At 42.0% G+C, this 236,973-nt stretch overlaps 1 protein-coding gene across 3 annotated transcripts; it reads left to right on the top strand.

The window, feature by feature from the left end:
- The first annotated feature begins 84,795 nt into the window (after positions 1-84,795).
- FAM171A1 (family with sequence similarity 171 member A1) lies at positions 84,796-224,056 on the top strand. Of its 3 annotated transcripts, XM_073334104.2 has the most exons (8): positions 84,797-85,219; positions 164,235-164,462; positions 171,433-171,525; positions 184,656-184,814; positions 193,076-193,252; positions 216,092-216,208; positions 219,526-219,640; positions 220,292-224,056. In XM_073334104.2, exons 1-8 carry the CDS (start codon positions 85,126-85,128, stop codon positions 221,994-221,996), a joined length of 2,688 nt encoding a protein of 895 aa, XP_073190205.1. In that variant the 5' UTR covers positions 84,797-85,125; the 3' UTR covers positions 221,997-224,056. The 3 variants fall into 3 exon arrangements, with proteins under 3 accessions (XP_073190207.1, XP_073190205.1, XP_073190206.1); XM_073334106.2 differs by lacking the exon at positions 184,656-184,814 and having other exon boundaries at positions 84,796-85,219; XM_073334105.2 differs by lacking the exon at positions 216,092-216,208.
- Positions 224,057-236,973: the final 12,917 nt, after the last annotated feature.

The raw sequence follows: 236,973 nt of genomic DNA, 5'->3' as shown, positions 1-236,973 counted from the left end.
CCTGGTGCTGACAGCCCAGCAGATCACTAGATACGCAGCAGTAAATAAATACAGATTAGAATTCACAGCACAGAGAGAAATATGCTTCCGACCCCTCAAAGACCTACTTTCTTAACAGAATGGAATAACATTGCAGGACAGCTTTCAGTTGTGCTCATGGTCACCAGTTGTAGGGCTCTTGTTACACTGCAAGACAGCTAACATTGTTGCAGTCTCATTCTTACTAATAAATGTCACTCTAGACATTCATATCAATGGTAAATGTGTTGGGGGAATGGGGTTAGACAAGAAATTTAAAAACGGGGAGAAGGCAAAAGAGAAATATACTCCCTGTGCTGGCTTGTCCTTAGTGGAACATCTGCACTATGTCGGTATGTCCTAATGATCTCTTCTGTCTAACTCCAGTGTGCGACAATTAAGGTTGTTAAATCATAAGGTTTTTTTGGTTTTAAAGATCCCAGAGGCTCTGCAAAAAAGAGAATGGATGCTTTATCTCACCTTAGATCTGTTGAGTGCTGACACACAAGCATAACCTTGAAAAGATACCAGTGTATCATAAAACACAAATAGGGCAGGTTTTTCCCTTTTGTCTGGATTCCAGGTCACACTCAAACCATTTTTCATTACTCTCTTTCTTTCTTTTTTCAAATGAGGAGCCCCATCTTTAAGGATTGTGTGTATATATATATTCTTGACTGATGAACTCTTTTATGCACACAAGCTTGTTCATCCAATAAAAGCCTTTTTTTTTTTTTTTTTTTTAAATCAAACCATAAATTACAAGATGATTTCATGGCAAAGCCTTAGGGCAGGTCAAAATTGTTTGTTAATGTTTATTCTTTCCTCTTCTAGAACATAGTTAAATAAAAGAATGTGTGTGTGTGTATATATATCAAAGGCCTGCTTCAGTTATGTTTGTAATCTCACACACAGACACACAATGGACACAAACTACAGGTAAGATGCACTGTGTGTATTGCTTATAAAGCTATAACTGACTGAATTATACATAATGGTCCGTCTGTCTGATACGTGTTGGCCTCTGTCCTGTTCACAAACTGCCTGCTCACTGACCATGATTTTCCTGAATTTGTTCGTTATCAGGACTTGTTCAAATCGTTTGTCAAAACAGATAACAGCCTGCAGATTTTCTGAGAACTGAGCACTGTGGGCTAGATTCTGACCTGTACACTGCTTGGAGGAGCCACACAGGAGGAACTGATTGATTGACTGATTCATGAATATGGCTAAACTGAATCACAAGTCAGATTATACTAATGTGTCACTAATGTTGATCCAACCAGCTCTATTTAAAACACATCGGTTTTTAGGGTTACGTGGGGCTATTTAGAACCAGGCCTGAGTTAGAAGTAGTGCAGAGCCACCCCCCACTAGCAGGAGCAACAGAATTCAGAAAATGCCTCCAGACCCTTCCCATTGTGCAGAGAGAATACACAGACTGCTATGCCCTTTTAAGTTCTGTTGTTGGGGCATGATGGGGGTAGCCCTATAGCACAGAGCACAGGGACTGCAATTCTACCAAGCCCTTAAATCAGTCACTCATTGATTAGAAGGAAGCTCTTTACTACCTCTTTTCCTACCCCATGTAAAGGCTAGACAGACGCCAAGCCTTAGTGAGTTGTTGACCAACAGTAGTCACTACTTATGTTCCCTACCCCCACCACAGCCCATTGAAGAATTATATGATGCCAGATCATCTGAGAATGATCTTGACAGTAGTACGTCTCCATGAGCAGAATGTGCTGCAGATGGTTTTGTTATATACATATTGTATTATTGACAGTTTTACACAGGGAATTGCTACTGCAAAACTTTGTTTTATCATCATAAAATAATGACTGAAGTGGGTTGAGGCAGTTCCCCACCTCTCCAGGTCAACTTTTTGCCCCATTTGCCAGCTTACTTGCAACTCAGTCCTTGGAAAACCACTGCTAGTGGATATAAATGATCACTGACTATTCTTAGATGGTGTAAATCAGTCATAGAATCCTAGAAATGTAGGGTTAGAAGGGACATCCAGAGGTCCTCTAGTCCTTCCCCTTTGCTGAGGCAGGATTAAGTATTGTAGCTTTATTGAAATTCCACTGGAGACCCAATGTAGTTCTATTGAAGCCATCTGTGGAACTATACCACCAGCTGAGGATCTGGCCACTTACATCCTCACTAAGCTCATTTTATTAGCGGAGGACTAATTTAAAAAAGCTCTTTCCTGATCTTTTTTGTGTTTAAAATGTCCTCAAGGGCATTGTTTTAAATATTCTTCCTGTCAAAAATATAAAGGGAAGGGTAAACCCCTTTAAAATCACTCCTGGCCAGAGGAAAAATCCTCTCACCTGTAAAGGGTTAAGAAGCTAAAGGTAACCTCGCTGGCACCTGACCAAAATGACCAATGAGGAGACAAGATACTTTCAAAAGCTGGGAGGAGGGAGAGAAACAAAGGGTCTGTGTCTGTCTGTATGCTGCTTTTGCCGGGGATAGACCAGGAATGGAGTCTTAGAACTTTAGTAAGTAATCTAGCTAGGTATGTGTTAGATTATGATTTCTTTAAATGGCTGAGAAAAGAATTGTGCTGAATAGAATGACTATTCCTGTCTGTGTGTCTTTTTTGTAACTTAAGGTTTTGCCTAGAGGGATTCTCTATGTTTTGAATCTAATTACCCTGTAAGGTATCTACCATCCTGATTTTACAGAGATGATTCCTTTATTTCTATTTACTTCTATTAAAAGTCTTCTTGTAAGAAAACTGAATGCTTTTTCATTGTTCTCAGATCCAAGGGTTTGGGTCTGTGGTCACCTATGCAAATTGGTGAGGATTTTTACTAAACCTTTCGCAGGAAGTGGGGTGCAAGGGTTGGGAGGATTTTGGGGGGAAAGATGTGTCCAAACTACGTTTCCCAGTAAACCCAGTTAAAGTTTGGTGGTGGCAGTGGAAATTCCAAGGACAAAGGATATAATTAATTTGTACCTTGGGGAAGTTTTAACCTAAGCTGGTGAAAGTAAGCTTAGGAGGTTTTCATGCAGGTCCCCACATCTGTACCCTAGAGTTCAGAGTGGGGGAGGAACCTTGACACTTCCCCTCCCCCTTCATATTAGAAAATATATGGCCCAAACTTGCCCTTCTGAGTGAAGACTTTGGCCAAATCTTTGTGGGACTAGGAATGTGACATCAGAAGAGGCTGAAACCTGAGCTGCAGCTCTTCAAGAAGTAGCTGTGGAGTGTTAGGCTGGGGCAGAATGAAGAGAGACGCTGCATTCTGTGTACTGCCAGCATTTTAAAAAAATCTGATCTCATTTAGAGCTTCATTTGAGCTATTGCATTATTAGAAAATAAAGGAGAGGAGTTGGGGTAAAGCAGAGCCCTGACAATCAGTAGCTTTCATATTTTCAAATGCATCTAACATGTCCTTCGCCTGTTGGACAGTCCTAGTGAAGCCTTCCAGAAAGCCAAGTGATGTCATGATATTCCAGTATCTGACATTCAGATCCTGCAGTCACCATGGAGCTGACCTACCCTCTTGCAAATCTGAGATGGAAAAGACCTGTTAGGTCATCTAGTCCATCTGCCTGCCAGTGTTTGCTTTTTCTTTCTGATTTCCCATGTCTTAATTAAACTTGTCCTTGTTTCCTTCCTCCTTATCAGGCATATGTATCTCTTCAAACCCTTCAAAATCATTGCTCTCTTCCGCAGCATTGTATCAGATAATAAAGTACATACTTCATCTCTTTCTCCTCTAGGACCTGAAATAAATCACTCCCCATCAGGATCTGAAATGCAGTAAATCACCATTGTCCACCGTCTGTTCCATTTTCAGTTGTGTATACTGCACTATCATAAATGTTTTTGCTAACTGTATCTAGCAGTTGCCTCTCCTGCTCCTGTTCATATGCTAAATTTCTACTGTACCTATTTTTAGGAATATTTTCCTTTCTTTAACAATCAGTGGCTATTAGGATCCCTATCTGATTTCATTTCTGTGGAAGGCAGCAGCTATGACCTCTTTAGACCTAGATATGTGTATGTTTTCTCTTTTACTCCTAATCCTGCTCTTCCTTTTTTTGCTGCTTCTTTAGACTTCCTTCTTATAATTGGCTTAATGCCTTGCTTCTTCCTCCTTGTTCAATATTCTATCTATTTGTAATACCTTTACTATTCCTTTCATCATTGCTTCTGATTTTCCTTTGTTCTTATAAAAACATTTATGAAAGGCTGCTCAAGAGGTGTGTGCTGAATGAAACTAATGAAGTGGCAGCTCTCAGGAAAAATGGCCAGTGAGGCTGGAACACCATTCCAAACAGACAAGTCAAAAGATGAACCAAAGCATCACCATGTACAAGGGCCCTGGGTCCCAGCATTGTGTGGCACGTTTATTGAGTTTTCAACTTCCTAAGGACATAATAAGCTTAGATCTCATTCAACAGTTCTTAGGCCAGGTATTGTGGCTTAGTCAAAATACTTTTAATATGCAATTTTCTTAGTGGTTTGGATAATGGAGATGGGTCAGGTTTTAATTCATGTATATAATGTATAATATCATGTATATTAGACAAACACCTGTCAGGGATTAATACTTAGTCCTGCCATGAGTGTAGGGGACTGGACTAGATGACCTCTCAAGGTACCTTACAGTCCTATGATTCTATGATAATCAGTGATATATTATTTTAACAGATGTTGTGTCCATTAGTTTTAAGCATCTAAAGTTAACTTTTTCTAATCACACCTTAACCATTAGAGCAAACATGGATTCCAGCATATGTAATCCTTTCAGACACTGAGGGCTTTTGTTCTGTAACACTCCAACCTTTGTTTGCCTAAGAAAGCCCCAATGGCTCTCAAAACATTATTGAGCTGGTCTTCATTGTGCAAATATAGTGTTCCCTCAACCAAATTGCTTGTCCTTTCTATGCTTGTTGAGAATATAAGCATTGTTGGGCCACCTCAAATTCAAACTCGGTTCAGAATAATCTGAAGGTACAACCTTCTGTCAGAAAATGCTGATTCAACAAAGTCTTCATAGGTTGAAACACTGCCAAAACAAAGACACTGAAATGAAGTTATCACAACAAAGCACTTCGACCTTATCAAAACAAAACATTTCAATATTTCCAAAACAAAGCCATTTGGAATTTCTCTTCCATAGGAGAGAACATTTTGTCTTTTTGTTCCAATTCAGAATGACAGAAAATTTTGAAATGTTGGAAATTCCCATGGAATGGACATTCCGACTTTCGACCAGTTATAGACTTTAGCTCAGTGGTGGGCAACCTGCAGCCCATGGGCCACACACAACCCATCAGGATAATCCACTGGCAGGCCAAATGACTGTTTGTTACACTGACCGTCCGCACACTTGGTCGCCCGCAGCTCCCACTGCTGCGGTTTGTCGTTCCCAGCCCATGGGAGCTGTGGGAAGCGGTGCAGGCCACATGTTGCCCACCACTGCTCTAGCCACTGCAGATTCACATCTCCAGCCCTGACTTCCTGTCATCTCCACAGACCTTGTCCATGTTTGAGGCTAAAGCTTACTGCTTTTTCCTCCACTTAATTCTACAGAGAGAAATAGCCACTGGTCCTTAGTGACCCAGGACCATATTTTTCAATAAAACATAATTTTCTTCTGTTCTTTATTTTTATGTCCATGAGGGAATATAGAAAAAGGAAATATTACCCACATGAACATTTTTGGTTTTCAGAGGCCACATGCACAAAGCATACCCTGGGATTGTAACCTCTTGCCCTGTAAGATCTCTGTAATATCTTGTATATCCTCCCTCTTGTTTTATCGTGGATCTTCCAAAACAAACACATCTGCAGAGCCACGAGATAGGCCTCAGAGTATAATAAGGCTAGGATCACAACCCTTGTTGATTTTAGGTAGGAGGCGATGCTGCTGCCCATGGGGCATTTGAGCTAATCTCTCTCAGGTGCTACTCTTTCTTCTCCAGTCCCTCATAAACACTAAAACAATACTCATAACTACAATCTTGGCAGTTTGTTTTTGTGAGCAAAGAACTTTCCTGTGTATTAAAACTCCAGGAGCATGTAAGTTTTTTTGGTTTTTTTTTTATGGAAAACTTTGTCCAAAGAATATGGCTTTGCATCTTGAAAAAGTGGAATGTCCTGCAGAGATTGTGGGAGGCTTGGTGATGTAAACATCAGCAGCAAACCCTGTGTCATTAAGACTCTCTTGCATTTCTCTCACAGAGGGGCTGGAATTCCATTTCAGAAGTAGCTTCTGCTTGAATTAATATGCAGTTCTGAACTTCACAAAACAGAACAACTTAAAAGTTTAAACCATATGTCTGACTGAGCATTCTGCATGAAAGAAACAAGTCATTTAGTGTCAAGGACAGTGACTCTTGATACATTTCATATGTGATGTTACTGTTCCTCTGTTCTGAAGCAAGCTCTTCAAATCAGTTTAATTCTCACTTATCTAGCCCCTAGAGGATGAAAAGTGCAGGTGAAATATGGCATGCTATCACTGAGGCAATTTATTTGGAAAGCTTTGCTCTGATGAATTTGCTTTAAGAGAGATTTATTGTTTAAAAGATGAGTAAAGAGGAACCACTAACACAGGGAAATCAATACCATTTTCACAAATGAGAGCTAGGAAGAGTAGGGAAATCTATATAGTCAGCTAATAATGCATTTTTTTTTTTTTGTCAGCAGGGAAAGTTTAGGGACTTTTTTCACTCAGCTCTGATGGACCCGGTGTCACAGCAGGTACCCTCTAGTCAAATGCAGGAGATGGATACAGCTTCTTCTAGAGATCATCAAAACCTAAATGAGTACATGTCAACCACACAGAACGTGCTTTTTCTTTAGACCCTATTCAGCACCAACCTATAATTCCCCATGTGTCAAACTTTAATCTCCCATGAATTTGTTCTCAGATTACCAATACATAATTATAGAGGTCTTGGCTGTTACTACTCCAATTAAGCTTTGCAGTGCAATCTCCAGTATGTATTGGATGCATTGTGAAATTCTGCATGGTTGGCACTAGCTGAATTCATTTTTAAAAAAGAATAGAATTTAGAGAAAATAGTTTGCTATTTTCTGAATGTGAAGAATCTCAGAATATTGGATAAAAGCCACATGGAGCGGAACATGTCTATGTGGGGACTGGTAAATGTATATGATCTGAGTTTTATGAAACATGACCCTTTTTGTATCTTTACAAAGATCTTACAGTATTTGTATTCTTCTCTTTTTTTATATTGGCAATATTAGGAATGTCAAGTCTCATTCTCTCTGTCTTGCTGGATGTCTCCCTTGGAGGCACCAGAGATGTAAATTGGGAGCTTTCTCAACCCTTAATTATGATGGGGAGAGGACTGTTATTGAATTATGAAAAAAAGACCCCTTCTGTGATGGGGTGTTCACCCCACACCAGCCCTGAAAGAATTAAAGAAGCTGAGAACAGGCCAATTAGTGTGCGAGCCTGCACAGGAGGGGCTTATGCTGGAGAAGCAACCCATGACTGGAAGATGAAGCTCAGCTGAGCAAGTGTGGGCTGAGCAAGTATAAAGCCAAGAAACTGGCAACAGAAGGGCTATAGTGAGGAAGTCTGCAATCACCATCTGTGCATTAAAGAGAGAAGGAGGGAACTCGGAGAAAGAGTAGGAGCATAGGAGCCTGGCCCTCAGGGAAGGGTGTAGCCAGAAAGCCTTTCGGAGGCAGAGTAGGAAGCATCCCAGGGAGAGAACAGCAAGTTTGGGAACTCATTAGACCTTGGCTGTGTGTTGTAAGGTCCCTGGGCTGGAACCCAGAGTAGTAGGTAGGCCCAGGTTCCCCTACCAACCATTGATGGAGTGGCATTGCCTGGAGTCCAGTGAGACACTATATTCCAGAAGGGGAAAACCCATAGTGTCCTGGCCGGAGGGCCGAGTCACAAAGAGGAAGCTGCAGCTTCCGGAGTGAGGGGCTGCAGAGTTAGAGGGAGGACGATGGGAAGAGAGAGCCCCAAGGGGAGGCACCAGTCCTAAAAGAAAGCTATTCCCCAGAACAGCCAGGAGGGGGTGCCATCTGTGGTAAGTGAATAACAGGAGACACTGTCTCCCAACTATATATGTCTGTGTTAAAAAGAGGTCAGCAAAAATAAAGTTTTAAACGTTCTGAATAAAAATCTCTTTTCTCTTGCTGTGTTGTTCACTTTTCATTTGATTGGTATTTGATATCAGTCCTATTAGTTTCCAGTCATCCAATAAAGCAGAGTAGACAAAACTCAATTTAATAATGTAAAAATACAAGTAGAGGAAAAAAATTATGGGTGGAGGGAACTTTCTCGCCTTCTTCAGAGGTTATAGAGAATTCAAAAGGGCAACAGCTATTTATTTTATTGCATTTTTGCAGGGCAACTTTAAGTATTCTTTGCTGTTGGTGGGGATGTGGGTGGAAAAGTTCTTAAATGGGAGATTCCAGTAGTTTTAAGATTCTATATTTCTTGGTTTAATACGTCTCCATTTGTCTCTTCTATTGCATTGAATGGGAAGTGATAAATGTCATTTTAACTAGAGACAGATGAATAACGTAAAGAAAGATATCTTATTTCAAAAGCACAATGGTAATCACAATTGCATTAAGTTTATAGACTTTCACTTTAGGCCACACTGTTTTAAGAGCAGGGCTTGCACAGCTTAATTCTCAGATTAGTTACAGCTATACATGTGTCACAACTCATGCTTCACACATACACTCCACAACACAGCTGAAAAAGTTAGTCAGCTGAGTTGCTGGGGGGAAAAAATATTAAGCCATTTTATAGTAATCTCTATTTTACTACTCTCAGGTTTACTGTAATCTTGCAAAGGTTCTGGAAAAAAGCACAAACTATAAAGTGTTTACATTTTTTAAATAAAAATGATATAGAAATCTAAACAGCAGCACTGGATGAAATTCACCACTGTGCAGAGGGTCAGCTTATGGGCTATCTACCAACAATTCAAGGGTGTGTGTCCCTGGAACTAACCCAAATAAGGCTGAATTTCACACCCAGTAGTAAAACAATTATTTTTACATGCACGTGCGCACACACACACACGTTGTGTTCATAATGAAAATACAAAGAAATTGTAAGCATTTGTGCATTTCTTCTACCATAAATGCAGCAGTGGCAGATATACAATAACTGTTGCAAAAGCGAGATTCATAAGAAGTTCTTGTAGCTCTACACAGGAGCTAACGTGGGATGAAATTCTGCTCTCAGAAGACATTTGGTATTTATAGTGCTTATGATCTAAGGATCCAGAAGCACTTCACAGACACTGGACCAAATTAGTCCTGCTTGCATAAAGTCTGCCCAGGTTCGGATGTGGCAACATGAGGGACCCCAACCTCCCTTGCACCTTGAGTGCTCTAAACTACGCTGGAGACTGGGCCCAAATACAAACAACCCCATGATGAGGGAACTGCAAATAGCCCCTTTGAACCACTCAGATGCCCCAAGTACATAGTGGGGTGAACTGAATGTTTAGAATCGGGCCCATGGTGCATGTGTATATTGCAGTAAAAACCTGTAGCACTGAGTCTCCGAGTCCAGCTCAACTGTCTCGGGTTCATGGGGATCACGCTGCGGGTCTGAAAATTGCAGTGCAGGTGTTCAGGCTTAGGCTGCAATTTTTAGCCTGGTGAGCCCAAGTCAGCTGACCAGACCAGCCACAGCTGAGCCATGTTTCAGAGTAACAGCCGTGTTAGTCTGTATTCGCAAAAAGAAAAGGAGTACCTGTGGCACCTTAGAGATTAACCAATTTATCTGAGCATAAGCTTTCGTGAGCTACAGCTCACTTCATCGGATGCATACTGTGGAAAGTGTAGAAGATCTTTCATGCTTTGTGAGTATATAAGTTTTATACACTTTCCACAGTATGCATCCGATGAAGTGAGCTGTAGCTCACGAAAGCTTATGCTCAAATAAATTGGTTAGTCTCTAAGGTGCCCCAAGTACTCCTTTTCTTTTAGCTGAGCCATGGGGTTTTTTTGTATAAAGGCCCTGCTAAGAGCATGGCAAGGGGCAAGTATTTTTAATAAGTAAATGTCAAAGATTAGTGTTTAAAATATACCTAGAAGAGATATACGGTTAAATACAAAAAAGCAAGAGCTGAAAGTAATTTTTAACAACAAAAAGGGGTAGAAATGAAAATAGTCAGGTTAGATACAAAAATATACAGGTTAAAAAAGGCGCTAAAGTATACAGAAGAAAAGGCAAAAGTTAAAATGACTTTTAAAATGTATTAGGCAAGGGTTAAACATTTTTTATTAATATGAACTAACAAGATGAGTGCCTGACCTCATCCTGACCACTTTGCATGTAAGTTGTTTCTTGTTTTCCTCTTCCTTTGTATTTTGTCTTTAGACTCGGCTCTCTTAGAGGCAGATAGAAGCACATAGGGTGACCTATGTGTTTGTATAGTACCTAGCACACAGTGGGACCCAGTTCTGATTGGGACTTATAGGCACTACTGCAATGTAAATAATGCTAGTAGTCATGGTAGAAAAGAAAGCAGACATAATGGTTTGGATGCATTGTATGGGGACACTGTTCAAACCTGCTTGTCAAGTAAGAGATCTGAGCCACAGAGAGTTCTTATGTCTTGAATTACAAGGGGAAAAGATTGTTATTCAAAGCTGTTGCCCAGGCAGACAGGAAAACAAAGAGGAAGGTACGTGATGGAACCAGTAACTGTAATCAGTTGGTGGGTTTTGGACTGCATCCGCCTCCCAGAAATCTAAACTACAATCCAAAATCTGTGCACTTCCTGACACGAGACGCTTATAGAGAGATTGTGGGGGAAGGACAGGATAAGAGTGAGAGTCATGAGAATGTTACAAAAACAGAACAGAAATTCAATGGAACAAGGCTCTCTTTTAGGGTGGTTAGAAATTGAAATAGAAGCTTTTAAGGGAAAAGTGCTATTTGCCCCCAAGTTAAAAAAATAGTGATATTTTTAGCCACCTAAAGGAGCTGCAAGTAGTGTTCTCTACTACAGCTTTATAGACCTCAACTCATAAACAAACTCTTTCCTGATATTAAAGAGACAAAATGGGTGAGGTAATATCTTTTATTGGACCAGCCTCTGTTGGTGTGAGAGACAAGCTTTCAAGCTTACACAGAGCTCTTTTTCAGGTCCTGATGTGTTAGGTAGAGTTCATAGGGGCAGTTTGATAGCGACAGTCTGGGACTTTTTCTTAGAGGCACCTATTATCCCAGTACTCCCTGTCCTGATTTTTCATACTTGCTGTCTGGTCACCCTTATGTCAGGTCAGGGAAGATAAACTGAGTAACCTTCAGCTCTATATACTGTACTATACCTCCCCCTACTGCTCAGCCCATGGAAAACGACATCCACTTATTTATAGAAAAAGGACAAAATTTCCAATCTTAGGTGCCCAAATGAAGTCAGTCAGTGTGTCTTGAGTAGAGCTGGACAATTTTTTTTAAAACCAAAACTATTTTCAGCAAAAAATGCTGATTCACTGACTACATTTTGTGAATTTATCAATTTTGTCAAATTGTTTTGGCCCGAAAAAAACCTGAAAAAATCAAAATGTTTTGACATTTTCAAAATGAAACATTTTGAATTGAAAAATAATTCTCAAAATGAAAAGTTCCTTTAATTTTATTTATTAAATTAAAGTTAAAAACTTGAATTTAAAATGAATTGCTTTGTTTGAGCCAAACTGGATTTTTTTAACTTCTCAATTCACCAAAAATCTTTTAAAATCTTGTTTTCAGTGTAACCCAAGATAAGTTTTTTATTATTTTGGAATTGCCTGGGAAGCAAAAAATCCATTTGCCCAGCTGTACTCTTGAGTTCTTCACACCTTTCCAAATCAGGGCATTTAAGTGCTGAAATGTGGATTTATGCACCTAACTTTAACCAAATGGAAAACTTGGGCTGTTTATTAAGCAACTAAACTAGTTCATGTTGGTACAGCAACTGTGAGCATAACCTTTAGAGAGCAATAAAGTGTGTTTATCTCTCTGGATTATCCATATCAAGAATGAGGGAATACAGGTTTCCTTCCTCTGCACTCAGAGTCACCATGCTGAGGACAAAGAGAGCTATATACTGTTATGATCATTCACTGAGTAACAGATGTGCTACTTTTGATAGTGCCAGCAAACTTCACTGTCAAATCTCCTTTGATTAATAGCCAATTTGTACTCTACTTTATTTCCCTGGGGAAGAATCAGGTTCAAATTTATGAAAGATAATGGGTAATTTTTATTATTTTTTTCCAACTGTTAAAAGTATACTTTCAACTTAAATTTGACTTATATATGTTAACATATAAAGTTTTTTCTTGTTTTTTGTTGTTTTTTTAAAGATTTTTTTAAGCTGAAAGAGTTACATTAATCAATACATTTTCCAACATAAAATACAGTTCTTTGGAAAAATCATTGTGTAGATGATAGTTAATGAAAATATGCCTATTCACGGAGAAAAGCACAACTTGATATTCATGAAATCCTGGTTTTCTGAAATTGTGAAAAGTTAATATTTCTGCCAGAACCATTCATTACAGTTCAAAAAGAAATACAAGGAGAAAATCACCTCCGTGGGGAGGGAGGGGGGAGGGTAGCATGCGGCCTATTCAAGTTCCCTTATTTGGGGCACTCAAGGGCTGCCTAGGCCTTGCTCTGGCCTTCTGCCCAGAGTTGAAGTTCCCAGAGAAAGGTAGGCTAAAGGTGCTGCATCCTTACTATTTTAGAGACCAAATCTCCTTTGACTGCAAGCTCGTCTGCGCAGAGACCATCTCTCATTATGAGTCTATACAGCACTTAGCACAATGGGGCCTCAATATTGATTTGGGCCTATGAACACCACTCTATCTAAAGTACTGTTAAACTGTTAGATTTCCTAGTATTATTTAAAATTACCTTTGTTATGCTACAGTTAGTGAGAGCTCAGTTTATCTGTGAAAGTAATATTAAATATACTTACATAATATTAAATATTTACTGTTAAAAACAGCAATTGATATCAATAAGCTGGTTTCTGACAGGCTGAAATTTTAAAATGAAGTTTGCCAGTAAATAATTATCACCCTGATTGTCTGACACAGTTTTATTAGGTTTATGGTAGAAAACGCATTAACTTAATATGATAACCAAGTTAACCACTGTTTTACTACGGAAACTACTGTTGCCCGTAGGTTACTTAAAATGAACATGAAAGTTGACAAATCTGAGCCAACCCTTAAAGACCAAGTTGCAAGAAACTCCAGCCAACTTCTTATATAGTAATAAAAGATAAGAACATAAGAGCGGCCATACTGGGTCAGACCAAAGGTCCATCTAGCCCAGTATCCTGTCTTCCAACAGTGGCCGATGCCAGGTGCCCCAGAAGGAATGAACAGAACAGGTCACCATCAAGTGACCCATCTCCTGTCACCCATTCCCAGCTTCTAGCAAATAGAAGCTAGGGACACCATCCCTGCCCGTCCTGGCTAATAGCCATTGATGGACTTATGCTCTATGAACTTATCTAGTTCTTTTTTGAACCCTGTTATAGTCTTGGCCTTTGCAACATCTTCAGGCAAAGAGTTCCACAGGTTGACTGAGTGTTCTGTGAAAAAATACTTCCTTTTGTTTTAAACCTGCTGCCTATTCATTTCATTTGGTGACCCCTAGTTCTCGTGTTATGAGAAGGAGTAAATAACACTTTCTTATTTACTTTCTCCACACCAGTCATGATTTTATAGACCTCAATCATATCCCCCCTGAGTCATCTCTTTTCCAAGCTGAAAAGTCCAAGTCTTCCTAATCTCTCCTCATATGGAAGCTGTTCCATACCCTTAATCATTTTTGTTGCCATTTTCTGAACCTTTTCCAATTCCAATATATCTTTTTTGAGATTGTGCAACCGGAACTGTATGCATAATCAAGGTGTGGGAGTACCCGGGATTTATATAGCAGTGTTATGATAATTTCTGTCTTCTTATCTTTCCCTTTCTTAATGATTCCTAACATTCTGTTAAGCTTTTGTGACTGCCGCTGCACATTGAGTGGATGTTTTCAGAGAACTATCCACAATGACTCCAAGATCTTTTTCTTAAGTGGTAACAGCTACCCATCATTTTATATGTATAGTTGGGATTATGTTTTCCAATATGCATTACTTTGCATTTATCAAAATTGAATTTCATCTACAATTTTGTTGCCCAGTCACCCAGTTTTGAGAGATCCTTTTGTGGCTCTTTGCAGTCTGCTTGAGTAGTTTTGTATCATCTGCACATTTTGCCACCTCACTGTTTACCCCTTTTTCCAGATCATTTATGAATATATTGAATAGGACTGGTCCCAGTACAGACCCCTGGGGGACACCACTATTTACCTCTCTCCATTTTGAAAACTGACCATTTATTCTTACCCTTTGTTTCCTATCTTTCAACCAGTTACCGATCTATGAGCGGACCACCCCTCTTATCCCATGACATCTTACTTTGCTTAAGAACCTTTGGTGAGGGACCTTGTCAAAGGCTTTCTGAAAAATCTAAGTACACTATATCCCCTGGATCCCCTTTGTCCACATGCTTGTTGACCCCCCTCAGGTAATTCTAGTAGATTTGTGAGGCATGATTTCCCTTTACAAAAATCATGTTATCTCTTCCGCAACAAATTATGTTCATCTGTGTGTCGACAATTTTGTTCTTTACTATAGTTTCAACCAGTTTGCCCAGTACTGAAGTCAGGCTTATCGGCCTGTAATTGCCGGGATCATCTCTGGAGCCCTTTTTTAAAATTTGCATCATGTTAGCTATTCTCCAGTCATTTGGTACAGAAGCTTGACAGGTGACAGACTACAGTTAGTAGTTCTGCAATTTCACATTTGAGTTCCTTCAGAACTCTTGGGTGAATATCATCTGGTCCTGGTAAACTTATTACTGTTTAGTTTATCAATTTGTTCCAAAACCTCCTCTAATGACACATCAGCCTAGAACAGTTCCTCAGATTTGTCACCTAAAAAGAATGGCTGGAGACAGAGACCCAGGTTGGAGAATTTCAGGAAGCTATCAAGAAAATTGAAGAATTTCATACTTTTGTTAATAGAGAGCATTCTAGTGCTACAGACATCATTACGCTATGAGTAGGGCCCTGTCAATTTCACAGTCCTAGGATTTAAAAAATCATAAATGTCATGATTTCAGCTGTTTAAATCTGAAATTTCATGGTGTTGTAATTGTAGGGGTTCTGACCCAAAAAGGAGTTGTGGGGGGGGTCACCAGGGTATTGTTGGGGGCATTGCAATACTGCTACCCTTACTTCTGCGCTGCTGCTGGCGGCCTTCAGAGCTGGGCAGCTGGAGAGCATCAGCTGCTGGCCGGGATCCCAGCTCTGAAGGCAGAGCTGCCACCAGCAGCAGTGCAGAAGTAAGGGTGGCATGGTATGGTATTGCCACCTTTACCTCTGTGCTGCTGCTGATGGGGTGTTGCCTTCCAAGCTGGGCGCCCAGCCACCACCGCTGCTCTTAGCCACCCAGCTCTGAAGGCAGCACAGAAGTAAGGGTGGCAAGACTGCGACCGCCCCTAAAATAACCTTGCACGCCCCCAACTCCCTTTTGAGTCAGGACCCCAATTTGAGAAACGCTGGTCTCCCCCATGAAACCTGTATAATATAGGGTAAAAGCACACACAAGACCAGATTTCACAGGGGGAGATCAGAATTCACAGTCTGTGACACGTTTTTCATGGCCATGAATTTGGTAGGGCCCTAGGCATGAGTAATGCCAGCTTCTGGCACTGCCCTGGCAATGTTCCAGAGCTATTAACTGCGGATAGCACATATAGGGATGAGAGAGGAGTCATAAATGGGAGTTTCTCAAATCAGGGGGGGCATTTCAAAGTGCAGTCACCAAAGGGTAAGTTTTTTAACTCCTTTGTTTTTCATAGGGGAATTGTCTGCAGAAAAATCTGTCATCATTAAGAAATCTTATCTACCCACCTCTGTTAAAATGTCTATTGTGGCACTGAGATGCTGTGGGGATAAAGTTACCTTGATTCTAATGCTCAATACCCAGGCCCATTTAATCCATGACCACTCTGCTGAGTTGTGCAAATGAAAAGGTACTAACACCAACTCATTTCACTTAAGCTAGTCAGCAGTTCTCTGTTGTTAATGCCTGTTAATCATTTAAACCAGTGACCTATGTTCCAGATTCTATTACAAATCCTCTACACCATCCAGTTTCTGAAGTTACATATGTTTAGTGTAATGAATGTTATGTGGTCCAAACATATACACACCGGACAAAGGATAATCATAGGGTCACTGAAAAATGATAGTGGAGATTGGGTACTGAGTGATGGGAAATAGCATATTTGTTAAACAGTTCATTTGTATTAGTCTTTACAAAGGAAGTGGAGGGTGATGGTCTGCCCACATCAATGATCACTTTTCCAGAGATGAAAGCGCAGATAACAGTATTAGGTCTACAAATGTTAGATGCACTTAAAGTAGACAAAGCATCAGGTCCAGATAACACATGTCCATTAATTTTTAAAGGATTGAGACATCAGCGATCCCTTCACTGACATTAAGTTCACAAGAGTCAGGGGAGATTCCTGAACATTAGAAAGTAGCAAACTTGACTGCAATATTTTTGAGAGAGTTGGGAGATAGGAAAATGTAAACTAGCAAATGCAATATTGTTTGTAGAGAAACCCGGACACTGTTAAATTATTTGACTGGAGAACACCCGATTAAAGATAGCCAGCAGAGTAAGTTGTTAAAATCCTTTAAAGATAGCACAGCTATTGTGGATCAGATATATACAATGGACTATGCTGGGATCGTGATCCTGCAAGTCCTTGCATGGTACACAGCAGGCAGCGCAAGATCGTTGTACTCCAGCTCAAATGTCAATGAAGGCGCAAGTAAGGCCAAGTGCTAGGCACAGTCCTCCACATTGAGTGGTAGGTAGGAGTGGTTGAAGAAAAGTCGCTTTCCAATGAAAAACACAACGTTGGACATTTTAATTAAAAATCTCTTTTCATCTAAATTTGGGGATTTTCATTTTAAAACAAAGAGAAAAACTTCATTTTTTTCTTTAAATTTTTTCACAGCAAAATAAATATTTCCCAACCAACTCTAAGAGTAATCTTAAGCCTCTTAGGCATCTGAGTGAAATTCACCCCCTGTGTAGAGGCCAGCACAAGACCTATGCATCACTTTCATCCCTATTTGGAGAGTGTAAGTAAGCATTCATTGGTGCATATGCCCTGTGCACCCTCTCTGCACAAGGAATTTCACTCTCAAAAGCGCTAGGTAAAATGTGGCTGGAGGTCGGTGGAGAATGGGTGTTTCTGAGGAGGGTGGTTGAGATCCTTACCTCCAACTTCTCCACTTTGACCTTTCTGCTGCTTCAAGGTAGGATTAACTTGGTTGCTCTGCAGCTGCACCTTATAACGCAGTTTTGCATTTCTTATCCAGCTCATCACTTTCTACTCCACTTATGCAGTGTGCAGGATCTAGCCCTTATCTATTCCAAAAGGAATTAAAGTTCCACACCCGAGATTAAGCCTCCAGTAAAACATCACCAGGGAATAGGAGAAAATAACCATACCCAGGAGTCACTAACATAATGCAAGTGTAGCTGGCTTCATGACTAACATAAAACAATAACCTACAGGCTGTAAATTAGGAGTCTGAAACAAAGGACTGCTATCAAGTGAAACAACTCCTTTGACTTTTATCCACCCTTCCCTGGCTTTCATGAGATCCGTGCAATAAAACTCATCCTCCGTGCTCCAGTCTTCCTGTTGCAGTCCATGATTTCAGCTGTCTAGACTAACTAGCCTTTTACGCTTTTCCTCTGGCCTTAGTCTCCAAAGCTGTTCCCCGCTGCTCCTGTCTCCATTTCCTATTCAAACTCTAGCCTATCCCTACCCATTCTGCTGAATATCCCCCCTCTTTTCTTCTAACAGGATACAAATCCATTTTTTCCTACCTGATGCTTTAGCACCAGCAGACAGTGGCTGGATGCCATCATTGCAGTGCAGCACAATCAAAGGGCCGTCACTCCTGCAGTATGTTAGAGATGCTGACTATGTTGTCTACATCAATAAAAGATGCCATATTTGAGGATCAAAGGGCAAGTGGTATTTCTGGACACTTCCCACCTTTTTTGCAGTCTGACTAAATAGGGCCGGCTGCCAGCAAAGAAGGAAAACAATTTCCTCATGAAAATGTATTACTAATGTGTATTGAAACCTACTGGAATATTACTTACTGCATCTTACTCAAACATCACTTGTTCTATCATTAACTCTGCAATAGATTTTCATTGGGTTTTCATTTTTACAGGTTAGAGCCAAATTCATCCCAGCTGTAACTCCAGTGGTATCAGTGAAGTTATGTGAGGGATAAATTTGCTCCTAGGATTTCAGACCCTCAGTGTGTGTGGTCACTTATATAGTTCATGCCACAATATGCCTGACACCATGATGAGGACAAGCACTTTGTCAACCTAGGGATTCTCAAACATAGATTTTACTTAAAACCAAAAATTCAAGCTCATCAGCCAGGAATTGAACAGCAAAGGGGTATCCATCAAGAATGACATTCTTGGCCCAGTAAATTTACCTTTGCTTGTGTCAGTCTCATTGTCCATAGTAATCTAAAGTCCACAGAGAGAGGTGAATCCAGACATAACTAGACTGTAGACCACTGAAGACTTCAAAGATATGGAAAAGGACTTTGAAACAGATACAGAACTGGAAGGGAGGTCAGTGAAGACCATGGACCATCAAAGTTACATGGAATTAGTCTTACTGCTTGTAGTCAGGCAGAGTGGCCTCCCACAGAGCCAAAGGGAGAGGAGTTGGTGGGCAGAGCCAAGTCGGGCCTGCCCGTTCAGCCAGAAGCTAAGGAGTGGTACAAGCAGTACAAAAGATGGGGCCATTAGCTCAGTTGAGGCTGAGCCAGGGAAGGAGGCAGATGTCGCCACCCCACTGCCAAACCCCAGAATGGAGCCTGCGCTGCACCGCACACTGCCTCTCGAGAAGACTGCCTTGGGCTGCTGCCTGCTGTATACCCAAGGAGATGGCGGACCCCGGATGACAGAACCCCTGACCCGGACTCTGGTAAGAAGTAGCCCAGGGAAACCAGTCATTGGTTCAGGTTTGCTATTAGGATCCCCCCTGACCAAGAGGCCTGCGTTTGTCTGCCATCTACCTGAGCCAAGATGTCAGATGGATGGCTGTCTTCAGGGTCAGAGATACACACACCCGAAGCCCCTAGACTGTTTGTTCTGCTCTGCCTGAGGGCCAGAACCCTAAGACTGTTTGTTTGCTCTGCTCTATCCTGCCAGGGGGCTTCGGTCCCAGTGCTTGAGTCACTAATCCCCTGAAACAGGGCGGTGCCCCAGTGATGTAGAGAGACAGAGTGGCCTCCCTCTGAGCCACGGGGGAGAGATGACCGCTAACCACTTCATGGCTATCTTGTTATATTAGATATCTATTACATCTTCCTGGCATTATATAAACTGAAGAAGGTACAGTTTATGGATCCAGTCTAGGCTGTTTACCTTTAAAACCTTGGTGCTTCTTCTAACCCTCTTGAAATAACCTGAGGTTAGTTAGAGGTTAACTCAGTTATTTGTCAATGAAAAGAATGTTGTTCACTTTTCACTAAGGGCAAAATTTTTGGAGCAGTATCATTAACAGCACTGAAGTGAGTGAAATGTTAACTCCCTGCACTAGTTTTTAATGGGTGCTTGAAGGACATTTGTAGTAATGTTCATCATTGATCCGACTTCTGTCTCCAGCCTTGCGTTCTACTTGCTTATTGCATTTTATTACATTATTGATGCTGATAATTTTAGACCTTTTGTTTAGACATGTTCAAACTGAGAAGTATGGACACAAAGCACTTGTTTCTGTTTCTGCACTCCGGGAGTTAAATTCTTTCCATACAAACTTATTGACTTCAATTTTACCCCTGTATTAATGACACTTATTTACTTCATTAGAATTCTGTGGATCTAACTGAATGTAGAATTTAGCACAGGCTCTGGAATTGTCTTTGGAAATGAGGGATATCTTGCTTCCTTTGTATTTAAGCCAAACGTAAAGAATTTGTTCACTGGCAGTTTTTAGTAGTTAACTAATGCTAATAGATTGGGTTTATCTATAGTGTAAAGGGTAGAATTTCACTCCACTTCAGCATTATTGCTCTGGTTTGTGCCTGTGCATAAATGCGCAAAGTTACGTGTGAATTTAACTATTTTGCTGGATGAGAACCCCAGTGAGCGATCACAAAGCTATTGGAAAGGAACATAATGCTTCTCTCTCTTATAGAAAGGTGATAGAGACTGGCACTGATTCAATCCAATATAGCCAATAGGCTTGGAGGCACTTTTACTACTGCAGCAGTCTATGGCCCGCTGAAAAAAGCAGCATGGAATTTTCTAGAAGGGCAACACATTTTTTTTTGCTGTTTCCCTTTTTAAGTCTTACTTCCCAAGAGAGGAGGAAAGAGTTTGTTTTGGTGAAGGACTCACTCCTGAGTCTCTGGTTGCATAGACTTCAAAGTCATCAGCACTACTATGCACTGTTCTCAGCTGGTCAGATATCTTAATTATTAGGACTTTGAACATCATCCAATTTTGGATCCCTCTCATCTGCTTTCTGGCACGACACATGCAGGCCCTAATCATCCCCCAGCTATGTCTGCACACAGATGGCTCCCTCTGTAGAGGGCTCTCTTCCATCCTGCTTGCAAAGGAGGGTTAGCCATTTCTGCAGAAACATCTCCCTAGCACCTGCCCCCCACCAAATTCTCCACAGGTTCAGGACCTGTGCAGGGAAAGGGAGAGGCCCAGGGCAGGCTGGAGGGGAGGATTGGATGGGCCAGGGGACACATCATCCCCACTCAGGCTGCATTATCTTTTCTGTGGAGTCCATCCCACACACACCCAGGCTCCTGGGGCTGCCTCATCCAGGGAAAATCTCTGGTAGCTCAGTGCCATTGCAGCCGCACTGCCAGGGACCACAAGGCGTGCCCCAGATTCAGCAGGTAGATGGACCTACACTTATTTTGCAAAAGCCCTTTTCCCCCTCTCACCACCCTTCTTCTTCCTCTCACGATTTCCTCTCGTGAGTTTTTACTGTGGAAGGGGCAACATTGGCTGCAGTAGCTAAGTTTGATCTCGGACATCTGGCCACACTGTCTCAGTACAAGCAGAGAGACTTAGAGCTAAGCCGCTGGTTGTCTTAGTACACCCACTGTTGACTCCATATTTGGTATTGCTTCTCTTCTCTCCCGTCCCTTTTATATGTCCTCAGATGTTTCCTTTGTCTGAATTTGAAGAAGATGATGTATTATTACTGTTTACATTTTAATCATGTTTTTGTTATGCTGCAAAGCACCCTACATGTCTCAGCCAAGGGAAGGATTGCATTTACACATAAAGCTATTATAATAATTCCAATTTAAAATTTCACTGTACTTTGTACGTGACTTGAGCAAGACAAGCAGCAAAGGATTCCAGGCCACACTTAAGTATTTCTTTAACTATATTATCAGCAAGGAAGCGTGCTCTTGGTTGCTTACTTTTATATTTAACTAAAGAGTCTTTCAAGACTGCATTGGTTTTTTTCCCTGTGTCTGTTCTCAGATATCCTGGATTTCATTAAGAGTGTGGTAAGTACATTTTTCTCTCCCTTCTAAAATTTATTTTAATTTCAAGTAGATTTTACTGAGCAGATAATTTTTCATTATGCGGTCCAGATTCTTAACCACATTTTTATCTCCCAGCTGCTTCCAAGACTTCATACAAAATATTGTGCTGGTCTTGTATTCGCTGAAGTCAATGGGAGAAAGAGTGATTAGGCCTGTTAAGTATGAAGTGCATATGTTACAATCATACAACATTCCTTTGAGACCTTCTACTCTTGTTTGCGTTTGTTCAGACAAGAAATCACACCCAGGCAAGTGTGCTGATACTGTGGTGAGCATTACAGCAACCTTGGTTTATTTTACTGCTCCCACTCCTCAGGACACACACAAAAATTCTCTGAAGGTGAAATGCAGAAAAGTAGTACAAAAGTAAGAAAGATAGCATTCAGATGAAGGCAGCCTATTCTTATTCATTATGTTAATGTTCTCTACAAAGACAAGTATAATCTCTGTGCACCAGGATTATATTCACAAAAGCCCAGTGCAATATTATATGTGAGAACTACCTTTGCATAGTGTCTAAACATACCACACATTCACAGACAGGCAGAAAACTTCTCTGTACTGGCCTTTTTCTCTTGTACAACTCAGTGGCCTTCCTGGAAACACACGCTCTAGCAGTGATGGACTCCAGAAGACAGAGAGAGGAAAGTCAGCATGTTCTTTTTAGATTCTTTCGGTGTCCTGCAATGTGAGTTCAAATCCCCATAAGGAACCATAACATCACCATGTTTCACCTAGGATGTCAGCCCACCCCAACCATCCATCCCCAGTGCCTTCCCTCTGCCCAATCCATCCCCAGTGCCTTCCCTCTGCCCAATTGTTCTCCCTCTTTCTCATTTCCCTGCTATTTCATCTGTCTGTTACAGGCTAATAGATGTTTCTTTCCTCTGGTACTTTATCAGGTAGGTGTTTCATGGTTCCCAGTACATATTAAGTCATTGCTTTAGTTGTTGGATGAGACCTTACTGCTTCCTGTTCTGTGGGGCTCAGAGTTGTTCCTCAATACAGTTTCCCCCTCAGTCTTTTTCAGAAGGAAAGGCTCATTTGTTCATTGCTTCTATTTAAAAAAAGAAAAGGAGTACTTGTGGCACCTTAGAGACTAACAATATTATTTGAGCATAAGCTTTCGTGAGCTTCAGTGGAAAATACAGTGGGGAGATTTATATGATATGATATAAATCTCCCCACTGTATTTTCCACTGAATGCATCCAATGAAGTGAGCTGTAGCTCACGAAAGCTTATGCTCAAATAATATTGTTAGTCTCTAAGGTGCCACAAGTCCTCCTTTTCTTTTTGCGAATACAGACTAACATGGCTGCTACTCTGAAACCTGCTTGTATTTAGGTTTTCTCCTACAGACATGACTTTCTTAGCTATATTAGCTGGCTATATTACAAGTATTCTCAAAACAAATTTGCATAGCTCATAAGAAATGGTTTCAAGCAAGTCTGCAACAATGTCCAAGATATAGGGCCCCTCACTGAAAGTTTTAATATTTAGTCCCATCTATAGAAGAGAAGGAACTATTTGCTAACTTGCATATAAATGGCTAGAGTACTGCATTTTTTTGGTGGGAGACAGCTGCTTTTCATTTCAAATTTTGTAAGCAAGCTATTTTTGTTTGGTCGAGCCTGGTCTATGTATTTGAGGACTTTCCATTGCCAAGGTTTTTTACCCTAACTTGTAGAGGTCTAGATAAGGGGAAGGAGGGAAGCAAGGCAAACTCTGCCATTAAATGGACTGGCATTTTTTCTGGAGTTGTTCTATGAGGAGCTACAGCAGACTAGTGTTTCCCAGGATGCAGCTGCTGAGCTTGATTACAGCTAATACAATAGAAGGTGAACTTGGTTTGTCTCAGTACAAGAGACCTGACACCAGCTGAGGGTCTCAGAAGAAGAGTAGGGCCAGAATGGAGTTGCCTAGAGAAGTAGAACCAGAGCTGAGTTTGTCCTGAGATGAGCCTGGATAACCTCAAGGTGCTCATAACTTTCTCCAGAAACTTATCAGGAACCTTATGTCACCATAGTACCAACTCAGTGATGCAGTTTCTGGGGGAGTGTTTATATTCAGAGTCTGACATTTTGATATTTTTATTTGATCATGTTTGATAAATTATATTTTTTTATTAACCACACAGAGTTGTTTCAGAAAAACTTCGCTCTATGTATGGAATGGGTAAGAAGGAGAGATAATATTACTCCTTACAGTGTGTACAGTATATCAGAATTTGGTCTAGAGCAGGAAAATCTGTAATTAAGAGTTCAACATAGACCATGGGGGGGGGGGGTGAACGTTTCCCCCCTACATCCAAAATCCACTTGGTGCACGGCAGTAAGGACTGGAGGAGGAGGGGGGAATGACGACGACTGTCAGGGAGCTAGGTATGGTTCATTAATTTTGTAGGCTGCACTGCACCATGCTAGACCCCAGTGAGAGCATCCTAGGGGCCAATCTAACTTTTGACAGCAATCTATAGTACTTAAGGGACCTGTGACAGGGTGCTAGGCAAAGGGTTGCTGATTCAGCCCTCTCTCATGCCAGCTCCCATTTAGCAGGATAGATCTGAACTGGCTGGAGATTGCCTCCCAATTAGGGCCTGTTTGTTACAGCTGCCGCCTAATTAGCATGTGGCTGTATAAAAGCCTCAGGGGAAGGAAACCAAGGTGGGAGCAGAAAGAAAGGGAAAAGGTGGGGAGTGGAAGCAGGGAGGTAGTGCTTCCCTCCTGCCTGTAGATGGTGAAGGGCGAACTGTACATGGCGAAATGGTGGTGGGAACAAGACTGTAAATAAACTGCACCTGTGGTTACTAACCCCAGGGTCTCAGAATGACTTTGTGAACTTAGAAAAGGCAGAAGCCAAGGGGGCCCTGCTGCGCTCTGCTACAGGACACGCACCATTTGAGGATTGACAGAGCAGAACTCCAATTCCCCACTGCTTCCTACACCTCTTTCCCTCCACCAGTATATTCCCTTGTCCTAGGAGATGACTGGTTCAGATGCCAGTACTGCCAGTTTTATACTAGCTGAGAGCTCCTTCCTGCCAAGGGAATTCTTAGCTGACCAACTACAGTCAAAATCCTAGTAGATTGCCTGAGCACTAAGGAGTTTGATCAAACATAAGAATCTGGCCTTTGATGTTTCTACCCTTCCCATCCAAGCATTATAGGCTTCTTCCTGCTCACTGGAAAATGGGTTTTTCCCAGATCAGCCAGATGATATCCAAAACATAATTATCTCATACCCACTCACCGCTATACATCTCCCTCAGCTGCAATATATGTTCCCAAGTGAGAACATACAGGTTTGGGGATGAATAGATCAATGGTGAAGCTCTTTGTGAAGATGAAAGAAGGCGTTTGCTTTGACAGCCTAGACAGTCATTCATGAGGTGACTGAATTGTTACATTAAAACCTGGGACTGGCCCCTCTACGCTGTAGTAATACAACATATTCCCATGTTCAGGATCCATGTTGGAGACTAAAGATGGTAGGCATGTTTCCAGCTGAACACTTTTTCCTGTGAGAAACACTGGTTCGACCTAAATGAGTATTCCAGGGGAACATACAGATTTCATCAAAATTTTCAGTGGAACCTTAACATTCAGCCAACGTTTGTATTAAAAATGTGTTTCACGCCAGTATTCATGCTTTTATATAAAAAAATGTTCCACATTTGAGCCATTAGTCAAAAGACTTTGACGCACTGCATAAATAGGATGGAGGAGCAATGCTGGGTTTTATTTATAAATAATGTCAATCTTACATCAACATTCTTTATAAGGGAAAGTATCTTTAAAAATCTGCATATTTGGGGCTTTATCTCCTAAAACATGAATGTGTCTGGTTATTATAAGCTTGCAGTCATAAATACAGAACAGAGAGCTCAGGAACTGGTGTGAGCAATAAAGAATTCAGTTACTGAAACAATCCATTCCTTTGGAAATGTATGTAATAATTAGATGACTGAACTGTTTTATATAAGCAGTAAGGCTGCAGGAAGAATTTTAACTATGTAGGAAATTACAGTTTTTCTTTTACAGTCACTCTGTGTTGGGGATCCTTGCTTTGTTCCACAAAGCAATAAAAGAAAAGATTTAAAACACAGGATTTTAATCAATATTTTTATTTAAACATGAAACATAAACCTAAAGAGCTTGAGTTTTACAGGGATGTATTGTAGCTGGAAGATGTGGAGTCTAACACACACACAAACCACCTTCCTTTAAAAATTAAATTTCATCTTACAATTTCCACCTGCTTGTTGGAAAAAAAAGCAAACTGTGTTAAGATCCCGGCTCCGAGGCTCGGTGGCCAAAGACCTTTCACCAGGAAGTGGTACATTTAACACCTCTCAGAGAAGATTTCCAGCTCCCTCATTGTAAACTATTAGGGGATTGACACTGAAATGACTCTGAATCTCTGAAAGTGAAATTCACTTCACCTGCATGAAGTCACGATCACTGAGCTTTAAACATGTAAAAAATGCAGCAGTGGGAGGGCCGGGGAGGTCAAATCTACTCTACAACTGTGGTGTCAGGCCCGGAGTTTCTGCACAGTCCCCTCCCCTTCCTGCAGCTGCTACTTCTCCAGATTATTGACTGGAATAGCAACTGCAGTCCCTCAACACAACTTGCATGAAAAGCTAGGGCCTCTGTATGCTTTTCCCCCCATCAGCCTACTCCTAATTCAACCCTGCTTGCTGGCCTGCGCAGGGCTGACACAAGGCATCCCACTGAGCAGCTGCTTCTGGAGGCCTAGTCACTAAGCCTCAGTGCTTGCTCCCCGCACCCCCCACCCCCAAAAAAATTAACATTTAGGCCCTAATCCCGCATCACAGAAATCAGTGAGAGCTTTGTCATTGAGTTCAAAAAGTGTTAGATCAGAGCTTTAATTTCTAGGTCAGAATTCATGTGAACGACAGCCCCTCAAGGTGGCAAGAAGAAGAGAGATGCTTACATAGAGCCATAATCATGCTAACCCCCCTTTCCTGGGGTTTGGCAGTGGGGATTGCTCAAATGAAGACCTGAGATTTTAACACAGTTAAACTTTAGAATGTACATTTTATTGGTGCACATTTTCCCACTGTCAAAGGAATGTTATCAAATGACAATGTTTTCAAAACACCAGGGGTTAAATTTTAGGCTTGTCTACCTTGATGGGTTTTATAAATGTTGGATCAAGATTTTATGCTCAAAAAGTACATCTTTTTTTAAGTGTCAGATTCCATTTGCAATTTTTAAACATTTAAGTCCTATTGAAATCAGTGTCAAAAATCCCTCTGCCAGGGTGTTGCCCTTATTCAGGATGAGCAACTATAGGCAATAGAGGCCTACACTGGGCTGTTACATAATTTGAAATAATTTGGGGAAGCTTCAAAATTTTTGTAAGCGGAGGGTATATTTTAACACACAATAATTGTAACAATTAAATGGCACGTTCTTAATGTGACATTAAAGCTGCATAAAATAAAAAAGTCAGGAAATACTTAAACCTAAGCTTCCAGCAGATTCATTAACTCATTCAGCCACATTGCACAGAACTCGTTATCTAGTCCAAGGGTGGCCAACCTGTGGCTCTGGAGCCACATGCAGCTCTTCAGAAGTTAATATGCGGCTCCTTGTATAGACACCGACTCCGGGGCTGGAGCTGCAGGCGCCAACTTTCCAGTGTGCCGGGGGGTTCTCACTGCTCAACCTCTGGCTCTGCCACAGGCCCTGCCCCCGCTCCACCACTTCCCACTCCCTCCCCTGAGCCTGTCATGCCCTCGCTGCTCCCTCTCCACATCCCCAGAGCCTCCTGCACACCACGAAACATCTGATCGGGAGGTGTGGAGAGGAAGGGGGAGGTGCTGCTCAGTGGGGCTGCCAGTGGGCGGGAGGCACTGGGAGAGGAGGGCGGGGAGCTGATCGGGGGCTGCTGGCTACTGTGGCTCTTTGGCAATGTACATTGGTAAATTCTAGCTCCTTCTCAGGCTCAAGTTGGCCACCCCTGGTCTAGTCCTTTTTTTCCCTTGTTAAAGTCTGCTGGCTGTGCCATATTTAATGGTATATAGAAGCTCTTTAAGATCCCAGATCATTCATAATAATAAATTGTAGGCTTAAAATTAGACAGGTAAATAGTTGTAAAGATGTTCTCCTTTACTTACCAGATAAGATCTAAATTCAAGTTCTTCTGTTTTCTTTATCCAGATACACCTGATGTGAGAAACATCAAAAGTAATTGAAAGAGTATTGCCTCCTGCTCCAAACGTTAGTGACATCAGGTACTGTCAGAGAAATGATTAATCCTCAACTCTGGACTTGGCACTTAAAATATTTCTCAGTCCTACTTTAACAGCTCCATGATATTCTGGGTTTCCATGGAACTCTTCATCACTATGCTGTTCACGTGCAGTTTAATAGAAGCCAAAAGTCAGCTCCCAAAGTCAATATTATGAGGAATGTATGCGACTTTTGCACTAAGAAGAGCACTTCCTGCTCTGCTTCCCAAACGCAATCTACGGTTCAAAGACAATTTTAGTAAATACATTTGTGTGCACTTTCTAGCTGGATTCTTGACATTTAAACTTTGACACGATAGCCTCCAGACAAAGTTCAAGCAGTTGATGTGCAGCCGATTCATGAGTCCCTGGAATCTTTACAGAGAAAGCCAGGATTTTTTTCTTACGTATTAGATTTCAGTCTCAGGGCCATGATTTCCTCTCAAACAGCCTTGTTTTCTACTTAGTTTTACTGCACAAGTTTCTATTAGCTTGGAGCTTTCATACAACCTTGCCCCCAAAATGTGGAAATCTGATGACTTAATTCTTCAAACATCAATACAAGAGTATATGTGCACGCACACACGTGCTAGCTAGCAACATGCCAGTGGTGTTTTTTCCCATTACAAATGCTATATTTTAAGGTTTTGAAGTGGTGTGGGAACCTAAAAATTCAGTGAGGTCCTGATCCAAACCTTTGGATCAGGCCTTTAGAACAGAACGCTGGCATGCAAATACTGTGTACAACAGCAAACTTATATAACTATAACTATAACTATAACTATATATATATATTAAATACTAAAATCTTTGTGGTTTTCTTTTGAAGAGGGGGCACAAATCATCTCAGGTGACCTGTTTTAAAAAGTTTTTAAATGTACACGTCTACTACATATTGCTGATATTTGTCAAATGAGATTTTTTTTAAAAGGTGATAATTAACCACTAATAACTGATGATTGTTGTCTACAAGCACAAAAGGGACATGGTCAAGGCTATGAATGATGGCAATATGTCGAAGCTAATTAGCCCCAAATTTGAGCTGTGTATATCCCTTGCCTGCCTTGTTTCTGAGAGGAAGGATAGTTCAGTGGCTAAACCAATAGCCTAGGATTTAGACAGCCTGGATTCATGTTCCTGTGTGACTTTAACCAAGTCATTTCCAATCTATCCCTCAGTTCCCCATCTGTAAAAAAGGGAAGATAATGCTTTCTATATTAGGGTTTTATACTGCTACTCATAACCACATAAAATCAGTGGCAACTTTCCTACCTCACAGGGGTGTTGTGATGATAAACATACTAAAGATTGTGAGGCACTAGGATACTATGGTACTGGGGACCATATGAGTACCTAAGATAGATATATCTTCACATAGAACCCTCCCAGCTGTTGATGGGAGAACAATGTTTAGATCCAGGGCCCTATACTTACTGTAATTAATAACACTGATGTGTTCCAGTGCTCTTCACACAATGAATAATAATTGTGTGCCCATTTTATAAACATTTCTATGGCACTTATTATATGAATATCAGTGCTGTAATGTGTTACTAATTTAGCTACAGCTAATCAGGGGAAAGATCTTGGAGTCATCGTGGATAGTTCTCTGAAGACGTCCACGCAGTATGCAGCGGCAGTCAAAAAAACAAATGGGATGTTAAGAATCATTTAAAAAGGGATAGAGAATAAGATGGAGAATATCTTATTGCCCTTATATAAATCCATGGTACGCCCACATCTGGAATACTGCGTACAGATGTGGTCCCCTCATCTCAAAAAAGATATACTGGCATTAGAAAAGGTTCAGAAAAGGGCAACTAAAATGATTAGGGATTTGGAATGGGTCCCATATGAGGAGAGATTAAAGAGGCTAGGACTTTTCAACTTGGAAAAGAGGAGACTTAGGGGGGATATGATCAAGCAGTGTTTCCCTAACTTGGGACGCCGCCTGTTCAGGGAAAGCCCCTGGTGGGCCGGGCCGGTTTGTTTACCTGCCGCGTCCGCAGGTTTGGCCGATCGCGGCTCCCACTGGCTGCGGTTCGCCGCTGCAGGGACGTACCAGCCACCGCTTCCTGCAACCGCCATTGACCTGTAATGGCAAACAGCGGCCAGTGGGAGCTGCGATCAGCCGAACTGGTGGACGCGGCAGATAAATAAACTGGCCGGGCTCGCCAGGGGCTTTCCCTGAACAAGTGGTGTCCCAAGTTTGGGAAACACTGTGATAGAGGTATATAAAATCATGAGTGGTGTGGAGAAAGTGAATAAGGAAAAGTTATTTACTTGTTCCCATAATATAAGAACTAGGGGCCACCAAATGAAATTAATGGGTAGCAGGTTTAAAACAAATAAAAGGAAGTTCTTCTTCACTCAGCACACAGTCAACCTGTGGAACTCCTTGCCTGAAGCTAAGACTATAACAGGATTTAAAAGAGAACTGGATAAATTCATGGAGGTTAAGTCCATTAATGGCTATTAGCCAGGATGGATAAGGAATGGTGTCCCTAGCCTCTGTTTGTCAGAGGGTGGAGATGGATGGCAGGAGAGAGATCACTAGATCATTACCTGTTAAGTTCACTCCCTCTGGGGCACCTGGCATTGGCCACTGTTGGTAGACAGGATACTGGGCTGGATGGACCTTTGGTCTGACCCAGTATGGCCGTTCTTATGTTCTAGGCACTGTGGGATTATTTAAGAATTGAAATTCAGCTTTACATTGAAACTTCTTGCTAGACCACTAACGTGGGTCTTTTGTAGCTTAATTTCTTTGGGTTTTATTATTGCAATTAAATATAAGTTAACACAGCAAAAGAATGGGAGGGCAAATTTTCAGCATGTTGTGAATATGTACCATACTGCAGAAGTTTCAAATGAATTCATGATAAGATATACCCCCAGGGCTAAAATGCTTACAAACAATAGAGTGAGTCACAGGATCACTGTGAAGTAGTTTAGGCCCAATACTTAGATTGTGTAAAGAGAAAATTACAAACCCAGTGTTTAGAAATGTTTTCTTTTCTTTCTGAATTTCCATACCATGTAATATTGTAGTTGACCATCCATGCTGTTCTTTCTAGGCATTTATAACTTGCTCACTATAGTTGTATCTGAACATGTTAATTTTGACAATGTAATTTTGTAGTAACATTTTTTCTTAAACTACCATTTAAAAATAGATAATACTTTGGGGTGGAATTTTAAAGAGCACTTAAGTAATTTAGGAGCACATGTCCCATTGGAAGCAAGTGAAACTTCAACTCCTAAGCCACCTAGGCACTTCTGAAAAATCACACTCATAATCCATCGATCACTAGTCACTTAAGGCCTGATCCTGCACAAGTGGACTGAATTAATTGGCACTACACCCATGTGCTAGAATTCACCCAAAGGGATTCATTTCAGCAGGTCCTAAATCATCAGTCTGTTAAGATAATGATTGTTCATATAAAACTAAATGCAGGAAGACCTGCAGGGGGCCAAAATAATATGGCAGCCTGAGCTCTGAGGTGATAGCAAAGTACTTTGACTCCACTGACCCCACTAAACCTACTAAACTCACCCCACCCTCACCACCAGCCAGAAAAAAGCACAGAATTGCAGAGGATATATTCTCCAAAAATCCACAAATTTAACGAGATTCATAGTTCCAAAGTCAGAAGATGCCAAGGAGCTGCCGGGGCTGCCGCCTAAGGGATGGTCTGAACTCTCAGCCTCTGAGAAGCTCCCCCACAGAAGGCCCTAGAAGGGGAGAACCTGACAGGGGGGCCACCAAGTTGGGCAGAGCACACCCTGACAGCGCGCCTGCCTTGCCAGAGGATCCGGTCACTGAGGAAGACAGTGCCATGCCTCAGGCAGATGGGGGGAGCGCTAGCTGGGACGCAGCGATGAACTTTTGCCGAGACCAGAGAGATGACCCCACGTGGAGACATATGTATGAGCAACTGGCCTGCATGGACAGGGTCCTGGTAGATGTTCAGCAGGCCGACCAGTGGCCGTGATTTGAGCTCACACAGGATCTACTCTACCAGGTCAAACCCGCAAACCATGGTCCCAGCTAGTGGTCCCATGGTGTCAGAGATGGGCCATGTTGAACTTGGCCCACAGCATCCCAGCGGCCAGCCACCTGGGTCTGGAGAAAACCCTAGCTTGAATTTTATCCCGTTTCTGCTGGCCCAGCATGCACTGAGACCCTGAAGATTACTGTGCCTCCTGCCCTGAGTGCCAGCTGGTGGCACTGCCTGGAGTACCAAGAGCTGCCACGGTCCCTCTCCCAGTAATAGGTATGCCCTTTGAACGGGTAGCTATGGACTTTGTGGGCCCCCTCACAAAGAGAGCCGCCAGATTCTGGTATATCCTCATGATGTTGGACTATGCAACCATCACCTGAGGTCATCACCCTGAGGAGTGCTACAGCCTGGACTGTAGCCTCCAAAATCCTAATGATCTTCACTTGGGTGGGCCTGTCCTGGGACATCCTCAGGGAGCAGGGCACAAACTTTACCTTCCGGCTATTCCAGGAGGTTTGCAACCTTGTCGAGATCAAGAGGCTGAGAACATCCATGTACCATCCCCAGACAGATAGATTGGTTGAGAGGTTCAACCGGACCCTAATGAGCATGCTCTGGAAGTTTCCCCCGAAGGAACTCCGCCACTGGGACCAACTTCTCCCTCCCCTATTGCTGGCTATTCGGGAAGTGCTGCAGGCATCCACAAAATTTTTTCCATTCCAGCTCCTTTATGGCCGTCAACCTTCAGGGGTGCTGGACCTGGTGGTAGAGACATGGGAGCAGACCCCACTCCGGGCTGAGGGAATACTCCAGTATGTTTTACAGCTGTGAGAATGCCTAACAAAGACCGGGACCCTTGTGAAGGAGAATCTTCAAACTGCCCAGTGGGCCCAAGAACAAGGGTACTACCCGGTCACCCATGAGTGGATCTTTGAACCAGGGGATTAAGTGCTTCTCCTGCTCCCCTCTGCCAAATCCAAGCTGTTAGCCCGCTGGCAGGGTCCATATGAGATACTCTCCTGGACGGGCCACATCAATTATGAGATTTGACAGCCACACAGCTGGAAAAAGTGACAGATTTATCTTGTTAATCTGCTGAAGCCCTGGCATGAGCAGGAAGGTTTATTGATCACCCCATAACCCCCTCCCCAAGCCAGAGCTGGAACCACAGGTGCCTTTAGAAGCAGAACCCAAAACCCCACAGGTTGGGGATAACCTCTCAGAGGAGCAACTAAAACAGGCCTTCCCCAAGACTTCCATGGCCTTCCCCAAGACTCCCAGACAGACTACCCAGATGTACCACACCATCATCACCAATCCTGGAGAGTAGTATGGAGTGAGTGGCAGAGCCCTATTGTTCTTGTCCCACGCCAGACAGTACCTGCAGATTTTGTATCGACTTCTGGAGGGTCAATGCAATATCCCGGTTTGATGCAGACCTGATGCCCAGAGTAGACAGGCTACTCGACCAGCTGGGGGAAGGCTACTCGACCAGTATATCATGACTTTTGATTTGACCAAAGGGTACTGGAAGATCCTGCCAGAGGCCCAGTCAAAGGAAAAGGAAACCCAATCAGATTCTTCTTCAAGAAACGCATTTTTAGGAGGCGCAAGTTGTGGGCATGAAAAGTAGTTCGTTTCAGCAGACCTTTTTTTGTTTCAACCAAAGAAAAGAAGAGGAGTGGAAATAACATTTGCTAAATATGTACCTTTTCAGATTAAAGACCAAATAAGTATCAGGAGGGATGTTTTATTTTATTTTATTCAATTGCTGGATTATTAATAACAGTGCACGCTGTGTATGCGCCCAAGAAAAAGCAAAGAAAAAAATTTTTATAGGACTTCTTTAAAATAATGCATGACTTTGAGGAAGGGGAAATTATACTTGGAGGATATTTCAATTGCACATTCACTTCTTATGGGAACAGATCTGACAAAAAAGACAAGGCACAGGGAAGCAGGTACAGCATTGACTTCTCTGCGCCAACAAATCAGTCTCTCAGACTGGCAGAAAGAATTGCACCCAGGGATTACACATTTTAGTCACATCCTCATCATTTATGAGACCAGATTTAATGTTACTGTCTAGATCTTTAATGAAGAAGACAAGATCTGCAAAAATTGACACTATTGCAAGGTCAGATCATGCACCAGTGGAAGTAACATTTGATAGCTGTGTTCTGAGTCCCAAAGATCACTTTATTGGAAAACGAACGGCTTGCTTCTGCCAGACAAAGATCACACTGCAACAATTAAGGACATTTGTTCAATGCTTTCAAATAAATGAGGAAAACAATATACAAAGAGGCCCTCTCTAGGAGGCTGGTAAAGCAGTAATTAAGGACTAGTTGATAAGCAGAGCTTCTTGGCTGAAAAAAAAAAGAACTCCGGGGGAAAAAAATATAACTGAAACAGGAGCTACAAAGCAGACATTTTATGACAAAGGAAATAAATGTGGTAAGCTGCTGACTTGAAAGCTTAAAGGAAGTCAAGAGCAATGTATTATTCCACTAGTTAAAAACAATCAGAAAAGGATAGTTCCACACCCTAATGGGATAATATTATTATATATTATATTAATATAATATTTATAATGTTTATTATAAAACCTCTATACCTCAGATTCTCAAAGCTCTGAAGTCATTCAAAAATATCTGGAAATATCAGGCTTGCCAAAGATAAACAAAATTGATAAAGAAACTTCAGGTAAATAAGTTACAAAAGAAAAAGGGCAAAGGCTATTATGAAAAGTGGTAAAACTCCAGAACCTGATAGCTTTCCAGCTGAATTTTACAAAGTATTTACAGAGGTAAATCCTTGAAGTGGTGCCTTCAATGCCATTCTAATGAGGAGGAAATGCCACAATTTATGAAAAAAGCTATTTGTTTTTTTCCCTAAAGCTGAAAATGACTTTTTTCTTTATTCAGCTCGTATAGATTCATATCACCGCTGAATTATGACAAAGATTTGAGCAAAAATACTAGCTTGCCAATTGCAGTCCATGATATCAGTTTATATAAACCCAGAACAAAGTGGATTCATTAAAGATATACAATTGTCAGACAATATTCGAAGAGTAAGTGGAAGCATCCATAATGCCAGATAAAAAAAATATAGATTTCTTTTATCACTTGGTGCAGAGAAAGCTTGATAGGACAGTGCCACTTTGTTTCAAGTCCTGTCCCCTGTGGAGATTGGCCTCTGTCATAAATACAAAGGGAAGGGTAAACTCCTTTAAAATCCCTCCTGGCCAGAGGAAAAACCCTTTCACCTGTAAAGGGTTAAGAAGCTAGGCTAGCCTCGCTGGCACCTGACCAAAACAACTAATGAGGAGACAAGATACTTTCAAAGCTGGAGGGGGGAGAAACAAAGGCTCTCTCTGTCTGTGTGATGGTTTTGCCAGGAACAGAAAGGAATGGAGTCTTAGAACTTAGTAAGTAATCTAGCTAGATATGCATTAGATTCTGTTTGTTTAAATGGCTGAGAAAATAAGCTGTGCTGAATGGAATGGATATTCCTGTTTTTGTGTCTTTTTGTAACTTAAGGTTTTGCCTAGAGGGATTCTCTATGTTTTGAATCTAATTACCCTGTAAGGTATTTACCATCCTGATTTTACAGAGGTGATTCTTTTACTTTTTCTTCTATTAAAATTCTTCTTTTAAGAACCTGATTGCTTTTTCATTGTTCTTAAGATCCAAGGGTTTGGGTCTGTGTTCACCTTTGCAAATTGGTGAGGATTTTTATCAAGCCTTCCCCAGGAAGGGGGGTGTAGGGTTTGGGGAGGATTTGGGGGGGAAAGACATTTCTAAGCGGGCTCTTTCCTGGTTATATATTTGTTAGACGCTTGGTGGTGGCAGCAGTAAAGTCCAAGGGCAAAAGGTAAAATAGTTTGTACCTTGGGGAAGTTTTAACCTAAGCTGGTAAAAATAAGCTGAGGGGGTTTTCATGCATGTCCCCACATCTGAACCCTAGAGTTCAGAGTGGGGAAGGAACCTTGACAGCCTCCAATTCCTTAAATGAATAACTGCTCTTTCCACCAGTCCCAAAGACGGTATGGGGTTAAATCTCTCCTGTTTGAATTAGAGAGGGACTAGGCAGGGATCTCCATTGACTCCTTTACTTTTTGTCATGGCCATGGCACCTTTTGCACAGAGGATAAGAACAATGAATCTATCACAGGAATAAAAGTTGCAGGACCACATCAAAAATATATGTTTATGCAGAGAATGCCATACTATTTGTATCTAAAACAATTATTTCTCTAATGTTAGTATCTAAAGAAATCCATGAGTGTAGGAAAGCATCTGGATTTAAAGGAAACTATGCCAAATCTTAAATGCTAGCTATAAATTTACTAGACTCTGAGAAGTCATTCCTCCAGAAAACATTTTGGGTACAAATGGGCAACAAATTCCATGAGTTATCGGGGAATTCAAATCTCAAACAACCTAGAAGAGTGCTATGATTTAAATATCAAGTTCCTACTTCAGCAAATGAAAAAAAGATCGGGATCGTGGGGAGAAGTATGCAATTTCTTGGTTGGGAAGCATAGTGATGATCAAAATGAACATTTTTGCCAAGGATATCTTTCTTGTTTCAAAATCTTCCTGTAATCATCCAAGATAAAACCCTAGCAGGACTACAGAAGATGTTAGACTTTATATGGAATAAGAAGAGACCAAGAGTGAGTGCAGATACTTTGAACAAAAAAATTATGTTAAGTGTGAACATTACTAGGCTACCATGGATTAATACATAACAATAAAAATCATACCCTGCAGAAATTTATACACATCTCTTAGCAAAGGTTTGGGATAGAACTAGAGATAAAATAAGTTCTTGTCCCTTGACAATGACACCCATTGCAAACGATCCTGATAATTACCTGAATCACAAAGCTTTAGAGACTGGGAAAATCATGGAATACAAATGGCTGGCCAGTTATTCAGCAGAGAAAGTTTTCTAACTTATTTAGAAATCAAAACTAACTTTAACTGGCCCATTCACTCATGATACCAATACTTTCAAGTTAGGCTTTATGTTTATCATCTTTCTAGAAAAGCTATTTTATACAGAAAGCTAACGTTAGACAGCTGCAGTGGTACAGTGGGAGTTCTGTTGGAGGAGAAGGTATTTACTAACAGGACTTAGGTGAGAAGGCGATGACAGATACAGAGGCAGCAGTGGTCTTGACCCAAGCAGTGGAAGAGACAATGAAGATGATTGGATGTGGAATCCGTGGCATGTACATTATCCTAAAGGTGGTGCCTGAAAAGAGTTTCATCTGCATGAAGTGCCACCTGATAGAGCTGATCGAAGAAAAGATCTGAGGATTGGAGATACAGGTGGAAACTCTGGTTGAGTTTAGAAGGGGGTTCAAGCGGATGATGGAGCAAAGACATGAGGAGGCTGAAGGGAAAAGCTCAGACTTGCAGACGGAAGCAGGACCAAAGAATTCTGAGGGTGAGGAAAGTGGACAGTGGAATCATGTGATTAAGAGAACCAGGCAGAGGAAAAGACACACTAGTGAAGGAGAAATAGAGCTCAGAAACAGGTTTGCGGAGTTGGAAAATGAAGAGGGGGCACACCTGATGGTCACTGAAGGTGAGAGGGCAAGGAAGAAGAGAAGAGCAGCTAGTCCTATAGGAAGAAGGGAAGAGTCAATGGAGATAACAACACCAAATATGAGCCCCAGGAAGATACGGAATGGGTTGCAGAGGATTGCAAGGGACAATAGAAATCGAGAGGACTTGCAGCCAGAGGGAACAGGGGATAGACCGGAAAATTGCACCATCACCAGGAAAAGGCAGGTCTATGTGACTGTGGACTCCTTACTGAGAAGAATAGACAGGCCTGTAACCAGAGCTGATCCAGAGAACAGAAGGGTGTGCTGTCTGCTAGGTGCTAAGATACGGGATGTGGACCTGAGGCTGAAGAGGATCCTAACGGGAGCGGGAAAGAATCCACTGATTGTCCTTCATGTGGGAACAAATGATACGGCTAGATTCTTGCTGGAACGTATCAAGGGAGACTATGCCAGACTGGGGAAGATGCTTAAGGAAGTGGAGGATCAGGTGATCTTCAGTGGGATTCTGCCTGTTCCTAGAAAAGGGCAACAAAGGTGTGACAAGATTATGATGATCAACAGATGGCTCAGGCAGTAGTGCTATAAGGAGGGCTTTGGGATGTATGGCCACTGGGAAGCATTCATGGACAGAGGACTGTTCTCTCAGGATGGACTTCACCTGAGTAGGGAGGGAAATAGACTTCTAGGATGGAGGCTGGCACAACTGATTAAGAGAGCTTTAAATTAGAAATCTGGGGGAGATGGTTGGGAGATGTCCAGGTAATCTCCACGCTGGATTTTAACATTCAGAGGGAAGAAAACGAAGCAAGAAAGGATACAGCCGTGGGCAGAAGAATGGACATAGGGAGGAAAGATAGTGTAGATACTGGTCTAATAGGTGATACTGGCCGTAGAATGTCTGTGCCTAATCAGGCAAAGAATGTGAGCGAAGCCAAACAGCAGAAATTAAGATGTTTGTACACCAATGCAAGGAGCCCAGGTAAAAAAAATGGAGGAACTAGAGCTACTGGTGCAGGAAGTGAAACCAGATATTCTAGGGGTAACGGAAACATGGTGGACTAGTCGTCATGACTGGAGTATGGGTATTGAAGGGTCTGTGCTGTTTAGGAAAGACAGAAATAAAGGCAAAGGTGGTGGAGCAGCATTGTATATCAATGATGAGGTAGACTGTAAAAAAATAAGAAGTGGTAGAATGGGTAAGACAGAGTCTGTCTGGGCAAAAATCACATTGGGAAAGAAAGCTACTACAGCCTCCTCTGGGGTAGTGCTTGGGGTGTGCTATAGACCGCCGGGATCCAATCTGGATATGGAGAAAGACCTCTTTTAATGAAGTAAATACTAATGGGAATTGTGTGATCATGGGAGACTTTAACTTCCCAGATATAGACTGGAGGACAAGTGCTAGTAATAATAATAGGGCTCAGATTTTCCTGGATGCAATAGCTGATGGATTCCTTCACCAAGTAGTTGCTGAACTAACAAGAGGGGATGCCATTTTACATTTGGTTTTGGTGAGTAGTGAGGACCTCATAAAAGAAATGGTTGTAGGGGACAACCTTGGTTCGAGCAATCGTGAGCTAATTCAGTTCAAACTAAATGGAAGGATAAACAGAAATAGACCTGTGACTAGGATTTTTGATTTCAAAAGGGCTAACTTTCAAAAATTAAGGAAATTAGTTAGGGCAGTGGATTGGACTGAAGAACTTGTGGATCTAACGGCAGAGAAGACCTGGAATTACTTCAAGTCAAGGTTACAGAAACTATCAGAAGCCTGCATCCCAAGAAAGGGGAAAAAATTCATAGGCAGGAGCTGTAGACCACCCTGGATGAGCAAGCATCTCAGAGAGGTGATTAAGAAAAAGCAGAAAGCCTAAAAGGAGTGGAAGATGGGAGGGATCAGCAAGGAAAGCTACCTTATTGTGGTCAGAACATGTAGGAATAAAGTGAGAAAGGCCAAAAGCCATGTAGAGTTGGACCTTGCAAAGGGAATTAAAACCAATAGTAAAAGGTTCTATAGCCATATAAATAAGAAGAAAACAAAGAAAGAAGAAGTGGGACCGCTAAACACTGAGGATGGAGTGGAGGTTAAGGATAATTTAGGCATGGCCAAATATCTAAACAAATACTTTGCCTCAGTCTTTAATGAGGCTAATACGGAGCTTAGGAATAATGGTAGGATGACAAATGGGAATTAGGATATGGAGGTAAATATTACCACATCCGAGACAGAAGCCAAACTCGAACAGCTTAATGCAACTAAATTGGGGGGCCCGGATAATCTTCATCCAAGAATATTAAAGGAACTGGCACATGAAATTGTAAGCCCATTAGCAAAAAATTTTAATGAATCTGTAAACTCAGGGGTTGTACCATGTGCCTGGAGAAGTGCTAACATAGGTCCTATTTTTAAGAAAGGGGAAAAAAAGTGATCCGGGTAACTACAGGCCTGTTAGTTTGACATCTGTAGTATGCAAGGTCTTGGAAAAAATTTTGAAGGAGAAAGTAGTTAAGGACATTGAGGTCAATGGCAATTGGGACAAAATACAACGTGGTTTTACAAAAGGTAGTTCATGCCAAACCAACCCAATCTCCTTCTTTGAGAAGGTAACAGATTTTTTAGACAAAGGAAACGCAGTGGATAGTGAGTTTGTGTGTGTGGTTTTTGGGAGGGGGGTGAGGGGGTGAGAGAACCTGGATTTGTGCAGGAAATGGCCCAACTTGATTATCATGCACATTGTGTAGAGAGTTGTCACTTTGGATGGGCTATTACCAGAAGGAGAGTGAATTTGTGTGGGGGGGTGGAGGGTGAGAAAACCTGGATTTGTGCTGGAAGTGGCCCAACTTGATGATCACTTTAGATAAGCTATTACCAGCAGGACAGTGGGGTGGGAGGAGGTATTGTTTCATATTCTCTGTGTGTATATAAAGTCTGCTGCAGTTTCCACGCTATGCATCCGATGAAGTGAGCTGTAGCTCACGAAAGCTCATGCTCAAATAAATTGGTTAGTCTCTAAGGTGCCACAAGTACTCCTTTTCTTTTTGCGAATACAGACTAACACGGCTGTTACTCTGAAAGCAGTGGATCTAATTTACCTCAATTTCAGTAAGGCATTTGATACGGTTCCACATGGGGAATTACTAGCTAAATTGGAAAAGATGGGGATCAATATGAAAACTGAAAGGTGGATAAGGAACTGGTTAAAGGGGAGACTACAATGGGTCATACTGAAAGGTGAGCTGTCAGGCTGGAAGGAAGTTACTAGTGGAGTTCCTCAGGGATCGGTTTTGGGACCAATCTTATTTAATCTTTTTATTACTGACCTTGGCATAAAATGTGGGAATGTGCTAATAAAGTTTGTGGATGAAATGAAGTTGGGAGGTATTGCCAATACAGAGAGGGACCGGGATATCATACAGGAAGCTCTGGATGACCTTGTAAACTGGAGTAATAGTAATAGGATGAAATTTAATAGTGAAAAGTGCAAGGTCATGCATTTAGGGATTAATAACAAGAATTTTTGTTATAAACTGGGGACGCATCACTTGGAAGTAAGAGAGGAGGAGAAGGACCTCGGAGTATTGGTTGATCACAGGATGACTATGAGCCGCCAATGTGATATGGCTGTGAAAAAAGCTAAGGCGGTCTTGGGATGCATCAGGCAAGATATTTCCAGTAGAGATAAGTGTTAGTACCGTTATACAAGGCACTGGAGAGACCTCATCTGGAATACTGTGTGCAGTTCTGATCTACCATGTTTAAGAAGGATGAATTCAAACAGGTACAGAGATGGACTACTAGGATGATCCAAGAAATGGAAAACCTGTCTTATGAAAGGAGACTCAAAGAGCTTGGCTTGTTTAGCCTAACCAAAAGAAGGCTGAGAGGAGATATGATTGCTCTCTATAAATATATCAGAGGGATAAATACCAGGGAGAGAGAGGAATTATTTAAGCTCAGTACCAATGTGGACACAAGAACAAAAGGATATAAACTGGCCATCAGGAAGTTTAGATTTGAAATTAGACAAAGGTTTCTAACCATCAGAGGAGTGAAGTTCTGGAATAGCCTTCCAAAGGGAGCAGTGGAGGCAAAAGACATATCTGGCTTCAAGATTAAGCTTGATAAGTTTATGGAGGGGATGTTATGATGGGATAGCCTAATTTTGGCAATTAATTAATCTTTGACTATTACCAGTAAATATGCCCAATGGCCTGGGATGGGACACTAGATAGGGTGGGATCTGAGTTACTACAGAGAATTCTTTCCTGGATGTCTGGCTGGTGAGTCTTGCCCACATGCTCAGGGTTTAGCTGATCGCCATATTTGGGGTCGGGAAGGAATTTTCCTCCAGGGCAGATTGGCAGAGGCCCTGTGGGTTTTTTGCCTTCCTCTGCAGCGTGGGGTACAGGTCACTTGCTGGAGGATTCTCTGCACCCTGAATTCTTTAAACCATGAGTTGAGGACTTCAATAGCTCAGACATAGGTCAGAGGTTTGTTACAGGAGAGGGTGGATGAGATTCTGTGGCCTGCGTTTTGCAGGAGGTCAGACTAGATGATCATAATGGTCCTTCTGACCTTAAAGTCTATGAGTCCATGAGTCTACATTCAAGTTAGGCATTATGTTTGTCATCTTTCTAGAAAAGCTATTTTATACAGAAAGCTAACATTAGTAGAAGTGATTGTGTCCAGTCAATTAGTAAATGAAACAATAACTAATTTTTATCAGTCTTTACAGACAACTTTCTTAACAAAAAAAGTCTATATATGAGCTACTAGGAAAAGATTATCCCAGAAGATTGGGGTTTGATCTGGAAAAGCAGATCAGCAATTTCAGTCTGTAGTGCAATTAAAGAAATGTTTTTAAGATACTGTTTCAATGGTACCTCACACAAATCATGTTAAAAATACAGAGAGAAGTTGAGCCAAAGCTCTAGTGTGATGCTGTGATGTAGATGTGTTAGACTCAGTTAACCCTGGAACAAGTAAGAATAAAAATGACCTGACCAATACAGTCATGTCAGTTGGTGTGCTGGGGTGATCTTTTTTTTAAATGCTGATGTTTTTATACTAGCAAAAGCCCTACTGTAGACTCAGTTATAAAGATGCTTCTGCTGGTATAGCTTACTTTGTTTGGTTCAATAGGTACAAGCTATACTGGCAAGAGCCCTCTTTTGCCAGAATAAGCTGTATGTACACTAGGAGGGTTTTGCTGGCATAGCTGAAACCTTTCCTAGCATAGACAAGGTCTAACAATTTCTTCAGCAACAGAATGACCATGAATTTCTCTGATCTCAAAAGCACCTTATGCAAGTTTTAAAGTCCCACTGATACTTCTTGGGAACAGATCCACTATGAAGGCAGCCCAAAAGGCAAATGTTCCCAGCTCTTTGAAGCACATTATTCTAATCCCAAAAGCAGAACTTCAGAAAACTGGCCTATGCAGAATGTGCTTGAACTTAAACTGCAAATTCCGGTACCTCTTTTCTGATTTGTCTACCCCATTCACAGCTCTCTTTGTAAATAGGTGTTCTATTTGGAGCCAGCATAGAAGGACATGCAGACACAGAGGAGCTCATTTAAGCACAGCTAGCTGCAGCAGAAATCTTTATTATTCTGGCAGCAAAACTGAAAACAACATGAAAGTGATGCTTTGCACTGGGGATGGGGGAGTGCTCAAACATTTAAAGGGATAGGTCAGCACAATAAGATTAGTGGTAAAACAAAGATTTAAAGGGGCAGGAGAGGCAGGGAATCAGATAAATGTGGCTGTGTCCAGGTCCATAAATATCACACTGAAGTTTATTCCAGAAATAAAAGATGTAAAAATTGAAATTAGTTTTGGAGTGAAACTGAAGCCAAACTAATATCTAAGAAAAGAATAATATTTATATTTTCTTCAAAATATCCCCAGTAGGAAGGTATCTCATATAAAAGAAACCACTAATTTCAGCAGAATGTCAAAGCACATCTAAAGACCAAAATAGGTGCTCCCTCTCTTGGCAAGAAATAGGTATTGATAAAATCCTGGCTAAAATACAATAAAACAGATTCCCTTCTGCAAAGCTCAGCCAGTGGTAATGTAAGACATACACAAAAGGGAGTGCTATGATCTCACATTGATAACTAAAGTTTTCACAATGGTTGAAGTATTTGGAACCTCACCCATTCCCCTTCCCCCAGTTTTTGCCTGAGGTTATACTTTCTCGATGCTCCCTACCCTGGCTGGGTGGGGTTGTTGTAGTATAGGGGCAGACAATTTAGTTTGAGCGCCATTTCATACAAACCACTGAGTCTCTGTCTGCACTGCATTACAGGTGTCTGCCATAAATTTATGCTTTGATTATTGCCTAAATATAAAATGGTTCAAAGTTCTAGGAATATGTGGTTACAGAAAATAAGTTGCAGTTTGTTGTTTTACTCTGTTAAGCCAGGCCTTTAATACTAGATGAAGGAGCAGAAAAGCTTAAACCATGTGACTTACTGTTAGGCTATTGAATCAAGTTGTCCAGCCATGTTAAACTGTGTTTGAGACATTTTAGCTTAAGTTCTGTTTCATACAAACCCCTAACTCACTCTCTGCTCTGCATTACAGGTGTTCGTACTGTCTGAAGTCATAAAGACTCCTATGCCTTCTGTCATAAATATAAAGAGAAGGGTAAACACCTTTAAAATCCCTCCTGGCCAGAGGAAAAACCCTTTCACCTGTAAAGGGTTAAGAAGCTAAGACAACTTCGCTGGCACCTGACCAAAAGGACCAATGAGGAGACAAGCTATTTTCAAAGCTGGAGGGGGGAGAAACAAAGGCTCTCTCTGTCTGTGTGATGCTTTTGCTGGGAACAGAAAAGGAATGGAGTCTTAGAACTTAGTAAGTAATCTAGCTAGATATGCGTTAGATTCTGTTTTGTTTAAATGGCTGATAAAATAGCGGTGCTGAATGGAATGGATATTCCTGTTTTTGTGTCTTTTTGTAACTTAAGGTTTTGCCTAGAGGGATTCTCTATGCTTTGAATCTGATTACCCTGTAAGGTATTTACCATCCTGATTTTACAGAGGTGATTCTTTTATTTTTTTTCTTTAATTATTCTTCTTTTAAGAACCTGATTGCTTTTTCATTGTTCTTAAGATCCAAGGGTTTGGGTCTGTGTTCACCTATGCAAATTGGTGAAGATTTTTATCAAGCCTTCCCCAGGAAAGGGGGTGTAGGGTTTGGGCAGGATTTTCGGGGGAGAGACATTTCCAAGTGTGCTCTTTTCCGGTTATATATCTGTTAGATGCTTGGTGGTGGCAGCAATAAAGTCCAAGAGCAAAAGGTAAAATAGTTTGTACCTTGGGGAAGTTTTAACCTAAGCTGGTAAAAATAAGCTGAGGGGGTTTTCATGCAGGTCCTCACATCTGTACCCTAGAGTTCAGAGCGGGGAAGGAACCTTGACACCTTCAATGAACAGAATTTGTGTTGCAAGTGTCACAGTAACTGTACGTCTGGCATCATGCACTAAGGGTTTGGCTACACTTGCGAGTTTCCGCGCAATAAAGGATCCCCGGGTGCACTAGCTCACCACCCACCCACACTGGCAAGGCACGTAGAACGCTCTGACTCCACGGCTACAGCACTGCTGGTACTCCACCTTGGCGAGTGGAATAACGTTTGCTGTGCCCTCGCTGGACCGCCGCTGTGCCAGTGTGAACAAGGTGTTGGTTTACTGCGCTCTGATCAGCCTCCAGAAAAGTCCCATAATCCCCTTAAGTCAAGTAGCCACTCTTGTCATTGTTTGGAATTGGCTGTAGGAATGCGGAAATGCCCTTTGAAAGCTCCGTTTCTGACAGCCGGCTGCTTATCTGCTCCGAGTCAAAGCAACCATTAGTGTGGAATGCTGTGTGTGAGAGAGAGAGGCGGGGGGTAGCAAACTTGAATTAAACATGAAGGAGGTATCCTTAGTCCTGCTATGTGAAGTGGCATCGTCTAGTCACAAACAAAGGTTTGTCAGGAGCAATTTTATTTTATGAAGCATCAGAGAGCCAGTTTGTGGATTATCTCCAATTCCTTTCCCTCAAAACCAAACCAAACATACATGCACAAAGACCAGGCAGAGTAATAGGTAACATGCAAGCCAGCTGGAAGGGGAACATAAAAGGAAGTCCAGAAAATGTTTCTATGCTAAATTAAGGTATGTTTTTTAAATAACATTTTCCTCCTTCATTTAGAAATCCTCTTAAACCAAATTTTGCTGACTTTGAAAGAAAAGAGCAAGGCTTTCTATTTGTGTAAATACTTAAGCAGAAAAAATGCTTCACAGGGGAAAAAAGATTGTCATAGAAATCATAAATCTTTAAGAAACTTCTATATTGTACCGTGGTTAGAATGTTAAGTACCACCTGAGAATCTATAGGTCTCATTCTTCATCCCTACAGCTTTGCAGGCAAATTTCCCACCAATGTCAAAGTGTAAGGATTTTTTCCTTCTTCATAATGTTGGCTTCACTGAGCCACACTGTAGCAGTTGTATCTGGCCCCAAAGCTACAAAACTTTATTTTAAGCAGTGCTTGACAACTAAGGGATTGCACATCCTACTGACCAAGTGTATTAATCCCATACATAATTAATCATACATAATTAATCTGCACGGGAATCCCTCAGTGCTAAGCCCAGTCTATTCCCCACAACAGCTTCATGCAGTTGGTTGCAGTACAGTTTTCTCTAGAACCTTTATTCCTTCAACATTTTGCAGAGCGTGCCATAAATGACACAAAGCATTCAGCTCCGGGGAAACTCAGTGCCATCATTGGATCTGTGAGAGCCTCTTTCCAGCTGGAGCTGCACTCAGTTCTGTGAAACAATGATTCCATACCATTGAGCTGCTGCTCCTTCTAGAGAGCTTGACACTGGGAATGACTCAAGTCATCCCTTCACAGAAGACAGCCAGGGCAGATTTTCACAGGTGGTCTGGTTCTTAGGTACTTTCTGAACAGATAGCGGGGAATTGATCCTGCCTGTTCTGCTCCTGGCAGGCACCAAATAATATCAAAGCAGACAGTCAGAGTCAGGTCACCATGACTGGCCATTTTCAAGTACTGCTTTAAAAGATTTTATAGCCATGTAGCTAGGCACAGAGCTCCTACCGTGTGGCTCTGTGATGACCATAAGTTCAGCAAACAAGTATTACCATAACTTCCTCAGTTGGACAGCATCCCATACAAAAGAAACTACTAGTTTCAGGTGAACTGCAAAATGCAACTACTGAATCTGATAAGCATTTGCCCACCTGGACAAGAGACAAAGATAAACTTTATTAGAGACTTGATAAAATCCCAGTCTTGCCATCAGTGGGTGTATGGACTGCAGGCTCAGGCCTTATTATATAGTAGGTCTATAGCAGGGGTTTTCAATGTTTTTTAACTGGGAGAACAAAACCAGCCACTTTTTTCCCTTCTCTGCCCTGGTCTACACTAGGAGGGGGATTGATCTAAGTTACTCAACTTCAGCTACGTGAAGAACATAGCTGAAGTCAATGTACTTAGATCAACTTACTGTGGTGTCTTTACTGTGGTGAGTCGACTGCTGCCACTCCCCCATCGACTCTGCCTGCACCTCTCGCGGAGGTGGAGTACAGGTGTCGACAGGAGAGCACTCGGGGACATTTTATCGCGTCTAGATTAGACGCGATAAATCGATCCCTGCTCGATCGATTGCTGCCCGCCGATCCGGCGGGTGGTGAAGACATATCCTTTGTGCTGCTACAGCCAAGGGGGCCTCAAATGCCATCATACATAATGTTATGTATGTTAATTTAGTTAAAGTTTAATGTGACATATGTTGCCAAAGTAAACTTTTGCATTAAATGCATGTGTGTGATAATTTCATATTTTAACATACATCAGACTTTAAATTATAGATTCTTATTGAAACTTCCATGACTTGTGCTTTTCCCAATGCTATGCACTCTAATGTATCAAGTCACCACACAGGTATTTACATTTAGAAGGTTTTCTTCACTTTCAGCTGGGCTAGACTTTTTTTTTCATAGAAATTGTTGTGATCCCATGAAAAGGCCCAGCTTACCTAGGGCTCATGACACCAAGATGTAGAACCACTGGGCTATACGAATAATATACTATTATTAAGGAAGCACTGTCACAAACAATGGTTAAATTGTCTTTTTAATTACATTGGGTGATGAAACAACTATATTAAATAACTTAACTACTCACCCAGCTTTACTGGACAAAGTGCTATTAAGGAGATTAATTTCTGCCTTGAATTTTATTCAGCCAGAGAAATGCTTTCTCATTGACACATTAATAGAGCAAAATCAATTCCTTCTGGCCAGTCAGAGGTGAACTGTTGAATTCCTTTGTGTTTTAACATTATCCAGTTTTTAATATTTGAAAATATTTAACTAAATTGATTTGGTTTTCTCTGTTCTTTTTACCTATTCATTTGTTTCTTTATAAAGCTGCACAGATTTTTGTAAGACATAATACACAGGAACTCTGCTCAGCAAAAGACTGTTTTTATGGCTCTGTTTTCTCTGTTCAGTCCCATGAAGAAAGTGATATCAATGCGCCAGTTTTTTATGACACAAGTGGGAGAATATCAGGATGCATTCACATAGGCATTGCCCTCAAAAATGTCAAATTCTCAAGTTAAGCTTACTGACCAATAAATTATTGCCTTTCAAATCCAAAATGATGAGCATGGGAATTCCTCCTTATATTACCTCTTTAAACAAATATTTCCTGCATTTTCTGCGGGGCATAAAAAATTAGAGTGGAGAAAAAAAATGTGTGTTTTAGGTCACAGTAAGTGAAACATATATAAGATCCTTTTATGAGGCCACTAGCCTTGGGATACTTTTCTTCTCAGTTCCAGGATGCAGTTCTAGCTGACACCATTGAGGGGCAGAAACCATCTGGAAACAGAATTGAGACACACGAAGATGAGCCATAATTTTTCCGGAATGTATGGGGCACCTCTACACCCGTGACTGTACACATGTCCATGCTCGAGTTTGTGCCATAACCCTCCTATTCTCCACACCTAAATTCCAAAAGCATGTGTTGGAAGGCAAGCAGACGATGAGTAAGCTGGCATGCCTGAGGGGTGTGAGTAAGTACATGCCTCAGGCTGTGGCATGGCTTGGTACCCGTGCCAGTTTGCAGTGTGGATGGAGTAAAAGGTAGCAGTGAGTGGGGCTGACTACATTAGAACACTTTCTGTTGCATTGTTATAATCAATACAGGTGAGTACAACTCCTACTCTGAGAGCAGCCACCTGGCCCACCCAGTCACATCTGGGTGAAGATCAATGTGTTGTTGGAGTAAACTGTTATCCATGATGTCTCCTGGAGCGGCAGGCAGGTACACCTGTACTGTGATATGTCACAGAGGCTGGAGCAGGCAGACAGCAGACTCCGGCGCAGTGCCAGGAACGCATAAAGCACCCAAGGCTCTTGGACCAGAGGGCAAAAGATACCAAGAGTCACTCCAGGAGGACTCGTACATGCCCCTTCTACAGGAGTGCGACTGGGTGCTGTCAGGGACTCCCAGTACAGAGGCTGAAGTGGTTCATAATCCCCTCCTCAACCCTATCTTGTCTGATGGGATGCTGATGAGGGCTAGGGTGAGAAGGCAGCAGGGACCATAGAGGATGCCCCAGAAGACAAGGAGCATGTGATTCTGCACCTCAATGTGAAGGAGCTGGCTGAGGAAGCCCCCTGACAAACATGAGGAGGACCCTGAGCCATGGCAGGAACCAAAACCAGAGGCTGGTAGGTTACAATAGACCCCCCCACACACACACCCTCCCCTCCAATATCTCCTCTTGCTCTGAAGCTGCAGTCCTGATTTTACATCCCAAGGCATATGAAGTATTGTGTACTAACTCTTCCTCTGTGGGTAATATGCCATGCATTGCTATGGCTATATTTGAACTGCAATGCTGAAGCTACGGCACTGTCATGCCACATCCTCCTAAATTCCTCCAACTTCCCCCTCCCCCATCCAACTCTCACTTTGCTCCATCCTGAAATGCTCCCCAAACAAGACATGGCTATAAATCAATGGTTTTATTGATTTCTGATGAACCATTATTATGCATTTAGCTAAAGCTAGGTCTTAAAAACAGATTATTAATGAAAAATTATTGTGTCCCCATGTCTGTGCATTTCTCAGCCAGCAGTCAGGCAGAGATGGTCCCCATACAAACAGGATCCACGCAGAATGGAAGGAGGATTGGGGTGAAGGGAAGATTAGGTCCGGGAGGGGAACGCCTTGGCTGTCTGAGGAAGAGTTAGTCACAGCAATCATTCTCCTTTGGAAGATTACAAAAATGTTTACTGTCTCTGTCCCTGATGTCTGGCCTCTCTTTGCCTCAAGCTATGCAGTACAAGTTGGGGAAAACCGGTGTGAGAAGGTGGTCTGGTGGTTGGATAAACAGTGTGATGCCCCTTGGCAGTGGCAAGGTGAGGACCTTGTGGTGCTGATCTAAAACTTTAGGGAACCAAATAAAGTTGTGGTCTGTCTCTGTCTTTTCCTGTCTGTTTTACTGTTGTTAGGTGGGCAAAAGCACGATGTTCTGGTGATGCCAGAGAGAGGCAGGGGTGTGGGGTGGGGAGATTGTGGTTTGCAGCTCCCTTTGCACAGGAACGCTCTACGTTATCTGAGCATATAGTCAGTTTCCGGTGCAATTGTCTCCCAGTCTTGTAAGCATATTTCAGCAAATTTCTGGTGTAGCAGAAAACTCCAGCTGGAGCTTAAGATTCAACAGCAGTGCAAAACTACATGGTCCATCAGCCCGGCCCAGGGAAGTTAATGATCCAACCAGAGGACCAAATTTAGTGATGAGTCATGGTCACATGCCACCTGAGGCACATTGCACATATGCTAAGAAGAAGCTAACCAAACACCTCCATTCAGCAATTTGTAGAGAGGTGACCATTAGCAGAGACATTTCTCTGGCATCAATTGACAGATCTCCTCCACAGGACTGGAATGGCACTTCTTTTTTTCCATTCTGGTACCTTGAAAACCACTGTTTTCACCAAATGGTGGCTAGCCTTTAAAGAAGACATTTCAAACTGGTAACATAGCTCCGGGAAGAAACTGCAGCCTCCTCCTACCTCACCTTGAGACACTATGGACAGTTTACATTTTTTAAAACATGAGGGTTGGGGGGTTTGCTTTTGTAACCATTAGAAGCCTCTGCTCCTTCCTCATGGCTGCAAAAGCTGCCTGAGAACCACAGATAGTCTAATCGATGCATTCCTAGAATGCTGAAAAGTATCAAAATTGTGGCCTTCTACAACAAGGTTATGTTATGTGAGGAGATTCTCAGCTTCTTCAAAAGGAAAAAATATAGATATAATGCTCCTCTTCTCTTGGAATTGGCAGGACCCTCAGCTCCTAAGAGGGAAACCGTTTCACCAAGAGGGCAGTAGCAGCATCCTAGAGACAGGAGAGGCAGATGGAGAAGGACCCTGGAGAGCTGCTCATAGGGATGGACAGGAAAACCCAGGAGCAGTTTAAATTCCTCAAGGCATGGGAGGAGCGGGTTCTTCAGCAGGAAAAGACATTGGTGAACCAGTTCCTGGAGTAGGAGGCACGCCTTAGGGAATGGGAGTGTTTCCTAATGGAGAGGCACATTGAATTGGTGGCTGAACAAGTTTGAGGTCAGCCTGGGCTGAGGCCACCGAACCTGTCCATGAAACACCATGACCCTCGTCCTTCTGCTGCCATCTAGGGTGCTGCTAAGCCGGAAGATCCTCTTTCAAGGAATGCCCAAGTGACTGGGAGGAGAACAGGGAGCCTCTAGAGACTCCCAGGACCTCACCCTCCACTAGCATCTGGAAACCTCTCATAGAGGGACCCACCCAAGTATCCAGGAGGAGAACGATGAACCTGCCAGAGTCCCAGAGCCCCAGCAAGAGCCTGCCACAGGAGAAGTCCCCAGTTTTCCCCAAGAATGATTTTCCCCCTTCATTTCCCACCTTATCAGGAGGAGGACAAGGACACGGGTGCAGAGACAGTAACATTTGGCCAGTGTTCACAGTTGCATTCCCTTAATATTTTGAAGATTTTTGGTTGACCTTTCTTTTTAAAGATATTTCAATTACATGTTCCATCTAGTACTTTTCATAAATGTTATCATTTCCTTGACCTGTGTGTGGCTCCTTCATCCTGAATGTGATGAACTGAAGATGTTTTCACATTCTGGATTGAGCCCCACAATACGCAGCACATGAAAGTGAATGGTGTATAACTGTGTGGTGCTATGATCTTCCAAACACCTTTCTGTCTGTCCCTCCCCCACCACCTACCAAGTTCAGAAATATATGAAGTCCCAAGGATACATGGTAGGGATGGGGAAAGTGCCATTAATGTTACATGCTAACAGAAAGCAAACTACTAGTTTTCAATGCAATGGAACTCTACAACACCGAAAAGAGGTAGATGATCTTCTTTAAGGCTTAGTTCACGTGCATAAAATTGAAACAGTACAGGCAATGACAGCATCTGCCACTATTCTGTGCACAAATGGCCCTTCCTTCCTCCTCCCCGCCCTCTGAAGCCTTAATCACGTTCAACCATAGTAGGGATTAGTGCCTTTAGGACTGCTGACAATGAATGGTTAAAAGGAAAAAGAGCTGCATACCCCCCACACAAACAAATCTTCATAAGGTCGTTAACAGAGACTGAGTACACCCGATAACAGGTTTGTAAACAAGTGTGAATAGTGAACTCAAAAAAGTGTTACAACTCAGCCACCACTTTCCACGGCACAAACCCCACCCTAAGGAGATAACCTAGTGGAGGTCCCCTGTCATAATTGTCTTTAATGTGTGCAATGTCACAGGAACAAGTGGCTAATGACCTTTGGCAACCTGGGAGCAAAACCCTCCCAAAGCTATGTTGCCTCACAAATATGTGCCAATGTTCCCTTGTGTTCATTTCCGCAGCTGCACAAGGTGTGGTGTCCCTCACATAGGCAGATGTTGTCCTATTCCTCACTGTGATTCCAAGATGTGTTCAAATAGGACAGCCCTGGATGGGTTCCAGCTGCCTGTACAGAGTTTGTGAGCCAGACTTGTCCTGAGTCCACTTAGAACGGAAGTACTCCCCTTAACCCTCACATAAATTATGCAGTGCACAGCAGGCTACAATTATGCAAATGGTATTTACCACATTGGTATCAAGACAGGTGCATAAGCAGTTCCAATGAGTCTACCAAGCACACGCTCCACAACCATTCTGCAGCTACTGGCCTTGTGACTGAATTCCCTTTTTCCAGGGTCATTGCTATCAGAGTACAGTTTCATGAGCTAAGTCAGGAGTGGGTATGCGGGGTCCCCCAAAATTACTGTTGGTACAGACACACTGTACAAAACAATGTAGTTTCTGTGGGGGGGGAAGTCCCTTCTTCCCCTTTTAGGTACAATTCTGATCTCCTTAGCACTGTTAAAACCTGCAGGACTGGAACATGAAACTATAGGTGTCTGCGTCACTACAGGAGGCTTAGTTTGGGCTCCCACAGGAGGATCCTGTGAGGCTGGGCTTGGCAGGAAGTACCACCCAGCAAGACCTGAGTGGTGGCCCCTCACTGCCCACTGATTGGCCAGTACCAGTACTTAAACCCAGAAGCCATAAAGGGGAGCTGTCTGAGCAACCACACAGACTGCCTGCCTGTCTCTACTCCAGACTGAGTTTGCATAAGACCCTAGACTCTGGCTTCCAGCCATGGTTTGTCCTTGACTGCAGTATTTGATTGCTGTCTGTAACCTGGTGCCTGATCCTGATCTCCTGCTAACCTGACCCTGCCTGCCTCCCAGTTCATGCTCTGACCTTCCAGTAACCTGACCCTGCCAGCCTCCTGTTGCCTGATTCTTGGTCTGCCCACTGGCCCATCTCAGACGCTGACCTCCTGCTACCTGACTCCCATTCTGACCACTAGGTGTGACCACCCACATCTCGGTCATGACAAGCACCGTGGTGTGATGAACCTTTCAATGTTTCATGTTTGTATTCATAAATCTGCCTCTGTGGTCCATTAAGCCTTGCAGATGGCCTTCATGAACAGTAACCTTTCTGGTTCACATACTCGATTGCCCCTTGTGATGTGCAAAGTATTGGGCCATGGGTGCTGTTGATGGTCCCTGCAGTTTGGAAACCCCATCCTTTCAAACCCACTATTATTTCTGGAAAATATGGTATAGCAACCATCCATGGGTAGATCAGTGTTGATTGCCTCACAAACCTGCACAACCACAACCACAACAGTGGACTTTCTAACCCCAACGTGGGTTGCAATAAACCAATAGCTGTCTGCTGTTGCCGTCTTCTACAGAGCAATAGCAACTCACTCTGACCCAGCATGGCTTCCCTGAATCAAGTGAGCTGGTGCTAAAGGTGTGGTGCAAGGTCCTCACACAGCTCCATGAAGATCTACTTCCACATTCTCAAGCCATTACTAGTCATAGCCACCGCCCCCTCACCCCCACCAGGGGCTGCAGAGACGTGCCAGCAGCCAGCCACTTCCAGGAGCGGCATGGGGCCACAGCATGCAGGCAGCCTGCCTGAGCCCTGCTGCGCCGGTGCCCCCCCTTAGCCCAGGGCCCTGGGCTGCAGCCCCTAAAGACCATAGCTGTACATATGTAAAGAGAGGGTATTATAATAACCACAATGTGGGAGGGAGAGGAATTGTAACAAAAATATCTGAATATGAATGAAGATAACAATAATACAGAACAACCAATATATTAGCGCACAGAGAAAGATACTGTCTTATGAGTACACTGGAGCTCCCAGTGCAGTTCTGTTTCTCTGACGCTAATTTCTTAGCATCACAAGCTGAAACTAGGGTGCAGTAGAAGATTCTTGCTTTCAGGTTCCTGTATCCATTTAAATGATGGGTCCAACAAGTTGATTTATGCTTTTTCTGGCCTCATTGATAGCCAGGTTTCATGTCTGGGCCCAATTGGAATGACTATCTTGGCTTTGTTTGTGTACATGCATACAATCCCTACTGAGTGTGATTAAACTCTCTATGTACCCACTGTACTCCTACACATCCAGCCAACTGGGTAGCATAGTTGAAACTTTTGCTTATCTCTCAGAAGTTGTATAATTTATCCCATAATCAGAGATGAAAACCTATTCAATTGAAAAGCTATATGGAGGAAGGAGTGACGGAGATAAGTTGGTATCCTGGAACACACCCACACTGGAAAATTGTTATTTCTAAATCAAAACACCTGGTATCCAGAATTTGCAAGCTGAACAGAACGCTACTGGAGGTCTGAAAATAGTACAAGAACACGATTACATCGTAGAAAGAATTTTCCAGCTAAAATGGAATTCCATTCTTTGTAACATGCACAATTGGACTCTGAAAAAAGCTCTTCTGGATGCACTTGAGGGCAACCAAACGTCATAAAAGCAAAGGCACGTCAATGCATCTTCTCTGAGACTGCCCTAAAATCCAACCCTTATGACAGAGGTATCTACTAGAACTGCTTTAGTTTTACACAAGTATCCAGGTTCTTTCCATGGGAAAGTCCATCAATGGGAGCAGAAGCCCACGTCACCAAGGTCTATGCACCCCCCACACACACACACACTTCACCAGGGGCTATGCACTGGCAGGTACAGCCTGTGGCAAGATTCGCTGGGGAAGGAGCTGGAGTAGGAAGGGTGGGCAATTGACCAGATCAGCTCTCTTCACCAGCAGGGCTCCTCTAGTGTTAAGATTTAAACATGTTTGTTTATTACATTAAAATATTCTAAACATCTGAAAGCTTGGACATATTTATTTTGTAACACCATCCTTAACTCTGCCCTCCATGCCCCAATCATTCTTCACAGGTTAGAACTTTTAAGGTCAAGCCACAGACCCCTATTATCCCAGAGAAAACTCTACATAGTGGCCTCTGCACAGCTAACATACCTGCTAACTGGAGATCAGATCTGTCCTGTATAGATCTGTCAGATCTGTATAGACCAGAGATCACAATATTTCATATATTACCCTCACCACATGAGCTACAGAAGACCCTTCTATAGTCCTTCAACTCCTCTATTAACTGGAAAGCCAACTCTGCTCTATTCTGTTGCCCAGTGTTGGTCAGAGACCATCACACTCCAAATATAGTCCCCAAAGAGCAACATTGTCCATATTTGCTATGAATATATCAGGCACAGACCCCTAATGTCATAAAGTTCTCTCTGCACTTGATATAGGGTGACAGGGTGTAAATTTCACCTATGCTCATGCATGAATCAGAGCTTGCAGTATGGATGGGTGAGCAGCCTTTCCAGGACTGCTGTTCCCTCTCCCACACAGATGGAGGAGGTGTGGGTGAAACCTTAGCTCCACTCCCACCTTCACCCAAAGGTACCAAACAGTACAGCTGAATCAACAAAGAGGTGGAAATAAGCTGGAAAGTAAGAAGGTTACAATCATTTCTGCGATTTGTCATCTGTATTTGTTTCTAAACTCCCTGCTTGACACTGCCATTTCACTTTGTACACTGAAAACAGCAAGAGTAAAAGGGTTTATTATATTTTATTTTTCACAATGTAGAAAAATGGGGGAGAAAAAAGGGAAGAACAAATAAAGTTTCCTGGTGCTCTAGAAAAGCCAAAGGAAATAATAGACATTTTTACAGTTATCCAAAGGAAGTAAATATGAAGCATTTCTGACTTAACTTGTGCAATAGGTTTTTAATGCACCAGAAATCTCAAAGATGGTTATTCACCATCAGTATAAATAAAGACAGAAACCAAATTCAGATATATACCTTGCCTCATTCAATTGAATGCTCTGAAAGTACACCATCACCATCTACTGTTCAGTGGGCTGAACTACTAGCAGAGGCCCCAGTTCAAGAAGGTGCTTTGGTAGTGCTTGACTTCAATGAAACTACTTACAGCCTTAAAGTTATGCAAATGTTTAAGTACCATCCCATATTGGGCCAGATTTACCCACATGTTGAATGTGTTTAAAAAGAGTGGTTCAGGGTAGCTATAGAGGACAGCAAAACACCTAGACTCACTAATAATTATCTTTCCTACTATCACATTTTTATTATTATGAAACTAGAAAACTTCATTATTTAAGTTCATCAGATGAAGTTGAGCTATCCCAGGAAATTAATAGATACAGGTTATTCAAATAACATTTTGCATACACATTACAAGTTATTCAAAACTTGTGATAATAGATTCTTTAAGAAAGAAACCCTGGTTAACATTACAGCTAGAAGATTTAAAAATGGGTTCTCAATTGTTAAGTAATAAAAACCCGGTCCAAAAATTTTTGTGTATAAAAGTATTGAAAGAATTTAGCTGTTAGAGGTAGAGTGTACCAACCACTGACCGGGTCAGTAGGGGTTAATGAGAGCCTGGGGCCTCAATCAGCCTTACCCTGCTACAGCTGCCCTAGGTGTCAAGCCTGTAGGGAGGAGTTAAAAGAGCTGAATCTGGCTCAGCTGGGGAGTGGCCAGGAAGGACAGTAGTTTGTTAATTCTTTGTGAGAGAAACCTGGCTGGAGCCAGGGAGTTGAGTTGGGCTACTGACAGACAGAGTTTCTCAGAAGGAAGATAGGCCTGCTTCAGGGAGCCCAAGGCAGTTGGGAAGGAAAGCTGGAGGAAGTAAATCTGCCCTGTATTCTCTATGGAGGTGTCTGCAGGGAGCAGGAAGGCTCCTGCTGAGTCAGGGACTGTCCTGCAGCAGAACCAGCTAGGTGACCAAATGTGCTGAGGAGCTTGGTGGTGACAGTGAACCTGGGGAGGAGGCTTGGCAGTAGCAGGGCTGACATGCTGTGAGCCTGGAAAGTGGCTGTGGCAAAGGCTCAAGACACAGCAAGGTAGGAAGTGGCCTAAGGATGCAGAAAGGGGTCTGTGTAGTTGGGTGTTGGCTGCTTATTAAGGGTCCCTGCACTAGAACCTTGTAGAGAGGGAAGGCTTAGGCTTCCCCCTTCTGCCCACTGAGGAAGGGGGTATAGAAATCCCCTGACAAGGGGTAAGGCCTTTCTAAATCCCTGAGAGCAAGGGTAAAGATGAGTGAGTTTGGAATTGAACTCAAGGCCCAATGGAAGGTCAACAGACTGTTAATTTGTTGGACTATTGGCTTACCCCAGAAAGGGGGAGAGATTAAGTAGGCTTGGAAGGATTCGATTTTAATCAATGACCTGTTGGTAAATGTCAGTTTCACCTAACACACTAAAATTGGTCTCAAAAAAATCTGTTGGTAACAATGTGACTGCAGGGATCAGGCATCACCAGCCCTGGGGCAGCACAGGGAGCCCTCTATAGCCCTGTTGCAGTGGGAGGGAAGGAGAGCTCAGGTCAGTGACAGCAGCGCTGCAGAGGACTCCCTGTGCTGTCTCAGGGCCAGTGGACACCTGATCCCTCACAGGAACAATCTGCAGAGGGAGGCAATGGCCATTGTGGCAGGGCAGACCCCCAGCCAGCACGGTGAGGAAGGTGAGCCCCCGGCCACAGGGGAGGTCATTCCCTGCTGAATGGCTCTATCTCTAGGCAGGAATGGATCAGCAGTAGCATGATCTCCCCTGTGGCCAAGGGCTTGTTGTCTTCCTTACAGTCCTGGCTGAGGAGGGGTCTCTGCTCCACCAGGATAACTGTGGACTCCCCCGCACATTGTGCCCTGTGTCTTAGGCAACACAGGGAGCCCCCCTGCTGTCAGTACTACCGTAACATTAACCTCAATCCTACCCCCCACAGCTATAAAAACATAAAAATAGTCCATTTTTATTGTTAAGATATTTTTCCTCCAATTTTTGACTTCTGCCTAGCCTAACTCCATGTGACAGCCCTCCAGCTGGATCCCAGGAAGAAGCAGGACCAGAGTAGCTGTCAGCAGGTGCTGCCAAAGAAAGAGGGCCTGTAATGTCATCCCCAGCCACAAGGAGGCGTGCGAGCTGGTGAGTCGCTTATTTAACTTAATCATTTAAGTGTGTATAAAACAAAAGTATATGTAATTTAGTTCAATGTTCCTGTATGTCGGTAGGTGTTAGGAGGATGGCTGATTTGGCAGTTAGAGCTAATTACATTTTGTTGAATTTGACCATATGAATAGTAAATCCTTTAATAGGCCATTTTCGTAGATATAAGGGGCTAAGTATATACATGATGCAACTTTATTTATTTAAATGGATTAATTGGGCCTGTAATCTTTATACGGTAGAATTGCTCAGGGGTTTTTGTTTACTTTTGAAATACATGTGAAATATTTAGATTGGCTCTTTTGGCTTTGGTTGAGAATTAACTCATCTACGCTTCCGTTCATGGGAAATTATTAATAAGAATGATACTGATGCTAAAAGCTTCGCACTGCTCTGCTAACTCTTCCTATTTCATGGAACACTTTGGGCCTTACTCTGATCTCAGTTGCACTGGAGCAAATCAGGGTAACTCCAGTGAAGTTATACTGGTTTAAAACTGGTACCGGAGGGATTAAAATCAAGCCTGCTGGGTATGATTGTGTGTTGCTCTGTAACTTCTACTGTCACTTACACCCAAGTAAACTGGGTGTAAAAAGCTATTGGATTGGAATGGTAGCATTTTACATGTACTTTGTATTAGTGTAAATGACAGCCCAAGGTGCAATACAACAGGGAATCAGGCCTGCAGTCATCCTGTCCTACTCAGGTCTCCCTAGCCTCGTTTTCAGGCTGCCTTTTATGCCTGTAATAGCCTCCCTGATCCATGTATCTTTTCTCTGTGTGCATGTATGTGTTTTAGAATATGCTAAGAAAACTATGTCAAACCTCAACAAGACACAGGACCAAATTCTCTTCTAGTGTAAACTGACACAGTTCCCTTGACGCTAATGAAGCTATGCCATTTTACACCAGCAGATAATTCTGGCCCACGCTCTATTCATATGTCTTTGTTCATCCATTCCTCTCCCCCTACTGTGCTTGTGCATTGTCTAAGTTAGATTGTGAGGGCCAGGAATGTAGTAGTATTTTATTTGCCTTTGAGTACTGTGAACACCTCTGGGCCTGTAGATACAATAAATAATTACTTACTACCTTTTGAACAAACAAGCAGATACAAAGCAACCCACTTGTTCTGTCTTTGAATACAACCAGGAAACTTTACAAGTGTTTGCCACAGGAGGGCTCTCCTAAAGTGTCCTAAATTCAATAAGGAAATCAAACTGAATAAAGACCACATACAGCAGTTTAAAACAAACTTGACCCCTACCTGGTTTGTACCAAAAGCATATGCAACACTTATTGGAAAAAACTACAGAAGAATGACCATACTAGATCAGACAATTGGTCCATCTAACCCACTGTCTTCTGACAGTGGAGAGGCCAGATGCTTGAATAGCATGAATAAATCATGGCAATTTTGAGTGATCCTTCCCCTATTGTCCAGTTCCAGCTTCTGACAGTTGGAGGTTTAGGGACACCGGGAGCATGGGATTGTGTCCATGACCATCTTGGCTAATAGACATTGAAGCCATGAGCCCACTGGAGCCATTCCACCATAAACCCAGTTATGCTTTTGGCCTTGGCAACATCCCCAGGCAAGGAGTTCCACAGGTGTGTAAGGTACTTTCTTTTGTTTGTTTTAAACCTGCTGCCTATTAATTTCACTGGATGAACCCTGGTTCTTATGTTTAGGTGAAGGAGTAAATAACACTTCCCTATTCACTTTCTCCACACCATTAATAATATTAGAGACCTCTAACATATCCCTTCTTAGTTCTTTTTTTCTAAGTTGACTAGGTCCATTCTCTTACTCAAATCTGTTTCATACTGCTAATTTTAGTTGCCATTATCTTTTCCATTTTAACATATCCTTTTTGAGATGGGTCAAGCAAAACTGCATGCAGTATTCAAGGTGTGGATATACCAAGGATTTACATAGTGGTATTATGATATTTTCTGTTTTATTGTCAATCCCTTTCCTAATGGTTTCTAGCATTCTGTTAGCTTTTTTTAGACTGTTGCTGCACATTAAGCAGATGTTTTCAGAGAACTATCCACAATGACTCCAAGATCTTTCTTGAGTGGTAACTGCTAATTTAGACCCCACCATTTTGTATGTATAATTGGGATTATGTTTTCCAATGGACATTACTTTTCACTTATCAACATTGAATTTCATCTACCATTTTGTTGCCCAATCACTCAGACAAGATCCCTTTGTAACTCTTCACGCTTTCTTGAGCAATTTTGTATCTTCTGCAAATTTTGCTAACTCACTGTTCACCCGCTTTTCTAGATCATTTATGAATATGTTGAACAGCACAGGTTCCAAACAGATCCTTGGGGGACACCACTATTTACTTCTCTTTATTGTTTAAAACAGACCATTTATTCCTACCCTTTGTTTCCTATATTTTAACCAGTTAAACTACCAATGCATGAAAGGACCGTCCCTCTTCTCCCGTGATCACTTAGTTGCTTAAGAGAATTTTGCAAGGGACCTTGTCAAAGGCTTTCTGAACATCCAAGTACATTATATGGACTGGATCACCCTTTGTCAATGAACATGTGAACATCTCAAAGAATTCTAATAGATTAGTGAGGCATGATTTCTCTTTACAAAAGTCATGTTGATCTTCCCCCAACATAGTGTTCATCTATGTGTCTGATAATTCTGTTCTTTACTATAGTTTTAATCTATTTGCCTGGTCCTAAAACTAGGCAATCCTGGCAATTGCAGGCCAATAAGCCACAGGAGCCTTGTTTAAAAATCAGCGCTACATGGCTAATTTAATTTAAGTGATAGGTACTTACCACAGCTAATAGTTCTGCAATTTCATATTTGAGTTCCTTCCAAACTTGGGGCGGGAGGGGGAGAATACCATCTGATTCTGGTCACTTATTACTGATTAATATATCACTTTGTTCCAAAACCTCGTCTACTGACACCTCAGTCTGAGACAGTTCCTCAGATTTGTCACCTAAAAGGGATGGCTCAGATGTGGAGATTGCCCCCATATCCTCTACAGTGAAGACAATGCAGAGAATTCAGTTAGCTTCTCTACGACAGTTTTGTCTTCTATGAGTGCTCCCTTAGTGCCTCGATTGTCCAGTGACCCCACTGACTGTTTGGCAGACTGCCTGCTTGTGATGTACTTACAAAAACTAACCATTTTTTTTCTTTAGTTGGTTGCTCATCAAACTTTCTTGGCCCGCCTTATACTTGACTTGGCAGAGTTTCTGCTCCTTTCTATTTTCCACACTAGACTATGACTTCCAATTTTTAATCAATGCCTTTTTGTCTTCAACGGTCTCTCTTTACTTTGGTGTTTTAGCAATGGTCACATTTTTTGGTCCTCTTTCTGTTTTGTTCACTCTATTCTGTTTTATTTCTTGAAAAGTTTCTTCTGGACTTAAAAATATAAACTATAAAAATCATCTGACCTCCTATATAACACAGGGCATATACTTTTACCCAGTTACTCCTGTTTTGTTTAAATGATTTCTCTAAATGCGGAGTGGCAATAGCTGGCTCATCCTTACACAAAGCAAGTTTCTGAAGCATGCCACTAATGAATAATTAGATTCAGTTAATTCTCTCTCATATTTCTTAAAATTTAAATATTTCCCAGTTTCCTAGAGTCAAATTTTTCTCTTTACTCATTTTGTATGCAACACTTTGCCTGACTCTTTTTTCAGAGGTGCTGAAGTCCTGCAACTTGACGCTGCAGCTCCTCAACAACCTGAAAGTCGGATAATGTCTCAGTCTGGCCAGAGGAAAAAACGGGTGCACACACAATTAGTGCACACTCTGAAAATGTGGCTGTAGCTCCTTTGGGAGCTGTCTGAGCCAGTATCATACTAACATAAGCTCCCTGGTAACCTCACCAAATATTGAGCTTTTACTGGCACCTCAGAGGAGTCTGACCAGGTTGTTGTGACTCATATACAAATACCCTTGTCTGATCATGCCTCTCACAGTAGACCGTGTCAGCATTATAGTGTACACAAAATAAGTTCATATCCTGCCCCGGCTTCTAAAAAGCAATTTAAAATTAATCATGCTCAATTTGCTGTGACAGTCCTTATTGCCTTTTATAAAACACATTGCAGTAGATTCATTTTAGTTGTCAGGTATGGTGAAACACAGTGTGTTCGTGGAAAACATGAACCTATCTGTTTCAGTGGTTGTATCATAGTTGCACTGTAATCAGTTTGGCAATGGCAACATTTTTGGTGAGGAATAAGTACAGTACTGGGATTGAGTCAGATAGCAGCCTGCATTATGGTGCCTTCATACAGCTCCAGCTGTGTACAGGGACTATAAAGGAACAGAGCAGCCCCTGAAGCAATTTCTGCAGTGCAGGGGCAGCACAGAGCTCATATATGTTGTGGTTGTAGTTGAGAATGCTTAGTGACCACTCCTAGGTATAGTCCAAGGAGAGGAGGGTATGTATAACACTGTGACTTAAAAAATAAAACCAAACCTGTGGCATTATGTCTCAGAGCCCAGGTCAGCTGAGTTGGGCTCATGGGGCTAAAAATTGCAGTGTAGACATCCAGTAATGGGCTAGAGCCCAAGCTTTGAGACCCTCCCCCGTAGGAGTCTCAGAACCTGGGCCCCAGCCCAAGGCTGAATGTTTACACTGCAATTTTATAGCCCTGCAGACTGAGCCAGCTGACCTTGGCCAGACACAGCCATGCTGCTGGTCTTTTAGGCTATGTGTATACTGCATTAAGAATCTGGGGAAATAGGAAATAAAATGAGTCTTGCGTTCACTCCATCCATGGTGTGCTGGGTCTGTGGAATTTCTACAGTATACACCCTTCCATGTCTGTTGGATTCCGCTTGGCCTAGTCTTCATTAGGGAAAAAAACCTTTCCCTAGGTTTTCCCCATAGTGTTTACTTTGATCTGTTAGTGTGTTTAAAAACTCCAAACTTCCTTGTCTTCACTAGGATTTTGCCATGTGTTAGTTACCATGAGGTGAAAGCATAGGACTTTTCCCCCTAGTGTAAGAGCATGCTGGGAACAGCCACAAAGTGGGAATGGCTGGAGTGCTGGGTTGTGGAGCAAGCCACTGAAAGTAGGAGGGGAGGTTGCTGGAGGTTAGAGCAGATCCCCTATGCTGGCTTTCAGAGTGGTCCAGAGCCCAGTAACATAACAGTGATTTAAAATTACTTTTGCCCCACGTCTCCTGGGTTGTGCCTTCTGAGAGTCCCGAAAACTTCAGAAAAATAAACCAACTTCACGTCATATTTAGGCTCAGTTCTGATGAACAGCCTTAGCCACTGCTAAACTAGCAACTACCCTATTCTGTTTATGTCATTATATCCTATTTCAGTATGTTTCTCTCATTTGTTACTTCAGCTCCATCCCTCTCAGCTGACTGTTAATTCAGGCACAACCCTAACATCTGTGCTTGCCACTCTTTCAGATAAACCAAATAAAAATGGGAAAAGCTGATTCTCAAGTAAGATCTGAAACAACCATTTCCACATCTTTTTATTTTCACATAAAGCAAAATGTCAGCTCCTTTGGCATGTCTGAAACAAGCCGTGCAGATGTCGGGTCTAGTTAGCAGTCAGTTACAGGTTCTGTATTCATGCTTCAGCCAGTATAATAAACTTTACATGAGGCACAGTGCAAACTTACAATGAGAATTATTGCAAAACAGGAGAAACATTGGCCATATCTGAATGCTTTATGCAAACACAAGAATGTAACTGAGAAAACCAGAACAGGTGTAGAGGGCTGTGTCTGCATTTCTAATGAATAAAAGGGAATGTAACAAGAGCTATGCAAACCCTGACCTATGTTCCCAATGGCAAATATATTTATGTATTTGCTAGGATGGTAATCAGCTTATTGGCTGAATCTAGCATCAAAGCAAAACTTTAGTCTCATTACATTCAGGAAAAATTAGCAACTGACAGTAAACCATAATTTCTATTGTCTAAAGAAAAGTAGTGTTGCCACCCATTCAGAAATTGAGATTCAGAGGGCAAAAATTTTGAAAGTGCATTTTGAGGTGTTTGCCTTCTGACTTCCTTGAATGCGGACATCTCCCTGGTTGCTAGGTGGGGGAACTCAATTTCTTCTCTCCTAAACCCCAGAGGAGAGAGTGTCATTCTCTCCCTTTTCCATCATCCTCCTTCCCCATATTCTCAGCCCCTCCTTGCCCAGTCTACTGCCCCTTCATATTTTAACTTGAGCTCTCCTTCACTTTTCCATCTGTCTTAGGTATCCCTCTCTGCTTCCCCCACCTTTTCTTTTCCACTGCCCAGCCCACTTCACCCACACACATCTCCTTGTTTTCTTAACATTTTCACTATGCTATATATGGAGAACAGAGGGCTATCATCTTCACTGAGGGTAGCCTTGCTTCTGTCCCACTGAAAACAATAGAAGACAACTTCCATCTTTACTACCAGCACCTTTACTTCCATCTGAAAAGGTTGTAAGGCGCTACAATCATCTTAAGGGACTTTTGGTCACCTTAAAAGTAATGAGACAGGGCAGTGATTGTGAACAAGGGCAAGAGTGTATGAGATAAAAGCAGGAGATCACGAGCCACTTTATTAAAAAAAAAAAAATTCTCAGTAACAGTAATGAGAACTGACAATTCAGTAAAAGTATTTATAAGGAGGTGTGAGAACGTAGCAGTTTCTTCTGAGCTGTTTCCATGTATTGATGCTGCAAATAAGGGGATTTTTTTTGTATTGTCTGTCAAAGCACAATTTTGTAGCAAGCTCTGGATGAACTTGGAACTACATATCGCAAGAGCATTTGAGTTTAGTGACAGTAAAAAAAAATCCCTTGAAAAATGCATCAACTTAATTGTGGTGGGAGTGGTGCTGTTTAACACTAGCTGATTTGAAAAGCTGGGCTCTAGGGAACTGAGAAACTTGTTGCACTGGCTGGCACAGCTGTAGCTATCTAAGATATTACTCAGCCATGATGGGATGTGTGAGGTAATCAGAGATTCAGCAGAGCAGTCATGTGAGTAGAATATCAATAATTGCCTAGAGACTTATTTCAGATAGTGATAAGACAGTCCAGAAAATTAATTCCAGAAGGAACAGATACTGCAACTAATGGCTGTATAACATGGTAAAACTAACTGAAGAAATGTTTAACAATTCCAGTTATGGTGCACCTTGTCAGAGACCCAGACTGGAAGGTTTTATCTTCTGACAGTGTTCTCTTCACAATGTGATTACATGGCCTTGTAAATTGTAAATTACCACATAAATGTGGACTGTTTTTCAGGTGCTATGTAATTGTTTCAGAATCTAAAGGTTTTTTTTAAAAGATAGTCTCTAGCTCTTATGAAGAAAACCTTAGAAAGGTGAACCAAATGTAAACCAATGCAGTAAATCAGTAGATCGCTTGAAACAACACGCAAGAGAGGGCCACAGGATTGCCTCCCTCTTCTACTGATGGAACCATCTGCCTTTTGGCTAGGCTAAGAGGAAAAAGGATGAGACAGGAAGGCAGAGGAGAGGAGGCTGCAGTGCTCAAGATCAAGTGACCAACTTGAGAGACGTGAACTTGGATTTTAGCACATCAAGGAATGGAAGGATTTTAGGGATATTATGAAGGATGAAGTGACAGGACTTAGAAGGAGCCTATATATGGGGAGAAGAAAAGAGAAGGGGGGCAAAGAAGACACTGACTTTCTGAGCCTAGGTGACCCAATAATGGGGAGCTATCAGCAATGACAGAGGAGGGAGACATGGGAAAGGGTTCTGAAGGAAAAGTGAGAAGGTGAGATTTCAACATTGTTGCATTTGAGATGGAGGTGGGCCATCAGGAAGAGCTGTCAGAGGAAGACTCAAAGCTGGGAGGCTGAACAGAGAAAGGGGGAGAGCAGGGGCAGAGGGTAGACATTGGTTAATGATTGGCATAGAAGGGGTAGCTGAAATCGTGGGAGCTGATGAGGTCTCCCAGAACAGAGAGATAAGGAGAACACAGAGGGATGCAGAAAGGTGAACCAATGAAAGATGACCTGGTTGAAAATTATACAAAATTTTCACACGTTTTGAAATTTCAGTGACAAGCTTCGCTGAGAAATTTTTAGAAACTTCCCATGAACAATTTTTGCTAGCTTTTGACCAGCTTACAGTGCTCCTTTTTTCCCAGAAAAGGCTTTTTCATTACACACTTGGGGGGGGGAGGTCTGCCTTTTGTTTGTTTGTTGATTCTGATCAGCTCTAATGATGAGGGACCGATCAGTGAGTTAGTAGGAGAAATGGAGTTCCAGATCTTCAGGAAGAAGTGGTTGGTGGAATCAATAGGGCTGGTAGCAGATGAAGGAGACTAGAGTAGAGACCCTTAGACATAGCCAAAAGGAGGTCGCTAGTGAAAAAGATTTCAGTAGAGCAAAGAGGCGAGAACCCAGAGAGGACTAAAAAGAGTTGGAGGACAGGAAGCAACGTAGCCGCCATTAGATGTTAGGGACCAACAAGAAGGGGGGTGGGGAGAGATGATATATGGTAGATCGCTGGGATGGTTCAAAGGAGTGTTTCTTAAGGTAGGGATTCAAGAGCTAGCTTGTATTCTAAGGGGGCAAGTCCTTTGTTTTTGCAATCCGTTTCAGCTTCACATTAAAATTTACTTTTGAAAAGTGACCAAGCTATTAGTGCCCATTTGCTATCACTTCTCCTGGTACAAGGTGAATTTTGTATCTTGTGGTCTGCCTTTGGTAGCACTTTTAATCATGTGAGAAACTCAAACTCTGCTGAATATCACTCATGGTGGGCCCATGTGATTGGCTGAGCTGCCACAAGGCTTTTGAATCTACTATTGTCTCCATCGAGTGTCAGACCATTGCTCCTAGTCATCCTTCCCCACAGTACTCCGGAGGTCCTTGCCCTATGGTTTTGAATATTGGATGTGATATAAACAAGTATTGGGAGAGGAAAATGAAATGCTGTTGGGCAACAGAGTGCAGTTTTTATGGTGGCTTTCCTTGATGTTTTTCTAGTTTGCAATGGTCCCTACTGTTGATATGCACTATAAAGCTAGTGGTGTCAACTTGTATCTTTTATCTTGAGTCTTGCAATATTTTGTTTTTCTTAAATCCCCAGCTCCTGAAGTCACATGACTACATAAGAATCTCAGCTGTCCTTTAAAAAAGTTTCAGCCTTCATGATTACAGAGAAAAACTTTAAAACATGAACCCTAAAACTCAAAACCAAGAATTGCAAACAACTTTCCCTAACCCAAAATGTATTTTTTTAAAACCTCTCGTTTGGGGGGCCTGACTTATGATTTTTTGGGTGTTTAGGTAGTCAATGTGAAATAGTAAATGAATTAGAAACCTCAGTGGGGTTAGGATCCTTTATTTTCTTTGATTTATTGATTCTATGGCGTTACATTTTCAAGTATGCAAGGGCAGCCTTTAAAAGCAGGACATGCTAAGTGTGTTTACAGTATAAAAGTGCTCTAGTCTGAGGACTGCAATAAGAACTAGAGTGGGAGTCACCTGATTCTAAAATGAATCAGAACTGCAATGCTGATACTTTATTACTGACTCAAAGCACCAGCAGTCAAGTCCTGTCTGTATTCCTGTCAGTGCACTATAAGTTTTGGTTATGTTAGGTTTTGTTTTGTTCTGTTCAGTTAAATCAAAAGCACCCGAGCCTAGCATAATTTAGTTATAGTTCTTTTCTTGCTAGAAAACCATATGTACATCCACACTGAACTCCCTATTTTCCCTCGGTACCTTGTATAAACTCTTAGTTTATAAATTAATAGATCAATAATCCTGATTTAAGTAGAAGCCTCTCTTTTAGGGAGAGACTTCCACCTGCTCCACATTTTAGTACTTTTTGTCTTAATTCAGTAGACACAAACTGGAAGTATTAATATTTATCCCTGGAAACGATAGCTTAGAATTTGAATACCTAGGGTAGACTCTCTACAACTAGACTCAAATCTCAACAGGGTCAATCCAACCCCTTCTTCTTTCAAAGTAGATAAACTCTCATTCAGTTACCTGTATGAGGGTCCTTAAGAAGAAGCCTTAAAAGCAAAGAGCTAAACTCTATCTGGAAATTGAAGGTTTCATGGCAACTTTCATAACACTTAGTTTTTGCTACAGTGTTTTTGAGCAAAAATTCCTTTCCTACCTCTATGAAGAGTGTTGTGCACTGGCTGGCTTTCACTGTCTACCTCAGAGTGGTTGTGTTTAAGTATGTGTCTTATTTTTAAGCACTTTGAGATCTCTAGGATAATAGGTGGTTATATAAGTGTTAAAGTAGTCCCAAACATGGCTGCAGCAAGTTTTGCATCCAGGCTCAACATGATTATAAAGAAATCTATAGTCATGTTCAGAAACTATCACTGTTCTGTTAGCAAAACTTCTGCTCTCACCTACAAGAGACAGCACTAAATAGCTTTCACCATCTTCTCACAAAAAGGTAAATGCATCATAATCAGAATATTGCTGATACAGTTTGCTGGGGACATGGCTGTCATAAATATAAAGGGAAGGGTAAACCCCTTTGAAATCCCTCCTGGCCAGGGGAAAGCTCCTCTCACCTGTAAAGGGTTAAGAAGCTAAAGGTAACCTCGCTGCCCCACTGACAGACCTAACCAAAAAGAAACAGCCAAATGCTGTTCAGTGGACCGGAAAGTGTCAGAAGGCCTTTAACAAGCTTAAAGCGACACTCATGTCTGACCCTGTACTAAGGGCCCCAGACTTTGACAAACCGTTCCTAGTAACCACAGATGCATCCGAGCGTGGTGTGGGAGCAGTTTTAATGCAGAAAGGACCTGATCAAGAATTCCACCCTGTAGTGTTTCTCAGCAAAAAACTGTCTGAGAGGGAAAGCAACTGGTCAGTCACTGAAAAAGAATGTTATGCCATTGTCTACGCTCTGGAAAAGCTACGCCCATATGTTTGGGGACGGCGTTTCCACCTGCAAACCGACCATGCTGCACTAAAGTGGCTTCACACCGTCAAAGAAACTAACAAAAAACTTCTTCGGTGGAGTTTAGCTCTCCAAGATTTTGATTTCGACATCCAACACATCTCAGGAGCTTCTAACAAAGTGGCTGATGCACTCTCCCGTGAAAGTTTCCCAGAATCAACTGGTTAAAATCGTCCTTGAGATGTGGAAAATATTGTTAGTCTTTATGTACTTGGTAGTATATTTAGAGATGCATGTGTCTTATTAACTCTGTTTTCCTAGAGCTCCAGGAAGAAATCCCAGCCAGTGTTTCACCCTAGCTGAGATTTGGGGGGCGTGTCATAAATATAAAGGGAAGGGTAAACCCCTTTGAAATCCCTCCTGGCCAGGGGAAAGCTCCTCTCACCTGTAAAGGCTTAAGAAGCTAAAGGTAACCTTGCTGGCACCTGACCAAAATGACCAATGAGGAGACAAGATACTTTCAAAAGCTGGGAGGAGGGAGAGAAACAAAGGGTCTGTGTCTGTCTGTAGTCGTCTTGGCCGGGGATAGACCAGGAATGGAGTCTTAGAACTTTTAGTAAGTAATCTAGCTAGGTATGTGTTAGATTATGATTTCTTTAAATGGCTGAGAAAAGAATGGTGCTGAATAGAATAACTATTTCTGTCTGTGTATCTTTTTTGTAACTTAAGGTTTTGCCTAGAGGGGTTCTCTATGTTTTTGAATCTAATTACCCTGTAAGATATCTACCATCCTGATTTTACAGGGGGGATTTCTTTATTTCTATTTACTTCTATTTTTTATTAAGTCTTCTTGTAAAACACTGAATGCTTTTTCATTGTTCTCAGATCCAAGGGTTTGGGTCTGTGGTCACCTATGCAAATTGGTGAGGCTTTTTACCAAACCTTGTCCAGAAAGTGGGGTGCAAGGTTTTGGGAAGTATTTTGGGGGGAAGGACGCGTCCAAACAGCTCTTCCCCAGTAACCAGTATTAGTTTGGTGGTGGTAGCGGCCAGTCCAAGGATAACGGGGGTAATATTTTGTACCTTGGGGAAGTTTTGACCTAAGCTGGTAAAGATAAGCTTAGGAGGTTTTTCATGCAGGTCCCCACATCTGTACCCTAGAGTTCAGAGTGGGGGAGGAACCGTGACAATGGCAAAGTAATGATCAGGACTGTATAGAAAGACATTGTGGTCTTTTCAATGGATTTTGTGCACAATCTTTCACAGGTGCAGGAATGTGCTCAGTGTGGAAGCCAATAACTATGCAAGAAATGATGCAAGTGCTTCAAGGCCAATCTCAAATGCACTGTGCTGTACTACTAATCAGCAAGGTAGGACAGCAACTTGCTTGTAGGTATGTTTATATTACAATTATTTGCATTTTTGGTTCCCTGTGTTCACTAGTTGTAACAGAGTTTAAGGCAGTATGGGTTTGGCGCTGATTACACAGAGCTTTGATGTGGCCTGATAATATTATGCCCGTATAGGTGGAGGTTGGGGGAAATGGATAGGAATGAATTGGGCTGAATAAAAGTTCTGTGTTTGGGGGTTTTTTTGAGTGATGTCCCTATGGGTGCTCCGTTCTAGGTGCAGCAGCACCCCCTGTGCCTGGGATTTGAGCTCTTCATCAGCAGTGCCTATTAGACCACACGTGCACACCTCCCACTTCTTGCGCTGTAAGCGGGATGTGTATATATAGTGCTGTGCAGTCTGACCGCCCACAAGTTCCTTCTCTACCACCTTTGGTCTGAGAGGGAATCTGCAGGAGAGCCTGCTTCTCCCTTTACCTTACTAGATAGTGACTTACCTATTTTTCATGTAGTATTGCTGCTTTTTCTTTCCTCTATCTAAAGAAAAACTCACTTTTTTGTGTGTTTTCACTCTACCTTTACTGTTTATTCCACAGCATAGGTTAATTTTCTACCTGTACAGAACTAAATCTCTTAGAAAATAACCATGTCTATTTCTTCACTGACTGAAAGATCCAAAGGTGCAGCCATCTCTAAGCAGTGCCTTTCCAAGTGGATCTCACAGTGTAGACACCTGTCCTACCAACTCCACAATCAACAACTTCCTATTGTAATTAGAGCACATTCCACATGCTCACTTTCCACCTCCATTGCTTTTCTCAGTGTTCCCATCACTGACATTTGCAAAGCGGCCACATGGGTATCGGCAGATACCTGCCCATTGCTACTGCCCTAGCATCTGCAGTAAATGCCGCTCTGAAGCACTAGCCTTCCAGTCAGGGGCACCACTTTAAGTCCCCTACAGTGGACCACCCATAGGGACATCCCTCAAAGAAGAGAAGGTTACTCGCCCTGTTCAGTAACTGAGGCTCTTTGAGATGTGTGCCCCTCTATGGGTGTTCCACTACCTGACCTCCTCCCCCCTGCTTTGGAGCTGACAGTAAGCTCTGCCGCAGAGAAGAAACAGAGGGATGGTTGAACCACGCAGCATCATATATACATCCCACTCACAGCTCAAGATGGGGAGGTGCGCGTGTGTGGTTCAATGGGCACGGCTGATGATCCCTGATCCCAGGCTCGGAGGGCATTGTCACTCCTACAGTGGAGCACCCATAGGGGGACACCTCTTGAAGGGTGAGTAACCATCTCTTTTGAATGCCACAACCTGAAAACTATGTTGAAACCATTCATGCTCAAAATGTTTGATAGACCCCAGAACGTTCGTAATAGACTCAAACTAAAAATGTTCATTATAGACATCCAAGCATGTTTTGAAGATGCATATACAAAACTCTTCAACAGAAGTAAATTTTATACTTTTCCAAATTTAGCACTAGGCTGTTCTGGCTTTTTCTTAATGTGTTTATTTCACTTTTTGTTTAATCTAGGAGGAAATCTTCTCTCCAGGGCTCAGGCTGAATAACTAGGATGGGCTCTGGGGAATTCCATGTGGGGAGTATAAAGTACTGCCAGGTTGGAATGGGAGAGGAGCTATTCCACAGCCACCTTTCCAGACTCCGCTTCTGTGGCCCTGCTTCCCCTTCTGAAGGGTGGAAGGGACAGAGGTTCCTCATGGTGGCAGCTCATTTTGCTTTGCCTCTTGAACCCCCTGCATGAGAGCATAGGTGATTGGTAACTGCTGTTGGGGGGTCACAATGGTAGGACCCCCCTCACTACCACAGTCAACTTCCTGGTGACTGCAAAGGCACCTGCCAGAAACACCCACTTTACCACAGTGCCCCCCTGACCATGGCACACTGGGCAGGAACCCATGTCGCTCACCCTTAAGGCCAGCTCTGCCAGGGTCAGTCCTACGGAAAATGGTGCCCCGGGCAAACTTGCATTTTGGCCTTGATCCCCACTGTCCCTCCAATCCTCTCTGGCTTCCCACTGCCTTCCCTGGCCTCTCTACCCATTGTTGCTGGTTCCCGCTGCCGCTCCTGGCTCCCCGCTGCCTCCCTGGACTCTAGGGTTGCCAGGCATCTGGTTTTCAACCAGAACGCTCAGTCAAAAAGGGACCCTGGCAGTTCTGGTCAGCACTGCCAAGTGAGCTGTTAAAATTTTGGTCAGTGGTGCAGTGCGGACCTGGTGCTGAGGCAGGCTCCCTGCCTACCCTAGCTCTGCACGGCTCTCAGAAGTGGGAGCCAGCTGAGGACACTCAATCAGCGTGAACTACAAACAGAACAGGGCGGACAAACACCAAAAGCTGGTGGATATTTCAATACTTAGATTTACCAAGCCAGCAGAAGACAGCTTCTATAGTACCTCACTGGTTACTCAGAAGTCCAAATAATGCAGTTCCCTTAAAGTACCCAGCCTCAGGCATCCATCCAGACACACATGTCAAACCTATGATGATAAATTCTGAAAATCTTCTTTTATCATATAAAAGAAAAGGTTCTCCTGATCCCAAAGGACCAAGCCCCAGACCCAGGTCAAATGATAACTTAGATCTTACCCAAAATACATGCTTATAGTCAATTCTTATCAATGAAACTAAAATTTATTCAAAAAGAAAAGTGTTGGTTAAAAGATCAAGATACATAATTCTTGAATTCAATTCTTGAAGTTCAGATAAATAGCGGAGATGAGCTTGTAGTTGCTCAGTCTTCTACAAATAGTCCATAGGTTATAGTCCAATGTCCATATTCAGGGTGACTCCAATCAGTGACTGGGGATCTCAATCCTTATGGCTCAAGGTTTCCCCTTCTTGAAACCCAAAACAGATCTGAGATGAAGAAGGATCATGTCCCAGGGTTTTTATACATTTCCAGCAGCCTTTTGGCCTGAGAAAACAATAGGCTTAACTTTCCTTCTCCTAAACATCATGGCAATTAGCACAGGATAATTTATCCATTAAACGGTTCAGATACAGGTTACCACAACCTTCAAAGAGACAGAGACAATAATACTATTTCACTCAAGTGTCTTCATAAATGTTAATATTCCTTTTTTGATCTGTGAATCAAAGCTATAGTAATAGACAAGACTTGTTTGCTTACATCACAAGACCTGAGCAAACATCTACCCTTCTAGCTCTAACAATGCAGGCTGCATTTCAAAGCTCTATTCATTTACAACTCTTCCTAACCAGTTTCTAAAGTTTGGCCATGGGTCAGGTCAGTCTGAGTTAATTAACTCTTTCTGGCCCGGTCACCTTTCAATAAGATATTACACTCATCACATCACATGCCCCTTCTTCAGAAGTGGAAACACCCCCCTGTTCTACTGTATGTGGAACTCCACAATTATGAAGTTTCAATTTTCTCTTGAATAACTACAACAGTGGCCTAGGGGTTGGCAGACTACATCTAAAATTTCCAGAGGGGTCTACATCTCCATTAGAACTTCTTTAGGTGTCCACAAATGGAAAAAAGGTTGGAAAAACTACTGAATTACAGAATGCAAGGGGTGTGTGTGTGTGTGTGTGTGTACATGTACACACACATACCTCCCAGGATATGAATTGAGCCCTTACCCAGTGGTATGGTGCACTGTTACCCCTCCGAAGATGCTGCCTTGTCAGTGACTCAGCATTTTTTTTAAACTGTTTCTAACTGTTAGAGTGGCAAAGAAAAGCTTGTAAAAATGACCTGACTGTAACTGTTGCAGCAATGACAGGTTTCAGAGGAACAGCCGTGTTAGTCTGTATTCGCAAAAAGAAAAGGAGTACTTGTGGCACCTTAGAGACTAACCAATTTATTTGAGCATGAGCTTTCGTGAGATGAAGTGAGCTGTAGCTCACGAAAGCTCATGCTCAAATAAATTGGTTAGTCTCTAAGGTGCCACAAGTACTCCTTTTCTTGTTGCAGCAATGATCACCTGAATTTGAATTTTAAAACAGATCTGAGGAGTGTGACTTGCCCCATTCATCTCAAAGGGTATTAACTTGGAGGCCAATCATACCTAAATGTCAGTGCACAACACTATTTTCCCCTGCTATTTCCTTTCTTCCATGCTTGGATGAGGAGGGGAGAGGAAGAATCATATGATGAAGAGCTACAGAGTCTATGGAATGACAGAGCAATTTGGTGCCAAGGATGGGTGGATGTGAGATTACCACTGCATTTTTTTTATTTAGTCAAGAGGCCAAACTCAAATTGCCTAGCACAGTCTGTATGTGTACAAAAATGAGGAAACTAGTTAAGCCAAAATTAAAATGTACAGTCACAAGTGAAATGCCTGCAAACTGCATGGAAACATTTTTAAAACACAATGCAGCTCAAATTAAATGTATACCCTAAATTAAAAAACATAGTAAGAGGACCAAAAATGTGCCACCATGGCTAAACAACAACATAAAAGAAGCAGTTAGCGGCAAAAAGACATCCTCTAAAAATTGGAAGTTAAAAGAGAAAGGACCACAAACTCTGGCAAGTCAAGTTTAAAATTATAATTAAGCAAGCCAAAAAGAGAATTTGAAGAGCAACTAGCAAAAGATGGAAATACTAGTAGCAAAAAATCCTGAAGTACAGCAGAGGCAGGAAGACTTCCAAACAATCCGTGGGGCCACTGGACGATCGAGATGCTAAAGGAGCACTCAAAGACAATAAGGTTATTGCAGAGAAACTGAATTCTTTGCATTGGTCTTTGCAGCTGAGGATGTGAGATTTTCAAACCTGAGCCAGTCTTTTTGGGTGACAAAGGTGAGGAACTGTCCCAGACTGAGGTGTCATTAGAGGAGGTTTTGGAACACACAGATCGATTTAACAGTAATAAATCACCAGGACCAGATGGTATTTCCCCCAAGAGTTCTTAACTCTAATAGGAAACTGCAGAACTACTATCTGTGGTATGTAACCTTTCACTTAAATCGGCTTCTATGCCAGATGCCTGGAGGATAGCTAATGTGGCACCAATTTTTTAAAACAGGCTCTCATGGTGATCCTGCCACTTACAGGCCAGTAAGCCTAATTGAATACCAGACAAATTGACTGAAACTTGTGTCAGATAATTCTGTTCTTTACTATAATGAACTTGATTTGTGGGGGAAGAGTCAACATGGCTGGTGAGGCATGATTTTCCTTTACAAAAATCTCCAAGAATTCTTGGGGTGTCAACAAATATGTGGACAAGAGTGATCCAGTGTATATGGTATTTTTTTGGACTTTCAGAAAGCCTTTGACAAGGTCCCTCACCAAAGGCTCATAAGCAAAATAAGCAGTCAGGGGATAAGAGGGACGGTCTTCTCATGGAACAGTAACTGCATATAAGACAGGAAACAAAGGATGGGAATAAATGGTCCGTTTTCACAATGGAGAGACACAGATACTGATGCCCCCCAGTGACCTGAACTGGGACCAGTGCTGTTCAACATATTTATAAATGATCTGGAAAAAGAGGTAAACAGCAAGGTGGCAAAATTTGCAGCTGATACAAAATTACTCAAGATAACTCAAAGCTGATTGCAAAGAGTTACAAAGGGAACTCACCAAACTGGGTGACTGGGCAACAAAATGGGAGATGAAATTCAATGGTGATAAATGCAAAGTAATGCACATTAGAAAACATGATCCCAATTATACATCCAAAATAATGGGACTTAATTAGCTGTTACCACTCAAAGATCTTGGAGTCATTGATCAGATATTTTCACAGAATTATCCACAATGTGCACTGGTAGTCCAAAAAGCTAACAATGTTAGGAACCATTAGGAAAGGGATAGATAATAAGACAGAAAATATCATAATGCTACTATATAAAATCATGATATGCCCACAGCTTGAATACTGCATGCAGTTCTGGTCACCCCATCTCAAAAAAGATATATTAGAACTGGAAAAGATGCAGAGAAGGGCAACAAAGATGATTAGGGCAGTGGTTCTCAACCTTTCCAGACTACTGTACCCCTTTCAGGAGGCTGATTTGTCTTGTGTACCCCCAAGTTTCACCTCACTTAAAAACTACTTGCTTCCAAATTCGACATAAATACAAAAGTGTCACAGCATACTATTACTGAAAAATTGCTTACTTTCTCATTTTTACCATATAATTATAAAATAAATCAATTGGAATATAAATATTGTATTTACATTTCAGTGTACCGTATATAGAGCAGTATAAACAAATCATTGTCTGTGTATGAAATTTTAGTTTGTCCTGACTTTGCTAGTGCTTTTTATATAGCCTGTTGTAAAACTAGGCAAATATCTGGATGAGTTTATGTACCTACTGGAAGACCTCTGCATACCCCACATACCCCTGCCTGGATTAGGGATATGGAACAGCTTCCATATGAGGACAGATTAAAAAGACTGGGACTTTTCATCTTGGAAAAGAGACAACTAAGAGAGGATAGACTAGAGGTCTATAAAACCATCTACGGTGTGGAGAAAGTGAATAAGGAAGTGTTATTTACTCTTTTGCATAACATAAGAAATAATATATTAGGTGACCCCTAACACGCAGCAGGTTTAAAAGAAAAGGAAGTACTTCACACAAATGCATGGTCAACCTGTAGAACTCATTGCCAGGGGCTATTGAAAGGCCAAAATTATAACGGCATTCAAAAAAGTAGATGATAAATTCATGGAGACTTGATCAATCATGACTATAAGCTAAGGTGGCCAGGGATGCAACCCCATGCTCTGGGTGACTCTAGCATCTGCCTGCCAGAAGCTGGGAATGGATGACAGGGGATAGATCACTCGTATTGCCTGTTCTGCTCATGCCTTCTGAGGCACCTGGCATTGGTCACTGCTAAAAGACAGGATACTGGATTAGATCGGCCACTGACCTGACTCAGTATGGCCCTTCTTATGCTCTAATCCTAGTCCTGGTCTACGCTGGGGGGTGGAATCGATCTAAATGACACAACTTCAGGTACATGAATAACGTAGCTGAAGTCGACGTACTTATATCTACTCACCGCAGTGTCTTCACTGCGGTGAGCCAACAGCTTACACTCCCCCATCGACTCTGCCTGCGCCTCTTGCTCCGGTGGAGTACCAGAGTCGACAGGAGAGCGGTCAGTGGTCAATTTATCACATCTTCACTAGACACGATTTATCGACCCCCACTGGATAGATCGCTGCACGTCGATCCTGCGGGTAACGTAGACAAGCCCTTAGTGAGGGGTACCTAAGCCCAGGGAGGCCAGTGGAGCCCAGAGAGCATCTGCTTTGAAAATCTACTCAGAACGGCATCTCATTTTAGTGGGGTGGAGCTTAGAAAAATATCAACACACACTTTTCCAGTTTGGCCGCTTGATGATATAAACTAATACAACAAACCATAGTTTAAAAACAATAGCTAGAAAACAGACATTTACAGACAAGCTGTTATTCCCATTGTGTTTAATTATTTCATGAAGTGGTGGTAAATGATGACAGCATTCAGGTGTATCATTTCTGGGAAGATGCACTGCATATTTTCAGGACTTTTCCTGGCAAATGAAAGGGATTGCATTTCTCTGGCTGAAAGCAAACAAAAAGCCATGATTTTTGCATCCCTTCATCGATACATGAGTCTCCTTACTGCCTTATCTCCAATGCAACAATAAATAAATTTCTTAACTCCAGTTAGCTAACTTGAAGAAATATCCTAGTAAAAACAAGGGGGGAGCCTAGTTCTTAACCTGACTTACTAACTCATATGAAAACTACAAAGCACCTTGTCTTCACACAGATTTTATCTCAAGTTGGTTAACTCAAGTTAGCGGATTCAAGTTAAAAACACTTCTCTTGTCAGAGTGAAGACAAAACTTTGTAGTTAAGTAAGAGCACTGCAGGTTGCTATTTATACAGGGCAAAACTTGATGGAAAAATCTAATTCTGTACAGACCTATTCACCTTATAATTACTGTTGTATGTAATATTAAGTGTCCAATTCAAAGAAAAACAGTAGAATTCTCACTTTTTTTGTTGAAAAAGCAAAGTACAGCAAGTCAGACTTTTGTAAAGTTTTATGTGCCTTTAGAAATGTATGAATAAGGAAGTATCTTTTGTTTAAGCTATATAACTTCTGCATAAAAGGTTAGCAAATGAAATACAGCCAGAAGTTGGGTCCTGAAAAATCTGGTTTATTTACAATTAATGAAGCAGAACAGTCTTCAACAGAACAGTTTTGTTTTCACACAAACACAGACAAAATAAGAGCCCACATGATGGATCTTCCTATGCTATTTATAGCATAAGTGCTGGACGAGAACCAATTCACCATCATATTGCTTTTTCAGGCTTATCTGTTATGTGGCTCCAAACATCTGATGCCAATAGTGCTAGTTGAAGATAATTAGCTGTCAATTCTCACAATCTCTGTCTTGTTACAGTTCTATCTATATATTTTTATTTCTATGAGGCACAAAAAAGGAAGCATGACTTTTGGCCAGTGTTTCAAGTTGCTTTGGTGGGATTTTGCCTTATTTATTATTAAAGGTGGCTACAAACGTTTTCTTGATGTAATGCAGAAATAGGAAATTTGATTCCTTAAGTTTCAGAGTAACAGCCGTATTAGTCTGTATTCGCAAAAAGAAAAGGAGTACTTGTGGCACCTTAGAGACTAGCCAATTTATTTGAGCATAAGCTTTCGTGAGCTACAGCTCACTTCATCGGATGCATACTGTGGAAAGTGTAGAAGATCTTTTTATATACACACAAAGCATGAAAAAATACCTCCTCCCACCCCACTCTCCTGCTGGTAATAGCTTATCTAAAGTGATCACTCTCCTTACAATGTGTATGATAATCAAGGTGGGCCATTTCCAGCACAAATCCAGGGTTTAACAAGAACGTCGGGGGGGGGGGGGTAGGAAAAAACAAGGGGAAATAGGTTATTTTGCATAATGACTTAGCCACTTTCAGTCTCTATTCAAGCCTAAGTTAATTGTATCCAATTTGCAAATGAATTCCAATTCAACAGTTTCTCGCTGGAGTCTGGATTTGAAGTTTTTTTGTTGTAATATAGCAACTTTCATGTCTGTAATCGTGTGACAAGAGAGATTGAAGTGTTCTCCGCCTGGTTTATGAATGTTATAATTCTTGACATCTGATTTGTATCCATTTATTCCTTTACGTAGAGACTGTCCAGTTTGACCAATGTACATGGCAGAGGGGCATTGCTGGCACATGATGGCATATATCACATTGGTGGATGTGCAGCTGAACGAGCCTCTGATAGTGTGGCTGATGTTATTAGGCCCTGTGATGGTGTCCCCTGAATAGATATGTGGGCACAGTTGGCAACGGGCTTTGTTGCAAGGATAGGTTCCTGGGTTAGTGGTTCTGTTGTGTGGTATGTGGTTGCTGGTGAGTATTTGCTTCAGGTTGGGGGGCTGTCTGTAGGCAAGGACTGGCCTGTCTCCCAAGATTTGTGAGAGTGTTGGGTCATCCTTCAGGATAGGTTGTAGATCCTTAATAATGCATTGGAGGGGTTTTAGTTGGGGGCTGAAGGTGACGGCTAGTGGCGTTCTGTTATTTTCTTTGTTAGGCCTGTCCTGTAATAGGTGACTTCTGGGAACTCTTCCGGCTCTATCAGTCTCTTTCTTCACTTCCACAGGTGGGTATTGTAGTTGTAAGAATGCTTGATAGAGATCTTGTAGGTGTTTGTCTCTGTCTGAGGGGTTGGAGCAAATGCGGTTGTATTGCAGAGCTTGGCTGGAGACGATGGATCATGTGGTGTGGTCAGGGTGAAAGCTGGAGGCATGTAGGTAGGAATAGCGGTCAGTAGGTTTCCGGTATAGGGTGGTGTTTATGTGACCATTGTTTATTAGCACTGTAGTGTCCAGGAAGTGGATCTCTTGTGTGGACTGGACCAGGCTGAGGTTGATGGTGGGATGGAAATTGTTGAAATCATGGTGGAATTCCTCAAGGGCTTCTTTTCCATGGGTCCAGATGATGAAGATGTCATCAATATAGCGCAAGTAGAGTAGGGGCATTTAGGGGACGAGAGCTGAGGAAGCGTTGTTCTAAGTCAGCCATAAAAATGTTGGCATACTGTGGGGCCATGCGGGTACCCATAGCAGTGCCGCTGATCTGAAGTGCCCCCCCCCAGACGTTCTTGTTAAACCCTGGATTTGTGCTGGAAATGGCCCACCTTTATTATCATGCACATTGTAAGGAGAGTGATCACTTTAGATAAGCTATTACCAGCAGGAGAGTGGGGTGGGAGGAGGTATTTTTTCATGCTTTGTGTATATAAAAAGATCTTCTACACTTTCCACAGTATGCATCCAATGAGGTGAGCTGTAGCTCATGAAAGCTTATGCTCAAATAAATTGGTTAGTCTCTAAGGTGCCACAAGGATTCCTTAGTTGTTACAGATAGCCAAACATGCTGGACCAGAACTGAAGTAGCATATCTATAACATGATTATTTTTATTTGTTGCTTAGATTGATAGCTGTAAATTACTGAACATGCATGCATGGATTAGCACCCTTTTTGATTATATTAAAAATACACAGGCATGGAAAGGATAACTTTTACACAGCATATAGAGCTCCGAAAGCATTATTTTAAAATGTCAGTAATGCTTTGAATATTTTAGCTATTGATGTCTAAAATATATAAAATTAAAGATCTACAGTTGGACTGTAGTCAGGAAAAATGTCCTGTATTTTGCTTTAGTTTTCCTCACTGACTAAAATATCCATTGTACTAGTTTAACTCCATTGACATCAGTTGAATTACTCCTGATTCACATAGAGGTAAAGGATGACAGAACCAAGCCCTCAAAATAGACTATAAAGTAGCACTGTGTCACTGCCTCTTGACCATTGTCTCTTGTAAGGTGCAAAACTCTTGACTACAGAAAAGCAGACCCTAAAACAGGGTATGAAGTTCTTCTCTGGCATGATTCCCTTGACTCTTGTGGATTCCAACTCTAGCTATGTGTTCTATCTTAACTAGAAGTTCATGCAGGGATTACTGAGTGAAATTTGTTGTGTTACACCTGAGGTTAGAATTGATTATCCTGACAATTCTTTCTTGCCTCAAAATCTGAGCTGGATTGTCTCCATGTATCTGCTACTATGGGTTCTTGGGGGGTTGGGGGGGTTGGTTTGTTTTGTTTTTTGTTTTTGTTTAAACAAAAAAGTCTTCCAGGGAGAGAGAGAGGAGGAGGGAGAAGACAGGAGTCCAATACCATACTTAAATACTTGATATGCAGCCTGTTTGTTTTTGTTAATCAAGTTTTCTTTACTATTAGGCTACACATGGACTGCACTGCAGAGAGCTGAATAATTTCAAGCAATTAACATTTACCACATGGCACCAAACTCAGAAAATTGATTTAAAATCAATTGAAGAAAAGACTCTTGAAGGGAAATGAGAAGTATGTTGCATTGCAAAACCACCGTTAAAAGTTTCTGGAAGACACGATCTTCAGAAAAATTTTGAAGAGGAACACTCCACAGTCTCTTACTACTAAGGAAAAGTAGTTCTGAACTGAAACTGAATACAGCTTCCTAAAAGTAATAATATAATACACTGCATTTATAGCACTTTTTGTCTAAGCATAGTTTGAACAATAAATTGAGCTTCACCACACCACTGTGGGGTATTAACCTAGGGTTGCCAACTTTCTAATCAGACAAAACCAAACACCTCTGCTCTGAGGCAGAGGCCCTGCCCCTGCTCGCTCCATCCCGCCTCTCTCTCTCGCGTGCTCTCTCCCACCCTCACTCTTTCAGCAGAATGGGGCAGGGAGTTGGGGGGTGTGAGGGGGTGGGCTCTGGGGTGGGGCTGGGAGTGAGGGGTTTGGGGTGTCATGGGACTCTGGGCTGGGGTAGAGGCTTGGGGTGCAGAAAGGACTGTGGGGTTCCTGTTTGGTACTTTCCCCTCTCCCTGCACTTCCTGGGTTTCCCAGGAAGTGTCCACTAGGTCTCTGCAGCCCCATGGCACATGGGCAGCCAAGGAGGCGCCACATACTGCACTGCTCCTGCAGCTCCCCTTGGTCACAGTTCCCAGCCAATGGGAGCTGTGGAACTGGCACTGGGGGCGGGGGCAGCACCCGGAGCCTCCCTGGCCGTCCATGCACCTAGGGGGCCGCAAGGACCTGATGGCTGCTTCTGGGAGCCGTGTGGAGCTAGGGTAGGCAGGGAGCCTACCTTAGCCCCAGGGCCCTGCTGTGCCACCCACTGGACTTCTAATGGCCTGGTTGGCAGGTGTTCTGGTTGAAAACTGGATGCCTGGCAACCGTATATTGACCTTTCACAGGTATATAACCTTACATATAGGTAAACTGAATCAACTACTACTTAAGGCAGGGGTGGGCAAACTATGGCCCACCAGCTGTTTTAATCCGGCCCTCTAGCTTCCACTGGGGAGTGGGGTCTGGGTCTTGCCTCCATCTGCCCTTCCAGCTGGGGAGCAGGGTCAGAGGCCGTGCCATGCAGCTCCCGGAAGCAGCGGCATATCCCCCCTCTGGCTCCTGCCCTGTAGAGACAGCCAGGGGCCTCCACTCTGCAAACTGCCCCCGCCACAAGTGCTGCTCCTGTAGCTCCCGTTGGCCAGGAACGACAGCCAGTGGGAGCTGCAGGGGCGGTGCCTGCGGACAGGACAGTGTGCACAGCTGCTGGGCTGCACCTCGGCGTAGGAGCCATAGGGGGGACGTGCTGCTGCTTCTGGGAGGCGCTTGAGGTAAGTGTCACCTGGAGCCTGCACCCCTGAGCCCTGCTCTGCGCCCCAACCTCCTGCCCCAGCCCTGATCCCCTTCCTGCTCTCCAAACCCCTCGTTCCCAGCCCAGAGCACCCTCCTGCATCCCAAAACTCTCATCCCCAGCCCCACCAGAGAACCTGCACCCCCCGCTGGAGCCCTCACCCCTTGTTGTTCAGTGTGGGGTTTGTACACAGAGGCCTATGAGTGTATATGCTAGAAGCTCTCCTTCCCTAGCAGACCTGTACAAGGATGTCTCATATTAAGTCTGTCAATGGTAGGGAAGCAGATGCCAAAAAGGGGGTGGGCAAAAGGAGATGTTAGAGTCATGGCTTGGTACCCCCTTCACAGTGGCCCAGGGAGAAGGGCTGACATGTCAAGGGAAGCCCTTAAGGATGGATCCTGGAAGAAGTCTCAGGAGATACTCTGCCTGCCTTAGGCATAATCTCCTCAATGCTCCTCTTGTAGCCTCCTACATAGAACAGTGATGAAATGTTACTAGCTAGTCCTAAGTGACTTATCTAGGTCATACATTGAGTTTATGGCAGAAGTGGGTACAGAATCAAGGCCTCCTCTCTCCAAGGCCTGTGCTTTAACTGCTAGATGCTCCTGTTCATTAACAGTTTTATGGTGACATTTTTAGACAATTTCACACAAAGTTCAAACAGAACAGCTCAGGGGTCTGCCCCACAAACATAACAGAAGTAAATATTACATAAAAGGAGCAGGAGCAAAACTGACTCTCACTGAGCATTAAGGAGACCCAGTTGCTTGGGACTTGGGTTACAAGAAGCCATTTAAGGGTATTTTGTGTGACTTATCATATTTGATGTCTGTTCTTCGATCATCACATTCTTGTTTTCCTGCTGGATTGCAGATGGGAATGAGGAAAGATCTAATAATACTAGTCTTGAGCCAGTGGACAAGAAACAAGCATCACACAGGATGCACTTTTATATCTATAAAGGGGAAAAAAAGGGGGGGGGGGTCCAAATACAGTGAGTGAGTGGAGAGTGGCTGGCAGGTAAATGCTCTAGCTCTTGGAGGTTGAGGGTGGGTGATAGGAGCTTTGCACGAACTCGCAAGCAGTAATATGTCTCGAAGGAGGATGAGCTCCTCCGGCGAAAGGGCTGGCAAAGCCGGGCTCCAGGCCTGTCGGACGCGTCTCCCCTGCCACAGGTTGCCCTGTTACTCTTTCTGGCAGCGCCCCGCTCTGTGCTAGGCATCTCCTGCTTTTCTGCTGGGGCGATGCGGGGCTGGCTGCCGCGGGCTGGCCTGCAGGTGGAGCCCCCTCCCGGCTCTGCGCGGCTGCTGAAGCGGGGCAGAAAGGGTTAATAGCCCGGCTGCCTCAGCCTTTGGGGACCCCTCACACAAATAAATAAATAAGCAGCGCCCTGCCGCCCCCTCCCGCTTTGCGAGGCGCCGGCCGCGGGGACGCAGCGGCGGGGCCAGGATGCGGCAGGGGATAGCAGGGGGGGCCGCAGCCGCTCTCGCCGCAGCGAAAGGCAACATGGAGGGAGGCGCGGAGCGGGCCAGCCCCTGATGCGGCGCTTTCTCCGCCTCCTCCGGGCAGCGGCGAGTCCCTTCCTCCCTCCCGGCGGTTGCGGCGGCGGCGGCGGCGGGTGGAAATGAGCAGGTCGGCGGCGCTTCTCCTCTGCCTGCTGGGCTGCAACGTGTGGAAGGCGGTGACCAAAACCCTGGGGGCGCCCGGCGCCGCTCGAGGTGGGTGCGGGCCGGGCGCGCTTTGTGCTGCCGGGGGAGGGTCTCCAGGGGGGCCGCATTGTGTTGGGGGCGCTGCCCGGGCAGGCGCGGCCGGAGCCCCGCTCCCCCTCTCAGCGCTGCGGCCGCCGGCACCGCTCCGGGGGCTGTTGTTAAGAGCAGGGGCTGCTGGCCAGGCCCGCCTGCTCCCCTTGGCTCGCCCCCCCCCCCCGAGCCCCGGCAGGTCCTGTCTGGCGCTGGCTGCTGAGCGCCCCCCTCCCCCGCCCCCCCGACGCAGCGGTGATGGGCGGCTTCGTAAAACCTCGCTCGCCTGGGGCTGGCCGCCTTGCGCCTACCCCCTCCCTTGGCGAGCCCCGCTTGAGGCTGTTGTGTCGCGCCCCCCTCCCCCGCTCTTGCAGGTACCGCTTGGCGCTGGTTACCGTGCAGCCTCCCTCCGCTCGGCAGGTCCCGCTCGGTGCTTTCCCCTCTCCCTGCACGTCTGGCCGGGGGCTCATTGCACCCCTGTAAGCCCCACGTGCGGTCGCCTGCGTTGACCGTGGCTTCAGGTCCTGTTCCGTGACCCAGGCGGGAGGCCCTGGAGCAGCCCCCAAAAGTTTCCTGTCTCTTCCTGGCTGTATTCCGCGGGGGGAGCGCACTGCTGGCTTGGTGTTGCTGACCATCCTGTCTCTTCGCCTGCGCCTTTTGTTTGGAGAGGTGGCCAGTCCGACTCCCCATCCTTACTGCATGTCATACAAGCAGCGTGCCCCTTGCTAGCAATGCATGTGGCACTTCTGTTTGGGCGGGGGGGGGGGAAGTGTTCTATTTTAACTTAAGAAAAATCTGCTTTAAATGACTGTCACACCTTTCCCCCAGCTGATTTCACAGCAATATAATCATGGACTTTAGAACCAATACCAGCCTCTTCAAAGGAAAGAATGGACAGCAGTGGGCAACTATTTTGGCATCTAAATTAACTTCGTGGTCCTTTTCACTTAATTTGAGCCCTTTCTACCTGAGTAGGATGGCTCTGCAGTAATCTTATAGTTACTTCCCTCATGTGATGTGGTTTCATCAGCAAAATGTGTCTGTACTGTAAAAATGTGACACTGCGAAGGAGATACTGTAGGTGGGAGATACTCAATCACAGATTAGTCATGCTTCCACACTGCATTTCTACCCTTTATTATTGCAGTAGTGTTCAGTTTCTCTCCAGGCTTCATTCTGCATAGCTCAGAAAGGGATCGTACATCTTGGCTTCTGGGAGCTCATAGGTATGTTAAACAGCAGAAAATGTAGCTTGCTGGTGGTAAATAGTTTGCTACAAGAGAATATATTTGCAGACTGGTTAGTATTTGCCTATTAGTTAACCTTGTGAAATAGCTAAGTATCAATGTCATTTCGTGTGGGAGAGGTTCTCTCCCCCGCCCCCCTTTAGCCTTCAGGAGAGCAGGTTAATTATATCCTTCCATAACAACTAAGGTGGATATGCAATACATCAGGGATACAATTGTACCCTATTTCCTCCCACATTCTCTGCCCCCCCTTTTCTATGTCTTTAAGGGTCAGTAGTCTCTAAGTGCCCCCCCCTTTTTTATACAAACAAAAATGACATTTAGGTTCTTAGAGGTCATTCTGTTTTTAATAAATTCTTTTGTTCTTTGATTCCCAATCATCATTTCTACAACATCCAGTAAAATACAAACTATAGTCCTGTGGTCTGATACTGAGTGATCAAAATTTTGGTATCTTGTTGCAAAATCTACTGTGTTAACAAGATCTTTTTTAACAAGATTGGAAAAGGGGCAGAGGATTTGACTTTGAAACTTGAGATTTCTTATTTCAAATCAACTATCAACTATTCTGCTAAACTTTGTGTTTGGGGCACTTGCAAAACACAGAATTTATACTGAATTAGTTCACAGATATGTCAACAAAAATATACACATCCTTTGAAGGTGACATTTGACAACAGAATTTGATTTTTATTTTGGTATATAATCAGTATAGTGATAAGGAGAATATTTACTGATTTCTGTCAAAATTCTTGATATGTTGGTGAAATTACAGTGCAGTTTGACTTTTTTTTTTTTTCTTCATTCACTGTCAGCTCTTTTTAGAGGCAGCTCTTTCTAACTCATAGCAACTGGAAAAGTAATGGCTGTAGCAACAATATAACTTGATTTATTAAATTTATTTTTATGTAAATCATGAGGAAAGACAGGGAGTTGGCCATTATACAGTATCTATACTCAGGACTGTTTTTAAACTTGATAGTTTGACCTTTTTATTGCTTGCGGATATGTCATTCTTGAGTGAGCAGAGAATATTGATGTATGATGAATAAAATGATCAAATTCTGTCTTCAGTATTTGAACATCTGAGGTTTACTGATGTAGAGTAGACCGCTTTCTGGGCTTTCACTACTATTTTTCAGTTTTCCCCTCTATTCTAAGCTATCTATATGCATGCTTTGGAAGATAGACATGTGGAGGTTCATTTTAGTATTAAAAAGTATCCAGTTTAGCTCAGGTAAGTAGTGACCACAAGTTTTTCTGGAAGCTTATGAATTTGTGGTCATAGTAAAGTCTAGAGAATAGGTAGCTAAATCCCCCAAATAACCATTGCAGTTGATACTAATTGGGATTCCTTATTGGTAGACTCAAAATTGAAGGCAAGTGTTTGAATGGTTATGAAGACTGAAGTTACGCCCGCCCCTCTCTCCCCCACCCCCACTTCAGCACTTGTGTTGGTACTTCTAGGTCAAGGTTGAGGCATACTGGGATCAGGGGTTAGAAATCTTTGCAATTGTCCATGTTGTGTCTCTTGTGTGGATGAGGTATAAGATTGGTTTGGGAAGGATTAGAGAGGACCACAAACTGGATTGGATCAGGTTGGTGAAGAGAATGTAAAGTCCGGAACAGGAAGCAAGGAAAACGTTGACAGTGAGATACAACTAGACAGTTGAATAATTTTTGAAAGAGAAATGATGGATATCCCATCAATTGCAGTATTTAAATTGTTATTGGACAAAACACTAGAAAACTCTGTAGAGAATAGTTCTTGTTGATAGGGTTGGAGTAGATGAGATTTGATTAGATTCTTCTATATTCCTATAATCAGACTGGCTATGTGGAATTTGAACTTTGTGCCATATGAATGTGGGGTTATAGCTGGCACCTTTGTTAAGGAAGAGGTGAAGAGAGAATACAGCTCCAAAAAAAATCTCATGATTTGATATTTTTCCTCCTCCTCTGGCACCAGCTCTAGCCCCAAATATGAATGGCACCAAGTTCAAATTCTGCTCAGCCAGGCTGATTCCACAATTCAATGAATATGAAAGGTACTGATAATTAAGCTTCATCGTTTACACCCCATTAAAAAAATTGGGTAACATTGGCACTTGAGTTGTTTCAGTATGTCTGGCTCAGCATGTAAATGGATGGATGCAATGTTGCCTCTGAAGATGTGCCTCTGAACCACAAGGATTAGAAAATATTTTAAGAAATCCCCTAACTTCTGGAGTATACAGCGAAATCCGCACAGACGCTAGTTTTGTTTATTTTATGAATGTTGAGGCTTGGTGTCCCTGCGGATGAGGTAATTGTGAGCTCATTTAGATAAATTTAAGAATTAGTAGGATTATAAGTTTTCACCCTCTCCAAACTCTACTGCTTAAAATTGAATCAATATTTCAAATGAGGACTTAATTTCAGGTTTTAAATAAAACTATAAATGTCAGCTATTCTTCTATTTGAACATTTGTTGAAAGAATACTAACACTAACGTAAGCCAGTGTCATAAAGATAAACCAAACTACTTTGGCCTTATGTGCACTGGAAATTGTGTTGAAGAATCTAAATAAAACATAGGGCAATTTCCGATCATGTGAACCGATGTCTTCCAAATTTAGGAGGTTTGCCAGGCTTCTCGGTAGTAATTCATTTAAGCATTGCAGGAAGGACAGTACAAATCTGTGGAGACTTAGCAAGATCTGTTTAATTTCTGCAGGAATTTTTTTTATTTTTCTAGTTGGTGCATCCTATTTTAACAATGTGGGGCCATTCTAAATACTAGGTTTTTTTAAGATGAGATGCCATGGCTGCTCGAGGATCATGTTTTAGAGATATTCCAGACAATCTCTAATGGCACTGCAGGAGTCCAGCATGTTTTATGTGACATGATAGATGCTATTTATAATTTTTAAGGTAGTAGCAAACGTCTCATTTGTTCAGAATATTTCACTACAGTACTTAACCTGTTCAAAATCTGCAACCTTATTGGAATTGCTTCCAGTTGATGGAGGGAGTCACAGGATGTGTGCTAAGTATCTCCCCCTCACCCCCCATGATTATTAGTTGGATGTTTCTAGCATGACAGTAAGGAAAGGTAGACAGACAAGGTGGTGAGGTTGAGGTAATATCTTGTACTGGACCTATTTCTGTTGGTGCGAGACAAATTTTCGAGCTAAACAGAGCATACAGCAAGGAAAGGGTTAATAGTTGGGATTTAAATGGCCTTAATTAGCCTTCACAGTATCAGCTCACTTGGATAAATGGTGGTGGGGAAATCTGACACTTTTTGGTGCTGTTGTTTGTTTTTTACTGACTGGCTGCAGACTTGGACAACATTACATTAATTCACACTGTGCAAGCTAATGTCACAACTGTAAGGGCTTGGTAGTTCATGAACATGATTACTCTGAAGAATATGGTTAAAGCAACTGAGAAACCCTGAATTCTTGTTTTTATTGGGTTTTTCTGTTTGTTGTTTTTTTGGTGAGCCATTTCCCCAAACGGTCTGTTTTAACCTGGACAATAGGTAATGTTAGGGGGTGAGAAGTGCAACTAAGGACACTAACACTTTTTGCAATGCAGATTTTGGCCTCCACATTTGGACCATATCTACTTAATGAGCTACTAATTACTAAAAAAAACAGCCTCCGCCCCTCCTGCTAGTAATAGCTCGTTTTAAGTGATCACTCTCCTCACAGTGTGCATGATAAACACCCATTTTTTCGTGTTCTGTGTGTATATAAATCTCCTCACTGTATTTTCCACTGAATGCATCCGATGAAGTGAGCTGTAGCTCACGAAAGCTCATGCTCAAATAAATTGGTTAGTCTCTAAGGTGCCACAAGTACTCCTTTTCTTTTTGCGAATACAGACTAACACAGCTGCTACTCTGAAAGGAGTACTTGTGGCACTTTAGAGATTAACAAATTTATTTGAGCATAAGCTTCTGTGGGCTACAGCCCACTTCATTGGATGCATAGAATGGAACGGCACAGGAGCTAGCAAACAGAGCTGTAAACAGGGGAGTTTGAGTGGGAGTTCTGTTGGAGGAGAAGGTATTTGTATTTGGCTTTGTATTTGTAGTATTTGTACGTGTAGAGGCTTGTAGGGGCTTCGTGCTGGGAGAGAAGCTGAGCCCTGATTAGGAGGCGGGGCTTCTCTGACTAGGGGTCCTAAAAGGTAGCCAGCCAGTCAGGCAGCGGCACAGGAGCTAGCCAACAGAGCTGTAAACAGGGGCGTTTGAATGGGAATTTGTCTTGTGGTGCTTGTTTGGGGTTTGTTTGTGCTGTGGGTGGTGGTGTTTTGGTGTTGTTTGTGTTTCCCAGATTAACAGGGTTTAGGTGGGAAGGCTATGACAGATACAGAGGCAGCAGTGGGAGTGACCCATGTAGTGGAAGACGCAATGAAGATGACTGGATGTGGAAGCTGTGGTATGTACATGATCCTGGAGGGAGTACCTGGTAAAAGTTTTGTCTGTATGAAATGCCGTCTGATAGAGCTGATGGAGGAAAAGATGCAGGTGGAAAGTCTGGTTGAGTTTAGGAAGGGGTTTGAGCAGATTATGAGCAAAGATATGAGGTATCTGGAGGGAAAAGCTCAGACTTGCAGATGAAAGCAGGACTGGGGAATTCTGAGGGGAGACTGGGTGAGGAAAGTGGTCAGTGGAAACATGTGACTAAAAGAACCAGGCAGAGGAAAAGACGGGCTAGTGAAGGAGAAATAGAGCTCAAGAATAAGTTTGCAGAGTTGGAAAATGAAGAAGGATCTCAGGTAATCACTGAAGATGGAAGGGCAAGGAAGAAGAGAAGAGCGGCTAGTCCTATAGGAAAAGGGGAAAAGTTAATGGAGACTACACCAAATATGAGCCCCAGGAGGATACAGGATGGGTTGAAGAGGATTACAAGGGAGAATAGGAATGGAAAGAACTTATAGCCAGAGGGAACAGGGGATAGACTGGAGAATAGCACCGTCACCAGGAAAAGGCAGGTCTATATGATCGGGGACTCTTTACTAAGAGGAATAGACAGGCCTGTAACCAGAGCTGATCCAGAGAATAGGAGGGTGTGCTGTCTTCCAGGTGCTAAGATACGGGATGTAGATGGGATGTAGAAAAGGATCCTAAAGGGAGCAGGAAAGAATCCCTTAATTATCCTTCATGTGGGAACAAATGATTCGGCTAGATTCTTGCTGGAAAGTATTAAGGAAGACTATGCTAGGCTGGAGAAGACGCTAAAGGAAATTGAGGATCAGGTGATCTTTAGTGGGATTTTGCCTGTTCCTAGAGAAGGGCAACAAAGGTGAAAAGATTATGACTGTCAACAGATGGCTTAGCCAGTGGTGCTATAAGGAGGGCTTTGGGATGTATGGCCACTGGGAAGCATTCATGGACAGAGAACAGATCTCTCGGGATGCACTTCATCTGAGTAGGGAAGGAAATAGACTTCTAGGATGGAGGCTGGCGCAACTGATTAAGAGAGCTTTAAACTAGGAATCTGGGGGAGGTGGTTGGGAGATGTCCAGATGATCTCCATGCTGGATTTTAGCATTGAGAGGAAAGAAAACGAAGTAAGAGAGGATACAGCTGTGGGTAGGAGAATGTATATAAGGAGGAAGGGCAGTGTAGATACCAGTCTAAAAGGTTATACTGGCTGTAGAATGACTGTGCCTAATCGGGTACAGAATGTGAGTGAGGCCAAACAGCAAAAACTAAGAGGTTTGTACCCCAATGCGAGGAGCCTAGGTAACAAAATGGAGGAACTAGAGCTACTGGTGCAGGAAGTGAAACCAGATATTATAGGGGTAACAGAAACATGGTGGGATAGTCGTCATGACTGGGCTACAGCTATTGAAGGGTACGTGCTGCTTAGGAAAGACCAAAATAAAGGTAAAGTTGGTGGAGTAGCATTGTATATCAATGATGAGGTAGAATGTAAATAAATAAGAAGCGATGGAATGGATAAGACAGAGTCTGTCTGGGCAAAAATTACATTGGGGAAGAAAGCTATTAGAGCGTCTCCTGGGATAGTGCTTGGGGTGTGCTATAGACCACCGGGATCTAATTTGGATATGGATAGAGCCCTTTTTCATGTTTTTAATAAAGTAAATAGTAATGGAAACTGTGTGATCATGGGAGACTTGAACTTCCCAGATACAGACTGGAGGACGAGTGCTAGTAATAATAATAGGGCTCAGATTTTCCTAGATGCGATAGCTGATGGATTCCTTCAGCAAGTAGTTGCTGAACCGACTAGAGGGGATGCCATTTTAGATTTGGTTTTCGTGAGTAGTGAGGACCTCACAGAAGAAATGGTTGTAGGGGATAATCTTGACTCAAGTGATCATGAGCTAATTCAGTTCAAATTGAACGGAAGGATTAACAAAAATAAATCTGCAGCTAGGGTTTTTGATTTCAAAAGGGCTGACTTTCAAACATTAAGGAAATTAGTTAGGGCAGTGGATTGGACTGAAGAATTTATGGATCTAAAGGTAGAGGAGGCCTGGGATTATTTTAAATCAAAGCTGCAGAAGCTATCGGAAGCCTGCATCCCAAGAAAGGGGAAAAAATTCATAGGCAGGAGCTGTAGACCATGCTGGATGAGCAAGCATCTCAGGGAGGTGATTAAGAAAAAAGCAGAAAGCATACAGGGAGTGGAAGAAAGGAGGGATCAGCAAGGAAAGCTATCTTACTGAGGTCAGAACATGTAGAGATAAAGTGAGACAGGCTAAAAGTCAAGTAGAGTTGGACCTTGCAAAGGGAATTAAAACCAATAGTAAAAGGTTCTATAGTCACATAAATAAGAAGAAAACAAAGAAAGAAGAAGTGGGACCGCTAAACACTGAGGATGGAGTGGAGGTCAAGGATAATCTAGACATGGCCCAATATTTAAACAAATACTTTGCCTCAGTCCTTAATAAGACTAAAGAGGATCTTAGGGATAATGGTAGCATGACAAATGGGAATGAGGATATGGAGGTAGATATTACCATATCAGAGGTAGAAGTGAAACTCAAACAGCTTAATGGGACTAAATCGGGGGGGCCCAGATAATCTTCATCCAAGAATATTAAAGGAATTGGCACATGAAATTGCAAGCCCATTAGCAAGACTTTTTAATGAATCTGTAAACTCAGGGGTTGTACCGTCTGACTGGAGAATTGCTAACATAGTTCCTATTTTTAAGAAAGGGAAAAAACGTGATCCGGGTAACTACAGGCCTGTTAGTTTGACATCTGTAGTATGCAAGGTCTTGGAAAAAATTTTGAAGGAGAAGATAGTTAAGGACATTGAAGTCAATAGTAAATGGGACAAAATACAACATGGTTTTACAAAAGGCAAATTGTGCCAATCCAACCTGATCTCCTTCTTTGAGAAAGTAACAGATTTTTTAGACAAAGGAAACGCAATGGATCTAATTTACCTAGATTTCAGTGAGGCGTTTGATACCGTGCCACATAGGGAATTATTAGTTAAATTGGATAAGATGGGGATCAATAGGAAAATTGAAAGGTGGATAAGGAATTGGTTAAAGGGAAGACTACAACAGGTCCTACTGAAAGGTGAACTGTCGGGCTGGAGGGAGGTTACCAGTGGAGTTCCTCAAGGATCGGTTTTGGGACCTTAAATCTTATTTAATCTTTTTATTACTGACTTTGTCACAAAAAGTGGGAGTGTGCTAATAAAGTTTGCGGATGATACAAAGCTGGGAGGTATTGCCAATTTAGAGAAGGACAGGGATATCCTACAGGAGGATCTGGATGACCTTGTAAACTGGACTAATAGTAATAGGATGAAATTTAATAGTGAGAAGTGTAAGGTCATGCATTTAGGGATTAATATAACAAGAATATTAGTTATAAACTGGGGATGTGTCAATTAGAAGTAACGGAGGAGGAGAAGGACCTTGGAGTATTGGTTGATCATAGGATGACTATGAACCGCCAATGTGATATGACCGTGAAAAAAGCTAATGCGGTCTTGGGATGCATCAGGAGAGGTATTTCCAGTAGGGATAAGGAGGTTTTAGTACTGTTCTACAAGGCATTGGTGAGGCCTCATCTGGAATACTGTGTGCAGTTCTGGTCTCCCATGTTTAAGAAAGATGAATTCAAACTGGAACAGGTACAGAGAGGGGCTACTAGGATGATCTGAGGAATGGAAAACTTGTCTTATGAAAGGAGACTCAAGGAGCTTGGCTTGTTTAGCCTAACTAAAAGAAGGTTGAGGGGAGATATGATTGCTCTCTATAAATATATCAGAGGGATAAATATCGGAGAGGGAGAGGAATTATTTAAGCTCAATACCAATGTGGACACAAGAACAAATGGATATAAACTGGCCACCAGGAAATTTAGACTTGAAATTAGACGAAGGTTTTTAACCATCAGAGGAGTGAAGTTTTGGAATAGCCTTCCAAGGGAAGCAGTGGGGGCAAAAGATCTATCTGGCTTTAAGATTAAACTCGATAAGTTTATGGAGGAGATGGTATGATGGGTTAACATGGTTTTGGTAATTAAATATTCATGGTAAATAGGCCCAATGGCCTGTGATGGGATATTAGATGGGGTGGGATCTGAGTTACCCAGGAAAGAATTTTCTGTAGTATCTGGCTGATGAATCTTGCCCATATGCTCAGGGTTTAGCTGATCGCCATATTTGGGGTTGGGAAGGAATTTTCTTCCAGGGCAGATGGGAAGAGGCCCTGGAGGTTTTTCACCTTCCTCTGTAGTATGGGGCACGGGTCACGTGCTGGAGGATTCTCTGCTCCTTGAAGTCTTTAAACCACGATTTGAGGACTTCAATAGCTCAGACATAGGTGAGAGGTTTTTTGCAGGAGTGGGTGGGTGAAGTTCTGTGGCCTGTGTTGTGCAGGAGGTCAGACTAGATGATCATAGTGGTCCTTCTGACCTAAATATCTATGAATTTATGAACAAGTAGTAAGAAGATATATATACACAAACACAGAGAACATGAAAAAGTGGAGTAAGAGGCTAATTAATTAAGATGAGCTGTTATCAGCAGGAGAAAAAACAACTTATGCTCTAATAAATTGGTTAGTCTCTAAGGTGCCACAAGTCCTCCTTTTCTTTTTGCGAATACAGACTAACACGGCTGTTACTCTGAAACTTTTGTAGTGATAATCAAGATGGCCCATTTAGACAGTTGACAAGAAGGTTTGAGCATACTTAACATGGGGAAATAGATTCAATATGTGTAATGATCCAGCCACTCCCAGTCTCTATTAAAATCCAAGTTAATAGTATCTAGTTTGCATATTAATTCAAGCTCAGCAGTTTCTCGTTGGAGTCTATTTTTGAAGCTTTTTTGTTGCAAAATTGCCACCTTTAAGTCTATTACTGAGTGGCTACAGAGGTTGAAGTGTTCTCCTTCGGGTTTTTGAATGTTATGATTCCTGATGTCAGATTTGAGTCCATTTATTCTTTTGCATAGAGACTGTCCGGTTTGGCCAATGTACATGGCAGAGGGGCATTGCCTGCACATGATGGCATATATCACATTGTTAGATGTGCAGGTGAACGAGCCCCTGATGGCGTGGCTAATGTGATTAGGTCCTATGATGGTGTCACTTGAATAAATACGTGGACAGAGTTGGCATTGGGCTTTATTGCAAGGATAGGTTCCTGGGTTAGTGATTCTGTTGTGTGGTGTGTGGTTGCTGGTGAGTATTTGCTTCAGGTTGGGGGGCTGTCTGTAAGCGAGGACTGGTCTGTCTCCCAAGATCTGTAAGAGTGAGGGATCATTTTTCAGGATAGGTTGTAAATCTTTGATTATGCGCTGGAGAGGTTTTAGTTAGGGACTGAAGGTGACAGCTAGTGGCGTTCTGTTATTTTCTTTGTTGGGCCTGTCCTGTCCCATGGTAGGTGACTTCTGGGTCCAGACAATGAAGATGTCATCAATGTAGCACAAGTAGAGTAGGGGCATTAGGGGACGAGAGCTGAGGAAGCGTTGTTCTAAGTCAGCCATAAAAATGTTGGCATACTGGACTGGTCTAGGCTGAGGTTGATGGTGGGATGAAAATTGTTGAAATCATGGTGGAATCCCTCAAGGGTGGCTTTTTCATGGGTCCAGTGCTGTCAGTACAGTGCTGTTGTCATCATGAATAAGTTGGAATATGAACAAGAGGCTGCTAGGCAGCTCTCTAACTCCACATTCTGCAGGCCATTATCCTGGGCCAGATCCCACTGAGGATTACCAAAAGAAACAACACCATCTGCTCAAGAAACTCCCTGAAAAAGCACAGGAATAGATGTGCCACATGCCTAGAACCTTGACCAGGGTATTTTATCTGCTTCCCAAGATCCATAAACCTGGGAATCCTGGACGCCCCATCATCTCAGGCAGTGGCACCCTAACAGCAGGATTGTCTGACTATGTGGACTCTCCCCTTAGGCCCTACGCTACCAGCACTCCCAGCTATCTTCAAGACACCACTGACTTCCTGAGGAAACTACAATCCATCAGTGATCTTCCAGAAAACACCCTCCTGGCCACTATGGATGTAGAAGCCCTCTACACCAACATTACACAAGCTATCAGGAACAGTATCTCCGACAATGTCATGGCAAACCTGGCAAAATGTGACTGACCTTTGACTTTGTCCTCACCCACAACTATTTCACGTTTGGGGACAGTACATACCTTCAAGTCAGCGCCACTGCTATGGGTACCCGCATGGCCCCACACTATGCCAACATTTTTATGGCTGACTTAGAACAACGCTTCCTTAGGTCTTGTCCCCTAATGCCCCTACTCTACTTGCGCTACATTGATGACATCTTCATCATCTGGACCCATGGAAAAGAAGCCCTTGAGGAATTCCACCGTGACTTCAACAATTTCCATCCCACCATCAACCTCAGCCTAGACTAATCCACACAAGCGGCCCATTTCCTGGACCCTACTGTGCTAATAAGCGATGGTCACATAAACACCACCCTATACTGGAAACCTACTGACCGCTATACTTACCTACATGCCTCCAGCTTCCATCCAGGACACACCACATGATCCATTGTCTACTGCCAAGCTCTACGATACAACTGCATTTGCTCCAATCCCTCAGACAGAGACAAACACCTACAAGATCTCTATCAAGCATTCTTAAAACTACAATACCCACCTGCTGAAGTGAAAAAAACAGATTGACAGTGCCAGAAGAGTACCCAGAAGTCACTTATTACAGGACAGGCCCAACAAAGAAGAAAACAGAACGCCACTAGTTGTCACCTTCAGTCCCCAACTAAAACCTCTCCAGCGCATCATCAAAGATTTACAACCTATCCTGAAAAATGATCCCTCACTCTCACAGATCTTGGGAGACAGACCAGTCCTTGCTTACAGACAGCCCCCCAACTGAAGCAAATACTCACCAGCAACCTCACACCACACAACAAAAACACTAACCCAGGAATCTATCCTTGCAACAAAGCCCGATGCCAACTGTGTCCGCATATTTATTCAAGTGATACCATCATAGGACCTAATCCTATTAGCCACGCCATCAGGGGCTCGTTCACCTGCACATCTACCAATGTGATATATGCCATCATTTGCCAGCAATGCCCCTCTTCCATGTACATTGGCCAAACCGGACAGTCTCTATGCAAAAGAATAAATGGACTCAAATCTGACATCAGGAATCATAACATTCAAAAACCCGAAGGAGAACACTTCAACCTCTGTAGCCACTCAGTAATAGACTTAAAGGTGGCAATTTTGCAACAAAAAAGCTTCAAAAATAGACTCCAATGAGAAACTGCTGAGCTTGAATTAATATGCAAACTAGATACCATTAACTTGGATTTTAATAGAGACTGGGAGCGGCTGGGTCATTACACATATTGAATCTATTTCCCCATGTTAAGTATGCTCAAACCTTCTTGTCAACTGTCTAAATGGGCCATCTTGATTATCACTAAAAAGTTTTTTTTTCTCCTGCTGATAACAGCTCATCTTAATTAGCATCTTACTCTACTTTTTCATGTTTTCTGTGTGTGTGTGTGTGTGTGTGTATGTATATATATATATATATATATATACACACATCTTCCTATATGTTCCATTCTATGCATCCGATGAAGTGGGCTGTAGCCCACGAAAGCTTATGCTCAAATAAATTTGTTAGTCTCTAAGGTGCCACAAGTACTTCTGTTCTTTTTGATACAGACTAACATGGCTGCTACTCTGAAACCTACTAATTACTAGCATCCTTCAAACACAAATGTTTACCTTAGTGAGACTGTCAGGCTACTCACATGTAATTCAGGACTTTATCTAGGTAACTCTAAGGCCAAAATGTGTAGCTTTATTTTTATTTAAAAAAACATAGTGTTAGCTAACATATGGTAAAATCCTAGTGCGGATAAGGCAGTTGCAGTTTTCACACAGGCCAAAGTAAATCCTAGGCTTGCCCCCAGTATGTACTTCAACCTGCTAACACATGTGAAAACTACAAACTGTCTTGTTCATACTAAGAGTTAATCAGTGTTAACTGCCATTAACCAACAGATGGCGTAAATGCCCCCCTCCCGCCCCCCCCCCCCACACACACACTCACTTTTTTCCTGTTGGGATGCATCCTAAGGCAGGGGTCTGGAGCCACATGCGGCTCTTCAGAAGTTAATATGCGGCTCCTTGTATAGGCACCGACTCCGGGGCTGGAGCTGCAGGTGCCAACTTTCCAATGTGCCGGGGGCTACTCACTGCTCAACCCCTGGCTCTGCCACAGGCCCTGCCCCTACTCCACCCCTTCCCACCCCCTCTCCTGAGCCTGCAGTGCCTTCACTCCTCCGCTCTCCCCCCGCAGAGCCTCTTGCACGCCACGAAACAGCTGATCCAAAGGTGCAGGGAAGGAAGGAGAGGCGCTGATCGGCTAAGCTGCCGGTGGGTGGGAGGTGCTGGGAGCGGGGTCGGGGAGCTGATGGGCTGCTGATGTATTACTGTGGCTCTTTGGCAATGTACATTGGTAAATTCTGGCTCCTTCTCAGGCTCAGGTTGTTCACCCCTGCCCTAAGGGGTGAGACTAGAACATGGTTCTTGGAATTTGTGGGACAAAGGACTGCCTTCTTTGCCAATTGCTGGCTAAATGGACAGCTTTGAACATAATCTAACTTACCAGAGAACACTATGTTTATTTGATAGGTTCCCAGTAAAAGCAGCTCTAGCATGTGCATGTCACCTTCCCTCAACCTCCCAGGGTAGAGGGGTGGGTGGGGGTGTGTGTGTGTATTGGAGAGAGGAGGTTTGTGCTGATCATGTTTGTTGCAAAACTGAAATATGCAGGACTTTTTGTGAAATTTCAAGGAGCCTTGTGCGTCAATGAATAATGCCTACTCCATGTTTCTTAGGCCTCAATGAGAGTAGGCACCTGTGCATCAAGGAGAGAGAGGTTTTACTATTGCAAGGTCTGTGCTAGGAAATTAGGTCAGTGTGTAACTTCGTCACTCAGGGATGTGAAAAATCCATGCTCCTGAGCAATGCAGTTAAACTGACCTAACCCCGGAGTAGACAGCATTAAGTTGACAGGAGAATTCTTCCATTGGCATAGCTACCACCTCCTGGGGAGGTGGAGTACCTATGCCAGTGAGAGAAGCCCTCCCATCAGCATAGGTAGATTCTTCACTGAAGCACTACAGCGGGCACAGGTGCAGTGTTTTAAGGGCCTTAGAGTTACCTGTATATAATAATGAGTCTGACATTAGTAATGTAGTGACATGAATAATAGTTAGCTGTGCTTATCGTTATACTGTCTATTGTTGCTTAAACCGTACAAAGGAGTCCATCCTCTCTATAACCAGGGGGAGGTGAGCATTCCCATAGCCAAGCCCTGCTCACAATTATCATGGAGTCTCCAGGAATTAAAGATTAATCTTGAACTAAAGATTATGTCGTGTGATGAAACCACCGGGAATACGTTCAACCAAAATTGGCAACCCTAGTTTCAGCTCACGTTACAACAGAGCCTGGGTTTCTTTCTCTCTCTCACATACACAAAATCAGTTGGCTGGGCCAGGCTTAAAACCCCTCTAAACCTGGGTCAGAAACTTGTAAGAGCCCAGCTAACTGCACAGAATAGACATACACCCAGATGTTAAAGTAAGGGGCTGTGGTGTGGAGCAGAAATTGTCCTCTGCTAGAAGCAAAGCTGAACTGTCCCTGAGTTAGGTAAACAGTGATGGCTCCCTCTTGTTTCAATTTACTTTAATCGTTGTCTGCTTGCAATAGAATAAGGTCCTCTTTTGTTTCACATTTAAATGTATATATTAAAATTGCAACAAGTATTTCTCAAATGATGATTTGAATACTTTCTTGGCAATAGAAAAACTACAATGAATAAAGGTAACTTTTATGTACAAAACTTCCTTGGATCAACAGTTTTGCCCAGCCCGTCCAATTTACACCCATATCCGAGATACCAGAACTAAGGATAGTTGTGTGACAAACTGATGAATGTTAGGCAAAATAACTCGTTAATGAGGATGCCAGACACTTAACAATTTGTATATTTGTTTTGCATCAAGTAGTTTTTGTTACACAACTATAGTCCTGTTTTACCTAGTCAGGTTTTGCTAACATGGTATTGCAGTCTGGCCCTGTCTTTGTGAAGCTGGATATCCCGAATAACATCCATAAAATAAACTATGAAGGGTCAAAGATGTGAAGGCTTTCTACTGGTCAGGCTTGCAATTCATTAGGCTAAGCTACCTTGCCAAAGAGCCTGAACCAGGAGGATAACTTTTTTTTCTTATGGCACTGTTTGCATGTCTAATGGTTCCTTGTTCATTTATACATAAATGTAAGGAAAGGCTTGGTGAAACAAGGCAGGGATTTGTGGAGCTATTTGGGCTTCTCCTCATGATTAATGAGGGTAGTTTTACTGGTATTTATTCCTTTATGCTGGTACAACTACATCCACCCTAGGAGATTGCATCCCTTTAACTAAATCACTTATTCTGCCAGTTTAATTAAATTGTTGTGTAGACCACTTCTTAGTTGTCTTCCCCGTGTCCCCAAAATCTCCAGAAATGTTTTAAAGGAAATGGTCTATTTTGAAGAAGAAAATGGAGAAGGAATCAGAAGGGCAATACTGAGCAGCATAGTATTAACTACTGCATCAGAATATATTCCTCAAGAAGGTTCTGAGTGCTACTCCTGTTGACTGACATGAGCAACACTTTCTAGGGTGCACTAGTGTTGCTTGAGGCAGGCAAGTACTGTCTGGAAAATAAATGGGTTCAGGAGCTCTGGGGAGACCAGTGGTGCTGCAGGCTTTGAGACAGACAATGGAAAGTAAACACAGCTAAACAGTAGAAAAAACTCTCTTTATTCTTCACACTGTGTTCAGGGAAAAGGGGTGGCACAAACTCAAGATTGCTGTGGCAGTTGCTCTTTGCTCTACTGTAAATTATTCCCCTGGCAAGTTATGAAACTGAGTGGCACACTGTTCTGGACAAATCCTACACCAGCTTTAAAAGCTATTTGTGGTAATACTGATGAAAGCCACTGTGAAGTAATGTGGCATACTTGCCGCTGCCACTTCACTGTTAATACCCAGCTGTTTCCATACCAGAGCTTTTGTTTTGTTTTGGGCACGCATCTGGGTTTAGTGTCTTCTATTTTCTGTGATTTGCCGATCCTCATAGGTGAGAAACAGAGCTGCTGGAACAGAAATTGAATAAGCAATATGAACAATTGCAAAATTTAGCTCTTCACATTGAGGGAGATTTTTTTCAAAAGTGTGAATGGCAGTTAGGTACCAAATTCCCACAAAGTCAGTGGGTGCCTAACTGCCATTTGTACCTTTTGAAATCTGCCCCATCATGCTACGTTAATTTCCATCAAAAGTTAGCTCTCTCACAGTGGTGTGCAAGAAAATGTGTTCCTTTCTTTAGGATACCACTATGAACAAACATTGACTAGTGGCAGTTACTGTAGCTGACTTATTCCAAGTAAATACTATTGTTTGGGATCAAGATAAAAAGGATAAAATATTCTTGCGTTAAACTGACTGTAGTTTTAAGCACTAATCCCAACCTCTACTTTTTGCTCCCGGCTATTAGTTTAGCCACAATTGGAATATTTAACTCTTTTTTGAAAAAGTAAAAAATCAGACAGTGAGTAAAGAGGATTTGAAGTATTAAAGATCACTTTGAAAGCAATTAACTTTTCTAGAATACTGACTAGATAAGGACCTCCTTCTGCAAGTCACATATGAAAAGCCACCTGCTCCCTGAAATTTACTCAATAACATCCATGTGCCACTCTTTCTTAAATTGTTGTTAGATTGTGATCTCCCTGGAGTAAGGATATTGGTTTTGTCTAGAAATGTCACTTGTTAGATGTAATGTGTAGTTAGTGCTGTAATAAAACAGTTTTGCATTATAACACTACTAAATTTTATGAATATTCTATAACTTGCTTTGAGAAAGAGGGCATGGGCCATATAATTTTTTCTCATATTTCTCATGCAAGGGATGTTAGGAGCAGAAATCTTGCTTTTTTGAGGCCAAAGTCTGTTAGTGGAGGGGGGGTGAAGGCAATGTGACATCGCCCACTTGCCCTTCTGCACAGTAAGGTTTCTGAGTTTTTAACATCACCCACTTGCCCTTCTGCACAGTAAGGTTTCTGAGTTTTTATAGGGCCATACAGCATCCCTTGAGAAGCTAGTGAGTATTTTCATGAGTAAGTTAATGCACACACTTGAGTGAACTACTATATTCCTTCATAAATTCATCTGTATGGGGAAGAGTGTGGGGAGTGAGCCAAGCAAAGGTGGGATAGGTCATGGCAGCAAAGGCCCTTGAGGAGTTATGGAGAGGAATGGGGAGCCTTTGCTATACCATGGGTGGTATGGGCCTGAGATAAATGAGGAAATCCTATGTCTTTCAAGGGTTAGGAGTGTCCCATCCATTGCCCACTCTGAATGGGCAAACACTATACCCAGTCTCGGTGTGGTGGAGACTTCCAAGCCTCAAGTCCTTAGATTGTTCTGCCCCATGAGATGCTTTTCTGCAGCACATGCAATGCATGCCTAAAAGGTGTGTGTGAGAGGAGGGCAGTTTCAGAGACACAATATGCTTTATAAGGTTGTGATGAAGCAGAGAAACTGCCAGCCAGCACATGAAGTGTTAAAGAGAGCCTTTGGGCACAGGTAATCCCCTCCCTCCTCTCATCTTATACCTGCAGTTAATGCCAGGTGTGGAGGGGGAAGAAAAGGAGAGAGCCAGGCTCAAATTGGGGCTATCTGGCAAAGGGGCAGGAGCTAGTCGCCTCTATAACTGAGGGGAAGGATCACTAACTTGCCTGCCAAGGCAGCCACATGGAAGGAACCACTGTCTCCCCAGCCACGGGAGACTGTGGAGGAGACCTAGGAACCTCTGGCACTGTGGGCGACTGAATGGGCAAAGCCCAGGGACATTGTGGGGCTTGACCTCACCAAAACTTTCAGCTGCCCCGCCCAAAGGAGCCTGGGACTGTGACAAGGCCCTGCTCAAGACCAACAAGAGGACCCTAGTGGAAGCAAGCTGCCCAACTAAATGGACTATCTGGGCCACGCCCAAACTGAACAGACACTGGTAGGAAGGGGCCCATGGCAATGGATTTAGACCAGGACTGGATTAACCCATAGGCTAATAAGGCTATAGCCTTAGGCCCGTCCACGTTTAGGCCCTACGTTAGGCCCTAATTTTTAGGCCCTATGTAGGCCCTTCTTCCATATTGAAGTAACAGCTGAGGAATGGTAGTGGGGCCACTGGAAATTTTCTGTCTCATTAGATATTGCTTTGAACGAATTAATCCATCAAGATTGTGAATTCAATTTACGATGGTTGTGATTTTGTCTTTGTGAGCTAAGTAAGTGTGTGTGGGCCCAAACAATATTAAACTTTGTACACCGTATGCCCACATTGGAAAATAGAAACCATGTCAAAGAAAGGAGGCTGGCAGAAATTGAAGGAGGCCAAAGAAAGACGGCAAAGACCAAATGTAGTGCTGAAAGGTACTCTTCTCTCCTAATGTTTTTTTCCTTCTACTAAGTCTGGTGGTGAGGAAGTCCAGACGAATACCAGCCCAAGTGAACCTGCTGTGCCTGCGCCTGATGAAAAGGAGCAGCCTCCTGCGGCTTCTCTAGCTGCAGTCTCGACCCACTCCTCTGAAGACTTTCCCAGTGATAGTAATACAAAAATATCCTCCTCCAACGATCCAGGCGAGTGGGACATGACTTCTCAAGATCTTATTGCATATTGAACTGGGAAAGGCCCACAGAAATGCCAGAATCTAGATGCTGATTTTTCATTGACTAAGCAAAAGTACACCAATCAGAATAGTTATCTGACCAAAGCAGTGTTTGAATATGTGAAGCCTAACAAACAGATTGGCAAGCAAGTTGTACTGTTTTTATTGCTGCCTGTTTTCTGATACCAAAAAGTGGGCAATGTTCTGCAAAGCCTTTGGTGATTGGAAGAATACTGCATACATTACCAATCATAAATGGGTGAGCAGCATACATTGTCAGTTAGCAGCTACCATGCCCCAAAGAAAGTTAGTGGCAGAATTGATACCCAAATGGAAAACTAGTTTTTTGGAAGCTCATGCTTATTGGAAGAACGTTCTCAGACGCGTAGTTGAAACCAGTTTTTCTTGCTGAGTGTGGTCTGCCATTCTGTTGCTCAGTCGAGACTGCTGAATCGAAACAGAGTGGCAATTACTATGGCGTTCTAGAGCTATTTGCTAAGTTCGACCCTTTCTTAGCTCAGCACATCAATAAACACACAAATCGTGGAAAAGGGCATACATCATATGATATCTATTAAAGACTATTTGTGATGAATTCATTGCACTGCTGGCAAAGAAGACCCTATCAGCCATTGTAGGTGAGATCAAAGATGTGGGATATTTTTCAGTGTCCGTTGATTCAACACCAGATGTGTCACGTGTAGATTAGCTGACTGTCATCTTGCATTATGTGCTACCCAGCGGACCAGTTGAGCATTTCACAACCTTCATAAACATCACCAACCATACAGGGGAGAAACTTGCCTCGTACCTGCTCAATTTCCTCACCAAAAACGGGATTGACTTCAGCCTTTGTTGTGGCCAAACCTATGACAATACAAGTAATATGAGTGGCAAATATTCAGGGATGCAGCAAAAATAAGAGTGCAATGCTTTGGTTGATTACATACCATGTGCTGCACCCTCACTTAACCTTGTTGGCCAGTCTGCCTTGGATTGTTGTGTTGAAGCAGTTTCTTTTTTTGGATTTGTCCAAGAATTGTACAGTTGTTTTTTTTTCTCTGCATCAACCAGTTGTTGGATGATTCTTAGAGATTCACTACCAAAGGAATGCTCAGTGCCCAAATCACTCTTAGGGACATGGAGTGCTAATGCTGAAGCTGTGAATGCAGTTGTTCTGGGATACCCAACGTCCTTGAAGCACTAGAGAGCATCAAGGATGATGAATCTCAAAAATCAGCACAAGAAAAGATGCGAAGATCCTATGATCCTGTGATGCAATGCACACTTTGGAAGCTGGTATTTTGTGTGAGGTCTGGAATGATATACTTGAGCCATTCAGACAAATCCAGCTTAGGTGCAGTCTAAGATTGCAAAGTGCTCAAATTGACCTTTCCACTGCTGTAAACCTACTGAGGAGTCTTGGAACTGTTCTTCAAGAAGTGCATGATAGTTTTGATGAGTATGCAATTCAGGGGCTCCAAGGACTGCTGACCATGAATATAAGTCAGCCAAATAAAAGACAGAAAACATGCGACAATGCAACTGCCCCCTCATTCAGTGACAAGGAGGCCTTCAGGAGTTAATATCTTCATCTCAATCATCGACAAACTGAAAAGTTCAATAGAACATCAGATCAAGACTTACAAAAATATCGTCAAAACCTTTAGCGTACTTACAGATTTTTTGCCTAACATTTCAAGTTCCAAAATCAGTGGAGGTATCAAACGTGTGTCAGAAGTACCCAGATGATCTCCCAGTAGATTTTACTAAAGAGTTTCTTCAATTTGTTGAATTCACATCACTCTCAGATATAGAGAGAAAAGATGATGAAAGCAGATCTATTTGGATGTACCAAGTTACCAATGAATCCAATGTGATAGAATGTTTTCCCAAATGTTGAAAATGCATTATGGCTGTATTTGTCACTAAGATCACTAACTGTGGTAGAGAACATTCCTTCTCTCTTCTAATAAGGGTAAAAAATGTCCTCCGATCCGCCATGACTCAAGAGCATCTCAGTGCTTTGTCCCTCTGAGCATTGAGAATGAAATCATCAGGTCTTTGAATTACGATGACATCATTCATGACTCTTTTTTTCCCCTAGCTTTAGCTGTGGCAACGTATTTGAAGAATTGAGTGTAATGAGAGTAGAATACATTTGTTAATTTTACATAAATTATTATGTAAATATGTATGTAGATGTTTGACTTCATAATTTTTTTTGCAATATGTAATTCATACTTGAGCCCTTCCTGCCTATTAGCCTTAGGCCCCTCATAACCTTAATCCGGCCCTGATTTAGACTCCCGGCCAGGAGGGTGATCCCTGTTCATGGTCTGACAAACACAGCACCCTGGGCTGGGACCCAGTACAGAAGGAGGGCCTGGGTCCATCTACCTGCCCCGCGCCTTAAAGATTGAGACCTTGCAACCAAGCATGGGAGTGAAAGCCACATGCTCTAACTATTAGGCTGTCCAGCCTTCCAGGCTGCCTGTTACAAAGAAATATGGTGCTAAAATACCTAGTTACAGCTCTGCCCCCATACTATTTATTTATTGGGTCACAACAGGCCATAAACTTTTACAAATGAGTCCTGAGCCCAAAAAGGTTGAGAACCGCTTGACTAGATGACCTCTTGTGGTTCCTTACAGCCCTATATTTCTGATTTCCTGTTGTTTCAGAGTTGGTTACCATTTATTAATTTTATTCTAGTAATAGCTAGAAGCCCTAGGCAAGAACATGGCCCTGTTGTGTTTGCACATCGGTGATCACATAGTAAGAAACAGAAAAGGAGTTCTTGTGGCACCTTAGAGACTAACCAATTTATTTGAGCATAAGCTTTCGTGAGCTACAGCTCACTTCACAAAAGCTTATGCTCAAATAAATTGGTTAGTCTCTAAGGTGCCACAAGTACTCCTTTTCTTTTTGCAAATACAGACTAACACGGCTGTTACTCTGAAACCTGATAGTAAGAAACAGTCACTCCCCTGAAGAGCTTGCTCTTTCATTAGACAAGATGGTCAAAGCATGTGGGGAAAGTACTATGACTCCCATTTTACACATGAGAAACTAAGGAACATGACATGCCCATGGTAACACACACAATATGGGGCAGACCTGGGAGTTGAACCAGATCACCTGATTCAGTCCTGTGCATTAACTTCAAGACCATCCTTCCCCTCTGCCATTTTTCATTTAATAACCAGGAGCCTGTTTAGTGGCATTGCTTAGCTGCAGCTGTCACAATTACTTCCAAGGATGCTCTTGAAGTACTACTATACAGCTATTTTAATGGCTAATGGACACTCTTTTTTCCTCTTACCATTTGCCTTAGTTTTATATACTGCATGCGTGGATGAGCAGATGGACAAAGGATGGAAGACAGGGCTGCAGCCAGAATGTTCAGCTGGTAGGGGATAGAAGGCTGTACTTCAGCAGTCTGGTCTAGCTTTCCAGACAGGTTGAAAACCGGCAACTGTCACCTTAAAGATTAGCCTAGGCTATATCAAGCCTGGAGTCTGAAATTGTCAGACTGTCTCTGAACATTAGTGTTTCTGTTTACAAAAAAGTATTTACTATTGTTTTGACACTAAGATAGATAAAACTTTGGTTTGTGAATTTGCATATGTAGCTTTTTTTTTTTTTAATAGCTGGCAGAAAGATGGTATCCTGGCATAAAAGCCTTCCCATTTTCTGATGTAGGAAATTACATTTTGGGTAGGTTCCAGGCTAATTCACCTCATACAAGTACTGTAGTGCAATCTCTTTACCATGAAAGTTGAACTTACAGATATAGAATTATGTACAAAAAACTGTTTTATTTTTGAATGTAATCTAAAACTTTAGAGCCTACAAATCCACTACCCGGTACTACTACTTGGTCAGTCAATCACTCAGACAAACAAGGCTGGTTACAATTTGCAGGAGATATGTCCCTTCATGTTTCAACCACCATTCCGGAGGACACACTTCCATGCTGATGACGGGTTCCACTTGAAAGCGATCCAAAACAGTGTGGACTGACACGTGTTCATTTTCATCATCTGAGTCAGAGGCCACCAGCAGAAGGTTGATTTTTCTTTTTTGGTGGTTTGGGTTCTGTAGTTTCCGCCTTGGAGTGTTGCTCTTTTAAGACCTCTAAAAGTATGCTGCACACCTCGTCCCTCTCAGATTTTGGATGGCCCTTCAGATTCTTAAACCTTGGGTCCAGTGCAGTAGCTATTTTTAGAAATTGCACATTGGTACCTTCTTTGTGTTTTGTGAAATCTGCTGTGAAAGTGTTCTTAAAACGAATATGTGTTGGGTCATCATCCGAGACTGCTATAACATGAAATATACACAGAATATGGGTGACACAGAGCAGGAGACATACAATTCTCCCCACAAGGAGTAGTTACAAATTTAATTGATGCGTTGTTGTTAGTTTTTGTTTTGTTTTTTTTAACGAGCAACATCAGCATGCAAGCATGTCCTCTGGAATGGTGGCCAAAGCATGAAGGGGCATAGGAATGTTTAGCATATCTGGAATGTAAATACCTTGCAACGCCGGCTACAAAAGTGCCATGCAAACACCTGTTCTTTCAGGTGACACTGTAAATAAAAAGCAGGCAGCAGTATCTCCTGCCAATGTAAACAAACTTGTTTGTCTTAGCAATTGGCAGAATAAGTAGGACTGAGTGGACTTCTAGCTTCTAAAGTTTTACACTGTTTTGTTTCTGAGTGTAGTTATATAACCCCAAAAAATCTGCATTTGTAAGTTACACTTTCACAATAAAGGGATTGCACTTCAGTACTTGTAGAGGTGAACTGAAAAATACTATTTCTTTTATCATTTTTACAGTGCATATATTTGTAATCAAAAATAATATAAAATGAGTACTGTGCACTTTGTATTCTGTATTGTAATTGAAATCAATATTGAAAATGTAGAAAAAAAATCCAAAAATTAATAAATTTCAATTGCTATTCTATTGTTATAAGTGCGATTAATCGTGATTAATTTTTTTGAGTTAATCACATGAGTTAACTGCAATTAATTGACAGCCCTAAGAAAAAACAAAACCCAGGGCAGCTTCTTGCAGTAGACTCATTTTAATAATTGACTTCAGTTTGAGTTAATAAGCTTCTGAGACAAAGCTGTGGACCCACTACGATTAACTTTCCTAAAGAAATATGAGAATGTGCTTTCACCCAAACAAGCCCTTCAACTCTTCACCTCCAGTATGAAAGTGATAGATAAAACCCTAGATCTGACACAAACAATAACTACGCAAACATACAAATCATAAACTTGCGTGCCTTGTAGGGGTATTTTGGATGTGTCCAGCTGCTATCACAGTTTTGCTCCTGTGATATACTGTCTATCATTTTTACCTTAATTTTTGAGGGTGCTTCCATAGTATGCTTTTCAGTACTGTGTACAGTTTATACTAGTGTATTTTGATGATGATCATGACCATTATTCCATTAAATTTCTTGTCCTTGATGCTTTAAATAGATATCTTGGGTCAAAATCTGTCCTCACGCTCATCCAGCTGTTGTAGTTACACCATGATTTGGCCTCTTTATGTTTTGCCAATCAGTTGGTTTGTGAAAGAAGCTTTGGCTTGGAAATGTTTTGTTTGTTTGTTTTTTCTCTCCAAGCTTTGGCAATAGATTGTATATAGAACCAAGGATTTATTTCCAAGGCATGTGAATTAACTGCAAAAGTATGTACTTTTTTTATTTTTTCCCCTTAAGTAATCTGTTGTGGTCTGTTGTTAAGATTAACTTTCACCAGCTTCTTGTCTTGTATTTCTGCAGTTTGCATGATATTTGAAGACTATTATTGGGACTCTATATATACAATTAGGAAATTTTAAATTTCCAACTTTCTCAGATTTCAGTTTAAATGTTGTAACCAAACCTGCAGCATTGTGGATCTGGATTTTTTTTGTGTGTGTCAGATTGTTCTATTGCTTTATACGTATGTCGTATCTAATGGCAGTTGACACCTGCACCTGTAATTAATGAACAGGTTACAGCATTTTATTTGTATTAATGTCTTTGGCAATTTACAAAAATCCATAATTTTCTTTATTTTAAAACGTCGACATTTATATTTATTTTAAATTTACCGATGAAGAGAAACTGGCCTTCAGTGTGTTGTTACATCTTTGCTAAAATCAGTATGATTCAGGAGCTAATAAAGTTACCCTGAAAATGAACATGATTTTAAAGAAAATACACGATCATAGAAATAAATGTGATTCATTAGCACTGCTTCCAATTTGGAAGTCAGTTTTGCTTTCTACTAAATATCATCTGATCCAGTACATATGCATTGCAAGGAAAAAAGGAAATTCACATTTCCAAGGTTATATTACATATACACTGTTATTGCTACATAGATGTAAGATGAGTCAATTAACCGCTACAGTGCCTTGTAAGAAGAGAATGCTGCTTTAAGAACATATTCAGTCACCTTTATCCACATAGAGTAATACCTTACTCTGCAAATAATGCTATTGGAAATCAATAGGCCTATTTGCACTGTAAGCTGCCATTCAGAGTCAGTAAGGGTGGCAGAATTGGGTCCTTGGTGTTTAAGTATGTCTGCATTTTCACTACACCAGTCTGGGCTAATGGGCTGCTCTTCATCTTGTCTTTGTCAGCATAAACCTCCAATTTGTAATACAGTATGTTCTGTTTGGTGCTCTCTGGTAGCATCCCACTCTGCCCCCCCCCCCCACCCCCCTCCCAGGTCTTGTTTGGTTTGTCTTGCAGAAAGGTATAGAAACCCCAAGTCAGAAATCTTTTAAATATTCCTATCCTGGCTGAATCTTCTGCCTCTCTGACATTTTGGCAGAAAATACTTCTCTCTTAAGCTATTGCAGTAGGCTTTGTGTATAAATGGGGTTAACATTGCTGCTCAACTCTGGCCTTGGCAGAACAGCTAGGATTTTAAGCAACAGCCTCACCCGGTCATGCAAATGTAAGGCTGATTTTTGGCCCCCTGAGTATACTCCTTCCCAGTATGTCCTTGTAGCCCACTGAAAACATGGAGCGTGGCCAAACCAGCCAACGCCCGCTTACAGGAGGTAAGAGAGATTGGTGGGTGAGGTAATATCTTTTATTGGACCAACTTACAGAAGGTTAGTGGTGCTGGGACAGTTTGTATAGTGGGGGTATACTGTAAACCCTGTGTAGGATGGAAACCACTTTGAGCTAAGGGGGAGCTGCCACACCCCCAGCACCTCTAGTTCCAGCACTTCTGCAGGAGGTAATCATTTTTGGTGACCTGGGATTCAGCTAAAGCTGTGTTTTATTTAGTTAGTCAGTTAGTCAACCCTGCTCCTTATTTTAGTGGTGACACTTCTGGAGGCATTTATGCAGCATTGAACTCTCTTCAACCTACCTCCAGCTAGCAGTGCAAGCTCTGGGCTATTTGCTACCCCAAATAAGATGAGGAAATACAAGCTTCCTCCCAGCCTGCAGTAGCTCTTGCAGTAAACGTTTTGTTGCTTTGGGCATTTGCTTCATTTAACTATGAGGTAGTTGGCCCTGACAACTGCTAGTTATGTCTCTCATGCAGCCCTTATGGTTCTTATAGCGCCTGCTGTGTCACCAGCTCTGGTCACTTTGTCCCATCTATGCCTTGTCTTAACCATTCCTTTTCTTCCTTGCTCTCAACCCTCAGCTGAAGTGAAAAGGGTTGAGAAGGACTTGTGTGATTGCTACTCTCCTGAGGGAGACCACGACCATTTAGAACTAATAAGTGGGATAAGACCTCTAGACTGCCTTCTTTAGTGCACACAGAAGTGTGTCAGAGTACAAGACAGTAGCTATTTTATTTACACAGCTAGAAGGAATAGACACTTTTTTTTTAATGGAAGCTTGGTTGCTGTAGAAAACTTTTCTTGGCAGCGTACCGGTCGCTTGGTGACCTCCCGTCGTTAAGAACCACTGTGGTATTGGCTTTGGGATCCTGAGCTCATGGGAAGTCACAGTTTGACATGAGTTCTGGTTGCTGTTCATCATAAAGAAGATGAACAACCCATCAATCCTGGATTGGTCTGGTGAGATTCAGAAAACCAAGTAGCAGGTAACTACATTTCTGTTTCTTCTTTGAGGTTGTGACAAATGTGAAGAGTAATTTTTTTTTAAAGTGACCTATAGGCCCAGGTTTATTTCTGGTATCATTCAGATCCACATAAAGAAATAAGAACGAGGCTTTCTATTGTCTTTGTACAGAATTTTAAAATAAACAAAACTTAATTGTTCCATCCTGGCTAAGTGCTGTAAGAACAAATGCACAATTTTGTGCTCTTAGTACTTGAGGTAGGCAGGTGTTGGACTATACAGTGTATCAGCACTTTTATTGTTCTACTTTATTATTAATTATTATATTGCAGTAGTGCCTAGAGGCCCCAATGACAGACCATGGCTCCATTGTGCTAGACATTGGCAGGTGATTCTGCTCTGTGTTAATAGCAGAGAGAAATGAACAAAATTCCTTAACTTTGTAGTGCTTCAGAGATCAAGAATCTTGTAAATTTCACTTCGCTTCATGCATGGGGTGCTAAGCAGCAGGAGTGTGGTGTTAAGGAGAGAGAACAAAAGTGGAAGGCTCTGGGGTAGGAAAATCATATAGGATGGTTGATTAGTGGAATAACAAAGAAACAGAAAGGAGGGGGATGAGATAACAAGTAGCAAGTAAAGCTAAACTGCGGGCTTGTCTTCACTTTCCAGTGGATCGATTTAGCAGGTCTAGCCAATTTCTCTCCCATGACTCCATTACTCCACTGGAATGAGAAGGGTAAGGGAAGGCAATGGGAGAGCGTCTCCCGTCGAAATCACATAATGTGGACCCCGCGGTAAGTAGATCCAGGCTATGTCAATTTGAGTTGCACTACTAATGTAACTCAAATTGGATAGTTTAGATCGACTTTCCCCTGTAGTGTAGACCTCCCGTGTAGACCTGAATGGGAGTGAAGGACATAGTGAGACATGTATGTCTTCCTACTACTGGATGTTTATTCCAATCAGGAAAGAAAAAAGCAGGGAATAAATCTACCACTCACAATCTGTTCATTCACACTTGCTAATATCTATGTCTATATTTAATAATAAGGTAACTTGCTCAAGGTTGTGGAGTCAGTGTTACGTACTGCCAAGCAGGAGACCCAGGGTAGATTGCTATCCATGCACTCTTGCAGCAGGATTGGGAGTGGGAGTGATGGACTTTTAGAAGCAGAGTATTAAGGTTATAGACATGGTAGGAGAGGGCAGTATTGTAACTTGTTTAAGATACACCTCTCTATTGAGGTAAGCAGGGGCACTCTTGGATTCTAAAAGGTGTCCTATCTGCTTTACTGGGAGGATGGATGTAGTGATATCGATGGCAGGAATCTTCAGCATCTGGATGGCACGAGGAAGACCCTCAGAGCAGTTTTCTATGGGATTGTAACAGTTCAGGATATCACATTAATTGTCACTAGATTTATCTTGCTTGTTAACCACAGTATGGTTGTTTTTTTAATCTTGTTTTTTTTCAGCAAGGTTTTAGAGAAAACCATCTCATCACCTCTCCCAACACAATCTCTTATTTTTAAAATATATTTATAGTGACTTTCACAGCACAAAGTCTTCCCTTCAGTTATTCTAATGCTGACCTCCTTGCCTCTGATTCTCTCTCTTATACTCCGATTTCAGTGTGGCTGGCTTTCTGTGTATCAATCGCTCATTGCTCCTTCAGCTTCTTGTTAGAGGAGCTTGTGTCTGAAGCACTTGAGTCGCACCTCTCTAACTACTCCTTTTTTTTCATCATTGTATGCAGTTTGAGTAGCAGCCGTGTTAGTCTGTATTCGCAAAAAGAAAAGGAGGACTTGTGGCACCTTAGACTAACAAATTTATTTGAGCATAAGCTTTTGTGAGCTACAGCTCATTTCATCGAATGCATCCGATGAAGTGAGCTGTAGCTCACGAAAGCTTATGCTCAAATAAATTTGTTAGTCTCTAAGGTGCCAAAAGTACTCCTTTTCTCATTGTATGCAGTGCTACCCTAGCCAGTTTATGTTCCTTTTGTCCCTTTCACCGGGTCTCTAGGCTCTGTCCTTGGCTCTTCTTTCCACATATTTTCTCCCTCTAGGAAATCTTATTTCTGTGTTCAACCTTATGTATCACTTTCTTATAGGTCATGCCCAACTCTACACATTCTTTTAACTCTGATTTCTCTGTCTGCCTTTTGGGTTTCTGTCAGCTCCAGGCTACATCATAATTTTCTGCTGTTGAATGGTTCAAATAATGAAGTTCTCCTTTTCCCCATGTCCTGCCTTATACTTATGCAGAGTGATCATGCTGTGGCATTCTTCTGCTTGGGAGTGCAAGGGTGTAGGACGCCTGCACACACCATGAAATGACAAAAGCAAAGGAGTTCAAAGTAACAGCTGCTATTCTGGCCTTAACTTGCAGCCTTATGCCTTATTTCATGTCATGGGTGAAGAAGAACAATGTTGGCGTTAATTTTGTTTAAATATTTTAGACTATACCAGAAAATGTTAAAAAGGCCAAATGAAGTTGGGCTTTTTAAAATTAATTTGTTGCTTGATTGACTGAAGTGTTAAGAATGATTGAAATGGTGAAAATCTAGCTGGTATTGTGTGTCTTTGTCGTGTGTCAAGCTTGAACAGACGCTGATGTTTTTAATAAAAAGCCAGACATTTAATTTCAAGAAATATACAGGTCATATGCAAAAACATTTGCAGTTTGTGACTTTTGGTTGATTTGTAGAATTATTTCCTTGGGCGTCTGTTGTTGCCCTTGAGACTTGTACTGAAAGTTATAAAAGTGTTCCAAGTTTTTGTGAATTACATAAACTTTAGTTTTCCTTGCTAGCAATGTGCATTTTTGACATATTGAAAGTTATCGTAGGCACTAGCAGTAGCCTACACTTGATTTCTTGGATTAGTTTTTTCCAGTTCTCTGGTTTAATGGTGCAGGCTGCTGCTTATTCTTTCCCTTTGGACCAGAGCAAGATAACTGTTAAATGTAGAACTTGGAAAGCAAATTTAAGCTAGATTTAAAGGGACTTAAATCTTAAAAAGTCCCTTTTTTATTTTTCATTTTTAGTGTGTATAATTGTGGTCACACTTAATTTTCTGAGTAAATTGCCGGGTACATATGGCTGCAACTGGAACTTGTGGATGGGGGTGAAAAATGTGAACGAGGTGAAATTCTTTGGCCTATGCTATACAAGAGGTCAGACTAGATGATCATAATGGTCCCTTCTGGCCTCAAACTATTAATGTGTAACTGCAGAAATGATGGGAGAGACCTATAAAACCTGCTTTTTAGAAACTTACTATCGGTTTATAGAGCCAAGTATGATAAACTTAGATATGTAGCCAAGATATGTAGGCATGATGTTTATCATTTTGTTCAGTCTGCACACACATTAAGGTGGCCATTGCTGCAGCCCACACTCACATGAGTTTGAATTTGGGTCCTGAGAATAGCGCAATAAAATTAAGCACAGTGTCTGTCTTTTGACCCTGGCTGATCAAGCCCTTCCCATGCTGCTATAACATATACTTGCCTACACTAGGAAATGGAAAAGCCACAGTCTCGTAGCCATTCATGGAGCTCTGCCTCCTAGCTTCTCCTACTTGCCCCAGCTTTGCAAGGAGAGTCAATAGGACAAAGCTAGAGGAGAAGCTGAGATGCAGAATACCCTGAGGAGCTGATATGCCTTTTGCCTGCCCAGCAGCAGGTGGGAAGTGCATTTACCAGAAGTGAAGACTTTAAATGGGAATAATTTCAGGTAGTTGGTGTGATGATAAACCCCATATTCTTCATAGAAATATGGTTGATATGAATACGGCATAACTAAGATATACTTTATGCAAGATGGCTCATGTAAGATATCATTGGAAAGGTTATGACTTACTGAATGTGATTATCCAATTTGTATGCATGTATCATTTCTGTATATAAAGTTAAGAATACTGACTATGTAACAATTTAAACTGTGTGTGTACTTGGGGGGGGGGGGAACGCCCACCAGACAATAGGCAATCCTCCTGAATGACCCATTTAAGGAGGACAATAGAACTCTGAAGACACTAATCTCTTCTTCCTGAGAGGCATCCTGGGACATAGCTGTGACACTACAAGGTCAGGTGATAATGTCACCTGATGCAAAATACCCCCTTGGACACTGCTGGTACTTTTCCACTATAGGGGGTTGGGTATCAAAGGATTCCTGCCTTAAGTAAATCCTTCTAAGTCTGGGGAGGGGGTTGATCTGGACTCTTCTCCACTGCCTTCCCCCAAAAAGAAAGACTGCTAAAAACACCTGAAGAGATAAAGGCAAGGGCTGAGTCCAGACTGAGACACAGGAGTTTAGTCTGTAAAGAGAAATAACTGGAACTCGAATCTATAGAAACTCGCATCCTCCCTAAGTCAACATTTACGGTGAGAAATTCTATTTTGTAACCAGTTTCTTTAAGATCTTAAGCTTAGTATGCATGTTTTTTGTTTTATTTGCTTGGTAATCTGCTTTGTTCTATTACTATCCTTGTAGTCACTTAAAATCTACCTTTTCTAGTTAATAAACTTGTTTTTGTTTGTTATTAAACCCAGTTTGTGCAATCCATATCTTGGGGGTGGGGCAAGAAGCTGTGCATATCTCTCTTCACATTGAGGGAGTGGGCAAATTTTTATGAACTTGCGCTGTGCAGATCTTTCTATACAGTGCAAGACAGTATTATTTTGGGTTTATTCCCTAAAGGGGGTGTGCACCTGAGTGCTGGGGTAAGTCCCTTAAGCAGAGTCTTCCCAGAGCTGATCTCAGTGTCTGTGTCTTTCTGCAGCTGGGTGCTAGAGGAGGCTTAAGAGCCTGGCTGAGCAAGACATGGTAAAGGGGGGTTCAGGCTGGTGGAACAGGTGGGCTCAGTGGTATCCCAGTACATCAGGTGGCACTTTAAAGTGGGGCAACCCATCACAGTTGGCCAGAAAACTGGGAGGGGGAGAAGCTTAGAAGAAGAGCCAAAGCCAGGCATTCTTGTGCTATACCTATGCGCAATCCTCTACAATAGTGGTTCTTAATTTATGTCCGGCTGGACAGAGAGACCCTTCCACAGACGTCATTAGTCTTCTCTAAAAGTTCTACAATGCCTGATGTGCCTCAGGGGAAGGGCTACAGCTTCCCTTGAGGTGCTCTAGTTTGGTTGTGGGGCTCCCTGACCAGCTGAGATGTACCTGGAAACTAGGGAGAGCACTGTCTATAGCAAGAGAGTCTGCAGAGCTCTTTCACCGGAGCGTCTCCCAGAAATAAAAACACCAAATATAAGTAATGAAAAATATAAGACGAAAAAGAGCGCACCGTACCAGCATGCAACACTGACACATTCCAGCCAGCTTCAAACATGGGCTGTAGTCCATTAGGAAAAGCTTGCTTTGACCAGGCATCAGACTGTGATCCATGTTCAGCATGGGACAGTCCATTACCGTTTGCTGCCCAGAGCTCTAAGTAAGAGAGGAGGTGCTCCCACAAAGAGGTAAGCTTGGTTATAAGAGATAGACAGGCTATTTCTAACAGAAGACTTTGCCTTCCTTAGAGAAGGCATGCCCAAAATCCTAGATCTGTTCTCCCATTAGCACACAAGTCTCTAGGAAGAAGTTCTTCAAGTCTTCGGAGAAAAAATTTTCTGTTTCCCATTCTACGTAGATAAGCCTGCTACTCTCCCTGCTGTCTCCAAGGCAATTCTGTCTGCTTCCTACATACTATGAGACTTTAGGATCCCTGCCATGCACCATTGTGGCAATTACCTTGTTGCTGAAAAAGCTCACCTTTTACAGTGGGGTATTTGCCCTCAAGTATGTTTGTTAGAAAATTTTAAGACTAATTTCTGGAGGACACATGAGCTGGACCCCAACTTAATTTCAGCTGGCTCTGTAATGGCTCTTTATATTGGGGGACTGGTGGCTTCAGCCAGGTATCCCCTCCTGTGGATTTTCTTTATGCTGCTTTTGTGGCTGTGGACAGTTCTTTGCTTCCTCTTCTCCTCGTTAGTCACCTTGGTGGTGGGAGAGCCCTATGATTTTTGGTCCTCGAATGAGACGTTTCAAGCCATACAGAAATTCATGACTACCCCCTTTAACAATGAGAAACTGATCAGTGAAGCTTTTGTTTGGGATCTGCATGAGGAGAACTGCCCTGATGGAGCCAAGGAAATTCTGCTCCCTTCTCCTCCTCTGGCCCCTGCCAGTTTCCTTCAGACCCCAGAAACATCTCTGGAAAGGAGGCTTGTATCAGGTCAGGGCCCTCAGAAATAGTCAAGTTGGGTGAAGTCTTCCTGGCTGGCTAAGGAATGCTTTTCACACCAAGGAAGGATTTTTCTTCCAGTACCAATGTGGGGAGGTCTGAGGATTGCTGGATAGTCTGTGAGCTCACTGGGATACCTCAAGACCCTCCCATAGAAATGCAGCCCTCTCCTCCTTCCAGTAAAGATGGAGCCTGTGTAAGGCTTGAATCACAATCTCTTGAATATCCATGCGCAATGAGCGAGGATAATAAATGAATATCTTAATTTTAGTTATTGTTTCTTTTAATTTTATTAGACTCCAGCTTCTAGTGATGGAATGCCTTTGTGCCTTTTTAATGTTGTTGTATCCCAACACTAACTGAAAAGCTCTTAATTTTATCTTCCAAAAGAGATTTCCTAAGTATCATTAATAAACATTTTTTCTTCAGTTGAAAAAGTCTCTCCAGTTTTGTTTTGGTGTTTTCATCAGATTCCTATTCAAACAGGAGCTCCAGAGTACTGCTTAGTTCTTTTATTCCTTGATATACTGTCATGCCTCCCCATCCACTGATGTCAAGCTAGTCCTCCTCCTCTTCAAAACCTTCTCATCCTGTGACTTCTTCAAAATCTTCTGCTTGCCTTGCTGACCTTGCCAGAACACTCATCCTATTTTATTTATTTTAAAAACAACAACAAACAACTAGCATGGTGGCAGATAGAAAATGATCTGATCGAAGTTCATTGTCATGGCTGTCTGTGCTCCCAGCAATGGAATCTTCACTGTGACAGATGTAAAATGAATCTAACAAGCTTAAAATTAACAGGATAAATGCATCCAGTCACATCTGTCCCATTCACTTAATGTGCACATTAATGGTCTTGAAATAAATGATTTCATGATGTAGTAGACTACTAATGTGGAAGAGCCACCATATTGGTCAGGATTGCTGAACAGTTTTATTTCATGTGTTTAAAAATCTTTTTGAGCTTGTGTGTGTGTGTGCTGTTTTCATACATCCTACTCACTCTCCCATTTGCCTAGTAAATGCCTTTATACGTATTTTGGTTTTCAGAACTGAGCTGGAATTTTGGTAAGGGAGACTGTTAAATGTTTTTAACTCTCTCTCCTCACCTTCTGGAGTAGAGGGAAGATACAGAAGGTAGTTATGATGGGGAACACTTAGACTACTTTTCTAGTTGTTGCAGATTTTAGTTTTGCAATAATGGCTCTGACAAAAGTGATTTTGGGCCTTTCTAGATGGCATATTAATATGGACCCTTCTCCCAAGAATTTCCTTAACTGATGCTTGCTGTTTACAGGTTGACAAGAAATTCAAGGCATTACATACTGTTACACCCCACCCCCAAAAAGCTTATAAGATGTTTTATAAGATGACAAATGTGCAGGCTTTCACTAAGTAAAGCTTAAAATGACCAAGATGCTGACTTACTGTGTTGGTACTAGCATTTTTGACAACTCTTCCATAACCATCTTGATACACATTTGGCATCGCAAAGACATTCCTGTATAAGCCATGACAGTGTAGCCTGTAAATGCACGTTAAATATATTACTATTGGATTTTTTTTACTAAATCCTTTATTCGCAAAACTCATAAAGATTTATCCAGGTCCTCTGATAATTTTTCAAATAATATATGTTTCCTGTAAGCAATATTTTTAATTGCCTTGTATATCAGAAATAAACTAAAAGAAAATTGTATATTAATTTAGGTTTTTGTGGTTTAATTTCCATCTAAAATGTTCTGTAGTTTAATTTCCTGTCCATTTTTTAGTAGTAGTTTTTTTTTTAATTACCTTAAACATGCTATGTGGACCAAAAATTACATAAAATAACCCAATATTTAAAACAAAACGAGCAAACAAATATCCTACAGTAGGAAGGGAATGGGGGGAAGGGGGTCACAATATTGTTTTATTTGTAAAAATGAGTTTCCTTGCTCTTTTGGGTTCACATTTATATGCATTAAGGATTAGCCTGTTGTTCCTGGATATTTTTTTTACAGTTTAATTTTTATTTTTATTGTATTCTACTTTAATGTAAAGTGGTTTAACAAAATAATAATTCTTCCCTTGCCTTTTTGCACTGAAATTGAATTAGTCACTGTGTTTAAAACCTCGGTACACACAGAAAGCACATTATTATTGAGAGGAAATAGATGCATGCACGTATATTAAGAAGAGAATATTTTATATCCAGATTTCAAGTCTATCCATTAACACTGCCTTGAGCACGTGAGGAATTTGTTTGGGTTTACTATTAATACAAGAAAACAAACTTTACTCCATTTGATAGTGGAGGGATTATAAAGGGAATACCAACCATGTAAATGAGCATTAAGCTGTCCTAAAAGTATTAACTACACAAGAATTTTTTTTATATATTACTAATACAAGCATAGTGTATCTTTAGTAGATGATTTAAAAAAAAAAAAAACCCTGGGCACCTGGCAATCCTAAATGGCGCCTGGACACAGAAACCAAAAACTGGAATATCTGGGTAAAATACAGAGAGGTGGCAACCCTAAACTTGAAATAGGTTACCCAGATGTTCCAAACTTTTGTTCTTACTGGACTAGTGCAGTAAGTACAGAGGTGGTTGTATAGTATTTCGCTATATATTGATAGCTCCACCAGTAGCTGGTGTAAATTTTAGAAACAGTAGGTATCTTGTGTATTTGGTCAATTATTACTTATTTATTGAGTAATACACATTAAAATCTTTCTGGTGACAAAAGTGATCTGACCTGTCAGCAAAGCTCTTCTCCACGATCTACTCCTTGGTACTCGCAGTTCAAAAGAAGAAAGGTCAAGAACAGCTAGTATTGGATTTGAAGTGTTTCATTTCCTGTTTTAAGCTACAGGTATTGTAAATGGTGCTTACTCAGTATTGGTTGCATTCACAGTAGAGTTGTGGGATTATCTAGCGTCCATGGATTTAAGGTTCTAACCTATCACACTCTCTCAAAGATTACTCTGATTTTTTTTCTGGGGCTTCATGCCTTGCTCTTTGACCTCATCACTGCATTAAAGCCTTTATCTTAGGGTATGTCTGCACTGCAGGTAGGAGTGTGCGTCCCAGCTTGGGTAGACAGCTGTGCGCTAGCTCTGCTTGAACTAGTGCACTAAAAATAGCAGTGTAGCTCGGAGTGGCATGGGCAGCAGTTCAGGCTTAGCTGCCTGAGTACAAATCTGCCTGGACCCCCCGGCTATGTATTTAGGTGGCTAGCCTGAGTTGCCACCTGTGCTGCGCCTGGTTATGCTGCTATTTTTAGCATGCTAGCATGAGCAGAGCTAGTGTGTGTCTGTGTTCTAAAGATGAGAAGCACGCTCCCAGCTTCTAGTGTAGATGTAGCCTTTGTGTCAAGCTGTTCTAATATGATTTAGTGGGACTGGCCTTTGGAGAGTTGCAGCATGAGCCTGTGTGCTCTGGCATCTGGCCTACCATTTTTAAGTTCATCTCCTATATTGTAAATCAAACTACCTTCACAAAATACTCTCCCCAGGCAATTTATAAATGATGTCCTAATATCCAAATGCTGGAGAACCCATCTGGTTTTTTGTTTGTTGTTGTTGTTTTGACCCAGTTCCTTTGGAATTGCTCTACCCGTTTCACTTGGATGGAACAATCACTTTTGTCAAACCAAATCTAAGAGAAACCAGTAGAACAATTCCAGTAGAACGGAGTCCCAAAACCAGATGAGTTATCTAGTTTCTAGATATCAGGATATCCTTCTAAACAGGTTGGACTAGATGACCTCCTGAGGTCCCTTCCAACCCTGATATTCTATGATTCTATGATTGTATGAAAGTCTTGCCTCCTGCTATGGGTGTTGCATTCAATTTTAGGCTAGTATGAATTGTCTATAGGCAGGTCTATCACTGGGCATCTCAGTTAGACAGTTTCCTCTTATTGTAGAAGAGTGCAGAGAACTTTGAAAAGGGGGATGCCCTGTGGGAGTCTTGCTGGAAGGTGATCCCCTCTGATGTCCTCAAACACGAATTGGTGGAATGGAATGAGCTGCTCAACCGCTCAGCTCTGTTTTTCTGCCTTGTTCAGACACCCATATTCTCTTTCACTAAGTAATGAAATGTTTTGCTTCAAGAACGTAATGCAGCGATAGTTAGTCCTTATTGGAATATACAACACTTTCCATGGCACTTGTCTGCCTTGCTTGTAGATATACACCAGGAGCAAGCCCTGTACAGGGGGAGCCTTAATCCTGAGGAAATGGGCAGAGAGTCATCTGTTGGTTAACAAGATGATGCACCTGACAGTTTTCAATTAGCACTTCAGTTGCCTGATTTGACAGTCTGTCAACCTGTGGAATAGACAGGTAAAGCCAAAATGATAGGAATGGTCTGTTTTATACCATTCTTTCAGTGTATTCCATCTATCTAGCCAAGTATTCCAGATACTTCAGCTTTTTTTTTAAAAAAAAAGTTCAGGCTCTGTAACCCAGTTCTTTCTTGGTGAGTGATACAACATCTGAAATCATTCATGCCATCAGGCCCTCGTCTGAATTCCATCACAGTGTGATACATAAAATGCACAAGAACAAAGAATATGCAGAAATTTATTTTGTGAGGCATACAAGGATCATCTTTAGGAGCAATTTCCAAGAGCACAGTTTGTGTATCCAGTGGGGAATTTTCCCAACAATCCTATTTTTAAAATCCCTTTATCAAATGTGCATTTTTGACAGAATGGAGCTCAATATGTCACACCACCACCACACCACATAAATGAGACAATAGATTTTTATCTGTTGCATTTGTAAATATACTTTTTTCTTTGGCTGGCATGCACACTTATAACCCTTAGTCTTTAAAGATGAACTGTAGAATCAGGCTTCAGGGTATAATCTAATTTGTGTTAAGGGGTTAGGTAAAAATTACTTTTTCCTTGTCCTTCTTCCCTTTCAAACTTCCTACCTGTGTGGTGTGCAAATGGTCCGGTTTAATTAGTCTCTTTTTTTAAATCCCTTTTCCTTGAAACCTCAGGTTTGACACTGCCAAAGGCAGAATATCATACTAGATGAATTAGTGGTCTGATCTGGTTTGGCAAATCCTATTTACCATTCTTGTCTTGTCGTGATGTTTTTAAAAATGCAAGCCAAGTCACTATGAAATGTTGCCGATACTCCTCTTCTATGAATTGTGTATATTTTGGATTCAACCATAAATTAAATTAGGTCTAAAGCATAAAAGAATACAGTCCTAGGGAATGTCAATGCAATGTTTTAAGTAGTCAGGTGAATAGCTTTAAGTTCAGTAGACAAATCAGTAAAATGCACTATGATGAGAGCCCCACAAAAGATAATGTAATCACAATGTATAGGATCATTGCTTCAAGTTCAACCCATATACATCGTTCAATAGTCCCGAACTGTAAAGTAATATTTGCTGCTACCATAAAAGAAACTGCCAGAAGGCACATTCTAATGGTTCGACATCATTTCCTGACTTCGATGTTTCCAGTCAAGGCAGTGACTGAATTCTGTCACAGGGGATCTATCAGGTGGACTGTGCCTACCCTCTGGCTCTGTATAACCCTAAATTTGTAAAGTTAAATCCATCTCAAACACTTGAGCAGAAATCAATGTATTACTCAATTCTCTGTTATGTTTGCTGTCTGTTAAAGGGCACTGTACTCTGCTTTGTAGTAAACCTGTAGTTAGCAAACATACGTTGTCTTGAAATTACACATTTCCCAATTTAAAAAAAACACCTTCATTCAACACCCCATGTGACCTGTTTCTAACTATCCTTCCCTTCTACTACTTTACATTCATTTTTTTTTGTCTTAAAAGATGCACACTTTAGGACAATGTTCTTCACTGCAAGGCTTGCGAGCCAGTGGTGGCTCCCATGGACTCTAAGTGTGGCTCCCTATTGATCGTGCTCTCTGGCAGTGCAGTGGGGCTGCAGCGAAGGCAGGCTTCCTGCCTGCCCCGGCCATTGGCCGGGAACAGGAAACTGGGGCCAATGGGAGTTGCGGGGCTGGTGCCTGCAGAGAGGGGCAGTGCGCAGAGCCATGTGTCTTCCCACCCTTCCCCCTGGGGCCACAGGGGCACGTTGGCCCCTTCCAGGAACAGCATGGGGCTGGGGCTGCCCAAAGTAATTGCCACCCCCTTCAATGGGCAGGTTCTGAATAGCTCTTCCACCACCCAACCTGCAGCCTCCCAGAGCCAGCCCCTGCCCCAGCCCTGAGACCCTTATGAGAGCCTGTACCCCCTCCTGGAGCCATCACCCCATACTTCCTCCTGCACCCAAACACTCTGCCCCAACCTGCAGTCCCCTCTTGCACCCAAACTCCCTCCCAGAGCTTGCACCCCTCACCCCCTCCCAGAGCCAGCCCCCTCATACCCTCTCCTGCACCCCAAGCAGTATTACCAATAATGGTAATATTACCATATCAACCAACAAAGAACTTGGAGTGTTCAACTGTGTATGTCGGGTATGTGTTCAACTGTCCGATGTGGCGCTTACATTGAAAGTTTTTTGCCAAAGTGGCCCCCACTTCAAAAATAGTGAAGAGCACTGCTTTAGGATAATCAGGGTATTATGGGAATAATTTACAGTCAGTTTAGAGGATCTTCTTTCTCTTAAGACATAACTTCGGTCATAAATTATCTCATGGGTTAGTGATATAAACTGAACATGGCTTCACACAGTAGCTTGAGAACTGCACAAAGGAAGTTATGTTTTATCCATAATTATCAGAGCTATAGTGTGGTATGGCTTAATGGTCAAAGAATCAGGTTTGGAATAGCAGTACTTTGGAACCACAGGCAGAGTGAAGATTCAGGCGGACCACATCTTCCCAGAAGCAAGATTATTGCTGAAGAAGGGCTCATTTCACTACCTCTGACTTTAGTGTGTTTGAACTGCCTTGCCTGTTGTGAGGGCACTTTCGCTTGCAGGGGTTTTGCATCACTCTTAACGGTTATCAGTGATTAAGCCATTAAGTACATGTCTTTTTTTCATCATGTTGCTCTTATTAATCCACCGCTGAAAAGAATTTAAGATGTTCTGGGGGATTTTGAGAAGCGGAATTCCAGGCAGTTCATATGGTAAAGAATCACCTATTGGAGTGGGAGGAAGAGAGAGACTTGGTTGAAGAGCACTAAGTATATGCAGGACACATTAAAGACTTGCAGATTCCTCATGCAGCAGACCATCTTCCATACTGATACAGCTAGGGTCATGGAGATCAGTTTCGTCACTTTTATGGAAACAGAATGGCTAGGCATGTATCTACCTGAGCAAATGAGCAATGTTTTAAGGAATCACTTTTCCTGTTGGTAACTACGCAGAATCTCTAACCCACAAATTACTGCAGTCTTGGTTTAGCTTTATGAACTTTCACACAAATACTCTTGTGTTTTGGGCACTGGAGAGATGTATATTGTAGATGTTACAATAGTTTAAGCCTTCTCTTGAGTGTTGGGTTGCATAAATTTGTACTTGAGGTATAAAATTCTCTGGACCTTCTGTGTGTGTGGTTTTAGGGTCTAAAAAGTAGTTTGAATAAAAGCCAGGAAGAGTGTGTGGGATTTAGGGTTGCCAACTCCAACTTTGGTTGGACCTATTCCTGGAGGTTTCATCAGATGACCTAATCTTTAATTTAAGATAAATCTTTAATTCCTGGAGACTCCAGGACAATCCTGGAGGGTTGGCAATCCTAGTGGGATTCCCTCCTCCCCAACCAAATAGGGTTGGGGTTTTTTGTAGTTATACAGTAAGCAATACACTTGGGTCTTGTTTGGACGTAAAAAGAGATACGAAATTACAAATCTTGGACAGAGAAGAAAGAGACCTTTTTTTTTTTTTTTTAACCTGAGACCAGAATAATGTTTAGACTTGTGTTAGTATCTCAACTGGAACCTCTAGAGGGTTCAGCACTGTACATTTACATACATTAGGGGGAGGTTTAGGTTGGATATTAGGAAAAACTTTTTCACTAGGAGGGTGGTGAAACACTGGAATGCGCTACCTAGGGAAGTGGTAGAATCTCCTTCCTTAGAAGTTTTTAAGGTCAGGCTTGACAAAGCCCTGGATGGGATGGTTTAGTTGGGGATTGGTCCTGCTTTGAGCAGGGGGTTGGACTCCTGAGGTCCCTTCCAACCCTGATATTCTATGATTAGGAGCTACTATTTTTCTAACTTTTTTCAACAGACCAGAGCCTGGAAAAAGCAGTGATCAGCATTCCAGAATCTGAGTTCTAATGCTCTCCTGCAATGTTCCCTCTAATTTTTGACAGGCTGTGTGCGCAAAAATTTTTTCTGTGCAAATTTTTGAAGCAGAGTTCAAATTTGTGTGCCATGAGGCAAATGTGCCCAAGCGAGTAAAATGCTTATACATTTAAAAAGTTTTAATTTGAAATTTGTGATAATAGTTTTACACCGTTATTTTATAAATGTCATTTTTAAATACTTAGAAAAGGGAAATTTAACCATTCGTCATGAAGCAGAAGCTAGTTTTAAGCATTACGCTTTATGATCTTTTTTTATAGACAATCATGAGCATATATCAATCATGATCATTCAGTCCATAGGCTTCTGCCCATTGGTTTTCATTCTGTACACATATCCGAAAAGATTTTGATAAACATATAATAAAGACAATTTAATAAGTATGCCATTATGTCAATTTATATGGGTTTTCAGATAGACATCGTAAGTAAAAAAACCAACAAAAAAAACAAACAAAGAGTTTGTTTTTAAATTTAAAATTTTCCTAAAAAATATCAATAAATGGTTATCAGCCAAGAATAAGATATGTAATTGCAAATGCATTTTAATTTCCTTGGTGGTCGAAATGTCAAAGACTGCTAAACTAACCCTACTGTTTTTCCCTGTGATCTTTTTCATTTGCCCTTTCAATATAAACTCTGTCCAGATCTACCAGTCCTCCATCCAGCTGGTAACTCTTAATACATATCAGCATGGCCAAATGATCTACTTTACTTGTAAACGATTCCATAGTTTGTTTTTTAGAGTGTTCATTAAGCTAAAGCCATGCTCACCGTCTGCACTTGATGCTAGGAATGTTCCTCCAGTATCCATCAACTTTGCAAGATCCTGAAACTGTTCGTTCTAGTGAGTAAATGTCACCATATCCGGGAAACTTAAAACCAATTGGCTTTTGATACTTTCGGCTACTGCAAACTTGAAGTCCATTGTACTGGCTGACTATAACAATCTCTTCAGCAAGGAACTCTTTGTATTTTGAACATAGGGATTTGACAGATGACGCTTTAAGAAATCCAACTTCCATACATCGTTCCACATTCTTCCTGTTGAAAATTCTCCCGAAGCTCTGGCATCTCGACAGTATACACAAACCACTCCATTGTCCTCATATGTGAATATTTCACAAAGTTTAACATGCATTACACTCGGTGACATCGATGTAACCGTCTCTATAGCCTCATCCAGCCATCCAAATTTAAATGAAGTCGCTGTTCTTTTACACTTTAGACCTCTAGACAGTGACATTTTGGGATTGATTTTTTACCAGATTGGTTTATTTTAAATTAATACTTTCCTTATATGGCTACTACTTCAATGCACTTATCAGCGTGACTCGACAAAAGGGCAAATGGGAGATCATTCCAGGATATCGGAAGTTTGTGCATAGCTCCGATCACGTCCATGCATCTGCGGAAAAAAAACATGGGAAAAAAGAGATGTGTGGGTCCCTAGTGTCCTTACGTGATCAACTTTCCACGTTCTAAATGCTGGCGGGGAGAGGTACGATTCATTGCCCTACTTTCCCTTCCCCCCATTGCCAGCTAATAGAATCTGGCTGTGTTGATAGATGGTGGGCGAACAATGTCAGAAGTCACCCGTAAACGATATTTTGGCCTGGCTCCTATGTAGTATTTCATTTTTTGTGTGCACGGTGTTTAGGATCTGTGTGCACATGCACACGTGCGCACAGCTTAGAGGGAACAGTGCTCTCCTGGTAACATTACTTCCTCTAAGATTGGGGAATAGCTTAATAGAATCAAGAGTTACATCTGATAGAAAAGTCAGTGCCTAAGGAGTTTTAATACTCCTGTGTGGTTTAACTGAGAAGTGATCTTTGATACCTATCCCGACATTAGTAGCTCTGGCTACATAGGCAACCCAGAGATATGGAGCTGCTAGAGCAGTGGTTTTCAACCTGCAGCCCAATTTAGCACACAGCTGTGGTCCAGCTGTGTGCTAAAGGCTGCCAGCCCCATGCAGCGGGGGTCCGGGACCAGCTGGCCCCGCACAGAGAGAGTCCAGGGTCTTGCTCTGCCACCCACTCCCATGCGGCAGGATCCAGCAGGTCGGGGCTGCCACTCAGCCCCCTACCCAGGGCTTTGCTCCTGGCCTCACTCTGTGGAGGAGTCTCTGGGCAGGAGGCACTGAGCACAGCGATCTGTGGGGGGCGGGACACTGTGCCCTGTGGCCCAGGTAACACATTGTGTGCCACATATGCAGCCCACAATGATAAGTAGGTTGAGAACCACTGTGGTAGAGGAATGATAGATTGATTATTTGAGCATTCGCTTCCTATCTTTTTGCCCAGAGATTCATCAGGGAACAACCTCCAAGACAATATTTTCTTTGACAGTAATCTTTTTAATTTGTACAGCACGTAGCACAAAGTGACCCTTAACGAAATGGCCTCCAGATGCTGCCACAAGATCAGTGTTGAATAATAATTATGGTTTCAGAGTAACAGCCGTGTTAGTCTGTATTCGCAAAAAGAAAAGGAGTACTTGTGGCACCTTAGATACTAATCATCCGATGAAGTGAGCTGTAGCTCACGAAAGCTCATGCTCAAATAAATCAGTTAGTCTCTAAGGTGCCACAAGTACTCCTTTTCTTTTTGCGAATAATTATGGTGGGATTGAATGCAGGGTCCTGTCCATTACTAGGTATTGTGCTTAAAATGTTAATTGGGTTTTTATTAAGTTGTTGCAAACCCTGAAGGAGGAAGAAATGACAAATTACATATTGATAAAACAAATTGAGAAATATACCCCCAAAACACAGAATAAGCCTGTATTCATTTACATGATTAATTTCATCTGTGTACTTTTTCATTTGTACATGCCAAAAGGAGGCTTCTGTTCACCGGAAAAGGAAGCACTGTATGTTTCCCTTCCCTTCTCCCCCGCTCCCTGGGGTGAGGGAGAGAGGATCATGGGAGTTATATCCAAGTGTGTGGAGAATCTTTCTGAAAAAGAAACTACTTTGCCAAATGCAGACACTCCAAGCAAAGCCTGAAGGCAATTAGTGAAGAATATATTTGCCAACTTTCTTTCCAAAAAATAAATAGCCTAACAGTCATGTGAAATTTATAACTTAAAGACAGAGCAGTGTAGTTGGTAAGTGGTACTGAGTTTACAGCAGGAAAGTCTAATGCCAGGCCTCAATCCAAAACTTTCCATAAATATTTACAATAATTATGAAAATTCTAGTCATTAATAGCATGACTCTTAATCAGCTAAGTCTTTTTTTTTAAAGCAACAGTGAGCTAAGCCAATTTAAGTTGGCTAAATTTGAAAGATTGTGTGCAGTATTTGGAAAACAGTTACTGTTAAACAGTTAACAGTTAATTAACAGTTAAGTAATGAGGGTTTGATTTATGTTGTTCCTGGCAATTAACTGGTGTTTGTCATTTGACCATATTGCTTTTTCACATAGCTATTGTATTGCACTGACTTGAGAGCAAACATTTAGCTTTTCTTGAAAGTGAATGTTGCACTGCTAGTTAAACTCTATTTGTACAATACACATTTGTAACAAGCGCACACATTTAACTGTAACAGATTGAAAACAGGAGGACTCTTAAGAGTAGAAGAATTTGTGTTTTGAAAGCTTGCCCACTACTATCCTTTGTTTCTGAAGTTATAGTAAACTAATGTAATCTTACAGCTCTAGCTTCTGCTGTTTTGGAGACAATAGGTGTGATTTAAGGGAATATATTCCTTCTACTTGGTCCAAAGGTGTAAAAGCTCAAGATGAGCATTTACCCTGAATAAACAAAATATATGTTAATTACAACTGAGTTTAACATTTAAGGTGTGATGGCAACAATTTTGCTGAAAAACCATTTCATTTGAGAGGCATTGGTAGTGACAGCGCCTTAAAGGAGATTGAAGCCAGTTCCCAATTTACAAAGTGGCTTAATCATAAATTTATAATTTATTAATTATATTAATAAGTCTACTGAGCATATAAAAAAAAACAGATTGTTTAAAACCATTTTTTTCAGCCTGCTTTAATGTTTCTTCAAGTCTTTTCCAGGAGGCACTCTCTAATGCTTTCTCTAATGAGCCCTTTTCAGCAGGATTGGCATGTTCTAAACTAGAATCAGAAAAAAGTCTTGAATTTCTTTACAATTTGAGGGTCAAGAATATTTTACCATGTGAAGTTTTAGATGGTAAGCAAAACTGGTGGCACATCTCCTAGGAACAAAGGCTGACTACATCTTTAAAGATTGGCAGAGACATGTGGATGCAAGATAAGTTCTTGCAGACTAAAATTTTAACACTGTGTGCCTTTCAGGGTATAACTGAAAGGAGACAGGAACATATAATGCACAAGATTCCATGTTTCATAGACAAACATGCTTTGATCAGCCCATTTGTAGGTTGCCCTAATGAAGATTCTAAGCAAAGGTCAGTTCGAGGCAAGGTAGAATTGCAGAGTCTCAAATTGACATGTTGTAGGGTACACTGCTTTACTTATCCTTTATTGATTACAGAAAGAGATTTACATATGAAGTTGTACCATAGGGTGTTTTTACTGATAAGTATAAAAAGGATATCATTCCACCAACCTGTGTTTCTTTGTGCCCTACCTGTGGAACCAGGATTGATTAAAAGGCTTATTTATTGCATGGTTTAAGAACTCTACAATGATCAGATGTGGTGAGAAAAATACCACTGAGGGTTAAGAACTGTTCTGTGAAATTGTTCTAAATTGGCAAATAATGCTTTGCTTTCTTTGACATCTGTTAAATAACTGAATATAGCTGAATTCAAATCAACCACGAGGGAGTTCTATTCTGTTCATCAGTTCTGTTTCCCTTTGCTTAGCAAGTACTTTTGGGAAGACTGTTTTATAGAAGAACTCTATAAAAGGATTACCATGTTACTTATTTTGCAGCAGTTGCCTTTATGTAGATACATTGTGCCTTCAGTGGTCTAAAATCTAGGATTTTTGTAATCTTAGACGTGTATCTGAGTATTTTGTAAGACTAGTTGAGTTTTGTTTTTAAGAAGAAATCAACTTAAGGGTGGTGGGCTAGCTGCCAGGGTCTCACTACACTGCAGATGATTCTGCTGCTACTCTCTGAAGGCCAATCTCTGGAGTCTTATTAGAAGACCCTGAGGGGCTGTTCCAATTTGTGCAAAGCAGTACCAGCCCCAACAGACCTAAAATGTAGCCAAGGATCAGTGTGGCATAATCATCCTGCCCATGTCCCCTTTCCTCCAGTTGTGCCTCATCATTCCTGCTATACCAGCAGCAAATGCGGTGGGGAAGTGGTGTAAAAGTATTGTTGCTGTCATTGGAAGGTTATTTTATACTGGGTGTGATCCTCCCTGGACCTGTTTTAGGGTTAGCTTGCACTGACAATGTGGTACAAAACAGTCGCACTGCACTGAAAGTTACTACCTAGAGTGTTCTTGTATGCCATTTTCATCTGCAAAGAAATCAAGTGTTACCTTGTACTAAACAAATATGCTGAACTCAAGATATAACTTTGAGAATCTTCTGAAATCCAAAATTATTTGGTAAGCAAAGTTTTATTCAAGTGATCAGATCAAATGAGATTAGAGTTTTGGACCAAAATTGCTTAAAATCATTATCTGTACCTTCCTACTGATGTTTATTAGCCCTGCACTAGTTCCATATGGTGAAGGGCTGGGACAAAAACTAAATGAACTGGAAATCATGATTTCTTGGCACAACTGCAAAATAGCACAGTCCTCCCACATGCCTGCCCTTGTTGTATCTGAGTCAAATACTTCCGTCTAAGATCCTCTTGCTAGCCCACGTGATAACTACTCAGTGCCCCCTTTCACCCTCTTCTCTTTTATAAAAGAACACTCCTAGATCTTTCCTTCTTCTGAACTGTTTTTTTTCCCAGGCAATATTGATAAATGCACAAGGTTTTTAAAACAACAACAAAAAGCCCTCATGCTCTAATTTACCTCTCAAATCATAATAAACCACGACCGGATGTAGGAGACTATTGGTGAACTCCTATGGTTGTTGAATGTACTCTGCCTTTAGCCTAGTACCTCACAAAGCACTTGGTGTGCAACAATGGACTATTAGTGCACCTCCTGCTCTGGCTTACTGCTTAATTCTCCTCAGTGTAGCTCAAGAGATACAGCCGTAACCACTCAAAAGTGAAGCTGCCATTTCTGAGAGGCCATCCACTGATTGAATTTGATATGTGACAGAATTCTACCAGCTATTATCTATTTCACTGACTGCCAAGTTATCGACCGTAAAAGTTTTTAATGCAAAAGTGAAAACTATCCATAGTCTTATAGACATGTCAGAAGCCACAAATCTGCTACTGATAAAGCAAACCGCAACTTGGTGTATCGGTAATCCAGACAATACCTTTTTTCATTTTCAGAGTAAAATGTCTTGCTAATCCTGTTTAAGCAAGTCCCTGCATGCATCCAGGGCCACACATTAAAGTCAACACAATGGATCTGAGCTCTGAGGCAGTAGAGTATTGGAATGCACAAAGGCTGTTGGTTCAGCTTTGTTATACATATTGGAACTAACTTGTTCTGTGATGTAGCAAGGGGTGTCCCTCTTCACCTGTCAGACACAGTCCAGGTAAAGAACTTTCATGCCTAGACATATCCTCCCCCCTGTTGTGGAAGTCATGAGAGGAAGAGCAGGTTCCAAAAATGAAGCCCCCATCCCAGAGAGTGCCCTGGTGCCAAGTCCTTTTTGTTTTCATCACTATCAAAGGGTTCCATATCGAGCACCCCATCCCCCAAATGCTTTTGCACTGCTATGGCAGCAAGGCAGGGGAGAGAGATTCTTTCAGATAGGCCGGTCCAAAGCCACTTTGAGATTTATAGGTGAACACCTATAGGCGGCTAGGACAGAAAGCAGTAACTTCCCAATTTCCAGTCTCTTCCCCACAAGGAATTTCGTTCCTCCTCATCAAACCACTCACCAAAAGGTAAAAGCCTCTCAGGCTTGCTCTGCTTAAGAGTCTTCCCCTAGGAGGATAATCATGAACACCTCTCTGCTACTGTGGCTGAGCTTGGTGGATAAGGCTCCCCTCAAGAAAAAGAACAAATCTCTTATCATGGATTCCACATAGTTCATACAAATATCAAGTCCTTATCAATCTCCCTCCCCCACATACTGTAAAACAGAGGTTCCCAAACTTCTTCGTAGTGTGGATCACCTCTTAATAGAGAAAAAGAATGAGGAGTCTGGTGGCACCTTAAAGACAAACGGCTTTATTTGGGCATAAGCTTTCGTGGGTAAAAAACTCACTTCTTCAGATGCCTGGAGTGAAAATTAGATACAGGCATAAATATACTGGCACATGAAGAGAAGGGAGTTATCTTCCAAGTGGAGAACCAGTGTTGACCAGGCCTGTTCAGTCAGGGTATATCACATTGGTAGATATGCAGGTGAACGAGCCCCTGATGGTGTGGCTGATGTGGTTGGGTCCTCTGATGGTGTTGCTAGAGTAGACATGGGGACAGAGTAGACAACAGTGATTGCTTCTTAGGTTAGTGTTTCTGTGGTGTGGTATGCAGTTGCTGGTGAGTATTTGCTTCAAGTTCGGGGGCTGTCTGTAAGCAAGGACTGGCCTGCCTCCCAAGGTCTGAGTGAGGGATTGTTTTCCAGGACAGGTTGTAGATCGTTGATGTGCTGGAGAGGTTTTAGCTGGGGGCTGTACGTGACAGCTGGTGGTGTTCTGTTATTTTCCTTGTTGGGCCTGTCCTGTAGTAGGAGATTTCTGGGTACCTGTCTCACTCTGTCAAAAACAGATTTCAAAGAGAAACTGCAGAGCTACACTTCATTTGCAAACTTAACACCATTAATTTGGGCTTGAATAGGGACTGTGCGTGGCTGGCTCACTACAAGAACAATTTTCCATCTCTTGGTATTGACACCTCCTCATCAATTATTGGGAGTGGACCACATCCACCCTGACTGAATTGGCCTTTTCAACACTGGTTCTCCACTTGTAAGGTTACTCCCTTCTCTTCCTGTGCCAGTATACTTATGCCTATATCTGTAATTTTCACTCCAGGCATCTGAAGAAGTGGGTTATTTACCCACAAGTTTTTCCCAAATAAAGCTGTTAGTTTTTAAGGTGTCACCAGACTCCTCATTGTTTTTGTGGATACGGACTAACATGGCTATCCCTCTGATTCTTAATAGAAAGTCTCACGGACTCCTCCTTTCCTGTTCTCAGTCACTTGGATTTAGCGAGAGCTTTTATTTGTATTTGGCATTGAATACCCTGAAAACAAAACAAACACCTGTAAACTAAGTAAATATAAAGAATAATATATCTATATCCCAAATATCCTTAGTTTCCTTTGTAATGTCTTCCAGTTTCTAAGTAAACTGACTTGGCAGCTGCCTTGCATGCATTACAATTTCCTTCAGAGCTCTGTCTGCTTCTAGAATTAAGATTCATAAACTTTAGTTAGAATTTTTCTGTGAAGGACAACACTTCAGCTATTTTTGTTTAAGCATTTGTAAAGCATTTGCAGCATCCAGGGCTGAAACTGTATGTCTTTTAAAATTTTAAAGATTTTTAAAATATGTCTTGGTGGCATAAAATCTGTCACGTCACAACAAAATTGCATCCGTGTTAACAGCGAAAAGCTACTTAAATTTTTAAAAAGCTGTTGTGAATGTTTTTACACACACAGGTCAACATTTTCAAAAATAGCTGAAGCTTAAACTTCTAATGGTGGGATTTTTTAAAGTACCTCATTGCTTTAAGAGCAAAAGTCCCATTGACTTCACGTTGAAAACCGTAACGGAAGAGTATAGCGTAGTCAGTACATTTAAATTTTCTTAACTTGTTGTAATTCATTGTGTCAGAAGAGGAAGTTGGTTGCAAATATAACCTGGCTCTACTTATCAATTTTGTGTTTGTTTGGGCAGGTCTCACAGTATGGCTGTTGAGTCCCTCGACTTGCATCTTTGAACACAGATGACCACCTTAAGTGGTAAACCTCTTAGAAAATATGTATGTAAAAGCTGAACTTTTCCTAAGAATTAGGAAGCTAATTAAAGGAAACCAGTGCAAAATATGGTGTTTAGCAATTTACTCCCCCCCTCCCTTTTTACAATCAAAGAACTAGTAACATCTAATTAAAAAATCAGATTTAAATAAATATTGTTTTAAATATTTGTAATCCGGTTTTTTTGCACCCTGGTTCTATGAAAATGGAGTGAATAGGCCTCAGTAGAGGATGGCAATGAAAATAGCTGAGATCTGGATGACTTCTGTACACCTAATGTTATGCACAGCATTTTTTTAGACTAGCTGCACAATTTAAATGTTGCATTACAAAACAGACCGGCATTGTCTATTACTGATGTATTCCACAGAAACACACAGGCTTGTAGCTGCCAGCTATAATCCTTTGCCATATTACATAATGTTTAATTTGTTTTTCCATAAAGCAGTTTATGGATCATCTTTTAGTTTGCACTCAGCTACTTAACCCACAGTTTGCTAAAAGAGGTGCACAACATCAAAATTGTAGTACTTGAATCAATTGGTGTTTTGTTTTTTGTTTTGTTTTTGGTGTTATAGCCTACAAATTGCAGCAAGTGTTCAAGAAACTGAAGTCTGTCACGTAGACCACAATTAGAATTGTTACATAAATCTGTCTGCCTCAAGCCATGCTACCTGACACACTTCTCCCCCCACTCCCCAGCTTAAAATGTTTTGCCTTGAGGTTTGTAGTTAGCCCTTCTGTTTGTTATGGGCCAGGCTGTGTGACCAGTGCTATGCACCCATGGGGCGGGGGTAATAAGGTACTCCGCTTGAGTAGCTACCAATCTAATCACAGTGCATGAGAGAGAGCAGCCTTTACAGGGCTTCTACTTCTGTTCTGTGCAGGTGTCAGGGCGTCAGCAGAGCCTTGATTTCTCTCCCTTTCCTCTGCTCACTAGCTATTGACGCTGAGCTGACATGGCGCGGGGAGAGTAATCTGTACGAGGTATGGGGCTGACTGAAACTATTTCCCCTTTCCTCTGGCCCTGCTGGAGCAAGGGGGAAGCTAGGGACAATGTAAAGATGAGGAAACCCAGAATCATATTATGACATGTTTAAAAAGGGGGGAAAGGAGGAGCTGGGGAACTATAGGCCAGTCAGCCTGACCTCAATAGCTGGGAAGCTACTAGAGCAATATATAAAACATTCAATTTGCAAATACCTAGAGGATGAAGGGGTGATCGTTAGCAGACAGCATGGATTTACCAAGAACAAATCATGCCAAACCAGCTTGATTCCCTTCTTTGACTGGGTAACTGGTTTGGTGGTTAGGGGGAATGTGGTGGACATAATATATCTGAACTTTAGCAAGACTTTCAGCAGTCCCACATGACATTCTCATAAGTAAGCTGGAGAAATTCAGGGTTAGTAGAGCTACCATTAACTGGATACATAATTGGCTAAACAACTTCAAACAAAGAGTAATTATTAATGAAATGATGTCAGAAGTAAGGGGCTCTCAAGTGGGGTTCCACAGGAATCTGTTCTGGGTCTGGTGTTATTTAACATCTTTATTAATGACCTGAGTGTAGGAATAGAGAGCCTACTGATCAAATTTGTACAGGACACAAAGCTGGGGAAGGGGTTGCAAACACTCTTGAGGATAGAATTAAAATCCAAAGGGATCTTGATAAATTGGAGAACGGGCTATAGACAACAAAATGAAATTTAGCAAGTCAAATGTAAGATGCTACACTTAGGAAAGAAAAACCAAATGCACAAATACAGAATGGGGGATAACTGGCTTGGCAGCAGCACTGCTGAGAAGGATCTGAGAGTTATGGTGGATTACAGCATCTACGTGAGTTGTCTGTGCAATGCTGTTGCAAAAAAAAAAAAGACAAATGCAATTTTTGGTTGCATTAACAGAGGTATAGCATGCAAGTCATGGGAGATGATAGAACCACTGTGGATGGCGCTGGTTAGGCCTCAGCTGGAGTAGTATGTCCAATTGTGGTCACTGCTGTATAAAAAGGATGTAGAGAAACTGGAAAGAATCCAGAAGTGAGTGACGAAAATGATCAAAGGGAGGGAATGTAAGCCATATGAGCAAAGGCTGAAGGAACTGGGTATGTTTAGTTTGGAAAGGAGGAGATTAAGGGGGGACATGATGGCTGTCTTCAGATACTTGAAAGGCTGCCATGAGAAAAGTTGTTCTCTTTTGCCACAGAGGCAGGACAAGAGGCAATAAATTCAAAGTACAGCATGGCAGATCTAGATTAAATCTCAGGAAAACATTGTAACTTGTAAGATCAACAGGACAATGGAACAAACTGTCTAGGGAAGTCGTGAAATCTCCTTCACTGGTGGTTTTCAAAAAGAGGCTGGATAGCCATCTGTCTTGGATGGTTTAGACACAGCAAATCCTACATCTTGGCAGGGGTTTAGACTAGATGACCCTGGCAGTCCCTTCTAACTCTGATTCTATGACACCAGATGGTTACTGGTCTGTGCCTAGAGCAGCACAAGTGCATACTGCCCATTACTGTGGGGTTTGTGGGGTTTAGCTCTATATAATCAAGGCTAACAGCCTGAAATACATTACTTTTTTGTAATGCTCCCATCTCTAGGGAGGGAGGATACTGTGTGAAAATTAAACACAGAAAGAGCGAACGCCAAACCAGCCATTTTAACAAATAAAACTAGACACAGGGGAGATAATCCCAAAGAACACAAAGCACAATAATCAGATGTTCTGACCCATGAAAGGTCTTCAGAGAGTGACTGCTGGGTGTACTCAAGGAGGGAGTTATGTCGATAAAGTCCATGAAATGAGTAGGCCTAATGCCTACTAGCCTGATCAAGGCAAAACCTTGCAACAGAGAAACATCAGCTGGGCGTCCCCAGCCCCTCCTCTCCCCCCTCCCCCAGCAGTGATTTATCTTTCCTGTGGCTGCTCCAGGTGCCCGAAATGATACACCTGCACTGCTGGGAAGGCGTTTGTGACTGCTCTTGTGGCTTCCCTTTGCTTCCCGGTCAGAAAGTCATTTTTCTGCAGGGAAACAAAGAAATCTGTGGGGGACATGAATTCTGCATAGGCACAGTGGTGCAAAATTCCCCCAGGAGTAAATTTTTCCTCAAACACCTCTGCCTCATTTTGTTGCATTCTGCCCAGTCCAAGAGGAAGGACAACCCATGTGGCAGTTAGCCAGATTGATTCCCATTTGTTTTTTGCAAAAAGAAAAGGAGTACTTGTGGCACCTTAAAGACTAACAAATTTATTTGAGCATAAGCTTTCGTGAGCTACACGAAAGCTTATGCTCAAATAAATTTGTTAGTCTCTAAGGTGCCACAAGTACTCCTTTTCTTTTTGCGGATACAGACTAACATGGCTGCTACTCTGAAACCTGTCATTTGTTTTTGGTGTCTCTGCCCTTTCTGTGGTGGCACCCCTCTTTGGTGAGTCAGCTCTTATCTTCACTGTATTTTCCACTGAATGCATCCGATGAAGTGAGCTGTAGCTCACGAAAGCTTATGCTCAAATAAATTGGTTAGTCTCTAAGGTGCCACAAGTACTCCTTTGCTTTTTGCGAATACAGACTAACACGGTTGCTACTGTGAAACCAGTGAAGACAAGGTGATTTGTAGTTTTCATATAAGTTAGCAAGCTGAGTTAAAGACTGGGCTCCTTTATAGTCTTTTTAATTTGACTTGCTAACTCATGTGAAACATACAAACTGCCTTCTCTTCACTAGGATTTTACCATGTGTTAGGTAACTCAAGTTAACATACCGCTTTTGCTGAGAGAGGATGCACCCTAAGGGCTATGCATACCACTGGAAAACAGTGGTAGAGAAGGGTACGTGAGCATTTATCCCTTCCTGACACACCCAAACTAAAAAACAAAACCTGTGAGCAGTCCCACTTGTGTCATCTCATCAGGCTGCTTTTCTCATAGAATCAACAAACAGGTGGTTACCATAGTCAGATTAATGAACAGAATCGGGGTGAATCCAATAACCAGCGCCAAGCGTTGCAAATGGGTGACACCCAGAATTAACTTGGGCTGTGCACACAAAGTGAGAAAAAGATACTACTGTTATTCAGGAGGCTGCTGGAACCTGTAACTTCCTTTACCTAGAAGTAGTAGTAGCAGCCTCCCTAATCAGGTAGGGCTAGGATTCAGCTTTTAGTTTACAGGTTCCAGATGTATTCAGTGGCCCTCCCTATGTTCTGAATTTCATGCCCGTGTTCCAAAAGTGCAATATTAACATGAAGTTCAGAAGATGGAGTTCTGTATATTTGGGTGGATGCTAGATGCAGAGAAAGTAAGAATATAGACCAGCTTTAGTGAACCATTAACATTGTTCATGGAACGTGAAGATGTTCAAGCACTTGTTTAATTACTCTAATCTTAGAATGCTGTGTACACACACACACACACTTTATTTTTTTTAAATGTTATGTCTTTACAGTTTTAACTCTTGTCATAATTTTTTTCTCATACTTCAAGATTAACTTTTTTCAAGAAAAAAAAGTATAAAGATTTGTGAAAGCTTGATATAGATGGATCATCTACAATTTTAAATACAGTCCCTACACTATTAATTTTATAAAGCTGCTTGGAGACGACCACTAAATATTTTTTCACTGTCTTGAATATGGGCTTCTTACATTTTTTGCAGTAGGACTTGTGGATTTCATAAATTCTGGATTTCATTATTTCAGAACATATGTAGCTGATAACTTCAAAATTAAGCTACCATGTTTTTCAGGAACAATAAAAAGCCTCAGTCTTATTGAAGCTAACAGTATAAAATTAATATGAATTTTGAAAGAGCAGGCCTTTTTGGAGGTGAGGTGACAAGGAAGGGTAGGAAATTTGTTTTTAAAAAGCTGTTTATTTTTTCAATCTCCTTTCCTAATACCTTTTGTGATGACCTTCTAAACTTTCCAAAACCTGTTCTGTTGTCAGATGAAATTGGTTTAGCCTTTTGCAAAGAAAGGTAAGTAGGAATTGTGACTTTAAGCTAAGTAAGGAGAGACTGTTGTACCTCCATAATTATTGTTTAAGCAAATACAATGAACAAAAAGTGCTGCTCCTCTTTTGTAACTTGATACAATTGCAGTTACTGCATGGTTACAAAGCGAGGTTTGTAAACATACTTCTGTTTCCAGGCGTTGATATTCAAGGGTTTCCCCCCTAAACATGAAGTCTGGCATACAGTTTTGGAGTTTATAGATGTGGCACTTTATAGTATACACAGGGTTATCTGAATTACTCCAGTAGTCGCTCACCAGATCAGAGAAGCAATTATTTTAAACTAAAACAACTTCAAGAAAAAAACCCTCCCAAACTTATTGGGTGAGACACTCACCCTGCTCTGTCCTTCCTACACTGTGTAAAAGACCTGGAACAGCATAAAGGGGCCCTAACAACCCCCTTTCAGGCAGAGGGAGGATTCCCCTGATGTCTGTGTGGTAGGAGACCACCTTACACTTTCACCGCTGATTTGATATGGGGTTAACAGCCAGAAGATGAACTTCACTGTGCAAAGATTAAATACTTTAATACATTCAATATTAAACAACAAAGTTTTTATATTACATTTGAATGGAATACCCATTATCTTCCTCAATCAGGCATATTTTCCATTCACCCAAATGAGAGAATCCAACATAATTATCATCTCTTTTGTTGAATCTGAGTGGTGCCAGGTTCATAGCACCTTTTCAGTACCCATTGTTCTGACATTGCCTCGGATTTTATGATATTAGAATAAAAACTCTTGCTGCCAGGAAAGTTCTGCTATGCAAAAGCATTAGCATAATTGGACAGCAATTTTTAAGGCTGCTGGAAAGCTCTACTCTCTCTCCATTGAAGGCAATAAAAGGAGAAAGTACAATGAGAAAAATAGGGGGAAGAGTGACTGATGGAAACCAAGGAACTGTAAAGAACTGATAGGGTAGGGAGAAAATTGAACAAGACACAGACAGAATTAGCAAAAAGGAGAGGGGATTTATTCTGTTGGCTGAAATAAAACTCCTCCCCATATTGTGTTTCTTGCACGTGCACCTTCCCCCCCGCCCCCATCCCATGTGATTTTCTTCATATTTTGGGCCAACTCTACATGAAAAAGTTGCACCAGCATTTTTTCAGGCAGTAACTACGATGTGTTGATACTCAAATTGTCTTGCATTGCCACTTGCATCAAAGTAACTAACCATTTTCATGTCAACATAATTCCATTTTGGCAGGAGTTATTAGTGCAGAGCTATGTGGCTGAATCATTCATATTGGTACAACTACACTGATTCAATCAGGCCATGTCTACACTAGGAGTGCATTGCCAGTATACTATACCAGCAGACTCCTAGTGTGGATGCAGCTTATACTGACAAAGCTGTGCTTTTACTGACGCAGCTTATTGTGTCACCTCGAAGAGAAACCACATATACCTTTAAAACAGTTTTGCCAATATTACTGTTTCTGCATTAGCTGCTTTTGCCAGTATATCTGTATTGTTCAGGGATCACACTCTTCATACCCCTGGCTGATGTAACTTTGCCAGCAGAATTCTGTAGACATAGCTTAAATCCTTCTATTGGTGTCCCTCTCTGCCATCGGTTTACACTTGCACTGACCTGTCTGGTTACCTGTCTGCACTTCACTGCTTCAGGGCTATCTGCACCAGATGTCACTTTCTCTTTAAATGGCACTTACTTGCAGATGCTCCAGGGTCTCTGTTTATAAAGCCCAGACCAAGTTCCTGGGACTGACTTTGTACAGTAACAGTAGGCAAGCAGGCACAGCCTATCAATAATATTCCCTTAAGTAAATAATTTTGAAGACTAAAGAGATTGACTGACCAGTTAGGTTATTAGATCAGTTGCTGTTGAAACTAATAGAGCAGCTTTCCTGTGAAATAACTTGCCAGACATTACTAATGTATGTGTATGTAAATTTCAGACGGTGCATTTTGTTTTCACTTTGTTAAGGATTTAGGTGGAAAAAGATGGGAAACTGTATTTATCTTGTGACTTAAGACATGAATGTGTAAAAGAAGAAGAGTATGGGGGGTAGCCGTGTTAGTCTGTATCCACAAAAACAACAAGGAGTCCGGAGAGGAGACTAAAAACAACAAGGAGACTAACTATCTGTTAGTTTTTAAGGTGCCACTGGACTCCTTGTTGCTTTTAAAAGAAGAAGAGTTGTCTTATTTTGATCTTGATGAATCTTAAGCCCTCGGATCGCTACCCCTTCCTGCTTCTCCACGTGGGCACCAATGATACTGCCAAGAATGACCTTGAGCGGATCACTGCGGACTATGTGGCTCTAGGAAGAAGAATAAAGGAGTTGGAGGCGCAAGTGGTGTTCTCGTCCATCCTCCCCGTGGAAGGAAAAGGCCTAGGTAGGGAGCGTCGAATCGTGGAAGTCAACGAATGGCTACGCAGGTGGTGTCGGAGAGAAGGCTTTGGTTTCTTTGACCATGGGATGGTGTTCCATGAAGGAGGAGTGCTGGGTAGAGACGGGCTCCATCTTACGAAGAGAGGGAAGAGCATCTTTGCCAGCAGGCTGGCTAACCTAGTGAGGAGGGCTTTAAACTAGGTTCACCGGGGGAAGGAGACCAAAGCCCTGAGGTAAGTGGGAAAGCGGGATACCGGGAGGAAGCACAGGCAGGAATGTCTGTGAGGGGAGGGCTCCTGCCTCATACTGGCAATGAGGGGCGATCAACAGGTTATCTCAAGTGCTTATATACAAATGCACAAAGCCTTGGAAACAAGCAGGGAGAACTGGAGGTCCTGGTGATGTCAAGGAACTATGACGTGATCGGAATAACAGAGACTTGGTGGGATAACTCATATGACTGGAGTACTGTCATGGATGGTTATAAACTGTTCAGGAAGGACAGGCAGGGCAGAAAAGGTGGGGGAGTAGCACTGTATGTAAGGGAGCAGTATGACTGCTCAGAGCTCCGGTACGAAACTGCAGAAAAACCTGAGTGTCTCTGGATTAAGTTTAGAAGTGTGTGCAACAAGAGTGATGTAGTGGTGGGAGTCTGCTATAGACCACCGGACCAGGGGGATGAGGTGGATGAGGCTTTCTTCCGGCAGCTCACGGAAGCTACTAGATCGCATGCCCTGATTCTCATGGGTGACTTTAATTTTCCTGATATCTGCTGGGAGAGCAATACAGCGGTGCATAGACAATCCAGGAAGTTTTTGGAAAGCGTAGGGGACAATTTCCTGGCGCAAGTGCTAGAGGAGCCAACTAGGGGGGGTGCTTTTCTTGACCTGCTGCTCACAAACCGGGTAGAATTAGTGGGGGAAGCAAAAGTGGATGGGAATCTGGGAGGCAGTGACCATGAGTTGGTTGAGTTCAGGATCCTGACGCAGGGAACAAAGGTAAGCAGCAGGATACGGACCCTGGACTTCAGGAAAGCAGACTTCGACTCCCTCAGGGAACGGATGGCCAGGATCCCCTGGGGGACTAACTTGAAGGGGAAAGGAGTCCAGGAGAGCTGGCTGTATTTCAAGGAATCCCTGTTGAGGTTACAGGGACAAACCATCCCGATGAGTCGAAAGAATAGTAAATATGGCAGGCGACCAACTTGGCTTAATGGTGAAATCCTAGCGGATCTTAAACATAAAAAAGAAGCTTACAAGAAGTGGAAGGTTGGACATATGACCAGGGAAGAGTATAAAAATATTGCTCGGGCATGTAGGAATGTTATCAGGAGGGCCAAATCGCACCTGGAGCTGCAGCTAGCCAGAGATGTCAAGAGTAACAAGAAGGGTTTCTTCAGGTATGTTGGCAACAAGAAGAAAGCCAAGGAATGTGTGGGCCCCTTACTGAATGAGGGAGGCAACCTAGTGACAGAGGATGTGGAAAAAGCTAATGTACTCAATGCTTTTTTTGCCTCTGTTTTCACTAACAAGGTCAGCTCCCAGACTGCTGCGCTGGGCATCACAAAATGCGGAAGAGATGGCCAGCCCTCTGTGGAGATAGAGGCGGTTAGGGACTATTTAGAAAAGCTGGACGTGCACAAGTCCATGGGGCCGGACGAGTTGCATCCGAGAGTGCTGAAGGAATTGGCGGCTGTGATTGCAGAGCCACTGGCCATTATCTTTGAAAACTCGTGGCGAACCGGGGAAGTCCCGGATGACTGGAAAAAGGCTAATGTAGTGCCAATCTTTAAAAAAGGGAAGAAGGAAGATCCTGGGAACTACAGGCCAGTCAGCCTCACCTCAGTCCCTGGAAAAATCATGGAGCAGGTCCTCAAAGAATCAATCCTGAAGCACTTGCATGAGAGGAAAGTGATCAGGAACAGCCAGCATGGATTCACCAAGGGAAGGTCATGCCTGACTAATCTAATTGCCTTTTATGATGAGATTACTGGTTCTGTGGATGAAGGGAAAGCAGTGGATGTATTGTTTCTTGACTTTAGCAAAGCTTTTGACACGGTCTCCCATAGTATTCTTGTCAGCAAGTTAAGGAAGTATGGGCTGGATGAATGCACTATAAGGTGGGTAGAAAGCTGGCTAAATTGTCGGGCTCAACGGGTAGTGATCAATGGCTCCATGTCTAGTTGGCAGCCGGTATCAAGTGGAGTGCCCCAAGGGTCGGTCCTGGGGCCGGTTTTATTCAATAACTTCATAAATGATCTGGAGGATGGTGTGGATTGCACTCTCAGCAAATTTGCGGATGATACTAAACTGGGAGGAGTGGTAGATACGCTGGAGGGGAGGGATAGGATACAGAAGGACCTAGACCAATTGGAAGATTGGGCCAAAAGGAATCTGATGAGGTTCAATAAGGATAAGTGCAGGGTCCTGCACTTAGGACGGAAGAACCCAATGCACAGCTACAGACTAGGGACCGAATGGCTAGGCAGCAGTTCTGCAGAAAAGGACCTAGGGGTGACAGTGGACGAGAAGCTGGATATGAGTCAGCAGTGTGCCCTTGTTGCCAAGAAGGCCAATGGCATTTTGGGATGTATAAGTAGGGGCATAGCGAGCAGATCGAGGGACGTGATCGTTCCCCTCTATTCGACATTGGTGAGGCCTCATCTGGAGTACTGTGTCCAGTTTTGGGCCCCACACTTCAAGAAGGATGTGGATAAATTGGAGAGAGTCCAGCGAAGGGCAACAAAAATGATTAGGGGACTGGAACACATGAGTTATGAGAAGAGGCTGAGGGAGCTGGGATTGTTTAGCCTGCAGAAGAGAAGAATGAGGGGGGATTTGATAGCTGCTTTCAACTACCTGAAAGGGGGTTCCAAAGAGGATGGCTCTAGACTGTTCTCAATGGTAGCAGATGACAGAACGAGGAGTAATGGTCTCAAGTTGCAGTGGGGGAGGTTTAGATTGGATATTAGGAAAAACTTTTTCACTAAGAGGGTGGTGAAACACTGGAATGCGTTACCTAGGGAGGTGGTAGAATCTCCTTCCTTAGAGGTTTTTAAGGTCAGGCTTGACAAAGCCCTGGCTGGGATGATTTAACTGGGAATTGGTCCTGCTTTGAGCAGGGGGTTGGACTAGATGACCTTCTGGGGTCCCTTCCAACCCTGATATTCTATGATTCTATGAAATCAGGAGCCTATAAACTATTTATTTTTTTAAAAATTAAATCTATAATAGTAATGCTGGCAAACTGAACATCAAATAAAAAATAACTTTTTAGATGTCAGTGTGCAAGAATAGGTAAAACCTGGAGTAGAAAAATAACATAAAAGGATAATGGCCTTCTAGGTATTTAAAAAAACAAACAAACAAAAAAACTAGACAGCTTTGTAAGGAAAGATCAGGTTTTCATCTCATTTTGTTTTACATACTTACAAATCAAGGGCCTGATTAGTACTTGTCCAGGAGTCAGTGGAGCTACTTGCATGAGGAAAGGTGGTAGCCTTCCATGTTTACTGGCTTAATTTACTGTGCCAATTTAAAAAAAAAATTGCTGAGACTATTGGTCTATCATAACTGCCCATTTCTTTTTATAAGTATGAAAGAGAATTGCATGGCAAGCAACAAAGATATAGATTATTCCAGGTCTGAAATATACTATCCTCTTCCCCTCTTCCTCCCCCCCCCCCCCCGGTCTTCTATTTATATCTGGGAAACTGGTACTCAAGAACTTTATTTTTTGCCCCAGAAAATGCAGAAAAGAGTAGTAACATGAAAAAAAAAGGTGAGTAAACTTCTAATAATTGTGTTTTTAAAGTTGTGGCAGGGCGTGTATACCCTTTCACACCTGTAAGGAAGAGTTAAGCAGCTGCTTTGGGCCCAGGCAGCCCCACCCTGCCACATCTGCAAAGCATACATAGTTTGGCAGAGGGGCTCAGCACGAGAGTAGGGCAGCACACAGTGGAGGTGAAGTGACCTACACCTAGGAAGGAGCTCTGGACTAACTATAGCAACATGGCCAAACCCTAAGGAAGAGACCTGGCATTCTCAGAAGGTCTAAGACTTTATCTTGATTTCTAGTTATGTAATGACTTTTTTTTTTAAACCCATTGGGAAAGAGAGAACTGGTAGGAAGTGATGCAGAGGCAGCAGTATAGCATTTTGACAGTGCAGGACTTAGCTGCTTACACTGGGCCCTGGATTAGAACATGGTGGAGAAGGTGGGACGGGGTTCTTCTACTAAGTACTAAAGGGTGCTGAAGGTAGAAGTTGACCCCTGATCTGGATAGTTTAGGGGAGAGAAGGCCCTTAGGATTGAAGGGTCAAGACCCCGAGACCTCAACCCAGGGGGAGATCTGGAGACCCTTGTCTAACCTAGAGGGCTACTCCATTGATGGACTCTATACCTGGAAAGGGGCAGACATAAAACATGTGACTGGCCCAAGGGTTGAGTCGTGGAAGGGACAGAGCACTGCTGGATTAGAATGGCTGTCAACAGGGGGACTGGGAAAGATGACCTGCCATGTCCTGCCTAACCACTGAGTGGTGCTTGCAGTGAGTAATCCCCTTCAGCATGGGCTGACAAAATCAGGCAAACTTCAAAATATGTCTTGTCCTTTATTCCTCTTGTGCCTAGGTATACCCTATATCCTTTTTGCGTAGTAAGCTGCCCTCATAGAATCATAGAATATCAGGGTTGGAAGGGACCCCAGAAGGTCATCTAGTCCAACCCCCTGCTCAAAGCAGGACCAATTCCCAGTTAAATCATCCCAGCCAGGGCTTTGTCAAGCCTGACCTTAAAAACCTCTAAGGAAGGAGATTCTACCACCTCCCTAGGTAACGCATTCCAGTGTTTCACCACCCTCTTAGTGAAAAAGTTTTTCCTAATATCCAATCTAAACCTCCCCCACTGCAACTTGAGACCATTACTCCTCGTTCTGTCATCTGCTACCATTGAGAACAGTCTAGAGCCATCCTCTTTGGAACCCCCTTTCAGGTAGGTGGAACCCCCTCTCCTTTACTCAAGTATACATGAAGCACTGATTTGTGATACCTGGAAACACCACGTAAATGTGTGTTTCACTTTTTCAGATGCTGATTTTTGACATCACTGTCTGCATGCCATTTCAGCTGTTTTGAATTCCTTCAAACCTATCCTGTGAATACAGCTGCCATTTATGAGTTCAGTGTCTGCATGATTTAATTATTCAGATACTCTCCCATTCTCTCCTTCTCCTTTTAAAAAAAAAAAAAAAGTACATGCACAGTAAAGGATTTTCCAAACAAAACAGCTGTTTGTTTAACCTAATTCAATGCTTAAAGGTGCTAACCTACAATATAGACATAATGTTCTTGCCAACACCAGAAAAACAATAAAAATATATTGTTATATTATAGATGTGTATGTTTCTGTTTATTAATGACTGAATGGATTTGTCTGTCAAGTTACAAATGCCTATAATCCTCGATGACCTATCCTTGATTTAAATGGATGTGTGTTTGCAGTGCTGGTATCCTAAACAGAGGGCTGAGATGGGACGCTATTTAGAATTCGCAAAAAGAAAAGGAGGACTTGTGGCACCTTAGAGACTAACCAATTTATTTGAGCATAAGCTTTCGTGAGCTACAGCTCACTTCAACTGATTGCATCCGATGAAGTGAGCTGTAGCTCACGAAAGCTTATGCTCAAATAAATTGGTTAGTCTCTAAGGTGCCACAAGTACTCCTTTTCTTTTTGCGAATACAGACTAACACGGCTGCTACTCTGAATTCTGAATAGGTTTCAGTACTCATTCAGAATCAAGCTGAGAACCTTCTTAAGGGGAATGGTTCATAGGTCATGACATAAATTTTCTGCCGATCTTCACAGCAGAAGTAATGATCCCTCTTTTCATCGCCACATGATCTATATAACAAGTCGGTAAATACAATAGTTCAGTTTTATGTTGAGATCAGTGTATAAAGAGAGCAAACAAGGACCCCGGCATTCACTCTGACACCTTGGTGCTGTGGTGATGGGGATATGACAAGTGCCATAGGTGGACAGAATTGTAATACTACCACCAGCTAATTAGGTATGCCCCATTTTCAAGCTGTGCCAAAAGTAGCAATGTAAACTGGACTGGTGGCTTGGCAGCACCCTGTTAAATATATTTTGAAACTGACAAGTAGCTATCAAGGAAGGTGCAAAGCAAGATGTAGATGCAACCACATGATTCCCATTAAGGGTTATGGAGTGTGTGGAACACATGAGCCAATAAGTTCAGAGACATTGAATCCTGCTTAAAGTGTATCGCTAAGTGACTGCTATATAAGATCACTTTATATTAGGATGGATTAGAAATAAATTTTGAAAAAAGATCAGATTTTAATAGTCACTTGATATTCTTAAATTTGAATTTAGATATATGTAGCTTTAAAATTAAGATCACTATAAACTATTATAGTAATTTAAATAGCGCAAGTTTTGTTTGCTGATCAGTTGTCATGCACTGAATATTTAGGCAGTCATCACAGCTGAAATTTACATGGTACAACAGCCTTCATGAAAACATTAATTGAAAAATTAATTCAAATTGACTTGGATGAGAATGGTACTACATGCATTGGAAACTGGATGAAGGCGCATACAAATGGTAATGACAAGTGGCTGTCTGTCAGACTGGTGAAGTTTTATAGTAGGATGCTATAGGAATCTGCATTGCGTTCCATCTTGTTTAACATCTTCATTAATTATCTGGAAGATGGGATAAACTGTAGGTTAATTAAATCTGCAAATGATTTTAAACAGGACAACAAACATTGATGAGGGAAGAAATAACACAGAGGCCTGGAGATATTGGAAGTACTGGCAGGAAATAAGATCGGATTCAGTATGGACAAATTCATGTTAATGCATGAAGAGGAAAAATAATCAAAATACAGATATTGAATAGTAAGGAGACCTTAAAAAGAAGTAAAGGAAAGTAACTCTAGAAATAATAGAAATTTTTAAAACAAATTAGATATGATTTTTCAGTGTGATATGGCAACAAGAAAAGCTTAACATGACTTACGATGCTTTTATGTATTCAGCCCAGTTTGCAAGTACTGTATATGCCTAGATAGCTCCAAGTCAAGCTTTGTCCCAACCACTGTCATGAACACTGTAGCATCTATTGTCTGTATAATAACAAGTAAATTGGACCACAGAGAAACACAATCACTGCCATGATAGGTGGGAGACTTAGGGCATGGCTAAACTTGCAGATGTAGAGCGCTTTGGGTTAAACCAGCCTTCGGAGAGCGCAGTAGGGAAAGTGCTGCAGTCTGTCAACACTGACAGCTTCAAGCGCACCAGCGTGGCCACGTTTTCGGCACTTGCAGCGGCATTGGGAGCAGTGCATTATGGGCAGCTATCCCAGCATGCAAGTGACTTTTCAAATGGGGATGGGGTGGAGTGTGACAGGGAGTGTGTTGTGTGTATGTGGGGGGAGAGAGAGTGGGTTTTTAGGGGGCTGAGAGTATGTCAGCATGCTGTCTTGTAAGTTCAGACAGCAGCAGATCCCCCCCCGGCCCCTCTCTCTCACACAAGCATTCCACACTAATGGTTGCTTTGTCTCAGAGCAGATAAGCAGCCGGCTGTCAGAAACGGAGCTTTCAAAGGGCATATCCGCATTCCTGCAGCAATTCAAAAACAATGACAAGAGTGGCCACTTGACTTAAGGAGATTATGGGATGTTTCCGGAGGCTGATCAGAGCGCAGTAAAGCAACACCTTGTTCACACTGGTGCGGGGGCGCAGCAAACATTATTCCACTTGCCGAGGTGGAGTACCAACAGCGCTGTAGCCGCGGAATCAGAGCACTCTACGTGCCTTGCCAGTGTGGACGGGTAGTGAACTAGTGTGCCCGTGGCTCCTTTATTGTGCTGTAACTCTCAAGTGTAGCCAAGCCCTTAATAAGTACATACGAGTCATGCAAGAATAGCAAGCCTCTACCCAACTGGAACCAACTAAAAATATCCCATTACTATTGTTTATTTCAACTATAGACATCAAAACATGGCTTGTCAAAGAAGGGGAGAAAAATTGGTGTTGACTGTAAGCCAGAATAATCACAGAGATGTGGTTATGTTTTGAAGAGTCTTAACCATAAGACCAGGAACTGGAGTAGGACTTGGGAGATGTGAGTTCTGTTACCAACTCTGTCCCAAACTTCCTGTGTGACTTTGACTATTCCAGTTGATCTTTTTGTGCTTCAGTTCCCCAACGGGAGTGTAATACCTCAGAGGGATGGTGTGAGGGTAAATTCACTGCTCAGTTGCTTCAATTATGGGAGCATGTAAGTGCTTAGATAGAGTTCAAATACACACAATCTGAGTCAGCACTGCAGCCTTGACTCTGTGGGAGTCAATGGGACTACTCATGCAGCTTGAGTAAGGGTTATAGAATCATGCTTGCTTCAGCAATCACATCCCACTTTTGCTTTCAAAACTGAGCTTTACTGATTTCAGAAATATGAAGTAATGATTCAAAAATACTCTGGAATAAGTAAAATTAATGCATGCCTGCTTTCCCTGCCCTAGCATGTGTATCCAGTTTCAATTAAATTGAATAGTTAATAATGTGTGTCTGATGTATTCTTACGGTCGTGTGTATTGATTTATTTAACATAATTGCCGCTTTGAGACTCCATTCCAAGAAAAATTAATACGTATAGCAAAGGATTCTTGAAGATTAAGGTTTCTAAGTAGGCTATTGGTGCATTACATGCAATTTTGGCCTAATATCCTTGTGAGCTGTGCAGCATTTTCAGCTCATCTGTGTGTTGTCGTTCTAGAAACATCTCATAGGTGGTGATGCAAAATCAGCAGTGATTTTAACCTGAAGCAGTAGAGAATTAATGCTCAGCAGCTGAAAAATATTAATGCATAACTTTACTCTTGTATTGATTTCTCACCTGTGTTTCGAAAGAATACATTGGTAAAGAGTAGATTTTTTTTTTAAAGCAGGATTACTTTTTCACGTCTAGTAAAGAGTGCATATGTAGACTGACTATAGATTATGAATAAAAATTCCCAGTTATCACTTTGAGCATTGACAGGTTCTTATCCCAAGATCAGGCCCAGTATTATTAAAATTATTATATACAGTAGTTGGGAACCCCAACGTGCACAGGTGCAACACTCACATGATAGGAACTCTTTTATATTTACAAATAATTTATAATACATTTAGCAAAGTCCCACACACTCTAACTCAGTAAAGTAGATAGCAATAATACAGAAAGTACATCTGAACATCCATACTCTCACCATCCCTTGCAGAACAACCTGAAATGTTAGCCATTATCTTCAGCACCGTCACCTTCCTTATCTTCACCAGTGGCCATCTCTGGCCCCTCCCAAGAGCTACATCTCTCTTCCCTACTGCCCTGGGATTCTACTTTTATAATATGTTACGCTGGCATTACCATGCCTAATGCATATTCAATAGGGGTTTCTCCCCCTTCCTTATCTGCATTTCCTCCCCTTATCAATGTTAAGGTATCCATTTTCTATAGGTTAGTGTATTTATGATTTCACCTATTATCATATATGTCAGTTCGTTGTCATGGCACTCTTGAGGTCAGATGTTCCATCCAAAATCTTCCAGAAGCTGGTGTCAGTTCATGTTCTGTGGTTGGCTGAAGTCATTATGGACAGAATTACCCCCTACATTCTACTTCCAGTTCCCCAAAACTTATGAGTTACCTAAGTTTATCTTTGTCAAAGTTCATGGGCCTCAAGCCTCATGCTAACTGCTGAAGCCAACGTCTTACAGGATACAAGCCTGTAGGTTCTTTGCATTACTGCTGAATATAATAAAGTAGAATTTAATGCAAAGCAGTTAATATAATAGAGGTAAGCTGGCCCACTGGGCTACAATTACATGTGTGGCAAGCTAAAGCCTTCAAACAGCAAAAAAAATACAAGTTTTGTAAATGAAATTACTGAGTGTCACACACAGTTCCTATAAAGATCAAAGCTGGGGCTGTTAATATAACTATTGCTATTCATGAGTTTCATAGTCATGCAAGTTTCAGGTTAATTATAAACGCTTGTTTAATCACTTTACAATAGGGCATCAGAGTCTCATCTAGGAATTATGCATATAGCTCTCTTGCTTTTAAATTAAAGCAAATTCCTACCATTTTTACAAGAAATTAATTTGTAGTAGCTCGGGATTTGCAAATCCCCTTTTATACATGGAACAGTCAAGGGATGAAGATTTTCAAATGATCCCTCACCCACCCAAGTACATGCTTCTGCAGTAGCCTGGCTGTCACTGGAAATGGCATAGGAGTACTCTAGTTTACCTTCTGCTCAATTAGTTTTTTGTGCCTCTGGTTTAGAATACACATTTGCGTATTGTTAATATACAGATATATAAGTTGGGCTAAATTAATGTACTTTTACTTTGATTTATAAGGTGCCAGATTACTGCAGGAAGCACATACACAACTTAATACAGCAGAGTATTTTTTGTGGGGGGGAATTCCACCATAAGACAAAATTGCATTTCCCTTTAGACAAAAGCCTTAGAGATAGGCCTTGCACTGTGCCCTAAACACAAACTCTGTCAGACTAGCAAAGGGACTCAATGTAGGGCTTAGATTTCAAGCAGTAGTGAGGCTAGGCACTACACCTTATTTTGCCTTTGAGTTCCTAGGAATGCAGACTCCTAACAGGTGACTCTTCATCCTCATTATGGGGCTTGCAGGCAACTCTAGTGTGCTGCTGATCCATGCCCATGAAATCAAACTGCAGAAGTATAGGGTCCCCAGATATATTTACCTGCTAGCCTGTGAGCTTTGATAGAAAATTTTCCCTGTCTTTCTTTTCTAAGGCTGGCCAGCTATTCCATTTTATTACCTCTTTGTCTGCAAGGGACTCTTTTCACACTATTGCTCAGGGGAGTACAATTTATTAGGTGTGGGGTGAGAATGCCCCCGACATAGTTGTGTGGACCAGGATTCAAACGGTGTGTGAATCCTTGCTGGCTTTGTTTGTTGTTTTTTCTTTGACATAAACTTCTTCAGATTCTCTTCTCTAAAAGACCTGGGTCGTCTTAATTACACATCTAGCTGCATCCAGTCCAGAGATATGGAAAAACCCCAAGTTACTCCAAACAAAACTGTCTGCATTTAGCACTGTAAAAGGAGGGAGTTTTAAGTACAAGGTCTCAAGAGAACTTTCCATTGGCTATAAAAGCCTGCCTGGCAAGCTGAACGAGTGAGTGGTCAGCAAACAGGTGCTTATAGTTGCCTGCTTAATACATTAAACTGTACTTGTATGATATCAGTTACCTAGTTTTAACCAGGATTTGTTTAGCTGCTGCTTTTGTTTTGGTTTGTTTCTCAAATTTTGTTAATAAATTGCCTGTTTTGGCACCTGACACTTTTATTGGTAGAAGTTCTGTTCAGTCATTGCCACGCAGGAGCATTGTGACAAGTCACTGTGAGGTTTGCTTTTGCTGTTTCATGTGCTTGCATATTGCTCTTTACTAGATAAAGTTAACAATTGAGAATTATAAAGAAGTTGATGACAGCATCAGAGATCGTACAGATTCAGAGATCAGATGCAGACCTTTCGAGCTAGATCCTCTGCTATTGTAAATTGGCACAGCTCCACCTAAGTTGATGCCAATTTAGAACTAGCTGAGGTCTGGCCCAGGTGTTAGCAATCATGTCTTGTGACCCACAAAGTATACCTCCATTTTCCTTTCCTCTTTTGATTCATAGATTCCATGGCTAGAAGGGACCCCTTGGATAATTCAATCTGACCTCCTGTATAACACAGGCCGTAGAACTTCCCCAACATAATTCTTACAAAACCAAAATAATTCCATGTGTCAGATACCCCTATAGCAGGATCGGTCCCTGTTTTGTACATGTTTTGTCTGGTTTTGATGTGGATTCTTCACAGGCTTGCTTGATTCACTATTTGATGTGGTTCATGTAAATGCAGCCTACCAAAACCACTTTCATTAGCCAATTCAAAGTCCATATGTTACTGGCTGTTGGATACATTTTTTTATACACACTCTTCCTTTCACCACACACAGCCACTTGCATACTCTTACTCTATTATTTTAAAACCTCAATTGTCGGTAAAAAAAGACTTCTTGCTACTACATGTTTAAATGAGATGGCAGTATTAAATACTTGAGCTGGCATTTGTGACAAGAGGGTGTGGAGCATTTCTTTATCTATAAAATATTTCCCCCCAGATAGATGGAAATCCTATTGTTCAGAAAGGATGACCTTACAAATGGACCAAAGGTTTAAAACAAAAAGGAAAAACTTACCCATTTGTCATGTAGGTATCAAAACCAAGTGTGGTGTTAGTAAACTTAAGATGTGTGGAGGAAGTAGCTTTAAATAGGGTTCATAACTGCGTTGTTGGTTTTGTTCTTTGTTTTTTTTTTTTAAATGAGCAGACTGTTTTCCTTTCCTTTCTTTTTCTTTAATAACAATGTAGGAATTTAAACAGTTTTTAATTTTGTAATGTCCTGAGTTTGTCCCTGCTTAGGAAAGTCCCAGAGGAAAAATTCTGCTGTAACTAAGATGCGTAATAATTACTGCCTTGATTCTGTAAAGCTTATCAGAAGCAGACCTCTGCCCAGTTGACATTGGTTGGACTTTGCACAGATATAGAAGTGTGTTCTCACAGATCAGTTTGTAGGATTGGGGCCTAAATCCAATAGGAAGCTACAGTTCTTCAGTGACTTAAAGTTACAACTTCATTCCATTGTTGTTTTTTCTTTTATTTTCAGTAGAAGTTCCGACACTTAGCATTTCTCAGGATCAGGCCTTTCAGTTGTATTTGCCATTATTTACTTATGTCAATAAAACCCAATAATTTTCAAGAGGCTGGTTTGGGAGACTACACTGACTGGACTCAGTTCTTGAGGAAACTGGTATCTGATAAAGGAAAAAGATGGTTCATGAAACATGGCATTGAGTGGGTTCTTCACATGAACTTTAGATTTAGTAAAAACTCTTAAAAAGATTGAAAAACCAGGTAGGATTTTAGGTTTGAATGTCAGTGTTTTGATTTGGCTATCCCAAATGATAACCTTGGGGATACTGGTTTTCTTTATATAGCTGAGAATAAATTTAGTTCAGGAAATGGAGAGTTATAGTTAAGGGACTGCTTTCACTCAGACTAGTAGTTTTTGGTTTGTCCTTGTTCTTGTAAAAACAGATAGGATGTGATTACTCAGGAGCACAAAGGAGTAGAACTGTAAAGGAGACACTGGCTAGTGGCGCTTGCTTGAGTGCACAACTGCAGTGGCTCTGATCCCGTCTCATGGATTAACTCCATATCTACCGCATTACTAATTTTCTGGTTGTTATCTGTAGTCCCCGTTTCCCTTTTAAATTTTTGAGTCCTAAGTCATAAGATTTTTCCACAGGTCTCTCTTAACATTCTATTGTTTGTAAGCAAAACATTTACAACTGCCAGATTTGCCACCCATCAGTTTTCAGATCTATTTAAACAGGAGTCTGCAAAGCCGAAAACAGAAGCTCTCTTACTCTGCTGTTTTATAACATATAGAGAAGACCTGAAAGGAGAGTGGCTGTTTTTTCAAAGAGGGTGGGTTGGGGATTTGGGTCTCATCTCTTTTATTTTTTCCTGGAAGAGCTTATGGATGACTGGAGAGCTGGTAGGACTATGTCACCCACACGTATTAAAGAAGCTACACCTGAGTGCATGAGAGAGTAAGGGACTTTTAAAGCTTAAAACTTTTTAAATTAACCACTATTTTACTGACAAACTGAGTGAAAATATCTTTTCCAAAGCTCCTCCAATTAATGGCTATGAAAGCTCCCACTCCAGTTCTTTAATCCTCCAGATAGACCTCTAGCAATATCCAGGGAGTCAAGCCTTGATGATATTCCTGAAATGTGAAAGTTTTGTTTTGTTTTTTTTTTAAAAAAAGCCTGAAAAAAAGATAGCTCTGCTTCCTTTGTATGAGCGAAGGTAAAAACTCAATCCCAGCACCCCAGCACGCCCCTTTGACTCATGTGGTGCTGGATCTATTCTTTTAGAGTATTTTTTTTTTGTCCTTGCTGTGATCTGGCAAACCAGGTACCAGCTTATGCCAAGGCCCCACTGAACACTGACAGATGCTGGAAACCATCCTGGTTCACCTGTGTTAGTATTGGAAGGATAGATATTAGAGTTGTAAGAAACTTCTTGGTGTCTAGACCTTATGAATAGCTTGTAGGATGCTGCATGTATTAGTTTCACTTATCTGTACGCTATGTTTTAAACCAATAGAAAATGTTTACATTGTAACCCTCGGTAACTCATCAAATCGGAAAGAATACTTCTGTAATTCAAATGCTGGCTTCCTACACAAGGTGTTAGGTTCTGCCCAACCAGAAAGCTTTTGAAACCAAATGCACCATTACAAGATACCAAAAGAATAAAGACTTTGTTAATTGCACTCCTCACCCCCTCCATGAAGAGGAGACCTGCACATGATGAACTCATCCCATCGGCTTGGACTCTGGGAAGAAGGGGATAAAAATCCCTGACCCGGATAAGCTAGGTACTTTTTTGCTGTTTGGACTCTAAAGGGCCAAGAATCATTAAGGATAAGGAAAAGACACCCCCTCCCCAGATGTTTTACCAGATTTAGCCCTAGAGGACATATGACGTTTGCTTATTATAGAATTGTTTATTATCTTTTGGAATCTACAACTGTAACTCATTTGTATGTGTTATATTATCTGCTTTAATCATGTACATAACTCTCACTTCTTTTTCCTAGTTAGTAAATCTAGTTTATTACAGGATAGACTACAAGTGTAGTCTTTGGTGAGAGATCTATGGTACAACTGACCTGGGGAAAGTGACTGACTGGTCCTTTGGGGAATAGTGTTATGATTTCTGATGTAAGGGACCATCAGTCACAAACACCAGCTTGCCTGGGTGGCAGAATAGACCAGAATGTCCAAGTGGACGGGCTGACTGTGACTCCATGTTAAGGCTGTTATAGTGCTAGAGGAGTTCACCCTTGATACTGGGTTGATAATATCTAATTCTAGAACATACAACCAGTTTGGGGAGTTTTTCTCTGCTTCTTAACAGTCTGCCCTGAGGTTGGCACTTACACTTGTGACTTGTTCATGACAATTGCATTCCATCATTCACCTCTATTTTTATTATATAAATATATGTATTACTTCCTTTTTCTCAGTATTCAATGATATTTTGGGTTGCTGTGTAAGGTGTTGTCTTTGTACACCTGCAAAATTTCCTCAGAGACCAATAGAAACTATTGCTTATGGAGGTGCCATTTCAGCACAGGGAAATTAGCAGTAGGAGTTGCAGATAGTTCAGCATTTTGGTACTACTACCATAATTTATCATCGATGGCTCTGTCTTGATGGGCAAAAATGGTGTATTTTTCAATCATGTTAACTCCCAACTAGAGTACACCTGGGCCTGCTAACTGCTCCCTACTAGGCTGCCATGTGGCCAGCTAATATGGTTTGAAACCTATTGGCTAGCATCTTAATGAGCATTAGGACTACAGTCCTGTTAAGCTAACTGAAGTGAACTAATGTGGATGAAAAACAGGCATTGTTACACACAAGTTGCATTGCTTTATCTTAAATTGGTTTAGAATCACACCTTAAGCTAAACCAGTACAACTTTCTCATGTAGACAAGCCTACCTGTCCTTTTTGCCCATCCAGACAGTGCCCCTGGGAGCATCTGAAAGAAAGGAGTTAGTATATAGCTGGGTCTCAGACTTGCTTTGGGCGTATAGCATTGCTAAGGCACTGTAATTGCAGATGCTGTGAACCTTAATTTTTCCCGCCCTTCCTCCAAGACCTTACCTATAGAATCAATAGACACTTCGTTTTCTGCTAGTTTTAATGAATGAACATAACTTTTGTAAATAAAAAAGCACAACACTAATATAGTTTTTCAGAAGACTGCTACTGACTCTTCTTCCTTAGAGCATATTCTCTGAGTACGTCTTTCCCCTCTACCCCACCCCCACCCCGTGGACTCTCTGCTTTCTGCTCTTCATCCGATTTTCCAACCATGTTGGAGTCTTCCTTTGAGTCCCATGTGTGTTTAATTCTAACGTGGCTCTCTGCTATGGTATTCTGGTAAAATAGAGAATAATTCATTTGCTACATCTCCTCTGTCTGTCTGCTTGATATTTCCAACTGACAGCTTTGCCAAATGTTTTAAATACTGTCTCTTCCCGAGTTCATACTGATTCTTCTAAAGCAGCTTTTACTAATTAAACACTCCTTTTTGGTGTATCTAATAATTCACTCTAAAACCTCACTATTAACTGGAGGTCAGACTATCTGATCTAGAATTGCTTACTGTCTTTATCCTTCTCTCTCCCCACCCTCCTTAAATCTCTCACTTCCGATCTCGTCCTTAAATAGAATTTACTCTAGTATTTCAGTTCTGGCTGTGATCTCTGTGCACCAGTTAGATTTCCTCTGACTTTTGCATTTTTGTAGAGATGATCTTGCTACGGGACCTCATTCTTAACACCATTTTGTTTTGAGAAAGCGTTTTCTGCAGCAGTCTCTCTCCTGGCTGAAGTTTGTAATCAGTCTGTTGCTGTGGAAATTATTGTGATGCTGCAGGTTCAGCATTCCTGACTTCACTGTTGGATTAGATAAGAAGCAAAAAGGAGCTGTGGGGGAGAGAGAGCCCTTGTTTAAGTAGGTCTTTGACCGTTCACAATGTGTCAGTTAAGATAAACAAGGGAAGAGGAACTGGATGTGTTTCAGTCTACAAGAGTTTTTCTTCCTCCAGTACAAAATAAATCAAATTAAAAAAAATCTATTGAAAAAAGAGGAAGGAATAGATAAAATCTGGGTGGGTGATCCAATGACATTGACTTGGAACAGCATTTCCGGTATATTTTCCTAACTTCCCAGAAGTGCTGTCCAATGGCCTTTATCGTACCAGACTGATAGCAGTATTCCCGGACGTGGACAGTCAGATCTAGCCCACCTTACTGGAGAGAAAGTTGCCTTGACACAGGGCTTTGTGTGGAAAAGAAACGGGGAGAGGAAAATCTGAATGGGGTGTCCTGGAGGAAAGGACCCATAGTCCCCCCACTCTTTTAGGAAAGAGAAAAAGATTTACATGTAGATATTTTTATTACTATCTTCATCACTTGTTCAATTCTAGTAGCAATCTCTATTCCAAAATTATAAATTTTGAGAAAAAAATCAATATGTATGACATTTTGTAAGTTTTCACTTCTGGTCTCCTCCCCTATTCCATTCTAGATCTCTCTTAGCACGTTATTAGTTCTAGTTGTTTAGAACTTTGCTTCTTACATTACCGATGTTTCTTGTTACCATAATATTCAGTTAGCCTTGTTTCCTTGCTCTCCTTCTTTATGCATGCCTCATTATCCTTTGCTGCACTTGTTCTTCTAGCTTTTGTTAGCATTTCTTTTCCTTTTGACTTGCCTAACAACTTGCCTGTCTCACTTCAGATCTAAGAGCACTTGTTTTCTGCAGATTTCAAAAATAAAAGCACATTTCCCTCCTTGCCTTTCTGCTTCTTAAATACATGTAGAAAAATAGTCTGTCTGTGACTAGTGTGTAAGGTGGGACTCCTTATGAGGCTGTTTGTACCATACATTAGTGTCCAGGTCTACTGCAGTACATATGTATGTACATTTTTTTCAATATATGTTGGGATTTTTAACTATTAAATGTAAAACTGGGAACTAAATCCAGAATATACTTCATGCTGATTTACTTTAAACTGACACCCTTGGTTGCCAAGTTACAAAAGGAGGTGGTGTGGTGATGATGAATTAGAATGGGATTTTTGTTTAGGGCTGTCTGGCACTTATCATTCTTGTGCTTGTAAGTGTAGTCTTTGACTATGTATACATGACCCCACAGTTCAGACTACAGGGGTGTGAATTGCAGTACGCACTAGGGTGCTGCGCCCTCACTGCTCCTGTGGACGCTGCTGGCACAAACTAAAAGGTATCTAGTATGCATTAATATGCTACATTAACACAAACTAATTGTGACAGATACGGTAATTTCCTGCAGTATCCTTGGGAGACCTTATTGAATTAAGTTTACATGACTTTGGGGTCCATTGTATTAAATGAATAGTTTATGTATTATTGCATGTAACAATCGTATGTAACTTCTCAAGGGGGGAGATGTGAGACCTAGGGATGCAAAGGACTATATTGAACAATATGCCAGACAAGAATGTGCCAAAGGGCTCAGTGGTTTTCCTGGGGAATATCTAGGGAGGAGTTAATGCAAATTCCCCACCTCTGGTTGTCCCAAAACCCAGCCTTTCGAAGCTATGCCCTGATGAGTGGACCATTGTCTGCTGATCACCTGTTGCATGAGGCTTCTATCAAAGGCCCAAACTTTACAAAAGAAAGACTCAACTATTCATGGTTGTTCTGGTTCAGAATCGGAGACAGTTTTTTGAATTTGTAATCATGGGGAAAATCCTGTTGTGGGTTTTAAAGGACTGACACCTACCACAGCCTGAGGCTGGAGTTGGGATGGCCTCAGGTAAACATTTTTTTTTTCATGAACGTAGGTTCTTTTATTGTTTTTAGTTGTTTGCTCTGTAATGCCTTCACCTTGAGAATAAATGTGCTTGCTCAGAAAGAGCTGTGTGGTAACTTGTGACTACAGCAATTATGCCATTCATAGACTCTGGAGAGAAAGCAAAGAGCATCTGCTGGCCTTTTAGGCGGTCTGGCTTGCTGGGGATAACATTGTGTAGGCAGAGAACTGTGAAGCCTTGGAAAAACTCCAGTCGGGAGGGAGGGAGGGAGATGCGGGCCTCTACCCATGAAAGGTGAAGGCTGAGGAACCGGGAGCCTACAGTGGGTGCCATCGAGGGACCACAGAGGAGGAATGCAGGTGCAATTACCTTGGATTGTGACTTCTTAGGTACCTTCTGATTTGCACCTTCAGGATCCACACAGGGGAGTTACAGTGCAGCACAGCACTCTAGTACATGCTGCAGTTCACACCCCTGTAATCCGAATTGCGTGGCCATGTAGACAAGCCTCTTGGGTCTAAATTTCTGAAGGGACCTAATATTTTCTTGCTGATGCAGGGCCCATAAGGAGAGGTGCTGTTACTTGAAGGATTTCATTACACAATGAAATCCTTCTATAAGTGTTCACCTTCACTAGCATACTCAGTATTATTTAACCACTGAAATTTTACAGCAATTTTACTTGTTCCCCTCTTGGCTTTGTTACTTGATATTATTTCTTGCTGCTTTAGTGTCTGTATGTACAGTTTGAAATAAAATGTATAATACTACAAAATATTTATACGTGCAACAGAACTCAATCCCACTTACTGTTTTATATAAAAGAATTGGTGTTTATTTATAAATATAGTTGAAGTGAAAATGAGGTCATGCTCTGTTCCTTCTGCAGCACACGAAGAAATTAGTTGCATTTGGAGCACAAGCAATGTGCTTGTCAGTGAGGAGTCTGGCTGAATTCCCATGAACAGGAAGGCGAGGGTTGCATCCGATTATCTCAGTGCTTTGGGGAATCGGGTATGTGGAGATAGCGGCAGCGAGTGGGAGAGCAGCAGATTTGCGTAAAATGGGAGAGTGGGAGGGATGGGTCAGGCCCGTACTTTGGGGAATGGAAGGGAGAGGATAACAGACTGTGAAGGGGAAGCCTGAATAGTGCTTTAGTGAATGGGTAGAACCATTGCTAGCACTTTGAGCACTGTTCTGAACCTAGGGCGTGACCGTTGAAGATAGCTGCTGCTGCTGTGGTAGTGGCTATTGGGGTGGGGTCAGTTGGGGACTATTGTAGGGAGAGGAAACTATCCTGGAAATAGAGGAACTTGGTAGCACCAGCCACACAGTGTGTGTCTGGCTTCTTATTCATCAAATGCAATATGACATAGCACATATTTTAAAGGCATAAGAGTGCCTCTAATTTGGACAAATAAATTGTACATCTGAAGGCACTTGCAGGAGTAGTTAGTTTCTGGAATAAGGACAAATTAAGCCACTCCCCCACCCCCCAGTAAAATGCACCATCGTGGCTGTTTCTGAAGTTCTAGTGTGGATAAAGTTGTTCTGCCTTGGACCATTGCTTTTTGCTGCTTATACTGACTGGTTGTCTTGTGCCCAGATACCAAGGTGATGTGTGCAGTATAAGCACCTCGATAGTCTGTGCTAACAGCAGAGTAAAGATCAGGGGAGCATGGCCAGCATCCTGCAGTGTATGACGGCACCCATACCTATAAATGATATATGTGAAACATTGTGCCTGGGCATGCAGTACTGCCAGGTGGCAGCTCTGTAGAGTTAACAAACCTCTCTAGAGGGCCATGACCTAAAATAGAGAATCATAGGTAGGGAAGATCAATAGCAACATACATCTGTGTGTCAGTGATTAGCATTGAGCCCTGTATCTCTTACTGTTAGCATCCTAGTTTGTTCTAACTACTACATATAACAGAAGTTTTCCAAAGGCTAATCATTGTGGTTGTCTGTCATTACAGAAGTGACGCTGAAGGTCCACGTAAGCGATGCCAGCACGCATCAGCCAGTAACTGAAGCCTTCATTGAGATTTTTACCAACCAGATTCCCATTGCCTCTGGAACCTCAGGAGCAGGTGGCACTGCCTTCATCAAGTTTCAGTATAAGCTGGGCAGTCAGCTGATTGTTACTGCTACTAAACATGCTTATGTGCCAAATTCTGCACCATGGAAACCCACAAGATTGCCTGGTAAGAGACGTTTATTTTTGTTCTGAGGTAAGACTTTGCATCTAAAGGAAGTTACAGAATTACGTGTGACTGACTTAACGCTTAGGATTGTAACCCTGGGTGGTTGTGGGGAGAAAAATATTAGAGGGGCACACCAACACCTCGCATCTGGACATCTTTGTAAAAGTTGATCTTTCTAAGTCCTCTAAAATCAGCACGCTTAGTCAGATTTCTTTTGAAATTTGGTGTGCTTCAGGAGGGTGAAGGGTAGAATTAGTGACTCAAATTTGGAGTCATTTGAGCCAATGGTTCCAGAGAGAGAAGCTCTGAAACAGGCACTTTAAAAAAAATGTTTGTAGGTTGGGGGAGAGGGGGTATAGCTAAAGAGCAAACTATTTGAGATGCCGGTCACTGTGGTCTCAATCTGTTGAGTTTTACCCAAGGCAGAGTGTGGCACCCACTAAATCTTTGGAGGACCCAAACTGAGAAAAATATTTTTAAAAATGTACTTTTTTATTTTTTTACACTGTGCATTTGCTAATGCAGAAAAATGGCTAACAGGTTTTCATTCCCATCATTTTATGTGGTTTAAAGTGTGACTTTTGTAAGTGCTCTAAAATCCAAATGGTTAATCAGATTGCTTTGAAACTTGGTATGCCTCATGGAGAGGCAGGGTATTGTTAAAAGAAAAGGAGGACTTGTGGCACCTTAGAGACTAACCAATTTATTAGAGCATAAGCTTTCGTGAGCTACAGCTCACTTCCTCAGATGCATATCGTGGAAACTGCAGCAGGCTTTATATATACACAGAGAATATGAAACAATACCTATTCCCACCCCACTGTCCTGCTGGTAATAGCTTATCTAAAGTGATCATCAGGTGGGCCATTTCCAGCACAAATCCAGGTTTTCTCACCCTCCACCCCCCCACACAAATTCACTCTCCTGCTGGTGATAGCCCATCCAAAGTGACAACCCTTTACACAATGTGCATGACAATCAAGCTGGGCTATTTCCTGCACAAATCCAGGTTTTCTCACATTCCCCCCACCCCCATACACACACAAACTCACTCACCTGCTGGTAATAGCTCATCCAAAAGGTCAATTGGCTGAAGGGTTCCCAAGTTACATGCCCCCAGAAAACCCAGTTTCCATCCGCTTCTTTGTGCTGTTAAACTGAGGGGTACTAATCACTGGGTGAATCGCAGACCTTGTTGAGTTTGACAATAAACTCACCTTGGATGGCTTTGAACTGACCCTTCTATTAACATAACTACAGATCAATTGATCACAAGCCCCCACCTAAGACAAAAGGAGATTTGCACTAAGTGGCTGGCGGTTGCTACAATTTGTGAGTCAAGGGTGGCGGTTTGATTTTGGGAGGAATGTGTGGTGGAAATTATACATGTGAATGCTTCCTGGGAGGGGAAGAGTATTAGGGGGCAGAGAAGTCGGGGGCGGGGAATTGAGGGGAGAGAGGTTTGGGGCTGCAGCGAGGGGAGGGGGGGTTATAGAGGGGCATAAATGGGGACAAATGAGAGAGGTTGGTATGGTTGGATCAGGGGTTTTCAAACTTAATTGCATTGCAACCCCCTTCTGACAACAAAAATTACTACATGACCCCAGGAGGGGGGACAGAAGCCTGAGTCTGCGCAAGCTACACTGCTCCAGGTGTGGGGGAGGGCAAAGCTGAAGCCTAAGGGCTTCAGCCCCAAGCAGCAGGCCTGTAACCTCAGCCCCACTGTGGAAGGCTGAAGCCTTTGGGCTTCGGCTTTGGCCCCAGGTGATGGAGCTTGGGCTTCAGCCCTGGACCCTAGCAAATCTAAGACAGCCCTGGTGGCCCAATTAAAATGGGGTCACGAACCACTTTGGGGTCCCGACCCACAGGTTGAGAACCACTGGATTAGATGTTTGTGTGTGTAGTTTTGTGTGCTGTCCCAGCTCTGCGCAGACAGCTGGCACAGCAGACCTTGAGCAAACCACCCAATGACCACAAGATCCGTTAAGGTACAAAGGCGCCCAGCCAAGTTTATTGTTGATGAAGCATGGTACAAGTATCCTGCAGACTCTACCGGACCACTAATACATGTATTCCTGTAACAATGGAACAGCTCAGTGAATGGCGGGACTTTCCGTTCTTCCCCAGGCTAGACAAATACATTTCTGGGATACATTTTTATACCCAATACAAACAAGTTATGTACTGCCCCACTGATGTAGTTAGTTACTGCCCCCTGACGTGGCTAGTTATCACCCATAACCTTGTACATATTGCTTCGATTAAAACATCTCTATTATGTACTATCATCCTGACCTTATCTTTTTGGGGGAGTGAGTGTGTTCCTGTTATTCTTGGGGAATGCTTTTGTACCATCCTTGATATCGGGGTGTGTTTTCATGAGTACTCTGTGCACATCTTAGGAATGTGTATATCTGTAATAACATCCTTCTTGACAGATTCTGTGAGCAGGTTCTGCCTCTTGCTCACAGCTTGTCTTAGCTAAAGTAGTAGTCAAAGCTTTACTAATATAAAGCACAGGCCTCATACCAGGCCTCTGATACAAGGGCTTACGTCTCGAGTTCTCTTCCTACTACAGTTGAGGGCTCAGATGAGGGAGGCATGGCACTTCCCAGCTCTGTCAGTGCACCCCAACCTTCCTAAATCTTTACTCCACAGCTCTGCCAGGGGACCCAACCCCTCTCCTCCTATCCCCCACTCCTCTGCCCCCCAATACCTCCTCCCTTTCCAAGAAGTATTCACATGTCTGATTTTCCCCCCAAAGACTTTGGGTGGTACATGGGTGTTGGGGTGCACTGGCAGAGCTGTGGGGTGCAGGATTGTTGGGGTGAATTGGCCGAGCTGTAGAGTGTGAAAGCTTGGAACTGACATCACTGCCTTCTTGACCTCTGAGGGAAAAGAAATGTGCGTGCTGCCAGGCTTGCCAGCATGTTGACTCTGGGAGATTCTTAGTACACGAGGCTGCAGAAGTTTGTGGGGAAGCAAGGAGTACACCATGGCATAGGGATTGTTGACTATGGGCTGATTTGGTTCAGTATTCAAATTGCAGGACATGATGTACACAGCTGCCTAAATAACATCTTAAGTCCTATCAACAACATACCTTTTTTTTTTCTTGTTCAAAAGAGTAGGAAATTCAGTGGCAAAATACTACACTAATGCAGAGTCAAAGTTGCTTGGGGGTATGTCGTCCACTTGCTGAACGCTGAGCTCAGCAAAACTCAAACTTCTGAAAACCCAGATATGCAGAGTTAAGGTTTCCCACGCAACCTTAACTCTGTCCTCTTTCAGCAGAGATCCAGTATGCCCATTAATACACACAGATTTACTCTGCCAGCACTACCTGAGAGCCCGAGTTCCAACCTGAGTCTCAATGTCAAAGCAGTGTCTACACAGCTATTTTTAGCGAGCTACCCAAAAGTCCCCCTAGCACAATTCTGTTTACCTTGGCTGGGCTTGCTCTGAGATGCAGTGTAGACATACCTGGAGAGGTTAAGTGACTTTCCCAAGGTCACACAGCCGGTCTGTGCCTCTTCCAAAACTGAAAACTGCTTTGGTGATTATCCTTTTTGTGTAAACTCCTTTAGTTCTACCAGTCACTGAAGTCTCAGCTTCTTTAACATTCTTCTTCTATTTCCTCAAGACACAACTGACCTATCATTAGTCCATGCATTGCCAATAGGCTCTTAAATGTTTTTCATTTTTCTCTTCCCTCTCCTGTTTCTTTTGAATAAAGCGTGCCTTTACATGGCATGTTTTCTTCTGATGTTAACCTTGGGAGAGGGCAATCAAATGTGATGCTATTGTTTTGATAAACCATTGGAATCTGATAAGGAATAGCTTTGTATACACTTTTATCAAGATTTTTTTTCTAGACAGCTGAACATTTTGGAAAAACAAAGATTTCTTTGGTTCTGGTCCTTCTCCCATTGAAGTCAATAGGCAATTTGCCATTGACTTCAGTGGGAGCAAGGATGCACCCTTTGTCTTCTTTACCTTGAACTTAATCCCTTTCCTGATTAAATGGCCACACAAAACATTGCAACTAGATATATGTAATGCAGATTCAGTATGGCCAAGTTGAAAACTTTCTGTACTTTGTCCCTTTTAGAGAACACCATTATTCAGTAGTGCAGGTCCAAAATATGTAGGTTTTATGGAGGATTTTTTTAATTACAAAACTGAATATTAAATATTTGATTTTTTCTTAAATATAAAGAACATTTTTTAATTTAAACATTCATGTTGGTGTTCACTACCCAGAGGTTGCAGCACTCTCCTAGTTCATGAGAACCAGAAAGTGAAGTGGACTAAAAATAGAAATGAAATTGATCAGTCCAAGCTGCCTGACATACCAAAAGTGAACAAACCGCATATTTAGGCTCTGATCTTGCATCACATGCTACACCTGCAGAGCCCAGCACCCAAATGGAGCTTAATGTTGGGCCACAGTTTAAGTGACTTCTCAATTAAGTTCCTAAAACTTACGTAGTAGTAATACCTAGTATATTGGGCAGGATCTGCTGTGTGCTTTGCCCCACAGACCAGGTATACCATTCCAGGAATCAATCAAGCGTGTTCATCTTATATTGGGGAGAGGGGTGGGAAAATTCACTAATAAAACATAACACTGAAAAGCTATGCAGCCACTGATCTAGTGATGCTCCTATAATAACTTAAGGTGCATGTGTCAGGGGTTGGTGGTATTTTCATAATTTGGGCACAAAGTAACTTGGTCTAAATATCAACAAAAATATTTACCATGATTTTGCCACTTAGTTGGAACTTCTGCTTAAATTGCTTAGCTGGAAGATGCAGGAGAGAAAGGATTGGGGAGGGAGTTGGGGAGAACTCTTTAAAAAAATTATTTTATGAACACAGCAAAATTCCCTCTCTAATTAAAGATAAATTTAAACACTGTTTGAACTATTTATAAGTGCATAATAGAAGAGACACTACTTATACTGCTTGTGTATCATTCATGTTTGGTTTTTTTAATGACTTTGGGAATTACCTTGAGTGTGAAAGGTGCTGTGTAATCAAATGCAGTGTATATGTATAATAGATCCCTCTGTCTGATGAGCCAACTCTTTACACTTCAAAAATTTTATGTTGTTCTAATAGAACTCTCCCAAGAACACAGTAGGAGGGACTCAGATTACCCAAAATAAAGGGAAGGTGTTGCCATTGATGTCTTCATTTTGGTTCCCCAAATGTTTCCAGACTACTTGATTTTATCCTGGGCTTCTAATGTAAAGGACATACTAGAATTTACATCTTGGGAGAAAGAGCTCAGGGCACCTCATTTGTCATGCTGAGAAAAAGCCCAAGGGAAGTTCAAAGGTTATCTATGCTCAGCATGTGATGAGAAAGACATTGGCACGTATTCTTGTATTCAGCTCTCCAGGGTGCTTGAATTACATTGGCTTTCACTCCTACAAATTAAATTACTGGAGTAAGAGCAAACAGTTTTTCTAATTGTGTGGCTTTTATACTACCTTCTCTATAGCTCTTCTTTTCATGTGCCTGATTTGTAAATCCACTTTGACATGTGGAATATTAGAAAGTTCTTATTATGAAATAGCTGCAATTTGAGTTATATTCAGTTTTATTCTGTGATGTCACCAATGCTCACGTGAGCTAATGAGGAGTTAAGTTTTATTAAGCAGACACGGTCAATGTATTTCTCCTAATTTAAAAATAACATTTAATCTTTTAAAAAATATTTTGACACATTGGATTTCTGTTTCAAGCTATGAACTTTTGGTTACAACAGGGTCTTTATTGGTGCTGTGGTAAAAGAAAATATTAATTCAGAGGAAGATTTTCTAAAGCTCCTAAAAGTAAATGGGCCCAGTGCTCCTAAATTACTTAGGGTCTTTTAAAAAATCTCCTCCTCAGTTTGTGGTAGCATACAAAATATTCTAGGCACTTTCCAAATGCAGATTAAGAGAAAACACCTGCATCAAAGAACATACCATCCATAAGGAATTCCTCCTCTTTCCCTCCTCCCATCCCTAAGGCACTGGAGCGGATGCAGAGCTGCTCCTTGCTGTTGCTACAGTCGCAGGGTGAAGTATGCTCAAGGACTGCTGTGTATGGAGCAAGGGATATGTACCACAGAGATCTGACATTCAGGTGTCTAGTGCCCACCCACACAATTCCCCTAAGAAACTCATGTGTGCTAAGGCAGATGAAACCTTTGTTTCACACTGGGCGAATCCATTACTGCAGACTTTCTGCATCCTAGCCATTTTCTATACCACATAGTAGAATCTGACTGGTTCTGCTGAATATAGGACCTTCTGTACTGGGCTGGTGGTGGGTGGGCAGGATCAGTTCTGTAAAAACTCCGGAGTATTTTGCAAATAATAAAAGGTCAGCACAAAAGCTTAACTCATGTTGATACAGAATCACCACAATACTTTTCACTTTTATAGTGCATTTCATCTAAGTACCTCAAAATACTTCATAATTAAGCCTTATTACACCTTTCTGAGGTAAGTAAAATCATTTTAAAGACTCATAGACTTAGGCACAGGTGGATTCCAGGTTTCGCCTAAGATTACGTATTAAGTCATTAGTGGAGCTGGAAATAGAAGCCAAGAGTCCTGACTCTGAATTTTCTGTTTTGTACTCTACTTCCTCTCAAGTGCGTTCCACTTCACTAGAGGCAGAAGGTGAAATATGTTGTTTGGATCAATAACAAATTACTCTGTCAACCTAGTTACTTGGTTTATAAAACACACTGGAGCAATTTTGTGTATACAAAATATTTGCTTTTCAGTCTTTTTATAGTAGGTTGAACTGACTGTCCTTCTAAGGGTAACAGAGGGAAAAAAAATGTTTGTATTCAAGAGAATTGTTAACAAAATTGAGAGAATCTTGGATTTAGGCATCTTTTTTTAATGAACTTTTTTTAAAAAAAAGAATTCAAATATATCCCACTCAAACCACTTTCCTTCTACAGTGTTTTCTTCTCTGAGCCTTGGACTTCTTCCTGAACGATCAGCAACTCTGATGGTCTATGATGACGTAGTCCAGATAGTCTCGGGATTTCAAGGTACGTTTGTAGATTTGTAAAAGTTGGAAGTGGAATTTAAAAAACAGTGGATGAAATCCTGGCCCTTCTTACCTTTTGGTATATTAAATAGAGCTAGAGATGAAAGTTCTAAAATCTTTATTGGCTTCTTATTCTGTCATCTAACGTCATGGAACCATCTTTAGTTATAAAACTTCTGTCTGCTATTCAGTCTAATTTGTTTCCTGCTTACTGCTGTGATTATTGTGGTTGGATTTAAAGAATAAAAGTATGAGGCATAGAGACCTCCTCACATGACCCAAAAATGCAAACTAATATAGGGGCAATAACAGTCAGGTGGACATACTGTTGCGACTTCTGAATGTACAGCTGAATAGCAGAATTGAAGGTAATTCACCCAGCTCTTTATCTGTCACTCAAGTACTGTAAATTAGACCCAGGTCTAATTTCATTAGAATGATTTGATTGACTGAGGTTAGTTGGTTAATGAAGCTCTTACAGATGCTTTGATAACCTTTAAATTAAAGCCAGGACCTCTTTCTGCCTCTTATCTTACCTGTGCATGCTGGTAGGAAACCGTGCAGTAGTTTTTCGTCTAATTTTTAAATATTCTCTTATCAGAAAATTAATGAAAAACTATGGCTGTTACTTTTCTTTACTGCTTTGTAATCCTGTAAAATGGCTATGCTCTGTGGAATATTAATAGAATAAGGATTTCCTAACATTTTTTATGGGCAGAAATCAGCCAGACAAAATAGGCTTTTCATAAGTGAAAACTCCACTGTGGAAGAATCACTAAACAGTTTATATAACTGATGGGACACTGTTAAAGAGGGCTGTATAACAACCCAGCTATAGTACATGCATTCTGCAGTTTGGGAGCTGAGGTAATGAATTTAATTAATAAAAGGTGGAGATTGGAGAAGACCTTGAACCCCAAGAGCCTTCATCAGATAAACAATGAAACAAGGGTTACAGCATTATTCTATTAGCGTACCGGTGTTAGAGATTCTCATTCTTCTGCAGGTTTGCTAACAAATCTCACAATTCACTGTACAACAAAAATCTTTTCATGGAAAATTGAGGCTAACAGCTTCCTTACAGCTTTCCTTGCTTTGCCACTTTGAATAAAATACCTGTCACACCCACCTGGTTGCCACCCCCACTTTTTCTCTTCTTCAGACATTCTGATTCAAGAAAAGAGGCAGGAACACAAGTATCCAAAATGCTATTAACTATGGAAACTGGCTGATACCTAGACTCCCATCTTCTCAAAGTAAAAACCGCTCACAGGACCTATGCTCTCTTCTTAACTTAAGAATTCTTATTTTTCTGTAAAAACCAACAGTGGACATCTGTATTTCTGTTGTGTTGAAACATGAATGGGGAACAACATAGGCATTTCATCAAGAGCTGGGAGGGCTCTCCCTAATCCCTACCCAAAACTTTTATGGTTTGATTCTTCACTCACTTACACTGAAGTAAAACTGGTATAGATTCAGTTACTTCAGAGGAATTAATCAGCATTTTCCCCAATGTAAACATAAGAGCTGAACTGGGCTTACTCAAGCCCCCGAGATGCTATACAGATTGGGAACTCTACGGCGCACTGATCAAAGGTACAGAAGAGCCTGCCCAGCACAGAAGTTACTAGTTGTCATTGAATAATTAATAAGATGAACACCTAAATATGCCTTTGAGACGTTTGTTTTCAAGTTTGCTTCCAACCTCATTCTCATGCTGAAGGTACAATCCACTGCTGCACTCTGGAAGTAGTTGCGCAGATGGAGTTTGTCAAGCATAGGCTCTTTAAGGTTATGCAGAGGAGTGATGCCATCTAAAAATGTGCTAAAATACCAGTTTATCAACAAGCAGGGTTGAGTACTCAGTTTGTGGGAGCTATAGATATCTTCTCTCTCCACTAATACATAAAAGTAATGTCAGGCATTCTTTACAATATCTTCCCTACACTTGCACTAGGCCAACCATGCTTCGAACGGTTATTTTGCACACATTGAAACACAAACAGCAGAGTGACTCCACACTGCATACCCTGAGCTGGATTATGGTTTGACCTGGCATTCACACTAAGGGCTGCCTTAAACCATTTCCGAGGAGGGGATAATAGCATGTGAGGAGGTGCAGAGAGGTGACTCTCGGCTGACGAAATAAGGAATGTTGCCAGCTTAAGGAGTTGTAAGCTCTGACAGCTGACTAAAGCGATGGCTATGAAAGTTGACAACCCGCTGTTTGTGCCAGTGTGTTACATCAACACTGGCACTTGATCTACAGAGCCTCTTCAAAGATTGGGAGAAACTTGCGCCCATTGCTGGTCCTCTGAGCCATTGGTTGTGGTGCTTTTTGTACTTAGAACCAAAAGTGCAGTTCAGTTAATTAGAGAGACAAGTTTTTCACCTTGATACATTTCTCCAGTGTAGAGAAGGCCTTAGCAATATGCGTATCTTGCACTAATAATATGTATTGACTCTTTCCACTAAAGAATTTCAAAGCATCTTACTTACAGAATTAAGCTGCATTTGAATGGTACAGATTGGTAAATATTACCATATTCATTTTATGGATTGCGGGGGGGACGAGGACGAGGCACAAAGGTCTTAGGTGATTTACCAAAGGTCACATAACCAGTCTGTCATCAAGAACTGAGTTTTGTCAGTCCTGTGGTTTAGCTAGAAGACACAGTTTGTACCAACTGTATAATCTATAGTATTTGAGGAAACTGAGATTGACTTTAAATTTTTTGCCCCTTTTGTAAAAATATTTTCAGTAACAAGTTGGCAGCACTCAGCTCTCACAGGCTGTGCTATATCGGGTTTCCATAAAAGATAATTTATTATTCTCAGTAAATTATTGTTAACAGGCTCAAAGAATTACTTTGTTTTTTAATTCTTAATTATGTGAACCTTCAGAAATATAATACTGGTACTTGGCAACTTGACTGATTAATCTTAATTATATCCATACACTGCAGCCTAAAATCCTGCAATTTTTGCATTGAACTGTTATAGAGATAATCCTAATTCTGCTTTCTTTTTTGTTGTTGTTGTTGTTTGTGGATGCTTGTCCATATGGAACATATACATATACAAAGCAGTGCAGGCAGAGATTGTTGAATGTTTGAACAGATCTGTCCCTGAGGTGCAGCAACTATTATCATATTGCACAGCACTGGGGAGATAAGTTTTTTGTTTTTGTTTTGTTTTTTTTTTTCCCTTGAATTCATTGAAGTGAATGTCTTTCGTCTGTAATGTTGCAGTTTTCCATTTAGGCCTGGAAACTGGCTAAGAGAGATTTCTTCCTGTTTCAGAAATGTGTTTAATTGCTGTATTAACCATTTAAAAGTAGTATTAGTTTTAAGAAACTGGTACAATTATTTCAAAAACATTCCAGTGATTAAAGCCCCCCCCCTTTTTTTTACTCAGCGTTTCCTTGCAAAATTATCAACTTTCAAAATGTTGCTTTTTAAAAAAAAAAAAAAAAAAGGTTCAATACAGTTGTGTTGGACAAATAAAGCTTTGTGCATGTGATCGGTGTTTGCTTCGTAGGCGGATGAAATTAAAGCTAAACTGTTTAGATCCATCTGTGTACAGATGCTGCAGTCTTTGCTCGGTGGCAACGCTTGAATTGTGTGAAATTCTGTGTTTTGTTGTAACAATAACTCATGTCTGGAAACTAATTAAAGAAAACTGAGAGGAGGGACTAATCTCCTGGTTAGTGGCTTAAGCAATTGTGAAAATAAGGCGCCTGACTTACCACTCGTACATCAGTTATCCTGTGAAGTAACTTGGTTGACTTCAGTGAAGTGACATGTATAAAACTGGTGTAACAGAGCGGCAGAACAAGCCCATCCATGTTATGGTTTGGGCATCTTAGAACGGTCATAATTTACAGTCAGAGCGGAGCATTGTTTGGCTCTTGATCCTGTGTCACTTAGGGAGCATCCTTTGAATATGGAAAAGAGCTCTTGGGAATAGAGTAGCTTTGCCTTCAACAGCTGTTTTAAATCTCCATTTGCTTGTTGTCTTAGAGCTTGCAGATGGGGCCTTGCTGTGTGCTGCAAAACAGTGTGAATGGTGAGAAGCCATTGAAAAAGGCTATTGGTTTCCTAAAGTGGATGTTTAAAGAAGACTATAATGTAAAATACTACATGGAGTTGTCTTAAATCCTGGTGCATTGGAAAACCTGCAGTTCATGTGTATTGATTTTGAATAAATGCAGATGAGTGTCTAATAATGCACACAATGGGATAACAATAAGGATGAAATCTTGAACGCAGAGTCTAAGGAATCTAGTTTTATATGGGTGGCATCTTAAGGATCTGGGGAAACCAATCTTCTCCTAACCCTGGGCAAGTGAATTGGGCTGGTATAGTAACTGTAGCTCTTCCTTGTCCGTGGGCTGGAGTGTAAGAGCCAAAAGATCTATGTACATTTTTCACTTCATCTGTCATAGAATCATAGAATATCAGGGTTGGAAGGGACCTCAGGAGGTCATCTAGTCCACCCCCCTGCTCAAAGCAGGACCAATCCCCAGTTTTTGCCCCAGATCCCTAAATGGCCCCCTCAAGGATTGAACTCACAGCCCTGGGTTTAGCAGGCCAATGCTCAAACCACTGAGCTATCCCTCCCCCTCCCTGTCCCCTCACTGCAGCCGTGTGCGGTGGCTGTGTAGGTCTGATGCGTACACCCTTACTCCCCTCCAGCAGCAGTGCCCAAAAGGAGTCCTTATGCAAGATTTAAGTGGTGTGGAGGTGTTTGCACTAGAACCATAGAAACGTAGAGTGGGAAGGAACTTCGTGAGGTCATCAAGTCCAGCCCCTGCACTGAGGCAGGACAAAGCAAACCTAGACTATCCCTGAGATGTTTGTCCACTCGGTTCTTAAAAACCTCCAATGATAGGGATTCCACAACCTCTCTTAGAAGCCTGCCCTTATAGTTAGAAAGTTTTTCCTAATATCTAATCTAAATCTCCCTTGCTGCATATTAAGCCCATTACTTCTTGTCCTACCTTCAGTAAACATGGCGAACAACTGACCACCATCTTCTTTATAACTGCCCTTAACATATTTGATGACTGTTACCAGGTTTCCCCCCACCGTTCTTTTCATAAAACTAAACATACCCCAGTTTTTTAACCTTTTCCTCATAGATCAGGTTTTCTAACCCTTTTATTCTTCGAGTGTTTGCTCATGTCCGTTCCACATGTTGCCAATTTAGCTACTTTCTCACTAGATTTAGCGACTTCTTGGTTTCTCTAGCAAAATAAGTGTCAAATCTGGTGACTTTCATTGCCAATTACAGTGACATTCAGAGAAAGAAGTCACCAATATCTATAGTCACAAAATCATTCACAAGCAGCTCAATAGTGTTCATAAAATCCATTCCATGCTCCTCTTACTACATTCTTTTGCACGCCAAGTATATATGTCATTACGTGTCAATTGAGCATGTCCTCGGAAGGAATCCCATTCCAGGGCTTCTTGGACTGAGATCACCATAATCTGCAGGCGAGGAAAAGAAGTTTGTGGAGGCTAATTAGATACTTTGTTAAAGCGAGGTGCACTTTGGAGAGAGCAGCACATTAGCCAGGGTTTGTTTTTAACCCAGATATGTTCTTTCTTGCTGTTCTGTAGTAGGTGGCGAACCCTGTGATGCAGCAGAAGATGGCTAATGAAGCAGGCAGCGTGGGGGAAGCAGGTTAGCCAGCAAGGAGAGCCACATGGATGGAAGGTGGGGTGGGATGAGACAAGGCCATGTGCCCCAATGGGACTAGGGGCACTGTGCCTCCAGGGATGAAGCCCTTACTACAGGATCAAAGGTGGAGCTAGCTTGATTTCAGCTCCCCTTTACTCCTTCCCCAGTCTTGGCCTGGGGTTAGCTGCCCAGCTGTTTTCAGAAATCAAACCCTGGAAGCACAGGGTTGGGAAAGGGTCTGGCTAGCGGATTTTTATTTTTAAATCTACTTTCTTGGCTCCCTGCAGTTCTGAGTTCAAGCCACGTGAATGTCCTCTTCCTCCTGACTCTGGCTTTCACTTTCACTAACCTTGTGGCTCAAATCCTGAGCTTGCCTGGGTGCATACACATATATATAATTCTCTGGAAATTTTGTTTAGTGACATTTTTTACTCATTTAGAGTGCTTAAACAGCTACATCTAGCGACTTTTCAGGGTTTGTCTGGTGACTTCCTGTCATGTGGAGTTGGCAACACTTAGTGTGTGCGCCCCATGCACAGTTGCTGGAAATTTTCCCCTCGTTGGTAGTACCTGTGTGGTCCGCTCTCGTGCCTTCTGGTGCCACGTGCCTATGGCGCAGTATAGAGGGTCCAGCTGACCCAGCACCCTCTCTGTTCCTTTTGCTTTGGCAGGCTGTTCTCAGTAGCTCTCATTTGTCACTCCGTCCCTTCTTTTTCTTCTTCCCAGTAGTTATTTCTCAGTTTGGACTTTAGTTAGTAGTTGTAAATAGTTAGTTGGACTTTCACTGCATTAGCGGAGCTTCCTCTGCTCCCGGAGCCGGGCATGCCTGGGTCTCCAGGCGTCAAGCCTTGCGCTTCCTGTGGCAAGGCCATGCCTTTGAGCAACCCGCACTCCAGTTGTCTTTAGTACTTGGGTGAAACTCAAATCAAGGATTGCTGTCAGATCTGCCACCTGTTCAGATAACGTATGAAGAAAGACTGGGAGACAAGGTTAAAGTGACTCCTGATGGTGGTGGTGCTCAGACCCTACTCGGAGCTGAACCGGTCAGACTCAGCACCCACTACCTCTGCATCAGTATGGAGTGCTCTGCTCGTTGTAAGGGACTCTTGGCACCATTCCCAGTCACTGGCCGATGGGGGCGTTCCCCCCCCCTCTAAAAAAGGCCAAGCATGGGGAAAGCAGTGGAGTGCAACCTGAGTCTGGCCACTCCTCTGCCACCACTCAACAGGCTGCATGGTTGACACCATCCTGTTTGCAGATTCCATTGAGTTTGGTCCTGGATTAGCCATCGTAGGGATAGCGTAGCACTAACGAGATAGCAGTGCTGTCTACTCCAGAGGCATTTGTTGTGGCCAGAGACTTGCTGGCACTGTCGGTACCAGCATTGCCAGCAGTCCAAAAGTCAGCATCCTCGGTCAGTGAGCAGAAGGGAGCATGTTGCCCTGAGCTCCTGTTCAGTACTGGGGCCATTGGTACCATCTAGAGGTACCAACCTCTAGCTAGCATCTAGAGGTACCATCCCTACTAGTGTCAATGCGGGATTCCCCACCTTGGCATCAATCCCTAGATCCTCAGCACCGACCCCTGGAATTGATGGGTACCACACCTCCGTGATCCCTAGAGGAAGGCTCAGAGTCAAAGTTGTGCACCCAGTTGAGGAATCCCTACCAATAACCTCCTCTTCTCCCCCCCCCAAGTCCTACATGATGCAGGATCTCGGTGTGGGGGTATCTACACATGGGCACTGGCCTATGCAACTGCAATGGTTGTTCTGGAACGTGGGGGGCTTCCCCCCACTACAAGCCCCTCCTCCCCCCGCAGATGCTCTTACTTGGTGGTGTCTGAGAGAAGGGCTCCTCCATCAGACTGAACGGCACCTGATCCAGACTCCGGTAATTACCTTGATACCAACATTCAGGACCTAGACCCGCAGGATCAGCATGGTGCAGAGGAAGAAGAGGAGGAACCCCTGCTTGTGCAGGCCGCCTCCTCCTCCACGCCAGACGAGGTAGTGTCAGGGCCAGGCGCATCACCCCCTATCCCCTTGAATGACTTTAAAGCTCATCAGGAGCTGTTGAAGAGGGTGTCCTCAAACCTAGGACTGGAAATGGAGGTAGTAAGGGTCCTCCCACAGCCTAGTATAGCCTAGCAGACCTCTTGGCTGCGGTGGCCCCATCAAAGATGGCTCTCCCTCCTTAGTTAAAACCCTTTGGCAAACCCCATCCTCTCTGCCCCCTACTTTGAAGAGGGCAGAAAAGTAGTACTTTGTCCCCACCAAAGGTTATGAGTACTTATACTTCCTAGCCCCCCTCCCCGGGGTCTCTGCTGGTGTCAGCAGCCAATGAAAGGGACAGGCAGGTGCTGCAAGGGTTGATCCCCCCCCCAAGGCAAAAGACTCAAAGAAAGTAGACCTCTTTGATAGAAAAGTTTATTCTATTGTCAGTTTATAGTTTCACATCTCTGACCAACAAGGCGTTACGACTTCAACATCTGGGAGTCGATGTCAAAATTTAAGGACTCTCTCCCTCAGGAATCCAGGCAGGATTTTTCTGGAAGAAGAGGAAGTGATAGTCAGGGCTTCCTTGTAAGTTGCCCTGGATGTAGCAGATAGATCTATGGTGTCTGTAGTGGCCATGCTCTTGGTCCCAGTCCTCTGGCCTACTGGCAGAGGTCCAGCAGTCCCTTCAGGACCTCCTGTTTGAAGGGTCGTTACTCTTTTCAGAACAAACAGATGTGAGCTCCATGACCTGAAGGACTCCAGAGCCATGATCAAGTCCCTGGGTCTATATACCCTGGTACCTTCAAGGAAACATTTCAAACCCAACAGTCCACCTGTTCCTCAGCTCTGCCACCCTGTCAGGACCCACACAAGAAGTGAAGTAGTGTCTTTAGTCACAGGCAACTTCCCCCATCCTCATCAGCATTGCTGCCTGGCCCTCCCAGACATGCGGGGGGCGGGGGCCCAAAGAGATCTTTTGATTGGGGGCCCAAGGGCATTGTACCAGTTCCCATACCAGATCCTGCCCCCTATTTTCAAACCATTTATCCCACTTCAGCTCGGCATGGTCGAGATAGTATCACTACAGATAGTCAGGTATCACTACAGATAGTCAGGTCCTGAGCATGGTGGAAGAGGGGTTTACCCTCCAGTTTGTTTCCACCTCACCCTCCCTCCCAATCTCACTTCAGGGACCCTTCTCACAAGCAACTTTTAGTCCAGGAGGTGCAAGCCCTCCTCCAGCTAGGAGCAGTGGAGGAGGTTCCTCAGGACTTAAGAGGGAAGGGGTTTTACTCCCGTTATTACCTATTATAAAGGCCAAAAGTGGTTTCCGAACCATTTTAGTCCTCTGCGACCTCAAAAGCTATCTGAAAAAGCTGAAGTTCTGCATGTTCTCCCTGGCCTCCAACATTTACTCCCTGGATCCCAGGGACTGGTACACTGCCCTCAGTTTGAGAGACGCCTATTTCCATATCTCCATTTTCTGAGTCCACAGAAGGTTTCTCAAGTTCTTTGTGAACCAGACCCTCTGCCAGTTTGCTGTCCTCCTATTCGACCTGTCAGCAGCCCCATGGGTCTTTATGAAATGCATGGCGGTAGTGGTGGCCTTCCTGAAAAGGCGAAGGGTGCAGGTTAACCCGTATCTTGACAACTGGCTGATTAAAGGCCAGCCTGAGACCCAGATGAAGTCCAGTATCCACCTCATTCAGGCAACCTTTCGAGCACTGGGCCTGCTGGTAAACAATCGGAAGTCAACCTTCATCCCTGTACACAGGATAGAGTTTACTGGCGTGGTGCTCAGTTTTACACAAGCCAGGGCTATCCTCCCAGAAGCATGCTTCCAGACAACGGTGTCACTGATGGCACACGTCAAGGCCCACCCTGTCATGACAGCCCATTTTTGCCTCAGATGTTTAGATCACAAGGCCATATGCACATATTTAATGCAGCATGTGAGACTGTGCCTCAGACTCCTTTAGACTTGGCGGTTTGGTGAGTACATCAAGGCCAGCATCATTTGGATTCTGTGCTCACAGTACCCACTCTGGTCCTCACCTCCTTCGACTGGTGGAGGGACCCTTGGTTGGTGGGTTCAGGTGTTCCCTTTGTCAGGCCCCAGTCCTTGATATTCCTAGTTTCGGATGCTTCAGAGCTATGTTGCGGGGCTCACCTAGGACACCCCAGAACTCAAGGTCTGGAGCCCTAGAGAGCTCTCTCTTTACATATAGATGTCACAGAGCTCAGAGCAGTCCATCTAGCATGTTAGGTGTTCTTACCCCACATTGCAAACAAGGACATAAGGGTACTTACAGACAACACGGCTGCCAAGTTCTGTCTTAGGCAGGGAGGGGCTCGCTCTTCCCCCCTGTGTCAGGTGGCTATTCGCTTGTGGGAGTTTCGCGTAAAGCACTCAAAGCTTCTCACCTTCCGGGAGCCCAGAATGAGCTGGCAGATCACCTCAGCAGGTCTTTCTTCACTCCTTGTAGAGCTGTTCGGAACCAGGCAGAACAGAAAATGTCACTGGTTTTGTTCTCTGCACAGCCACAGCCTGGGTTCGCTCATGGACGCCTTCCGCCTTCTTGCTCCCTTGGACAAAGCTTCTGTTGTACGCCTTTCCCCCCATTCCACTCATGCACAAAGTCCTGCTGAAGGTCAGGCTGGACAGAGTGAGGGTTATTCTTATAGCCCCATCCTGGCCACATCAGCACTGGTTCAGCACACTGGTAGACCTATCAGTAGTGACTCTGATGCCGCTCCCTCCTCTCCTCTCCCAGACCTTATCTCTCAGGAGCACAGCCAAATGCTCCACCTAACATAATGGAAGCTCCTTGGTTAAATCCTGCGGAGCTGGCCTGTTTGGAGCATGTCTGCCAGGTCTTGCTAGGCAGTGGAAAACCAACCACTAGAGCTACATACCTTGCTAAGTGGAAGCATTTTTCTGTTTGGTCATCGCAACATGGCCTCTCAGTCATCTCTTCAGACAGTGCTGGAGTATCTGCTTCATCTGAAACAGCAAGGTCAAGCAATTTCATTGGTTAAAGAGGATCTCACAGTGATTTCAGCATTCTACCCCCTGGTGGATGGCCTATTATTTTTCTTGCACAAAATGACCATTCATTTTGTCAAGTGTTTAGAAAGGCTATACCCGCAGATATGGGAGCCCGTCCCCTGTGAGACCTAAAATTGGACTTATCAAAGCTCATGGGCCCTCCCTTTGAGCCCCTGGCATCATGCCCCCTGTCATATCTTTCCTGGAAGGTAGCTTTTCTAGTAGCAATTACCTTGGCCAAGAGGGTCTCAGAGGTCAGGGTCCTTACTTCAGAAAGCCTGAACATGATCTTCTTTAAGGACAAGGGACAACTCTGCCCTCACACTGCATTCCTCCTGAAAGTAGCTTTGCAATTTCACAATAATCAGGCTATTTTTCTGCTGGTTTTCTTCCCAAAACCTCACATGAATAGAGAGCAGCGTCACCACGAATGGGACATTGGACGCACCCTAGAGTCCTACATAGATCCACGTTCTGTAGATCCACGCAGCTCTTTGTGGTGATATCAGAATGAAAGGCCTACCCATTTTGGCTCAGAGGATTTCATCCTAGATCACATCTATCACAGCTATGAGCAGGCAGATGTCCCTTCACCAACCATTTGGGCCTCCCATTCCATGAGGGCACAAGCTGCTTCTTCAGTGGTGTTCGTGGCCCAGGTACCGATCCACGACATTTGTAGAGTGGCAACCTGGTCATCGGTGCATACATTTTCTTGCCACTATGCCATCATCCAGCAAGCTAGTTTTGGTCGCTGGGTTGCAATCTGCATGTCCATGATCTCCAATCCCTCCTCCAACAGTTATGCTTGGGAGTCACCTAATGGGAATGGACATGTGCAAGCACTCAAAGAAAAAATGGTTACTAACCTTTCCGTAACTGTTGTTCTTCAAGATGTGTTGCACATGTCCATTCCATGACCCACCTTCCTACCCCTCTGTCAAAGTTGGCCTGCAAGAAGGAACTGAGAGGGTGTAGGGTTGGCCAGACTCCTTATACTGCATCATAGGCACGCGGTACCAGAGGGCCACAGAGCTGACCCAACAGATACCACTGAGGGAGAAATCTCTGGCAACTGTGCATGGGGTGCACACACCCCTAACTTGAAATGGACATATGCAGCATTATCTCAAAGAACAACAGTTACAGAAAGGTTAGTAACTGTTTTGGGGGGGGATTTTTGCTCTCCTGTGGCTCACACCACTGGTGAACTTGAGCGTGAGTGAACATATGATGTTTTAATTAATAAATCATTGGTTAAGTAACTTGACCTTTTTGAGAGGTAGGGGGACAACTTTTTATAAAATCACCCAGTTTCCAGATTCTCTTCTCTAGAAAGAATAGTGACCCACTGCCTGCAGGGCTGCCCAAGGTTTCAAGTGTCCCACATCCATCATATCCTCCCTTAGTTAGCTACAGCTATACACTTGTGAAACTCTCCTTCCATGGAAGATTGCTTGGGCTTTTTTGGGTAGGAAGGATGAATGGTAGCTTGGGACACATGTTTATCGGAAATTAAGGAGGATTCCTGATACTGAAGAATTGAGCAGAGTCTAGGGCTTGATGAAGATTCTTCATTTGAATTTTGTTTATTTGTTCAGTCATTCTCTACACTTTCTGACCTGCGGCTTACAGAGTAGCACCTCAGATGATAGGTGTGTAATCTGTTGGTGTGTATTTTGTTAGCCTTGGCCTTTGATTTTACCCAGGTTGTTTTTAGTGAAGCTATCCCATATGACATTTACTTTTGTTACATATAGTATAATCCTGGTTTTTCCTTAAATTATATTTAGCAGTGTTTTGCACTATGATTTAAATAGTCGTTTTACTGTACGTGCAGTGAGGTGATGATTGGACCAAGCCATTATAATCCAAGCAAAGTAAGGAATTATGGAACAAATTAATTGGAACTACAGATAGAGTATTAGTTTATTAAACTATTACCTAGAAGACTTTAGGTGAAGTTAACTTTTCTATTTCAAGTGAAATCATAAGAAATAAAGCATAGATAGTAAATTACAAACTTTCCTTAGACTTTACATGCATTACCTCTATATTTAATTTTAGTTTTACCAGTATTCATTACTGGAGGTGTGCAAGGAAACTTAAAGTAAGACGAGGAAGTATTTTCAAAAACCCCTAATGTATTTAGGTATCATTGTACATTTTACCTAGTAACACTTTGTGACAAAATATCACCCATTGCAAAGTTAATTAAAAAATTTGGTATTATCTTCACCTTCATAGTAGTTCATTGTTGCATCTATCCATCACAGAAAGATTTTAATTTGTAATGGAAATTTTAAATGCACTTTTAAAGGGCAGTTCAAAATAAATATAAGCTCCTAAACAATCTACCCTCCTTGGATAATGTCACCTTTAATTTTCACAGGTGCACGGATTCAACCTCGAGTTCATTTTCAAAGAAGAGCCCTAAAGTTGCCTGAGAACACCAGCTACAGTGATCTGACAGCATTTCTAACTGCAGCCAGTTCACCTTGGGAAGTGGACAGTTTTCCTTATTTACAAGGATTAGATGGAAATGGAACTGGTAATTTTGAGTCTCTAACTTTGTTTTTGTTCTGAGCTGATATTTGTTGGAAAGTAGTTTTGGGTTTTTTGGTTTCTTTTTTACGCTCTCTCTCGCGCTCTGTCATTTTCTCCTTCTCCCCACAACATATCTTTTTAATTTCGAAAATATAGATTCAGCTCTCTGATCAAAATACTGTTCCAAAAAAAGCAATAGGGCCACATGACAACATTCCTGTGCAACTGGCACGAATAGTTCTTCATGTTGGCAATCGTTAGATAAGAGCCCTGGGTTGAATCAGCACGGAGACTGAATGTCCTTCTTGTCCCTTATTTATGGTCCCTGCAGGACAAAGTTGGAGGCTCATTGACATTGGTGGGTGAATAGCTTTCTTATGTTGCACCTGTCATTTGAAGACTAGCTTTCTAGCACATCAGTTTGGGTATCTTTTACAAATGCTACGTTTATCTTCAATTAAAAAATTGAGAGATGTGGGGAGGGGAAAAGATTTAACCTTTTGAGATTCTGCAGCATTCGTCTTCTCTAATTATTCCTGTGCCTGGCAATCTGTACAATGTCCACATTCTAAGAATGTAATGTTTTGCAGCATTGTGCTGTGCCAACAAAGAATTGTTTCAGCAGTCTTGTTAAATGCACAGTAATTTTGGATCCTGCTTTGGCCAAAAATGTTCAGATTCTTTTGAAACAAAGAAGAAAGCTGTGAAGAACTTTTAATAGAAACAGCCTCCAGTGGACTTTGAACTTTGAGTTTTGAGTTATTTTGTCTACATTCTTACATCTTGGGATGGCAGCAGGTGAGGCAATTTAACTCTTCTAATTTAGTCTTCTCTGGATGCACTTATTTCTCCTAGTTAATTTAAGTTATTTCAAATATATGCTCAAGTGTATAAGGTGTGTGTTAGTGGATTTTGTGAATTTCTTCCAAGAGAAAATGGTGTGACTTCCCCCTCCTCTCTGTTTTCCTTTCTTTCTCATCTAACAACTCTCTCCTCATTCACAGATGCAGATGCCTGCTCTCCTCCTCTAACCCCTTCATTTGCCGCAGTGATCCTGTCCTGTACCATCCCTGGATCTCTCTCTCACCCACGCTCATCTCCTCCTCTTACTCATTTGCAAAACCTCTCAGTCTCCTCTCCTTTCACAATATCAAGCATGGGGTAGTCTCTCCCTTCTTAACCCCACCTTTGACCTCACTCTCCTCTTCAACTACTGCCCTATCGCCTTTTTCCCTTTTAAGCTCATTGAACAGGGACTACAGTTGCTGTCTGGAGTTCCTCTTGTCCAGTTCCAGCCTAGACCCTCTTCAAATCAGCCTCTGCTCCCTGCATTACACTGAAAATATTCTCACCAAAATCTCTAATGATCTCTTTCTAGTCAGAGCCCAGAACCAGTACTTCATCCTCATCCTCCTTGGCCTGTCAATTGCCTTTAACACAGTTGACCATCTTCCTCGTCTCAAAATCTTGTCCTCCCTTGGCTTACACGTCTCTGTCCTCTCCTGGTTCTTCTACCTCTCATCACTCCTTCAGTGTGTCCTTCGGATGATCTTCGTCATCCCACCTCCAACTTTCCCTGAGGGCTCCATGGGGCTCTGTCATTGGTCCCTTTCTCTTCCTCCTCTGCACCTTATCTCTGAGTAATCTCATCCACAAACACAAATTCTGCTCTATTCTCTATGCTGATGACTTTCAGGTCTCCCTCTCTACTCTGACTTGTCTCTTGTCCAACATAAAATCTCAGTCTGTCTCTATTACATGGCTTTATGGGTGTCTACCTGTCAGCTCAAGCTCAACATGGCTCTTAATCTCTCCTCCTCCAAGTCTCTCCTCCCCGCAACCTCCTTTCTCAATCATTGCGCACAACACAACCAGCCTGCCTGTCACTCAGGCCCCTAAACTGAGCATCGTGTAGACTCAGACCTCTCTATAGGTCCTTTCATCCAGGCTATGACTAAATCTTGCAGATTCTTGCATAACGTATCTAAGGTACTTCCTTTCCCATCCATCCAGAGAGCTACAACTCTCATTCAGGCTCTCATCAACTCATCTGTTGATTTAGTGCAACATCCTTCTCTCTGAATTGACAAATGTAATCTTGCCCTACTCATATCCATTCAGAATGGTGCTGCAAAGATGGTTTCCTAGCCAGTCACTTGTCATCCCTCTCTTTACATTTGTCCTTTGGCTCCCCTTTCTCCATCACATCAAACCTAAGCTGTTTGTCTTCATTTTCAAGACACTTGATGGCCTATCCCCACCCTACCAATCAGCTCTCATTCACTCAGCCCATTATGGTAGCCTACGTTGCCCACTTGTTAAATTTCAAACCAGCATCGCTGTGCTCTCTCCCATGCTGCCCCTCACACTTGGGAGGAATTACCCATAAATATCTACAAAGCTACCTCATTACCCTCCTCCACATCCCTTCTCAAAACTCTTCCTTGCCACAAGGCCTACAAAAAACTTAACAATGGTTAGGCTTCTGATGCACTGGGAACACTGCCTGTCACGCTTACCAGTATTGTCTTACTGTTTCCTTGTACCCTCCGAATGATCTCTCTGCATCCATCAGTTGTCTCTTGTCTTTTACTTAGTCTTTGCTTTACAGAACTTCCAATCTATCTTTTTGTTCTGTCTGTACAGAGTCTAGCATAATAGGATCTTGGTCCAATACTAGGGCTTTTAGGCATGATGATGATACAAATGATTATTATAAATAATAAAAAGGAGGTGGTTGTATGAATACTATTTGCTGGGAATGTAAAGTGCCTGAAATAGTCTCCACAGGCTTTTAAGTAGCCCCACTGTATGAGAAGACCCAAGTAGAGTACATTCTTTGGACTCCCTCCTGGGTGTCAAACTGGGCATGGCTTTGTGAATACACACTTGCTCTACCCACCTACCCTATGCCACACACACTTATACTCTCATATGTAGACCTTCCATTCAGGGGAACAGCTGTGGTTGAGGAGGTGGGAGATGTATTTGGCCTTTATTAACCATCATGCAAAAGTATCCATATCACTTTAAAAGAAAAAAAATGAAAAGAGGTTGGAGTTCTGAGAAAGAGACTTTGATACAGAATTACAGTGCAGGCAAGTTGCCTTCTACTCATACTACTGCTTCTCTTGAAGAAATGTTCGACTATCAAACCTTAGGCTTGGATAGGCTACTTTGTTATTTAAAGTTCACCAGATATAATCTCTGTCAGTAGACCCTTCTCCCAATAGCTGTTGAATAGAAGATCACCACCAGCTGGTGGCGATTGTTGATTTTTTTTTTCATGTTTCCGTTTGAGAAAGGGAACAAAAATGGTACCTGCAAATTATAATTTTCACTTACCTGAGCATAAACCGATAATTTGCATGGGAGGAAGGGATTCTTGTTGAATAGAGCTTGCTCTCTTTGTCTGTGTCTCTGCTAAATTTCTGTCATGCGTACAGTGAACTCAGGAGCATAGCAATCTGGTCCTCCCATTGTTTAAATGTGTTACACCTGATAGTGAGTGTTTATCCATTGTAACTTTGTAGTAGTTTAGCTAGAAACTTTCCCTTTGCATTCAATAGTACTTTCCAAGGAGTTCTAACAATGTACAGTTAGGAGCAGTACAATTAAAACCCAATACGTTAATCAGCCTATTCTAAACATAAAAATATAAAGCACTTTGTATGCAAATAATAAGTATGTAATAAGCCTGTTGTGTCTTGGCTTATTGCTTGTATTAGTAGCATATTGTGGAACACGAGGCTGGTTTCTTAAACACAAAAACATCTGTATTCTACAGTAATGGATCAAAACCCTATATCAGGCAATAATGTTATCTCAGCATTTGGGGCTATTGCTGAGTAATATTGGCTTATTTATAAAGGGTGAATTCAAAGTCACTAAAAGCATGTATTTTCCTCATAGATTTGTGGTCACCAGGTGTCAAAACATAAGCTTGTGGCACCTTAGAGACTAACCAATTTATTTGAGCATAAGCTTTCATGAGCTACAGCTCACTTCCACAGTATGCGTCCGATGAAGTGAGCTGTAGCTCACGAAAGCTCATGCTCAAATAAATTGGTTAGTCTCTAAGGTGCCACAAGTCCTCCTTTTCTTTTTGCGAATACAGACTAACACGGCTGTTGCTCTAAAACATAAGCTGACATTTATTGCAGTCATTTAATATATGCATATACTTACCAACCCCCCAGCATCTGTTTCACGAGCATTCAGTTAACTTCTGTGTGTTGTGTTGTGAAGGTAAGCCAGAAACTTAATTTTTAAATGAAAGTTTAGATTCTATGGAAATAGATATCCTAGGCCTTTCTTATGAGCCAGTGGACTTTAGAAATCTGCCTGCTTTCTTAGAAAGTAAGCTCTTCAGCCTGGGACTGTTTGACCATAGTGTCAGAAGGAGTCACGTTGCTTTAAATAGAATAGAGGCAAACAAAGCTCCACTAGAACTCTCTTTTTTTTTGTTCCCCCCCCCGAGCTAATTATTGATTTTTCCAGTCATACGCACAAATATAAGCAAAATTCAAAACAAGGAGAAATAGTCAAGTAAAATGTATTACATAATTTATTTTCAGATATTAATATTGCATTTTATAAACCTTTAGCTGATAACATGCTTCATTAGGGATTTGAATTTGAAAAAACTGACCAGGTCATGACCTCCTTTAGCAATTAGAAGTTATTTCTCTATCAAATGTTGACAACTCATGTCTTCCTGAGGAAGCAATGCATTCTGTGCTAACGCAGATAACATATGTGGTTATTGTAAATTAAAATGCTCAGATATGGTTTCTCGTAATGTGACTGTTGCTCAGTAAAACCCAGTCTCTATCTTACAGTAAGCTCTCTGCCAAGGGAAAATTCGCATAGTTGTCTCTCGTATTTCAACAAACAGCTCATGTAAATACATTCTTCTTGACAAATTAATCTGTAGTACTGTGATATTTCACAATTACTTAGGCTTGGTCTACATTACAGCATTCGGCCGATGTAAGGCAGTTTATGTCGACGTAATTATGTTAGTGTATATGCTGCACCCTTGTTCCTGCCAATATAAGTGCCCTACTACACCAACATCATAGCTCCACCTCCATGAGAGGCGTAGGGCTTATGTCAATGTAGTTAGAGCAACGCAGGGTCAGTGTGGGTACTGCAGGCTACTTATGGCGCTGCTGACTCATTTTTATCAATTTTACAGCTCCAGCCTAGGGCATGAAATTGACAAGAAAGCCTGATGCGTGGAGGGCTCCAGCTACAAGCCTGCTGCCCACAGACTGTCTGCCAGGCTCCTGCCTGGGCTCCCCACTCCCCAGTGGGAGCCCAGGTGCTACCCCGAGGCTCCTGGGTCCTTGCTTCCGCAAGGCACCTGGGGCTCTCTGCTCCCCACCAGGAGCATGGGAGCTGAGAGCTGGGTGGGGAAGGCAGCTGTGCTTCTGGCGGGAAGCCGAGAGCCCCTGCAGCTGCTGTGCTCCCTGCGAGGGGAAGGGAGCAAAGAGCAGAGGGAGGCAGTCCCCCGAGCGGGGAGCCAGAATCCTCAAGGCAACTCCAAGGCAGGCAATGGGGAATCAGGAGCCTCATGGCAGCACCCAGGCTCCCCAGTGGGGAACCAAGAGCCCAGGGACAGAGTTGTGTGCAGAGCTGAGAGCCCAGGCTATCAGTCCCCCACGACGCCCCGCTTAAGTCAGCGGAAGTGCTCCTGGTGAGGACACGTACCACTAACAGAAGAAGGGCAGTGTGGATATGAACCACTGCAGTAATTACGGTGGTGGCTGTAAGTTGACCTAATATAGATTGACTTAAGTTTTTAGTGTAGACATGCCCTTACTGTTGTGTTTAAGGTGCAGAATGGATGATTTAGGAAAATGACATGTGTGGCCTTATGTTTTTAGGTCACTGGTTTTTATATGGTCTAGGTCAGTAGTGATTGAAAGTCATTTCCCTTGTGTGTCTGTGTGATGGCCTGTGTGAAACAAGGTGATGGTCTGAGTCCGGTTACTAATGGACACAGGCCTACATGACAGAAACTACCACTGAGGTAGGCACCTTTACAAGCTTATTGGAGAGGCCAGAGTCTGAGCCAGTATGTAGAAAGGAACAACCTACTCTCCCTCTTAAGGTTTTCCTTCAAGGGCAAGTTGAAACTTTGCATCAAGGCAATGTGAGGGTTGTCTTTCACTACCGAAGCCTATGCTGTCAGTGTGTCTGGAGAAATGGTGGTGTCGTGCAGTGTCCGGTACAGCCAGGCATATATCTAGGCCAGGGGTGGCCAACCTGAGCCTGAGAAGGAACCAGAATTTACCAATGTACATTGCCAGAGAGCCACAGTAATACGTCAGCAGCCCCGCATCAGCTCTCCCCCGCCCTGCTCCCAGCGCCTCCCACACACCAGCAACCCCACCGATCAGCGTCTCCCCCTCCCTCCTCACACCTCCAGATCAGCTGTTACGTGGTGTGCAGGAGGCTCTGGGTGGGAGGGAGAGGAGCAAGGGCATGGCAGGCTCAGGAGAGGGGTCAGGAAGGGGTGGAGTGGGGGCAGGGCCTGTGGCAGAGCCAGGGGTTGAGCAGTGAGCAGCCCCCGGCACATTGGAAAGTTGGCGCCTGCAGCTCCAGCCCCGGAGTCGGTGCCTATACAAGGAGCCGCATATTAACTTCTGAAGAGCCGCATGGGGCTCCAGAGCCACAGGTTGGCCACCCCGATCTAGGCCATTCCAAGAGTCCTAGACCATTCTGATACCAGATCACCAATCACCACCCTTATTCTACAGCTAACTTGCAGGCAACAGTTTTGTTGTTTGTATGAGACTGCACTGACAGATAGTGGATTACTTGGCCTAGCTGCCACAGCTGTGCACCCAATTGCCACCCACACAAAGCAACACATATCTCCTAGACACAAATCAACACCACAAATAGCACACACAGCCCCTCACCACAGCATAGCCCCATTCACCAGCTGCACAAATCCACACAGCCCAACTCGCACACAAATCAACACAGCCACACACACAATACAACAAGCACATACCATAACCCCAGACATCACTCTGAGGCCTAAAAGGACTGTAAAGTCAGTGTGAAGCAATGGAAACAGCTACAGCATGGTTGAAAGCTCTTCGTGTTTAGAATATCACCAGGTTCAGTTATCATGGGAATTCATGGTCTGTGACCAGTTTTTAAGTTTTCAGCCTTTTTTTTTGGCTTTTTAATAAACAACTTTTTGAGCTCTATCTGTGCAAAAGCACAGGCTTTCAGGTACTAGTAAATAACCAAAAAGGAACATCTCAGATCATGGGAGTTCTCAGTCTGGCATCTTTTGTAAATGCTATATTTTTATTTATTTTTGGTAAGGCCTTGACTTTGGTCAGCTGACTCTGTCAGTGAGATAAACAGTGTTCAGTAAAGGCCATCCATGAAGTCTTATTGACTTAGGAGTCATAGTAAAAATCGTGTATGCCTATTTGTAAGCCCTGGCTATACTGAAACCTCATCCTAACAGATACCTGCATTGTGATACCACCCATTGTCTTGAGATCCCATTTCATGTCTTAGATTAGTAGGTGATCATGTCTGTGCTCTGGCAGTCTCTAAGTTTAGTGTTTTTGAGATGCTCACTTAATCTCATACCTCCCTGTAAAACTTTTATTTCCCAAAGGCGCTGCCCTCTCTTGTTCTTTCCTTTTCATTAGTAGCTCTTTTCCACTTTCTTCTCTATGGTCATAGAAGCATGGGTTTATAGTGTTTTTTAAAAAAATCAAATTTTCATTAGTAATTTGGTGGGTGATCATTTTTAAACATAAACTATCTCTCATTGTGTCTAATAAATTCTCTTAATATACATGGATCTAAGAAAAATATTATTACAGATCATAAAAATATATATGGTTTGGCTTTTAATTTCAGTGAAGAAGCAAAGCAAAATCATTCTTGAATTTTAAAACAATAGTTAACGTTGTCCTCTCTTATACTATTGCAAATGTTGGCCATTAGTGCATATACAGTATAGTCTATATGCATTTGCACTGTGCTTGTGCAAATATTCTTAAAGAAGAATGGAAAGAAGAAAATGTATTTTAAAAAAATATAAAATACTTCTTGCAAATCAAAGCTTTTCTAGATTATCAGGTGGAAAATTAAGAAATTTAAATGAGTTTTCTGGCAATATTAACAGGTTAGCTTTAATTTCACCTTCCCTTGATAACAGATAATATAATGTATAATAATGAATACAAATATGTAACATACCATTATCCTTTCACTTGATAGGAAATAGCACCAGGTATGACCTTACCCCTGTCACTGCAGTCAGTGTTCATTTGCTCAACAGTGATGGGACTGCAATCCCAGTGAATGGCCCCATCTACGTAACAGTGCCTCTGCCAACAAACAGCAACCTGAAGCACAATGGCCATGTTCCAGCATGGAGGTTTGACCAAAAATTTGGTAAGCAACACTTTTTGTAGTGATCCTGCAATCATTTTCATTCCTCTGAAGCTTGCTTCTCACTGTTTTTTCATTTAATGTCTCTTCTAGAGAGTATAAATCTGTTTTCTCGCTGTGTCTAAAAGTAGAATTTGTATTAATAAAGCTACATGATTAGATATTAAAAGCTAAACAGTTATGTATGATGTATATTGTTTCCATATACAACTTTTTTGTGTAATATTCAGTGTTTCGAATAAAAAATTAATCTGCTTTTAAGTTATCTAACGTAGATTTCAACATCTGGAAGGGTTTTGTACATCTAGATTAACAAAAATCAGTTGTGAGCAAATGAGAGCCACTGAACACTTTGAAAGGATGAGGAATGCCATGTACCTACACTGTCAAACAAAATGCACTGAATTGTCTGTTGCTCCATGAAATTCATCCCTTGACAGAAAGCCAGCAGAAGGCATATACATTATGCAAACCATACTTAAGATTTGTACCGCTTCAAACTATGAGAGTTTATGTGCTTTGTGCTGGACCTTTGTACAGGGGTGAATTTCACCTTGAATTATTTAATTGGCTCCTGAATGGTTTATCTGATTGAGAAGCAATTTCAGGATGAGGAGAAAGAGGAATGGAAGAGGAGAAAAGTAGAGATTAGAAAGAAAGAAAAGTGGGAAGTCAGAAGTATGGATTTCTGGAGAGAGATAAATATGTGCTGGGACCCAGACATCTTAAAGCTGCCTATTTCTGTGTGACCAAATAGATCCAGTATAACCAAAATAGATTGGCCCAGTCAACTTCTGTACAGGTAGAGTGCATTGTGGGATGGGTGCCCAATGTCCTGTCTGAGTTGGAGGGACTGTAAAAGTGTTTAGGTGCTCCTGGCAGGTGAGAGATTTGTCTTAAATTATGATATCTTGTAGATTTCAGAAATAGAAGAACAAGCATGAAACCATTTTTAACTCAAATGAGCATTTGGCTTATCTCCTGCCTCTATTAACTGAAGGTGGATCTTGGGTTTTCAAGTGTCGTTCCTAATAGAAAAAAATCAGTTAGAGAAGATCTGTTAGGAAAAAAATTAAGAGGATTTATTTAGAAAAGACTCTGAACAACCTGTAGAACTTACTACAGAAGGCATATCATTCTTTATTATGTTCAGATCAAATGCAAAGAATGTAATGGAGAAGACTTTGAGATTTTTACACAAGGTGTGGAATAGCTAGTTTTCTGTTTACCCCCAGCTAATTTGAAAATCCTTTTCTTAACTCCTACTTGACCTGCTTTTTATGGCACAGTTAGCAGTAGTAAAACACATTCAGGTTCTTCCTGAAATTGGTTTTGATTTGTGATTCTAGAAACTGTTCTGTTTTTCACTTGTTCAAAAGAAGAATGGGAAGACTGACTCATTCACTTTCCGCACAAGAAGCTGTCCATCCCTAATCCTTCCTGTCTGCTGCATTATAACTATAGCATGGCTCACTGCTAGTTACTGTAAAAGATTATGATTTTGATTTTAAAGGTGACTGCTGATTTATGACTAAACTTCCATGTCTCAATAGTGGTTCAGTAAAAACTCTTTGTTTTTCACTATTGCATATAAAGGACTAAATACCCACAAAACTGGTGACTGGCCAACAAAGTGGCAGATGAAACTTATTGTTGATAAATGCAAAGTAGTGTGCCTTGGAAAACATAATCTCAACTATACATACAAAATGATGGGGTCTAAATTAGCTGATACCACTCAAGAAAGAGATCATGGAGTCATTGGGGATAGTTCTCTGAAAACATTCACTCAGTGTGCAGTGGCAGTCAAAAAAAAAGCTAATAGACAGTTAGGAACCACTAGTAAAGGGATAGATAATAAGATAGAAAATGTCATAATGCCACTATATAAATCCATGGTACGCACACACATTCAACCCTGCATGCAATTCTAGTCACCCCATCTCAAAAAAAGATATATTAGAATTGGAAAAAGTACAGAGAAGGGCAACAAAAATGAATGGGGATATGGAAAAGCTTCCATATGAGGAGGAATTAAAAAGACTGAGATTGTTCAGCTTGGAAAAGAGACAACTATGAGCGAATATGCTAGATGTCTGTCAAATAATGAATGGTGTGGAGAAAGTGAATACACAAAGAACCAGGGGTTGCCCAATGAAATTAATAGGCAGCAGGTTTAAAACAACAGGAAGTATTTCTCTACACAACACACACAGTCAGTCTCTGGAACTCATTGTCAGGGATGTTGTCAAGGCCAAAAGTATAACTGGGTTCCACCAAGAATTAGATAAATTCATGGAGGATAGGTCTATCAGTGGTTTTTAGGCAAGATGGTCAGAGATGGAATCCAATGCTCTTGGTGTCCCTGTACCTCTGACTGCCAGAAGCTGGGACTGGACAACAGAGGATGAATCACTTGATAACTGCCTTGTTCTGTTTATTCCCTCGGAAGCACCTGGTACCAGATGCTATCGGAAGACAGGGTACTGGGCTAGCGGGATCATTGGTCTGACCTAGTATGGCCATTCTTATGTTCAGCTGAGTCCAGTGTGCACTGGATGTAATTGAATGGGGGTAACTTGTGCCACAAAAAGGGGCTGTTCGAGCCCTCTCAATCCTTTGGCTGATTCTGTATTGGCTGCCTATACAGATGTGCCATGAGGCTAGTAGGGTATTGCTGGAGACTTTGAAGCTGGTGGGGGGATGACTTACAAACCATAAGAAAAGTGTTCCTGCACTGATTTTCGTTCAGAACAATCAGGGAATTTAAAGTTATACTCCTTCATCTCTCTAGCTGGCAGAGACTGGAAGTGGTACAGAAGGAGGATCAAGAGCTCATTTGGGTAGTGGGGACAAGGACCATAGTACACAACCCCACCACTTCTGGCTGAATAGGAACATCATTTAATAGACTCCAGGAAGGAGTCCTGGGTCAGAAGTGTCATGGCCAAGAACACTGGGAACCCAATTCTTCCTTCAGTTATGTGGGTGTACATCCTGTTGAAATCAAGGATCTGTATGGGGTTGCCCATCAGGAGTGTAATCAATCTAAAATCTCAGGTTTTTTTATGTATAAAGAGAGAAAAATGTAGCAATCTGCAAGATTGTGACAGGACCAAGGAAAACCTTAAAAGAGAAATGGCAAGACAACTTTGATAAATTTCTTCCAAATATCCCTTACTTTCAAAGTTATAATATAAATCTGTAATATTAAGTAAAAGTAACTCCCAGTGTTGTCTGAGATTCAAAAGAAACCTACAATCCCCATAAATACCAAACACACATTCGCTAACACAGAAAGATAATGGACCTCCATTTTGGCATATCTTTAGAAGACATGACTCCATACTGTTAATGCACCTGTGCCTGCTATTCCCAGTATTAACAGTTGCTGAAGAGTACAGAGTACCATCATGAAAATAAAGTTGGGCATAATTAGTTGCTGTTTATTTTATTAAGTATTCAAAGGTACTGCTGCATTAATTTGCATAATGTGCCATGCATTCAAATCAGTACATTTGTTTAGTAATGAAACATCCTATTTGGACAGTATGAAATAGATAAAGCAGATTGACAGGTTTCAGAGTAACAGCCGTGTTAGTCTGTATTCGCAAAAAGAAAGGGAGTACTTGTGGCACCTTAGAGACTAACCAATTTATTTGAGCATAAGCTTTCGTGAGCTACAGCTCACTTCATCGGATGCATACTGTGGAAACAGTTTCCACAGTATGCATCCGATGAAGTGAGCTGTAGCTCACGAAAGTTTATGCTCAAATAAATTGGTTAGTCTCTAAGGTGCCACAAGTACTCCCTTTTATAAAGCAGATTGTTATCAGAATGGTTTTTCTGACTTCCCATTCCACCAGTGTCACTGGAACAGCTTTCACTTAACTATGCTCTGTTTTCCCCCGAATCCCTCCACAGGGTAGAGCTTATGTTAACAAAAATGCAGACTGCCCATGGCAAACAACCTAAAAAACTGTCAATTTTGGCCATTGCGATATGTAGAGAGTCATCTCTCCAATCTCCACTCTGAAGAAGCCATGAAAATTCCTGTGTTTCGAGTCTAGAAGCCACTGGATTTGTATTAGGACAACGTTTTCCCAGCAAAATTTATTGAATCCAGAGGATGAAACATGTCTAATATTTCTCTCCCCCTGCCAGAGAAGTGAGAAGTATTTAAGCTTTTTAGAGTCAACTATATTGCATACAGTAATAATGCAAAACACATGAATGTGGAACAAAAACTAAGCCTTGCCCTAGCAAATTTTTGCTGTTTTCTTCTATTGAGAATGTCAGGAAAGGACCATTTAAATTATTGTATTGTAATATATTTAATCATTTTCATTTCTGGCATATACCCCAATTTCCAAATCACAGTGTGAAAATAATTAGCTACTGAAAATTTTCCAAAGAGAGTCTATAACACAAACTACTGCTGGGTGCCTGAAACTAAAGACAAGAACAAAAATCCATCTCCTGAATTTAGAGGGTCAGATCCTGGCCTTTGCTACAGGCCCTTTGTTCATTATGGCTCTGGTGATGCAAAGGGGCTGTCAAGCCAGCTCACTTGGCCAGCTGAGGGATTCCACCAGCATGAGGGAAAACCTAGATGGCAGAGAGCCAGTTGAGCCTGTCTTTGCAGCCTGTAGCAGGAGTGGAGGAAAGGGGTATGACAGAGTGCTGCTGTGCTTCTATGATCTATGGCCCTTGGGGGCCAATGCAGCCAGCACAAGTTAGGGCAGGCTTGAGCCTACTTGTGGGGAAGGGGCCAAAGAGGACCCCAGCCCGTACTAGGACTGAAAAGTTGCAAAGAGGGCTTAGAGCCACCTTTTATTCCCTCAGCCCAGGTGCGCAGAGCAGATCTTTGCCTCAGCTGAGGAGTGAGCCTAAAGTATTTGTGCGAGATCTGTAACCCTGCCTCCTCTTGCTTTATGCTGGTACTCTTCTACCTGAGGAATCCCTAGGTTGTGTAGTGATCTGAACATCATCCCCCTTCCAGCTTCACAGTGCTCCAGCAATACCCTGCTAACCTAATGGCACAGCTGTGGCAATAGGCAGCCAACACAGAACCAGCTAAAGGACTGGGCGGCTCAAACACCACTTTTGTGTCACCAGTTACTCCCAGTCGGTTATATCCAGTGCATACTGGACACGGTTGGGACCCTACTTCCAAATGGTGGCATGGTATCCTCTTGCACTGAGGATACCCCAGTTATTGGGAAGAGACCGGTAATAGCAATGGGTGATTCAGTTATTAGAAATATAGATAGTTGGGTTTGTGATGACTGTGAGAACAGCATGGTAAATTGCCTAGCGGGTGTAAAGGTTGCAGATTTCATGAGATATTTAGACAGGTTATATGCAGTGCTGGAGAGGAGCTGGTGGTCATGGTACATGTAGGTACAAATGACAGGAAAAAGGTAGGAGAAAGGCCAAATTTAGGCTGCTACTTAAGAGATTAAAGTCCAAGGCCTCCATGTTAGCATTCTCTGAAAAGCTTCCAGTTCCACACACAGGGAGAGAGAGACAGGCAGAACTGTAGGGGGCCACTGGAGATCGGAACACTAACAGGAGAACTCAAGGAAGACGGGCCATTGCAAAGAAGCTAAGTGAATTCTTTGCATCAGTCTTCACCGCAGCTGATGCTAGAGAGGTCACCACATGTGAGAAATTCTTTTTAGTGACAAATGTGAGGAACTGTCCAGATTGAGGTGTCCATAGAGGAGGTTTTGGAACAAATTGATAAATTCACAGTAATAAGTCAGCACGGCCAGATGATATCCACCCAAGAGTTTTGAAAGAACTCAAACATGAAATTGCAGAACTACAAACTGTGGTATGTAACTTATTGCTTGAATCAGCCTCTGCCCCGGATGACTGGAGGGTAGGTAATGTAATACTGACTTTTTTTTTTTAAATGTTCCCATGGTGATCTTGGCAATTAAAAGCCAGTAAGCCTAACTTCAGAACCAGGCAAATTGGTTGAAACTATAATAAAGAACAGAATTGTCACACACCTGAATACCAATATGTTGACGAGTCAACACAGCTTTTGTAAAGGGAAATCATGCCTCACCAATTTATTAGAATTCTTTGAGGGTGTCAACAAGCATGTGGACAAAGATGATGCAGTTGATCTAGTGTATTTGGACTTTCAGAAAGCCTTTTAACAAGGTCCCTCACCAAAGGCTCTTAAGCAAACTAAGCAGTCATGGGATAAGAGGAAAGGTCTTCTGATGGATTAGTAACTGGTTAAAAGGCAGGAAACAAAGGATAGGAATAAATTATTGGTTTCATAATGAAGTGAGGTAAATAGCGAGATCCCCAAGAATCTGTACTGGGACCTGTGCTGTTATCATAAATGATCTGGAAAAGAGGGTGAACAGTGGCAAAACTTGAAGATGACACAAAATTACTCAAGATAATTAAGTCCAAAGCTGACTGAGAAGAATTACAAAGGGATCTCATTAAATAGGATGGCTGGGCAGCCAAACGGCGGATGAAATTCAGTGAAAGTAATGCACTATACGTACAAAATGATGGGGTCTAAATTAGCTGCTACCACTCAGAGATCTTGGAGTCATTGTGGATAGTTCTCTGAAAATATCTGCTCAATGTGCAATGGAACTATTAGGAAAGTGATGGATAATAAAACAAAATATCGTAGTGTCACTATATAAATCCATGGTACTGCATGAAGTTCTGATTGCCCCATTAAAAAAGAATAGGAAAAGATACTGAGAAGGGCAACTACAATGATTAGGGGTATGGAACAACTTCCAGAGGAGAGATTAAAAAGACTGGGACTGTTGGGCTTAGAAAAGAGACGACTAAGGGGGGATATGATAGAGGTCTATAAAATCATGATGGTGTGGAGAAGGTGAATAAGGAAGTGTTATTTACCCTTTCACCTAACACAAGATCTGGGGATCACCTAATGACATTAATAGGCAGCAGGTTTCAAACAAAAAGAAGTACTTCTTCACAGAATGCACAGTTAACCTATGGAACTCATTGCCAGATGATGTTGAGAAGGCCAAAAGTATAATTGGGTTCATGGAGAATAGCTCTATCAATGGCTATTAGCCAGGATGGTCAGGGACGCAACCCCTTTCTCTGGGTATCCCTAAAGCTAGACATGGATGACGGGATGGATCACTTGAAATTGCCCTGGTCCATTCATTCCCTGTGAAGCCTCTAGCATTGTCCATTCTCAGACAACAGGATACTGGGTTAGGTGGACAAGTGGTCTGACCCAGTATGGCCACTTTTATGTTCTTACCATTTGACTGGCTTCTGCTTCACTTTTTGGTTTTTATTTGTTTCAGTGAGGAATCCTTGGGGTCAATCAGTTTACTTTTCAAGTACTAAGTCAGGGTGGGCAAACTTTTTGGCGTGAGGGCCACATTGGGGAATAGAAATTGTATGGCAGGCCATGAATGCTCACAGAATCGGGGTTGGGGTGCGGGAGAGGGTGAGTGCTCTTGGGGGTGCGAGCTCTGGGGTGGGGCTGGGGATGAGAAGTTTGGGATGTAGGAGGGTGCTCTGGGCTGGGACTGAGGGGTTCGGAGGGTGGGAGAGGGATCAGGGCTGGGGCAGAGGTGTGGGTTCCGACTGGGGGTGCAGGCTCCGGGGTGGGGCTGGGGATAAGAGGTTTGGGGTGTAGGAGGGTGCTCTGTGCTGGGATCGAGGGGTTTGGAGAGCAGGAGGGGGATCAGGGCAGGGGGTTGGGGCGTGGGGAGAGGCTCAGCAGTGCAGGTTCAGAGCGGTGTTTACTTCAAGTGGCTCCTGGAAGCAGTGACATTTCCCTTCTTTGGCTCCCATGCATCAAGTGGCCCCTGACCCTGCTAGAGCGCCGGAGCGGGGGCATGCTGCTTCTGAGAGCCGCGTAGTGCAGCCCCCGACCCTGCGCCCTGGAGCGGGGCCATGCCGCAGCTTCCAGAAGCCGTGTGGTGTGGCCCCTGCCCTGGCGCCCCGGCTGGAGCACCGGAACAGGGCCAAGCTGTGTGGTGTAGCCCCCGACCCGGCGCCCTGGCTGGAGCACCAGAGCGGGGCAAGACCTAGACCCCACTCCCCAGCGGGAGCTCGCGGGCCAGCTTAAAACAGCTCACAGGCTGTAGTTTGCCCCACCCTGTACTAAGTCCTATTCTCTGTGTAATGTGAAAGTGCTTGTAAATGTGTGTTTGGTGTCTAATTTTTCCAAGTATGTGGCAATGCATAAGTAGATATCCCAGAGTTCATAATGTAGAGATCAGGATTGGTCCCTCAGTGAAGTTTTTGGTACATCCAATTAACACCTTAACCCCAAATTGTCACATGTGGCTGTCCTGGATGTAATGGCAAAGGATTCAGGGGTGAGGAGGTTAAAACTTTTTTTCCTTTTTTCCCCTTAGTAAAATATTTGTGTTCTCTCATGCACTAATGTTTAAATGAAACTGAATGTATCTCAGTGTCATGTTTCAGTGTATTTCCTTTTCCCTGAACACTTAACATACATCTTGGACATAACCTTGTTGTCTTTTAACTTACCAGCTTCTACGCAGAGAACAGAACGCATTCCCTGATGAATGAAAACTCAACCATGCATTAATGTAAAGGATAGCAATGTGAAAGGAAGAAAAGTATCTTGGGGATGTTTTATACACTGGTATGGTGCTTAGTGCTTTGACTGCATATGATCCTGCTAGGTGCTTATCTGCATCTTCATATGCCTAAATACCTTTGAAAATCTCACCCCAGTTAAGTCATTGGCAAAATGTCTATTGATTTCAGTGGGGTCAGGGTTTCATCGTGTCTTGATTCCTCATCTGTAAAATGAGGATAATACTTCCTACCCTCAAATGGGTGTTATGCTGATAAATACATGAATGCACAGACACTGGTGTTATGAGTGCCACAGAAAAGCTCATTAAATATAAATATGAAGTAGGCCTTTATTTGTTTTTACTAAGTAAAGTAATTCTTACTTTTTATTTACTGTGAACACTGTCACATGCTGAGGAAGATTCTAGAGCACTGAAGAATTAAAATAGCTTATTGTAGATTCCAGCTGTCTGTTATACTGCAAATTATTCTAAAGCAATCAACTGGTGAATCCCCTGATTAAACATCTTATGGGGAGTCTAGGAGATTCAGCTGGACTGAGAGGAGACTTGCTGCATTCACATGTTCTGTGACAGGTATAGGCAAATCACACTGTCCACATAAGGTCTTATGTATTTGGCAGGTTTATTTACTGTGATACTGACCAATCAAAAATTATCTTAGTGAGAGCTGTGGTGGATGCAGTGAGCTTTTGGTGTGATAAGTGACTGGGAGAGGAACAACTGGGAACATCTGGTGAGGCATAGGTCCTGGGGGAATATTTTAGAAAATATCTCAGACATTAAGATAGGAATCTAGAATTTTTTTCTCTTAAAGTGAATTGTTTGCAATCTTTGGTGGGATTGATAATTTACAGTTCTCTGGAAAGTCTGTTGATTTTATATGAATAGTCTTGAAAGGTATGTCTATATAGCAGTGGTCCCCAAAACCATGGTGCCCGCCGGGGCCTTTATATGTGCCCGCCTACTGAGAAGGGAGCGCTTCCACTGGACGACCTGCTGTCGAGGAGTGCTGCCACCGGACAACCAGCCGCCGAAATGCCGCCGTTTCTCAGCGGCATTTCGGCGGCGGCACTTCTTGATGCCGCCGCATCTCGGCGGTATTTTGGCGGCTGGTAGTTGGGCGCCCGCCATGGTCTTCTGGGAACATGAATATGCTATAGCAACAGAAAGGTTGGGGACCACTGCTGTATAGCAAAGAAAAACGTGCGGCTGGCCTATAACAGCTGACTTGGGCCAGACTTGTGAGAGACTGGCTGCAGGGTTGTTTCATTGCTGCGTAAACCTCCAGGTTCTGCACGAGATCTGGGATACTCCCACCTCACAGATTCTAGAGCCTGGGCTCCAGCCCAAGTCCGGAAGTCTGCACAGCAATGAAACATCCCTGCGAGCCTGAGTCGGATGGTTCGGGGCCAGCCACGGGTGTGTAGTTGCTATGTAGACGTACTGTAAATCAAGGATAATTGGACTGCAAGAGGTAATTACTGCACATACAGTGGTTTACTTCCTATGGGATTTCACACACTTTGGTCTTTCAGCATCCCAACAAAACCCACTGAATACCAAAACCTCTCTGTATGTGATTATAATATAGTCCACTTATTATGGTAACTATTTGTATTATAGTAGTGCCCAAAGGCCCGAGCCAGGATTAGAGCACCATGGTGCTGGGTACTGCACGCACACACAAGAAGACCTGTTCCCTACCCCAAATATCTTATAAGCTAAACCAGTCTGTATAACCAGATTCAAAATTCTGGCTACTGTATCGCCAGGAACTGTCAGGTTAGCTGAGCATATGGAAATTCTCTTGCAAATTGTGAAGAGGAAATCAGCCTCTATAAAGTTCCTAGCTTACACTGTGTATTACTTCTGTAGTTTACAAGCTCTTTGACAACTTGATTTTGACTTTCTTTTTAATCTCAAAACTGTCAAGGTTAAATTCCTCTTTTAAAGATTAAATACACTAAGGAATACAGTTTAACTGCTTTCAAAGAATTCTGTTCTTTCTGAGTGTTGCCATAGAAATGGCAGTTACCAAAAACAGCTTTTTAATCGTGTAAGAAGCCTACATAATATAATAGATGCAAATATAATTGCAGAGTAGTAGACAGATCTCTGCTTCAGTGGGGGAAGAGGGGAGAAGTTCTTTGCTGATGCCTCACATGTTTAGCTCTCTGAGGGAGGTTTTGGCTAGCATGATCCCTTTGGAGGAGTGTAATTAAGACCATGGGTCATAGGCATTTGTGGTTGTGTTTTATTAACATGCAATGTGTGTTTTATTGTACTTTCTAAAGTACAGAGTAGAGCTTTCAAAACTAGAAGTGATATGAAAGGTCCCCCCCCCCCCGATATACCATATATATTGCTGGAACAATAGTGACCGCGATTTTGTGGCATAGCAAATGAGTCAGAAGCATGAATGTTATGGTGATGTATAGCGAAGGAGGGATGAGAAAGAAGACAGACAAGGAACAAAGTTGATGCTAAAATATATTAATATGCCCAAACAATGTGGTGGTAAAGTTGGTGAACACAACCTATCTAATGCAAAACTGCAAAAGCAAGGAAATAAACTTTAAGACCAGGAATGTCATATACACTATTCCTCCATACAGCAATACTGATTTCACTAATGCACAACCGCTATACACTGCAGCCAGTACACAGCAATAATAGGTCTGCCCCTTTCAGGATGCCAGACTTCCAGTTTCCCTATTCCCTAGTTGCCTCCCAACACAAATGTGTGTGGTATAGAGGGGAGATAGACATTGGATTTGAGACTGGGAGAGGGGGGTGGTGCCGGGGGCAGAGGTGTTATGTTGTGGGGAGGTATTGGAAGCTGTAAGGGTGGGAAGGGAGTGGAGCTGAGTAGCGGAGCTGCCTGAGGATAGAAGCTGGGGAAGTGTCGAGGGTAAAGCTGGAAGGGTCTCAGAGTATGAGGACATTCTTCCTGTGTCACATAGGCTATCAGTTAATAATTCTAAGTGAAATAGTACTCTAGTCAATGGTACTACAAACTCTAGGCCTGATCCTGAAACCACTGATCACCTGCAACTCAAACTGACATCAAAAGGAGTTTCAGGTGCTAATCATCTCTTAATGTGTTTCTGCCTCAGTTTCCAAATCTGTAAAATAAAGATAATGCATAACTACCTCACAGGTGTGGTGTGAAGCTGAATGGATTAAAGGATGTAAAGTGCTTTGAGGTCTTTGGACTGGAGGAGTTAGAGTTTCAGGGGTTTATGGATTTACTTAATATTATTTATATAATAATGTATTTATTGAAATTAGTCAATAACATGTGATAAAGCAAATGTTAAAGGGACTGTTTCATATAAACCCAGAATCAGACATTGAGATGGGGAAGGCAGAGCCAAGCTTTCCCATTTGAAATATAACTGATTTATGTGTAATAGAGATTTTCTTTAATAAGCCTTTTCTGTTCTGGGTTTCAGGGGTGAAAAGAAACGATGGAAATAACTTTTGTATACAATGTGCCCCTCCCCACCTCAGATGCTGTTAAAATTACTAAGTAAAGAAAAATGGTATGTGCTTTTGTTAAATATTAGGCAGGTAATTTTATTCAGTTTCTCCCTTATATAATTAAGACAAAAGTAACAAAGGAAAACCACAGCACTCTGTTCAAACTTCAGTCATGCATTGAACAATAACATTTGGGATGCTGGGGTTTGTTTGGTTGGGGGTTTTTTTTTGGCAGAAATATTATAGATTCCATGTAATAAAATGTGTATTTTTCTGATAGTCAGTGGTCTGAAACAAACCAAATTGTTTTCTCTTTGCCAAATACTGATGACGTTACTAAAATAGTGGCAAGATTTAACTACGCTACTTCTGAATGCCATACAACAAATGCTGTAAGAGTGGAAGAGTAATGAAGGTATGATCTCAGAGCATGGACATTCAATTATTGGTGTTGCCTAGCAACTTCAAAACCAGTATTGTAATATTCACTTATTCCTAAGAATTGTTAAACTCCTGTGTATTTGTGGCAAGAAAAAATAGCATTTCTGTATTATAGAGTGGCACTTCTGATGTTATATTGATTGTCAAATAGGAATTTTCTAAGTTGTATTTTCATGGCTTATGGCTTTTCCTTTTAAAAAAAAACAAAACGAAACACCACCTTCTTGTTAGACTTAAATTTCTTATGCTGGTTGCAGCCTAGTAATTTTTGCTGCCAGTTTCAAGAAAATCCTATAGTTTTTCACTTATCAGAATAAAAAGTGGCCATTTACACACTTGAAGAAAATTGGGGCTTCTTTACTCAGAAGAAGAATGTAAAGGTTAATTTCATAAGTGTGCTGTGGACTTAATTCTCAGTGAGAGCAAGTGCCTTTTAAAGTGTCTAAAGAAATTAGTTTTAGAAATAACCATGTTAGCTATATTTGAATATCACATACAGCACATTTATAGTTTAATAGCTTAATGTCCTATCCCATTCTCTCTAACACATGCTTTTGCTTTTGGACCCTACATCTTCATTTATAGACAGTGCCATCCTGTGTGAAATCACAGCCACTGCAGAAGAAATCATTAGCTGAATGAAAACTAATTTTTATTAGGAATGGTATTTATTACAACTAGGCTATTTGAGTGGTAATTTTAAAAATCATCCCCATTTTATTTCCAAGAGTCTGTCCAGTGCGGATAATCTTATGCATAAAAAGTAAATCAGGATAGTGGGCTTAATTTGATTTCTGTTTCATTAAATCGTCCATTTTATTTGTTCATAACAAGGGAAACAAATCATCTGCATTTTAAGTAGCACAACTTTGATCCTCTTACTTAGATTGCCTTCAGCAGATCTGGTTGGATAATTTCATCACTGGTCATTTAAAAAATAATTTCTAATTAATTATTAGGGAGTGCTTCCTGTAGAAAGGTCATGTAGAAAAGTAATTGAGGAGGAAAAAATGGGTTTCTCTGAGGAGGAAAAAAAACACCTAAACTTCAGATTGAGGGTGAAAAAGAGGAAGATCCAAGACAAAAATGTATCTAGCTACATTCAAACTAAATGTTTGTGTAGTTTGGACATTCCTTTTTTATATTAAAGAGTGCTACTTCGCTGCATACCAGCTATAGTAAAAGCCTTGTGAAATTTTTTATTTTTTATTATTTTTCATTTGATTTGGGGGGAATTTTGTGGTGTTTTGTTTTAGTCATTAAAAATTTTGTTTCATTTTTTTAAGTACATTTAGATTAATAAAATACCTCAATGACCATATATAAATAAGAATAGTGTATAAATTCCAGTCTGTCTATACACATCATTCTATTAAGAATTATTCCATGGTATTGAAAGGTTTTAGGAATTAAAAGCAAGCACAGAACAATAGCTCTTGAATATACCCCTCTCCAACTGAACCCAACCACCCAATAGTCCCCCTGGGGGTAGCCCTGGGGAGGGTCAGGATGTCCCCCTGGCGGGAGGAGGGTTACATGATGATGGAGGGGTGACCAGGCCAAATCTGAGCAGCGCTTGGATCCCAGGCACTAGTTTGCAATGCCTGTCGCTGGGAGCCAGGCCCATACCATGGGGTCAGAAGCTGCTGCTGGGGGGTGAGGCTTTTGTTTTGTGATTTTATTTTTATTTTTATCTTTTTACATTTTTTTTTTTGGTTTATGATATTTTTCCTTTGCAAAATATGTAGGGCTCTAGTGATAGTGTACTCCAGTGGTCTCCAAACTTTTTGGCTCACGCACCCCAGGGTGAAGACTGGAAGACCAGCCACAGGCGCACCGCCGATGGAAGAAGAACGGAAGACCTGCTGCAGATGCGCTACCGATGGAAGAAGAACGGAAGACTTACTGCAGGCAGGCTGCCGGAGGGGAACACCAGCCGTGGACGTGCAGAGCTGCTGCAGAAATAAAAAAACGGCAGAGTGCTGTCCGGCGGCACTCCTGGTGCCGCACACCCCCTGGGATCATCTCGTGCAGCCCCTAGGGGGTGTGCACCCCAGTTTGGAGACCACTGGTATACTCCTCTTACAGTCACATACCTGGTTGTTTTGATCAGTGATAAGAAGAAAACTTAATCAACAAAAGTCAGGGTGTATCCTAGGACACAATGAAATGGTCAGATGAGAATGCTTAATACAATATAACCAGAATTAAAAATTCTCCATTATGGCTGAGCTCAACTCTCAAATGTTGCTGTGCAACTCCCCTTGAAGTCAGAGTGCATGCAGCTAAGAATGGAATTTATCTCCTCTATTCTTGACTCAGAGTACTAAGACTACATGCATTACTCCTGGGGGAATTCTGCTCCGCTGCCCAATGCAGAATTTGTGCAGAATTAATGTTCTGCACAGAATTTCTTTTTTCCCTGCAGCATTGATGCTGCTGGCTGCCATTAGGGTCTGCTGGACCCAGCAGAGCCCCATTGTCCAGCTCGCAAATACAGGACACTGCCAGGGGAAAGGGGGAATTGAAGGGTTCCGGGCAGCTGCAGTTCCCAACATGTCCTGAATGAAAGAGGTGGGATGCAGGAAACTCCGTAAAGCTCAGGAGCCTGCATCAGGCTGTTTCTCTCGATCCCTCTGTTGTGAGGGGTAGGGGACGTGAGTGTCTGAGCCAGTTGGGCGCTCCATGGCTCGGCTCTTGCGGGGAGAGGGTGTGGGTGTCTGAGACCAGAGGGGCAAAGTTTTGCCCCAAGATGTGCCCAGCTGGCACGTGACACACCCAGATTCAGGTGCCCAACAAAAGCATAATGGAAAAACAGGAATTAGGTTGTCGTAGGGGTTTCTTTAGCTCTCTACTCTTGGAGGGAATCTTTTTTGTTGTCAGACATACTTTCTGACAGGTATTTTGAAATAAGTTACCAGAATAATTGAAACTGGTGTGATTATACTGTGTTGTCTTGACAAATAAAATACGCAGAATTTTTAAATATTGTATGCGGCATTTTTAATTTTTGGCGCAGGAGTAATGAGTACACCTGTGAGCAGAAGTCCTTTTGCCTGTATGGACACAATCTGCATTATTGAAGCCATTGACTTCAATGGGAGCGTGATCTAGCCTCGTGTAATTGTGAGCCTGTGTATATGCGTGCATGCATGCACACAGACTCTGCCGGGGCTTAGATTGGCTTGTGTTTCACTCTGAATGCATCTAAAATAGGGTTTGGGGCTTTTTGAAAAACCATAAATAATGTATGCACATCTTCCCTGTAAAAGCAGAACCCGCCCTAAGGGCCAGGACCTGTCAACACCTTTATGTTAATAGTGCCTTCAAAGTCATACTTGAAGACTAGCCATGCAAGTAGGTGGTTGCAGTATGAAGCCCACAGTTTGTCTGGAATAAGTGAGCACATTCCCCAAAATCCAAGTAATGCAATGTAGTGTCATGTTTTCTGCCTAGCAGAACTTTTTCTGCTGCTTTCTTGAAGTCTTTGTCTGGCCTCTGACATTGTGTCCAAGGTTTTGTTTGGCAGTCACTTGATCCTCAATTTGTGCTTCCCCCTCTCCGCCATATGTAGTTTATATTTAAATATTTTATCAAACTATTTAGGTTTACCTTTAAAAGAAAGTCTTTTTTGTGTTTACTGCCTAATACAATTTTCTTTTTATTCAGAGCGTGAGTGAGTACCATTGACAACTGTGAAATCTTGGTGAGGGAAGAGTTATAAGAAAACTATAACTTTCCCTCTAACTGCTCATTTGAGCCAACATGGTTTAATCCTGGATCAGCATATTGGCTCCATGGAACAGTAATGGGGGGAAACGACAAAGAGAGACTCCATACAATAGTAGTGGGGGGAAAAGACAAAGAATTCTCTCCATATAGAAGTTTTCCATGAAACACCAGCTGGTCTTTATAGATTTAATGGCAATGGTGAATTGGCCCAAACCATACGCTACTCACATACTATATAAAACTTACTGTTTCTGCTTAAAAGATACACACCGGCACTGTGAAATATTCTTTTGAGCAGTAGGACCAGAGCCTTAAAAATTGTCAACTTTTTATCCAACAAATTCTCATCTATCTATGCATACTAGTGGCTAACAACTGTAGCACTTCATCTAAAGCTTACTTAGTGGTGTGGGTGATTTGTGATTGTCTTTGTTCTATGGTTTTGTGAAGGGAGGGAGAAAGTTGGGTGCAATGAACTAGTTTTTCATAACCCTCACTCAGCCAGAGCCCTGGCTCCATTGCACTCCAACTCCCTGTTCGCAGGCCAGAGTATCTAGCTGGGCATGCTTAAAGACAGTGGCCTGCTCTATGAAAAGGAATGAAGTAAGTTGTTCCACATCCCATCCTCATGCAAGGAAGAGGGAGCATGGGGCTGGGATGGGGACTAATTATCTGTGCAGTTCCTGGTCCAGCACAATTATAACCAATGCTTATCCAGTGCAGAATGAAAAGTTGAAATCTAGAATAGAGAGATTTTTTTCCTTTGGGTAATTATTACAGCTGTCAATTAATTGCAGTTAACTCAAGTGATTAACGCAAAACAAATTAACTAGAGTTAAAAGGTCACAATTGCGGTTTTAATTGCACTGTTAAACAATAATAGAATACCAATTTAAATTTATTATAAATATTTTGGATGTTTTCTACATTTTCCAATATTGATTTCAATTACAATACAGAATACAAAGTGTACAGTGCTCACTTTGTTATTTTTATTACAAATGTTTGAACTGTAAAGATAAAAGAAATAGTATTTTTCAATTCACCTCATGCAAGCACTGTAGTGCAATCTCTTTATTGTGACAGTGCAACTTACAAATGTAGAAATTTTTTCCCCATAACTGCACTCAAAACCAAAACAATATAAAACTTTAGAGCCTATAAGTCCACTCGGTCCTACCTTTTGTTCAGCCAATCACTAAGACAAGTTTTTTTTTATATTTACGCAATATAATGCTGCCCACTTCTTATTTACAATGTAATCTGAAAGTGAAAACAGGTGTTCCCATGCCATTGATGTAGCCAGTGTTGCAAGGTATTTACATGCCAGATATGCTAAACATTGGTATGCCCCTTCATGCTTTGACTTGTAGATTGTACGATCTCTTTTTAATCTTTTTACAGTATATTATTTTTATTACAAATATTTGCAAAGTGAGCACTGTACTAGTAGTGAAAATATTATAATGCAGTGTGACAAAGTTCCTCCTCTACCTTGGTGGGTCTTGCGCTTATTGGCGGATTTTCTCGCCTTGGAGCTTCACGGCAGCCCTCAGTTTGGCCGTTTTCGTGAACCCACAGTCCAGTTCAACTCCTCCTGTGTCTGACTAGGAGTTGGGAGGTTTGGGGGGAACCCAGGCCCGCCCTCTACTCCGGGTTCCAGCCCAGGGCCCTGTGGAATGCAGCTGTCTAGAGTGCCTCCTGGAACAGCTGTGTGACAGCTACAACTCCCTGGGCTACTTCCTCATGGCCTCCTCCCAACACCTTCTTTATCTTCACCATAGGACCTTCCTCCTGGTGTCTGATAATGCTTGTACTCCTCAGTCCTCCAATAGTATGCATTCTCACTCTCCACTCCTAGTGCCTCTTGCTCCCAGCTCCTTACACGCACACCACAAACTGAAGTGAGCTCCTTTTTAAACCCAGGTGCCCTGATTAGCCTGCCTTAACTGTTTCTAGCAACTTCTTGATTGGCTGCAGGTGTTCTAATCAGCCTGTCTGTCTTAATTGTCTCCAGAAGGTTCCTGATTGTTCTGGAACCTTCCCTGTTACCATACCCAGGGAAAAGGGACCTACTTAACCTGGGGCTAATATATCTGCCTCCTATTACTCTCCTGTAGCCATCCGGCCCGACCCTGTCACAGCAGTTATATACATTGATGGTGCTCCCTTGCTGGGAATACTGTATACATTTGTGGCTAGCTTATCACAAGAAAAAAAATAGATGACTTTGACCAGTAGAAGAACTGACACAATCTATTGCTGCTGCTATGGAAGGTGGGAGTACTTCACTCTTTGGCCACTGCTTGGGGGAGAGACTCAAATGTGTCGAATACCTATTAGTGAGAAATGACAGATAGATATAAAAGATGAGAGGGACCTTTAGCACAGTCTTGGAGCAGGGAGGGGTACGCACGGGGCTTCCCATCAGGGCCCTGGAGGGACCCATCCTTGTTATTGGCTTGAGGCAATGTATTTCATTCTCTGAGGATAGTGATCTCCATTAAAAACTCAGCATTTTCCGGTTGTCACCACATAGTTTTGGTACATCAGATACCACTTTCTCTGTATTTAAAATAAGAAATAAGTGTATAACTGTCCAGTGGTGATCCATGTGTTAGGTACCTGGAACATTTCTAGAGCTCTGGCCCTCTCTTAAGAGAGAGAGCGCTAGCTTTTCCTGCTGGTGTTTTGTGTTATGCTGACCAGTTAGTGTTCTGAAGGATAGCCAGCAGATAGCAAAAACTGGTGGGTGAGCTAACTGAGTGGAGGACAGGCAAGAAGGCTGGCTAGCCTTATGCTTTGTATGCCCTTTTGTTTGCTTTCTCTACAAGTACAGAGCTTCCTTTTGTTGGAAAAATGTGAGCAATCTTGTTCTGCTGGAATGAAAAGTGAGCTTTGAGTGCAGTCTCTGTTAGCTTCTTGATCACTGTGCTGTGCAGGCACATAATTAGCAGAAGAGCTTTTTAAAGAGGCACTACAAGGATTCCATTTGTTCCAGAGCAGTGTGAGTAAGGCAAGCTGGACACATGTTCCCCCTAGTGAATAACTGCAATGATGTCTCCTGCCATAAACGTGGATTTGGCTGCAGATATAAAATTCCTCATTCTCTATAGTTATCCAGTAATGATGTGATGAGGGGTTCATGTATAAACTTGAAGATCCTGATTCTCAGAAGTGCTGAGCACTCAGACCCACTGAAGTCTATGAGAACTACAGGACCTCAGCTGCTAGATTTTTTGTAACTCTTTGACTCCTCTTAAACTTGCCTTGTTGCAAAGATTGAAATAAATGGCATTTTAAGGAATTTCTTGAGCAGTCAGACCTAGTAATTTTTGAATCACAAAACTTGTGTCACACTTTTGCCTGTGTGAAATATATTTTAAAATAAACTCACACCAGAAAGGATGATGATACTTTCTGCCCTAGTTTGTGTCTCAAGCCCTAAGAGAACAGGCGTCTGCTCCTCTCTTCTTCTATTGTCTTAGATATTAGTCCTGAAAGCCTCCCTGCCGTTTCCTTTAACTTGATCCAAAGTAATGGTAAATTAATCCATTTATGTTAATGTCCAAATGTCTCCCACTGCTATTGTGTAACCTATAAAATACCAAAGATGTCAGCCTTGCTACAAGGTAGGAATGTGCTTGTGTCTTCGGGGGTATTGCGATTGTAAAAGAAGCTTGGCTTGAAGAATAAGTCTACTCATCACCCCTACCACACAGACTCTCTCTCTCTCTCCTGTTCGGTTTCTGTTTTTCTATCTGCCCTTTTAGACCTGCAGCACACTCTCCAAATTCTCTTTTATGTTGTACTTTTTAATAATATTTATTCATTTTGCATTGAGCATCGTGTCTTTGAAACAGGGCTTTTTCCAAGCCGAGGTGGTTTTATTATCAAGGCTGATCCTGCTGAGGATAGTAGAAAACTGGGGTTTCAGCTGTGGACATTGTTCATGCTGATTGTCATGTCAGTCACAGACAGCAGTCACGTACTAAAAGTTGATGGAATAAGGACATTCCCTGTGAGATTGTTGGCTATGTTCTCAGCTTCTCATTCAAGGCTATTGGAGGGACAAATTTTTGCTACTAGAAAATTACCTGGTGGAAGATCTAGAGGAAAAATGGCTGTTTGGGAGTTCTTGATTCATTTTATTCCTTGGGCCTACTAGAAACTTATTTTGTGACCTCAGCCAAGTCATTTCAGCATCTCTGCCTCTGATAATACTTCCCTACTTTGTAGGCTTGTTCTGTAGATAAATTCATTACAGTAGATGAGGTGCTCAAATTACAATGTTGATACTGATGTTGTGTGAAATGACACATTATACCTATTGGATATCTCCCCTTACAACATAAAAAATACTTTCCTCTCCACCCCCTACACTCCACATCAATACTGAATGTGATTACTGGCTACACGTTCAACCAGGTTTCAAATGCCAAGTCAGTATATGTCGATGGTTTTCACCTCTATGTAGCCGTCTGTCAAATATTATGTGTCATGCAAAAAACTTTTACTATATCAACACAAGCTCTATGCTGAGACAAAAAATTATAGTTTACAAGGATTTGATTATGTAGGAGAAAAAAATAAATGAATATTAAAATATGTTCTTTAAAAGAAGCCATGCATCTTACACTTCCATGATTTGCTCATGTGGATAATTTAAGAACTACAGTGGAAATCATCAGAATCTTGAGGTTAATTTTGTGATATTACATATAACTAATAAAAATCTCTTTAATGTGTTTTACAGTCATTTTCAGATTTTCACCTTTCCTCCACCACCACTTCCTCCTCTAATTAATTAGTGACATCGTAAAAAGGGCTTAGTTTCAGCCCAAAGTCACTGCTGACCGTTTGGAAGGAGGGCTTGTCAGAATACAATACTGTACTGTATATAGCTTTCTTGAAAACATGTTAGGTAATTTCAGCTTCTCCTTTGTAGCAGAAATTTATATCTAACCTTTGAGAATGGCAGGTGTTTATCCGTTGAAGTACATGGGATACTATGTATACTAATTTGATATATTTTTGATAGTAGCGAAGTGTATGAAGAACTCCAATTTTATTTAGGTTTTTTTATTTGTTGTCTAGTTTGGCACCCACTGGTGGAAGTAAAACAGAAGTGCTAGAGCATCCGATGAAGTGAGCTGTAGCTCACGAAAGCTTATGCTCAAATAAATTGGTTAGTCTCTAAGGTGCCACAAGTCCTCCTTTTCTTTTTGCGAATACAGACTAACACGGCTGCTACTCTGAAACCTGTCATAAATTTAAACATGTCTTTTGGGAGCCTTACTGTTCCGAGAGGCATTCTAAAATTACTGCAAAACTCTTAAATTTTCTGTATGAACTGCAACAGTTTATTTCTAAGGAATATTAGCTGCACCACAGCATACAGCAATTTCCTCTACTTGCAATAGCCCTTCAGAAGCCTGAGAACATCCTGTTACAATGTTTTAATTTTCAGTAGTCTGAAGCACAGTAACCCAGTACGTCATTCAAGGAGAATGGAGTAGTCTACGAGCATTAGTAAGATGCTTTGGCTCAGAAGTTAAACTAATTTTTTATTTGGCCCCAGAGTTGGAACCTTAATGTGTAACAAAATGCAATTAATTATCTAATTTTAAAGCTTTCTCATAAACCTGTGGTTTACAATGCACTGTATCTTTTGAAAATAGAAGCACCATTTTTTTTTAAAGTTCGTACTCTGCATACTTCAGGATGAAAGCCTGACCAATTTAATTTCCTTTGGATTATCAAAACCTGTTTAAAATATATATCCACCCATTTCCCCTGAAAAGCATGTTTTAAAAATATTCTGCACTGTTACCTAGTAAACACTAGTCACAAAACTATGTACATTTCGACTGACCCTCTGATGGTGCTGCTGAAACAAATTGCTAAACACCAAATAGTTTCCTCTCTGTTGGAAACACAGGAGTTAACGAATCAAAGTTTTCTAGATGAAAAAACAAGACTCTCTGTAGGGAAATAAAAATGTTTACGCTTCTAAAAGGCGATTGCAAGTAAGGGAGATGGGAATGTGTTATGCTGAATACATGTGTGCATACAGTATATGTATATCCATGTTCCTTCGAAGGAAATCTTTGCAGCCAAAATAGAAGCTTGGAGAGAGTTGCTATAATTCCATAATGCCTCTTCAAACAGCGAGAATTCTAAAAGGGGCTTTATAAATTTTAAAACAATATATTTGAAGTCACTATGTAGTAGCTTCAGGAATAACCTCCTCCAACAAAGGGAATCCAGGATGGCAACCACGATTTCCCACATCCATTTTAGAAGCTTTAATCGCTTTACTTTATTTTAAACAGCTTCTTATTAGTACAAAGCTTCTCAAATGACTTCTCATGGAAGGACTCAGTGATGACAGTCAAAGAGAGATGTGTTAAAGACCTGCAAGTTCCCCATGTCTTTAGAGTGATGTGTGACTTATCATGCTCAATGATAAGTTTTGAGGCAAAAGTTTTGTTACAGTTTATTTTTTTCCCACTAGTTATATACTGATTTCATATTAAAAAATAAGATGCCCTATTTTGGATCTTGTATTTTACAGGGACATGGTTGAAGAGTAGTTTAGGGTTTGTACAACAAGAAGGAAATCAGCTGACCTGGACATACATTGCTCCGCAGTTAGGTTATTGGGTTGCAGCCATGTCTCCTACTAACCTAGGTAAGACTGAATTGAAATGTATTAGTATTTCCAACGATAAATATTAATGTATTCATATATAACACTTTTATATTTTTCAGGATGACCTCATCTGAGATGCCCCATCTTGATCAATAATGGATTATTAGAAAAGAGAAATCTGAAAGTAAAGGGTTAAAATCTTTTGGGGAGTGGGGAGGAATCCCTGTACTCAAAACCACTTATACATGAAACATTATCAGGAAGTATTCCTTGCACTGATGTCACTTGTCACCACTATCTGGTGAATTAATCCTAGAAAGTGAGGGGAGTAATGATGTCAATGTACTTGTCAGTTCCAACAATTACTAAAACATCTGTTATGAAGTTTCTGAAATGGATTCACCTGAAACTAATACAATCACAATTTAGAGTAGTCTTAATTATTCTTTTGATAGCTTTTGAAAGCTTGCATTTTGAAGTTTTGTCCGGATACCTGCTATAATCTCATTGATTTCACTGAGCTTGCACCAGGTGTAATTTAGGGTGGAATTTGGCCCTAATAAACAACATTCCAGATTCTGTACTGGTTGACTGCCCTTTTTAGATTGTCATTGGGTGGTATTCAGGAAGCTATTTAAATAATACAGAAATCAATGTAAACTAGCTGTGATGTGTACCTGTACTCCTGTTGAGACTATTCATGATGTGGCTTGATAGGTTTTTCTTTTCCTTTGGCCAGCTCTTTTGTTCTGGTTCCCCAGCTTCAAATAAACACAGGCTTCTTTGTTTAAACCAAACAAAAACCACCTCCTCAGAGAGTCTTCAGTCATTAGGTTTTGATACGTTCATAAGAGAGATAGTGTGATGAAAATGCCTTGCCCTGACTACACAAACAAACCAAACAATTTCTAACACATAAACAAAGCAGCCGACTGTGTAAGGATTAGTTCTCAAGTCTGCCCAAATAGATTTCACTGAGCTTCCTCAGTATATGGAGAAAGATTCCTTCTGGCAGCTTTCTTAAACTATTTATTTAAGTTCATGCTACAAAAAAATACAATTGCTGAAAGATCCAGCTTGACCCAGGGCTGAAACAAGGGTTAGTTATGGGTGTAGATAAGGACAAACTGTGGTTTGAATTCAAAATAATCTTGTAAAATTAATTGTACTTTAAAAAAGGGGGGCAGATGTTTTGCTTGTGTGACTTTCTTGTCTCTGACTTTAATGGTGTTACACCAGTCTTGAATTTGGCCCCATATGTCTAAAATATTTCACCTTATCAGGAGTTTTGATTGTTCTTGTAGTTCTTCCTTTAGGGTAGAGACTCTGCTTGTGCTCTGACTTTCCTTTTTTAAGTCAAGGCCAGCGTTTCTCAGACTGTGTCACAGTGGAACCACTCTTTAATTGAGATTTTCATGGGCCATCTCCTCTTCCATTCACATAACATCTTGTAGCAACTAAAGCAGTAGTTTACATGGAAAAGTAACATTAGGAAAGAAAGAACGAATGTGTTTTTAGCTCTCTTTAATACAATATGTTTTTTCCTTTATTTATTTTTAGAACAGGTTAATCCCACTTTCTATTTTTGTTCTTCATTTCATCTCCCCATCCCCTCTCTGTTTCACATCTGGAAACAGGGAGACTCAGCACCGTGTTCCCAGCCAGGTCTCCAAGGACCACCAACAGTGGCTCTTGAAGCACAAGTGGTTCATAGACCACTGTTTAGAAACCTCTAGGTTAGATCCTTAACATTGTTCAAACAAACAGGCAAAATTCTGTTTAGTCACAGTACATACCCATGTAACCCTGTCACTGGGAGTTGCACCTTTCTATCTGAAAACAAAATTTGGCTCTGTATTTCAAACTGTGAGAAGGATCTGATAAACCAATGGGATTACACATACATAACGGAGTGGAAATTGTATACATGTCTCTTTCTCTGTGAGTAAAGTGTTTATCAGCAGTTCTTAAAATCTTTAGTTTTTGCTCTACTGCATTTAGCACCTGGCTTTCAGAGGTGCTTCAAACCCACAGTTGCTATTGACTCAAACTGGAAATCTGTGCAACCAGTACCTCTAAAGATGAAGCCCTTAGTGTGCCACATCTGCTATTTCTTGCAAAGTGATCAAATTATGGTTAAAAAGAAATCTCAAAACAGGCAGCAGAGTTCTGCGGCATTCATGCCACTGGCTGAAGACATTGCAGTGGCTTCTGCACTTCAGCTGTGTGAGGTTCATAGAATCAGAGAATATCAGGGTTGGAAGGGACCTCAGGAGGTCATCTAGTTCAACCCCCGATCAAAGCAGGACCAATCCCCAACTAAATCATCCCAGCCAGGGCTTTGTCAAGCCTGACCTTAAAAACCTCAAAAGAAGGAGATTCCACCACCTCCCTAGGTAACACATTCCAGTGCTTCACCACCCTTCTAGTGAAAAAGTTTTTCCTAATATCCAACCTAAACCTCCCCCACTGCAACTTGAGACCATTAATCCTTGTTCTGTCATCTGCTACCACTGAGAACAGTCTAGATCCATCCTCTTTGGAACCCCCTTTCACGTAGTTGAAAGCAGCTATCAAATCCCCCCTCATTCTCCTCTTCTGCAGACTAAACAATCCCAGTTCCCTCAGCCTCTCCTCATAAGTTATGTGTTCCAGTCCCCTAATCATTTTTGTTGCCCTCCGCCCGACGCTTTGCAATTTTTCCACATCCTTCTTGTAGTGTGGGGCCCAAAACTGGACGCAGTACTCCAGATGAGGCCTCACCAATGTCGAACAGAGGGGAATGATCATGTCCCTCGATCTGCTGGCAATGTTCCTACGTATACATCCCAAAATGCCATTGGCCTTCTTGGCAACAAGAGCACACTGTTGACTCATATCCAGCTTCTCATCCACTGTAACCCCTAGGTCCTTCTCTGCAGAACTGCTATCGAGCCATTCGGTCCCTAGTCTGTAGCGGTGCATGGGATTCTTCCGTCCTAAGTGCAGGATTCTACACTTGTCTTTGTTGAACCTCATCAGATTTCTTTTGGCCCAATCCTCTAATTTGTCTAGGTTGGGGCACTGTGGTATTGGATGGAGCCAGGAAGCAATGCTTAGCATGGCATGCTGTTCTTGCAGTCAGATGGATTTCCACGGAACAAACTGGAGTTGTTACCAGCAGAACCATCAGTCACTCTCGCCACATCTTTCTCAGATATGGCATAAGCAGGCACTGCAGGTGGGGAGCACCTAATGGCAGTTTTGCTCATTTAGCATCCTGACAACATGGAAGAAGGTGTCATGACTGTCAGCTAATTTGCCTCTCTTTGTTTAAAGGTTGTCACAAGTCTAAACTCTGTTTTCTTGCCTTCTAGGTCCCATAGTAACACAGGACATTACCACCTATCACACAATGTTCCTTTTGGCAATTCTAGGAGGGATGGCTCTCATACTTATGGTTTTGCTGTGTCTTCTTTTGTATTATTGCAGGTAAAGTTTACCATTTTGCTCATTCAGTTTGCATTTAGAATGTAAACATCCCTGCTTGCATGATACTGAAATTATGTACAATTTTCTATTAAAAAAATTTTACATTTAAAAAACCAAGAATTAAGTACCTCACTGGACTTCAAAAGGAAAGAGACAATGAGATAAAGTCCTTCCTCATGTTGCTGGTTGCATATAGTGCAAGCTGTATTCCCCTTGTTTGTTAGGAAAGGGATTGTGTGAAGCATGGCACCTTCATAACTTACAAATTTTCTGTAGAAGATGTTTTAGTACTGTAGATGAAAGAGAAGATGTGTATACCTTGAGCCATAACTCTACTTGTTTCAGTGCTGTATGTGATCAGTTTTCAACAATTCCTATTCTAAAACGAATTGTAGGCCTTTGTCAGTGAATACATGCTATTGGCTCTCATTAGGTTTTCCTGTTCCAAACGCTAGCCCAGTTTAAAATTAAGTGCTTGGGGTGTTTCCCTAATGCTTACTTAATTCACACAGATTCCTTTTGAATTGAACTTTGCTACTGAGAGTTGAGCTTTCAGTCATTGCTTGAAAATCCCATTATTTCACGCCTGATCTTATTTATGTACAAACAGTCATAAACATATGTAACTCTTTTTGTTATGGCATACTATAGGAGGAAGTGTTTGAAACCACGTCAGCACCATAAGAAACTGCAGCTTTCTACAGCATTGGATGGTTCTAAGAAGGATCAATCAACCTCCATGTCCCACATCAATTTAATATTTTCCCGACGGGAGTCAGAATTTCCTGGTGGGATGTCTGTTGCCAGCAATGGGCACACTGAAAACTCAGGCGTTAATGAGTTAATCAGTGCTGTCCACATGGAGATGATATCTTCTAGTGGAGAAGCAGATTTGCACACTCCTATGCTCAAACATTCGTACAGTACCTCACAGGAGTTTAGCTCCCGGGAGGAACTGCTTTCTCATAAGGAGAAAGACAAGAGCCGAATCTCCTTGGAGAAACTTACTCCTAGTGGGACTTTAAGAAAAGACTACCATAAGTCAGTGGATAGTTTTCCTTCAAGATTAAGAAATTCCATGGAAACATCAGAAGGATATGAGTCCCCTATAAAAGAAGATTACAGGAGCAGTTACAATGCTATGCTGTCTCAGCCTTTATTTGAAAAGCAAGAGAGAGAGATTCAAGCATCCATAAACCGTATTTCTTCAGGAAGTAAATACAATATTCAGGAACAAATGTACCCCTCCCCATCAGCCCCTGAAAAAGAGCTGCTAGATTGCAGACCTTCTGAATGTATGATGTCTCGTTCTGTCGATCATCTTGAACGACCTACATCTTTTCCTCAACCAGGTCAGTTGATTTGCTGCAATTCTGTTGACCAAGTTAATGACAGTGTTTATAGAAAAGTATTGCCTACATTGGTCATCCCAGGTCATTACATGAAGTTACCAGGAGAACATCCTTTTGTTAGCCAACCGCTGGTTGTCCCAGCTGACCAGCAGATTGATATTGAAAGACTTCAGGCTGAGCTTTCTAACCCTCATGTGCAGCTTTTTCCACATCCTCAGCAGCAGATACAACCCCAACAGTTACCATCACAAGCAATATCTCAGCAACATTTGCAAGATGCAGGTGCAAGTGAATGGAGTCCACAAAATGCTTCTATGTCGGAGTCCATATCCATTCCTGCCTCACTTAATGATGCATCTCTGGCTCAAATGAATAGTGAAGTGCAGCTCCTTACAGAAAAAGCTCTGATGGAGCTAGGAGGTGGAAAGCCATTGCCTCATCCTCGGGCATGGTTTGTTTCTCTAGACGGACGTTCAAATGCTCATGTTAGACATTCATATATTGATCTCCAAAGAGCTGGAAGGAATGGAAGTAATGATGCCAGTTTGGATTCTGGTGTTGATATGAATGAACCAAAATCTGCCCGAAGGGGAAGAGGAGATCATTTGTCCCTGCAACAGACTCACCAGCCACAGCAGGCGAACAATCAAAGAGAGCAGAAAGTTTCAGATAGCACAGCTTACACACAGCTTGTGTATTTGGATGATATGGACCAAAGTGGCAGTGAATGTGGAACAGCAGTTTGCAGCCCTGAGGACAGTACCCTAAGAAGCCTATTGGATGGAGCTAGCAGGAGAAGTGGTGTCCAGTTGCCCAGCCTGCAGGAGGAAACATTAAAAAGAACTGTAGAAACCACACCTGACCCACTAACTAGTCCCGGACGTGGAACATCCATCCATGATGAAGATGACGACGATGACGATGAAGATGACCAAGAAGAAGATAAAAAGAGCCCTTGGCAAAAACGAGAGGAAAGACCACTGATGGCTTTCAATATAAAGTGAGCTATTGCAAATCCACCTTTCTGTGGAGTATGAAATTGCCAAATATTCTTTCTGTGGAAGTGCTTAATTGTTTATGGAAGAGAAAAGGAAAATCTGTGGTGGGCAACATTGAAAGAACTTTAAATGCATTACTGTGTAAATGTGAGAGAAGAATTTAAATCATTACTCTGAAAAGTGATTTAATGGATGCCTCCGATGAGACAGCTGTAAGAAGAGTGTGATTGGTATTCCATTTACTTGATGTTCATCATCAAGGATGTTGAAAATATTGACATTGTTTTGGCAGGTTTAAATCTCCTTTACACAGGAGCAGGTGAAACTTGGTTGCATTTTCTTAAGCCAATTTTATCATGATAATGCTACTGAAAGGGTGTCTTAAACACAAGAATCTGACACTTGGTGTCTAAAGTTATGCATTATCTCAAAGGAAGGCTATGCATTGCTGCTTTTTAATATTTTGCTTATACTATGCTTTTCTTTATTTTTACAAGTTGGTTGTAAACATTTATGTCTATTATAATCTGTTCAGCAATTTGTTTTAATGTAAAACTGCAGGAAACTTGAGTAGCATTCCTTGGTATTGGAATCTTTTTATGAAACAAAATTGAACTTTGTGTCAGCTGCAAGCCCTCCAGTTCTGGTCTCATTAACTCCAAGTGCCTTTTTTACAGTAACAATGAACAGTCCCTTCTTTTTCTAATTGCTTTTAATTGATCTATTTGGATTTTATAAATTTCTGAAATTATTCCTTTTATTTTAAACTGCATGCCACCAAGTGTCCCATTTGTGCTGAGCATTTCTCATTTCAATACAGTGTATTCTCTAGTTATCATGTGTACTGTGGATTCTGTTTAGCTAAGGTAGACTAGAGGACGTTTTAAAGGCCCAGCCCTGATGAAGCCAAGAAGATAGTTTCATTGACTGTATATGTGGTTACTTTCCTCTGGAATCCTATGAGTGAATCTAGCTCATATAACATGGACTATGGACCGAGCAAGTGGACTGAATGTGCTTTAAATTTTTTGGGGAAAATGATGTACTATCCAAAAGTGCCAGAATTACTCTTCTGTGCTTTCTCTTTACAGAGCTGCTTGGTTATCCAAAAATTATAATTGAAAATAAACTTCAAAAAATTAACTTTGTGGGGGTTTTTCTCTATCGGGAGTCTTCATGTTGTTGAGCAGGCAAAACTATTTTGGTTCACTTTTTGTAGTACAAAACTTCCTATGGGATTAAATTTTTTTTAAAAAATCTCTAACTATTAATTTACCACACATATAGGCCCCCATTCAGGAAAGCATCCCTATCCAGAAAAACACTTAAGCATGTGTTTAAGTCTCATTGAGGGCAAGTGGGGTGAAATCCTGGCCCCACAGTTGGGCCAGGATTTCACCCCAGGACTTCAGTATGTTCTTAAAGTTAAGTGTGTGCTTAATTGCTTTTCTGAACTAGCTCCTAAGGGTAAGGGTAAAGGTAAAGAAAAGACAATACAGTAAACAGAATGTAGTGGAATAAATCCACAAAAGTGGAGGATGTGTATGTATTTAGTTCAATCATTTCCCATAGCATTAGCAGCAAATCTTAGCAGTTATGCATTATGTAATCTCTTGAGGCCTTTAGAGAAACTTTATATTAAATATTTCACATTGAATGCTCTTGTTATGCTTCAAGCCTGGAGATGAACTATAATATACTGTACCAGAAATCTAAACTACAGTTTGTACCATGCATTGAATATGTAAAGCACTATGTAAGTGCTAAGATATTATTAATCACATTCTAGGCCCATCCTGTTCATTTTGATGTTTGTGGAAGTTCTGCCACTGACTTCAAGGGAAGCAAGATTGGGGCCTATGAGATATATTGTGTGGCCAGGTCACCACAGTTTTAGGAATAATTCTGTTTAAATCAGTGGGCATTTATAGGATTTCTAAAGCCACTGGTAACATCTGATGATTAATTTGATTACTATGTAAAATAGATTTTGATTAAACCTACATTGAGCTTATTAGAATTACTATGGTAATTATTTTTCAGATAGCGGTTTTCTTAAAACTTTATCAATTCTTTTTTCGGAGTACATGCTTATTTAGATTTAATCTTTTCAAAAATTCTATTACATTATCTTGTAAAGACAAAGGCAAGCATTACTAAACTAAATTGCAGAAACTTATTTCTAAAACTGACTTTAAATTTGTGCTGCTTTTACATTTAAAGGAAAAGCATATTGATGGTTAACAATTTTTTTATAGTATTGTATTGTATAAAAATTCTACTTGAAGTGAACTAAGCCAAGATGGATATTTGCACTTGCAGACCTCTTTAAAAATAGTGTTTAATGTTTTTAATATGGCGATCACTTGTGGTAATATAATATTTTGATTGTCAAAATATGTATAAAATATGAGCCTTAGTAAATCAGATGTCTGAACTACATAAGTGAAATTAGAAAAGAATAATACAAATCAGACGACAGGTAGGGTTCTTGGTTACCGGCTGGCTTGTCATGACATTTCCATTATAAAAAGTTATCCCTTCGCATAATCTCACAGGCAAGTGACACTAACCCTGTGCTGACTTTCTTTAATACTCAAACCCACACTAACCCAGATCTGGTAAAATGTGAAGTCACTTGCTTATATTTTGCACAGTGATACAGAGACAGATTAAAAGTCCTAAAATCTGTAGAACCACACTGAAATTAAAGAATATGACTTGACATCTGCAGATTGAAGCAATTCTAGTCCAAGTAGCAGATGACTGAGAAGATTAGTGTAAGATTGTGATTTTTTCATTAAAAGACTGTAGTAATGACAAAGTGAAAAAGTAATGAAAAAATACAATAATTGAAAAATATGGCCATCGTTTTGCACCCAATATAACCATTTTTACTATTGTACAGACATCAAGGTATCTAGAATATAGGGAGCTGATAGGTGGATAAAGATGGCAACTCCTCAGTTTTATATGTGCATGACATATAACCTAGTTTAGGATCAAGGAAACCTCATGATCATGCTTGGAATTAATGTTCTCACTGAGTGTGCACTGATCTCATGGTTTGCCCATAAATTCCCACTCCCTTAACATTCTGCTGTTCAGCTCTCAAACTTATTTAAATTGTTCATAAATGAAGTTAAGATTGTGTCATGGTTACTTTTAATAAGTCACAGACAGGTCACAGGCAATAACAAAAATTCACAAAGCTCATGACCTGTCCCTGGTTTTTACTAAAAATAACTGTGACAATGTGGGGCTGATTGTGGGGGTAATGAGAGCCCAAGTCCTGCTGTGGGAGGAAGGGTGGGGTCCAGCACCTACCATCCACAGTGGCTGGGAGCTGTGGGGTCCCCCTGTTGCCTTGGGGCTGAAGCGGAAAAATGTCACTGAGTCTGTGACTGCAGTTGGTTAATAATAAAGTAAAAGCATCTTGATTGGTTAATAACTGATTAATAATTAAATCATACACTTTTAATATCATGTGCTGCAAAGCGTCACAGGAGACATATTAGAGACACTTGCGACTCGTGAGCCTCAGTCTGTATGTCACTGTTCAAGGTGCAGTAGAAACATGAAACCAAAAGACAGTCCCTGCCCCAAGGAGCTTGCAGTCTGACACACATTCTAGAAGTAAAAGATATTCTGGTAACAAGTGCAGTTGGTTTGCAAAAAAAAAAATTTTTTTTAAATAGTTGAGATAAAGCTGTGACCCTCTTTATCAGGGCAGTAACAGAGTTGACCAGTATTGGAAAGTGAGTCAAGCAAATGACATAGTTAAAATAGCCTTGGGCATGTTTTCTGTCTTAAGGAGTCCTCAAATTTTCTCCTACCCTTAGCTTCTTCTTTTAATTTATCCTCGAAGGCTACATGTCACAGGCATCCATCTTACTGAACTAGCAGGTACAGATTTCACCATGCAAGATAATGGAGATGGATGTGGAACCCTTTCCTCGTGTAAATGGATCAGATGATGATAGTCACTGTTTCTGCTGCAGTCCCTGGTGGAACTGGAGGGTGAGATTTGTAACCAGCTAACATTCACTTGAACAACGTAGGCAGCTCCCTTCCCTCCATGGCAGCTCAGTATTGTCTGTATAGATTAGACTAAACCTTGCTATAACATAGTCCCAATTAAACTGCATACACAGGCTCTAGCCCTGACTGTGTTAACCAGCCAAGTAATTTTGAGAATATCCTTAGACGTGTTTGAATGAGGAAAAGAATATAACCTTGTTTTTCTAACAGTAATGTACAATAGATTGGTAATCTTGAGTCAGTGGGGGATCAAAAGTATCCACAAACTACAGTGCTCTCAAAAATAAAGTTGGATGCCTGCCACCTAGTGGCAAACAGTTTTATCGACTAGTGAGACTAAAGAATTTAGGAGGTGAAGAAATCTAAGCAGATAAACCTATATAGACACAGCAAATCTGTCCTTTCAGAGCAGCAGATATTTAACAGAAACCCTGTCAAAACTGATTGTTGACAGCCAAACCAAGCACAGAGCTACTGTCAGTTAAAAGAAAAGGAGTACTTATGGCACCTTCGAGACTAACAAAAAGGTGCCACAAGTCCTCCTTTTCTTTTTGAGGATACAGGCTAACACGGCTGCTACTCTGAAACCTGGCAGTTAAAGTGATTCCTGCTGAATAGCTGGGATACAGTCCAACCTGCTCACTTTCCATTTTAATCACTAACAGCATTTTAATGCATTAAAGTGAATTTTTCTGCACTTTCCTCTCTCAGCTTGTTACGTTAATCCTATTTTAATTTTCAGCTTTCTTTCCTTCGGTAAATATAGCTACTCATTTTCCAAGATCAGTTTAGAGAAAACATTGTAATCTCTGTTCTTTTCCAGTTCTGTTGCCTGCTGTCACTTTAAACCTGACGTGTTCAGCACTAGCCAGCTCATCATTTTCTTGATCTTGTCACCTCAGAGCTGCAAAGCCCTAGGAATTGTTTGAACTTGACACTTGGCTGAAGACAAGTGCTAATGTAAGAATAAAGAAGTGGTTATATTGTTTGATTTCATGCTGACCTAGAAACTGTGATCAGGGACATCATTTGTAGTTAATGATAGGATGGGAGCCCAGTTTTCTTCGGCAGTGACCTTCAGTTGTCCACCTAGAACCAGGTTATTATCTTGTAAAATGTGGCACTTGCTCTATTATCCCTTAATTAAGGTACATCTTGATTTATTGCCATGATTTCCTTTTGATTTAGTGATAGTATGATTAGTCACTAAATATCCCCAGATGCCTTGAACATTTACACAATCAGGGGAATAGAATATCGTAGAATCATAGAAATGGTGGGCTGGGCTTAACCTCCATAATAAAGGCAGGTGTAAATTAATTTCTTTGTTATGAGTTTCTCTAATTATGGTAGAGAGACTGTATGTAAGGAAAGGTGGCTGCACACACAGTGCTGACTTGAGCCTTGTTGAGGGGTGGGGATGCCTGTATAGCACCATAAAGGTGGGGAATGGTACTCAAAAGTCTGCTGTGGATGTTGAGTTCTTCTCCCAAAATGATCAGCTGGTCCTTACCCATGAGATGTTCAGCACCTTGGATGATTGAAGCTGGAGGAAACTATTTGACAGGACTCATTTTTAAGAATTGTTTTTAAATGGTTTGTCAGTAATATAGATGTGCACGGTCATGACAAGACCCAGATATAGCAGTGACCCCTACATGACAGATGCAATCTCAAATTCAATCACTTATGGTATGAACTGTCCCAAGGAGGTTACCAAAGAAAAGATGTTATAGAAACCCTCTCAAACTCAAAGCCATGTGACATGCCCTAGCAACTGAAAGAAGCAGTTGTCACTGAACCTTGTTAGTTTGGGATCAAGTTTCCTGATAAAATTATAACAGAGTTAGAGTTCATAATTTCAGATTCAGTTGCTATATGTAAATCTGTAACAATAAATCTGTAGTTACTATGTAACTATGTTTTACAATATAAAGTTTCTGCCCTACAGAATTAATTGGTATGAGATTTCTTGTTTTTCAAGTATGTGTCACTGTGGATCCTTTGGTAGATGTGCATTCACTTTGTGTACAAAAGATTGGATTCTTCTCAACAGAACTGGCTGAGCCTACACCATCCCTACACCATCCTACACCATCCCTGACAGGTATTTGTCCAACCTGTTCTTAAACCCCTCCAATGTTGGGGATGCCACAACTGCCCTGGGAAGCCTATTTCAGAGCTTAACTGTCCTTAAAGTTTTTCCTAATATCTAACCTAAATCTCCCTTGCTGCAGATTAGGCCCATTACTTCTTATACTACCTTCAGTGGACATGGAGAATAATTGATTCCCATTCTCTTATAAGCCCTTAGCATATCAGGTCTCCCTTCAGTCTTTTCTCAAGACTAAACATGCCTAGTTTTTAAACCTTTTCTTCATAGGTTTTTAACCTTTTATCATGGTGGACTCTCAGCCTGCAGGCTTCAACTTTACCCTTCCTACAGCGGGATTCTCATTAAAGGATGGGCATAGCAGATTATTCTTGCCTAAACAGAAGAGGCATCTACCAGATAACTGATATATTGAGCATCTCTCATTGAGAACTATCGAGTCATGGGCCACTTGACTGCTTCACTTGCTGGATCATCTATAAAGGTCTCACCTCCAACCAGCAGAAAACCCGCTTCCCTAAGATCCATGGGCAAGCCAGCAGAAAAAACAAGTGGCTCTCCTTATAGAGCTTAACTGCAACCCATCAGGAATGACATTGGGCTGGCCAATATCAGACAAGCTAGCCATACATTTATTGAGCTTACTGGGGTCTGCCTTCACACACGTCTGGGAGCCAATACCTGTCCAATTCCTGGAAGAGGTTGCGCTCCCCAGGGACATCCCTGGCCAGACCACTGACAATTGACAGGAAAGAATGCCCAGAAGATCTGGCTATGGCACCTGAGAAGCATCAGTAGCATCTTGCTTCACCACCCAGGTCTTTCCATCTTCATCATCTGATGAAGTGGGTGGTCCTGCAATGATACCAATGACTGACTTAAAGTCATTTCAGGAATTGCTTGTGAGCATTGAAAATGCTCTAGAAATAGAGATGCCTCTCAGACAAAGGACGTTGCATAAGCTGTTTGACATGTTTAACTTCAGACCCAGCCAGGATTGCCCTCCCAATAAATGAAGGACTGTTTGTCCCTAAGGGCATGTGTCAAGCACCAACCACTACAAAGAGGTTACAGAAGCAGTACCAAATCCCTCCAAAAAGGGTCTGATTACTTCTATGCCCATCCCAACCCGTGTTCTGTGGTTGCCTCAATGGTGTAAGTGAAATCCACGTCCAACAAAAGCACCTAAAAAGACAAGGACCTAAAGAAGTTCGACCTGTTCAGAAGGAAATTCTACTCCTCCACTGCCTCCAACTACAAGTGGCAAATCACCAGGCCCAGCTGGTCAAATATAATTTTTTGACCTGGGACAGAGTGACACCCTTTCTGCCACAGATTATGCCTGAGAACAGGGAAGCTCTCAAGGAGATAGTTGGTGAAACACCCCTACAAGCAGCAATAGATACCTCAGACACCATGGCTGGATCCAACTAGGATGCCTTGTGAACTAGAAGAAATCCTCTCTTATCCAGTCACAGACTGAGGTAACAGGAGTATTGATCAGCAGGAGCCTATCTCCCAGATGACAGATTCCAGTCTCTCGAGTCCATGGCAAAGATGTAAAATCAAACCCAATGACAAGTGTGTACCTATTTAGAGCTACTGGGTCATGTGTGGACATTTACATGAGAGATGCTGCTTGCCAGACTTTTCCTGTGGCTGCTACAGCAATGGCTGAGGTGGGTGTACACCCCATCCAGACACCACAAGAGCAGGAGAGTCTGCAACCCCAAGTCATCTGAAGTCAGTGGCTGGACCCAGAGAACATGCAAAAAGGGGTTTCATTCCTTGCCCCACCCCAACAATGACACTTGTCACAACCACGTCAGGGTATATTGGAGAGCCCACCTGCAGAAACACTGATGAAAAGACGACAGATTCAAATCACATGAAATATTTTAGCAAAAATATTGAAAAGAGCTGATGTATTTGTGAAAACTAGTATTAGAATATGTATGGACAGTTATTAAATGAAAGGAGCTTATGACCTGTATCTGATATACCATATTAAATGTGAAGCAGCATCACTGCTCTTTGTGAGTAGGCTCCCTACTGGCTGCATCTCTAAATCTACCTCTGAACTCTTCACCTCCATGGATTGTAACCTCCTCAGTCTTCCATGCTCTTCTGTCCTGTGTTGGTGGTAGGTTTTTAGCTGGTGTAGCAGCAATCTGAAACACTCCCACTGACCCTCAATTGTGTATTAAAATGCAGCTCACAACCCATCTCTTCTATGTTATCTTCAGCCATGAAGCGGTCATCTACTGCCCCACACCAGTGCCTGCATTCGCTACTGCCAAGAACTTAGGAGGGCTCGGAAAGGGGTTATACACTTAATGCACAGTGAGAACATTCACAGTTACATGAGATAGGATTAAGAAGAAGTGTATTAAGAATATAAACCCTTATCCTTCAGGATATAAGACAACCATTGAGTGTAACAGGGCTAGGGAAGGCTTTTCCTCTATGGGCAGATTATCACATTCAGGAATTTCTTGACCCTTTTTTTTGAAGCATCTAGTACTGGTTACTGTTGGAGACAGGATACAAAACTAGATGAAATATAGACAGTCTAGCTCCAGTATGAAAATTCCTGTGTTCTTAAAACCTTCACCACTCTCAAAGCATTCTGTCTTGTAAAATCTTGAGCAGATGCACTTGACATGGTCCCAGGATAACGTGAAACACCATATGAAACTCAGAGTTCAGGCTTATCAGATAGGAATTCTGTGCAAGCCAATCTGTTCAGCAGAACACATCAGTAATGTGCTGCAAACAAACAAGGAGGTGCTCATTCTTGCCGTGTCTGCAAGGAAACTATCACATGATGGAGAGGGCAATCACACTGGCTTGGTACCTTCCAGGTGCTAGCAACAATTTACTGGATTTCTTAAGCAGACATGCAGTAGCCAGCCATAAGTGGTCACTGCAGACATCCATCATAGAGCTGATACACCATCCAATGGGGGATTCCCACAATAGACCTATTTGCCACAGAGGAAAACACTAAATGTTCAAACTTCTGCTGCAAAGGGAACACGAGCCCAGGCTCCTTGTCAGACACATTCCTGCTACAATGGACTTAATGCCACTTATATGCCGTCCCACAGATTCTCTTGATCCCTAAGGAAATATCCAAAATCAGGTGGGATGGGGCCACGCTGATCCTGATAGTTCCTTACTGGTCAGGGCAATTTTGGCTGTTGGACCTATTGCAAATATCCAATCAGCCTCCCATCCATGCACTGATACAGTTGTGCTCAGTCTTCGCACATCCAACGGTATCGAAGTTCCTCAAGGGCCTCTTCCATACTTACCCACCTGCTAAAGACCAGATTCCTACATGGCATCTCAGCATTGTCCTCCAGAAACTCATGGAGCCTCCTTTTGAGCCCCTGATTGCTCAAGACATTTTTCTGGTTGCTATCATTTCAGCTTTGTGCGTCAATGAGCTACAAGCTCTTGTGGTATCTCCTTATGTTCCTATGAAAAGGGGTAAGATGGTGCTGAGCACAGACGCCAGCTTCCAATTTTCCCCCAGGGTGTTCAATTTCTGCTCATCCCCAGACCCCACTTCACCCCTTCCCCCAAGTTCCACCCCACCTTTTCCCACCTCTTCCCTGCCTCTTTCAGTCCCCTTCCCCAGAATGCACCCCCCTCCCTCCTGCATGCCACAGAACTGCTGATCTGTGGCAGGCTGGAGGAGCTGGGAGGGAGGGGGAGGAGTTGATCAGCAGGGCTGCCAGCAGGCAGGAGGTACTGGGGGAAGGAGGAGCTCACTGCCAGTGGGTGCTAAACACCTAATTTCCCCCCCCCCCCATGGGTGCTCCAGCCCTGGAGCCACCCACTGAGTCAGTGCCTATGGTGCTGAGACTCGCACCCTAAGTTCATTGTTAAGGTGATATCAGAATTTCACCCGAATCAATTAACCTGCCAGTCTTCTTCCTGAAACCACATTTGGTGCTGGGAGAAAAGAAGCTACATACTTTAGATCTAGTTCCAAGAGGTTGCTCTATTACTTGGCAGGACCGAGCTTTTTAGGTTGTCTCCCCACCTCTTTGTGCACACATACAAAATGGGAAATGACTGCCTACATGGAGTACTGCGGAAAGGGATCTGGGGGTCATATAGATCACAAGCTAAATATGAGTCAACAGTAACCCTGTTGCAAAAAAAAAAAAAAGGCAAACATCAATCTGGATGTATTAGCAGGAGTATTGTAAGCAAGACGTGAAGTAATTCTTCTGCTCTACTCTGCGCTGATGAGGCCTCAACTGGAGTATTGTGTCCAGCTCTGGACACTACATTTCAGGAAAGATGGACAAATTGGAGAAAGTCCAGAGAAGAGCAACAAATATGATTAAAGGTCTAGAAAATATGACCAATTAGGGAAGGTTGAAAAAAATGGGGATGTTTCTAGTGAGGTATCCCAGGTATTGGTACCAAGCCTGATGCTATTCAACTTTTTCATCTATGATCTGAAAGTAATGACTGCCTCGGAAAGAGTTTTGCAGCATGGGATCTGGGAGTCAGTGGATCACAAATTAAATAGGAGTCAACAGGCTAACACTGTTGCAAAAAAAAAAAAAAAAAAAAAAACCAACACCACCACAATTCTGGGATGTATTACCTGGAGTGTTCTAAGACAGACAAGTAATAATTCTTCCGCTCAACTCCATGCTAATTAGGCCTCAACTGGAGTATTGTGTTCCGTTCTAGGTGTCACATTTCAGGAAAGAGGTGGACAAATTGAAGAAAGTCCAGAGAAGAGCAACAAAAATGTTTAAAGGTCTACAAAACATGGTCGATTAGGGAAGGTGGAAAAAAAAATTGGGTTTGTTTAGTCTGGAGACGAGAAGATTGAGAGGAGACATAAGTTTTCAAGTACATAAAGTTGTTAAAAGGAGGAAAGAGGTGAATTGTTCTCTTTAACCTCTGAGGATAGCACAAGAAGCAATGGGCTTAAATTGCAACAAGGGAAGTTTAGGTTTAGACATTCGGAAAAACTTCCTAATTGTCAGGGTGTTCAAGCACAGGAATAAATTGCTTAGGGAGATTGTGGAATTTCCATCATTGGAGATTTTTTAAGAGCAGGTTAGACCTGTCAAGGATGGTCTAGATCAGTGGTTCCCAAACGGGGGTTTGCAAAATGTTACAGGGGGTTCTCAGGAAAAAATTCCCGAAGGGCGGACAGAGTTGTCCCTAGGAACCCTGGGCAGCATGGGGCCAGCAGCTCGGAGCCCTGGGCTTCCAAGAGCTAAGCAGATCAAAGCAAGCATATCTATCACACTAAGGAGATTTAAACTTCAAGACTCCTTATAAGAAATGGAAAGGGAGGTGGATATTTTTTGCTGTTTTTAAAATTATTATGAAGAACAAGTTTAATCTTTGTTTGTTTGCCGGGACTGCTCAAGACCTGAATGCTTGTAGGAGGAACTCTTTGAGTTGGCTTCTTAAATACCTTCATGCTGTTTCACATCTGATACTCCTGGATGAAACACAGGAGCCTTGTCTTATAACAGGCTTATTCAAAGTGATACAAGATACGAAAATGAGATCTTGGAAGAGTGTTGCTGTTTTCATAATGTAATAAAAATACTGTAATGATAAAAATATAGCGTGTAATAAACCTGTCATAAAAACAAATTTTATATTTCCAAGATCACTGCTTTTATAATTTATACTCAGGTAAAGGAGAAAATCCCTGGAAATACTCATTTTTAGGAAGGGGTTTGCAAGACTTGACATTTGAGTGAAAGGGGTTCACAGTTCTTAAAGTTTGGGAACTGCTGGTCTAGATAATACTTATTTCTGCCATGAGTGCCGGGGACTGAACTAGATGACTTTGAGGTCCCTTCCAGTCCTAAGATTCTATGAAGTAAATCTAAAATCACTGCTGATAAAATTTGTGAATGTCCCAAAAGATTGGTGCAGTGGTAAATGACGATGAGCACAGGGCCACCACAAGAGTTATTTTGATCATTTGGTAAGATGTATTCAGTCAAACAAAATGTTTTTAAATACAACCAGATGCAAAGTTATACATCCAAGAATAAGGAATGCAGATCAACAGAATGTGTGACTATCCTGGAAAGCAGTGACTCTGATAAGGATTTAGGGATCCTGGTGCACGAACAACTCAACATAAGCTCCCAGCTAAATGCTGTACGAAAAGGGCTAATATGATCCTTGGCTGTATAAACAGGGGAGTAGAGAGTAGGAAGGTGATTTTACCTTTGTATGCAGCATTGGTGACACAGATACTGGAATGCTGCCTGCAGGGATGGTTTGTTTTCACATTTTAAAAAGGATGTTGAACAATTGGAGAGGCATAACAAGAACATATAGCTGGAAGCTGAAGTCAGACAAATTTAAATAGTAAATAAGGTATTTTTAACAGTGAAGTGGCTTAACTATCTATGGGGTAAACAGCCTATGGGACTCAGGTTTGGGGTGTGCTGAGGAGCACAGGCCTTCTGGCCTATGGAGGGGGAGCACTGCCACCCCAGGAGTGGGATGGCAGGGGGGGAGACATAGGCCCACCCAACTCCACCACATTCCAACCCAGGGCCCTAACAATGGTGTAGTAGTCTGCCAGTACTCAGGGGTCAGCAGCACACCCACAACACACCGACCTGATTTCAGGCTCTCTCTCCACCAGATTATTGCCTGGTTCCCCTGGATTGCTTCCTTAACTACTCGGGCATACCAGGATACAGGGTCATCCTCCATATCCCTGGGGTACACTGCCAAGGGTAGCAGTTCCTTCACATCAAGAGCATCAGGGCTCCCTGGAAGCTCACGCTGGTCCCTGGGGCAACAGCAGTTCTCCTTGGGACTCCACTCAAGCAGCAGGGAAGAAGCATCTGTCTCCAGCAGCTTCCTCCCAACTGAGCGGCTGGGCTGGCCTTTTATATTTCCCCTTCCTGCCCCGCCCCTCTGCTTCTGGCATGTGGGGCATGTCCCTCCTGGCTCCACCCACCCGGTGACTTGCTGTGTTCCCTCTGTGTTTGCATCTGAGGGAGGCTACGCTGCCTCGCTACACCTTCTCTGTAACTTTTCCAATTCTCATATAGCCTTTTTGACATGGGGCAACCAGAACTGCATGCGGTATTCATGATGTGGGCGTGCCATGGCTTTCTATACTGGCATTATGATACTTATTGTCCTAATGGTTCCTAACATTGTTAGCTTTTTTGACTAATGCTGCACATTGAGCAGATGTTTTCACAGAACTATCCACAATGACTCCTAGATCTCCTTCTTGAGTGATAACAGCTAATTTAGACCCCATTATTTTATATGTATAGTTGGGATTATTTTCCAAGTGCATTACTTTGCATTTATCAACCCTGAATTTCATCTCCTTCTTTGTTGCCCAGTCACCCAGTTTGGTGAGATCCTTTTGTAATACTTCACAGTCTGCTTTGGACTTAACTATCATTAGTAATTTTATATTATCTGTGAACTTTGCCACCTCCCTATTTACCCCTTTTCCCAGATCATTTATGACTATGTTGAATAGCACTTGTCCCAGTACAGATCCCTTGGGGACCCCACTATTTACCTCTTTCCACTGTAAAAATTGACCATTTATTTCTACACTTTGTTTCCTGTCTTTTAAGTAGATACTGATCTATGAGAAGACCTTCCCTATTATCCCATGACTATTTACTTTCCTTATGAGCCTTTGGTGAAGGACCTTGCCAAATGCTTTATGAAAGTCCAAGAACACCATATTCACTGGATCATCCTTGTCCACTTTTGACACCTCAGAGAATTCTAATAGAGTGATGAGGCATGATTTCCCTTTACAAAAGCCATGTTGACTCTTCTCCCCACAAATCAAGTTCATTTATGTGTCAGATAATTCTGTTCTTTACTATAGTTTCAATCAATTTCCCTAGTACTGATGTTACTCTCACTAGCTTATAATTGTCAGAATTGCTTTGGGAGTCTTTTTTTAAAATTGGCATTACATTAGCTGTCCTCCAGTCGTATAGTATAGAGGCTGATTTAAGTGATAGGTTACATACCATAGTTAGTTTTTCTGCAATTTCATATTTGAGTTCCTTCAGAACTCTTGGGTGAATACCATCTGGTCCTGCTGACTTATTACTATTTAATGTATCTATTTGTTCCAAAACCTCCTATAGTGACAATAAGAAAACAAAGGAAAGAAGGGGGACTGCTAAGCACTGAGGATGGAGCAAAGTGGAGATTAAAGATTATCTAAGCATGACCCAACGCCTAAACAAATACTTTGCCCATTTTTTAATAAGCCTAATGCAGAGCTTAGGAGTAGTGACAGAGTGACTAATGGCAATGAAGATATGGAGGTAGAAATTGCCACATCCAAGGTGGAAGTCAAATACAAACATCTTAATAGGATTAAATTGGGGACCCTGGATAATCTCCATCCAAGAATATTAAAGGAACGGGCACATGAAATTGCAAGTCCAATAGCAAGGCTTTTAATGAATCTGTAAACCCAGGAGGTCGTACTCTATGACTGGAGAATTGCTAATATGATTCCTATTTTTAAGAAAGGAGAGGAAAAGTGATCCAGGAAACTACAGGACTGAGTTTGACCTGGAGTGTATGCAAGGTCTTGGAACAAATTTTGAAAGAGAAAGTAGTTAAGATCATATAGATGAATGGTAACTGGGATAAAATACAACATAATTTTACAAAAGGTAGAGCATGCCAGACCAACCTGATCTCCTTCTTTGAGAAGATTAACTGATTTTTAGACAAAGAAAATGCAGTAGATCTAATCTACCTGGATACGGTTTCACATGGGAAATTATTAATTAAATTGGAGAAGAT

This window comes from Lepidochelys kempii, chromosome 2, assembly GCF_965140285.1.
Source record: "Lepidochelys kempii isolate rLepKem1 chromosome 2, rLepKem1.hap1, whole genome shotgun sequence".
Classification (NCBI taxonomy): domain Eukaryota; kingdom Metazoa; phylum Chordata; order Testudines; family Cheloniidae; genus Lepidochelys; species Lepidochelys kempii.
The sequence above is the reverse complement of the archived record's forward strand: the minus strand, read 5'-3'. Positions and strand labels throughout refer to the sequence as shown.

Bases quoted from the DNA above. Each gene is read 5' to 3' on its own strand.
- FAM171A1 (XM_073334104.2), top strand. From the start codon at position 85,126: ATGAGCAGGTCGGCGGCGCTTCTCCTCTGCCTGCTGGGCTGCAACGTG. The intron at 85,220-164,234 runs GTGGGTGCGGGC...CTGTCATTACAG, and splicing joins GGCGCCCGGCGCCGCTCGAG to AAGTGACGCTGAAGGTCCAC. The intron at 184,815-193,075 runs GTAATTTTGAGT...TTCACTTGATAG, and splicing joins ATTAGATGGAAATGGAACTG to GAAATAGCACCAGGTATGAC.